General features: G+C 41.1%; 17 protein-coding genes and 1 long non-coding RNA gene across 29 annotated transcripts; 6 read left to right on the top strand and 12 right to left on the bottom strand.

Moving 5' to 3' along the window:
• The first annotated feature begins 2,136 nt into the window (after positions 1 to 2,136).
• LOC119024859 (ETS domain-containing protein Elk-3-like) lies at positions 2,137 to 10,986 on the top strand. The gene is made up of 5 exons (XM_037108036.1): positions 2,137 to 2,461; positions 6,082 to 6,290; positions 6,598 to 7,392; positions 9,145 to 9,267; positions 10,211 to 10,986. Exons 2-5 carry the CDS (start codon positions 6,084 to 6,086, stop codon positions 10,307 to 10,309), a joined length of 1,224 nt encoding a protein of 407 aa, XP_036963931.1. The 5' UTR covers positions 2,137 to 2,461; positions 6,082 to 6,083; the 3' UTR covers positions 10,310 to 10,986.
• A 1,693-nt stretch (positions 10,987 to 12,679) lies between these two features.
• Positions 12,680 to 48,886, bottom strand: LOC119024680 (cyclin-dependent kinase 17-like). Its single transcript, XM_037107667.1, has 17 exons — positions 48,422 to 48,886; positions 36,792 to 36,940; positions 29,488 to 29,652; positions 28,490 to 28,623; positions 23,067 to 23,192; positions 20,084 to 20,140; positions 19,778 to 19,892; positions 18,443 to 18,537; positions 18,110 to 18,172; positions 17,578 to 17,701; positions 16,754 to 16,874; positions 16,180 to 16,277; positions 15,911 to 16,016; positions 15,458 to 15,500; positions 15,163 to 15,253; positions 14,914 to 14,991; positions 12,680 to 14,038 (listed from the first exon to the last, which is right to left on the bottom strand). Exons 2-17 carry the CDS (start codon positions 36,916 to 36,918, stop codon positions 14,001 to 14,003), a joined length of 1,581 nt encoding a protein of 526 aa, XP_036963562.1. The 5' UTR covers positions 36,919 to 36,940; positions 48,422 to 48,886; the 3' UTR covers positions 12,680 to 14,000.
• Positions 48,887 to 51,079: 2,193 nt separating this feature from the next.
• On the top strand, positions 51,080 to 56,076 carry ucmab (upper zone of growth plate and cartilage matrix associated b). Its single transcript, XM_037107872.1, has 5 exons — positions 51,080 to 51,137; positions 51,264 to 51,326; positions 51,408 to 51,503; positions 55,361 to 55,459; positions 55,561 to 56,076. The coding sequence occupies exons 1-5, from the start codon at positions 51,080 to 51,082 to the stop codon at positions 55,656 to 55,658; spliced, it is 414 nt and encodes a 137-aa protein (XP_036963767.1). The 3' UTR covers positions 55,659 to 56,076.
• A 1,174-nt stretch (positions 56,077 to 57,250) lies between these two features.
• camk1db (calcium/calmodulin-dependent protein kinase 1Db) lies at positions 57,251 to 83,240 on the bottom strand. Of its 2 annotated transcripts, none has more exons than XM_037107910.1 (11): positions 82,487 to 83,240; positions 69,315 to 69,446; positions 68,065 to 68,139; positions 65,918 to 66,056; positions 65,451 to 65,577; positions 65,129 to 65,204; positions 63,473 to 63,585; positions 62,183 to 62,261; positions 61,369 to 61,456; positions 61,099 to 61,261; positions 57,251 to 59,224 (listed from the first exon to the last, which is right to left on the bottom strand). In XM_037107910.1, the coding sequence occupies exons 1-11, from the start codon at positions 82,579 to 82,581 to the stop codon at positions 59,073 to 59,075; spliced, it is 1,239 nt and encodes a 412-aa protein (XP_036963805.1). In that variant the 5' UTR covers positions 82,582 to 83,240; the 3' UTR covers positions 57,251 to 59,072. The 2 variants fall into 2 exon arrangements, with proteins under 2 accessions (XP_036963805.1, XP_036963804.1); XM_037107909.1 differs by lacking the exon at positions 82,487 to 83,240 and adding an exon at positions 69,651 to 69,759.
• A 2,392-nt stretch (positions 83,241 to 85,632) lies between these two features.
• Positions 85,633 to 97,561, bottom strand: dhtkd1 (dehydrogenase E1 and transketolase domain containing 1). The gene is made up of 17 exons (XM_037107976.1): positions 97,236 to 97,561; positions 96,806 to 96,958; positions 95,408 to 95,619; positions 95,125 to 95,319; positions 94,682 to 94,951; positions 94,004 to 94,175; positions 93,697 to 93,895; positions 93,088 to 93,400; positions 92,910 to 92,994; positions 92,669 to 92,808; positions 92,430 to 92,580; positions 92,216 to 92,322; positions 90,577 to 90,741; positions 90,407 to 90,489; positions 90,072 to 90,238; positions 86,660 to 86,745; positions 85,633 to 86,574 (listed from the first exon to the last, which is right to left on the bottom strand). Exons 1-17 carry the CDS (start codon positions 97,405 to 97,407, stop codon positions 86,473 to 86,475), a joined length of 2,772 nt encoding a protein of 923 aa, XP_036963871.1. The 5' UTR covers positions 97,408 to 97,561; the 3' UTR covers positions 85,633 to 86,472.
• A 3,373-nt stretch (positions 97,562 to 100,934) lies between these two features.
• LOC119024063 (CUGBP Elav-like family member 2) lies at positions 100,935 to 131,448 on the bottom strand. Of its 6 annotated transcripts, none has more exons than XM_037106479.1 (14): positions 131,252 to 131,448; positions 118,716 to 118,912; positions 115,642 to 115,724; positions 113,881 to 113,929; positions 113,223 to 113,357; positions 112,244 to 112,323; positions 110,885 to 111,046; positions 108,923 to 108,986; positions 108,078 to 108,215; positions 107,296 to 107,409; positions 106,836 to 107,012; positions 106,508 to 106,654; positions 105,509 to 105,689; positions 100,935 to 104,588 (listed from the first exon to the last, which is right to left on the bottom strand). In XM_037106479.1, the coding sequence occupies exons 1-13, from the start codon at positions 131,362 to 131,364 to the stop codon at positions 105,562 to 105,564; spliced, it is 1,587 nt and encodes a 528-aa protein (XP_036962374.1). In that variant the 5' UTR covers positions 131,365 to 131,448; the 3' UTR covers positions 100,935 to 104,588; positions 105,509 to 105,561. The 6 variants fall into 6 exon arrangements, with proteins under 6 accessions (XP_036962374.1, XP_036962373.1, XP_036962372.1 ...); XM_037106478.1 differs by having other exon boundaries at positions 106,508 to 106,651; positions 107,296 to 107,421; positions 131,252 to 131,446; XM_037106477.1 differs by having other exon boundaries at positions 107,296 to 107,421; positions 131,252 to 131,445.
• A 4,892-nt stretch (positions 131,449 to 136,340) lies between these two features.
• taf3 (TAF3 RNA polymerase II, TATA box binding protein (TBP)-associated facto) lies at positions 136,341 to 144,902 on the bottom strand. Its single transcript, XM_037107112.1, has 7 exons — positions 144,533 to 144,902; positions 143,851 to 144,093; positions 141,589 to 143,417; positions 141,420 to 141,502; positions 140,287 to 140,557; positions 140,093 to 140,199; positions 136,341 to 137,209 (listed from the first exon to the last, which is right to left on the bottom strand). The coding sequence occupies exons 1-7, from the start codon at positions 144,696 to 144,698 to the stop codon at positions 137,095 to 137,097; spliced, it is 2,814 nt and encodes a 937-aa protein (XP_036963007.1). The 5' UTR covers positions 144,699 to 144,902; the 3' UTR covers positions 136,341 to 137,094.
• A 1,607-nt stretch (positions 144,903 to 146,509) lies between these two features.
• On the bottom strand, positions 146,510 to 168,246 carry tasor2 (transcription activation suppressor family member 2). 2 transcript variants are annotated; one of them, XM_037107111.1, is made up of 22 exons: positions 165,166 to 168,246; positions 164,739 to 164,887; positions 164,296 to 164,391; positions 164,125 to 164,197; positions 161,772 to 161,863; positions 161,523 to 161,660; positions 161,223 to 161,356; positions 161,092 to 161,108; positions 160,592 to 160,691; positions 160,380 to 160,474; positions 160,156 to 160,262; positions 159,811 to 159,883; positions 159,612 to 159,683; positions 157,411 to 159,471; positions 156,251 to 156,566; positions 155,601 to 156,057; positions 150,354 to 154,529; positions 148,728 to 148,850; positions 148,489 to 148,642; positions 148,269 to 148,374; positions 147,673 to 147,854; positions 146,510 to 147,421 (listed from the first exon to the last, which is right to left on the bottom strand). In XM_037107111.1, exons 1-22 carry the CDS (start codon positions 165,197 to 165,199, stop codon positions 147,327 to 147,329), a joined length of 8,850 nt encoding a protein of 2,949 aa, XP_036963006.1. In that variant the 5' UTR covers positions 165,200 to 168,246; the 3' UTR covers positions 146,510 to 147,326. The 2 variants fall into 2 exon arrangements, with proteins under 2 accessions (XP_036963006.1, XP_036963004.1); XM_037107109.1 differs by having other exon boundaries at positions 156,251 to 157,004.
• A 112-nt stretch (positions 168,247 to 168,358) lies between these two features.
• On the top strand, positions 168,359 to 173,699 carry asb13b (ankyrin repeat and SOCS box containing 13b). Its single transcript, XM_037107114.1, has 6 exons — positions 168,359 to 168,497; positions 169,827 to 170,026; positions 170,124 to 170,274; positions 172,162 to 172,296; positions 172,997 to 173,188; positions 173,289 to 173,699. The coding sequence occupies exons 1-6, from the start codon at positions 168,455 to 168,457 to the stop codon at positions 173,435 to 173,437; spliced, it is 870 nt and encodes a 289-aa protein (XP_036963009.1). The 5' UTR covers positions 168,359 to 168,454; the 3' UTR covers positions 173,438 to 173,699.
• Positions 173,700 to 178,342: 4,643 nt separating this feature from the next.
• Positions 178,343 to 186,617, bottom strand: LOC119024370 (neuroepithelial cell-transforming gene 1 protein-like). The gene is made up of 12 exons (XM_037107113.1): positions 186,327 to 186,617; positions 184,459 to 184,525; positions 184,283 to 184,342; positions 183,168 to 183,275; positions 182,911 to 183,075; positions 182,766 to 182,828; positions 182,583 to 182,679; positions 182,415 to 182,491; positions 182,049 to 182,306; positions 181,731 to 181,901; positions 181,457 to 181,643; positions 178,343 to 179,313 (listed from the first exon to the last, which is right to left on the bottom strand). Exons 1-12 carry the CDS (start codon positions 186,470 to 186,472, stop codon positions 178,976 to 178,978), a joined length of 1,737 nt encoding a protein of 578 aa, XP_036963008.1. The 5' UTR covers positions 186,473 to 186,617; the 3' UTR covers positions 178,343 to 178,975.
• Positions 186,618 to 190,504: 3,887 nt separating this feature from the next.
• Positions 190,505 to 198,609, bottom strand: LOC119023681. 2 transcript variants are annotated; one of them, XR_005076311.1, is made up of 4 exons: positions 197,502 to 198,609; positions 196,696 to 197,316; positions 195,313 to 196,495; positions 190,505 to 190,728 (listed from the first exon to the last, which is right to left on the bottom strand). It is a non-coding gene; the product is annotated as an uncharacterized LOC119023681 (long non-coding RNA). The 2 variants fall into 2 exon arrangements; XR_005076310.1 differs by having other exon boundaries at positions 195,313 to 197,316.
• Positions 198,610 to 198,975: 366 nt separating this feature from the next.
• Positions 198,976 to 199,828, top strand: LOC119023680. The gene is made up of 2 exons (XM_037105760.1): positions 198,976 to 199,137; positions 199,246 to 199,828. Exons 1-2 carry the CDS (start codon positions 199,038 to 199,040, stop codon positions 199,770 to 199,772), a joined length of 627 nt encoding a protein of 208 aa, XP_036961655.1. The 5' UTR covers positions 198,976 to 199,037; the 3' UTR covers positions 199,773 to 199,828.
• A 3,380-nt stretch (positions 199,829 to 203,208) lies between these two features.
• Positions 203,209 to 208,886, bottom strand: LOC119024355 (proline-rich extensin-like protein EPR1). 2 transcript variants are annotated; one of them, XM_037107080.1, is made up of 9 exons: positions 208,651 to 208,886; positions 205,574 to 207,269; positions 205,370 to 205,484; positions 204,769 to 204,949; positions 204,648 to 204,662; positions 204,340 to 204,423; positions 204,128 to 204,198; positions 203,902 to 204,037; positions 203,209 to 203,807 (listed from the first exon to the last, which is right to left on the bottom strand). In XM_037107080.1, exons 1-9 carry the CDS (start codon positions 208,726 to 208,728, stop codon positions 203,784 to 203,786), a joined length of 2,400 nt encoding a protein of 799 aa, XP_036962975.1. In that variant the 5' UTR covers positions 208,729 to 208,886; the 3' UTR covers positions 203,209 to 203,783. The 2 variants fall into 2 exon arrangements, with proteins under 2 accessions (XP_036962975.1, XP_036962976.1); XM_037107081.1 differs by lacking the exon at positions 204,648 to 204,662.
• A 124-nt stretch (positions 208,887 to 209,010) lies between these two features.
• On the bottom strand, positions 209,011 to 214,618 carry slc35b4 (solute carrier family 35 member B4). The gene is made up of 10 exons (XM_037107082.1): positions 214,350 to 214,618; positions 213,247 to 213,360; positions 213,055 to 213,157; positions 212,910 to 212,959; positions 212,744 to 212,825; positions 212,546 to 212,606; positions 211,936 to 212,045; positions 211,745 to 211,820; positions 211,581 to 211,656; positions 209,011 to 211,473 (listed from the first exon to the last, which is right to left on the bottom strand). Exons 1-10 carry the CDS (start codon positions 214,424 to 214,426, stop codon positions 211,224 to 211,226), a joined length of 999 nt encoding a protein of 332 aa, XP_036962977.1. The 5' UTR covers positions 214,427 to 214,618; the 3' UTR covers positions 209,011 to 211,223.
• Positions 214,619 to 215,819: 1,201 nt separating this feature from the next.
• Positions 215,820 to 219,387, top strand: golt1bb (golgi transport 1Bb). Its single transcript, XM_037105778.1, has 5 exons — positions 215,820 to 216,001; positions 217,058 to 217,149; positions 217,249 to 217,427; positions 217,523 to 217,604; positions 218,805 to 219,387. Exons 1-5 carry the CDS (start codon positions 215,977 to 215,979, stop codon positions 218,841 to 218,843), a joined length of 417 nt encoding a protein of 138 aa, XP_036961673.1. The 5' UTR covers positions 215,820 to 215,976; the 3' UTR covers positions 218,844 to 219,387.
• Positions 219,388 to 220,064: 677 nt separating this feature from the next.
• On the top strand, positions 220,065 to 222,459 carry LOC119024743 (spexin prohormone 1-like). The gene is made up of 6 exons (XM_037107811.1): positions 220,065 to 220,348; positions 220,846 to 220,917; positions 221,008 to 221,053; positions 221,142 to 221,201; positions 222,142 to 222,225; positions 222,326 to 222,459. The coding sequence occupies exons 2-6, from the start codon at positions 220,855 to 220,857 to the stop codon at positions 222,382 to 222,384; spliced, it is 312 nt and encodes a 103-aa protein (XP_036963706.1). The 5' UTR covers positions 220,065 to 220,348; positions 220,846 to 220,854; the 3' UTR covers positions 222,385 to 222,459.
• A 1,298-nt stretch (positions 222,460 to 223,757) lies between these two features.
• ldhbb (lactate dehydrogenase Bb) lies at positions 223,758 to 242,658 on the bottom strand. 3 transcript variants are annotated; one of them, XM_037105971.1, is made up of 10 exons: positions 242,520 to 242,658; positions 230,186 to 230,289; positions 229,784 to 229,999; positions 227,400 to 227,536; positions 226,116 to 226,233; positions 225,723 to 225,896; positions 225,471 to 225,644; positions 225,268 to 225,385; positions 224,719 to 224,842; positions 223,758 to 224,242 (listed from the first exon to the last, which is right to left on the bottom strand). In XM_037105971.1, exons 4-10 carry the CDS (start codon positions 227,526 to 227,528, stop codon positions 224,075 to 224,077), a joined length of 1,005 nt encoding a protein of 334 aa, XP_036961866.1. In that variant the 5' UTR covers positions 227,529 to 227,536; positions 229,784 to 229,999; positions 230,186 to 230,289; positions 242,520 to 242,658; the 3' UTR covers positions 223,758 to 224,074. The 3 variants fall into 3 exon arrangements, with proteins under 3 accessions (XP_036961866.1, XP_036961865.1, XP_036961864.1); XM_037105970.1 differs by having other exon boundaries at positions 229,784 to 230,289; XM_037105969.1 differs by lacking the exons at positions 229,784 to 229,999; positions 230,186 to 230,289; positions 242,520 to 242,658 and adding an exon at positions 227,923 to 229,761.
• Positions 230,846 to 242,526, bottom strand: tmpob (thymopoietin b). The gene is made up of 6 exons (XM_037105968.1): positions 234,803 to 242,526; positions 234,554 to 234,671; positions 233,525 to 233,680; positions 233,196 to 233,305; positions 233,003 to 233,103; positions 230,846 to 232,796 (listed from the first exon to the last, which is right to left on the bottom strand). Exons 1-6 carry the CDS (start codon positions 235,034 to 235,036, stop codon positions 232,403 to 232,405), a joined length of 1,113 nt encoding a protein of 370 aa, XP_036961863.1. The 5' UTR covers positions 235,037 to 242,526; the 3' UTR covers positions 230,846 to 232,402.
• Positions 242,659 to 258,348: the final 15,690 nt, after the last annotated feature.

Below are 258,348 nucleotides of genomic sequence, written 5' to 3' on the forward strand. Positions count from 1 at the left end.
CGTGGAAATCAAGACCAAACCTTTAGCTAATCCCAAATTACTCTTTAGATGAGGTTATATTTGATTGACACTGTTTCATGATAAAAGAAACATTCATTACAGTACAAATATTCAACCAGCCAGCTGGATGTTATTGCAACAAAACATTTGTACACATGTCAAATATTACAAACACATAACTGCAGTTTAACCCTTTTTGTCACTTGCACCTACATGAACTGCTTGACCTGCACAGGTACACAGGTCCTAAAACAAACTAGCTGAGTGTATTTCATCAGATCCTCAGGGTAACATTACCTCTGGCCTACTGAGAGGCCATGCACTGATTTAACAAACTGAGAAACAAATGAGGTCAAAAATCTGTTCTATCTTAAATGTTGCACAATAGATATTGTTATTTCCCCAAGAAAACATGAGACATGCTTACATATAGACATCTTTGATGTCCTTTTAGACCGAGTGGTCTTAGCCGAGTACTGTGTATGTAACATGTATTTGCATTTACATCACTAGTTCATTCCAGCTGATGATCTTAGCTATTGTTTTTTCTATTCCTAAAATCAAATCAAGGCAGAAACACCACTTAGAATTAACTTAGAATATAAATCCAACCATCCTTTTGTTAGAATTCAATTCAGGATTAATAAAGTCTTTTGGTGTGTCAGTCATGGTGCTTCTGACAAGAGGGTATTACATAGACACACAATGACTGAAGGTAAAAGTGGTTTATTCTGTCTTTGTTTAACATGTCGTTTAAATAGGTTTATGACCAACATTTGTTCATTTTGACGAAATAGTCAAAATACCTCAACAAAATAAAAGCAGTGGAGCCCAACAGATACAGATACTCGGGCAGATGTCGATACTGATATCAGGGAGTACAAAGTTCTGACATCGATATACAAATTAAATACAAATATGATTTTTATTGACCCCTCAAATGTTGTTAACAAACACTTGCGTAGAAAGATATTTTGCATAATTGCACTGAAACAGTAAACAACATACTACAAGTGTAGTATGGGCGCATATTGGACAGTGTATACGTTGACATTGATACATCTGTTGTTAGTAAAGCCAAATATAGTGGTTGCGCTCTAAAAATAAGTTCCTGAATGTGCCTTTTTCCTTAAATGTATCAATTTACAATTTTTCACACTATAATTTAGGACATAAAAAAACACAAAATAAAAGAATAAATGCACATGAAAACTGAGAATATTACTAATAATATATTAGATATAATATACACATACATAGAATTGATGTTCGAGTGTTACAGTATGACAAAGCACTGTAAGGACTTCAGAGTTGTGCAATTGTACTCATTTTTGCACATATTTTCACAATTCATACACATAGTCATACATAGGTTTAGTAGTTTATACTGCATATGGGATATAGTTGTAACTAATGTATTACAATTCTTTCATTTGTAATTTTTTCAGTGTATTTGGTAACTTCTCTGTTTTCTTACCTATTTGTCAATCTCTTGTTCTGCAGTGTGAGTTGGGTCTTATATTTATAATACAATTTGAAGGTACTTGCACTTCACTTTCTGCTACTTCAGACTTCCATGTCAGTGGCAGAGTTTTCCTTTTTCCTTTTTTTATTGTATCTAGGTATAATGACATTAAAGAAATCTTGAATCTTGATTTACATGCTGCATTAGGGCCAAAGTAGTTCATTTTAAAAGTATTTGATCATCAAACAACACTGATTCTGATTGTCAGAAAAATGCTGAATATTTACTTTTATGAGAACTTTTGATGCTGGAATACATTTATTAGATACTTTAGGACTTTTACTCAAGTTCTATTTGTATTGGCGACTTTCATGTTCACCAAACTAATATTTCAACATGACATGACTTTACTTTTACTCAAGTCTGACTGTCGGACATCTGAAACACTGCATTTGTTTATCAGATAGTAAAGAAGATGAAGTGTCCCCTATACCATGACACCTATTCAGACACATTCAATGTTACGTAGCACAAACCTCATTAAAATAACATAATCACATGACTTTTTGTGTCTGCGAGTGTGAGTGACCGAAGTAACGAGCCGTACGTGAAGGCGTCACAGTAGGGCTGCGGTACTGATGATGTCAGTTTACGGTCTGTAGGAGTCTCTACCACCACATGTGTGCCGACACAGAGTAGGCCTCAGTACTGCTGGCCGTCAGCGGGCAGGCAGGCAGAGGAGAAGAGGAGGGGAGGAAAAGTGTGTTTACACAGACGGCAAACTGCCTGGGGAATCGTCGGGGAGAGGAAGTGAGCCGGCTCTGTGTCTGCCTGCTCCAACTTCCTGCTCAGAAAGAGAAAAAGCCCAGGATCCTATTTCAGTCCAGCACAACTGTGTAGACCAGAAGTAAGCATGGAAAAACAAGGAATCCCACCAGCTTCACCGTAAAGTTTCACGGAGGGAAAAAGACCGAGAGAGAGAGAGAGAGATCGCAGGTAAGAACGACAACCTGACGTGTTTGTATGTATGAGCAGCGCTTTGTTGGTCTCACTGGTGGCTTCGTGCGGGAGAAAATAAAGGCACGATTAGTCTGTAGTCTCTGGACGGATCGTTTTTGCTGTAAAGTTTTCGCCCCGTCTGTTGAACTCTTTGGATCGAGCGTGTTTATTACGTTTATTCATTTATTTTTAAAGCAGGAGTAGTTAAACATTTAGACACGGACATAATCGTCTTCCGGTCCGAGCAACATCTTGAAAATGAGTCAGTGGGGCAGAAGAGTGATCCAGACCGATGTTACTGCAACTTCAAGTCCCGGATACCTAAAAAAAAAACAAACAAAAAAAACAAACAAACTGTGTCCTCCTTTTTAGAAACAAAACAAAACAAAACAAAGATGCAAACAAAAGATGTACAAAAAGCAAAACTTGTAGCTGTTTAGAGATGCTTTTCTTGCGGTGGCCACTCTTTGCTGGTTTTTCCACCGTCTGCGAACAGGAAGAGAGCAGATTTAGTCATGGCTAAGTAATGTCTGCACACACACCATCTAATCTCATTAGGAGTTTCCGTCCAGCCAACACACTGGATGGCTTTGTGCGCACAGCGAGACTTCTCGGTGCGAGCATCCGCAGCAGGGACTCCTGATCGCCGACCAAAAAAACCACCACAATGCTCCTGTAATGTTCCTAGAAAGAGTTGTACAATGTTTCACACAGGCTGTAGTTATCTCATTGTGGGGCCATATTGCTGGGTTATTATTTTTTATCTCTGTGTGGTGGTGATACAGCTGCAGTGATGTTATTATCACTTTATGATATTTAACATCTCCCTCTGAGGTGTTTTCTGACCCACAGTAGCAGCTCTATGCTTTCAAAATTTCCTCTGTGCTATATGCAGCATCTCGCAAAGGTGAATGTTTATAAGTCACACTGGCCCTAATTGTAGCCCTGTCAGCTCAGCGGCTGGTGTCATTGGCAGGCTTCACTTTTTGCTTCAAAGTGTTTTAAAGCCAAAAACCAAAGTCTGGGTTCAGAGTGGGTTAAAGGGTGGAGCTGTGGAAAGGGGACAATGATCCGATCTTTTGACCCCTCTCCCTTTGGGATTTTTGTGGGAAGTATGGCAGGACTAGGGAAATGCTCCCCTGCTGTGGGATCCCCTCTCTTCGCTATTTGTCCTTGGAAGTAGAATAGGAGGAAGTCCGGACTTTGACAGGTTTGTAGTTTCACATGGCAGATAGAAAACTCAGGGGATGGCAAGTGTCGGAAATGAGTTCAGCGCTCCCTCCCTCTGCCTCTCTTCTCTGGACAGAGACTGTTGAAAGGCCCAAACTGTTTTTGTTTTAATCCGTCCTCACATCAGGCAGAGAAGACTACAAGATGAGTCAGTCAGATCAATCAGAAACCACACATGATCGATGCTTTACTTTGAAAATTGTTTCTTCATGACCTTGTTTATTTTAACAAAAGCAGCCAAAGGAGACCTCTGGATGAATAATTCAAATCTGTCTAAACTAGGGGTTTGCAAACTTTTTTATGTCAGTGACCCTGAGGATAGATGTTTAGAGCACAGACCTTAGCTGACAGGATTGTGTTGTAGCGAATCGCTTCTGATCAGTTTTATACTTTTAGGTTTGAGGATATAAAACTCTTAGTGGTCAATCAATGAACGAACTAGCCTCACTGAATTGCAATTAATCAAAGCGGTCGATCTTTGTTCCAACTTCCGGCTTGAAAACCACCACGCTAGATTTTAATTTATGATAGTAAATGTGTCATAATCTTAGGCTACAGATAAACTATGAAACTAATTCTTCACTATTAATGCCAACTCTATTTGATGTAGGTCTGCAACTAATTCAGATTTCATTATTGATTAAAATCTTTGGGGGTTTTTTCTCATAAAACTCTAAATTGTCTGCTAAAATATAATCAGTCACCATTTCTCAGACCCCAACGGATGTTCTCATATCTTCAAATCGCTCGCTTGACGGATCAGAAGTCTAAAACTCTTAACATATTCAGCTTACAGCTAGAATGGCACTTAGTAGAGTTCGTACCTCTGCCAAGGCCCAACAATCAATCCAAATCAATCAAGCCTTATCCAGTATCAAATAAAACCTTTTTAAAATCTGCTAGATTTTATTAGGTCCACATCAAAATGTTATTGCTCATAGATACCAGCCACCTTAATAAGCCTTATCTCACAAAAGCAAGAAAGTAGGAACAAATTCCTTGATCCATCCATTTATGTAAGTCTGCACCTGCAAGTTTATTGGATCTATTCTGGACCAAGACCAATCCTCCACGTGGAAACACCTTCAGTAGTTTTTGTGTAATCCTGTTGAAAACCCAGCTGGCTCCAGTCGTCAGTTTAACATGAGAAGGAAGCTGGACAGAATCTGAATTTGAATTTGAAATAAAAATTGGACCAATCAAAGCCCTAATGTTGGCTCGACATCAGTCTCGAACATTGGAACAGATAACATGTGGATGTTGATATTTTAATAGCAGATGTTTAGTTTTGGTAAACTTACCTCATGAGCAATGTCAGGGTTCAGCTTCGAATAACGCTGCTTCGAGACATCTGGAAGATGCCATGACTTTTTTATGGGTTTCTCTTTAATTTCTAAGAGTCTCTGTTGGCCCTGAAAAAAGCCATATCGGTCGTCTGGTAATCACAGCGATGTTCGTGGCCAGCTAGGAACAAACAAACAAACACAAGCAAATTCTCACATTTGACATTTTTCCATAATTAATCAGTTGTCTAAATTTTTGCCAGTTTATCATCTGTCATTTGACTAATCATTGAATCCTTTCAGCAATACTCAGGTGTTACTGTCTGCGGTAATAGACACGCACAAACACACACACACACACACACACTCACACACACTATTAATATATGAGCTCCTAGCAGGCAGACAGGAGCTTCGAGGCTGCACATTCCTCTATTAAAGGAATAACCCACCCTGGGCCCGTCATACTTCCTGTGGAGAGAGGGCCAGGTTGAACCGCAGCATATTTCTGGCTTGAGCTGTTGTTCCTCCTTATATTTTTTTTCTCCTCTGCTGCTGCTGCTACATTACACTACACTCTCTTAACACACACTGTTCTATTCATCACTGGTCCACTCGTCCTTACAGCACATGTTACAGCTCAAACAGGCCGTTCCCCCTTCAGACAGTAACCTAATTTAGTCTGTATGCGGAAAAGAACACTGGCAAGACAGAAATCAGGAAAAGGGGCTTTTAATTAAGATGAAACATCAGCTGTTTCTGTTAAGGTCTCCTTAAATGCATAAGGTGTATGTTTTTTTGTTTTTTTTGAACAACAATTAGTTTACACAGGTGTAAAATCTACAAAGTGATGAGCTCAGCAGGGTGCAAGGAGCTACCCAGCTTGTTTCCTTCTGAGGTTTGAGTTTGTGCTTATTCTGTCATTGTGGCATCTGGCAGGTAGCATAGGAGGAGGTAGTTTTAGTACTTTTTTCTCTGTCAGCTGACGACTGAGCGGAGAAAAAGTCCGCAGGAAGAAGATATGAGACATGATCACCATGTGATAATGTTAAAAATAACCAACGTGGGCAAAATCTTCTCCCCCTCCTCCCTCCCTCGCTGCAGGTATGGACAGTGCCATCACTCTGTGGCAGTTCCTGCTGCAGCTGCTGCTGGACCAGAGTCACAAGCACCTGATATGCTGGACGTCCACGGACGGAGAGTTCAAGCTCCTCAAATCGGAGGAAGTGGCGAAGCTGTGGGGGCTGCGCAAGAACAAGACCAACATGAACTACGACAAGCTGAGCAGAGCCCTGCGCTACTACTATGACAAGGTGATTTAAACTGACTGTGGCTAATGTGCAGGAGCTGCCTCTGTGTAACACCCAACTAGTCTTCAGTCCCTGTTGCTGAAAGTACCACAACAGATTCATAGTTGTGCCTCTCTCTAAACCCACAATCTCCCCCGATAGCCACTTCCACTTCCTCTTTCTCATCAGATGCACAGTACACATCCGCCTGTGACGTAGCACACACACACTCAGTATAGTATTTGTAATCATCCGCAAAATAAACGACGTGTGTTTTATTATTTTCGTGAGTAATTTTCCTCATCATTAATGGAATTTGTCTGTTTCACAGAACATCATCAAGAAGGTGATAGGCCAGAAGTTTGTCTATAAGTTTGTGTCCTTCCCTGAGATCCTGAAGATGGACCCCCAGGCGGTGGAGATGGGCCTGGCTTCTGGACGGTTTCCCCTCCAGGAAGGAGAGGCCTCTGAGCTGGAGGTAGAGGAAGAGGAGGAAGAGGAAGGTGAGGAGGAGGCCCAGAGGAGGACCCTGGCAGCGCTGGGAGCGCAGCAGTGTCGGAACGACTACCTCCGCTCAGGTCTCTACTCGTCTTTCAGCATCAGCTCCCTGCAGAACCAGCCCGAGCTGCTCCGTGCCCTGCGGGAGCACCAGGGGGAGCCGCGCACCGTCATCCGCTTTGGCGCAAACCCCGGTGACAGGAGCTCCCCTCCTTCTGTCAAACCCGAGTCCTTCATCTCCCCCAGGTTATCCAAACTCCACTCCCCGTCCTCTCCCCACACTCAGCCCTCTCAGTCCGGCCGAAGCTGGAGCCCTGCGGTCAAGGAGGAGGAGGAGGAGGACTCTGACCAGAGCGCTCAGCCCCTCAACCTCTCCTCTGGGCACAGGGAGCGAGCCCTGCAGCCTCCAGAGAGGAGCAGCAGCAGCAGTAGTGGCAGACGTAGCACTACTACTTGTTGTAGCAGTAGTAACCAAGGAGATGGACTCCCACCAAAAAGCAAAAAGCCCAAAGCTCTGGAGATCTCCGCCCCGTCCCTGCTGCTCGCAGGGAGTGACATCGGCTCCATCGCCCTCAACAGTCCGGCACTGCCGTCTGGCTCCCTCACTCCTGCCTTCTTCACAGCACAGGTGAGATGATTCAACCAGGTGATCGCTTGTGTGTTCAACCGGGTTTCCTGCCTCTTAAGAGACACATGAGCAGGCAGTTTAGAAGCTTTAGATTACGATCGTTGGCACTTTGCAGGACTGGTGACCCATTCAGCATGCCAGGTCTACATTTGAATGTGATATATGTCACTTAATATTCTGCAGAACCGGAGGCAGCTCTCAAACCTGTTTCATCTCTATCCAGTCAGGACATGTTTACACACCTCAACTGCCGCCCTATGACACATTTTTCCAAGTCCTCTTTTTTTTCTGCCTGCTGTAATTTAAGGTACAGCAGAGATCATGTAACTCTGTGCCAGCCACAGCTGAAATACGCTGCGCCCGAAAAATAATCAAATCTCAGACAGAGAATAATGCTGTGATGCTATCTGTTTCTGTCCCCTGTGTGTGGCGGCCTGGTTGGCCAGGGGGAGATGATGGGATCCATCCAGAGTATGATGTCAGTGCCCCTAAAGCGGCGAGAGACATCTGACACAGCCTGGCATGTGTCGGTGGAAAGACTACCGCCACATTTATTTCAGTAGTCACTTGAGCCAACATATCCTCAAGAAACAGACAACGTATGAAAAGGTTCATGTCACAAAGCAGTTGTATATCTGTTTGAACATTTTTGAGCAAATTTAGACTAATGAGTCATTGTCTGTGTTTGGTTTTGGATAAAACTTTTGAAACAACTTCGGTAAACATTTCTGTGGGGTTAAAGCCAAAATTACTGCCCAAATGTTTACGTGCTGCAAATAACAGAGCTTCGAGAAATATGTCTAAATTAAAGTTTGAGAAATAAAAGTGCGTGTAAAATGTAAACTGTGGTGAATCCAGTAGTGGATTCAAAACCTCTTTTGGTCGTCCAGTCTCAAATGAAATGACTGCTATGCGACCGACAGCGTTTTCTGCGTGAAATTTAGAACCAGATTCGTCCAGCCATGACGTTTTTGGTTTGTTTTGATCTTTGCCACAACTCCAGAGGCTCTGCTGAAAGCATCAGCTGCTATTTCATAATCTATTTCAGTTAATAATGTGTTGACATTGGAGCCGTTACAAAGAAAAATCACTCATGCCACATGAGAGACTTCTACATGCATGGAGAAAGGCATTAATACCACGCTCACACCGTCTGTTTATGAGGGCGCAAAAAGTGAGATCAGAGGGAAACGAGCGATTTACAGAAATCTTCTGCAAGTCCAACGTATGAGAGGGGGGAAGAGGCCCTAAGTGATGCCATATGCTCCAATAATTCCATTAATAATGGGAGCGGGGCTGGGTCCCTCTCCGCAACACTGGCTCACTTCTCTGAGGTGACACAGGGGAAAGTAGGGGGGAGGGGGGGAGAAGACCAGGGGGGAGAGAGAGGCAGAAATTGATTTCATATGTTTTCTCTCTAGTCGGCGTTCCAAGTGCTTGAGGACCCCCCCCACCACCTCTCTCCCCCCAATCAACAACAACCCCCACTGTCCACCTCCTCCTCTCCTCCCCACGTCACCCCTGTATTCTGGGGGAGAAACCACAGACTTCCTTCCTGCTCCATCAGTTTGTTTTTCCAAACGCCAATACACGTCCATTTACCATTTCATTTCAGCATGTTTCGCATTACCGAAGCCCTCCGAGCAACGCTCTCCAACCAGTGTTTTTCTTTTAAAAAAATGTTGTCTTCACTCATTTCTCGTATTTACACGAATCTTCCCTCCCCTCTCTGTCTCCCCCCTCCCATCACAGACTCCCTCTGGTTTGCTGCTGGCTCACAGTCCGCTGTTGTCAGGCATCCACTTCTGGAGCAGCTTGAGCCCCGTCGCCCCGCTCAGCCCCGCCCGGCTGCAGGGCCACAGCTCCCTATTCCAGGTAAGAAGCACATACAGGTGGAGACACATTCGATTGAGGAAGAGAGAGGGCCAAAAATAGCCGTGATGAGAACTCAAAGGATTATTGTTTACTGGTGGTGTTTGGTGCCAAGGAGGAAGTTGTGAAGCAGCACAGGTGAAATCTACTCTGCTGCAAAATCCCCCGTTCTTACCAGCTGTTGTTCAAAAGACGGGAAAGATTAAGACGAGTCCATTCTAAAACATTTACAACAAGTAATAAAAGGATAGGCTCCAGTTTTATAGCCTAAACTTACGTGGAGTCATTTATTTTTTTATAACCAATACGACTACAATGTACAATAACATCCCCTTTTTATTACGTCTTATCATTCATTGCCAGTGTAAGCAAAACTAGTCTTCATTCTCTAGATTTGTGTATGTTTACTTGACGGAAAGATATGGAACAACTTAAAAACAAGGTTTTTTTGAAGTCTGCAAAAATAGCAGACAGCAACGGTTGTGAAACTAGTCGAGACTCAGTAAGCAGGTCCAGCAGAGGTGTCCTGTTTCAGCACTCGTGAGAGGGAGAGGAAATCCTGTGAATACTTCCTGTTTGAGCCCAGGGGAGGCGGTTTGAACAGGGTGGACTGGTTTGAGAGCTGCTCCTCATTTGTGAAACACACACACACATACACGCACGCACACACACACACACACACACACACACACACACACACACACACACCACACCCCCTCAACAAGCGCACACACACACCATACCGGATTCTCTGTGCACAAATAATGTTGACTTCTCCTTCTGTTGTTGAGGTAGAGGGGACAGAGACGAAAAGGAAGAAGCACAATGAATAAAAAAACAGGAAACCAGCGCAGTGACAATGCTGCAGTTCCTCACCGGAAAGCAGCTTTCAGAGAGCCTCCGTCCCCTCCCCACTAACGCTCAGCCCCTTTCTCTTCCTCCACAGTTCCCCAGCCTAATCAACGGACACATGCCTGTCCCACTGCCAAACCTGGAAGGAACACCCTCCTCTCTGCTCCTGTCCCCCACCACCCACAAATCCTGATCCAGGGTCTGTGAAAAAAAAAAAAAAAAAAAAACCCATCTTCATCCATCTCTTCTCGAAGGTTTCTCATCATTATCATCATCATCATCTGCAGCAGCGGTCTCTGTTAAATTTTGCTTCAGAAAAAAAGTCCTACGAGACAGTATGTGACCTCACTTTTTTGCACTTGCGTTGCTTCAGATTCCAGTGGTTGAAAGCACTTGGTAAAAGCCATACAGCCACGATGTCTGTGAGACGTCTCGGCTCTTTGCGATAAAGTACAGCACATTTCCACATGACCCTGTCCACGATGGACAGTAGTGACGTGTAGCTGCAGAAGACTAGCCAGCAGCTCATTCTGCGCAGAGAGCTTGGTTGTTTTTAATCTTTTTTTTTAAGTCCTTTTACTTAAATGTTCATCAACAATGTGAAACCAGTCATTTCACTTGTATGGTATTGTATGTATTGTATGCACTATGCTTCTCAGATAGTACCGGCTGTGCCTTGTTACCCCTTTTTTCCCCTAAAATCTTTTAATGAAGACGAGATTTCAAATCAATGAAAAACCTTTGTAACACTTGTAATGTTCTTTTTTTTATACTGGACTTGGTATACAGTTTGTATTCTGTATAATTTTGTATTGTGAAGAATGTTTTTTGTCATTTTCAATAAACAAAGCATTGAATGCTTGAACAGAGTGACTTTGAATTAAATATTTTAAAGCCTCTAAAATAAAATTAACAATTATTAACAGCTATTTGGTTTCTCGTTGCAGCTCTTTCAAACTAATAGCCAGCAATTTTGATAATCAATTAATTGATTTCAGTTTTTTCACTTCACTGAACTTTCACTTCACTTTTTTTTTTTGTCCAGCTTTTTTTGTCCAGCTTGTCAAATGTGAATATGTTGTGGTTTCTTTACTCTGTGACAGTAAACTGAACAGTGGTCATTACACCTGGGCCCTTACAGTTCCTGTCATGAATTTTACTAATGTTTTTTTAAGTAGCTCAATGCATGTAGTATTAAACAATTTCAAACTTCCTGGAAATTATTTCTGACATCAACTAGTAGCACTGGAAAACAGTGACGCACACCATGAGCTAATAGTCCCAGCTAAAACATGTTTGGGCAGATGATTGCAAAATGGATTGCGATACGATCTGACGTATTCAGAAAGTGCAATCACAATTCATTTCCATCAGCGAGCGGTTTGATGTGAGTCAGATTACGGAGCGCTGCTCGATTGACGAAAAAGACAAAAAGACAGCCTGCACTAATGGAAATGTTGATTTTTCCAGTTTGGTTGAATTGCTGTCAGGAATTAGTTCAGAAATGTTTGAAATTGTGAAATAATTTGCTTTGATTTGAGGAACTACGATAAATCTCGTGTCCAGGAAAAAGATGACGTCATCTAATGTGCAACGAACCAAACCACTACAAACTGCAAGTCGCAAATTTCCTGAACCTGATCGAGGAACCTAAAAAAGAGGGAAGTGTCATTAAGTCAGTGAATCTTTCTTTGTGTCAGCTGTATTGAAGTTAATGGGAGATGCATGGAGAAACACTAAAACCAAAGCAAACATAGCTGAAGAGACTTCAATTACACTGCGAACAGGAGCCTTTCCCAAACAAAAGTTGAGGGACAAACAGCGGCAGATAAAAAATAAACAAAAAAAAAAAAAAAAAGAGTGGTAAACCTGCTCTCTGAAGTGTGGTCTTTAATTTTCTAGAGGTATTTCATAATCAGAAGTCATATGTTGGGTTTCTCTATGCACCTCCCACAGACTTCAATACAGCTGACACCACAAAGCAAGCTCTGGTGACGTAATGACCCTCCCTCTCCCCTTTTAATGTTCCTTGGAAAAACGGTCCCTTTAGGTTTCACACAGATAGAAAACTTAGATTTAACAGTACAAATATGGACTTACGAAATAAACTGTTACATGTGCAGTAAGAATTAGCTCATTTAAGAACATATAAATGATGGTGTGATTTATCTAACCGAGATATATATGTCTTATTTACCACATCAGTGATGTGTGGTCAAAATTGGCAGCTTATATATGCAAACATTTTAGTTTTAAGGAACATGGTGCAGAAATCTATGCTTGGGGTGATTTATAATTATGAAATTTCCCCTGAGTTTCAGTGAACTGAAACAGTAAAGTGTATTGTTAAACTGTAAAATATTATCTATTATATACTTTTGTTGCAAGTGTTTCACATTCAATTATTCATTGCAAATATGTGTGTATATCCGTCACTATATCTTTTTCACTCCCTAATATCAAGATTAGAAAGAATTCATCAGTTTTAACATTTATTTTTTTCCATGACCCCAACTTAGAAAAAGTTCTGATTTCCAGGTGAAAACAAAACAAAACCAGGTCGTATGATTTCATCTGTTTGAACTTTAGATTTTATTTTCTTTAATCTGGAAAAAAAAAAGCTCAAATATGGGAGGGGCATCTGCAACGAAATCCCACACCAATAACAATTATCCACAAATAAAGTTAAAGAATATCATACAAAACATCTCTTTGTAACACTGTTAAATAGACTCAGTATTCACTAGGGGCAGGACTATAGCTAGTGCTCCCTGAATTAGGAGTTCAGTGGCTGTGTGCTTCCTCATACAACAGAGAGCGGGCATGCAACACGATGGAGGCAAATCAGGAAAAAAAAAAGGATCCATTTTTACAGTTGATGGCGATGGGAATGGCAGAAAGGAGAACACATCTGTAACGCACAAAGGCAGCTTTCAACACTCACTTTTCACCTCGGCTTTGTAAAATGACTGCAGGAGATTACATGTCAGACAGAGGTGGAAAATGATGAGAGGCTTGCTCACTCTACTAAAACATCTTCTGAAGAATTTTCGGAGGCGTAACTAATCCCGTAATGCCCTTGTCAATAATTCTGCTTTGCCTCCCCGCCCCCCCCTCAAACTGCATTTGTTCGTTGGTCACGACAGAGACCGCAGCATCCTGGAATGATACGCCAGCATCCGACAAGAATGTGATGTTTTCTGCACAGAGCTTGGCAGCACTGCTCTCATATTATCCTCCGGTTAGGATTAAATTATCAGTTCTATCAAAGCTGGCCTCGAAAAACCTTCAGAGTGAATGGTCACAAATGACGGGTGCAGCTGAGAACGGCACCGTGGCAACAGAGACACTTTTGAGTTGCTACAGAAACATCCCTCTGCTCGTCTGCCCGCACACAAACACACACACTCTCACTCACTCGCACGCACACACACACACACACACACACACTGAGGAGCTTTGAGGTGGAGCTTTCTATGTATGAAAATGGAAATAATGACAAAAAATATCACTAAAAACACCACCACTTCAAAATAAAAATTAAAAATCTATACACATTGCATGTACTCATTAAAGTGACTGAGCCAGTTAGAATTCTAGACAGTAGTTGTATTTAGCAGCAAATTCTCTTCTCAATAAATATAGATGTACAGTATATAAATGTCTCTTTTGGGCCAGGTTCAGGCCAAAAACCTCGACGGGGGGGGGGGGTCGATCGCACTGTGGACACAAGTTTCCCAAGTAAGCTGGGAGGAGTGATGATGATGAAGATGATGATGCTCCACGCCAACATCCATCTCAGGTTACTGATCCAACGGCGAGACTGTACAGCTGGGAGATCCTTCCCAAATAATAATAAAAAAAAAAAATACAGTCCAGAGAATCTAAAACAGCATGCTTTGTCTTCTGCTCTTTCCGTTGCCTGAGGGGAAACAAAGACAAAGTATAAATTATTCTGTTTTTTACAGCGGGGATTTCAGAGTCAGACACTGTGGGGCGACGGGTTTGGAATGCTTTGAGAGTCTAATAGCCACGAGTTCAGTGAGTTACACTGTGGGCTACAACTTGAGTCCTGTTTTTGGACCGCATTTATTCACATTTTGGCAAACTGGCACCATTAAAAGTACGTGGAATTATCTGATAGCAGTTCCTGTGAGCTTTCACTGGATGACTTGGAAACTAAAACACGTGACTCTCAGGCAAGCTCTGACGTTTAGGGTGACAACTCTTATGGGTTGGACACATATCGTGAGTAGGCTTGGGCAATGATCAAAATCTGATATCACCATATTGTCCCATCCAAAAAATTAGTGACTGTCTCTGTTTCAACAAGGGTAGAGGAAAATCACATTGTCGTTTTGATCGTCATTGTTCTTTGTGATGGACAGAGAAAAATAAATCCATGACAAGTGTTACATCACACTGAATATAAAAATATGTTCAGCTTTGATACTTCAGTTAATACTCTACTTTTTTTATTGAGCCAAACATTATAAATACTGTAAAATGTTATGTCTGTGCTAAAATTTAATGAGTATAATAAAATCAAAAATTCTATTCAAGCATTCAGTTATAAAACACTGAAACTACAAAGATAAACATGCATATGACACATCTGAGTTAATAGTCAAACACCTGTCATTTTTAACCTCGTGCATTATTTCTGTCTCACTTCCCTCGCTCCACACCCTCCCCGTCCCCTCTTCTGCGGCCCCCAGGGGAGACACGCCCCACAGTTTAAAAACCCTCTGCTTCACAGTGAAAACACGAGCAAATCACTCTCGCATTACTCCTCACCTGACTCGGGGTACGATGAGTTCCGGTAGCCGGGATCTCGCTGCAGCTGGACCTCCTTCAGTGTGAATATGGATATGTCTGCCAGACATTAAGAGTCAGTCAGTGCAACAGAAATCACATCGTGCCAGGAGAATGGTGTCTTTGTTACGAGGCTGTAACTGATCCTCGCTGTACACTGCAATATCCTTCAAGTTGTACCTAGCGGAGTCTGCCAAGTCTGCATTACTGTGTTGCCATTTCATTACTCACTCTCTGGCAGCGCGTGCACACGTGGCCCCAGGCTCCTGAAGTACGGCTGTCTCATTGCTTCATCAGCAGCGATCCTTTTTTTCGACTCGTACTGAATTCAAGGGGAAGTACAAGAAACACTAAGTAATTGAAGAACAACTAAAAAAAAAAGCGGTCAGCATAGTGTGACTGAATGTGAACGTGTTGACGAGCCATGATGCTCTTCTTTCCAAAAATACAGTCCGAACATAGCTGCAAAATCTGTCACAACGCTTTCAACATCACATTCATGCCTGGCAGATATAGTGAGACTTACTTTTAGGAATGACATCAGCAGGTCGATGCCATCAGTGTCCAACCTGAAGGGAGTGGGGGGGGGGAGAGCAGGAGAGAGGGAGGTCAGTAGAGGAGGGGTGACGCACAGATGCTGGCGAGTGTAAGGAAGGAAACAGAGTCAACTATTCCACAGGATTTCCTTACAGGAAGTGACACAGAGCACACACTCCTAACTAAACAAACCAATAACTCTAACGTCTAACTCTCTAAAATCTAAAAAGCTCCACATGCAGCAGCAGCAGCAGCTCTTGTACCTGGGTCTGAGCTCAAAACTTTGCTCATTTCCGTCTTCAATGATAAGAGTGCTAACAAGAGAGGTGAGGGGCGAGTGTTAAGAAACTGTAAAGGTATATAATTGCCATATAAATATCTAATAAGCTAATAATAATTTCTGACATGAAAAGTAGAACAAAATAGATGTTCCGTGTCTCACCTGGGTGCATGGTTAATGAGCGGCTGGACCTTGTACTTGGGGAACTTGTAGGACTTGAACTCGTCGATGGAGGATATTCCAGGCCAGCTGTCTTCTGTGGGAGTGCCTGTGGAGGGACATTCAATCGACCCTGTTAGAGTCAGGCTTTAGCACGGCAGCTGGAGGGGTTTTTCACGCTGCCACGGGGGCTACATGCCAGGGTTAATGCGATTAAAGGATCATATTCAAAAGATCGAAGCGGTTCCCTGTCAGCAGGGGGCAGCACTTACCTAGCAGCCTGAAGATGAGGTGCAGCTCGTCCTCCACGGTGGAGCCAGGGAACAGGGGCCTGCCGGCAGCCATCTCGTAGAATATACAGCCCACACCCCTGACAGGAAGACACAGACCGAAGCTTCAACAGCAATCCAACTCAACAGATCACAAAGTTTTTGGAGCAAACTCTCTGATTAAAGCAGCTGGTTTCAATCAGTCCAACGAGTGGAATATGAATGGAAGAGGCAGGAATTTGTGTAAGAAAGCAGCAGGGCACTTTTAAAGTTTAAGAGAAACCCCTCAGAGTTGAAACAGCTTGTTCAGTAACAGCCATGTGCCACATCAAAGTGTCTTTATTATGGATTACGACACCTTTCTGCTGCTCACCGTAAGAGCGTCAATTAACTGAAAGAAGCTCCAAACATCTGTGATTTCATCACGCATCACTAAAGAAATTCATGACAGGAATTCTTGATCCGTCTCTTTACCTCCACTGTGCTCACTCATATGAACGTGAAGAGAGAGTAGCCAGGCATCCACTCAGTGTTTTCTAACAGTTGAAATAACCCCTGTCAAGTGAGGCCCACTCACCACATGTCTATCTGCGTGGAGTACTCGGAGGAGCCCAGCAGCACGTCAGGAGGCCGATACCAAAGCGTTACCACCTCGTTAGAGTACGTTTTAGTGGGCACAGATTTGGCCCTTGCCAGGCCTGTGGAGCAGAAATATGAGAAATCGTAACAGATCCAATGGACACATTTGGAAGAAGCTCTTTCAATGGCTTTCATTTCCAAATTGCAAAATATTCATCAGGGCTCAATTTTATCATGCAGTACTGAAAAATACAGATGAATGAGCTTAAGAAATGTCAAAAAAGGTGTTACTTTTCATCTTAAAAGGATCAAGGTCACCCAAAAGCAAAAACTCCAGTGATCATCAACTCATCCCCATGCGGATGGAAAATTTGAAGAAGGTTTGCAGTATAGTTTGGAGACTGAAGTTAAAGGAGATTCATTTTTTAAAAACACCAAAAAAACATGGAATGGCTCCATGCAGCTCATCCTGCATAATTAAAGTATGCAAAATATGACCCCCTCAATCTAGATCGAGCTCATGCAGCCAGTTCAGGTTGGGTACATGCTAACGCTTTTAGCTTAGTGACCACAGTGAAGATTATTTTTTTAAAAATAGTTTAAATATTATCTTTCTTAAGTCGGTTTGGGATCTTGGGGCTTCTGGAGACTTGTTGTTGTTGTTTTGCTGGGAAGCTACGAAACTCCACCAGACATTCTATCAGCATGGGGGTCAGTAAATAAATATTACATTTAGATCTTCGGGTGAATTCATCCTTTAATTTCGGTCATGAACTCTTGTAATGATAAATAACTAAGTTGAGTCAGTGTTTTTGTTTTTACCAAAGTCAGCCAGTTTGAGTTCTCCTCTGTCGTTGATGAGCAGATTCTGCGGCTTCAGGTCTCTGTGGAGAACTTTCCGCCTGTGACAGTACGCTAAACCTCGCAGGATCTGGTACAGGAAAATCTGGAGACAGAGATATTTTTAATCAGCAACCTCATAATATTTTTAAAATATATATATATATTTTATATATAAGACAAACTGTTGTTACATTACAAACAGTTTACTCAAACTAGATTATTTAGAAGATTGTTTATAGAAACAATATGCCAAACAGCCAAAGCAATTTCAATATGAAGTTTAAGTATTTTAAGTTTCTACATTTCTAAATTTCTACAACATGCACTCGAACATGCACAGCTTGCTCAGTTTTGTAAGCTTATGGGAAGACATTTCACTCTCCCCCCACACTGTCTAGACTCCACCACCAGAGGGCACACTAACAGCATTTCTAGTGTTGACACAGCCAACCGCAAAGCTGTGACAGTTGATGAAGTTGGCCGAGCCAGCAGGCAGCCTGCAGTGGCTCACCTTGACATTCTGCATGCTCAGGATGTTCCCGCAGTCGTCCATGTACTGCTTGAGGTCTTTGTCCTAGATGAGAAAGAGAGAGAGAGGGAGAGAGAGAGAGAGAGAGAGAGAGAGAGAGAGAGAGAGAGAGAGAGAGGTATTGTCAGAAGAGTAGAAAGGCTACAGGCACACCACAGGCACACCACCTGCAACAGTTGCTCCTGAATAATCCTCCCCGGCTCCGCAGAAGCTCATGAATAATCATAATGTAAAATACATTTCATTTTAGCATCTGTGCACAGAACAACACATGAGTCATGCGGGACGTGAGGGCAGAGGTTTTGTTGGTCTCACCAGGTACTCGAAGACAAGTGTGAGCGACTTGTCTGTGTGGACGATGTCGTGCAGCGTCACAATGTTGGCATGTTTCAGGTCCTTAAGTAACGACACTGGAAGAAAAAGAAAGAGGACACAGCTGTAGCAGTGTGGATGTGATTTCATTCTTTTCGTTGACGCTGAGGTCTTCAGGTTCAACACTTATCCAGGCCCAGTGGGGTTTATTTCAAAAGCTGGAATCCCAAGAAAGCTTTATAGATTTACCTTATCAAGTCAAAAGACAGTTTTCAAAGATAAACAAAACACAAGGACACAGAAAGCACAAGATACCATACTGATAACATTTTTCTCTTCATAAAACTTTGCAGGTCTCGGTTCTTTCCTGTAGCTGGTCTGATAGTTTCACTTGCTTTACACAATACATTTCCCCTGGTGGTTAGCAGCCTGTAGCTTCATGCCCTTTGGGAAACTTATTTACTGTCTGAGCACCTGAGTTCAAACATTTCGTCAAGTGTTTTACTGACTGACCCAGATTTATCTAGTAAGTAGGATTGAATTCTCGCCAAAACTTTGTTCCAGTTTCTGAGGAAAACACAGGCTTTTTTTTTTTACTTGTTGATAAACTGAGCAATATCATGTATCGAAGCAAAGTAGCCTTTTTAGTTCAGCAATTACAGCAGTAAATGGAACATTTTTTACCTGCCACAGTTTCTTTCACAATGGCTTTTTGTGCTAAAACACAGTTTACAGTTGAGCTTCAGCAACATGACAAATTGGCTGCGAGATATTCCCTCCCGTCACTGCATGCAGTAATACCTTCAGTCCATTACTATTAACTACATGTCCCTGTTTTTCCTGGGACAGTCTTTCGGTGGCCTGTTCCCAGCTGGGGCTGCCAGAATTGTCCTTGTTTTTAACTTTGTTTGAAATCCAGACTGCACAGTATAACAGTGTATTACATGGCAGAAGGAAGGGGCAGCAGAGCCTGCCAGGCGGACGTCTCAATCAAGGGGACTGCTCACTGTAGCAGCATCATATGTATATTTTTAATATCATATTAGAGAGAAGTGCTGTGGAAAAGCGAATCAACATCACCATGGACATCTTTTCAAGGTAGGTAGAGAGGAGAGAAGGAGTAAGTCTGTATGGCTTCTCAGATAAAACATTATTGTCTTGTCTGTAATGTTTCTGTTATATTGTTGTTTTGTCTTTTTTGTCAGAGTGCTTTTTATTGTTTTCTGTCATAGTGTGTCTGTTAGTGTGTCAGTCTGGTAACCTAAGTGAAGCTTGAATCTCAGTGGATGCAGTTGTTGGGAAGTATGTGGTTCATGGAGCATCATTGCACTTTCATACCTTCTCTGATAGCCGTGCATGGCGCCCCCTCCTCGTGCTCTAGCCTGATCTCCTTCAGCGCCACAAGGTTGTCCGTAAGCTTACTCCTCCCTTTGAAAACAGTTGCGTATGTGCCCTGGAGGAGCAGGAGGAGAGGGACAGAGGTGAGGAGAAGTTCAGAAGCTGGACTGATGTGGGAGAGTCAGGCTGTCGAGGGTTAAAAGTAAACTATAAACTGGGTCGGTGTGTGTTACGTAACTCATGATGAGAACTTTAGCACCTGTGAGAAAGTCGAGGTCAACTCTGAACACACACACTCTGACGTACCTCCCCGAGTTTGTCCAGTTTTATGTAGGTCTCCAGCTTCCCAAATCCAATTTCTGACTGGAGGAGAGAAAAGGACAAGCAACATTAATGAGGGTGGCGTCTTTATTAGCACTGACAAGCTTACAGACACTACGACAAATCCTTATGACGGCCTTGCGGCAACAGAGAGGGGATGTAAGGAGGTCACACGCCCCCAACCAACATCAGCAATAATCTGTTGTGACAAAGGACCGCTGGCTTTTGGCTTCTGCAATGTGTTTGTTTATAGGGAGGGGAGGGCGAACTTTATCTGTAAAGCCTGTTTAATAAACAACAAACTGAAAAGCTTTGAGCTCAAACTGTTCATTTGCAACTATCTTATACTAATATAAGATAAAGTAGTGGTATTTTGCTGGTTCTTCAATTAATCCATTTGTTGTTTGGTTTATATAATGTAAGAAAATGGTGAAAAATGTCTATACGTGTTGCCCAAAGTGCCCTCCCGCTCCCAGTTTTGTTCATAACCCTAAGATATTCAGTTTACTTTCAAAGAAGAGTAGTGAAACAAAAATAAAATCACATTTATTTTTAATTTTTTTCTTTGAAAATGACTTAAAACTGATAAATAGATGATCACACAGTTGATGATTAATTCAATAGTCGATAACTAAGTGATTAATCATTGCAGCTCTATGTATAATAGAGTAAATATATGTTGGTTTTGGACAAAAACAGGTATTTGAGGATATCATCTTGTGCTTTGGGAGACACTGACTGACATTTTTCACATCATTTTTTCACCAAACAAATAATTGCTGAATTGAGAATTGCAAAGCTACCCTGACATTTAAGAGATGAATCCCAACTAAAGAAAATGATCAATAGCTGGAGCTCTGATGTGCTGTTGAAACTGAAAATTAGAAATGAAATGCTTGAGAGATTATATTTTCACATACAAACTATTAACTAAGATCCAATACAGGTTATGAAAGGGAGATTTTAAAAGAAGTGAGTCTGAGGTCTTGAGGAAAGCTTAAACACTGAAAGAAGCTTCAGCAGACTTCAAACTGACCCTCTGTCCAGCACTGAGACCAGTGCCGAGGTCTGAGTAGCTCAAAGATTTTCAACAGGCCAAACACGTATTGAGCAAAGATGTTCAGTGCTATCCAAACAACTCGGCAGGGGGAGTGTGTATGCAAATACAGCAGACTGGGTGGGGCACAACGTTTATGCTTTCCCTCTGTTCTGCCTTTGACAGATGCACATTCAGTGTAAAACCAAAAGCCAATTATTGAGGCTGCTGACGAAGTGAATACTGAGGTGTAATGTAAACGCATGACAACAGGCTGAGAGGATGAGATTAGACGAGAGGCAAGTCTAAGAGGCAAGGTGTGAGCTCTCGTCCTCTCACATCTGATTCTTGCTGCCTTTAAATAAAACATAACTCTCACAGCTATCTTTATATGCCGCTGCTGCTCTCTGACCGCCTTGCTCCTTCTATTTCTATAATTTCTGCACAATTCACCTCCACCGTTGCTTCTCAAATTTAGTGCCGCTCACTCTCACATGTGGGAAGCGAGTACTGCACATTTACATAAGCACAGTTTGGAGGTATGAGCACTTAAGGTATTTTTTTTAACATTTCGGGGAATTTTGTTTCTCTCTAAACTCATCTGACAGTTATTACAGGCTATTATCTCCGGGGTTTGGCTGAAAATTGCTGGATTAGAGGAGGATAGTTGATTTGACGAGTTTATATTAAGGTAGCTCTCTATTTAATTACACTGGAGTATTAGACCATTGTGGCTAATGATGACGTTTCTGGATTTGTCAGGTATTTAATAAACTTACTAAAAACAGGCACGAGTGTGATAAAGATACTACATGAGCGAAGAGGTGCAGGTGTGTGCCAGGTGTGTAATGACGGGAAGACTGTTCCACTGTAAACCGGGCAACACACCGACATGACTCAGTGGGACTTGTACTTTCCATCATGACTACATTTCCATAAATCTGCTTAGAAATCAAAGACAAAAACAGCACTGCTTTCTGCAATCACCATGTTTTCAAGGTCTCTTCAGATCATTATAATCCAGTGATAGTTGTCTGTACAACTATGGGTACATTTTTAACATGAACCGCTAATAGCTAATTCAGCATTTGTGTCCACTTTTAGAATCTAAGTCCAGTTTTTACTGTCAGCTTTGTTCTCGGTTTCCAATAACAATAAAGATATCCGTCTCTTTAGAAGTTAAAGACTCGAGTGTTTTCCCGTGCTCACCAGCTGGTCACTAACTTTGTCTACCTGCTGTTTGCTGCCGAGCAGGTAGCATACAGGTGGTGTGCAGTGGGTTAAATACAGCTTAAAAACTGAAAACGGCAGCCTGCTGGGGGCTGAAAACAATACAGATGAAAGTGCAGCCCGTGGCTATAAAACAAAACAATAAGCTGAAAGACATTAAAATTCTCTGACCCCTTTCATATGTCATAAGACTAATATATACATGTGCATTTTGTTTGGTCGTGCATCCAAACAGCCATTTAAAGAAAATGACCAAAGAAGCAGCCTTGATCTATCTATCAATCTCTCTGTCTCTATCAATACCAATCTAAATGTATGTCAAAATGATGAAAATAAAAGTTGAAATTATGAGAAAAAAAAAACATTAGAATTATAAGAAGAAGTCAATTAGAAAGTCAAAATTATGAGATGATGTCAAATTTTCACCATGGGAATTTAAGTTTTCATCTTATTCTTTTATCTTTAAGTAGCAGAAATGGGTTTCCATACAAATCTATCCACTGTCAGGCCTATTACCACAGTCTACTAGCAGTAAGACACACTATTGAGCATCTATAATACTGGAGCTAGCTGGGAATCATTGTCTTCAGCAGGTAAATTGCTGACACAGTATCAAGATAACAAAAGGACATTTCTAATTGTCCTCCACTGTCTTATCATCACAGTCTCTTCCTCTCTCCGCCTTTTCCCCTTAAGTCTCACCAGTGATGCTCTGCGAGAGCGCCGGCTCAGCGGCTGGTCGAAGGGCGGGCTGCTCAGCTGCAGCTTCTCCAGGTAACCGTCAGGTATCCGGATGTCGGCTGGCAGGGACAAACGTTTGTTTAGGTCCTGCGCGCACACACAAACAGATGAAAACAACAAGAGCAGTCAATTTAAAAACAGTCTCAACACGGTGTAAAACCCTGAAGAAACAGGGTAAACCCTCAGTAAACAGCGTAAACTCCGAATAAATACCAATGATTGACAACAACATGGCAGAAACCCAAAGTACACAAAGAGAATTTGTAAGACGCAGCCAGCTTCAGGGCTCACTGGTCAACAGAGAGGGCAGTGTGTGTTGATGTGTGTATGAAAACACGTGTGGCAGCATGCATCTACACAGTTCTGTGTAGCACACTTGTGTACATAATGAAGGCTGCCTGTGGAGCCCTTTAAGAGTTCGGGGTAAAGTCTTTCCCAGAGCACCAAAGTACTAAAGCATGACGCTAATGACTCGTTATATAAAATAAAACACACTCTCAAAACAACGTCTGGATTCTTCCCATAATGCACTTCCTCTATTTGTTAGATTACTGTTAATCCGTCCCCCCTCCTCTCTCTCTCTCTCTCTCTAGATCGAGCTGCTTTCAATCTACTTCCACTCCCTCTGAGGTAACACTGGTCACTTCGTAACACCCCGTCGCTCCACCCAACCAATCAACCAACCAACCAACCAATAATATGTAACTTTGAACTTTCCACATTTCAACAACACGCTCATTGATAATTGTCTAACTGGAGGTGACTAACTTGTGGATGGGTTAACCGACCCTTCGACCTTTTATTCCAGGCGGGACAATGATTCAGCTTTTTGTCTTTGTGGTGGCCTTTAGCTGAAATATTTAAACAGTCAGTCTCGCAGGAAGTGATGTTTTTATTACAGCTTGAGAAGGGAAGTTTGATAAATGTTTTGATATGCGGATGTGTTGCTGGCTCATGTAGAAGAGCTGCTACTCTGTTGTAGAATGTAACCACATGGACTCGGCTGGTGTAAAGACTTGTTTTGGACACAAAATTTTAATGACCATTATTTTATTTTTTCATGAACAAACAAAAGTACCAGATTTATAGATATCCATAATTTATACCTCTGTGTATACAGATGGGGAGCAGACAGTGTGTTGTATAAAGTGCCCAACAGTCATATTTCAGTCAAATTCAAGTCAAATATTATGTTGGTATATTACAAGATACAAAAATACAAGTAAAAGTATGTATATATATTATCAGATTTGATTTTCAGCATTTTTCTGATTATCAGTTTTTTTGTTTTTTTCCAACTGATTAGTGATAAATCAAATAACTTTAAAAGGATCATTTTATTGGAAAAATTTATTTTTGAGTCTCACTCCCAACTCGTCAAACACTGACGCTTTCTGACGGCCTAAAATCAATCCTACAAAATCCTCACATTTCAGAAGATGATTGATAAATCAATTTCCAAAAAAATGTATGCTTGCTTGTCTGTTGACTTGTTTCAGCTCTAAACTAATGATGAAAATCCATTAATAAAGCCACAGAAATTACTACTAGGCCAACATGATGTTTATCTGTATATTTGAATGAGATTATATCCAGTTCTGGTGATCTGTTGTCCCTGTGCTGGCTCAGGATTGGTGGTTTGTCCCCAGAGGAAGCCATGACATCTATCACCTGACCTTTGAAACCCCCCACCACCCTCCAGTTGTCCAATCAACCCGTCCTAATCTGTTACAACAGGGGCCCATCTGGACCGTATTACAGTAATCCTTGTGATGTAATCCCAAAACACTGCTTCCTCTCCAGCGAGACGTACAATCCTCTACCTGACCACAGACAGACGGGATTTCCTCACTCTTCCTCCTCCTGTTCTTCTTCTTCATTAAGTGTCATTAAAGTGCAAATTGGATGTCAACTATTAAATTAATCGCCAACTATTGTGATAAATGATTAATCCATCGATTCTTAAAAAAAATAAATAAAAAATTTAAACAGCCTAAATTCTCTGATTCCAGCTTCTTGATTTTTAATATTTTATGGTTTAAAAAAATGATTACTCTGATGATTACTTTGGCAGTAAACTGAATATCTTTGAGTTGCGGACAAAACAAGACATTTACGGATGTCGTCTCGGACATTTTTCATAATTCTCTGACATTTTGTGGCTGAACAACTAACCACTTAAGAAAATAATCAACAGATTAATTGTTAGTTGCAGCCGTACATCACATCAGCACAAAGACAAAGAATGAGGCCACACAGTGATTCACTGCTGGATCACTTCATCAACGAGAAGCTCATACCAGCACAAACAATACACAGAGTGTTTGTTGGGCTGCTTGAAAGAATCAGAGTTTTTCACTGCTTCTGTACGCACTTCTGTCCAAATAAACTTTTTTCTGGTTGTGAAACAGTCACAGGAAGTGTGGGGTGCACTGCTTGCACACACAGCAAGAGGTAATGTGTCATGTCTCTGTGTGGGTAACCCACAATGGAGTAAGCTGCTTAACTACATGTTTAAGGGTTTTTTTTTTGTTTGTTTTTCTTCCGTGCAGTCTTGCATGCTTGGTTTGTCTGTGCAGCTACTTGTATCTGCTCGTAAATCCCCAGAGGTCCTGCAATCACACCAACCAATAAACACTGTCAGAGGGAGGGAAGTGTGTGTTCTTCAATCATAAGGTCTTTCCTTGCATGATTACCCAGCAGGTAGTGTGCAACATGTGGCTCACTGGCAAGATGTCAACATGAACAACACGTCCAAATATGTGTACAGTACAATTTTACTTTGATTTAGCTGAGGTTCTTTTGCAGAAGTAGGAAGAAACTGCATGTTTTCATATGAAATTGGTCTTGTTTCGATTGTATCTAAGAGTTAAAAAATATATTTTATTTTAAATGGGTGCTGTTGTTAATACACAGAAAAACAACATCCCTTTAAACCATCAGTATAGCTGGTGATACGATTGTAGGATGTGTAACAGCCTTTACTTTACTGAGCAATCTGAGAGCAGTCCCTGGACTTTAGAGGTTTTTCAAGGCTCAAAACAGCAATAATGGAAATGGAAAAAAACAAATCGCATCAACCATTTGGACAGACATTACAATATAAGCCATGATTTTGGTGCTGAGGTAATTTTTGCATTTCATTTTCACTGAAAAAATGCCAAAAATTAAGATGATGTCATTTCAGCTGATGTGTGTAACAAACAAGAATGCTCCATTTGTAGGCCAGGGACATCTCTGTAGCATCACAATGCTTCATTTTTACTGGTATGTTGTGACAGATCTGACCTTTGTCCAAAAAGGCTCCTGTGATTAGGATACTGCCCTTGATTTCCATAATATTTATCATTCCCTAATAAATTTGGAACAAAACCATCAAAACGAGAATGGATTGTAAATCAATTCCCAAAACAGATGTTTTGTAGGTGTCCTCTGAAAGTTTGAAGATAAACTTTATGAACATGTGAATAAAAGTACAGAAGGTGTGATACCAAGTCTTGGCTTTGTTGTGAAGAAAGAAAGAGTTAATCACAAAGTTTCTACAATCTTAACATCACATCAGATCTCGTGTTAAAACCATATAAAGAACTTTTTGAGGTGTGCAGTATTTTGACAATACTTTAAGTTTAAGACTTGTAAGATGTAATGTTTGACTATGTTGAGCCCTAAACTAATAAAATACGCATCAATCAATGGTGTCATTCCATCTGATTCCCTTTAATTACTACCGGGGTTCTGTTAATATGCACAAAATATCATATTCTGGAAAAGACAATATTTCTACTAAGTTGTTTATATGGCGAATAAAAATTAACATTCTATTAATATTCCTGTTTACATGCAGCTATGCAAATTCAAAATAAATGTGCCCTAACAGGTTGTTTATCGAGTCAAAATGTGTGGAAAGACTAGAGCTGCTTTTGCCATTTTACTTTACTGCATCAAAACTGGGGATTTTCTTCAACAGGTGTTGGACAATGGAAACAAAGCCTTCTTCTTCATCCCTCCAACCACCTCCTAATAAAGGTCAACGTTGTAATCTTTGTTGATATCCAAGTCTTTCATTGGGTATAAATGAAGGTGTGTTTCTCCATTCAACCAGAAATGTGACCTTTTGTGCTGGTCATGCATCTCTATCGCAGTCTAGCAAACTGTGGGCTAGGCTTGGTTTGTGTACAGCAAATCCAATAAGATGGGCGGGAGGTCATGTGTCATAAACTGAACATATTCTGAATGTGTTGTATACACATACAAAGGCTGCTCCTAAAACCCAAATAATAACTGCATATCCCACATTACTTGATGTGAAAATAAATGGACATTCCGGGAAAATGTTGTTTTCATGAACTGGATCAAATTCAGAATATTATCATATTTGGAACAATAGTGTGCACGTAAACATATCCAGTGTCAGAAATCTGCAAAATTCAAGAAAACTCCATTTATTGTGCTCTCTTTATCTGTTAACGTTAGATAAACCTGCGTCATTTCTCCTCTGACCTCACACAACCTTTCATGTCTCCCTACAAGCCAGATGGATTAAAGCGCTCACTCTTGATCTTGTTCTGCATTTGTGTGCACGTCTGTCTTTCCATATGCTTTGCTGAACAAAACTCTGTTGTCAAACCATGACAACAACTTCATTGTTTACAATAGCTTACTTCTCTTCTCAAGTGTTGAAACCTTGATGTATTTGGGAAAATAATGCTGCACTGTAGTTTACACGCCTTGGATTAAAATGAATGCTTGTGGTAAAATGAAATCCCTCTTAGACAACAACCAAAAAAAATAATAATCAGAGTGACAGAGTCTTTCCATAATGTGTTGACATTATGTAACCACCAGAGGAATGTGTGTCCATGTGTCTGTGAGAGAGAGAGTAAGTAAGGGGATTGGGTGGGTGGAGGTGGTGGCCACTGTGGAACCTTTGTTTAACACATTTCAAAAGTATGTTAAGCAGCACAGTATGTGAAGTCAACGTATGCATATGTTTGTCCTGCTGAGATTATGTGGGCAGCTGAGGAGTTTTGCATGTTCACGACACGCTACGTGAATACGCCTACGCCGAGTTACAGCACAAAGCTTAAATGCAAACATCGTTAAATATCATTTCTTAAAAAGGGAAAAAAAAACCTCCATTTTCGAACGCTCAGGTTCCTTTGCTTCTCAGTGAATTAATCAAAATAAACCTTCAAAAACAGAGTGGAGGCTGAACCGCTGAAGCCAGGTAGGAACAGATTTGCCATGATTCATAACATATTCACACGTCAAAGCTTTTTAAGAGCAATCAGTGACTCATATCCCACAACATATCCTCAATTTAAAAAGAGGAAAGAAAAGCAAGGACAATAAAAATTCTGAAAAGTCAGAGAGACAAATCCCACCTCTGCAGAGATGCGCCTGTTCCCTCTGTTCCTCAGACAAACACCCGTGGGAGACTGCACCTCATCAGAGGAAGTCCCTGACGCCTGGTCACTCTCCCCATCCGAACCCATCTTCAGGTTCTCATGGACGATATCTGGAGAGTAGAAAGAAAGAAAAATAGAGAGAGGAGAGGAAGATGAGAGGTTGAGTTTGACAGTTGGAGCAGGGCAGGGCTCAGCACCATCTGATGACTTCAGCAGGAAAGAAAAACACCCGTTTGGACAGTTTTACGAGCTCCTCTGTTCTTATCAAGCTCCTGGCTGTGTCGAGCAGAATGTACACACACACAACGAGTATATTAGGGATAATAAGTTTGACTGATAGATTTAATTTGTTTCACTGCCACTGGGCCTTAAAAGACAAACCCATACATCACACTAAGTTTCCTGTGCCTGAACAAACACAGGTTTCATACATTTAACACTCATTTCCTCCAGGCTTTATGTTTATATTAGGTAATGTTGTGAATTTAAATATTGCTGGTTTGCAGAATGTGTCCAAAGTCATTATTTTTAGTCTTAGTTATTAACAAATGGCTTATTGTGTGACTGAATGTAACACTGGAATGATTGTGCTGATATAAATGACTGCGTCTCGCTGACTTACTCCTTGCACGGTGGGCCTTTTGAGCACGTTTTCACACATAATATGTCGCATGTGTTGGTTCAGCTGACTCAGTAGAAATGTGTAAAGCAAGGATTTTACATCTAGATTTGAGGCTAAATCAACAACGAAATCCAACAGCTTCACGTCCAACTTGAAGTAAAAAATCTAATATTGATTCTACCACATGACACGAGGACTTTCCTGAACTAAATCTCTGCTGGAAATCACAAGACAGACAAATAGCACATGTGATCAGAGCCTAAGTGTGTGTGTGTGTGTGTGTGTGTGTGTGTGTGTGTGTGTGTGTGTGTGTGTGTGTGTGTGTGTGTGTGTGTGTGTGTGTGTGTCTCACCGAGCCGACTGCCGTTGCGAGGCATGACCATAAGTGAGCCCAGGCCTCCTCCGATGACGCTTTGAGGCCGTCGCAGTGGTGGCTTTTTAAAGGAGCCTGTGTACTGGTGTAGGAACGAGTGGACACTGTGGGCAGACGGAGGACGTCCATTCCTCACTATGGGCTCTGTGGAAGGAGACACAGCTTTAAAAGGGCAACAAAAACCTGTTACATGAATGCACAATGCTCTGGCAGACTGAGCATACGAGCCTGAATTTTATGATGACAAAGAAGCTGCGATCAATTTGAATCTGTCACATCATGACCAACTCAATCGTCTATGATTAATAATGGTGTCCTTCACACACCAAGATTTATTCATAACTAAATGTCTACTTTTGTTGTTTCAACATCAGAGAACTAGCGGGGATGAAAGCTGACTGCGGCATTTCCTCATGTTGGCTGTACCTCGGCTGTGGTCTTTGCGATTTGTTAAAGTGGTGCTTTTTTTGCCATGTAAGTTCTGCACCTATGTGAGAGGAAATACAGTAACTCTCCAAACCACCAGGTAAGTGGTAGTCTGTGTTTGTCATTCAAAAAAGGAAGCTGTAGGTCTCAGAACAGTGGATACACAAAGCATTGTTATAATAAAAGTAACATTTTCTGACACTCTCGCTAATGTAGTCGCTGCTAATCAAGATATGCCTGATAAGAAGTTGCAAGTAGCAATGACTGAGATGCAGAGACAAAAAAATGAGAAGAAACTGGGCTAAACAGGTAATATCATGGATACTACAGTGACAGTCTCGAGGGGCTTCTTGTCCCGTTTTTCTTCTTGTGCACTGATATCTTGCCGACATGGACACCCAGCAATTCTACATGTTGAATTGGCTAAAAGGCCCCCGACTAGTACCAATGGTGCAGGACTTAATTGACTTGTTTCTTGATGTTCATCACATGGTCCCATTTTCCAACCATGACAATCATTGAATCTTAGTAGGCATCAAACAAAATCTAGATAGCTCAAAGTTCATTGACTTTTTAATGTTAATTGGAGGTGGTAATGATTCTAGGCATTTTGCTGACTGACTAAAAGCTTTCTGATGCACTTATATACATTATAGCTACATGTCATAACATCAGACTGCATAAATAATCAGGTTACATAAGAGGTTTTAACTCGTGATCTACTGATGCATACATTAGCATCTAAAGTCATGTTACTGCTGTGGCTTTTGCATGCTAAACAAATACTGTTCAACATTTAGTGTGTCTACATAAACAGATCTGAAAAATACATTCAAAATGCATTTTCCTCCAGTTCTCCAGTTTAAAACAGAAAAATACAAGTGAGAAAACAGACAAAAAAGACAAACTAAGCAAGGAAAAGAAAAAACTGATGAAGTGTTACAATCGGTTGTATAATAGATTGTAAAGCTGCATAAGCAGTCGAAATATTATCACATTCACAATATGGCCAGAGAAAATATCCAAATCACCAAAGCTGTGTTGTTCTGTGCTGCAGAGAAGTTCCTGTCAACCAATTTTGTTTTCCTTTTTTTTCCCAGCCAAAATGAAACTTGTGACAAAAATGATAATGGTAGCAAAAGAGCCGCCCCATTTCGTCCAATTTTGTCATCATCCTTCCGTTGAGGTACCTAGCACACTGATCCAATAATAAAAGGCGGATTAAAGCACTGCAGACCAATGACTGGTCAGTTTAAACAACCAGAGTCGTCTCATAGTCTGCGCTCTGACGTAGGATTTCCAAAACACTTTTCATCAGTCTTCTGTCTGGCTCCCTGCAGCCTTTTCTCAAGTAAAGATTGTTTCCTTGTTGTAATAAACAACTGTGTGTGTGTGCTGTGCGTATCAAGTGTCTTTTTAGTTATCTGTTTGTATATGTTGTCAACCTAGCAGTAACATACAGTATATAGGCCACAGTGTGTCAGTTAATAAATAAAGTAAATCAGTTTCTAAAGAGCTAAGAATAGTGTCACCTCTTGATTCCCAAAAGTGAAATCTGTTACGCCCAAAGCCCTTGTTCATAACCCTGCTTGCATTTAAGAATACAATTCACAGCGGAAAAGCACAACAGATCTTGCATTTAAGGACAGTTACCACGGGTTACAAAGGGGTTTGAAGGATTCTAAAGCCAAAGTACTTTGGTGGAAACTGACTTGTCTTGTAGTCTCAGCAGTGTATTTTGGTTTGAGAAAAGGGTTTACAACCAACTGACTGAGAAGCATTTGTTCAACAGCAAGAATGGAGCTGACAAGAGGTGAAAGATTTATGAAGTATAGAGTAGAACCAACTGTGACAGTGGGGAGAAAATGGTGTAACAGAGAGGCTGTTCAGCATGCGGTCAGTCAGGACAGGACAGAGGGACAGTAGGATAATGAAGGGAGAGAAAATTAGGACGAGACATGAGGCAACAGTTGGGGAGTAGATGGTTTCATCACAGGAAGGAAATATGTGAAGAATCTTTTGCGTTTCAACCTTACTAATCTCTATCTGGCTGGGGGTGAATGTCCACCCAAACATGCAAACAGAGGTCGCGTAGTTAGGGTTTGTGTAGGACTGATAGATATATCAATATTACGCTATCATTGTGATATGATGAGGGGGTAGATCCCTTTAAAGGAGTACGTCACCCCCAGGTGAAATTGAGTCACTCCCCGCAGTCCCTAGAGTTGGATGAGTGAGCCAAAGCGTTTTTTAGCCGACCCAGCCATTGTCCTAATCTAGAAACGCCGCGGTTAGCTTTAGCTTAGTGTAGTCGCTGTAATCCGGAGTGTCCAGCTAGCATGTTGTTGCAAAAGTGAATCAAATAACAAGATTTTTTGTAATTATTTCTCGTGACCTATACATTCATATCGAGTACACATATAAATGCAAATTAACACGAAGGGATTTACTAGACCAATTTATATCTGGAACTATTTGCGGCCACAACACAGGCAAAGCACCGCTACCACGCGCAAAGACCTGAAACCTGAGACCAGCACCTGAAAACCCTCAACTTCCGTCAATACACTGACAGCACACAGCACCACAACTTCCAGTATTACCTGCATGTAGTTGCAGTAAGAGAAGAAGTTGTTGCAGTAAGGTTGTTACGTTAGTAGTTTGAAGTTAGTTTCACATCTACTGAGGAAAAATGGTTATTTGCTGTGTGAAGGGCTGCGATAACAAGCAGAGGACATACACAAACATAATGTTTCACAGAATTCCAAAACCAGTGGAACGAAGAAATCTTTGACTTGCTGTCCTCGACATTCCTGCAACACCAGTGGATAAAATCAATCAATATCGTGTTTGAGATGAGCATTTTAAACCGGAGGACTACGAAGAGAAAATGCAGTATGCTACAAGAAAGATGCTGCTACATCTGAAGGATACGGCCATCCCATCCATTTTCAGTACAGAGGCAGAACAGAGTTTATCATCCATGCCTGTAAGTAACGTTATAATTTTTACCCTTCCTTGGTTTATACATTGCTAACATTATCACGGAAACTTCACGTTAGTCCGACTCGCATTGTCGTTTCCTAGAGGCAGAGAACTTAGTAGCCACGCTGGTGTATTGACGGAAGTTGAGGCTTTTCAGGTGCTGAGTGGTGTCTTTGCGCGTGGTAGCAGTGCTTTGCCTGTGCTGTGGCCGCAAATAGTTCCAGATATAAATTGGTCTAGTAAATCCCTTCGTGTTAATTTGCATTTATATGTGTACTCAATATGAATGTATAGGTCACGAGAGATAATTACAAAAAATCTTGAGTTATTTGATTCACTTTTGCAACGACATGCTAGCTGGACACTCCGGATTACAGCGACTACACTAAGCTAAAGCTAACCGCGGCGTTTCTAGATTAGGACAATGGCTTGGTCGGCTAAAAAACGCTTTGGCTCACTCATCCAACTCTAGGGACAGCGGGGAATGACTCAATTTCACCTAGGGGTGGCGTACTCCTTTAATATCTCATTGTGAGAAATGTTGTGAATCAATTAACAGGACTGACTTATAGCAGTATTGGGTTTTTTTTAGAGAAAAATTTGTTTAGATTTTTTATTTTTTTTTGTTCAGATTTATTTTTAACTAGTGTTTTTGAAATACCGGAAATTTCTCTCCATTTCATACATAAATAGCATTAAAATGATTTGCACTTAAATCCCAGCTTCAGCGTGCCTGCACCCTCTATCCTTTAGTTTGAGTATCTTGGTTTGCATTTTTAAATCTGGTTTTGTGAGTCATAAGTTTTTCTTTGCACTTCTAGGTGTTCATTCAAAACTCACATTGTAGCTTTGTCATATTTAAGAATGATAGTCATAATTGGTTGCAGTTTTTGTTGAATGATTTGAAATTTACAGACAAAATGAACCATATACAGGTACCTTTAATGTAGTATGTTTCATGTCATAAAATTATAGTGCTGCAAAGATTTTAATGTTTTAGAATTATAAAACAATACTAATATTTAGTTTCAGCCACTTGCTGTTTTGTGCTGTAAAACAGATGACTGACTGTACTTTCTTCCACTGAGACGTCATGACAACCTTTCCAACATCCTATTAGATAAATTAATCACTGACTGGTCTGTCATCAATCACTGGCCTCAGCTGTCAAGAAAGGAGAAACATGGAAACTGGTTTATGTCTTAAACTTGAATCAATCTGAGGCAGGAAATAAAACTAGTAGTTGCAGTTTTGTTCTTCCTGTTACGCCTGCAATACCCAAAATAAATAGTTAACGTCGTCATCTAAACCAGCCCCCCATTGCTTTCTGATTAGTCAGGTTTCCAGTTTTAAGGCTGTTTTTTTAAGCTTAAATCTTCACAGGCTGAGTCACAGTACTGTTGGTGTGCAGGTCAGTAAAGCAAAAAAGACAGAAAGAAAGAAAAACAACGTGTAACAGTTTTGTCAAGATGTATCAAAACTTTTGGGAAATGTGTTGCATCCTATGTGACGAGGCATGGCATCAGTTTGTTGTTTCATTGTTGTTGTGAGGCATTTCCTAGATTTCCTATGAAAACAGAAAAACACACAGCCCCCATGTTATATCCAGGTCCTTAAGCCACTTCTGCCTTATCTCTCTGCAGCTGCTGCTGTCGCTGGCCTGAGTTATCATTGTTACATAATCAGATCAGGACCAGAACGCTTAGTTTCCCCAATCACAGAGTTCAGATCACATCTCATCTGGCTACTCCATTCTGTCTCCTCTCTACCCTGCTTACTGTTACACAGGCTGCTAAAATCCCCTCACGCCAGTGAGCGCACACACACACACACACACACACACACACACACACACACACACACACACACACACACACACACACACACACACACACACACACAAAATTCTATGTCCCCACTCACCAAGCACAGAACACTCTGGCCAAACCTGGTGTTAATCACTATACAAAAAGCTCTTTACAAAGCCCAGTTAGTTCTCAGAGGGCGGCAGGGAGAAGGGGGTGGACTTGGACGATCTGATTGATTGAAGAAGGGGAAAAAACTTCTCATTTGGACAAAAGACAAGAGAGGAAAACTGAGGACAGGCCTGAAAAGAGGCTTGGGGAGGCGAGGCAGAGGGAAACCTCGGGCTGGCCAAAAGAGAAGAAGAGGAGCTAAAAGATCTTTTTTTTTTCAAAAAGGAGGGAAAAATGCATCAAGATGCCTGGCTGGTTTCACCAAGTCATCCAAGTTGCTGTGGCAATGTCATGGAAACTCTCAAATGTTTCCAGATTCTGAGAGCCATGGCAACAATGTGGTAGCACACCGAGGTGTGCTCCCTCGCTCCCTGCCTCCCTCCCTGCAGAGTTTGTTAATATCAGCCGAGATAAGCCGCTGCTTCACTCGCTTTTATTTTGACGCCTCGAAGGCCGCAACCTTCAGTGGGATCTAAACAAATGACATGACCATCAACTGTGTCTTTTAGTCTGGACCATACTGCAGCTACAGTAACATAAAGACAGAGTTGAGACAAAAGGCAGACCATGGTCAGTGTACATTTGTAAAGAAGGGGATGTTATGTCTGTAAAAGTCACTTTCATGTTCTTACACAAGTCCCAAGGTGCATGTCAGTATGAATTATCCAAACAGTAAGCTTAAAATTCTGTTGGATTTGCGCTAACGGCAAGCTGAAGCTGAAGATTACACTCAGTAGAAACCTGATAATATTTTAAGCAGTTTAATTATCAGATTCTGGGTAAAATTTGGATTTGGCTTTGGCTAAAAGTGCCACATAAATACAGTCCATTAAAATTCAGCAACTAAATCCCATTTCAGACACATGCTTCATTACATAAATGTGCTGGTATTTAAACCCCTGAGCACCATCAGTAAAAGTTATGAGTGCAGTCTTGTTTGATAACGGTCCTGGTTAGACTACAGTGTCTGTTATTCACTTAATGATGGAGATAACTGCAGTGAAAGATTTAAAATCTTTAACTGATGGAGCCTGTCAGAACATTTTTCTTCCATCGTGTGATTGTTTACCAAATTATAACAGGAGCCAAACTTCACTGGACATTGCAGAGTTGCCCATAATTAACTGTTTTGTCATGTATAAATAAATCAGTTATGGAACATTTATGTAACAAAGACCTAAGAATGCAGTTTAGAAAATCTTCTAAAATCACAGAACATGTCATTTTGGACTGCAATATCTTTGTGATATAACGTGATATGGGCAGTGCTCCCCACAGGTTGAGAATTAACGTGATGGCGTGGCATCTGAGTGCACACTGTTTGATAACATTGCCTGTAACGGTCAAGACCAATATTAAACTAATCAAACATAGGTTTGTGAATAACTTTTTATGTCCTACAAGGTCCTGGCCTTGTACAGTTTATGATGTTTATTCTGCCACCGTGGCAGGAGCGAGGGTGAGGTCGACAGTCCTTGGCTCTCTTGGCTTTTCACTGCAGCTATAGCTCAACATCCACTGCAATTCCACTCAAATTAGCTTTATAGCTTTTGCTATTAGGTCTCATATCATATCAATAATGCAAGGCTGACATTGTTCAAGATGTCTGCCTGTGTTTTTAACTTAGCATTAAACTGTCATGGGTGGGTGGTTTTGATATTGGCTGCTATGAGACAAAAATGATCTTTAGTCATTGGTCTTGGTCATATGAAGGTGTCATAACAAAGACATGGACAAGTTACTCTCCTTCAAAATAAGAGGGTTGCCAAAATCTGAAACAGGAAAATCCAGACAGTTGAATACCTGACAAAACATCTTTGGAAAGATGATAAAACATTGAAATGGAATTTACTGAGAATACCCCTGAACAAGACATTAAATTAAAACAAGACGCACCACTGTCTTTCAGGCCGTTCTCCTCGATGGTCATCTGCTCAGCCAGCTCAGACAGCGACTCGTCGATGGTGTGGCTACCTCGTAGCGTCTGAGAGAGACGTCGCTTAAACCGCTTCATCTTCTCCATGGAGCTCTCAGGAAGGGGAGGCCTGAGGACAAGTAAAACGATACACATTTAAGTTGCTGTGAGTACGCTGCAATGATTAATCGATTCACTGTCAACTATTAAATCAATTTCCAACTATTTTGATAATCTATTAGTTGGTCTGAGTATTTTTTTAAAGAAAGAAAAAGTCATACTGTGATTCCAGGTTCTTTAATGTGAATATTTTCCAGTTTTGTTACCCCTCCACAACAGTACACTGAATGTCTTTGGGTTGAGGATTAAACAAGACATTTGACAGATAAAGCCTGTTTTAGTAACAGAATACCTCCAGTATCTGTAAGCTGCGGTGTTGCTGTGGGCCTTGACATTTTGTCCCACTCTGTAAACTGCCTTCAATTCAAAAGAAAACACCACATCCACCTACAGTCATGTTTCACAATCTCACATCACACATAAGAGTCAAACCATAACCAAAGACGCCGTTAGATCACCAGGTATCTGACTGGGCGAACAATGACACAGACAAATCAGCACTCTGACGTTAATTATGACTCAGCTCATTCAGGCACATTACTTCACATTCCTCCCCCTGGGAAAACATGACAAGTCAGTGAAAGATTCTTACGGGTGAGTTTGGAGTACGGTCTCTGGCACACCGGACTGTAAAAGCAAATCCTAAACCGGGGGGATTTGCTGCTGAATGGAGCAGGACGAGCTCGGGCCACATCGAGTCCACATCACACATTCCAGCCGCATTTAGAGTGTGCATGAGAGTGACTGATTGTGAGAGCTGGAGACTGTGTGTGTGTGTGTGTGTGTGTGTGTGTGTGTGTGTGTGTGTGTGTGTGTGTGTGTGTGTGTGTGTGTGTGTGTGTGTGTGTGCACGCGTGCGTGTGTGTGTGCATGTGAGAGAGAGAGAGAAAAAGGCAAAAGATTTCAAATCAAGACAGAAGATTTTGAGAATGTTTGACTGGAGCAGATTACAAGCGGCCTCTCCCTGTGACCCAAATCAAGAGATCATGACTCCACTACCACTGCAGATCTGGACAAGTGTCTGTCTGCAGCGATGATGAGTAAAAAGCCAGACATGAAAACACATGAGTAGTACAGCTCCTCAGGGCTCACTGCCTGTCAACTATTCCCTACTGACAGCCTTTTGTCTTCCTGATATCACTCATAACCTGATTTCTGTCCAGACACGGCAACAACTTACTCACTCGGCCAGAGTCGAACAGAAGAAAGGCATTCATTGTCTTTGGAGAACATTTGAGCAAAAACTTAGGTGGCTCTCTAAATGTTAGAGGACATGTTAAATGTTCACATTCACATGGATAAACATGCATTCAGTTTTTGGTTAAATGATAAATCAATTAGCTGTCACCTATTACATGAATCACCAACAACATAACCTTTATAATACATAATCCATATATCAGTCTGAGTATTTTTAAAATCAAAATGATCTAGTTTCTTAACTCCCCCATGACAGCAAACTGAATATCTTTGGGTTACAAACAACATTTTTTGACAATTTTATGAACTAAACTTATAGGTAAATCGAGAAAATAATGAACAGATGGATTCATTTGAAAAGAATCTGTGGTTTCTGTGAAAATACTTTCAATCATTTGCCAAATGTGAGACTTTAGACTTTTGAAATAACTAGGGGATCTTCCAAAGTTTAAGTCTTTTGTTTTTGTGCTGCCTCGAGGATTAGACCAAATTTCTGACTAAAAAGGCAAGAATTACGGCAACTACAATGTTAATTTGTTTTACTCAGATTCATATCATCTTCAGCTAAACTTCAGAAGGTTCCCCGTGACTTGTCTTAGAATTACAGAAGCTAGGGATCATTTGTTCACCTGTATCAACAGACTTGAAAACATGTGAACCAGTCCTTTAAGATGCTCAGATGTGAACTTAATTTTATCAGTCAACTTTTTCCCCACATCACTGAATACAAAAGAAAACGCAAAATAAGACCATGGCAGATGACAACTTTTTTCAAACATAGCCTTATATGAAAATAGAGCTGCAACTCACAAAAAAGTTCATTATCCCTTCCATTTAGGGGGCCTATTGATCAGTTGTTTATTGGCCATATGCGAGCAGATGGTAACATAACATTAAAAATGAAAAATCTCTCTCTGTCGTCTATACAAGCCTGTGGTTTATTTAAGTTGTTTAATGCTGCTGAACTGTGGCCAGATTTTCTTACAGTCCAAAGTATGTGAATTTATGAAGGCCCTAAAGTGCAACATCTTAGTGCGGCTCTCATTTTCGCTAACAGAGCAACAGTAGTTAATGTTATTTTCAAAATTGCACCTGCCAACATAAACTAATGGCCAGGTTCCACCACAACACAGCCGATCCACAGCGCCACTTTAACATCTATCTTTCTTTACGTTCCCAGAGCCCAGAGCCAAGTCCTCAAATTGCTTGCTTTGTCAAACTAGCCGTTCACAGCTCAAACATTATTTGAGTTTCCAATAATCTGACACAGCAGCAAATCCTCACATTTGGGAAGCTGTAAACAAAGTATGTTTGGCATTATTGCTTGATAAATGGCTTAAATGATTAAGAGATCATCAGAATTACTGCCGATATCGCAGTTGAGATTGGGAGGAAGTGGCAAAAGTACAACAGTAGTTTTTAAACATAGTGCCATGATTTCAAACTTTATTTTCACATAAACAGCTCACAAACATTAGTTTGAAGTATCTGGGATGAGAAATAGGCCACCCAGCTGCTGAATCATCTGTAAGTTTAGAGCCTTGTACTGTGGAGTTTTAGGAGGCAGAGAGCCTGCCCTGATTCCCTCCACACAGCGGACAGCAGCAACCGTCTGTCTGAGCTGGGCTAAAAGCCAAAGCAAACTGGGACAGTGCAAAGGCGAAATATAAATCTGTAGATCATGAGCACTTGAACTACACATGGAAACTTTATATATTAAGTTTGCCAAAATGTCTGAACTGAATTCAGGCTAGCAGTCGTAGTCACATGTAACCTCTCCCTTGCTATGCTTCCTTTCTACATCATCGTAATAGCATTCATTTGGAGTTGTGTTTCAGGCTACTTGATGAATTTCAGTCCGTTATTCACTCTCTTTTAGTTCCATTTTTGGTCTCCACCAGCTCCTGAGAGAAAAATACAATTCTTTAGCTGCTAGATGCTGCTGATGTTCAACATTGCTCCCCGTTTCTGTCTACGGATTCATGCCGAGCAGGTACTGCAGGTTTTTAGAGCCTTTTGGCAAAACAGCTGCATCCTTCGACAAGACATGATCCTATGGGAGCAGAAAGAGTGAACCACAATGATGGAGACTGTGACTGGAACAATAAACAGTGAGCAGACTTTCGTCGATAGAGGGTCCAGCTTTTCTCTTGTTCACCACTTTTGAAGGTACATTTGTAATTTTAAAACATCCTGTGAGGCATCACAGATTCATTGTGGCAAATCTATGGGTCATAAGTGCAGGGGATAGAGCACTTTCCTCCACTTTCTGTAGTCAGAATATATATTTTTACATCATAGTAATCATGTCTTGCCTTGCACAGCTTTCATCCTACTTCTCTGCTCTTATTCAAGCAACAATCAATCTAATTATTCCAGAACCAGAGATGAGGCAGAACATCAACTCGACTGTCATAACAGCTTCACATCAGTCATGACACATCAGCCCCAGCATGGGCAAGCAGTCTGTCATCTCTGGAATAGCTCACTGCGTTACCCACCCTCCTGCTGCAGCCTCATGCACAGCCTGCAACATGTGCTCTAGATAGAGAAAGTGCATTCATAACTGGGATGGGAAAATATGTATTCACCACTGTTGAAGGGTGCCCTGCAGGGGACAACTAAAGCATCAAAACACCGGTAATTTAAGAGCCTCTGTAGAGGCATTATGAGTCTGCTGCGACTGTTTTCTGTGTTTGTCCCGACGGCACGCAACACACTTCCGTTTTTTGGGATTGTGATGTATATTAAACTTCTGGTTAGATCTGAAGCAGGTCCTTGTTTGAGAAACAATATTTAGTAGTTTAGTGTTATCACCACGACAGCATTGAAGTCAGTTTACTGTCGGAGAGAAGAGACAGCAAGGAAGAACAGCTGGTACGGATGTTTCTCCTTGATCACGTTGATCATCTGATGTCTTCCATCCATATTCATCTTGCCAGGCATCAAGCTTTGCGCTTGCGGCTAAGCACACAGTGGTTGAAGCAATCAGCATTTTGAGGAACTACTGGCAGCTACATAAGCCACTAGGAAGAGCAGCAGGCTAACAAATTTTACGTAGTGGCCAAGGCATGTAATAACATCGTTAAGTGACGCACAGGGACTCAAAAAGTATTTTCAGATAAGATAATATTGTGGAAGAAACAGCTGTAAAATGGTGAATGGTGTCACAACCCCTCAAAAAGACTTGACTGTCGTAATTTGAGCCATTTGGTCCCAAAACTTTGCAAAGTCTAGAAGAGTCGCAAGATCAAATAATTTTATCTCTATTCAAGTCAGCATAGCACTAAACCATACGTTAGTTTGCACACGTTATGGGCCCCACAACACAGATCAGCTTAATTTTTAGCCGGGAAGCTGAGCTTTATCAGATTCATGCACCACTGAATAACTGTCTTTTTCTTAATTTCCTTTTGCAACAATAATCAAAACAATTATGGACATCAATCCATGTGGAACACAATCAGAAAATAAAAGCCCTTTTTCAAAAATGTTTCTGGATGGCCAAAATCACCATAATGTGTTTAAAATCATTTGGTTAAGCTCACATCAGGATTATCTCCCTTCAGTTTTCATGGATATATCCAGAATATCCTCTTGATTCATCAATGTATACGAAGGGGATACAAGGGGCCACATTAACATCTCGTAAATAACCGGGATATGACCTCCTCGCCTGCCGACTCTGTGGATTCAAATCGCATCTGAATGTTCCACGGAAAGTTAATGGCAGCAGCGGAGGAGGGGGGGTCTGTCTACTGCGCACCCGTATCCTGCTGGCCCACGTTCCTGCTCTGGGATCGAGTGTGGAGCTTTGGACATGATCTCTGTTCCGAGCCTTATCCCTGCTCCCCTAAGTAGGCCGGCCTGAGGTCTGAGCTCCAGATCCGCTGGGAGAAGGGGGGGGGGGGATGGTGGGGAAATGTGGGGTGGACTGGAGGGGTCCGAGTGCTGCTCTGATACAGGATTTGTTGCCACGGCAACCCTGCTGCTTTTTCCGTGTTGAAAATGCAGAGCACGGCAGGAGACTACATGCATGCTGATTTTTCCGTCTCACACCCTATAGCAACCCCAATCCCCTCCCCACACACACACACTCCTGCAGCCCCCCTCACTGACTACGTCTGCATTTTCATCCCCTAAACCAGCAATCAATACCCGCTACAACATGACTCTCACCTCACCGACCAACTCTGACATCTCCCGCTGTACACTAAACAGCGTTTTTCCACCTCAGTTTTCAGTACAGTCTGCAGGAGGTGGTGTAGGCTAGTGGATACAGAAGGAACAGGAGAGAGGAGGAGGGGTTGAGGTATAATGGATGCTGCAGTGGTGACAATAGACATATGCCTCATATGGATTCTGTCCTTTTCCTGCTGCAGCCGCAAGCAAACAGCAACTGTGCTGATGATGAACAGAGGGCTTCAGAAAGGGTAAGGCCAGAGTTCCTGCTGTGATGAACTGCCATCAACCCCATGGAAGCACTGTAATGCCAGACTGGAGCTCCACAAGCTACCGTCATCACTGCAGAAGTCTGCAATCGCTCCACTTCTGTTAAATGGACTAATCGCACCACAGTCACCAGCATGCCACAGGGTGACTGCTGTCTGGGCCACCCAGAGAAATAGGGAAAGCAAGGTCGCAACCTCACTGCGGTCCCTAAAAGGTTCAGTAAAACACCTAACGTCACTGCCTTCAGGAGAGCGGGGGTCCTAGAAAGCGCCCTCCTCTTCCCCCCTGGCTGCAGGAGAAGACAGAGAACAAGCGTGACTGTTGGCATGATTCACGGGTGAGCTCAGCCTTGCTTTTCTAAAGAGCAGCCTTTTCTCATCCTGGCCAAGACAATGAGGACATGAGTGAGGAGCTGGCTCCATTATGGGGGACTTATATAAAGGCTGCATTGTGCACAGTTTTAAAAAAAAAAAAGTAGGCTGTTTCAGGAGACGCAGGAGGTAGTGGTGTGCTGCGTGGTGCTGAGCTGAGATGAGCATGACAACCACGCAGGCATGATTCCCCCACACACTGCAGCAGGTGAGGCGCTGACTTCAACAGTCAGATCTGTGTCGACTGAGCCAAAGCCGTGTCGAGGAAAACTCAACATATTTACCTCATTTCCTTGCTCTTTTCCACCCTCACTGACACACATTCTTTCCTCGCCCTGTTTTCACACTTGTCACACACACATCACCTGTGTCCGTAGGGTCGAGCGTTGCTGACAGACAGGTCCGTTGATGTGCGTGTGTTTAGTACACCTCAGCCAGAACGTGTGGCCGAAGGTGGCCAGGCGAGAGCAGTGACGCACAGCCACAGATCCTACAGATTCAACACTAGCTGATTAACGCTGCTGCTATGGTTACAGCAGCTTGACTGACAGGCCTGCTCCCCTCTAAGCTTTTTCTCTGTGGCCCAACAGCGCCTGCAGTCAAAACCAAGTTCAGTAATGCAGGTTCTTAGCTGCTGCTTAATATCACTCGGAGCTACGGTATGGTTTTATACACTGCAGGATAGACAGGTGTTGCCTTAGAACAGTTTGTTAATTCATAATCTGTGTTGTTAAGAATGTGCTCTCAAATTCAGGGCTTGGTGTGGATTTTTCTGGTTACTTCAAACAATATCCAAGTTTAATTGATTCCACCATTGCATCTAAAGGTCGAATTTTCATTCAGTTTTTGACAGTTAGTGGGACAAAATGAGACAATGATGTAGTTGCCTGGTGTTCAAGGATATTACGATCATATTATGAGAAAATAATACCTTGAGCTTAATGTTACATATTCTAATCCCTTGTTTTACCACCAGAAAGCACTTTTTAATAAACCCAACATCAACCTTCAGTATCAATCGACAGATGCACCAGCTCACAAAAATTCTTTCACCAGTTGCCATAAATACACAATCATACCCCAAAATATCTCAAGAAAGTTTCAACAAAAAAATCACAACAAATAAACTAATTTTGATTAATTTTCCTTTTAATTAAATATAACATGCAGAGCTAAACCATAACTATGAACTCAAACACACATTTTAAATTAAAACAAATCAGCTTAAGCCCCATTTACACTAAACATCGTAACATGACAGTTTATGAATGGGATGAAAGGCAAGCATGATTGTGACAGATAAGCCTTGTAGACCCAGCTGTGTTCAGAGCGGACGGCTGAGATCAACAGAAAGGGTCTGATATGATCAGGCAAGCAGCAGACTAGTGTCAACTCAGGATACTTTTCCTTTTCTTTCTAAAATCAAAACATCCATTTTTTGTGTGTGGACTCCTTTATGAATGAAGCAAGGAATAAAGACACTGTATTTGAGAGTGAAAAGAAGATCTCTTTCTCCACATGAATATAAACATGTTGGCGATAGCTTTTATTTATTCTAGATAAAAGGCAGCATGATTATCACTCCTCCTGTTTGGCTCATTAGGGAGATAATCGCCCGGGCGTGCTGTGGACTGGATCTGTGCCTGAGTCGAGTCACCTGGTGTCCGTTTGTGAGCCGGGCATTAGCATCAGAGAGAGCGACAATTAGCCTTCCCCTCCCTGCTTGTCTGCACTCGTTGCACCAGCAGGTCCCGATAGCCGTCATGGCTGTTAAAAGGGAACAACGGTCCACACTGCTATCTGACTAAGGGGAGACGGCAGCATGGGGTTATCAGAATATCAGCTTCCATATCTGCAAACACAAACAGCTCTCAGTAGCTTTTGTAGTAATATCAGACGGCCTGCATGCTGGGCACCATGAGTGTGAGAGCAAAACCTGCAGAGAGTTAAGGTGGGAACTGACTTTTTTTTCTGTTAAGGCTGCATAAACACAAGATTGTTTGTCAATTAATCAATTACAGGGCAGCAAACACCAATTATTTTCCTTGCTGACTCATCTGCTGATTATTTTCTCAACAGATCATTCAGTGATTCGATCATTAATAACAAAATTGATGGAGTCATTAAGAAGGAACCCAAAATGTATATCTAGCCGTTGAACAGTGGACTACTTTCTCAACCCCTGATTACAAATACCTACTGAGCCAAGGTCGAGTGGGCCTTGGTGTTTCTAAATTCAGCTTATTAAAAAAACAAACATGGCTTTAACGGGGTTTCTCATTCATCCAGAGAGAACTTAATTATGACCACCCTAGTATGTGAAGCTATGCCTGCTGTAATAACGTTGTTTTGGATGAACTGTGTGTGTGTGTGTGTGTGTGTGTGTGTGTGTGTGTGTGTGTGTGTGTGCGTGTGTGTAGACTTCCAAAAAAAGACCAGACAAGTGTTCAGACAGCTCCCGCAAATCCTGCCAAGAGTGACGGGAAAAAAGGCAATATTTGTCCCTCACCTGTTACAGACATTAATACCGGCCCAGATATGTGGTGTAAGATGTTACTGTATAACTCAATCAAACAGGTTCTCAGGCCAGCTGGCAGCCGCAGTGGGGTTTTTACAACCAGCACACACTTCAGATTCAGACTGTGATAGAGAATCGGGGAGTGGACATGGCCAAACATGCGAGCAGCAGCATTTGTCTTTCGGGGCAACTGCATGTGAGTGGTCTGAGCTGTGTGTTGGTGCCAAAGTTCCTGTGTTAATGCAGCAGAGAAAAAGGGAAGAGTTTGTATTCACTGCTATCTATAGATAGGAGTGGTGCCTGTGACATAGCAGCTGCTCCCCAGAGAGCAGTGACACATTAACCTTCAGCCAGCTGTCTTGGCCTGACGCTTAAACATGAGCTCACACACCAAGAGAGGAAACACACACACACTTGTATCAGCAAAATCTAAGGGAAGGAATTAAAATTGACCAAAAAGTCTATGAAGTTTGGTTTGGAATCATTCTGTGTATTCAGAAGCAGAGCGTTAATCTCTGGCAAAAACACATCTATTTATGTATATGCTCACACACCCATACACATACTGGACCATCATCTGATCTGCAATGGGACTCGAGGGATCAGCACCGCGTGGCTACAGCTGTTTCACAGCGGGGTCAGGTTACCCTGCTACCACCATCCCCAAGGCCCTCACCAAGGGAACGACCCCGCGTCAAACCAACACACACTGGCATACTGCAGCCTGTCAGCTCCCTGCCCTCCTGCAGGTACCAGGCCAAACATGAGGTATTTTGAGCCCAAAGCCGACACACCTCCACGAGCTCCTGGAAGATACACATCTTGCAAGGGGGCTCAACAGCTTGTGGCTGTCAAACCGAAACCTGCTCACAGGAAATGAGAGGAAGTGCTACACCAGCTCTTTCATTCAACCATCAGCAACACAATAAGAAGAAACTATAAGAAGAAACTGTAAATAGGCATAAGTGTGACAGAGTTAGGAGAGTCATTATATTTGTTTCCGCGCTGACCAAAATGTCTCCATAGGTAGCACAGCATCAAAAACTGTCTCTGGAACTGAATGCTACTTTGTTCATATTTTGATCAGAAGGTTTCTTTGCTCAAACTGGCACAAATATCATTCAATATAACAAATTACTATCTGAGATGATAAACATGATATTCAATAAAATATTGATATTGTGTTCATCATACACATTTGATAATGTCCTATAAATCATATGTTGCCTCTTAAATCATCACTGTTCTTTCCGTTTGTCATACTGGGTGGGGGATTTTGTACCCTTTCATACAGTTACAGTAGTAGTTTCAGTAGCACAAAGACAAGGTTTTAGCACAAACAAAAGTTAATATAGAGTGGATAAAGATATACATAAAATAAATTAGGTATATGAAATTGGCAAGTCAATTGGCAAGTCAAACACAACTAAAGATGAATGAGCATTTTTTTTTATTTTCCACAGTTATAGTGATAATATCATTATCGTGAATTCTTAAGGCCACGATAATGCAGGTGTATGGGATGCTGCTGGAACGTAGCAGGGCTGCATCTCTAATAAATAAATAAAGAATCTTTATTTGTATAGTGCCAATTCACAACAAAACTCATCTCATGACACTTCCCAAACTGAGCAGTTCCAGACAATACTCCTTGATTCGTTTACTTACAGAGACCCAACATTTCTTCCATGATCAAGCACTCTGCCACTGTGGCGAGAAAAACAATGCCTTTTAACAGGCGGAAACCTCGAGCACAACCAGACTCAAATGTAAAAATGACTAAAATAATGTGGTATCAGATTAGTGAATAGACTTTACCACTTGCTGATACTGATTCCAGCATTTTACGCTGTATCTGAGGCATATCCAAAACTTAAACATATGTTGTAGATTTTTTTACTTTCCTTTTTACTTTCTGAGCCAGTTTTTGTCATCAAAGATAGTTTATAAGCTGTGTTTAATGGTTGATATACAGTTTGGTGACAGCAGAGCCTAACTTATTTGTGCATCTGTTTGATTATTCAATATTTTTATCCCACGTGCATTCATTAAATGTGCCCAGAGTCAGCAGACTTTAACTAAGGCTTTTAAAACATGAGTAATACACGAGAACAATAAATGTGGCAATAAATATGTGAGCACATAGACTCCTGGGTGTTCTCACACCAAATGAACTTCCTCATCGGTTCGCCATGAGCATCCCTCCCCCCCTACAGAACAATGATGTCTTCCTTTCAAACATCCTGCTAACTTCACACTCATCTCTCACCCACACAGGTTAACTCCCTGCAGACATGAGTACAGGAATTCAACGAGAGCTGAAAAAAAAAATCCTAGAAACTGCATGTCTGTTTCCCATGCAGGCCTTCCTACAGCAGCTGAAACAGCTTAAAAGGTGCTGGTACCGAGCGTGAGTGCAGACTGGTACATTTTTTTGCAGCTGCTTCAACTAGTTTGAGAACAAATTTGGACCGGTAAGACAGGACATCTCTGTAATGTGGGTCAGTGAATGTTGTGGTAGCAACTATGCAAGACGATACATGCAAGGCAGCGAGCCAGCCCTCCCTTCTACAACCAAACCTCGTACAGTTCAGTGACAACCAACCAACGAACCAACCAGAAGGCTGTTTGTGTTGTGTTGGTATTTAACTGCAAAGATGGTACAAACGTTTAACCACGAGGGGAGACGTGATAAAACATCCCCACTCTGAACTTAGTTTACCATTCGTGAATTCGGCGCAGTTTGTTTGGGTTAAACGCCGCATTCGCCGGTGAATGGGACAAACTAAGTAGCCCCCACAACAAGCGGCTGCATTCACACAGACGGCAGTGAAGTAAACATTGTTAAGCCCGTTTTGTGTCAACGTTTCCTGGGTCCGCGCGGCTCCAACCGGCGTTAACAGCTTCGTTTCACACACAAACTACACCGACACGTTTAGAGGACTCTCACCAGAAACGATGAGCGTTGCTCCGACCGGAGTCCCCGACCTCGGAGCTTCTTCTCAGGCCGGATGCCGTCTTTCCCTCCGAGCGTGACAAAAAGAAAAAAAAAAAACACCAACTGGTTCTTCTTTGTGGTTTCCGTGTGCTGGAAGCTACTTTCTGGTCTTCAGTGTCGCTTATATCCGCGGGGTTGTAGCCTCCGGCAGCATGGCTGTGTTTGAAAGGCTTCAAAGTTCCACTAGAAGGAGAAAATAGGAAGTGCTGCTGGGGTTTTCTCGGTCGCAGAGACCATGGCAGTGTGAAAGAGACGATGGTGATTACTGGTTGATCGGAGTGTGTCCTCTCCTCCTGCTGACGCTGCCTGCCTGGCTGCCACCACACAGCCGTGTCATCAACATGTCAGCGGGGAAACAGCGCCACCCAACGGCTGGTGCGGGAACAGACAGGAGAATGTGTTAGTGCAGCCTGACAGCGGCCCCTGCTGGAGGACAGGCTGCAGTCCTGCAAATCCACACATCTCCCCTCAGTACTCGGGATACTCGTGTGTATGGAGGATAATGCCCTCCCGTTAATAATAAAAAAAACACCATCAAACACTTAAACTGGGTAGAAACTATGATAATAATGATAATAATAATTCCAATGGTAGTTCATGATATTTTATCTTATGGCTTTTCTCATTTTTCTTTTACTTTTTTATCTGTTAATGACTTTTATGTAATACTTTTGACTAATTAGCTCATGATTGTGACTTTTAGCTAATAATTTTGACTTTCTGTCTCATGATTATGACTTTTATCTAATGATTTTGATTTATTATCTCATGATTATTACTTTTTAATCTGTCAATTCTGACTTTTTATGTCATAATTATGACATTTATCTAATAATTCTGAGGATTTTTTTCTTGTTATGACTTTTATGTCATAATTCTTACTTCTTATCTCTCAATTCTGATTCTCTATCTCATAATTATGACTTTTATCTAATAATTCTGAGGTTTTTCTCTTGTTTATGACTTTTATGTCATATTTTTACTTCTTATCTCTCAGTTCTGACTTTTTTATTATTACTTATTACTTATTATTACTTTGTAATCTCTAAAAAGGGCAATTTTGCCCCGGGATATCTTGCTGTATTCTCTCTGCTGATGTGTTACAAATAAATAACTGAAATCTCTGAAAGAAAAAAACAACATGTCCAGTGACAGGAAAGCTGTCTCATTCTCGGATGATGCACCTGGCATATTAATACAGTTAGCATTCCAATAAGAATGGATTAGTGAAAAATAACCCATAACACAACCCCTTTCATCAAAGCAAGATACACCTTCAGAGTGGTTTTGGATTGACGCTACGAACATTTAATCTATGAACTGGCACACTACCACCAATTCCGTATCGGTTTGTCCACTGACTCACTAAAACCACAATTTACACCACATATCTTCCTCAATCCATGCTTTCACTATAGAATATTCGACAGCAATTCCTGGCTACTAGTATCATTTCTTTCACAGAAAGTTACTGTGTCATTTACAGTAAGTATATGTGAAAGGACAGCTGTATATGTGACATCAGATTAGCCATAACATTGTATTATTATGACTTAGCAGCATGCTGCTGCAGAATTACTGCAACTTCCATTCTATGCTGTTTAATATTTAGGGTATATAAAGTATATGAGCAACTTTTATTATCATTATCTACTTCTGATCATGACCATTAATATATAATCTTCATTTAATTCTCAGATGCAGTAATACTAGCTTCATAACAATTCTTCACCTTACTGTTCAGCATGTATCACAGCTTTATCTAATGACTTGCACCACAAATGTGCAGTATATAGACAGGCACAACTGTACATTGTATATTTGGTACATCTCGCCATCTCTCTAAGAAGTCAGTGCAAAGTTAATTGATTCTCCTCCTCTTCCATGCATTCCTCACTTAACATGTTCTGAAGCCCTCCTTCCAATTTCCTCCTCACTTCCCTGAGCAACAATCCCTCCACCTCGAGTTGCCCCACAAAACAATTTAAACATTCACTCTTTTCTGGGGCACAGCCAGAACTCAGGTGGGAAAAAAAACTCTAGCAAACAGAAGGCTGCATACCTTCCGGGAGGACTTTATGCAGAAGCAAAGAGAGGGAGCGACTGCGTTGAGGGGCCTCATTCAGCTGCATCTGCAGAGGAGACATTTGGCAGGAAAAACCCCTCCAGCTCTAACACTGGGCCTCTGCTGTATTCTGTCACTTCTTACTAGAAAAGTCAGTGTTTTTGTTGTCTGTCAACCATCTTTTCTGTTGGTATTAACCTGGCATGTGGTGTAGTGTAACTTCCTTGCTTTTCATTCTGTGACTAAAGAAACAGGCCCCCAGAGACCTATGACACTAATTAAAGTGAAAAAAAATAATAAATGGAAAGGTGCACAATAATTGTGTCATGTCTAAATCAAATCCTCAGCACCTTCCTGTCAAAGCATCTCTGCTGTTTGTTGGATTCAGCCTCTTATCAGATGGTCACTCCCTCCGACTCCTCTGACAGAGCAGTCAATATTCCTCAGTGCTCCTAGCCCACCTCTCTCACATACATCTTACTCACCTCTCCCTCCTGGTCCACCTCAGTACTCGTGTCCCTCAACAATCCTACACAGAGCTGAAGATGTCCTGGACGTATGCAACCCTCCTGGCGCTTGTCGCTGTGCTTCTTGCACTTTCTCGTGAGTCTTATGCAGGAGTGATGATAGCTGTGATCTATTCACATTATTCATGGAGAGGTAAGCATGGGGGACCATGATTCTGTGTCCTCATTTAAAGCCCTCATGTCTTTTTGTCCTCTGACCCAGTGTCTCCAGAGGCCGACTCTGCAGCTGTGCCCAGCAGCACAGGCAGCGCAAAAGACCCACAAGGTGAGGAGCTGAATCAGCTGCATCTGCTCCACATGCTCTGTCTTTATTTGTGAGCTGAGCCTGCTCCTGCTTTCACCGCAGGTGTGCTGAAGAAGATCTTCATGAAGGAGGCCGACGCCTCAAACTTCTTCAGGAGACGCAGCAGACGGGGAGCCAAGTCTCAGGATGAGATTAATGGTGAGTTCACTCTGGGTTAGTTTGGACTGAGGTCTGGTCAGCCACAGCGGTGTGTGTGTGTGTGCGTGTGTGTGTGTGTGTGTGTGTGTGTGTGTGTGTGTGGTAACTGTAGCATCTGTGTCTTATTATACAGGACGTTTTGGCAGCAGAAATACAAAATTTCTTCACTGTAATGTCATTCGAGAAGTCATTATGTTGCTTCCAATGAATCATTACAAAACCATTTGTCTTTGGAAGTCATTTCTGCTCAATTTCAGAAGCCAAAAACATCATCTACACTGTTGATCACTTTATAATTTATTCATTTAAAAATTGAGTAGAAGTCATCAACACACGGTTTTTCTATCCCACACACCTGTCTTTAAAACTTAATGATGTGCAAAGACTTGTAATGTAATTGCTATGTCAAAGAAAAGGTTCTGCAAATACCTGCTCTAGTGTCAAGGTAAATAAGACTTTGTTGATCCCTCACCAGGGAAATGTACTTGTTAGAACAGCTCAAGAGTTGTAAGCAGAGGGAAGGCATTGATTGAATAATGGATTAAAATGATGACAAGACAAATCATATGATACCATATAATAAAAGTCAGACAATGCATTATACACTCTATTCACTTGTCACTTACAAACATGACTAAGGAGGACAATAGCACTAACTGTACCCATAGTTCCAGTTCCGGGTACAATAATGTGTAAATATAATAAGACGTCATAGTATGTTTTAAGTGTCGAAATATTAATAAATATACGTAAATATAATATTTATGATGTTTAGAATAAGTATAAATTATCAGTAAAATGTTACTTAATTCCAGAAAAGTTGACTAAATCTGCCTGAAATGATCTTGATTAGATACTTACTGCCCCTCAGGCAAGACTGTACAATGGGCTCTAGAATAAGTATGCAACAGAGCAAAAAGCATCGTATGAAAACAGTTGCCATTGTTCTCATTTTGCAGCTTGAATAGACTACGAGCATGTTAATGACAGTCTGGATGTTTTACGACCTTCACAGCTGTTCACTGTTTTTTCTGAACCTGGCCCGACCTGCGTCCAGTCTCAGACCTGTCTGCTCACGCAGCAGCCCCGACTCCTCTGCTGGAGGCTGCGGCAGGAGTCACAGGGCAGCATGGAGATCACACACACACACACACACACACACACACACACACACACACACACACACACACACACACTCACCTCAGACTGTATCACTGAATAACCGCCTCACAAGCGTTGTGAAAATTCACATACTGTAAGATGTTTGACATTCTTGAGTGATTTAACAGCGCTGTTATGCACAGTTCTGCCAACAGGAAGGTGAGAGCACCCACTGAGACGGCTGCTCTGAAATGGAGTTGTGTAACAGACTGTGTGTGTGTGTGTGTGTGTGTGTGTGTGTGTGTGTGTGTGTGTGTGTGTGTGTGTGTGTGTGTGTGTGTGTGTGTGTGTGTGTGTGTGTGTGTGTGTGTGTAACAACAACAAGACTGAGATAAAATGAGCACAAAGCAGTAAATTGGTGAAAAGACTGAGATAGACGGGTGAGTGGGTGAGCGGTTGAGGGTTGAATGAGGAATGTGCCGACACACAGGCAGAGAGGGGTCAGAGACAAACCAAGAATAAAAAAAAATGAGAGATAAACATTGCACTCACTTAGAGGAGCCTCTCCTGCTTTTATAATGACCTGAAAACACGTCGCTCACTGGTGGGTGAAATCTGTAAATGAAAATAGTTGTTTATTAGCCGTTTTAGATGGAGGGAAATGTGATGCAGAATCTCTAAAGTTGAGACATCAGACTCCAAACAAATGCTGCTGTTTGAGGAAAAGAAACAATAGGCAGTTTCTTTGTGTTCATTCTATCAAAGAGTGAAAATGCATATGTAGAAAACATTTTTGTGGTTTTTGTGGAATTGCCTCAAGTGATTTCACTCAGTAGCTATATTGCATTGTGGGCAATGGAGGTGTCAGACATTTAAAGGTTTTTTGCTCTAGTGCTTTTCATTTGGGCGAGCTTTCACTTTCTATTCAATTAATATTTCAGCAGAATATTTTTACTTTTACTCAAGTATGACTTTTGGTATTTCTTACAACACAGTGGGAGTGCTGTGAAGGAAATAAAAAGATTCCCCTGTGGACAGTAGTGGGTTAAACGCATTCAAATCAGCCGTCGATAAACATTAAACCTTGTAATTTAAGACTAAGTAGTTTGAGTTCAGCTCTTCACTACATGCTCAGACTTGTGCAGGGAATCCTGATGGAAGGTCAAAGGTCATGACCTGAATTTAGAAAGGTTAGCATAGCTATCCCAATCTTTCCCTATCTCAGCTAGTGGCTCTTTCTAGTGTTACTGCAAACATCATCAGAGTTTCACTGACACATGACAGACGAGCACATTAATGTGCTCTGGTCTTCTTCAAATTCTTCAGATGGTCAGAGGTCACATGTCTGAAATCCTTGGCCTCACTTCACTGTATCTGTATCAGAAGCAACTCAGAGCCAGATCCAAATCGGAAACTCATCTCTTCTGTAAAGTGGATGTGTCTTATTAGGACTGCGAAGTCTCATATTAGCTTCTGCTGAACTACAGAATGTATTTTTGGATGGAAGGAGGACTGCGGATTTTGTCCTCCATCACTTACACTAGAGTTACATGAGGACGGGAGAAGAGTTTTGTACGCAGAAACCGTGAGACATGACTCATTAGACTTCTCTCTCTCACAACAAGCTGCTATTGTTCAGAGACACTGATTCGGATCTGTGGTACTTTTTGAGGTTTTTAATTGTCATTGTGCTGAGGGAATGAGTTGAAACTTGTCGGAGAGCTTATAATTGAATGCGTTGCTTCTTTAAGTTGATGCAGTTTATTTCCAGCATGTTCCACATGCCATACCAATGGTCCTCTTAACCGTTTTGTGTATCATATTCAGAGCTGTGATATCTTGTTGAAACATTTTCTTGAACTTGACTTGATTGAGTCAACTGAAGAATGTCAGGCCCCAGAAATTCCCAAGGTGCACTGTGGTTTTCAGGTAGTTTCCACCCAGGGCATTATCGGAAGGGGAGGGAAGTCAGTCTTGGCATGTGGCCTTCTTAAATTTCATTCAGAATAGTCAGAGGCCTTACTGACTGATGACTTCATAATAGTTTACTATTACTTGAGTCATACTTGCTCATCCAGCTTCATTCAGTGTTGAAGTCCATTACTGGAAAATGTGTTAACAACTCTTTTACAAAAAACAAATGTCACCACAGAAGTTTTCTCATTCAGAACTGAAATCTACAATATACATACTCATCCAACCTTAATTTTAATTTGGAAAAACTGTGCTTTGAGGTAGATACAGATGTGTGGAGATAGATGAAAACATCTGATACAGCAGAAAAAACAGCAGGAAGCTCAGATTAAAAATGCTGATAAATAAAAAATACGGAAAAAAAATGGACCGATGGATCAACTCAAACAGGAAAATGATCTAGAGTTTTTATATCATAGCAGTCTGTATGTGCTGTAAGTACAAGATCATGTACTCATGTACTCCAATTTTAGCACATTTTTGGATGTTTTTGATGAAATTACGGTCATATACCAGGTGAATCTAATGCTGTTAATATTGATAATAATGAATCAATAAAGCATAATTTAATCACAATGGCCTGTAACCAAACAGGGACTGAGTTCTCGATTCAAGGAGGAGCAGTTTGAATGAGTTTTAGTTAAGTTTAAGCCACCTGTTTACATTTATATATACATATATATGATATATAACAAAAGAAGCTGCACAACACACCTTTAAAGTCTTTCTTTAGATGTTCATCAGTTCACACTCAGTTAATTCATGTTCCTCCGTCCTTGCAGCCGAGCAGAGGCAGATTCTGGCTGCAGATGAGCGAAAGCGAGAGTTCCATGAGGAGAAGAGGAACGAGTTTGAGAGCTACGCTGAAGAGGAGCACGATGGTATGCAAACCCTGATGATATCTGATGAAGATGAGAGGGACGAGTTCGTTCACTCAACCGGCTCATTCATGAACTAAAAAAACGTTCTCATAATCTCCCAGAACAAGACGAGAGGACCAGAGAGAGCACCGAGCAGTGGAGGGAGTTTCACTATGACGGGATGTACCCTCCCCAGGAGTACAACCGTCAGTCCATCTGAGACTGAGAGGAGGAGAGAGGGGAAGCCGTGAGCTGACAGGAGGCTTTGAAAGAAATGTCTTCAACAACATGATGAGGCTTTTCTACTCAGACCCTGACAGTTCAACAGCAGAGACATCAACTACCGAATGAGGTTTTCAGACTCGACTTGTTTCTTAACCCTTGTGTTGATGACATTGGCTTTATTCCATCAGTTTGGCGTCCTAAAGACCCACAAATGTACGTATAAAATCATTGCAATTACTTTTCTTTTTAATCATTCTTTTTCTATTAAACTTATTAAAACCCAAAATGTAGAAAGGTATGGAGGGGGTGAGGTTTCCCTTTACCATAAACTGGCATTGCACCTTTACTAAAACAACACTTATGTATGGGAGCGTGCATACCTCCGCCAGCGCCCAGAAGTCCCCTTTAATTTAATCGAGCCTAATCCAGTATCTATTTAAACACATCAAAATCTGCCAAATCATCAAGATCCATTTATTATTCCCTGTCTCTTTATCCTGTTCCCACCGATCATCAGTGGGGTGTATTCTGTTCCAAAATGCATCCTCCAGCCACATTTAATGGAAATCTGTTCAGTAGCTTTTGTGTAATCCTGCTGACAAACCAGCCGACATATAAACAAATAAAACATAACCTCGACAAGATATAGAAATAACCATAATTCTTGTTATTACATATTTTTACACACAAGGAAAAAATGTGCGCCTTAAAATTCATAGGTTATGGATTAACGATTGTTTATCGATTTTATTTGCAGCTGCAGCTAACAATTCATTCTTGTTGGCTTATCAATTATTCAATTTTAAAAGATCTGAAAAATCATTATCACAACTTCCCCTAACCCAAGCTGACTCAGTGAAATTACTTTTTTTTTGTCAACCAACAATGAAAAACTAAAGAAACACAGTAAGTTTAGTTTTATAGTGGACAGGAGAAACCCAGCAAATATTTACATCAGAACCAGTGATTACATGCATTTTTACTTTTAAAAAAATAACCTAAAAGTCATTCACAGACAAATAAATGTACAGTAGACAGTACAATATCTAAATACAGTATGTAAATAGAGAAGCTGTCTCTGTTTTGGGGTCAATTAGAGTACGTGAAGCGATCCCAACCTCTTCCCTTGGAGGGCCAAGACTAAAACTATGACAGCAGTTTGGCCAAAAACAAACACCTGCTGTATTATATTGTATTGTACTGTTAAGATCCAAAAAGGGGACTAGGATTCAAAGTTCCCTTAACTGACTGACTTCCTGTACAGTTTGCATCAATTTGTGTCGCAAGTCATTAGATCAGAATTATGTTGATCAGCAATGATAAGTGTGTTGTTTTCTTTTAGCCGTTAATGTGGTTTAAGGTCTCCTGCTTTAAGTTGATGTTTAATGATTTATAACATTACCAGACGCATAATAGGTGTGAATATATTACATTTACTCTAATATATATGTATACACACACACTGTGTTCAATATATATTTACTCACTTATATGGCATTAGTTAACTCTTTTAACATAATCATTTAAGAAATGTCTAAGAAATGTGTGTAACACCTAACCTTAGCCTGTCAAAAAAGCAACCACACATGCAAACAAGCCTCTTTTTTTAATACATGAATTTCTACAACTCCAAAGAACATTTCTGCAATAATATGTAATACATGCAAACCGACGGGGCTTTTTTAACGCTTCATAGTTTGATTTCTGTTTTTTGATGTTTTCTGTGGAGAAATAAAAATACACAGGAAAGACAAAAATAAACACTCAAGACCCAAGCTAAGTGTGTTGTTGAGTTTCTGTATTTACAGTCAAGTCAAACATTCACCACAACATTTTCAGATAATTCAAGATTTGCAAAGCCCTCGTCATCAGGCATGTTCTGCTGGAGTGTTCCCGTCTTTACTTGTTCCCCCCTTTTGAGTGATTGCAAATTGAACATGGGGCCCACAGAGAGAAATACAAAGACAGATTCCCTTCTCTTCTCTGTGTGAAGGTCTCTGGAGAGCGAGCGGGAGTGAGAGCAGGAGAAAGCTGCTCTCTGCTAAATTCAACGGGCTGGTATGAAAGCACAGTGATTAAACACAGAGGGAGCGAATGTTTTTTCAGACCAGCCACTTCATGAGCGGAAGCAGAGCACGACAATACAAACTACTGAACTGTACGACTTGACGATTCTGCATTGGGAGCAGTCGAGTAATATCTGCATTCACTTGTCTTTTTACAGGTTTTACTGCACACGTGAACACACACTTCACTGATAAACAATTTCTTTAAATCCAAATGTACTTCAAGGTCTTTAAAGGGAGGACAATCCATTCGGTACGAGTTACATTACGCTCATACAGTCAATAAAGGGGGGATTTAAAGAAAGGGAAGCATCTGTCGAGCTCTCGTAATGGCACATTAGAGCAACATGCAGTATTTGGAGGTTTCACTTTTCGCCGTCCTCGTCACTCTGAGGGGGCGTTTGGTTGGCTTCATGTTGGAGCACATCCCTGAGAACTGGTCACACAGCAACAACACGAGGTCGCCCTCCTGTGGTCCAGGAGGAGTTCACAGTCAAGACTGATTATTCCAATAAAAACAGCAATTACAAAGCAACGGCTATTAAGATACTGTATGTTTATCATTTAATTCAATAACTGGTCAGTCCAATCTAATAAGACATTTACACATTTCTGCAAGTGGTAGTCTTACAAAAAAAGTCAGAATATATTGTAAGAAAATAAATAATCCAATACATTAGTGCAACTGAAGCACACCGTCCTGCTCGTGTTTCATGTCCACGCACGTTAAAGCAAAGAGAGAATACACACTGTCACACTGTTGGGAGTTATTACCCTGCAAGCCATTGTAGCAAATACCACAGCAAATTAACGAGAGCTGTCAAAACGACAAGAAGTCCAGAGTGCAGATGATGTGACGATTATTTACCACGGCTTGAAGCTTATATTTCACTTGCATAACATGACTCCACTCAACAGTTCCAGGCAGGATATTTACACAAGGCATACAGCGGAGCGTCCTTGTCTCAAGACACTCGCAGTCCAAAATGATAGCAGCTACAAAAAGAGTTCCCTTTAGTGTGGCACTTCCCAGAACAGCTGCTTGTCTGTCTTGCCAGACAGCCATGATCCAGGTTGGACAAGGCTTCAACCTCTGGTGAGCATCTTCCCCTCTGTACTTCCAGGTCAGTGTGACAGCAGGAAGGTAAGCGGTGCGGTGCCTTGCTGAGCCATGGTAAATGGAGCGAAGCCAATGCTCCTCAATTTCCTCCCGTGGTTTGGCAGAAACAGATGGGAGGCTGCGGGATGGGCAAACTGGGCGACAACATTGAGGCCTTGGATGGTTTTTTATCACCGTCTCAAAGCTCCGTGGTCTCCCAGCTCACCTCCCGCGGAACCTGGCGTCATTTAGTCCCAGTGTGGATGACCGTGACGGTGGAGGGTCGTGGCCGCGGTGGCTCGGCAACCACAGATGGCTCCTCACAGACCGGTGAGGGGGCGTCAGAGTCCTGATCATATGCATTAACAGCAGAGGGCAACGGAGCTATTGGAGGACCTGTGGGAGAAAACACAGTAGCATGTCACTGACGGTCCAATAGAGGTGAGCGATCCGGCCAAAAAAATCTTTCAGTTTTCAATTTTGAAATGCCCTGTAGACTAGGAATAGCCTATGAATTTTTCAGTTTGCAGAATTAACACATTAATATTGCATTAAAGCAACTTCTTGTCATCCACTACACTGCCAGCTATAACTCACATTACATCATTTACAAAGTCACCCAGTCATGAGAACACATAAAAATCACAGCAAAACTCTGAGACACTCTCTCACAAACTATTAAAACGCCTTTATTGGCACAGCATCGTCATGTTAGACCTTAAAATCCTGGGTTCATTTTAACAGTTTAAAAGAGAGTTTGAGTTTTCTTGTGATCTTTACGTCTACATGTCTAACTATCCAAAGAGCACAGGCCAGCCACCAACCCGAACCATCAGTATTTGACCTGGGACTGAGACTCAACAAACAACTGCACATCACATCGTTAACTGAATTTAGAAGTTAAAGGATAAGTCGAGACAATGTTTTGTTTAACTCAATGAGACCGAAACCAACAATGTGTTAAAGGAGTCAGTTCTTCAGAAGTGCTTGTCGGTGAATAACGGAGGTCTACATCTGACCGTCTCTGTAACTTTATGAATGTGACAGTCCAACATTCACACGCACTCTCCGACTTGCTGCCATTGGTCATCTCCGTGGAGGTGAGAGAGGAGCTGGGGTTTGAACTTCTCTCTCCAAGCTCTTGTTTTTATTTGTTACACAAGTATGTCTGTCACTTTTCATGTGAACAACTGAGAATGTGTTCCAGGAAACGAACTGAAAATGTGCACCATTATCCCTGAATTTAACCTGCATCCCGTCTCCCTGAGATGTCAGCTTTTGATTGATTGCAACCAACCCAGCTTTCATGCACCACACAGGGAGCCGATGTGGACAAAACGTAAGACCATCTCACAATACTATATGGAATCAAAAGCCTGCCTGTGGCACTCAGCCGCAGGAACATTGGTTCTTACTGGAGATAAATATATAATAATCCTCCCAAACACTTGAGTAACATATTTTTTTTTTTCTTTTAGCAAACCAGAGAGAATGATGCAATTTTCAGCCATGAATTAACACTCACTTGATCCTCTGGTGAATATCTCCAACATGTCCATCGTGATGACAGAACATGTCACCCAATGTGACTCATTTATGTTGATAATAGTTTGTGAGATAACAATGGAGGATTTGTTTGTTCTGCTCTTTTCTCATTTCACCAGAGTAACTGCTAACTTCTGCTAACTGCAGCTGCCATTAGCCACTTAGCTAACTGTCCGCACTGGGAGCCTAGGGTGGTATTAACTAATAAGAACAGCACAGGGCTAACTGGTTAGCATGCTAACTTCAGTAGTAGATATGTCTGCAACAAAATACAGAAATATGATGTCAAAACTTCTCTTTGTTCACACTGTCTTGATATTTTGTTACTTTTTCAATGTTTTAACCTTTTTCTTACATATTGCACCTTTAAATCCATAGAATTAATTAAATCCATGTTCTACATCATAAAGAACAAATCCGCACAAGCTGGAACAAGCAAAATATTTAGCTTTTAGTTCATTTTTGGTTTACAACTTACTAAATCAGAGATGTGATGCTGTGATGTTACATACTTTCTTAAAAGATATGTTACGATAAATGGCAGCAGAAACATCGTGACCACATCACTTCAAACACTGAACTTGGTTTACTATGTTTAATTGAAAGTTACATCAAGATGCTTTTTAAACAGCTGCCAATGTGCTGAACGGAGACGGCAGCAAAGTGAGCGGCACTAAATGTTGGATGTGTTTGCGTCTACAGAGAGCTTCTGAAGTGTCACTCACGGTCCGTCGGGGAGAGCGGGGCGCAGTCCACAGACTGGCTCTTGGCTGGAGCTCGGCTCTGAGGGCCGGACACAGAGTTGGTGTTGTGGATGCTGCTGCCAAAGCTGGTGCCCAGCTGCAGGCGCCTCATGTGGCGGATCACAGCCGTCGCATTAAAAGCTTGCTGTGAAAACAGGGTGATGACAGACAAATGTAAAGCCAAAGAGGAAGACTACCACCGTATGGTTTTGCTTTTCAGTATATTGTGTTGTGATTATTTTCTGTGCTCACCCTCCATTTGCTTTTGGCAAAGTTTTTCCGCATCTGTCGGCTGACTGATTCATGTATGTTCTTGCAGAGCGCAGTGCCTCCAGCAATCCTGAAAATGAGAGGCAAGTCCTTTTAGGTCATGTCAATGACATTTCACACATACAAACACAGCATCGCCCAAATTATTCAATTTGCATTTGTCAGACTTAGGAAAACAGCACGAGGACGATTCCCAATCAGCTCATTTATTTTCATTCTGCTGAAACATCTTTGATTGATGGCTGGATGTTTTTCACACTGTAACACCTTCTGTCACATTCATCACAATATCTCTGTATGAAAGCTTGTCAATGAAACCTATTTCTCTCCGTTATACCTGTTAGTGGTGTCACAAACCGCATTATTTGTATCTGAATGACCACCTGCCCAGGACCCCGAAGGCCCATTACTGGCTCACAGACCTATTCATATTGGCCACCTCAGTTGGAGACAGCAGCCCACACACTAGCCTGCTCTCGTTAGCTCCGGCTCAGGCCTGGGAAGACATCCTAATTGTTCATTAGAGCATCCACATTCTTCAAGGATCCTTCAGGACACCAGCCACTAATTGGCAGCCATTTATTCAGCAGATTTCTCTCTGAGGGCTGGCGGTGCCGAGCAGAGGTGGGTTCGCGGCTCGGAGCCATGGCGACAGATGACAGTGGGAGGACATGCTCTCCATGACAAATGCGTAAGCCTGGCAATCTGCGTCATGCTGCTGTTTAGTCGCACCAAGATGTGTGGTTCCCTGCGTTTGTCTAGTTGGGGCACAGTGTGGCGGCGGTTAGGTTCTCACCAAGGGTGCTGGAGAGCCTGGTCACATGTGAATCGCTTCTCCGGGTCCTTTTCCATTAGGCAGCTGATGAAGTCTTTGGCTGTGGAGGCAATCAAAAGAGCACATCCAGCTGAGAATACAATCTACACTCTGCCACAGCGAGCAACTTTAGACTTCTCTGCGACAGTTTGTCTTACAGATCCTGCAACCACTTGTACATTTTCCTAAGGCAGGAAAGCGCTATGAAATGTGCTAGTAACACGAGAAACAGAGACAATGTTCTGAGGCAGCAAACTAAATAACAGTTCTATTAGTTTAGCTTAGTTAAAAGTATCTCAACAAAACACTTGTTTCAAGGAGTCAAAATATAACTGAACACAGTCGAACGTGCTGAATAATGAATGAATGAAAAATGAAAAAGATACGTAGAATGTAAAATTAAAATTTAGCTCTAGACTTTTGCTACACCTTCATTGATGCTGAAATTCTGGTTAGCATGAGCAAGCTAACTTTGCTATAAACCACCGGGTCTTGAAAGTGTAAGGCTCAGAAATAATGTCAGTTGGTTCGCTTTGGGGTATGATGAACCCAGGTGAGAGAGGCGATTTGGGAGATCTGATGCCTTGCATTTAAGAAAGGACTTTACCGGTCTAACACTCTGTGGGAACGCGCTGATCTAAGTCACGCTTCAATTGATCGGAGAATGTGGAGTTTTGACTATCGTGGCGCCTGTGCGTCTCGTATGAGATACAGCGAAGGTTTGGATGCAAGATGAACAGACTGTGACCTTGGTTGTCTTGGAGACAGCACATCTCATCTCTACAGCAGTTCAAAACAACCGCTCCTTCTGTGCAGACCCTCGAGCATGACCTCAGGGCACTATATATACACTTCACCAACACCAGCATGGCCGTCAACTCCTCACAGAAAAAGGTGAAAATCGCTACAAGTGCGGGGCACACTTACAGCTGCAGTCACGTTAACGGAGAGTCAGACAGTTCTGTGAGCTAGCTGGTTTGCGGGACTGACTACGAGGTTTCAGTTGTGGGTTTTTGGTGAGCATTTCAATGAGTCAATGACACTTACGCGGCTGTTATGTGTGTAGATATTCTAATTAGAGTTTTTCATGCCAAACTGTGACTTTCTGGAGTTGAAATTGACACACGTCAGATGCGTAATTCATGGCAAAATTCAATCGAGACCAAAAGATTGTTTGTCTCTCGCCGCTGACCACCATTCTTTCTGAAATAAGGTCCCACAGTGGTCCACAGGAGCCCATACAGACACACACACACAGACATCGAAGCTCACCGGAGTCTGATATGTCATCCCAATACGGCGCGTCAAACTCATAGTCGGCCTTCAGAATCTGCTCGAAGAGCTTCGAATCGTTCTCGTCGTAGAAAGGTGGGTAGCCGCAGAGCCTGCAAAGATGAAGATGGATGATTACACAACAGCAGTGAGTGCCGTCATCCGGCTGATGCTTGAAACTTTAACCCAAATCTAAAAAGGATTTGCTGTGGCCTAATCTCATTCACTGGCAGTTTGATTTTTCATATAGCATGCGAGAGGAGATGGTTCAGAGGGATTATAGACACTACGTGAATATTAAGAGGGGAGAATATGGGACAGAGCATATGATATGGAGAAAAATATTCACGCAAACCGTAAATCCACAACATAAATCCATGCCGTGCGTTTAAATCGTGATCTTGATTATGAAACAGTATAAACTTCCACAGAACAAGCACCAGGCAGAGGCCTCATTTGAGGGGGCATCAGAAACTCTTTCATCTAATTACCTCAAAATTCATCACACCTAACGAATGGGCAACATCACCGGGGATTTTCTCTTTGCTAACGAGCGACACCACTTAATTAGTTTGGCAGCTTCCCCTTGAAAGTTTTATAAGCTCTGTGAAATATGAACAGCAGCTTCCCTCAGACTACTACTTATGCCGTGCCAAAGCAGCTGCGTCAAATTGTTCTTATATTAACTTTTACATGATTTTTATTGATGTCTCTTTTTTTGTTCCTTTGTACTGTGTGTCTTGATTTTATTTTTTTGTATGGACCTTGAGTCTGAAAATAAAGCTTATCTATCTATCTATCTATCTATCTATCTATCTATCTATCTATCTATCTATCTATCTATCTATCTATCTATCTATCTATAAATTTCACTGCTTTAGCCACACTATGGTGTGCCAGTTGTTTAGTCAGTTCCTCATTTTTGGTCGGAATGAAATTATTTTAACTGATGAGCAGATGATTCACATGACATTTTGTACGGATGCTCACGGCCTCAGATGATTGACAGACAACGTCTGTGACTGCACCTTCACCGGGAGACATCTAGTATGTACAATATGTAATATTTTTTTAAATACTAAAAACTTGCTTAGAACCTGTATGTAGGATGGATTTTGGACAAAACGGCAGCAAATACATAACATGCTTGCTTTGTTATTGTGAGAGTGTTGCTTGCTAGCATGCTAACTGATGTGGTTTTACTGACTGTGGCTTCACATTTCCGTCTCATGAAGAATGGCGGAAAAGAAACCATGGTTTGTGTTAAGTTACATAATTATGTAATTAGTACACTTATTTTGACCGAAACCATGATATTTTTCTCATCTTTACCTTACCTTTTTGTGCCTAAACCAAAACATTAGCAGAATGCAACCGTTTGTCTACTATATAAGCTCCTATCTTATCGCGTTGTCAGGAACTCTGTTGTTGGCAACTGACACATCCTACTTGTAATCATTTTACCTTTATCTTTAGGATGTCTGTCTTTCACTTTGCAATCTCGATAAAAAAACTTTATAATCGGAATGAGGTTTCCCTTGTGGTTTTTGAGGATTTCCTTTTAAACAAAGCTTCTGAAATACATGATGATCAAGCCATCAAACACAGAAAACAGGCTTCAGTTAATGACCATACTGAGTGCAAATGAGTACTTACAGAATATAAGCAATGACGCCAATAGACCAGCAGTCCACAGCTTTACTGTAAGGCTTCTGGGCTAAAACCTCAGGAGCTGGAAGAATGAAATCATGTTTCAAACAACGGTCAGAAAACTAATTATCATCATCCATTTTTTTTTGCAACCTTTCACCATGAGACAGGAGGCTGGAGAAGAATCTAAAATGTGTGCCTGCAGCAGATGGCAAAGGTTATCCTGTGGCTACTGGCAGATTAGATTAGATCATGTTTAGCCAACTAGTGGATGTAATTATCCCAGATGAAGTTTCCACCAAAGCCACAGCTCAGAGGGCGTCCTCACCCACATATCCTGGAGTCCCACAGGCGGTGGCCATCACATCGCCTGTTCCCTCCATCTTTGATAAGCCAAAGTCGCTGATCATGATCTTTGATTCATCATGGGGACTGAAGTACAGCAGGTTCTCAGGCTGCAAATAAGAGGAAACACAGTCAGTCAAAACATGTGTGGTAATATGACTTTACGTGCTGTGTGGATTAATTTCAGTCATCCAGGCAGCAAGACATCAGACAAAATATGAAACAAAATCCCCAGGATTTGTCTTTGAAGGGTCGGGTCTCATCAGTTTTACCGAGAAGGTAAATCCCTGACATTTAACCTCTGTGGGTGAGCCTCACTAAGCGCTCACGTGACAGCGCTCACACAGGTTAAATAGCAGGGATTTCCCCTCTCAGGAGTTCTCTTCAACAACAAATTCAGTGGATTTTAAAGGAACCACGCCTGACAGTTAATATCAAATGCTGCTGTACCTTTAGGTCTCTGTGTACGATGCCCATGGAGTGCAAATAGTTGACCGCATCCAGGACCTGTCGAATGAGCCGACTGGCGTCCATCTCTGTGTAGAAGCCTTTCTCCACGATGCGGTCAAACAGCTCACCTCCAGACACCCTGCCAGCAAACAGAAAACAGACTGGTTTATATTATGAGTGGGGCTGGGTCGATGAGCGATCTGACAGCCATCGACTGCTAATCCCTGACCATCATAATGTCATGATTTAAAAGGCTCCCGTACAGAGAGCGTAATTAAGCGCCATGTCCCCTCAGAGATGCTGCAGCTGTTGCTGTTTGTGATATGTTTGCTCAGTGCACTAACATTGCACCTCCTTGTCCTGTTTATTATGTTCTTATTAAACCAGCTCAGTTGATGCTCGGTTAAATATGCAGCAGTAGTGTGTCTTCTCCCGCGGGCCGCCGTTTCTCAGCTTAGCTTCCTGGGCTAGTCGGGCAAATGTTACAGGAGACTATAATCATTACTGGAACACCACAACGGCACTGCTACATATACATTGTGTGGACAAAATAATGGATACATCTCATTCAGTGCATTTTGTCAGTGTAATCTGTAAAGCTTAAGTTCGCTTTTGTTGTGATTCAATTTAACTGTAAGTTTGAGGTTTTCCAGTATTTCTCATATATGATTGGGATTTTTGAGACTAACTACTTTGATCAGAAAATGTTCTTCACTACTTAAAAAAGGCACAATTACAGAAAGGCAAAGATCCAACAGGTGACTCACAGTCAGCCGAGCATTATCATGAGAGTGAGCCTGCTTTCACCGACGAGTGGCGGTCGACATTCTTATAAGTGAGGCTTCAAGGCAACTTTACCCACCTTTCAGAGGTGCAGCGCGGGCAGATAATCGCCGCCTAAATGGCTGGTGCATTAGTCATAAACACTGTGGCTTAGTGGTGAGGGGAAAGGTGTCTGAAATCATGGTGACCTACGCCACACACAGGAAGATGGTAATGGTACAGAGGAACATTTGTCACACTTACACCTCCGCAATCCCTGCCTGAGATACATTTAACAAGATATTTCTGACACAAACATCTAGTTAAATTCACAGCTCTGACGGCCTAAATGTAAGCTGGAGCTCAAGATTTAAGAGTTTAAATGAAAGCTACTTATTCCTCTTTCTAAGAGCTGGATGAGTTGATTGAAACCTCTTTCATATCTGTCGATGTTTCCCTGTCCGGCCTACCAGCTCTTTTTCAATCAATACAAAAGTGCAAGAGCCTGTGAACGAGCTGAACTTGGATGACGTGAATGTGATCAGTTCCAACTCTCCCTACTGAGCGTTTTTTTTTTGTTTGTTTATATTTTCTTGTGTCAAAAAAGAAAAGACTGAGCACCACGTCATCCCTGTCTAACTTGAAAGTAAGAACTTGGCAAACAGGTTAAAATGCTTTTGCAGTGAATGGACGAAAATTACACCATCCAGATGATTACAAGAGTGGAAATACATTTTGGACAGCAGTAAGTGATTTTAAACAACCTTCTGGGTTTTTCAAGTGTTAGTGGGCATTCATTTTTCAAAAAAACAGAAGCTGGTGACTCAAATGAGCGTGGGGTGATTTGACGATTCTAGGCTACAAGAATCTACTTTTTAGGCAAATTTTACAGACTGTGGTATTTAAAATCCACTCAATTCTGTCGAACTTTTAGCAACATCGTTGATGACGATGAAGAAGACGAGGAATTAAAAAAAAAAGAATTGTAAGTAGAAGTAGAGGAAAAAGAAAGGGAATTATCAAAAGAAGAAGAAGAAAAGGAATTAGAAGAATATGAAAGGGAATTATTAAAAGAAAGAAGAAGAAGAAGAAGAAGAAGACGACAGTGTTTCATGCTAAGGTAAGTGGCAGCTGGCTGTGGTGTTACAACAGAATGATAAGAGTGGTATCTCTCTTCTCAGATAAACATTTGTCTCAACTGTCACCGGTTTCATTTTTAAGGCATCACTGCATTCACTCAGACATTCATCTGAGGGCAAAAATGCCACAAGGAAATTACAGACGCTTAGCCAAGCGAAAAAACAAAAGACATTAACAAAATGACCTGTCAAACGGGAGACAAAGAGCTGACCTCGACAAACAATGAACTGGGTTGATGTACTTACAGCTGCATTATGAGGTACAGGTGGTTTGAGCTCTCGTAGATGTCCTCCAGAGCCACGATATTCTCATGCTTTATCCTGGAGAGGGAGAACAGAACACTCATTTTGCTTGCTGTCAGCCTGCGTTCATTTCAGCACAGGGCTCTAATGAGGCGCAATTAGCCTTTCCTTTTGTTGAAACGATGCCCTGCCAACTGAAAAACAAAACGCTTTTTTTTTTTTGCTTTCTGGTACAGCACTTGTTTGGGCTCCGGGTGACAGTGTGTGTTCATGTGTGCACCTTCCAAAATGGACCTGGCAAAGTGTATGCTTCAAATGAAGGAGAAAACCTTTTGCCTTTTGTACGTGATGAAGAGAAGGGGGATTCTTAGAGGACACTAATCAATGAGTCATGAAGCAGCAACCCCCGTCAGCAGGAGTACCTGAAGAAAATAAAATACGACGGATCACGACGCTGGCAGCCTGTGTCCAGGCAACCAACAAGGTTTTAATACTGAAAAAAAAAAAAAAAAAAAAACACCTCTGCAAGGAGATATGCAGATGACAGAGTGTGTTCACAAGGGCAGGTGGCTGAAAAGGAAAAGGTGGGGGTGGAAGAGGAGGAGGCGGGAAGAATCTCAAAGGACCAAACAACCTTCAGAACTTCATTTTCTTTCAAAGTCCAGAGCGAAAAAAGGTTGCAGTTTGAGGGCTTTTAGACAAAACGGACCCAAGTGAGGACGAGGGGGAAAAAATGGGTGATAAACAAGACAGAGAGAAAAAAGGAGGAAGTCAAAGGATAGAAACTGTAACCAGGCAACTACACCCAACACCTGGCGTGCTTGCATCAAGAGAGACTGATAACTGAGCTTCTCGGGGGAATTATCACCCATCAGGCCCTGGAGGAGGACGGACTGTCACCTGGTGTCAAAGCAATCCTATCATACTCTGTGTATCTGTGGATGTGTGTGTGTGTGTGTGTGTGTGTGTGTGTGTGTGTGTGTGTGTGTGTGTGTGTGTGTGTGTGTGTGTGTGTGTGTGTGTGTGTGTGTGTGTGTACATACTGCAAGGAGCCAAAATGGTGGTTAGATGGGATTCGACAAGGAAGTCACTTAAGCCTGACAATCCCTGTTAAATAAACTGAGTGGCACCAGCGTCCAGCGTCCCGACTCTGAGTCATTACTCAGAGCGAAGGGGAAGCTTCCCAGAGGATGCTGCGCCGTGGTGGACCCGTTCGAAAGTGCCGCCATGGGCCCCGGTCACGTTGTACCCACCTCCTGAGCACGGCGATTTCATTTTCGATGCTCGTCTCCTTCCCCTTCAGCGCTTTTTTCGGGATGCACTTGATTGCAACCATCTTACCCGTGGCCTTCTCCCGAGCCATCACCACTTCAGAAAACGCACCGCTGCAAAAGACAGAAAGAGAAACATGTCAGTCCCGACGCTTCATATGCGCTCGGGCAATATTGACACAGACAACCTGTCATCTGTGAGTAGATAGAGGGCACTCAGAGGCAGACAGGCCAGAGTACACAAACAGCATATTGTGAATATTGACTGAGAACTGGCAAGTCCCCGGCTATGGCCAGCAGCCTGCTGTGTTGGCTTACGCTCGGCGCTCGCGTGCAGCCAAAAGCACAGCAAACACTTTTAAAACCTCTGAAAAACACCCATTTAGGACAGCAGAGAGCGTGTCTTCCCCAGCCATCTGTCTCCATACATGAGAGAGCCTTTTAAAAACAAATACAGAATTAAGGGAATATTTGCTCAAGCAATCTGTATCAGTTGCTAAGATACCACAGTCAGTCCACCTTAATAAATCTGGCTGAGCAGGCAGCGTGATTGCTTTTTTCACCCTCCGTCTTTCTTTTTTTTTTTTCATACAGACCTTCAGAGGCACCCTTTTTTCCCCTCGATGCTACCCTCAGCAGGGCTTCTGTAAAGATGTTAAAAAGGCGATGGATGATTTGAAACTCTTCAGGTCACGCTCACTGAACGACAGACAACTGATATGATCTCTATGATCAACCGAACTGTGCAACCTTACGTGACTGACAGAAGGCAGGAGGTTATAATGGAGGACTGACGCGCGCCAAAACAAATAAAAAGAATAAGAAGTTTACTGAATAACACGCTTATCAAAAACATAACATTTAGTTAAGATAATAAAAGATAATAAAAGCATTACAAATATCTGGAATAACTGATTTTGGCTTGCTTTGCGTTACACATCAGGATAAGAGATAAAATAGTAAACTGAGGCCACAGCACTGAGATCTTCTGTGTTTCTGACCACTGTCCTGACCCCAGTTCACACATCATGGATCAGCTTGTCTGACTTCAAAAGTCATGTTTAGTTTTACATCAATATTCTCCCCTACAGCTCTGTGGTTTCAATTTTTCCCTTTTTCGAACGTCAGTAAAGCTGAAATAGAGCTTTTTGTTTCAGCAACTTTGTATCTGTAGTTTCAAGCCTTAGGGTCAAGACACAACGACAACTCAAGAGGCATTACTGCGACATATCGAAAAAACAAAAGCGCTTGAGAATTTTATTTTCTGAAATGTCGTTTTCTGAAATGAAATGTTGTTGCGTTGTCTGATGTGTCACGTTGTTTGAAATGTCGTCTTGTGGGATGTACAGTATGTCGCTGTGTCTCTCGAAATGTCGTTGTGTTCTCATTCTCTGTTCTCTGTTTTTCTTAAATGCTGTTGTTTCCCCGAAATGTTTTCTAAAATGTTCTCATGCTTTCTGATATCTTGTTTGTGTTTTGACCCTCAGGGCCACCGTACATTTAGCTCAAAAGTGGGTTGACATGGGCAATACAATACTTTTAGCAACATACAGTATTATAAGCTACATCTTGTTAGGGACACATACACAGCATTTTTTCCTATATCTTACATACTCTTCACATCGGCCTTTGGAAAAAGGTCAGTTTCTCAATACAGTTTGATTCAAATTCAAAGTGCAGTGTGCTCGTTGTTTTTTGGAGCATTTGCCAGAAGCCACTTCTGCGTGATGGCTTTCTTTCTCGCGGCCAAAATGCTTTTAAAAGAAATAGCCGTGCTTTGCCAGTGACATTCCTGTGATCCTGCAATGTTTCAGCCCACTTATAATGCAGCAAAAGAGCAATCAACTTATAATCCAGCTATTTTCATTATCTCTGTTCTAATCTCCTGCCAAAACGAAAAAAAGGAGGACAAGCCCTTAAAAATATGAAAATGGCAGCCATCTGTTTTTAACCACACAGCCTCCTGCCTTTGTTTTCTCCCTCTCTCTGACACTGTTTGCTAAGTAAGTGTCATCAGTCATCCAAAAGTAAAACCAACGTGGAAAAATGCACCTTCAGTGAGCCGTCGCCTCACAGAAAAGGAAGACATCAAAAGGTCTGTTATGCTCTTGAAGTGTAATCAGTTCCTCTCAACAGGCTCTAAACTCAGCGCCACTCACTGCACTAAGTCTCACCGAGGCCATCAAATCCACGCTAATCCCTCACTCCACCATCACGCGGCGGGGGATGGGGGGTCAGTCAGAGCATCGACACATAAAACACAGACTGTGCACAAACACACTACCTGGTCATAAAGCCCCGCCCCAGGTGTGATGAGGTGGAACGAGCCCACTGCAAACAAACCGAAGCAAGTGGGCTCGGAGCGTGCGTCCTTCTGACTTTGACCTCGTTCTGACACATGATGTGGGACCATATGTAAATTCAAGGGCTTGTGTAAGTGAGGGAGTTGGAGGACTGTTGTGGCACTATCTTCCCACCGCAGCTGTTGCCGTGAGGACAATGAGCATCATTTCTATTCAGCGCATGCGACCACAGTCTCCACAGCTGTGTGGACATGAGGAGGAGAACAAAATTCCTCCGCCGGCACGCTGAGCCCGTGAAGCCGCCCTCTTGCAGGGCTTGTTTTCAGAGCACGCTTTCTGCAGCAGGTGACACACAATGCTGAAAACCACAGGAAACCCGTGAATTCACTGAGAGGGCGTTCAGAAACGTATGCAGCGCCATTTCTGCCCCCGCCCCCTCCCCTTGCTCACCACACTGACAAGCAGCAACATCACTTCCTGTGAATGACAACATGACAGAATCCAAAAGCCTGTGACTTTCCTCGGCTCCGTCGAAGCATGAGGCATGGCAAACTGTGTCGCAGCCTCTAACAGAATTCAATCTATTAATTCGAAATTTCACAGGAAAGAAAAGGTGCGATGTCTGCTGGAGACATGCATATGGTGATGATGCTGCCGCCCACGCACTGCATATATACATGCAAACAAATATACCGTAACACATACACAGCCATCGCATTTGACTCGGAAACAGTCAGTCGATCAAGAGAGCATTAATCAGCAACTATTTTGAATTGCGATTAATCGTTTCAATCGCATGTCTTCTGGTAGTGGAGAGTTGTGTGAAGCTCCTCTGTTCTATTCAAAAAGTGTGCAGGATTTAGCGGCATTTATAAAAATAACAATGGTTGTGTTTTTGTTTGGTTTAGTCCAACATGTTGCACAGATGTGCATGAGAAGTGTAACACTTTGATTACTGGTCACCATCATTGATTGGACCCAAACACTGATGCATTTTTAAGAAAGCCAATAAGTAATTTACACTTGAAATGGAATATGGGAGCCTGGATGGAAGTATTTTTCATCATTTTTATATAACAGCTAGTTATGGCAACTTGAGTGCAAGGTGCAAGCTCTCCAAACCTCAGCAGAGAAGGTGATTAGCAAATCACAAAAAAAAGCTGTCATATATTTGACAGTGCTGTACACAGGAAAGCTAAACATAGGCTATAACCGCAGACACCTCGCACCTATTACTCTCAGAGTCTGAGCTGCTTCCGTCCAGCCGTTGATTCTGGGTTCCTTGGCGCCAGCCTGGACATTTACAAGAAGTCTTTAATTCCCCATGAGATACGAGCACTGAACACAAAATGGATATGCTATATTATAAGGAACGAACTAAATGGGCTCCAGAGAGGGCCTCTCCTGGTACTCAAGACATTATACATAAGACAAGATATTATGCTCATTTTTAGGATCATAATTATTTTTTGGTTACTACTTAAATAGGTTAACATGCTTCAGTGCTAAAAAAAAAAAAAAACATCAGTTTTCTCTCCTGCCTCTTTACAACCCCATCTCTCTCCTCTGATTGGTCAGCTCACACGTGCCTGACCCAGCACCAACAACAACAACAACATGGCATCTCCGCAAAATCAATTCTTACAGACCTTACCAGCTGCATAAATTATCCAAATACGTGACATAGTGTGAGGTCACAAAGTCACAGACTTAAAAGCGAGACTGCTGGCAAGGTATTCAGGAGCAGTGTTTTCTGAGGGTGAGTGCCTACTTTTAAGCAGGTTACAGCTAACCAACCAACCGAAAACCGCGAACATCACCCATTACTAAAAACTCAAAGGCCCTTTCTAAAGTCAGAGCGGGTTTGGCCGCTCAGAGCTACTGCAGATAAATGGCAGTGCAACATGGTGGATTTTGTGGATTTTTGCCAACAGATCCCACTGAATCCGAATAATTCTGCCCACTGGACCTTTAACAACCGATGTGACTGATTACCATACATACGATCATACTGATTGCCCAACAAATTCTAGTTCCCAAGATGGATATGATTGTATGGCTGCAAAATGTTTCTGACCCAGTGTCAGCTGACCTGCACGCTTGAATAAATAATGTTGAGTTGAGTTGTAAAGTCTTCGTGCTCCCTCGTCACGGCTCTTGGACAACAGTATGAGCTGTGTGCGACAGTCTGCAGTCACACAACACCACCACACTGTGTACAAGATGGCCGAGCCAAACCGGCTGACTAATGTGAAATGTGAACGTGGGCTGTTCTCTGTGTGAAACCCGCAGCTGATGCTGCAGATGCAAAAAAAAAAAAAGAGTCTTGTATCAAACAACCATCAAGAAACTTTTTTCAGGCTGCAACCTAAGCTGGACGGCCGGGGCGATTATGAAACGCCTCCTCGATGGAGGAAGTTCTTTTGATGGAGGGGGTGGGGGTCTCAGCGACCCAGGCTGGCTTATTGACTTTCACAGGCAGCGCATGTACTGTGGTGCTGCTGAGTAATCACACTGAATCATCTTGTGTAAGATGCATTACAGCGGCCCATTATGCAACATATGGGATGGAAAAGTCAGGGATTGATAATCCAGGTAGAGCTACTGCCGGTGTGACCTGCTGTGTTCGAGTCAAAGTCACGGTACAGTGAGAGCTTTAACCAGAGACGTGACAAATGATACCATCTGGGTTTCCATACATTCATCGTTAGATTGATGTGTGTGAAGGAATTTTAACGGTAGGTTAATAAAGTTTATTCAATATAGCAATAGATACTGGAGGTTTCATGATAATCTTAAATGCATATTATTGACTTATGACCAAATGTTCAGTATTTATTTATGTTAACAGATCCATTTCATTTGTTGTTTTGGTCAGATTGTTTTTTCACAATCCATTTCTATAATTATTATTAAGAATTAAAAGTCATTGTTATGCTATAATAATCTAATTCTGTCACTGGCATTAACACAAGATTATTGATCTCACAATTAATTCTGGGACAATATGTTGTCCAGTAAAAGTAGTGACTATGGTTCCAACTGTATATAAACACACATCATTACACAATTATTAGAATTATTATTATCCTCATCAGTTAGAAATACCCCTGACAAAATGACAACAAGGGTTTCTTGGATGAACAAAAAGCTGTCCTGACTGATATGAAAATTGAAATATACTTTAAATATTATAGTAACAGTAATATGGTAGTAGTCAGTAACGTGTACGGTTTAGCTTGAAAACAGTATATCGCTGCAAGCCTAATTGTAACACACGTATTTGTGACAATCTCTGACAGATGACATTTTATGTATTGTTTTCTTTAATACAAGACTGCTCAAATTTGGTAATAAAAGTCATATCGGCTGCATTTAATTTTACAGTTACACAAAACACTTCGATTCATGACACCATCTGTTCATCTGTGATTTGACTACTTAAGAGTTTTGTAATCTAATGTGTCCGCTGAGCAAAAAAATGAAAAAAATGACACGGTTTACTTTCTGCCATATGCGTTACTCTCCTCATCATATACCACCCTCTCCCCTCCAGGATCAGGTTTCTATGTTTGCTGTAAAGAATCTTTATGGGGGCAGCGGCAGAAGAAGTATTTAAGTCTTTAAATAAGGTAGATAGACAGCGATGTAGAAATGCTCCATGACAGCTTGGTTAACACTGGTTTGTTTAAGGTCGATGCAAATATCAGTAGAAAGAGAATAAAGCCACACGATTTCTTTTGAACATCGTTGGAAAACTTTCAGTCATTTTTTCCAAGCGCAAATGACAAAAAAACAATTGCTGTTTTAAGAGTAAAGTGGGAATTTTAAGGTTTAGAGTGTTGATGAGACAAATCAAGAGAAGTGCTTCAAGTAAAACTTCAAGCGTCTGTATTGAGCGAGGTGGAAATGAGACTCCACAATCATCTAGGACAGTCCTACATAGTAAACATTTTTAACTATATTCTGACATTTCAAAGACTGAAAGATGAATCATTTAATTGAGAAGACAGATTAAATGATAATGGAAATGATCACAAGTGAAGTACCTTGTAATTCTCAAAATTCTACTTGACTTACATCCATCTGCTACACGGGGGTAACGTTATCAATTAACTTAAGGTTTTCTTCTCTGGTCCTTGATGCCCCACTAGCCATAACTGGATTTCTGTCCTTTCTGGTAGTAACCAACATCGATCTGGTGCTGCAGAGTTAAATCAGCGACACCGATATGACTAAAACGAAACCCAGCAGCTCTCAGAGTATCAACGACTGAGGCTGGAAACCATTACGCAGCTGCACACTGGACCTGGGGCTACTTTCCAGGAATGTGCACTTTGTGTTCACCAGACTGTTGATCAAACAGGGAGCGATGGTCAGTTTGCAGCCTGATAAGAGCTGATGCCACTCACGAATAACTGGAAGGGAAAAATATCTATCGCTCGAGGGAAATGTTTGGCAGCAGCCTGTCTGAAGCCACAGATCAGCCCGTCAGAGAGAAGCTGAATTATTTTAATAAGGGTGATTACCGCCCTCCTGTGCTTTGATACGAGGTAGTCTGGTGCACTTCACTCTCTGAGTGCAGTGGATAGTCCAGTGTGGCTCTGTAGGCATTCACTGTGCTGCGAGGGACATGAATACAAATACAGGCCCAGAAAATTACAAAGCAGAAAACATTATGGTGAATTATTTGACTCTCCATCGTTACGGTCAATGACAAAGTCTCTCTTCCCACAGTAAATGCAGCTGGAGGACAGTGGTGGTGGTTGTGGTGGTGGTGGAGGTGGGAAGTGGTAGTGTCTCCTTCAGAGGTAGCAACTAAAGACTTCCATCGTCCCAGTTGCCTAGCTGCCATTTTCACTGCATCAAGGACCCAACTAGTCTCTACACAAGCTGCGTTTCAGAAAAGGATCAATGCACGGAGGCAATCACAGGAGAGCAGGGCTTTGTCTGAGCCAGGGTCGGTTTCAGATTTGATGTAGATGGCTGTTTATTCATCAATATCAAAGTCTGAAAAGGGGATTTTTTCTTCTCTTAAAGACAAGGCTCTTGGGAGTGAAAACTGACCTGAATGAGTCAGCTATAAGCTCTGTTTGGCCCTGCAGTGGGAGCCAACAGAGGACAACTTTGGCACTTAACATTGAGAAAGTGGCATTCAGGAAAAACACGATAAAGCACTTAGAGGGAACTCGAAAGAATCATTTGTGGGCTGTTGTCTAACCGTAACATTTCACTAGAAGGAATAAGAAATAAATAAGCATTCTTTATGTTATTCACCTGAGGGGAGTGAGCTGTAGAGCACAACCCACATCGATATATGATGATATATTGGCTAATATTCTTTTTCTCCTCCAGCCTAAACTGACATTTTAATGAGAATGTCTTTCAATTTGTTTTTAAAGCAGCAATCATGAATATTTATCTATCAACAATGGATCACACTGTGAAAGGGGGTCACCCGTCGTGATGATCCAACAGAGAATTACCACCGGACTCTCAGCTCTACAGAGCTGTAAGCATCTTTCAGCTGACTGTTTAATAGGCTTGCAGCTGTAGTCTGCGTTCCCGGTGATACACTGTGTTCGGGCATACAATTATATAACTTTCCCACCGTCGTTCTACTTTTCTTTTATATCTGCACTTAGTTGGATAATGGACTGTACAATTCTAAAATGAAGGTGTCACGTGACAAGAGTAAGGACAGCTGACAGTATTTCAGATTTAAATCCAATGCTACTAAGGAACACGAGGGAAAAGGAGTTGGTCACCTCACTGAGAAGTTGGAGGTGTGCGGCCTATTGCCTGCAGCTGTTCATCCAACAGCTCCTTCTTGTTCTGTTACTCCCACAGACTGTATAAATCTACTTCCCGACATATTTCAAACTGATCAACAAATGTAGACATGTATTTGATGAAAGACAGCTAGCCTTCTATAAAGCCACCTCATGTTTCACTAATTAAATGCTTTTAATGTGCATCTGCAGCAGGAAGAAATTTCTGGTTTGATCAAGCTGAACTCAGTGTAGATGTTTTTTTGCAGCAAAAGAGCCAGATATCATTTACAACAGTTTGTGGAAACCAAACACAAGCAAAAAAGAGAGCAGATATTTGACTTATAATCATCATATGGACCAAAACACAACAACAGATGAATGCTAATGTTTCCTCAGCTTGTTTACAGCTTGTTTTCTGAAGAACCGTCTCCAATATAATGCATGTACTGATACATTGTCGATATTTACTGGGGGGAAAAACAATGTCAGGGAGACATCGTTTCTACATTACTTAAAACATAAATGGGGCATTTCTCTGCTGCAGTTTCTCATTTTTTCTTTTTTTAAATAAACACATCTAAAAATATATTGATGATGAGCTAATATTGCCAGATATATCAGCTCATTCAATTGGGCTGCACCAATCTAATTACAGTATTAGTATCCACTCTGATACTTACAGTATTAAGCAGATTAAGTAATTGGCCGTCCCCCTCTTTGTGTTACCTTGGATTAAAATTAAGACAAAGACAGCCGGGTACAGCAAAGTATACAGATTTTGAATTTGAGGAAAACATGTTGAAAATCAAAACCTCAACACGTCCACTGTGAGAAACAACCTGCCGCACATCCCCACTGAGATTTCTGAAGGTGTCTGTGGTCAGGATACTTCACTTGCTTCCACAGAGTATCAACAGCTTAAGGGTCTGAAATTAGCTGCGAGGCAAGTGGCGGTGAGGAAGGAGGACTGGCTTCAGTGGCCGAGATCTCATTAGCTCCCAATAGCTACTGGAAGGGAACAAGTAAGGCGAAGCATTAGCGACACCCGGCAGGCTTCCTCCTCTCATACTCCCGTCCATATCTGATCAGTCATAACGTTCACACCAGACAGCCCGGCCTCCAGCTGCAGTTGGTTGCAGTTGGATGGTTCAAATGCATACATTCAAATGCTTCAGAAAGCCAAACATCTCTGTGAGAACTGAGCAATAACATGAACAATCATTTTAGCTCAGAGGAGTCACCTTTGTGGTGTTTAAAACTGGCTATACCACGATATAAAATACTGTGTTACATGTAAAAATATACAAGCATTAGCAACTAAATGTACTCAAACATACCACAAGGAACTTTTAACTGGTTATCAATCTGTCTCAGTTTAATACCGATGACCTACATAAGCAAAGAGACCATCAGCAGAAAGACTGGCTATTTCTAAATAATCATGATATTCTTGATGCCTGTCCCCGGGGCGTTTATGTCATAAAATTAAACTATTGAGGAGAGTTAAGGCTGAATTCAGGGGTCTCTGTCTTGGTTAGGGGTCAGGAAAAGATCAGGCTTTTTGGTCACCACACAAATATGGCTGGAAATGGAAATGGTGTTTTGACATTTGTAGACAGGACACGACTAGATATATTTCAGAGGAATTCGGGAGATTTCCAGCTGTATTTGTGGCAACCAAAACAGGTATTTAAAGCCAAACCCTGATCTTCTCCTGACCCTAACCAAGTTTTTTTGTTTGTGCCTAAACCTAACCAATGCACCAGAAGAGTGTTGTGACAAAAGAGGCTTAGAAAACTGTTCCTCAACAAACGTTTTAACTTATCGATGGCTTTGCAGAAACGTGCTTAGCAAACACTAATTCTAGTGGTGAGATTGAGACACAAACCGCCACAATAAACAAAAAATTAAAGTTGACCGCTTTAAAGTGTCACAGAAATGAACAATGCATCAACAAAACAGGTCAAAGGTACTAAAAGAACACAGTTTGCTGCAAAACTGTCCTTTTTTATGTTTTCTGTTTGGTTTTATTGTTGTAGCTGGTGGAGGTGAAGATACTTTTACCTACTTTGGACAGATTAATATTTTCAACAAAAAAAATAATGTGTGACATTTTATAAACTAATCACAAGATTAGTGTGTCAAATCTGCATCTGCAGAGTGAGTTAACCATAGACGTCAGATATAAGTGGCGAAGTAAAATGTAGAATATTTGCACCTGAAATGTGGAGTAGAAGCATAGACGAACAAAAGATGCCTGTAAATACTCAGGTGAAGTACCTCAAAATTGTACTTCTTGCAGGGGTAACAAGTAATACTTTTACTAGCAGATGTGGTGAGACCAAACGAAGCAAAAGACGTAATGAGACAGAAAGCCTTAGGCGTGAGAACGTATCTGCAGAGACTGGCAGCCATTGTCCTGTATTTTCTTATTTTGCTATTTTCGGGACCAACCCCAAAAGTTGGTTTTCGACGTCCTCAAAATGGGATTGAACAAAAACTATCCATCTGGTGCCTTTACGAATCAATGGAACGAATTCTCCTGATGAACCTTGAAGTTTAATAGTATTTGAAGTAAATTACTATGATGTGAGGCTCAGGTAGCTATGCACAGAAAAGGCCAGTAGAAATGTCCTTTGCCTGTACTTTATTAATTTTACTTGAGTCTAAATATCTGCACTTCTACTTGAGTAAAGAATGTGTGTACTTTTGCTACCACTGACCTATAGTACGCGAGTAAATGTACCCCTACTGCTGAAATGAATGAGCTCATTGGCACAGAGACGCTGCAGACGGATGATCCATCTTGGACACTGATGGGGAAACCTGACGAGGACCTGACCTACAGTTAGAAGGTGGGGCAGTGACAGGAGGAGGAGGAGGAGGATAATCTACATCTCTTCCTCTGGCCAACAGTCCTTCCTTGTGCATTTTTAATCCTCAAGCAAAGCTGCACTGCTGCTGGGCTTTTTCTCCCCCGGGTGGCCTCCTGTGAACCCTGCTGTGCAGCAACAGGGCACTCCCTGATTAAGACACACAGGAACTAGTAAATGAGCCTTACTTAAAGTCGATCAGGACGAGGACGCGCTGTGTGATGTGTAACAGGAGGGCCAAACTGTGACAAACTGTCCTCAAAGATGTGAGATGTGAGCTGTGGGAGAGGGATGTGTGTTCCTCCAACCTGGCCATTGTGTGTGTGGACAGTAAATCACCGATGATTCACTGGCGTTATTCAGAGGCTCTTCACACATAAATGAAAGCTTTCTGGAAATCAGAACAGCCTCCAGGTAGGAACGTCTCACAGTTGAGTACAACGGCTGAAGTGCTGTGAAGTGAATCACCAATCGGTATATGACAATTTTAAGAAGATGGGGGGGATGGGGGGGGGGTCTGCAGTCACGCTGAGCGGCACCGAGAGAGGATGATGAAGACGGCCTAGAAGATTATTCAAGACGAGGTTGCATATATTACAACAGCAAACCGCTGCGTGTCTGTTTTATCATATGAATGGCCAGCTGGGAGGCCATTTTTGCTCAGCTTGACACCAGTTTCTGAGTCCAAATTAAGCAAGAAAAAAACATATTTCCCAAGAGACACACAGCTCTTCCCCCCTGAAAACAAACACCATTAAATTCCTCTTAGTAAAAGGGAGGATGGACACGTCTTTAGGGGACAAAAACCAGCAAGAAAACAAGACAAATCGATCCCGGGTTGAGACATGCCTCCGTCATGAAAGCACGACGCGGCTCTGACCCGTTTCCTTAAGGTCTCCCATTCAGGGGGAAGACTTTGTCACTCTGTCTGCGGCATAACTTATTCAAAGAAGAAAAGACATGAAGTCAGGCAGCACTAACAGCGGCCCAAAATAAACTCTGGAATTCATCTGCTCTGGGGTGCAGGGGGCAGGAGGAAAACTTGAACCGGAGTGGTCCCAGAACGCCAAGACTTTAATCGGGCTGTAAGCCCGGACATACTGTTTCTGAAGTCGGATCTGTGTGAGGACGAGCGGGAAGAGACTGGAGGGAGAGCACATCGCAGATGGTCCCAGACTTTTGGTTGATTTCAGTGGTTTGTGTACGCAAACAGGGCCCTGCTGTCTTTCATAGGAGTTGTCATGTTGCACAAAATAAATAAATGGCTGCCTGCACTGAGCTGCACGGATGATCCCTGGGAGGAGGAGGAGGACAAGGAGGAGGAAGAAGAATAAGAAAACATGCTGCAGCAGTTTCTGAATGAACTGTGACATAACGAGGGAGCGTCACGCGTGTCTGACCTCACACATTATTTTGTCTCATGAAGCATTATTTCCACTCCCTGCACAATTAACACATGACGATGCTCCTGCTGGGTGGATTTCAGTTCAAGGGGCCCTTCTCTGTCTCTGTCTGTGTCTCTGTGGCTGTCTGTATCTCTGTCTCTGTCTGTATCTCTGTCTCTGTCTGTGTCTCTGTGGCTGTCTGTATCTCTGTGTCTGTCTGTATCTCTGTCTCTGTGGCTGTCTGTCTGTGTCTCTGTGTCTGTCTGTATCTCTGTGTCTGTCTGTGGCTGTCTGTATCTCTGTGTCTGTCTGTGGCTGTCTGTATCTCTGTGTCTGTCTGTATCTCTGTCTCTGTCTGTATCTCTGTCTCTGTGGCTGTCTGTCTGTGTCTCTGTGTCTGTCTGTATCTCTGTGTCTGTCTGTATCTCTGTGTCTGTCTGTATCTCTGTCTCTGTGGCTGTCTGTATCTCTGTGGCTGTCTGTCTGTGTCTCTGTGTCTGTCTGTATCTCTGTGTCTGTCTGTGGCTGTCTGTATCTCTGTGTCTGTCTGTGGCTGTCTGTATCTCTGTGGCTGTCTGTGTCTGTGCCTCTGTCTTTGTCTCTGTGTCTGCCTGTGTCTTTGTATCTCTGTCTCGGTGAGCGATTCTCAAGTCAACCTATATTCAACAGCTGTCAGTCTGCCTTCATTTCCGTTCAAACAACACAATGTGTCATTGTCGCCTCACGTTAAATTACTGAGTGCAAAGTTTTCTAGTCGCCTGCACACACACGCACACACACACAAACAAAAAAAGGCTGTGTGTCGCTATTGTTACTCACGTCCCAAGGACTTCCTTGAAGTCAAAGATCTTCTTGATGTCCTCGACGTGCTTTTTCCAAGATCCATCGCTGGACTCGCCGTTTTCTTTCGCCATTTCTCACCAGGGGTTGAGGGCGGGAAGCAGAACAAGGAGAAGAAGAAGAAGAAGGGGGAGAAGAAGAAGGAGAAGAAGAAGAGAAGAAGAAGAAGAAGAAGAGACGCTGCTGGAGGCTCAGCACCACCGCCACAGACGTCTAACACACAAAAGAAAAAAGAAAAAGAAAAAGTAGTGCACTTCTGTTTTTCGCCAGGGGCTTCCTGGCTGCTCGTCAGCGCAGACTATCTCGCTTCCTCAGCCCGATGAGGGGAGGTATGTCCTACCCCCGAGAGGTTATTTGACTAATCTGTTTGACGTAGCGGATCCCGACACTGAGCTTCCCCGCTGTTCAGACACACTGTGGAGGGGGGGAAACACACAGGCTCTCCCTCCTCCTCCTCCTCTTCTTCTTCCTCCCGCCGCTGCTCTCCGGCCGGGATCCAGTCAGTGTCAGGGCGGGCGGCGATGCGGCGATCCTGGGTCTGAGGAGGACAGCTGGCTGTCTCGCATCCGAGCCGCTGTGGCATCGAGTCACACACACCGACCGACACACCGACAGACCGCCCTGTGGTTGTTATAGCAATAGGAGGAGTGGGAGGTTGCTGTTCCCTCCCGCCTTCCTATCTGACAGCGTGCAACACCGAGACATCCTAAGTGTTCGCATTGCACCAAATCCCCGTCCCGGTTCGAACTCCGCCGGACCCATCAGTGTCAGGGTGTCTCTCATGAGAACATCTTCATGTTTGTTTGTTTTTTTTCTTACCAAGTTTGTGGCTGGATGCTCCACAGCAGGTGCTTTCATTTTGAGATTCAACTGCAGGGGCGAAGCTAGGACGCAAGGGGGCCTCGTGCACAGCAGGTGACCCTTGGCCCCCCTCTTGGAGGGGGGCCAAGGGTCACCTGCTGTACATGAGGCTAAGTTGAGTCCTAGCTCGATGTTTCGACTGTTTTACTATTTAAAGTGGCACTCTCGCCAAAAGATTTAAGATTTACCATATTTTTTGGCTCAAACTCATTTTCAATGGGAGTGCACTTTTACGCTAGCACGCTATTTCTAAAACACCAAGAAGGCTCGACACAACATGAAACTTCGCTCGAAGTATCACCAGGGTCTCTACACATGAACACAAGCATTGAGAACACTGTGTACATAGAGTTTGCTAAAAAAAACGTTTCTGAACTGCTCATGTTAGCAGCAGCTTCTTTTTCTAGCCGTCGTCATGGCAGACCAGACTTACTCGGGGATCGACGCGTCTGGGTAGACTAGAGTGTATGTGGTTCAGTTGAGCTGTGTAGAGACCCTGGTGATACTACCAGCAAAGGTTCATGTTGTGTCGAGTCTTCTTTGTGTCAAAAAATAGCAATTTTAATGCTAGCGTAAAAGTGCCCCATGCACTCCCATTGATATTGAGTTTGAGCCGAAAACGAAAATACGGTCGATCTTAAAAGTGCCTCGTTCCTCGTAATTATGATTTCACATGAACGTTTGACTCATATACAGTCACAAAAAAAGCCTAGGTTGCATTTTGGCAAGAGTTTCACTTAAACAGCTAAATTAACATGCACCATGGCTGCAACGAAGGCTCGCCTTTGTGTGTTTGTTCACACTGAACGGAGCAGTGCCGACATAACGTCACTCCACTGTGTCGATTCACACAGCGTGCCGGCGTTGTGAAACCAAAAGAGACGTGATAGTAGACATTGTAACACGGACAGTTCCCACCTGTGAATCTAAAAATGTCTCTGCCGACTGTTTATAATCATATGGATGCTGTTGTGATGTGTTGTGATTGAGATCCTGACCCACCACGCGTCATGGAAAGTGACAAATACACGTTTTAATTACATTATCACCATCAGTAAATAGCTGACCCTGTCCCGCTCTCACCCACAGAGAGGAATGTGTTATTCCAGGGGGAAGTATGGGAGGCCTCTGACCTTCCCATCAACCTTCCCTCATCATTTGTGATTTTTTTTTTCTACATAAGTCAAAGACAAAGAATCGGCAGGACGGGTAGGATGACAGCGACTTTTCCATGGTTTGAATTCAGTCATTTTTTTTCCTCATGTAAGTTGCCACATTCGCCACCTGCTACCACATTGTTGTTCAATCTGGTAACTTTGCTTCGTGGGTTGAAGTGTGGGGTGTTTCTCTTTTATTTGATGATTGAAGGATCTGTTCAGTTGTCAGACTGAACGCCATCAGACCGCCACACTCCTGTCCCACGCTGGTAGCATGAATTTACACACAGATGTCGTCTCAGTGCTCAGTTATCACCTCCACTTGCATATCAGTAGTGGTACAAAACTGTCCTGTTGTGTTTCATATTCATCATCAAAAATGCACCAGACAGAAAGAGCAGACGATCATGTCCCTCATCAGACTGCATCCAGAAGGTGTTAAACTTTTTTGTTCAAGTTAATCAATTGCATTCTAATTCGAACTGTTCAAAGGAAGAATTTCAACCACAATTTAACTGCTTCGGAAATCTGAAGAGTTGGTTTCCACCTGGCACCAAAAAATAGCAGGTTTTCCTTGATCTGAATTGCAAATGGATTTGGGTGTGCTTTATTCCATGGTGCCTTATGCATTGTGCAAGTCCCTCAGTTGATGACACACCCTTCATTGCAATGGTTTTACTCAAAACTGTTGAAAATGTGAGCCAGCAGGATTTACTGGATGGCAACAAGGTTCTGAGAATCTTGACAGGAACCATTTTAAGAAACAGAGCTAATTCAAATTACACTATGGAGAAAAAGAATGAAGTGCACAAATGAAGAATTTGGATGCAGGATCTGTTCACACTACTGCGTATGTCAAGACGGTTGTGTGCTTGTAAAAGCCTTTTGTGGCTCCAGAGGGAGCCGTGTTAGATCTGAAGTGATTTCACTTGATTCAGCACTTAGACAGAGCTGATGTAGAGCAACAGGCGCTAAACTACATCTGGAATCTCTCTCAAGATGATCATTAAGCAAAGCATCAACATAAATACTTAAAAGAACCTTTTATCACATTAAATTACTGTTCATTAGGTCACCTTTTACACAAGCACGAGATCAGAAGAAACATGATGCATAAACATGAAAATAGATTTATTCGAAAATATTTCCATTTGAATATTCTGATTTGGTTTATTTACATTAGCCCTTCAGTTCCTTTATTTTTAGTTCAAGTCTTAGTTCAAACCAGAATTAAATAATAATGATCACAGCCAACACTTGATTCATACCATGATTCATCCATTTATATCGAACTCAATCTTTGATGAACATATAACCGTGAAAATGGTGACAACTCTCTTTGTTTGTTCAGTAGTCCAGTCAAAGGATCCAGTTCTTTAAAATTCATAAATATGAAAAGGTTAATGCTCAGACATAACCGACAATGTGATACTGATATTAGTTTTCTGAGCCGTACGAAAACAACCCATGCAGGCCGAAGTTAAGATTCCTGAAACGTGGAGCCCGTACAGGTTTGACAGGTAAGAAACAGTATGACAAGTATGACGGTCATAAAGCTAAAAGTGCTTCTATACGACAAACACATTGTAAACATGGTCTCTAAGGCCTCGATTCAGATCTTTTTGTCTTGCTGTAGTGCTGAAAACACATTAATAATACAGGCAAAGTAATTGAGAAAGAGGGGGAAACAATTCAGGCTTTGTCGTCAAACCATAAACAAAATAATTAAAATCTGACTAGAGTACAAATAAACACTTCCCTCCTTCTATTCTTTATATTATTGACCCATTTTTTTTCTTTAACAACACAATCCACATTGTCTTAAAGGTCCCGTGAATCTGCTGTGCAGCAGCTCTGCACATGGTGGTAAGACCACTGCAGATTCGATATGTAGTGTAGTACCGATGCCTGTGAGCTGGTTATATTGGTTCCCAGTCTTGTTGAGGCTTAAGAGAAGGTGGCGGTGAGGATGGCCTCTTGTTGCTGCTGGTGGAGGGTCCCGATACCAACAGCAGGGGCGGGCAGAGCAGGTCGGCTCACCAACCGGAGCTGAGAAAGACAGAGGAGACAGCTCGGTGTCTGACGCTGACAATTCAGTTCAGAAGCATTTGGTATTTACAGAAACTCTGCTTACCTTGCAGGCAAGCTGCTTCTCAAACCTCGGAGCTACAAATGTCCAGGGCCCCATGTTCTGAGGCTCCTCCTGACTCCAGATAAACTCTGTGGGAGGTTTAAGAAGTTTTATTCAATCAAAAGGGGAAGAAGACATGATACAAAATGTGTTTTTTTTTTACACCACTCATGTGACTTCATGTAGTTTAGGGACCTCTTTTGTTAAACTTCCCGTCTTTCCTGCTCTTTGACTAGATCGAGCTGAAACTGGATTTGCTTCTGTGTGTTTGAGAAGGTGAGAGAACTGAAGTGAAACCTTAACTTTCAGGTTTTGTTCCAGAAGTAGGAAAACCTCTGGCAGAATAGCAGTGACATTTGTTTGAGCAGTACACTCCACTTTGTCTAAACAAGGATTATACATTTAAAAAAAAGAGTGGCGAGAATATAATAGCTTGATGATAAGCAGTAGAAAAAATATCATTTAAGTTACTTTTACTCAAATATGTAAAAAGAATATTTTTCTGATAAAGATTCAAGCTTCTCATACATGGATACTACAGATTTTAGTCTTCTATTTGAATAGTTTTGGACCAGTGTGAAGAATTTAGTGACATGTAGTGCTGAGCTTTTCTCTAGAGCCAGTGTTAGGTTTATCCGCTCTGGGCACCTGTAGGAACATGACGATGCAACATGGTGACTCCGTGGAAGAGGACCCCACTCTGTCTGTGGACATTTCATGGCGACCAAAACATGGAATTTCAAGCCAAACTACGATGTTTCCTTGACCCAAACAAAGTGGTTTTTGTGCCCAAGCCTAACCAAAGCATAGGCACAGTGATATGCCACTAAACAAACATAACGTTGCAACACAGAGAAACATTCGGTCTCACATTAACAGCTACTTAGCCAACATGTATTCTGGCGAAAGCATTGGTAAACCCTCACGTTGACTTGTCAACAAATTCATCACTGGTTGACTTCAAACTGTGATAACAAGATCTGTATTGGAAACTCGGGTCTCCTAGATGATACAGATTACATGAAAAGTAAACTGCTGGAACACATTTGACTTTTGAAAGATCACTTGAGGAACAACCCCGATTCCAGCAAAGCATGAGGTGACGCTGTGGATACATAAAAAGCCGCGTTCACCGACAAAGGTAGGTGTAGTAATACCCTTAATACAATCATGTGTTTCACAAAGTGGTGAACCTCGCCCCATTCCTGCTTGTGAAACACTGAGCCTTTCCAGAATGCTCTTTCTTACCCAATCATGAGACCATCTCCTGTTACCAATGAACTTGTTTACCACAAAGTTCCCAGTCTTTTCTTGCCCCTGTCCAAACCAGTTTGAAATACATTGCTGGCATCACAATCAGTCTTTGTACTGTTCAATTTCAATTGAATATATGTCAAAAGGGATTAGCAAATTGTCACATTCTGTTATATTTCAGCATCTCAACTTTCTCTGAATCAGGCTTGTATAAAAAGTAAGGTTTATTTCTCCTCTTCTATTGTGCCATAACTGTGATGCAGTTCATCAAAAGTATAAATCATCTCTGTGTGCTGCCTACAACCCACAAACACATAAGATTGATTTGTGAAGAGAAGGATGTTGACACCGTTAGCCACCAGTTCCTCATTCTTTGTAAGTCTTACATACATCACATTCACAGTCTGGTTCGACATCCAGCTCCAGGGGGTGGATGAATTTACAGAAACACATAATACGATATGTGAATGGCGAATAGGGAACAGTGATGCTCATACTTTGCATTTTTGTTTGTCTCTGATGCACCAGAGTTTGGAGTTTCTTTTCTCATGTCGTCTCGAGGACTCACTGATAAAAGCGGTAACTGTCAAACTTCTATTGAAGTTGCCACGTGCTGCTGAAAGGCTTTCAACTCACTATGACTCACTTGTGTAGCTGCTTTTGCGATTGTTTCTCTGAATCTATGAACATTGAGGACAAAATTTTTTGCCAACAATGACAGAACTGAAATCACTTAAAGGTCAAAGGTGCTCAGTTTCCTCCCTTTAACAGAGGAACAACAAATTAAGAGCTATCTGAGAAGACATCAGGACAATTACAAAATGAGTGTCACCTTGAAGATATAGCAAGGATTTGTGGATTCATCTCCCAGCAAACCTAAGTGCACTACACTACTGGGATGTCTTCCTTTTTATTTTTACCCAAAATGTTAAGCTGAAGTTAAAATGATCAGAACAAACCCTGGAGAGCTTTTCGTTTCTCTGCACTACATTCATATCTAGAACAGACTTCTGGCAGATTTGAAGCTGTTCTAAACTCTCAAATCAGTACGCTTTATTTGTTTGTCTGTAACTGACACATAAAATGTACTCTACTGTTGTTGTTTTATCTGTATGTGGTATTCATGTTCTTTAGCTTTTAATGTTGCTTCAGTGCATCTTTACTCGATGAGCCGCCTTTGTGCACCGGTCACAAAGACTGCAGTGTTATGTAATGTAGCACAGGGAAATGCCCCAAAAAATCATGACATATGCAGAACACAGGGAGAGCAAAGAGTGACCAAAGAGGAACAGTGGACACACACACAAAAAAAAACAGATCTGAAAATACTAAATGTGTGACTGTCAAATATACTTTCTAGTTTATTGTGCAAGTCATTTTAGTGTAAAAAATAAAGATAATAAAACAGCATCTTAAAACCATTAATAACACCTTTGGTCTCTTGGAATCCGATATAGGCACTTGTCATTATGGTGAAACCAATACCTGAAACAAATCCCTCATAGGCCCCACTGGCACAGGAGCAGTATAACCTGGGGAACTTTAGTTATTTGTAATAGTTGTAGGGAACGTATGTGATTTCATTCCAGTGCGAAATTGCTATGTTCGTAATTTGTAAATTAAGGATTTCACTGCATATTACCTGCCATATTTCATTGCACACAGAGGTCTAACAGTAACATCAGTCCCATGCAAATCAGCATGTCTGTGATTTAGACTTGTATTTCTTCTTTAACATCTGTTGTTCTCTTGTAAAAAAAAAAAAAAAACTCATCGCAGATCGTAATATGTTTATCAGCAGTTAACTGCTTTGCTTTGAGATCAGCTATATTGACATTTAAACGTTGATGTTCATGCACAGCAACCAAAGCATCTTTTACTTTATCTAAATGAGCTGCGGATGTGTATTCGTTATTGTGTAACGCACGCAGCAAGTGGGTAAATCAACTCTGAACAACATTTAAAATGTGGCACCTGAAAAACAGTTGCTTTACTTCTGAAAACTGATGTTACACAGTGTCAGCAAATGCAAGTAAAATAGAGATTAAACTTGTGCAAATGTGCTGCAAAATAAAAGTGAAATAAAAGCATAAAAAGAATAACTTTTCTATTTTTCCATGGCTGGACTATCAGTCGGGGTGCCTGCCATCATCACACATACCTTTAGCATTGGGGTATTTCTTGAGCTCCTGCTGCAGAGCCTCCAGTGGGAATGGACACAGCTCCTCCACACGGATCAGTGCTGTGCTCTGGTTGGCTGCTGCCGTCTCCCTCTGCTTCAGCAGGGCATAGTAATGCTTCCCGGAGCACAGCACCACCTTCTGGACACTGCAAGGAATAAGACAGAAAAGGTTTGATGTATAGGCGACATAGGGACTGTTTCTGAAGTGCCCTCCACAGGTATGGTTTCATCAAGACTGATACCAACACCAATTAAACAATTCAAATCATTTTTTCCAATTCTAATTGAAAAAATACTGAATGTGTCTTCCGTACCTTTGTGCAGAGACTGAAGTATCACCCAACACTGGTCTGAAAGATGTTCCTGGTGCCAGTTCAGCCAGACTGGAAACAGCACCCTTCGAAAAGAACAAACATTATTCAGCCCCTTTCATGGAAACATCTGTGAAAAAGAGTTTGAACTGTTAAATAAATTCTTTGCTTACAGAAAACCTCAGCAGAGTCTTAGGTCCGACCACAATGAGAGGTTTGCGGAAGTTACGGATCATCTGTCTCCTCAGCAGGTGGAAGTACTGAGCAGGAGTGGTGGGGTTGACCACAGCCATGTTCACATTGTCTCCGTCCACACCTTCCTCTTTACTGTCGCACATCTGAGAGACAAAAGAGGACGAGTCCATAATCATTTACACTTCAGTTAACTAACTAACAAAACATGCAAGTAACTGGAAAGCTGCTGGTGGAGCACACATATTTAAATCCAAACTTAAATCTGGATTCTCTGTAACAGAATAAAATGCAAACGTCCTGACGTCCAGAGACAGAAATGATACTCCACAAAAAAAAAACAGGTGTGTATTGACATTGTCAAACAGGTCTGTGAAAAGTTCAGAATCAGCAAAGTAGGAATGACAGGCTGGGAACTAAAAACCATGCCCCTACTGCTTTTTTTTTATCTACTCAGTGCATGACTAAACAGTACCTCTAGTAACAAGCCTCACTACATTTTAATTAAAAAACACCTTTCAAAAATTGCAAACACTATCAAGTGGACCATAACAGGAACAGCTGTGTCTGTACAGCTTTCAAGGGTAAAATTGAAGCACAATTATCTGTTAGCTGTGACGAACTGGATGGAAAACAACCATCTACAACTCTAATGACACTGAGGACCTTGTCATTTTTTCAGAGACAGTCAATCTATCTGCTGAAATTTAGAAAGATTATCTTTATTGATTTGTTACTGATTTAAATTGTTAACAACCTTTGAGTACTGTCCTCTGTGCTGCATTAGGGTCCTCTGTACTAAAAATGTTTTTCTTAATTCTAACCAAACTGTGATGTGCAAATGTCCCAAAAAGTTTTTGCTATAAATATGACTCTTAGTTCATTACTTAACATCTAAGATCAGGGATGAAGATTCGCACCAGCAACTAGTGAAATGCTGGTAAAACGTGCAAGTGGCTGGTAAATATGTTACACTCAGCAGCCAAAAAAAAAAAAAAAACCAGAAGGTAATCTGTAGAGTGGCTGGTAAAAATTTTAACATTCGTGAGCCATTTGTCGAGTGGACAAAAAAGTTGGGTCAGTGCACATAAACACAATGTAAAAGTTGTACCGACAATGACCAGGGAACCCAAGACCACTGGTCAAATCTAAAAATCTTATCAGTTGTATTATAAACCTCAGACTTAGAAACAGACACGAGGGATAAAGTAACCTCTGCACTGACTAAGGTGAAACATTAAACCTCCATTAAAACTTCAAAGGTGTATTTGGTTTATCATTGAGCAACGGAAAATGAATTTGCAGGACTCATGTAGTCAAGTCATCTCAGTCATGTAGTTCATGGCAAAAGAGGACTGTCTCTGGGTCATAGGGTTGAATAACAGCCAGAAAAGGGTTTTTTACGAACATTATGATGTCCCAGTTAAGTTAAATGTATGTACGTGTCATCGGACAGCCTAACAACTAAATGCTTCCTGCCTCGGCTTTCACCAGCACGACAGAAAAAAAATCTTAATTTCCTAGTTAAAATTTAAAACGGAAAGTTGACATGAGCATTATTTCCATTATATCATAAACTGGTATTGTTTGATGTGAATATGGCTCGACAGTCCCACCAACCTGGAGGAAACGCTCCATATGGCAGGATGAGTGTTCAGGTCCAGCTCCGTCGTAGCCGTGAGGCAGCAGGATCACCATCCCGTTCTGTAGCAGCCACTTGGCTTCACCTGGGGACACAGAAGTTTCACATCTGATGTGTGAAGATTGTCCCAAAAATAAACGGTAATGAGCGTAATAGTGAATCTGTTGAAAGCCCCAGGAGTCAAACATTTACCTCCAGAGAGGAAGGTATCAAAGATGATCTGCGCTCCGTTGAAGAAATCCCCAAACTGAGCCTCCCAGATGGGAAGCAGCTTCGGCTGTGCGATACTCATGCCATATTCAAATCCGAGAACCGCCTCCTCAGACAGCGGGCTGTTACACACCTAAACGCACAGAGACATCACAATGAGCCACATGAAAGGAGGACGATATCATCACACTAATGTTTCATGTGGTTAATAATGATTTTACCTCCAGGAAACCTGTCTGCTGAGGGCTGATGTGGTTCAGAGGGATGTACATGTCGTTAGTTTCTTGACACACCACCATGGCGTGTCTCTGACTGAACGTGCCTCTTCCCACATCCTGTCCACTGATTCGAATATTGAAGCCTGTAATAACATTTATTTGAATCTACAAATCCATTTCTTGACAGCATCAAAATCAAAAGATTCCTGACTTTGATCTGGTATGTTTTCTGCTTAATGCTGACCTTGGGCGAGGAGAGAGCCGAACGCCAAGGCCTCTGCTGTGGACCAGTCCAGCTTGGTCCCCTCTTCCAACTTGCTTAACCGAGCCTGAGTTCACAAAGGAGGAACAAAATCATCATCAAGCTGCTTTCGCTCGAAGAAAAGATGATACAACAGATGCAACAGAGACGATAGTCATACCTGTACGTGGGTCTTTCCAAGGTGGCTGTGCAGCTGGATTTGCTCTGGGATGTCCACAGATTTTGCTCCGACAAACTGCAGCAGAGGAACGGGGACACCCGTGTCCCAGGTGCTGACTTTGGCCGAAGGCTCCACCAGATCCCCCCAGCGGCCCTGCAGGTTGGTGGGTGGAGGGCTGTACAGGGTCATGTTGGCCAGCTTGTCGTTGAGCATGCCGTAGTATTTGGACTTGATCTCGTCACGCTCTGCTTCGGTCATCAGACCCTCAGAGATCAGCTCGTCCGAGTAGTAGTCAGGGACGCTTTTGCGGGATCTGTGAGGATGCAACAATATGTCAACTTTTATACTAATTACTTTGATAATAGAATAATTGATTAAAAGGTGTTAAATCTTCTAATTTCCGCTTCTGTAATGTGAATATTTTCTTGTTTCTTTATGAAAGTAAATTAAATGTCTTTGGGCTGTGGACACAAACATTAGAAGACATTATCTTGGGCTTTGGGAAATAATGATCCACTTTTTACACCATTTTCAGACATTTTATAGACAACTAATCCATTAATTGGAAATATGAAATTGTGTTGCGATACACAGGGTAAGTTAACTGACCGGATGATTTTGTACATGGCTGGGTTGGTGAAGAAAGGCTCGTCCAGCTCGTTGTGGCCCCACTGACGGTAGCAGATCAGGTCCAGGATGACGTCTTTCCTGAAGATCCGCTGGTACTCGACTGCCAGCCGAGTGGCCCGCAGCACCTCCTCCGCATGATCTCCATTCACATGGATCACAGCACAGTTCACCATCTTACCTGTGAAACAAATGTGAGTATTAGTCTTTTGATTAATACAGAATACATGATGTGTCAAGGAATCAAATTATTTTGATTCTGCCAGTGCGCTTTTTGAGTTTAACGGACCAACATCACTGCAGTACAAAGATGATCTCCCTCTCTCTGACGGAGTGGTGTAGCCCACTTGGTTGTTCACAATGAGGTGGATGCTCCCACCGACTCTGTAGTGAGGGAGGTTTGAAAGGGTCAACGTTTCTGGAACAATCCCCTGGCCAGTGAAGGAGCCGTCACCATGGACCTGTGGAGAAAAGAGCAGAGATTTGGCATCGCTGCTGAAGGTTGGATAACGATCTCAACTTCCTGTTTCACATTAATATAAGTTCAGACATTGTGTCACCAAACTGACTGCAAAATCTAAAAGTATGGAGGTGAAGGTCAAGAGGCAGGAGGCAGAGGGCTTTCAGACAACACATGTAAGAGGTCCACAGCTCCAACTCCAATACAAAGCACCTTAAACATCCACACTGGTTTTGACTGTGAGTCAGTTAGCTTGTTTGCAAGTACACAAAGGTTAAAGGACAGGTTCACAGTTAGATGTTTGTCTAGACACATTAGTCAGATAACTATATGAACATTAAAGGAGGTTCTGCTTGCTGCAATCATTTATCTTAGTCACACTGGCTCTTAAATAAATAAGGTAGTTAGTTGGTATAATTTACAGTTGAATAACTGTGATACCATCCAAAAGGGAAGTATAATGCTACTCTTCAGGGAAACTTCTCGGCTGTATGTGTGAACTGGTACCTGCAGACAGACGACCTGGTCCCCCGGCTGAGCGCTGTCTTCAGGTGAATAGTCTCCTTCCTTCCTGAGCTGCTGCCTGGCTCTGGTTTTGCCCTGAGCGACGGGGTTAATCGCTTCCAGGTGAGACGGGTTGGGCAGCATGGTCACGTGAATAGGGTGTCCAGCTCCGAATTCCAACTCCACCGAGGAGGTGAGGTGAGAGAGGACGTCGCCGATGGCTGGCGAGGTGTCGGGAAACTCGCTGAGGCCGCGCATCTTACGGAACATAAGCTGCAGAGAACGAACATGAAGGGACAGTGTTGTTTAACGTTATCTTAAGCTTGTTTGCTTTGTGGCAGCTGGCTGACTTTCTATTGACTCGTGCTGCAGATTACAGTCGTGCTAAATAAACAATGAACAAAAGCGTACGTCTCGTTAAATCTGACTGTGTGGGGCTAATTAACCTCGGGTGGGAACTTCAGCAGGCCTGTCAGGAGGTTGAGTCGGCCTCTGTGCGGCATGCCAATGACAACGTCAGTGACCCCGCTGTGGGCCAACTGGCAGAAAAGCTCGTGGAAGCAGCCCATCATGCTCTCTGCTCCCTCTCCTCCATAACGCTTCACAGTGGCAAACTTGGTGGCCAGAAAGTGGTCAAATTCCTACAGGTTGTGAGAGAGAATACGTGGCATAACAATTAAAACCACATCAAATATTTCGGCAGATCTTCTTATCTCTTCCTGGACCTACCTGAGACTCGAGCATGATCTTGGCCAGCTGCCTCCTCTCCTCCGTGGAGAAACTCTTCTTCTTGAGTTCCTCAAAGCGGTCGGCGAACCACTCCCTCTCCTCCAGGCTGCTCAAATGGCCGGTCTCCACAGACAGGTGGCCACAGTAGGCTTCTTCCAGGTAGGCCCGAACCTCTTCCACCGAGGCCTCTGCTTTACCAAAGTGTCGTAGACCTGCAGAAGCACATTAACTGAGCAGTGACAATACAAACTAGTGAGGTGTTTTACTCAACGGTCATCACTCCCACTGATTCTTTTATAGCTCTTTGACAAAAAAAGACTTTTGGACATACAAGGCTCTTGAGTTGTGGTAAATGTCTGGATCACAGATGTCCAGAAACAATCCTATGCAGCCATCAATCAAATTGTATTCTGCAAATAGTAGAATAATAGTAACTTTGGTGTAGCCTAATCTTTATCTGCTGGGTTTAAACAGAGAGAATCAGCATGAAATTGCTTTTTGAAATGTAGCAAATAGGCCTCCAGTTTTTAGTCAAAAACAATTAGCTACATATCAGGGGCCTGTGCCACAAAGCTATTATAATTTAGTCAACAAATAAATGTCTTTACTTTTGACAGAGTGCCGGAGTGACGCCACTTCCGGTGGACACCATGGGACCTTATGTCAGAAAACTTTGTAGAGGTGTGAATAAAGAAAGACAAATCATTTTTCAGTCCTGTTTGAACTGTGTCATGAATCACACAGGTGATGTTTGTCCATTTAAAAGATTATTTTCCAACCCTTACAGAGTTGTAGTTTGTCATAAAACTAATGAAATATAAGACTGTGAGATTAAGTAATTATAAAAACTACACAGCCCAGCAGTCGCATTGGTGACATCTTCTCATGAACAGTCACCAAAACCGGTAACTCAAACATTATAGAACCGTTAAAGTACTCTTTCAAATAACGACTAAACTAAATAGTATTTGACCTCAGCTAACACAAAATGGGACTTTCTTGAATTGGAAAACTATATTTCAAACTGAAAAACATCATAAAGTGATTTGTGGCTAAATTCAATTCAATTAAAACATTATTTTTCTCTCTCCATTCACTTCCATACAAAGTCTTTCTGAAGTTACGTCCCATGAGGTGCACCGGAAGCGTCAGCTCTTTATATCATCAGGATGCAAATGTAAACCTAATTCCCCTCGTACTAATTTATGCAGATAAAAGTTTCAATCTGCCTGTGCAAAGGAACCAGAGCATATTACATTTTAAAAACTTTCTAGGGGGGAACCTTGTTTGATCGTCCCATCCACATTTTGAATGCTTCCTACGCCCCTGGTCGAAGTCATTATCCCCACAGGTGAGGACGCCCTCCTCCTGCATCCTTCTATCCTTCCATCCTCTTACCTGGGGTTTTGAGCTGTCCTGTGATGGTGCCGCTCAGCATGTCTATCTCCGGGACACTGTCAGCCACAGGCTTCTGGGGCAGTAATGGGTTAATTTTAGCAGCCTTGTGTCCATGTGTTCTGTAAGCCTCCACCAGACGAGCAAGTCCATGATCTATGAGTGCAGGGCAAAACAACAGTCAGAATGAGCTGAGCTGACCTGCCTAAACCACACCACAGCTTCAATATTAACCAGTGCGGTGGCAACGAAGTCCACCTCCTTTTCGATGGGGAGTCATATTTGTACACAATTGTAAAACAAACACTGGGACTATGAACAAAGATTTAAACCAATGTCTGAGTCAGTGGGGTTATTGAGACATGTCAGTGACTGCTCGCCTTCTTGCCGTGTGATGTTTAATTACAGACACAGTTAATTAACCCGTACTGACCTTGATTTAGAGCCGCGATGCGGTCGCTCTGTAACTTGTGCTGGCTGTCCGGCTGTTTGGGTCGGTACCCGTACACACCTCTCTCGGTGTGATAACCGCAGCCGACGACCTGCCGAGCGACGCAGGGCGGCAGCCTGCTCAGAGACTTCTTCAGGAAGAGGACGGCCGACATGTTTTAAACCGAAGCTAAAGCTTTAATCTTGGAAAGGCACACAGCACCGACGGCTACAGGACGGCGGCCATACTGCCGAGAGAGGGACGTTATGGGAGGAGACGCCGGATCCGAAGCTCATTGGCTGGGGTCCTGCACCCGTTTCACAACAGCAGCTGCCACCAGGACGTCAGTTTCATTCACTTTTGTCTCAGATGGATTAAATACAAGGTTTTCTATTTTATTAGTACACTCTGATACATTTAGAAGCAACGAAACGTGATGTTTAAGCGATCTTAAAACGTTCGAAGTCGGTGAAGTAGCCGTCGTGACGTAGCGCAACAAGTGTCAAGCAGCGAGATATACGATGCCTTCGGGTGCACCTTGTAAATTCCGGATAGCAATTTTAAAACTTTTTAAAGCAATTTTTAAACCACGTATAGCAGTTTTGTTGAGAAATGTACCCTTTCTTATACAGGTCTATACAGCTCCGTCTAGTTATTCAGTGCTCAACTACTAAATTTGTACATACACGTGGAGAGAGAAATTATGTGAAACATTTGCCAACACCGTAACCAGATCTCACCTATGCAAAGATTTTGGACAATGTGCTGGAAACCATAATCATTAAAACAACTAATGATGGAATTTTTTTTGTTCTTTTTTTTTCTTAGGAATTCTGTTCGTCCCTCCCGGAGAATCACCATGGTCACTATGTCAATGTGTCTTAACATGTTTGTGGTGGCAAAACATATAATTTAGACACCTGTAGTGCTTATTTCTAAACTAAATACAGTGTGGTCAAAAAGTCTGAGGACACCAGTCAAAATACTTCTATTTTGCAGCACGGTGCAGTTTTAAAAGCAAAAAGTAACATACCAAATACTAAGATATTCTGAAAAAAGGATATTTTCCAAAAATTCATCTGTACTGACAAAAGAAATAGTATAACATCTGAGAGCTTTGACTAGTTTTCTTACTTTTTTGACCGTAATGTGTGAACCAAGACAATTCCACAAAACTGAATTTAAAGGAATGACTTCTAAGATACGCAAATATAACACACAATTTAAGCAATTATAACTAGTTTGCCTTGTGCTGTTTTGATTTGCCTGTGATACAATACAAGCTTTGTTTTTTCCTTTTTCCTGAGAACAGCATTAACTTCTGTTTTGTCAGTATTGTTTTTAACAGCCCGAGTTCACACAGCTGAGACCTGAGGCTCAAATGTTAACTCCAGCTCTGACGTTTTATTTCTATTTCAGAATATCTTTGACAAATTACAGCATGTTTTTACCCAATATCCAATATCATTATTCACTACCTCCGCAGACAGTGCACTTAAACTGTAAAATTAATTTAAAATCCTTCTGTGCTTATGTGAATTTACCCATGCTGTAAACACATTTTATAGTTTTTCATGAGATTTTTTCACAAAGAAATATTATGGGGTTTTTGTGTGTGTGTGTGTGTTTTTTTGTTTTTTTTTTTTTAATCAAATGCTGACCCAGAATTCTCTGGCATCTTTTAATGCTGCCACATACTGTGAAGATTATCAGTCATAGTTGTACAGTAGTCAACATGATTTCTTGTATTTTCTTGTCCACTGTACAGTCTCCACCACTGGGTGGAGATATTTCACAGTGTGTCCTTGTAGAGGAGATTTGTAAACCAGATGCATTTGGTCACATAAATGTATTTTTGTGTTCTTTATATTGCTTGCAGCAGTGATATTATGTCATAACTTGTGTGAGAAGTGTGAAAAATTGATCAGGACAATTATAAAGTTTTTTTGTTTTTTTTTGTGTTTTTTTTACAGCAAATCTTTTTTTTACTGTATTTGAAAGACCCAGTCTGCAAACTGTGCTCACTCTACAGATTCTGATCATTGGGGTCGAACTAGAGCTGTGTTTACCTTCTCAATACACTCATCTCATGAATAAATCAAACATACTATACATTCAATTTTGATACGAGTAGCCCCAAAAAATCCTCTTGATACAGCCACTTTTAATATCCATTCAACAGTGTAGGAAACTGTGCTGTGAAATAGCAGCTCTGCCCGTTTCTCCTCTCTGTCATCAGACCGTGATGCAATGCAGCAAAACATGTTGAGTCTTGGTTAAAAGGTGAGCCGAGGCTCTGTTTGTCCCAATAGAAATAACTCCATCTCTTTCCTTTGTGATACTGATATCACTGTGCTGCTAAAGCTGTCATTCTCTGTTCTTGTCAAGGTGCTGTGGAGGGGCACTCTGGGAAATAATAGACTCAAGTAGCTAAGGTAGGTAAATAACCCACAAAATGTCAACACTTTAACATTATGACCTCAGGGAGATAGAGTATTGCATACTAATAATATAAATATGAGTGTTTCCTGGGATAACAGGACTGTAATCAGGACACTGACTGTTATGGTTTGGGTTTTCTTTGGATTAGGGCTGCAACTGATACTTACTTACTTCATCAATTCATCTGATGACCATTTATTTGCTTGATAAATAACTCGAAGCATTCAGGGTTGCACCAAATAATTATTTCCATTATTACCTTTGCCAAGGAGGTTGGTTTTTTTTTTCGCCCATGTCCGTCTGTTTTTTGGTTGGTTTGTCAAGTGGATTTCACAAATACTGCCCAATGGATTTCCAGCAAACTTGGATGGAGGATTGGTCTCAGCCCAGAATAAACCCCGTAAACTTTTGGTGTAGATCCAGGAATTTCTTCTTACTTTCTTTGACATTGTGAGAAAGGGCTTTTTGTCAGGGAATTATGCATGAATCTTTCTGAAAAAAAATCTGGCATATTTCAATTGGTTTCTATGAGTTCAATTTAATGCAGACAAAAAACATTGTTGGGGCTTTGGCGTAGGTATGTGCTCTACTGAGTGCCATTCTTTTTTATATATATGTTTTGTTTATAACTTTTTCTTATACAGAGAAAAGACAGGACGTTCAGGCCTCAACAAACAAACATAATTGCCTCTGAATGCCATTCTTGATTTATCATTTGGTCTATAATTTTGAAGATTGCAAAAAATTCTCTTCAAAATTTCCCAAAGCAAATAAAAACATGCAGAACACCAAACAATACTTGATTTCATTTCACTGAAGACAATTATCGAGATGATTGCCTGTGAACTCTAAAATAATTAATAAATGATCATAACTGTTGGTGATTCACTGTCTCGTGATCTACTTGTTACTATAAAGTGTTAATTTGACTTTATATTGACAAGATTGATTCACATTTTCACACAAGGAGCAGCTTCACAGATTGAAAGACCGAATGTAGCTGCAAAATGGCGTTTTATAATTGAAACCCAAAATAATCCCCATAAAACCCCCCACCACCCCATCAGAGACCTGGGAGCTTACACCAATAGTTTGATAAACCTGCTTTACCTCCATCTGTTACTCAGATATAAGCAAAGAGAAGCATGACGAAGTGAAACAAGTTAGCGAAGACATGACACACTGGGGGAGGAAGGGGTGGTTTGTAAAATGTCTTTACAACACTGGACAAGCACAACACACAAAGACACACAGTCCATATTAGGGGATATGGTTTAATTTGGAGACAGAGGCAAAGAAACACACCACACATGAACAAACATTGACCAAAAAAGAACACAGAGTCTTTCGGCTACACACTCCGCCATGGGAAAACAACGGAAAAACTCTACACAGGTAAAAAAGCAAGGCTCAAACTAAACAGATAGTTAACTCTTCAACTAAGACAATTATTCACACAAGTTGTTGAAATCCTGATGACCATTAAACTATGTGGACAGCACGAATACTAACATGAAACTTACCACGATTTAGAGGATCCCAACCCCCCCGAAACTGAAACCGACTAACGAAGTGAGGGACATGTAGTAAAATTAAAATCAGGCATCTTTTAGAGACAAAAAAAAACAAAAACAAAACAAAAACAAACAAAAAAAAAAAAATTGCTTGACACCACCAAAGAGGCCAAACTCAAGACCCGGTCAAGGCGAGGCCACATTGAGAGGCCAGACAATTTTTTTTTCCAATATAGATTTTTTTTCTTTAATTTCCAATATAAAAAGCTTCACTGGTACAAAATACATATGAACAACCAGTTGTAGAAATTGGAAAGCCTGTGTATGTCTTTTTTTCTTTTTTTTTTTCCTTTTTCAAATCCCACCCAGTTTCAAAAAATTTCATACTGACTGAACAGAAAGAAAAACTACTGTATGTATAATACAGATCACATCAAGATGCACCCACTTTGGCTTTCCTCAAGACAAGATAAAACATCTATTAAATTATTGGTGGAACATGAACAAAGTCCTACCGATTATCAGACAAGAAAATAACACAAAGAAAAGATTTTTTTTTTTTTTTTACTCCTCTTTTCTTTTGGATCAAGACAATATCTATAGAGATGCAAAGCTACCACACTGTCAAAAAAAAAAAATAGCACTTCAGAATATGAAAACACAGAACAAAGAAAGTGATTGTTAGAGCTTGAACGGGATTTGTGATGGAAGCCCCTGAAGTGAGTCAAGTTCCTGTTGGGCCCGCCGTGGACTGTACATTGTGCTTTTTTTTTTTTGAAAAATTCATTCACAGTAACACTTCACCATACGCCACCTTTTCTCCACAGATCTGCAATCATTTCAGTGTTTGACAATTGTATCATTTAAAGATGTTAACACGGAAACCCAAGTTATTTCTCTTGAGTTTGAGCTCATTTGACTTTATTGAATCAGACAAATTCCCTGACACATCTGACCACCAATTGCTCGTATCGCAAAGTGTTACAGTACACGTGTTCACACTCACTAAGAAAGAGGGTTTAACCTTCAAATGTATAGGGAAGTTTATTGTTTATCTACAATTTTTTTTTTAAACCAACTGTTCAAATTGAGTACATCACAATACACATTTACCAATAAACTCAACACACAGAGTGGGGGGGGGGGAAGAAGGGGGACATGAGCAGGTGACAAGAGCTTTCATGACACTGGCATAAATAGACAAAAAAGGCTAACTGCAGCAATCTCTAAACCAAGGCCTAATAAGGACGTGTAGGCAGTTTCTAGACGTATATATGGCACTTTGAATATTGTATTGCATTTGGATAGAAAAAACACACTGTAAAAAGCACATGCCCATATTAAAAAGTGAAATCAGTGGTACCTTGAAAATGTCGGGATTTATAATCACACACACAACATTCTGCAAAAGTGATTAGCTCCCACAATTGTGCTTAACGTTTCCTTACAAAACTACAACACTTTTCCTCGAGCACTGTTTCAAATTTGGTACCTTTTTTATTTTATTTTTTTGGAATATTTATGTATTTTGAGAAAAAAGAAAAGGAAAAACAATAATCCAAACTTAAAAAGGTCAAATGGTGATAATTGTGCATTTTGTGTCATAATCCTGTGTGAGCGTCTAGTTTCACACACAAAAAAGCCCCTGAGTTGACAACTCTTTAGCGCCATCAGGTACGCAGTTTTTAGGGAACCCTTCTTTGGGGGTGAAGTGGTTGTTATTTCATAGTATAACAGATAAAATACCACCCCGGTAAAAAAAAGTGTAAACCTTGTGCTGAAAAAATGGAATGTATTTGTAAACCAACACTACAGTGGTGGATTTAGTAGTATTAATGTGCGGTGCATCGTGTACGACTGAAACATGATACTGGAAGTCACTTAAAAGAACAATGAGCGAAAAACTTAAAAAAGTGTGTTTATAAAATGTGCAGAGACCCACAGGTCGTGCGTTGTGTCCGAGTGATCTCTTCTTCAGGGGCTCCCACGTTTGCAACCACAGAAAAGTGTGTTTTGTGTTTCGCAATGTGTGCGTGTGTGTGTGTGTGTAAAGAAAACAAGGTAATATTACAGGAAAAGTATGTTGTGTGAATTCAAAAAACACTGAGTTTGACACATGGGCACTTTAACAACAAAAAACCAAAAACAATAAAGACATTGTCTGGCATCTGTATGATTAACAGACATTGTAAATCATCTTTCAACATGAGGCATCCAAACTAAACCAAAGTGAAACATCCATTAATTAAATTATTAATGAGAAATTCACAGAAAGTCAACAAGACGTACCGTGGAAGTTGAACACTAAATCTTCTCTTAAACGCAGAAAGAAAATTAAGTCTACATACATGTGACCCTTTAAAAAAAAAAAGTATTTTTTTCCCAGAAATTACAATTAATGTAGAGGAATTCTTTGACTTAAAGTGTGTTTTTAATTTACTAGAAACAACCCTCACTGATCAAACTGATTTTTAGTCCTCTTTAAAAATGCAATACACTGAAGACCCCCCCGACACAGATGACATTACAACATAATCTACAAAAAACCCAAAGTTTTGCCTGGGTTCTGTTAGTTAAACTTCTATAGATTCAATGGTATAAAATATAGGTAATCTAAGTGTGCATTTAAACCACAGATTGTCTATTTGTGAATCAGTTCTAAAAAAGTTGACTCATGTAGGTAGTCATTTCTCTAAACAGAGCAAATGTACCTTTTATTGTGCCATCAATAGTTCAAAAAAAGGTAAATACACAGGGTATTTTTTTCTAAATGAAGAAAATATAGTTTTAAAGAGCCTTGGTGTAAATCTTCGCACTGCCCACAAAATGTAGAGATCATTAGAGAGCACTGAGAGGGGTTTTACTGGTCAGACTTTCAAAAGTGTTGGAAAGTGGTCTGTAGCATGTTTTTTTTTTTCTTAAGAAGCCAACATATTGCTAATGGCACCAAATAGCACAGATGTGTGCCAATCCCTGTATTCAACTTTCAAGTGAACTTTACTGAGAGAGGTAAAAAGAAAGCAACATAAAAAATAAACAAAGCTAAATTAAAAATAAGAAATCCCACAGGTTTTTAAAACATTCGCAACAAAAAAGGTCTTTTAAATGAATTCAACGCAGGTACGTTTTCACATTGATTTGCTTGACCTCTCTCCCACCTGTCACATTTCTATACAGAACCAAAAAAACAAAAAAAAAAAAGAAGAAAATATGAATATACATGCAGAAAAATCAGGTTGAGCTAAGGTCAAGGGTCAGTGGGTGGCCAGGTATTGGTCAGGCGAGCTTAGAGAGACATCACAGACAATGGTGGGATGATGAGGCCAGGAGTTTGGCTTGGCTTTCAACATCATGAAGACATGCTAGGCTAATGATGAGCAAACAGGCATGGAGATTTGTTCTAAAAAAGGAACAAAAACACGAAAGGAATAGAGAGAGAGAGAGAGAGAGAGAGAGAAGACAAAGAGGAGAGAAGAGAAAGTTAGGGGCACAGCACAAGAATCGTTGAGCCATGAGGCACAAAAAAACAACAAAAACAATGCCAATCACCACATACAATAAAGACAGTGGTAAACATTTCCCCCCCGCTTTCTCCCGACACACAAAAACAATAGAGATTTAAGGAAGTGACACCACCAGGACATATGGCAGAGACTCTAACATGCACAAACTGTATACTTGGCACCCAAAGAGATCCATCTAGAGCCAGTCCCTTATAGGAGACTTGGAGGATGGATGGAATGATTGGAAGAGGTTGTTAATAGAGAAAGAGAGGTAGCCTAGCTCGACATGGCTTAGATAATGACAGAAAGAGGGTGTAGGAGACAGAAAAAAGGGTGAGATGGAGGGGAGCAAAGATTGAAGACAGAGTGCAAAAGATTTTCACATGAAGGGTGACAAACGGACGAGACAAACTACATGGAAAAAGCCAAACACAGGTTGAAGCTCTGGGCTCGGGGTCTACGTGGCCGGGCTACAGCCCCTCAACACAACTGATCCTTAGTCAACCTGTCTAGCTTGACCTGAAGGCAATGAAATGGCATGGAAACACACCTGATGCTCTCCACCAATTACAGTGACACAAAATACCTCCAGCAAACACTGACTCCAGTGAAAGTCATAAATAATCATATACATTAAAATATTTAATCCGACTCAAATTACATGATAAAACCGCAGGAATGAAATACAGTAAAATGTGGAAAGATCATTGCAACCATTTTTTTTAGGAATAGAGCGAGTCTCCCTCCTGTGGTGGGCTCCTTCCCCCTGCCCCACTGAGTCTCTGCTGTGATGACCTTGGCTGGAGGGTGAACTTACCCTAGCAGTGCTAGCATTAGAGCTGGGGAGGGGGGAAGGCCCCGGGGCTAGGATCAGTAGGGTTTGCTGTCATTCTTGGAGCGCTTCAGCTGAACCTTGAGCCTCTTCATTCCGATCTGGAAACCATTCATGGCCTGGATGGCAGCTTGCGCAGACACAGGATTGTCATAGCTGACGAACCCTAAGAACAAAAAGATGGTGGTCTCATGTCACAAACATTTGAAAGAAACTTCACACCTTTTAACTTCAACGCACCACCATCATGCATTTAGAAAATGCCTTCAACCCAGCTACTGTGTGTCAAATGCTCACAGTCTGCTGTTTCACATTAGAGCTCTACAACAACAGTTGTGCATTTGCAATTCCATGAATTCTAACCAACAGAGACAATATGTAGTATCTGAAATTAGACCGCCTGTGGCAGCCTTCAAAGTGTTAAGACTTTATTGCTATCTTTATGTATTTGTAGGGGAATGCTGCACAGACTGAAGTGAAGGTCACTTTGTCTTGTACTTCAGGGGCACATGGCAATCACATTTTTCTCAGATTTTTGTAGTCCAGACAACAGAATCATTGGATTTTCTCTGGAAAGAGAAAAGCCATTGCAATGCATACTTAAAAGTGGGGGCAGAATCAACTAATACTTTGAGTGATTGAACATTATTTACACAAATATTTCCAAATAATTTTTTATTCAAGACAAGTCCTTAGTCTGTCTGAAGTCTCACTTCTTAATTTTAAAAAACAAGATTAAAAGGATGCATGAAATATGTTACTGGTAAAGCACAATAAAAACAACAAAAATTGTTAGTTGCTATTTCTGAGTCTGAGAAAACAAACTTGTGCATGGCTGTTGCTAACTGTAGACTGAAATCAGTCCAGTTTTATTTCAGTGGGGGTTCAGGGTCTCACTAGGTAATTAAATTGGCAATGTCCACAAGACAACTTAACAGGTTGGAAATGCATATCAGTTATATACTGTGGTGCCAACACACTTACCAAAGCACTTGCTCAGATTGGTCTGTTTGTCGATGAAGACTTTGGCAGAGACCACATTTCCAAAAGGCATAAACATCTGCAAAAGATCCTGGTCACCAAACTCCTGCGGCAGGTGGTAGATAAACAGGTTGGCGCCCTCTGGCCCTACTCCATTTGGTAAGAAAATCATAAACTCAAGTTAGATAAATGTTTAGGTAGCATATGCAAACAATTACTTAAATGTCAAGCTGTTCTTATTTAGAAAACAGATGAAAATTATGTTGTTGAAATAGACTGTAGCAAAAGTCAGTAAAGTAGATGTGCAGCTACAGGCTGAGGAACTACTCACCTTCCTTCTGGCTGCCAGCAATGCTCTGCTGCAGGAGAGACTGGCCGTAGAGGGAGGGCAGGGCAGAGGCTGTGTACTGCTGCATCCCTGAGTAGGCCTGAGTCAGTGCATCCATGGAGCTGGCTGCTGACCCGTTGGCCATAGAGGCTCCCAGGCCTCCATTCATGGCCCCCATGCCTGTAAAGCAGAAACAAGTGAATGTGCTGCACACATTTTACAACTTGCAGGAATTTATTTTGTTGAACTTAAATGTTTTGCCCACAAGGGGGCAGAAAATCTCACTTGTCAAATGTTAAACTCTGGCCATTTTATTAGGTACACATATACAATTTCATTGTGAATATAACAAAATGTTGATCATCAAGGGTAGCAGAAGCAAACCAAAACTGTGGTCAAAAATGCTTAGCAACTTTGTGAACTTCCAAAAACTTATCAAGCTATTCAAAAATTACATTCTTACCAGTGACGCTGCTGGTGAGAGCGTTAAGGTTGAGGCCCATAGAGGTCCCAGTGAGACCCTGCAGGGTGCCAAGAGATGCCAAGGTGTTCATGGTAGCACTTGCGCTAGATCCTGCTGTCGAACCGGCTGTCCAAGGAGGCAATAAAAAGTGGACATATGGGTTACCAGAGGGGTGATCTACTCATGTTAAAAACACCACATCTCGCTATAGTGCTTGCATCTTTGCCACAAATTGTTATGGTTATGAGAGGCTGACACAGCACTGAGGGGGCAGTTAAAAATCTGTCTCTTAATGAGAAGAGGTCATTACCGCAGCAGCAATATGCTAAACTCAGACAGATGGAGCCAATGTATATTTACACAGATTAAAGGGAAATGGGGGCTCTCATAAAATTTTATATGTGGGTGATTAACTCCCATAAAATAAATGAGGAATGGCTGTGGGCCGTTAGGCAAATTGCAGATGAGGGAGGTTTGCAGAGCTGTTTGTAGGTACCATCACAGCAACAGGGGGCAAACTGAACATGCATATTTATCTCAATGGATGACGGATATTTATCTAGATTTAAATGTTGCATGTGAAGATAAACGCAGGTGAACTGAGCAGTTACAACCAAGCAAGGTCAAAAATTCAGCAAACATCCATAAACAAGCACCCTAACTGAGCTAAGCTTAACACGATTATGAACGCTGCTACGGTGCTGCCTCACACTGGGTGCTTAATACTGTATGTACAGTACATGCACATACTACAAATTCAGCTCATGTTAGTGTTTAATCACCTGGACTAGCCAGTGCTCCCAGGGCTGCACTGTTTGTAGTCAGGGCGCTGGTGGAGGTCGGGCTGCCAGAACTCTGGGCTGCGGCCGCAGCAGCAGCTAATGTGGCCAAGTTCTGCAGCTGAAGGGGGTTCACACCTGCTGTGAGAACGAGACACAGAGGTAATTATCAAAGACCTCCAAATTCATGCTCAAACTCTCGCAGAAAAAAAGCCTCAAAGGGAACAAACTTTCAATGATGCAAGCATACAGACTACATCTTTAAAGTTGAGGAAAGTTATTCTTCTTCATTCTTATTTGTCATAAGATCTGTTTTGTTTATACAATCACATTTTAGCTATTTCATTTGGCAACTTACTAAAAACAAATAAATGAATAAATGAACAAATAAAAATGTGTTTTTTTGTAGTGTCACACTAGTTCTAGAGCTGTTTTAGGCCATGTCCTCACTTGCATGGGTATAACAATATACATTTACACTCTGGTTTCAGTATTCAAAATAAAATTATACTTCGAAAGGTACCAAACCAGCACCACTATGATTATGGTGTGTGTTGTTTCTTGCCTCACAGATGGATTTTCTCTTCACAGGTCTATTACTTTTTAATTTGACCAAGTCATGGTTATATGCTTCATGTGCTTGTCTTTAAGCAGCCTGCATAGGCCTAGAATAGCAGTGCTGATTATTTATGTGCCACTGATCTGAAAGAGTAATGTGATTTACTGCAGTTAGAGCCATGTGGGCGTAGAGCACTGAGTCACAAGGTTCGTGACATGAAAAGTGTCGGCTTGTTCAATTATAGAGGATAACTCAAGAATGTCTCTACATCTGAAAACGGTGAACTTACCTCCTAGCCTCTGAATACCATTGAAACTGCCTTGGTTACTGGTAGACGTGGCCTGCTGGAGCAACTGTTGGGACGAAGAAATAAAAATAATCAAAACAGGGGACACACATTTAAGTCTTAAATGATACACAATTTAATCATAATTGCTTGTTGCAATTTAAGAACAATGTTCAATTCTGTGTTGCCATTACACTGTAAATGTGAGGAAGAAATGAGCTGTTCAATCTTAGGTTTTAAACAATCATTTAATATGTGATGCTTCATTCTCTTTATTGAGAGACAGCATCATAGTGATCATAAATCATAGTGATTTAGGCCCCATTTACACTTGCCATTTCTGTATCCACATCAAATACCTTTAATTTACACTTGGCACTTGTGATCAGTCCAACAAATGTATATCAGCCTGCTTACAATCCGTCTTTGTTTCCCCCGGCTAAAAGCTAAACATGGTCAGCCCTCTTCCCCTACAGGAGGAAGTGTTGAAGAAACTCAGCTCTGTTGAAGTGAATAAGTGACTTCTGTTCTGTAATTTTTGGCTGTGAACCTATCAATAACAGTTTAGCTCTCATTGGCTGACAGTTATCCATAAAACAAACGCATGAATAATGTTTATGAACACAAGCAGGACAACATTTTGCCGTCTTCATGGACACGTCAACCTGCATGCAAATCAGTGTTGTCTCACTGACAGATCATCAAGCTGTTGAACTGATCAGGGATCATTATCAAAGAAAATGTCTGTGGAAATGACCATTCATGTCTGATTTAGTTAATATATACATTTTCTGACACAGAAACAAGAGATGAGTAAAAATCTAAATTATAAATGTGTCTTGAGAGAAATATACATTAACACCTTTTCAACAACATCTAGCTAGTTTACCTCTCAAACTTCTTCAGGAAATAATTTGTAAAATCTGTTTTCAATTCTTTTCATTTACATGTAGCTTTCTGAGATTGGATTGCTAGTCATTATGTAAAAAATGGGGTCTGAGTTTGAGGTGCAGCAACAACGCAGAAATTCTGAATTTTAGGAATACAATACCAAATGATAGATGTCATGATTGCTTTCACATCCAAATGTATTCAAATGTATGTAAAATATTTGGATTGATTAAACTGCAGTTCTGCCACTTCAGTCACTACATAAAGTGCACACAATAGTCTCAATCTCTAATCCTCCCAGAAACACAAACAGCTAAGTTATTCAGGGTATAGCCACATCACATGCTCACTGGCACTAAATTGATAAAGGCCACATGGAGGTCACATGCTAGCGTCCTTGAGGAAGAAAACACACTGAGGGAGACAAGATATTCCTATTCTGAGCCGAGGAGAGTCTGTATGTCTAAGAGCGGAGCATCTATCTACCTATCTAGATAATATGCACTGCAGTACACTGAAACCAGTACACCTTATACTGCCTCACCCCCGTTTTATACCTATTGCTTTATCAATTTTTTTTAACATATATAGTTTAATTGCTATAAAAACGTTGTTTGTATTTATTGCATTTGGACAATATCTTGCTCTATACGTTTGTTCCTGTCATACTTATTACTATTATATTCAGTATTTATAGGTACCATATTCCTGCTGTTCCTAGCCATTCCCTTTGATGTATATTTTATTGCTTTATGCCTTGTTGCTTACTTTTACTGCCAATATGTTGTTGTTTCTTTATAAATTATATTGACTCATTTACCCTTTCTGTAGTAGAGGCCAAAGAATTTCACCCAACTGTACTTGTAGAACTATGGTAACAAACACTTTAAATGTCTAAATGTATTGCCTTACACAGTATGTATTCCTTTGTGTCTGGTAGACCTGTCAAGAGCCCCATACAGTCAGCAAAAGGCTACACTGTTAACACACTTTGAAGAAACTTGAACAATGCCATATGATGAAACATGGGTAATTGTGCGGCTCAGCGGGGCGGCATGTTTGAGCAACACTTACAGCCAGGTACTGCGGTGTGAGGGTCCCCAGGCCAGCCAGGTTTCCCCAGGTGGAGGCGCTGTTGAGCTGCTGAATCTGCTGTACTAGCTGCTGCTGCAGACGCCGCTGCTCCTTATCTCTCTGTGTGTCTGCAAACTTCACCACCAAAGGTGAGGAACAGCCCTGAAGCAGTGAAGAGGTCAGAGACGTTAGACCCATCCAGAAGCAATTTTAAGAATTCAGAGTTCATTTACTAATGCAAAGACATGGTCATTGCAAGGAATAATCTTCCAAAAAGGGGGCATCATCTACGCCTCTAGACAATTTTTATGCCTGTTGCATTCATATCAAAGCTAACACACAGAAGACATCTGCCATGCATAGCCAAGCCAGGCCACATTCCAAAATAAGGGGCACAGGATAATGCTGCAGACAGTGAACCTTTTTAGCACTCTGAGGAGCTGAACTGAGTCCACAGACAAGCAGACAACAGATGGAGACAACACTTAAAACATGACATTAAATGAGGATATGGAGATAAAGAAATGCATTACAATACACACAATCTCACAAACAGACAGTCACATACTGTTCAGAAAGACGCATGGACACGAGGCATGCGATGCAAAAGTATCTTGAGAGTTGAGAGCCAGACAGGGACCAGGCTGGACAGGGAAAATGGCTTCTGAAGCAGCAGCATCTCCCATACCAGCTTAGAATTCGGGAGGGTTATGATATGGGGTAAATCGGTGGCACCACCACTGGGACCTGCGTTTAATCTGGAAGGAGGAGTGTTATGTTTGGTTGGGCTCCTAATTAGACTTGGTCTGATGCTTCACTGGGGAGCATCTGACCTGCTAGCTGTCAAATTACTGCTGCTCCACTTCCACTAAGACACCATTGGCTACACGGTGACATGGACCCAGTTTTTGAAAAAATCTAATGGGGCGGCTGCTCCAGGCAGGGTTAATTCTTTGTTAACCTATATTTGATAGTGTGGGCTCTTTTCCCTGTGGTCCAAAATTTTGATTGATTAGAGCCGACTGTGATGGCTAGGCTCTCGAATATTAGCAGAATCAATAAATGAGATGCATTTAGTTCAGCCCAAAATAAGAGATGACAGCAATGCTTGTTGTGTCCTGTTCACTCCGGATTCAGCAGCTATCTATGTGAGAGGCAATGTTTTGTGTTGTATTCAATTATTTTGCAGACGACAATATAATTTTGTAATTGGCAAGAGTGGTTTTGGAAATGACTCATGCTCTGATGAATGGACGCCATCTGCTTGGACAGGTTGTTCATATTTCCAACACAAGGGGGCAGCAGAATGTATGGGGGGGAGGGGGGAGAATGAGAAATAGGTGCTAAGGGGTACAGTACCTCCATAGTCTGAGAGTGATGCATGGTTTTGATTGCATTCTGTGCCATTGCCCTGGTAGCAAATGTGACAAACGCACAGCCTGTAGGGGGGGAACAATAGGAAAGGGGGGGAGAGGGAGGGAGGGACAAGAAGAAACAAAACAAGACAAAAGGTTTGGACAACTCGTTATGAACCCCAAAAAAACACATTACAGTACAAAGAATGGCAACTCCCAAGCACACAGAACCACCCTCACTGGTTAGCACACGGAGAAAGAACACAACAAGGAGAACAGTAACACGTGTCACATGAGCACAGTGATGGACGGATTAAATTGCCACCCAAAGAGGCTTGACTATGTGGTGTCATGGTGAAAACAGTCAACGTGATTATATACACAGAAAATGCACACAGAAAAAGACACTGAAAGGCTTTGATTTGCTAAAATAAGTGAGATCTGCAAACATCAAAGGGTATTACGGTCCATTTCAAATTGCGGTTACACTGCGCATATTTACTGGAAAAAAAAGAGGAGAAATTCATGGCCAACCATCTCTGCTAAGAGGTTTAATCGCATACATCAACACGAGAGACTCATACTGCCTGCTATCTGGGGCTTTATGCAGTAGAGAGCTACGTAGGAGATGCAACGACAGGCTAATTCCAGCCTTTGTAGAGTGTGATGAAGGAGGCGGTGAAGGAGGAGCTGAGCTGAGCCGAGCCGCCTGCCAGCTGAGCCCACGAACACCAGCAGCCAGTGGTTGCCAAGGCGACGGGCCATTGTGCCGGACAGCGAGCGCGGTGGCCCTTCACTGTGAGATGTGGAGGCTGAGTGTAACAGTGACGAGAGGATAAGACTATGGGGATGGAATGGGTGCCATTGGAGGTGAATAGCACTTCATTTGGGGGTGGAGGGGGTTGGTAGGGAGGGGCCCGTATAAATACTCGGCACTGGCTGTGAGGCTGAGAACACTGTGCCTGTGCTGAAAGAACACCTACCTCTGCTCTGACCATCTGGTCCCCGGAGAATTCGGCACTCTTCGATCTGCCCGAAAGACGAGAACATCATTCTTATCTCGTTCTCGCCGTATTTCTTTGAAACCATTCCGATGAAGAGCTTTCTGTCTTCTACCGCTGCACGAGGATGAAAAGAGAACACCTATTCAGTTAAACCCAAACAATTACGGAGCTATGAAAGCGGCTGTTACATCAGGCGTTAAATCATGCACCTCGCTTTTTCTTGTTCGAGCTCTCTCTTCATTCTGCCACATATTCTGGCTCTCACTCAAGGTGCCAGCCTCTTGGTACAAATCTCTGCAACTTGCAGCTTTGTTTCCCTCAGTGTCTACTTCTCTAGACAGATGATCATCCATTTGTGGTCTCCTCCACATACCCTGTACCTGCTCTTCTCCTCTTCCCTTGGTGCCTTTTAAAGCCCATAATCCTCCTAACCCCTGACACTGTATAGAAATTGTGTACTGCTGCACAATCTCTGAACTAAGTCCTTTCTCAGGCCTTCATATTTTAGTATCAAATAGAGACAAAATCCAGCCCCCACCCTCTTTTAAAATCTCACAACCCATTTGTCTTGGCTTAAAGATTTTTCCCTCCCATCCTTTGGCTGCCGTCAGCCTGCATTTCCCATGAATCCACTTACCACTTGTTTTCTCACTGTCAGCGGGTTTCATCTGGATAGGATGATGCATCTGAAATAAAAAGGGGAGAGAAATGGTTAACACTGCACCTGTCACCGTTATAAACTATGCAGGTGCACGGCCTCATAATCTCTCATCATAGGGGTCTCATATCTTCACACTCACAGCTCCCTCACTCCCATCTTTGAGCATTTCTCTCTGCCTCTTGTTTTGTTCTCTCACTCTGAAACCATCATCCCTCACCACTGCCAGATTCAGGAGGAAGTGTCTATGAGTTGATGGTGGGGATCAAATTCTCCAGTATCCAATTTCACTTCTCCCTCTATCGTAGACTTGTGATTGAACATATCGATTCTTCCTGTCAACACCCCTTATCTTCTTTAGAACAATTTTACAGAAATGGTTGACAAGCAAGCCAATTCTGTATCACTTTAAAATGTACAGTGAGTTTATTTTACATACAATACCTACAATCCTATACAACATTAAACCACACATATATGATCAGGGTGTGGCAATACAGCGCTGTGAAAAATCTGATATGAGTCAGCCCAACATCTGAGCATGACACTCTTTCTCAAGCTGTGTATGTGAGAAAGTGGATGCAGAACAACTACCTCAGAATCTGTCATTTCATGCCATCTAATGAGCACTTTTGTCCAAGGCGACTCACAGAACTTCAAGCGATATATTTTTAGCACATTCACCCGTCATGCGATGCGAAAAAAGGGAATAAATGTAGCTGTGAGATGCCTGAGCAGGTTGTACTTATGAAAAGCGGTGGGTTTGTTTTTGACAAGCACTAAAGAGAAACGGACAGATGGCCTGCTCAGTATGGGTACTGGCTAGCGTCACTGACCAAGGAGAGCGAGGCACAGAAGGGAGAGAAAGCATGAACAGGGGAACAAGCTTTTCCACTGACACGCAAACCAAACTCAGTGGCTTGCAGTCGATGCCAGTAACAGTATGACTGCGTATTGGGATTCGAGAGCTGAGCTGTTAGACCACACTTTATTTGAAATGTCTGGCTGATTGATAGTCCTCCGGTGAAGAGCTAGACCCGTATACTCTGCCTGCTACACTCATTTATCAACCGGGTTCAATATTTACCTGTAACCTCACTGACAGAGGCTCCTTTTCCAATAGACTGGGCTATTGACTTCATCGACGGCTGGAGTTGTTCGGTATAGATTTAATTGATTGGAAGGAGAGTCATTTAGAACGGTGTATGGGCAGGGCATATTTATAGAGGTTTAACAAGCAATAGCACTTATTCCAGTTGACTGGGCTTTAATCTCTCTAGATAAATCAGGTAAGGAATTAAGAGACCACACTCACTCCGAGGAAGCTGCATTGTTCACAAAGACTTCAACTCGGCTCCTTTTATAACTGAAACTTTGGGAAATAAAAATGTAGATGTGCATCTATGATTCATGAAGACAAGCATTAATAATTTGTTCCACTTTGTGGCGATTGGGTCCTGTGCCTTGGTGAATAACCTGCTGCCTGGTCAAGCACACTTTACCTGATACCTGCATGTGTGTGTGTGTGTCAGGTCAGCTGGGTTATCAATTCAGTGTGTCGAGGTTCAGGGCAGTCCTCGGTGTGGTGTAAGTGCATAAAGGGGGCTGAGATATTTCTCAGGCCAGACAGGCGTTCAGTGAGCCGAGAGCTCATTATCGGCCAGCACACGGCTCACAGCCTGCATCGAGGATGTAGAGGGGCTCAAGCAGCTAAAAGCAGCCCATACTGTGCTTACTCACCCCACTTAAGGTCTTTATGTTGTGCAGTGCATTCTGGGCCTCCAGTGCAGCTTTTCTTGTATAAAAAGTTACAAAACAGCATCCTGCAGAGAGAAAACAGGGACAAAAATTGGGCGGGGGAAAGGAGACAAAAACAGCATTAAAAAGGCAGCGCATACTAACATTAATGCCATGACTGCTGCAGAGCAGGAAACAAACTAGATGGATCACAGTAGGTTCTCCTCATATCACATGTTAGAAACATGTGACAGGGTATTCTTAGCGCCGACTATTTGATGTTGCACACAGCTCATGTAGGAGCTTGCAGGGAGGACATTGGAGTAATGAGATAGTTGAGGGCTGTTGGGTGACATGGCCACAGAGATGACCACAGGGTTGGATGGCTGTCAGAAGGCACTGATGCAACGTCCATGGGTCAACACAGTCCGGACAAGCCAGGGCAAAGTACCAACACATCAACACATCAGAGAGAGTGATGCCGCATTACATAAGAATCCAATCACACAGAAACACACATACAGGAGGCATGAAAACAGCACAAAGAGACAAGAGGGAGCAGTAGTGTGAGCGAGCAAGAGGTGGTGGGGGAGGGGGATGAAGAAAGAAGAGCGGGGGAGGGAAAAAAAAAAAAAAACTCTCATCCTTCCGTCCCAGCAGACCGCCAGTGGCGTTCCAGCCTGTCAGTTTCACTGGGCTGGGGAAGTGGAGCACTGCAGCGTCTCTGACCTACATAGTGTGTATTATGCTGTTACTGGAGCTCCCAGGCCGCGGGGAGGGCTGTTGAACTCTAATATGCATCGAGCTGCTCTCTTCTCTCTCACAACCAGCTGAGCTCTCCCTTTCTCTGCTGCTTAGCACTGCCTCCGATTTACTGGAGCTAAATAAACCATCCAGAGAGGCGTGATAGTTATCAGATGATTTTTTCATGACCTGCAGTAGACACGACCTAAAAAACAACACAAATCTGATGGCTCCTCAATACATCTGTGGCAAAGTAAACAACCAAAATGGAAGTGGGATTACACCAATTTCACAGAACAAATCAAACAAAAGCAAGATTGATGACACATGCAGAGGGTTGGAGTGTGTATTTTCTGCCATGCAAATAAACACAAGTAAGATAGCATCGGGATTTGATAAAACTGCACCCACTTCACCCAGTAGAAAAATAGGACTACTGGGAAGGGAGGATGGCAGTAAAATTGATGGGCGTGTGGAGTGCTGCTGGGATATATTCACCTCACACAGGCAGGGTGAGCCAAAGACCGCTGTGATCAGGCCAGATTATCTATTAGAATACATTAACATTGCATTAACATGTCAATAGGCCATCACAGCTGACACTCCACATAGACCAGGGGAGGGATCTGCTAAAAAAGGGGGCTTTGAACTCCTCAGCCTCCCAATGAGCAGCACAGTGTTGGCTGTATATTTATATACGCTCAGCATAATAAGCACCCTGGAGATCTTGTGGTATTTCTTTGAACACACTCAGGATTATTTGGTGACGATAGATGTGTGATAGATGTACATCTTTGTAGAAAAGATCATGTGAATCAAGTGCTGTTCTGGTGACAGGGTGTGTTGCCTTAAGGGTCCTGACACACTGAAGGCTCTATCTGACCAAACAGTCACAGTGAGGCAAGAAGTCTCTGGAACTAAACTCAAGATCAAAAACAGGAACTCAGGGTTCCTTTTTACACATTCCATGAATTATACAGCTACCAAGTTAGGCAATCAATCTATTTTAGCCATTTTTTTTGCATTTGACAAAACAACAGTCAGCGTTTAGTTCTCAGGAAAGTTGCACAACTGATGTTCGAATGGATGCTGGAGATGATATACCTCAAAAAGGCAAGCTGTTAGTCTCCAAGTAGCAGCATTGTCAATCAGCACATATTTTACTTGTAAAAAGAAGAGAGGGTGGGGACAAAGGGTAAGCACTAAATAAGTAAAAATCACAGACTCACTGGCCTGAACAGCCAGTCAGGCAACACTCTCTCAGCCTGCCTCCCTCAACGATTTTACAGAGTCAATCAGCGAAACAGCAGCTTATAAGGGCTAAATAATGCCAGTAGTTCTGGACGCACCTCAGAAACTACAGGTGACGGTTGGCTAGAGACCTTTAATAACAGGCAAATGGCTCCAGACAGCTTGGTCCAGCTTAGCGTGGCCGTGAAACCACTGGCAGCACAAAACAGGCTCCATTTAGAGTCCAGCATCAAACAGAGTCCCACCACAGTAAAACCTGAGAGTGGATTAGTGCCTTTAACCATAGTGAGTCATCCAACCATCAAGGGAATTGAAATTTGGATGGTGTGGTAAACCCAGGACAGTTACATCAGGGAAACTGTCGTTTACTTTATTCACCTGCAGTTAGATACGGGAGAGTGAGCACTTCCAGTGGCACTTTGCAGCTCTTTACAGACAGCGGGCTTCCACTTCACCTTCTCCTCTAATTGCAACATAAACTGAATCGCTCAGCTCGAGCACCATTTCTAAGGTGAGCGCTTCGATAGATGTCTTAATGGAAAATTGCAGTTGAGTAACACTTCCTTTATAAAATGCCTCTTTCAGACCAGCATGACAAAGTAACAAAAAAAATCCCATAAAGCAGTGTTACAGAAAAGGTGTTATTTTTTAACCTCAAAACAAAGAGTATTGAATCATCTCATCTTTAGGTGCAAACACAGCTGTATTGCATGTGCAGACAAGCAATGCTGTGCATTGCCTCAGGGGACTGTGCTGAAATGTGATGGTAGATGATGTGGCAATAACAGGCTTTTGTGTAGTGTGACCACTAAAGGCAAGGGAAACAGAGGACAACAGTGGCCAAATAATGGTCCAAGTTTCTCTGTGCTTCCATCCTCAGGAAGGTAACCAGCAAATACTTGGATGTAATAATCATGCTATAACATAGCTATAACTATTTGACCATTTAGCTAAAAATGTATGTTTTGAATTAAACAGAAAACCATTTCCTATATCAGACTGTACATTTAAAAAAATCTGGAACATAGTATTCACCAATGTCTTTCAACAATCACCAAAATAATTTCATGTGCTGACTCTACCTTTGCTCTGAGGGGGATTCTGGGTGCGATCACGGAGGATGTTGATCTGGTGCACAGCTCCAAAGGGCTCAAAAAGCTCTTTTAGTTCCGTTTCTGACCAGGAGCGCGGGATCTGTCCCACAAACATCTTGATAGAGTCTGGGTCTGGCTGGTCCAAGTGCTCGAGCGACCCGTTCATCTTGCTGCCGTTGCCGTTGCTAAGAGAAACAAAAGAATATGTTATTAGTACACTAGGGTCTAAAAAACATTTTTGAAGTTACAATTAGTGCTCATATTCATATAAGTTACCTGTTGAAGGATCAAAATGCGTCAATTACACAATTAAGATTAGAGATGATGCAATATCTTCCTATCAAAAACATGAAAATCTCTTTGATCTGAAGCTTTTGCACAATATCCAAACTGGAGGTCGAAACTTTAGTATTTGAGAAAGAAATGTTATTAATGTAGATATAATCTTTACCTGCAAGTGTAAAGCTTTAAATATGTGTGACATGACACTAAAAAGCAGCCAATAAAATCAAAAAGACAGAAAGTTTAAACTTCAGGGGATAATGGTCTGCTTTGAGGGGATACTGTTCCACTTCATCCATTTTCAAGAGTAAAGGTCTTAACACTGCTACTACGACTAGTTCCAGCAGATCTGAAAAATGTAGAGCCAAGTGGTAAGTCTGTCAGAGGGTCAAAACACCAAAGTGTGTTACAGGAGTTGCTAATTAAGGGGTCAGAAAACAAGCATAACCTGTCGTACTCCAGAGAGTATCAGGTACAAACATCAGGCAGAACAGAAGCGTTTCAGGGAAAGACGTACACATATGTTGTTCAGTTTTCGTCCCAGTAATTTCATTTTATTTGCTTTAGCAATTAACTTTTTTTTAAAATTATGCTTGTTCAGCACAAAATACACATGTAAAAATCAAACTACCCAGTGTTTTGTTGCTGAGGGCTGTTTACACAACCATTTTTTGACACACATGTTGTTAATCACCAATCCATTTTAACAAAGTGTAATGTTTCTGCCACACCGTCAAATAATTGTGGTTTCAAATTATTGTCGGAAATTTTTACGACATATTTGTCTCCAAAAACAGTGAAGTCAGCACAACAAAACATATTTTCAGGAGGCTGTTTCATAGCCATGTTAAACCAAATGTGATTGTTTGGCCAGTGATACATTATAGTGATATTTAACTTATTGCAGAAAGACAGAAACAAATTCCACAATAACCTTTTTTTAAAACCCAAATACTTCCCAATAACCAGTGCAAATTTTCTAATCAATTATTTTGCAGCTCTATTGAGAGACAAACAACAAAAACAAGGTGAAATAAGGTTAAATTATGATTTATGAGATGGGCTAGACTTAGTATTTTTAAAATAAGCTATGAAAAACCAGTGTGCTTTGAAAGATCATACAAGAAGCCAAGTTGTTTATAGAGCATTAAATAATTTGAACTTTCCCTATTAAACACGTGTACACAGAAGTAGACTTTCAAACAAAATATTGTTTACAATAATGGACTCAACAACATATCAGCCAACAGTCTGGGTGGCTGGTGGAGTAGTGCAATAAAGGAGATGGGGGGGGGGGGGGGGGGAGAATACTAAATCGTGCCATTTTGCTTTCAGGCAAGCCTTGAGGACAGAGAATCAATAACCCACCAGTGTACCTAATACTACAGCACCCTTGTCTCACTCACGCACAAAATCAAGCACACAAACAGGTCCTGACAGGTGTAGAGGCAGTGGAAACCAGGAATGAGGCCGAAGCTACGGCCATCCGCGGGTGTCAAGGCAGAGAAATCATGTTGAGCATAAAACATCACTCCTGATACCCAATGTTGTACCACAGAGGATCAAACAGGGCCAAGGATCACACATACAACACAGAAGATATGTCTGGCGCAATCACACACAAAATTCTTACAACATTGTAAAAGCATGACTGGCAAAAAGTACACTAATGTAAAAACAATTTCACACACACACACACACACACACAGACCTTTGGACGCGAGCCATCCATCTTTTACAAATTGAGCCCAGTCGTTCTGCAGAAACACCAAACTCCTTGAGAGACCTGAATGACATGCTAAAAAAAAAATATATCACACTTCTGTTCCTTTTCTTCTGAAATACAACTCCACACCTCAGTATGAATGTTTTTCCAACACATTCGAATGATGATTACACAAAAAGCAGGGGAAAAAAAGCTCCAGTGAAACAAAAGCCTCTCTCCACCAAAAAAGGGGTGAGTGCCCCCCTCCCACCAGCGCCGACAGCTCAACAAAAACAGCACTGCAGAGCTCCAAACCTCCAAGAACCGCCAGTTAGCAGACAGAGATTTTGCGGTACATCTCCTCCTGAGGCGCTTTGGCGATGGTACAGAGAGTAACCTACAGCTTCTTCACCACAGCAGGGGGAACAATCACATATTGTTCCCCCATGCTGGAGAACACTATTCACCGTTCCTCTACAGCACAATGGGCCGAGTCAGAAAGATGCTTTGGAACACATCGAAGGCTACGTCTGCTAGGGCCACAGCACTGGTGGGTGACACCATTTATCTAGTTTTGCCAGTGGCACTCAGGCGCCATTTTGCTGAGGGCCCTCTGATGAAAACTCACTGTGGAAGCAGCAAGCCTCACTTGAAATACTGGATTTGTGTAACAGCATTCATTAACATGAGACTGAAAATCAACTCCCTTTCAACCCAGTCTCTTTAACAATCATTAAATTCTGAAAAAACCCTGCAGCTGTGCATTGTCTCTTCAGCCCAAGAGACTGTTGAAGAGAAATGTGACTGCAATAACTCAGTCTTTGGTCCACCCACACAAAAATGATTTAATTACTGAATAAAAGTCGATGTCATACATTTATATTACTCAAGGAAGATAATTAAATTGCTGATTCAAAACCAGAAAAAAAATCACTGTCTGAGTCAGTGTTGTTACATCATGGTACTACAATGGACAGGTGCAAAGACAGCAAGCGCCGTCACACAGAGCTGTATCGACCGCTCAAGTTGAAATTGGAAGACAACAGAGCTTGTACAGAGAGGAAGGTAAAAAAAAAAGAGTGTTGGGAAAATGTAAAGCTGCAATAGCCTTGGAAAAAAGGGTCACTATCTTAAGGAATACGCACTCATATCTGTAGGTCTAATATCAAACTGCCATGACCAGCCACTTAGCTTAGCACAAAGACAAAACGCGGGGAGGCAGCAAGCCTTGCGTTGTCTGATGGTTACAAAATCCACCAATCAGCACCTTTAAAGCTCAGTTAGTGTTACTGTGACTAAGCTCCAAGTAGTCTGGCTTCTCATTAAACTCTTGTTAGGGCCAAGAGTGCACTACAGGAGTTTCAGGCAGACCCCCCCCAAATTCGCCCCTCCTGACAATCTGATGAGAAATCTAGTCATGGACCTTGGTCCATAATTTAGTTCAGCCTAGATTATCTGGAAATGTGAGGGGTGCAGAGATCCAGTCTTAAACCTCCAAACTGCTTGCAGACTCAACCGAGCTGCCATGATAAATACAAACCACGTTTCATATCTAGGATTTAAAAATTTGGATGATTACAGCAGCACTTTCGAAACAGGACAGCAGCACACTACAGAAAGTTGTTTCGCCACAGCCTCCATTTTGTTTACATCTAATCCCCCATGGGATCATGTAAATTGGTGTATTGCTTCCTCGTGCGCAATGTCTATATCATGTAGTGTTTGATACAGCGTTTAAATCTTACAGCGTGAATGTTTGCGATGAGAAAGGATTTAAAAATCTGTTTGGAGTTTAGATCTCTTTAGATCTCCTGTTGTGTGAGCCTGCCCCAATGAACCAAATATGTGTGAATCCCAAAATGTCAAGTTATACCTTCAAGTTATGGTTAGCTCTGCTAACTTAGCAAGCATAAGGTGACAGCTGCCTACAAGGATCAGTATCTCCATGTCAGTTTAAAGTAGCACCTGCTGACCTAAAGTAATATCTATGAGTGAAGATATAGTGTCTGCCCTTTAAGTTGTATAATGTTATGTCAATACAGCAGCAGAATTATGCCAGTATGAAGCTGCATATGCCTGCAATACTGTCAACAGGTTTACAGGGGTCATTTCTTCAGTGGAAATTAGTTTGAGAACTGGTCTCAGTAGTGTCAAAGTAAACAAAACATCCTTTTGAAAATACATAATTGCCACAAGTGACACTTCATCGGCTGACCTCGGAAATCTCAGGATGGACACAGCATCTTTAAACCTGAGGCACATTTGTATTTAAGTAACACCATTTTTAAAAAAAAAAAGAAAAAAGCTTCACCATTGTATCCACTTAAGCAACCTCTTCCCCTTTGCAAAAACATTATTGATACGTGCATTGTCTAAAATACTACATCTGATGCAGTCAATACTGCTACAGCACCCAGCAGAGTGCTCCCAGACAGTAGTGATGAAGACTTTTGCTGAGCTTCCACAAACAGCCATGCAATGTGGCAGCTCATCATGCTCTAAGATGCCCTGCAGCAGCTGACCAGTCATTCAGAGCAACAGCCTCGACAGTTGCATGCTTACTGCAACCACCACTCATAAAAAACAGGTGATTTATCTCGACCATGTGTCTGTCCTGTTGGTGAGCTCTGACCGCGCAAGTATGCCAGTGACACCTTTGCTGTGCCCATAATAGAAAGCCTGCCAATTTGCCTTGTAATGCACATGATTTTGAAAGCTCAGCGTTGTGTGCTTGGACATTACTCAAACCATCAGGGGTCACAGCACCAACACATGTCACATGATTTTTTGTTTTGTTGCTTCTTTTGGTGGAAAGCAAAACTTACTGCTCCCCATTACTTGTGGTTACTTAAATTAAAACCCTGCTAGTATGTACTTTCACCATTACTTCTTTTTGTTGTTACTTTGCATTTACAGTATCAATTAAAACCACCACAATGTTTGAATTAACATACTGATCCAACAAGTCTTTTTAGAAATGTTACACATTGAGCTGAGTGTCTTCCTGTTTTGAGAAATAGACTAGAAGTCCTTTGCCTTGGGCTGTTTTGGCAACCAGCAGCACGCTGCTGTCATGCTTTATTGGGGATAAAAGAAGTCAAGGTTCACGTGGACACTGGTAATGCCTCTGAGAAAAGAGGAAAAATCAGTCCACTGAAACAGCTGTTTGCGAGTAATACCCTCCAAAAATTCATGAGTTGCTTTTTCTTTCAGGAAACCAATGGCCCTATAAGCTGATTCAACGTGACACAGAATGCCTCTAATGCCTTGGTAATATCTTTGACAGCTGTCAAGTAGAACATAAAGGCTCTCTCTCTTCTAGCTCAATCTATTTTCTCCACCACTACAAAAAGAGGCAGAATATTCTTTGACAGGTTGAATAATGTTTCACGCGCTAGGTATAAAAATATCCTCCTGACAGGCTTGAAGTTGTAACTTAAAAACTGGTCACAGAAAACAGCAGCTGGATTTAAAAGGAGAACTGTAGGACTCCGGAGCTCGAATCAGACTGGTGGCACAGCTTTGAAATATACGAATGACAACCAAGAGAAAGCAGGAGGACTGTGTGTCATTTGATTTCCATACTGAGTGGTCGACTCTAATCAGCACATTGTGGTCCTGATGAGAAGTTATTAAAATATTTTCCTCCTGGCATTAACTCCAATTCAGCTCAATATGGCCTGATTTCATTGTTGTATTTCCCCTGATGAAGACAGACATGTTCAATCAGCCTCTGAATGGGCCGCATGTTAACAGACGGCCAGCATCTGATGACAAGGCCCGCCCCATTAGCTCCATAATCACACCAAGTGTCCCTGGTGGTTATGGATGACGTTGCTGAGATAAAGCTTATGTGTTCAAACAGTCAAACATATGACTAAATAAACTCTTCTCATGCCTCTGTCAGTGTCAGGTGGAGCATGAATTTAAATCTTCAGGTGGAGCACGCCGGAACAGCGAGCAGCCTAAATGAAGAGACAAACAGCCCACTAAAGCAGCAATTACAGTTGATTACTTTGACAGGGTGTGCTTGCTGCCCTGACTTACTCATTCATCCATTATCCTAACCCGTGATAGGTAACAGAACATCTTTAATTAATACAAAACTCCAACTATTGCACATGTAATGTTTTATTCCAGTTAATTCTAACAAATACAGCATGAGGTTACCACTATTTTTTATACTTTATTTGTGCAGCAAGACCATGACCGGATTTAGGATTACTTAACATTCATCATTCAACAGTGATGAGATATTTGGTCAAAAATATTGTGATATTTTGTTGCCCGGTCCAAATACTTTTATCATGTTTGTATCTTAGGGCCATATCACCCAACCCTACACTGGAGTGCACAGTAAAATGAGATTTATGAACAATTCTAAATATAATTTATGTGCCACAACAATAAATGACACTGTTCATTGCTGTATTGTACTGAGAAAGTACTTTGTATGCATGTATGGCCACTGCTTTTTCTACTTGAATTGCTAGAATCAGGGCAATCCATTATTTTTGCGGCTCTCAAATTGAAATATAGCACACTTTAAAGTAAATTATTTGTGATTTCTGACTCTGCCTATATCTGCACACATTCAATCTAAGAGAGAGGATCTCTTGTTGCCAGATTTCCCTCAATCCAATCCATTAACGCTACTCTGGATGTGCCCACTCAAGAAGTGCTTCCTCAACTTAACAGCTGATACCACTTCATTTGGACTCCAGACACTGACTTCTAGGTCACATGCATGATGACCTGAGCAGCGCATAATCTTGAAAACAAACTGATCTCCAGTTTTAGAATTGTAAGCTCAGACACAGCTTATAGCTGGTGTTGCTGATTTAAAATACCTCTGGTGTAGAATCTGTAATAATCAGCCCTGACAATTTCATGGTCATGGTGGGTGCATCTGGTCTTATGTAACCCTGTCCTACAATATCTTTTGTTTGCAAAGCTTGCAGAGGAATTTGCTCAACCTTCGATCATACCACAAACACAGGGGACATGATTATGAGCTTTCCAAGGCTGTGCAGGTAGCTCATGGATAGTCAGTCTTGTAATTACTGCCACGCCAAACTAACAGCAGGAGGAAAGGAACAGGTGACAGACAAGATCAGAGCCTTCCTACGCTTGGTCTACAACATCTGGCTGCATGGCACTCTCCCGCCACCAGCGCCACCCTCACAGTGAGGGGAGAGAACAGAACAGCTGGCCTGAACAGCCCACGGACCCTATGCCAAGATCCTACACGTTGCACAGATCAACAGCTCCCTGGCCACAACAAAAGGGATCACTGTGACGCTTAGCTTTCTGACATAGCACTACGGCTGCGTAGGCTGCCAAAGGATCACGCTTAAGCCCTGATAGTCACTCTCACCCTCATCATTTAGAAGGATAAATCAATCAAATACAGCTGGGGTGAGACTTAATCACCACCTCGCTGCCATTGACTCCCTCAGATTAGATTCCAAAAATAGCCTTCATAAGTGTAAAACATACAAAAAAAAATTAATTGGTTCATTTCATTATCAAAAAGGTAGGGCTGTAATAAATTTGTATGCACAATTATTCTACCAATTATTTTCTCAATTAATCTTTCATTTGTTGTAGAAAGTGCTAAAAAAGAAAGAGCATCTGTCGCAATTTCCTGAAGCCCAGGTTCTCAAAATCATTTGTTCTGTCAAACCAACAGTCACAAACTTAAAGATACTAGTGTTTTCGCTACCGATTAACTGATAATGTCCAACTTCTCTTGCCCGATATAGATGACAAAATTGATTGTTTTGCATTTTCAAGAGAAGTTCCTCACCTGTAGTCTATGCACACTAAGGGCAAGAAAGTCTCAGATATAGATCTAATGAGATTACAGCTTTCACTTTGTGGTGAGTTTTTTTAAGGGGTGGATGTGTTAAGTCAAAGCGAAAGCAATTTGTCCTCATATGATCCAAGATATCTGTGATAATTTAAATTTCTCATAATTTATTGGTCCAATAGATTGTAAAGCCCATTAAGCAACATGATTTTAAGGAGGTGCGTATGTATGTATGTATGTATGTATGTATGTATATGTATATATATGTATATATATATATATATATATATATATATATACATATACATATACATATATATATATACATATACACACACACATATATATATATATATATATATATATATACATATATATATATATATATATATATATATATATATATATATATATATATATATATATATATATATATATATACACACATATATATATATATATATATATATATATATATATATATATATATATATATATATATACATACATACACACACACACACACACACACACATCTAATCTCCGCAAGCAATAAATTGTAAATGAAATGTGAATTTGATTGAATAATTGTCATTTATCCTTTCTCAAAAACTAAAGTTACCAATTATTTCTCTGTTAATGAACTGTTTCATAGTCAGTAAATCTAAATCAAGGCTAAACGACTGACTTAGCCAGTCTTAAAAGCCACACTGACATTATTCAATGACAAAACTGCTAAAAAATGGGCTTCAGTTTTGATCGTGACATTTCCTAAGTGCTTCAAGTGCATGGAATCAAAAGACCATGCTCATTTTTACAGCGAATTAAAGATAGCTCTCCTGAAAGGCAAACATTTAAATTTTAAACAGTCTTGTAAAAGCAGACTGTGGTTTGCGAAATGTTTTTGTCAGGCGGGATTAGCTGCTATGTCGAGAGGACAGGAGTTAGTATAACGTGGACTTCTGTGCTTCGTGAAAGCCTTCCCTCCCTGTTGACATGCCCTGTCACAAGATGTCCATTAATGGCTCAATAATGTAGCAAACCACGTGTTTTCAGCCGTTAAGTAAGCCACTCTACATTCAACATGGACGGGGGCACCAAAGCCCTGTGAGATGAAGCTAATGATGTTAGCTAGCCAGTTTGCTAACAGAGACAGGGAGGGACGGGGAGTGCGCCAGGCAAGACGAACTGATAGCCCGTGGTCTGCCTACAAACAAGGCTCACTAGTAACGTCCAGATGTATCTGCTAAGACTAAAAAAAAATGGGCGCTGGTGTCAGTTAGACAAAGAACTACATTGTTAGCTAACTTTACGCCAACTTATTACAGCAACTCTCCTCAACGCACTTCCCTTTAACCCGATGATAATTGAGCGTTTCAACACCTACCGTTTCGATCGAGCACACGTCAACGTAAACTTGTCCAGTTGCAACTAACTAAACAAGGAGGTGGCGGCGTGTTTGTACAAGTAAAGTCACGCAAACACTAACCCCTTGGCTCCTGCTTCTTAAAGACTAATCGATGTTTTTGTGGACTGATACCGAAACGTGCGATCTCCGGAAGCACATGTCACTTGACTATTGTAGCGCGCCCGGGATCCGATACCGTCGCTAGCAAACTGCGTTGTCTCCCAGTCACTTCTTCAAGTAATGTCTGTTAGCCCACAGGGTGTGTGCTCGGTGGTGTCCAGAGGAGGTGTTACGCGTACTTAACAGACTTATCATGTGGTTATATGAATTATAATGCTAGTTACTCGAACTGCTTCAACTCCAGGTGAGCGTACCGTCACCGTTCGTGTGATTAGCACCGTTAGCATCCCAGTTGGCAGTTAAGCTAGCGTTAGCTCCCTCCCAACTCGCCCCGAACTGCTTCATCTCAACAAACAGTCGCAAATGTTACGAAGGGAGACGAGGGCGAAACGTTGATCGATAGTTGGATTACTTACAGCGTGTCGCCTGAAGTCATTAACCGACTTTCGGCCAGAGGGTGGAAATCCAGGTTGTACGTCGAAGTCATGCTCAAAACAACGTCTATCTAACAATGAGGAGAGCGACGTCCGCTCACTCGCAAGAGGCTCAACTCCGGCGAGACGGCGACAAGACGAAGCAGAACAGGTGCAGGGAGGGGGCGTCTTCTTCAAAACTGCATGAGAGAGAGGGAGAGAGAGGCCACCGATATCCGCCTGATTCCCTCCTCCTAATTTCTCTCTCTCGTCCCCGACTGAAATAAATTGAGGCAAGCCGCTGTCACACACTGCACACCGAGCTGCAGCAAACCAGAGGCGTGGCCTCTTCAACAAAAGTCTGAGACCATGCTGCCTGCTGCTGCTGCTCAGCAAGCCTCACACCGCCTCTAACATATGTGTAAAACACTGTAATGTCCCTTTAGAGGCTGGCACAGGTTCTATGGGGAGTTGAGTGACCTGATTGTAGTTGATCAGGTCTCATCTGCTGTGGTATCACCATTACATCTATAGAATAAAACGTTCGGCTCCAGTGTATAAGGAGGTCAGTCTGTGACTGAGTCACAGATTTAATGATCCTGATTAGAGACTAATTTAAAATGTTTAAATATAGAACCCAGGTCATTACCGTCTTGATTAATAATGCTGCTCCTGTTTCCATAATTTCTCAGGAGTCTAAATCGGGAACCTGGCTTTGTTTTATTTTATTGGATTAGGCAAATAAACAAGGCTATTCCCAGCTTGTTCATTGCCTTACATTGCTGGACAGGTCCATAAATCTCTTCCAGTCAAAAGCGGGATGGTTAAAATGCAGTTTTTCTTGCTGTCTTGCTTTTCCCCAGGGTCACAGGTCACGTTCCCCTTTGTGCTGGGCTGTTGTCTCCCTGGGGGAGGGGGAGCCTATCTTCTTTTGTTGGGCCGGACTTGCAGGGCGAGGCCTCTACACTTGGGGAGGAGAGGCGGGGGTGCTGTTGTCAAGTACTGTTTGCCATCGCAGAGGGGCAAGGGGGGCAAAGCCTAATTATCAAACCACTCATTATTGCCCCAGCAGCTGCACAATCCAAAAATATTATTCATAGCGAGTGTTAAGAAACATCCCATTCACCAAAGCCGACTTAATCCTTGTATCCATAGCAATTTCAAGGCAACTTGGCACCGGTGCAGAGTATGCACTATTAAAGAGAGCCTAAAAGAGGTTTGTATGCATAATGTGATATGCGACCTATTTTGCCATGTATGTAGACGGGCCCACGTTTGCAACATGCATTAACATTAAGCTTGAGGGGCTGCTATAAAAAGCTCGTCTAAACCTCTCTGGAGAATCAGGTTTCATTAAGATGGAGGAAAAAATACAATAATGCCATCCCATCTGCAGCATCCACCCATTTCCTTTGGCTCAATTAGATCTCAGGGGATCTTATTGAATAGATTTGTTATCAAAAAAAAAAAAAAATGTAAAAAAAAAAAAGGGGGGGGGGGGCAGGAACCATGTAGAGCAGCTCCAGTTTTCCTGCTGGGTGTGTATAAAAACATGCAGTACATTGTTCTCTATGGTGCATCATGCCCTCACGTGAGTTTATTTCTACCTTGTGGCATGTGTCTCCTTGGCATTCCTAAGAGATGTTTATTGGAGTCGATTCCAAGAGCTGATTCCTAGTTGCTGGCACCTTCTAATACTAGTCTCCTATTCTTAATCTCAGATTATTACTTCTGTAATCCTATCATAATCCTCCACACGTACCATGCTTTTGTTGTTTACATCAAATGTTTTCCCCTTCTTGCTGCGGAAATGAAGCCCCACTTACCCACCACCACCATCATCGTCATCATCATCATCATCATCGTCCAGCATTTAAATTTGCATCGCTTTTTTTCCGTGACAAACTGCGCGGTGTAAAAATAGGACAGCTTCGAACCCAAATGGGCCACATACACGGCTTTTTGAACACGTCGCCTTGAACTTGGAGGCACACTTTTCTCTACGCTCTGCTTTTTCGTGAAAGCATTTGCAGAATGGCGACCAACTAAAGAGCTCTCAAAATGGAGAGAGAGAACTTCATCTTATCATGCTTTCACAGAGGAAATCCACTGTGTCAAGATGTGCTAAGCACACATCTGAACACCATCTTATCAGGGCACAGTTCCACTAAATGAATGCAAATTTCAAGATGGGTGTAAATGTGTATTTTTAAAGAGATAACTAATATCTGCTGTTGTTTTTGACTGGGGGAGTACAGTAAGGCCTCGGTTGGTGTCAGGAGATATATAATCAATGAGGCTGGTGTTTTTCAGCGGCCTGTGTGATTCAGAGACAAACACCTGCATCACTGACACAGTTGTCTCTCGTTCTTTATTTACTGTTCATGCAGGTGTCTGAGTGAGCCATTGTGGAACTTTTAAAGGAGGTGGAAGGTAAATTACATGACGTGAGTATGCTGTAATGTACGGATTTGTTCTATTCCTGTACAATCTTAAAATTAAGTCCCTGCCTCCTGACTGAAACATTGTTGTCTGGGGCAGATGGCATTGATATGGATGGCCACAATTATTATAATCAAATACATGATTTCAGGGTTCCTATATAAAAACATATAGGTACACTAGAGGAACACCACCCTTCCCACAGTCACAGCATGGGAGAACGCCTCAACTGGAAACAATACATCCTATGACAATATTCAGCCCAGACAAAGAAGCAGTCCAAATACGGGGCTGCTCCACAAAAGCAGCCCAGATTTGAATGAGGGGCCAACCCCAACGTACCTCATAGGCAGGTCCTCATTCCTGACAGAGATCCCGGCCGCAGAGGGGGGACAGCGCATGCTGTTGGCATACAAACTCTGCACCAGGGCCAGCTCAGAAGAGTGTTCCAACATCGGTGCTCTGGAAAAATCCACCCGGTGTAATGGACACTTTCTTCTCTTTCCCTCTTTCCTCTATGTGTTTCTCTCCCTGTCTCTGTCTCCCGCCTACTCTTTCTCCTTGGTTTAGTGCAGCAGAGCGGCGCCCACCCCCTTCGCTGACTGGCGTGGCTGAAATAATCCTCTCTGACAGCTCATCGTGCGCTAATGCATTGTGCTGCCTGCGGCAGCCCAGTTTGCAGGCTGTAAAGCTGTGGCCACAGTAGCACTCATGCACTAATTGACACCCATATTAGGGAAACTTCAGGATATTGGAAATGGATGATTTATTCCCACTGTCAGATTGGGGGAAATTAGAGGAAACATCGACATAGTTGCCACAAGATCTCATCCATAAGTCCTGGTTTAGTGATGTGCTTGTGTGCATGTATTTAAATTAGTGAAATGCTCCAAATGAAGGCCAAGGTGAGGCATACGCAGACAGCTATTTCTAATATTAAACAGTAGGCTCATTGTTGAGCACCTGCACACATTATAGGTAACCATCCTCTGCTTCTGTGTGGATGTACATGTCACTGCCCCCCCCCCCCCCATGAGCTGTCTGATAATAAACCTGTGGGTGACAGGTAGAGAGCTTTCCGTGACAACCCCATGTGGTTATTATTCTGGAGTAGGTAGAGGCAAAGATAGCCTCCTAGAATATGAGCAAATATTGTACAGTCAGCATTAGTACTTGTTAAGAAAAAAAAGGACAGACTACAGCACTGCACACATTGTTCACGATTTCAGACTGCAGTCAATCTGTGCTGAAACACCTGCAGTGTTTGAAAGTGAATTTAACGGCGTGCTACTGAATTCCAGAGCACAATGTACTCAAATGAAATTTAGCAGTACGTCAATCTACAGAAAGATCCAGGATAGGAAACTCCACATTACAATTAAATTACTGGAAGCCATAATCATCAACCGATGACAGGATTTAGAGCTAGAGAACAGAATTTTATCAAAGAAAGCCTTGTACATGAATTTGCATCAGGCCAAGCTCATTTGACTGCGTTCTGAGCCATGGATCTATGAGTGTGATGAAGGCAAACCGGTTTTTGAAGCCGCGGAACACATATCCTCTCGTAAGGCGTGTCTTTTCCCTGTCATTGTGCCATCCGATTTTTTTTTTAATGCGATAGTCATTTGTAACAATATCCTTTGCACAAAACCCAGGAGAATTTGAATCTAGGTCTTCCTCTCCCATAGGTGTTGTGTCCTGTTAGAGTAACATGACATCTAGTAGGAAAGTCATCTAAAAACAGGGTCACGTTGGCGTGTGCTGGTATCATAGCTGAGAAGACCAGCGTGAAGGGGCTCCACTTCCTCTGATCGAGGCACAAAATGCTCTTCATTTCAGCCCCGCTCGTGCTGCTCACATGAATATTTTAAATACTGGCGTCGAAATCTAGTTCTTTATGATGCGTTGCTGCTTAGTATGACTGTCAGCGCCACAGGCACCATGTAGAGCACAAAATAACTGAAGGTCTCTCTTCCTGCTCTGATCTACCAACATGTAAGAGCACAGAAAAATGCTCAGTATGATAATGTCATGTGTGCACTGATGCTTTCCCTTCAAAACAGGTTCCAGACGTCGAGTAATACGACACAAAATGGTATACGAGTGCTGCATGAAGTGCATGTGTGTTACAGTGTTAAAGCTGCAAAAGTGCACCGCCGTAAAAAAAAAAAAAAAAAAAAGACAGCCACATCCTGTTCACTACTTCATCTACGACGAAGGGAAACGTGGTGTTTTTTCATGCGTGTCATGAAATAAGTGAAATAACAACACATTTACAGCTCTGCAGGTGGCCTCGTGATGAGTGAAAGCGCTTATCAGCTTTCCCTTTTCACCGCTCGTGGGCTCCCTCGGGAATGATCGCACAAACAAATGCCGTCTGTGTTTTCGTGGGTTAAAACCGAAACTGTCACAGCTCGGTGGACGTCGTGCTCCGTGGCGTGCACTCGTGCAGAGCACAGTGAAGACGTAAAATCTATTAGAAACCTCTTTATATATCCTTGAGCAGCACTGAATCTGTTTTATTGAGGTGGTGTAGATGCCTCTGGACAAGGTGAAAACATTATTTTTACCTAATAAGAAATAAAGAGCTAATCCTTTTTTTTATATTCAACATGCCAGCACTCTTAACCGGCACTTGGCAGTAAAATTTATGATCCAACAGATGCTAGCATAAAGCTTAGACTGTATGAGACCTGACACCAGCACGTGTGACAGAAGAGACAGCGGGAGGCCCACAGCCTGAGTGGAGTTAGCATTTGAGCATCTGACTCTGCTCAGTACGGGACACTCATTTATGTTTCAGTTCAAAGAAAGTCTCGTCATTTGGTTTGAACTAAATGCAATTTATTAAACATCTGACATGCTGTGTTCGCAAAGGCTTGCATGAGTGATTGCAGTTCACATGACAAGAGCGTTCGACCACATTGAAATGTCAGCTTGTTTTGCATGGGCAGAAGTCTTTTTAGTTCCCCTTTACTTTGGACACACATCACTTTTTCCACTTCCTCTTTGATTCTTAGTTATCGGAAGACAACTGAGTAGATTTCCATCAGCCCCGTCTCTGAGAGTAACACACTCAAAGAGAAAGAGTGAGAGATGAATAAGTAAAAGGCATAGCTTAAAAAAGTGAGGGAGTCTTTTTAGTCTATGAAGGATGAGCCCGAGGTTGAATCCTGTTTATCACTAAACTAAGACTGATGTATCTGTGACTGTGTTCACCAGCGATCGGGTGTGCCACATTTTCCTTCAATTAAATTAGGGTGAAACTGAAATAATTTGATTTTTGTGCCAAAGTAGAGGGACTGGCTGGCATGGATTCAGACCTAAAACTTAACAGCAATTGAGACAGAAATGAGAGAATTTGAGAGCAAAAATCTAAAAACAAGCTTGAATACACTAATAGTAGCTTGTGGGGGGCTTTACTCAATCTGATCGAAGTTGAGTGACGTTTCTGGAGCTTCACAGCAGAACTGTGTTGCAGCATTCTCCTAAACAACTGCAAAAAAAAAAAAGATAAAACATACTATGGCTCCATACCCTGACATCCCAAACTGATTTGAAGTGAGAGAAGCCATTTACAACCTTTTCAAAGCAGTAATCTTCACAGTAACTGCTAAGCTCACTGAGGGTCCGAATAACGTCCCCATCTACTTAGTTGTTTAGGAGAATGTTTTGCTGTATTGCTGTGAAGCTCTAGATTTGTTTTGTGGACTATGAACCTTCATCTGACTTTCAGTTGGCATTAAGGTGAGTAGATAACGATTGAGCACGAACTCTAAGAAGATGGAGGACATTACGCCGACCCTTAAATCACTACGCTGGTTTCTTGTGTGTCAAAGGAAAGATTTTGCTACTTGTCTATAATGCACTTAATGGTCTCGGGCCTAAATACATATTAGATGATTTACTCGTACGTTAAGTAGCATCCAGACCCCTTTAGGTCATCTGGGACACGTTGGCACAGTCTGCCCAGGATCAAAACCAAGCGGTGGTGAAGCAGATTTTGGTTTTTATGCTCCCCATCTGCATGGATCAAGCTTCCAGACTAACTTGAGGTTAAAACGCTAAAACTGTCAGCTCATTTAAATCAGGTCTTAAAAGATTACTGTTTACTGTGGATTTCTAATAAGATGGCTACACATTTAAATCTTTTATTTGCTTGCTTTTGTTTTGCATTGTCTTTTTATTTCATTTTCTATCTGTAACCATTTATTTTGTTTTCATTGTCTATGCAAATGTAATTGTAAATGCAATTTGAAAATGTTGTTAATGTCTCTGTAGAGCACCACGAATTGCCTCGTGTTTGAATGCTGCTATCTGAACTTGCCTTGCCTCGAATTTTCATTTTTGGGCAAACCTTTCCTTTAATGAGCTTTTCTCTGACAGCTGCAGCTCCTTCAGAAACAGAAGCAGCTCCCTGTTAAAAGAACTGATTTTAAAGTGCTGCCACTGTTCATAAATCATTCAATAGTTTTGCACCAGAATGCATTTTCGTTATGCTATATACCGTCAGCCACCCAATCTGATAAACATCTCGTCCTTTCAGAGTTCAGTGTGTAAAGTCAAGCTTGACTGCTATTAAAACCTCCAGCTATAGATAAACAGCCTCCTACATACCGTTCACATGAGCACCTGACTTCAAAGAATGGAAAAAGTCACATCACACATGTAAAAACCTGCATCATAAAAATGAAAGTCCACTGATAACTGTGGAGACACACTTTACTATCTCGATTCTATACGTCTTAACAGCTTGTGAGGGGCTATTAATCATGTTTACAGTCATCTATAGGTCCACTCGTGAAGGGTGGCACTTCTGGAGCTGGCTTTACGTAAATGCATGCTTCGCGAGATGAGGATTCCACACGCATCAACAGAGAGACACCTGTTACATTTCTGACGTTCATGATGTGGTGGAATACATTTTCTGTGAACCCACCGGGGCGTCTACACGTGTCATGAGCTGTACCCGTCTGTGCATGAAGAATGACACCATGTGGTCAGTGAGGGGAAAGCAAAAACAACTCTGTGGCAAGTGGCAGAGGAGGAGAAATTCATTCCTCACAATCCACAATTAACCTTTCAGATGAGCCGTCATGTGCAATGCGACTGTCAAGACAGTCACCCAGTGTGAGTGAAGTGCTAATGCATTACCATGACCGCTGCAAGGGAAGATCCAGAACTTGATCTGTAACCAGCTGCTCTGACAAATGTTTTGCCATCAAGTCTGAAATGAGCAGGAACAAAATCAGTTTGTTAAAAATATTTCCACTCCATTCTACATGTCAAGCAAAAGCAAACAGCTGCAGGGGCAAAAAATTGGGGTATATGCAGAGCTGTCCGTCTGGTTTGGAATCGAAATAAGAATGTACGGAAGTGGTTGTTGACAGTAAATGCAGGTTAAGTTTTGATGGTAATGAGCTTTGCGTCTTTGAAGCCTGTGAGTACACAGACTGTTCATCTTTAATATTGAAATATCAGCGAAATGAATTACATTACAAGCACAGCTACAGTATAACTCCAGGACAAATTCATATGAAGAAAAAAAAAAAAATACAAACTTTGAATTTAAAAAATGTACAGAAATTACAGAAAATCATTCGAGTTAAAAACCAATATCTGAGCGGATTTAACAAGTCAGGATCCTAAGAACGAAATGCACTTGGCTTGGAAGTCGGTATTGACACATTTATACACACCTGATGCCATCATCATTATATACACGACATTTCAATGACGCTGCGGAAAAAAAACTGCTGAAAGGTTCGAAACAGAAATAAAGACGATGAATGTTAGCTGTTGTCCGGTTCTGCTTTGTTGAGCTCTCTTCTGAGACAAATTGTCATGATGTCCTTTTACAAACATAATTGTCACGATCTCCTGCGACTGGAAAATCTCCAAAAAAAAAAAACGACAAGCAAATGATTTACAGGTGAAAGGGGGGGGGGGGCACTGAGCCCACATGAGAACTAAGGCTGGATATGTGCTGGTTAAAGCCTTTTTTTTTTCTTACCATCTCACAAAGCATCATGGCTGACATCATTAAAAAAAATCATCAGTTATTAGCATCAGCCACAATTTAAACTTTTTTTTTTTTATTATTATTTTACAGCAGAGCCATGAGTGTTCTGTGATGGCTTTCAGTCCAGAAAAAGTCCAAAATATGTGCTTTTTGCATAGTCTCAGTGTGGTTTGTGTTTCCTTTTCTTGTGTTTTTTGTCCTTCTTCTTGCTGGAACACTTGACACAGAACCACTGCTGGTCCTCTGGAGGGGCTGTGAGGATCCCAACACAAGGCCTGAGCAGAGAAGAGAAGAACAGATTTGGGGCTTAATGGAAAGATTCTGGTGATGCAGCTGTTTCCCACATTTCTACCCACCTCATCAAAGGATGTTCAGTCTGGTTTGCACAACATAATAACTAGCCAAATAAGCTTGAATGGGAACTTTGCTGATTTTCAACCAGTGTGTGGAAATGCACAGCGGTAAAACTCTCTGCATGTTCCCTGCACCCAGGGGTTCGCACTTTTTTGAAGAAATTCCCTAAATGACAGAGAACAGGCCATCTGCTGGATTTTAGAGACTACAGATTGTACTTCTGCTTTTTTTTCTGTATGCCTGCATCAACGGACACAAAGGGCATTGTTGGCTCAAGAGAGAGCGTTGTGTGGGGCGTGTCACTGAACTCCAAATGAAACTCGGCAGTGCTGATCGGGTGTAAATCAAATATCTGTTACTACTCTGCCTCTTTATGGCTTATATTTTCAAACATATTTTTTTTTAGGGCACTGTATTAGAGAGAGAGTGTTAGAGAGAGAAAGAGAAGGTTTTACCTTGTTTTCTTCTGTTTGCTCTGGTCATGAAGCACTAATTTCAAGATGTATGTGTCTTTCTACTGCATAGACAGACCAGTTTAATGCAAGGGCCATCTGTCCAGCTGTAAAATACTTCTCTAATGGAACAAACTGTTAATTAAACCCTGGGGAGACTGTCTTGTTACCTGGCCACAGAAAAGCTGACATATGCTGCTAAAAGCCACCTACAGATATTCCAAAAAAATGTGAGGATGCTTTACCAGTTGTTTATCAGTCGCATTATGCTACTCAGGCAAGCCTGGTCAGCCAGGTGAGTCATACACGCCAACCCTCCCCATGTTCTCCTGTGCTTCACTGCCAGTCTCCATTCCTTTCTACCAATTTATGTCACATTTTTCCACCTTTTTTTTGGCACCGTGCAGTGTCTACTGCTGGCGCCGGTCCTCAGTGAGTGAGTGAGTGAGTGAGTGAGTGAGTGAGTGGACAGCGAAAATGGGAGAATAAAAAGAAGAACTCAAGCATATTTTTTCGAAGTATTGGAAAGAAAACTTCCCTTTTCTCACAAAGTTTCAAAGAAGCTTGCATTTTGTAAATCAGTTTTTCTGTCAATCACCGAGGTGAATCACCATCCAGAGGCTGTCAAACTCAGGGCAGTGGCGAGTTGAGACCCTCTAAGGGGCAAAGACGAATGAATGTATGAAAACTGATGAAAGTTAGTTCTGCCTATCTTTCCTGAGCATCAAAAGAAAGTATTTAAGTATTGGAGGTAAAAATGCTGTTGCAGTGACCTCATTATTTTTGTTATTTTCTTTCAAGTCAGCAAAATGGCAGTAACAAAGACTCGCAAACTCAGATTGTTCTGCTTTCGCTTCAGAATCCTCACTATTTTTGAGGTCTCATAGATGACAAGTATGCTCGTAGTGTCGCTGCCATCCAACTAGAAAACTCAAATGAGACACCAGAACTGGAGGATCTTCCCATGATATTTGGAGCAACTGTATGAGAGCAGGATAGTTTATCGGTTAGTGAATCAAAAAAAGAAGAAAGAACACCTTCATGGTGACATTGTTAGACTGAAGTTGGATACGTCTTTGGAAAGCACTTCCAGCGAAATTCACAACAGTGTCACCAGAGAGTGTTGATCAGCGGATCAGGACAAAGACTGGAAAGCGAGTACTTCTCTCACTGCAGATTCAGACTATAGCAAAAATGCAACAACCTTACAGGAGAGTTTCTCTCTGTGGATATGCAACCATACTCTGCTGTACAGAATACAGGATTAGAGCATATGGTCAAATGAGCTTGAGTTACGCTACGATGTGCCTTCACATGTACATATTTGTCAGTCTGACCACCTGTCTTAGAAGCTGCAGTTCAGGAATTACCAACAATGGAGATTCTAATGATGTTACATTATAGATATATATTATTTAGATGTCATTTTTTGCTATTTAATGACAATATGCCAGTTTTAAAGGCCTTTAATGTCACAGTAAGAAGTACGGCCCATGAGCCACCATTCAGTGTTCACACTGTTCAGAATAAATGACAAAAACATTTCCCTACTATGGCAAATATGAAACACAGAAACATATATAGCCTTCGAACTGTCAAATTAAGTTGAATTATGAAGCTGTCTCAGTGTTTAACATTTCTAAAAACAGTCTTCCACCTGTTGGACAGGTTTGGCAGTGGGACAACTGATGAAAAATGACAGCTGACAAACAGAGCTGAACATGTCATTTAGATCTGTTTAGATCTGGCATTAAAGTTTCCCTGTAAGATACAATAACACTAAACAAAGATTTGGAAAAAAAAAACTGCAGCAAACTATTCAAATATGAAACAACCAAACAAGCTAAACTATCAGTCACCTACTGTCACCTGACAGTATCTATTACAGACTACAGCTTCAATGTAATGATCCTTTACATGTGCATTAGAGTGGACGACAAGCTGCAGTCATCCAGGACTGGCCACTACTCATGGATAGACAGACAGATAACATTTCAGTAGTCAATGAGCCTTATTGTTTTCTTTTAAATGTGAAAATAAATAACAAAAAATTCTCCATGTGCATTACTTTCATTGCTGTACCAGAAACGTACAAAACTGTGGACCCCAAAACTGAGGTATTAATTGTGAATTTTGTGTATCAAAACAACACAAAACAGGTAAAAACACAGTGAATTTTTTTAAAAAAGGATGATAATAAAGTATAAAAAAGGATTTCTTCTTCTTCTTAAGGCTGACGGTAACACTTGAACTTAACAGTCAACTATGCAAAAGAAACAAAACATAAAAAACACAACGTGGTACAAATAAGGTCATAAAATAAAGAAGAATACAAGAAAACAAGTCTCTTACCAATGATACCAATCATCACAGTCATCACACCCTATCATGGGACTACCATCATCAGGTTTGTTGCATCCGGGACAAATCCAGATCTGGTTTCCCCACTCATCTCGGATCTTAGGAGAATACAGATCACAGAGGAGTTAATGACACACAGTGGTGAACCACACAGTGCACCGCCATGCACAAGTATGAGCACTCACCACGTATGTACTGACGGTCTCGGTCACGACGCTGCGGACTGGTGTTTTGAGGGACGCGGCAGGAGAGAGCATGGGGGCAGGGGAGAGCAACGATGAAGGGACAGGAGCCGGCGGAAGTGGAGAGGCAGGTGGGGGCAGGATGGGCACTATGGGTGTGAGTACTGGGGGCGGTGGGGGCGTACGTGGGCGATTCCCAGGTCCAGACTTGGCAGCGGGGGTCTTGGGTGTTGGCGTCTTGGGCTCTGAATTTGGAACCACTTTGCTGATAACGCTGGTGATGGACAGAGATAACTAGGTTAGCATATATACAAGACGATGCTGTCGCTATGTAAGTTCTGTAATGTAAAGAATAACGATGGTCCTCCTCAATCTCAGTGTGACTCACCTGATTAAACATTACTTATACATTTGCAGTGTTTCTACATTAGCAGCAATATCAATATGCTTTTTCCCAATGATCAAATGTAACTATGTACTGTATTTATTTTTACCGTACAATTCTTAGATACTACTTATTAGATGACGTACTCACTACTTACTTTGGCAATGAGAATTAAAAATTATTCCCGATAATCAGAAAAATGATTAATATTGGATCATCATGACTGAAAATCTGTAAATATATACACATGCAAATATATGTATAATTTACTTTTACTTTTGATACTTTAGTTCATTTAATATCAGATACTTTAACATTTTCACACAAGTACTATTCACAGGGGTGACTTTTAACTTTACCAAAGTGATATTTCAACATGATGTCTTAACTTTCACTCAAGTATGATTTCAAGGTACTTTCTACAACACTGCTTTTTATGTAACAAAAAAAGCCTAATTTAGTAGTTTCACAGTATACAACTCATAACCTGTTCAGTTCAATTAGGAACTACTTTATCAAAAAATAAGTTAAGAAGCGTATGGTTCTGACAGTTCAGCCATCATAAGGTACTTTACTGCTAATGTGTCATTTCCAACAAAAAAAGGAGTAGCGAGTTTCGATTCCCAGCCCAGTCTTATAATACAGCTGCAGAAACCAATATCTTTAAATGTTTTTCTTTTCTGCAACTAGTGGGAAAAGATATGACCAAAGAAATATGACCAGAAGTGTCACTTGAAAAATTAGTGCTTACATTTTGTCCTGGCCTGCTCCCACTCTGAGCGTCAGTCTGGGGATGACTGGAGACGGTAAGGCTGCCGGAGTCTCTACTTTCACCTGAAGACAGGAAGGAGCAGGTAAATTTGAGGACCACTCCAACACAGACACAGTATGACATACCGAACAAAAACAAAAAAAGTTACCTTCTCCAACCGAATTCTCTCTTTTTCTTTCTCTTTCTCCTTTTCGCGTTTTTCCTTTTCCCGCTCCTTCTCTTTCCTCTTCTCTTCCTTCTCCCTCTCCTTTTCTTTGGCCTTCTCCCGCTCCTTGTCCTTCTCCTTGTCTTTCTTTTTCTTCTTCTCCTTTTTGTCTTTCTTCTTGTCCTTCTCTTTGCTCTTTACTTCCTTATCCTGGAGGATCGGGGCCAAAGGGGGAAGCATGGAGGGTATGCGCAGGCAGGCAGAGGGGCTGAACAGGGGTGGAAGTTCACCAATAGCAAAGGGCGCCAACGCAGATTGTTTCTGCCTGTCATCCTTGCTCCGGTCTTTACCCTTGTCCCTCTTGTCTTTGTCCTTTTTACTTTTTTCTTTATCCTTCTTTTTGTCTTTGTGTTTCTCCTTCTCCTTCTTAGGAGCATCTCCATCTCTGTTTTTAATCTTGATGGAGCCCTCAGGCAGAGTAAAGTCTCGCTGAACAAAGAGCTCATCATCCTTCAGTCCAAACTCCTTCCAGGGCATCTTGACATCCTTGGAAAACTCCTTGTTTTTATCTCTGTTCTTATCCTTGTTCTTCTCTTTCAGCTTGCCCTTATCCTTTTCCCGGTCTTTGTCTTTCGGCTTGTCTTTCTCCTTCTTCTTCATTTTAGTTTTGAGCTCTTTCTTCAGCTTCTTCTTCACCTCTACTGATGACACAATCTTGTTCTTCTCCTCAAACACCTTGAGCAGAGGTTCAGGAGTGGGTGGTGAAGCTGATCCAGAGGACACATATTCTCCTTGGTTTGGCGGGGGTGCAGACGGACCCCCCTGGTTAACCTTTCGGATCACCTCATTGATTGAATCATCCATAGTCCAGTTTCCCAAGCCTGAATGTGCCTGTAGGTGAAGTGGTGTTGATGTGTCTTTTATAGAGTTGCCTGCCCCAATCAGGAGCTTAGGTGTAGAGGGCTCCATGATGGTCAGCCTCCTGGGGCTCGAGAATCCATTGCTGTCCGAATCAGAGCCGGAGGAGAAGGCGAAAGGATCAGGCTCCCGCTCGGCACACGCTCTGGCAATCACAGCATCAATGGAGTCATCAATAGCTGTATTATCAGGCTCTATTTTCTTAAAAGGGCCCTCAGCTAACTCCCTGTCCTCCATATTTAAACGCATATGTATGTTCTCTTTGCCCATCCGCTCACTCAGAGCAGACAGTGGTAGCTTATGCACAGCATCTGTCTTGCTCTGGGTTTGGGATGCTTTGGCTGAACCCATCTTGGGGCTCTTGGGGCTTTTAGGACTCTTTGTCCTTCCTGGGGATTTCTTCCTTTCCTTAGATGGTTTTGGGGAATGGATGGGACTACCACCCACCGGAACAGGAAGGACCCCTTTAGGGGACTTAGTCCGTTGTCTGCTGGGAGATGAGACCTTGGGCTTTCTTCCTGGAGTGGTGAGGCCCTTTGGATCCGAGTGTTTTGGTACTACCGGCAGAGGTCTGAAGGAAGGCAGCGCTCCAGAAGGTGTTTCAGGTGACAAGGTGTCAAGGCTATCATGAGAAGGCAGCATGCCTGGGGGAACACGCTGAGGGTTGAGAGAGGTAAGGGGCTCCCTGGGCTCAACCCCCCATTCTGGGCTGAGGCCAGGGTACATGCGCGGTCTCTTGGAGGTAGGCATCATGCCCAAAGCTGCGTCAGGACTGTCCAAGTGCCTCTTCAGTGGGTGGTTCTCATCGTTGACAGTCTCATCTTCGTCCATTTCCTCCTCGTCCTCTTCCAGTGCCACCTGCATAGCTTCAGCTGAGGTGCCCATGTCAGCGAGGACCTCCTCCTCCTCCTCTTCTAGAAAGGCAGAGGAGGAAAATGTGAGTTTAGCGCTGTTTTAAATAAACCTGCAAGGATTCTCACAACCAAAACACGTTTCTAACTGCTGTGCAAGTTACTAGACATGGACTTATACACACAGTTGCCAGTTTATTACGCAAGTCTAGCTAAAATGGGAAACTATGGTCTAAATCAATCCTTACCTACATTAAGGTTATCACATTGAGTCTTTGTTTTAACTTTTTGAGAGCTTTTCATTAAACTTTTGAAAAAACAGAACAACTAATAGTGATCATTATAAGCAACATGACAACATAGGATAACTTATTATGTTTATTCTATCAACTTAGTTGCAAACATAGGGTTCATCAAAAATACAGCCATCAACCTGTGGTAAACACTGACAGCACACACACTCAGAGATGAGCATAAATCAGTCATATGTGCTCACCTTCTTGTAAGGAGACCAGGGGTGGCATGTAATCTGGAATATAATCCTTCCTTTCCTCTGCATCTCGGGCTCCGGGCTGGGGAAACTGCAGGACATTGTTTTTGCTAACAGGGAAGAGCGGTGTTTGATGGTTGAAGGCCACAGGTTCCAGGTTGTGGACGTAGTCCTCCAGTTCGCTCAGACTCACCCCCAGCAGTCTGAAGGCCTGGCTGACATCATCCAGGACCGGATCTGTTCTTCCATCTGAAATAAAGGATCAAAACAAGCCATTAAAACTCAGCATAACCTCTTGTTCACTATACTACAACTTCACGGTTGATAATGACGTTGAAAAAGATTGTAGTGCATATAAAAAGGAGGTGTCCTGACTGATGTTGACATTCACCCTGAAGTAAGAAGTAATGCTCAACAGGTTCCAGGTTGATTAAATCGTTATACAAATAATACCTGAGTGCTGAAATCACGTGACATTTACTACTTACGATGGTGCGACCACAGAGGAGCATCATAGCCACTATGATAACAATACATGGAAGCTGGTTAGCTACACTGCCACTGTACTTTTTGACACATCAACCTTTGCTAGGGGGCGCCAGCTACGCAACCAGTCAACAACAACGTGATCGACTACTTCGGGTTTATAGGTTAAAAAAGTAATCGGGGTTCCAAACAAAGCACTTACAGAGCTCAGAGTAGCGGTGGCAGGCCCTGGCTAACTGCTGGATATATCGATGCAGCACATCGGACAGCAGATCGCACGCAGTGAGCTGAACCGCATCCCAGCCCAGAGCCTGGCAGATCTGCGCCACCGAAACACGCAGCAGCGAGCGGGCATAGCTCTCGCACATCTCGCTGACTTAGTTACGGTATTAATCCCGGTCAGTTCCTCTCCCAAAACATCCTCCTGGTCTTCATGTTTCACGGAACCCCCGAGGGGCTTGAGAAAACCCGCTAACGCGGTTAATTTTTGACATCTACTTCAGTAAATATATTGGCGCTTTCGCCAGAGTCGCCATCTTGATTCCATCGATAGACCCATCCCCGAAATCTAGATCGCACATGCGCAGAAGACGCGGCCTGCCTACACAGCTCTGCTGTGTTCGAGCAGCTCACACACCGTCCGACGATGCGCAGGAAGGAGGAAGTAGCTCCGGCATTTACTTATATATTTATAAAATATATCTACCATGTACCACATTTAATACATTTCAAAAAATTCTTTCAAGGTGAAGTCCGAATAGGTCTGGCTTTAAACAAGTTACCAGCTATTCGCTCAGGAAGGAATTTTAACAGACAGAAACAAGCCGACGATCAGTTTTGGTTTTCGGTTCACATCCACTGTGTCACGTTGAAGTGGAAGAAAACGGTCATCGCTTCCTGTCCCTGCATGACTTACAGCTTAGTTCAGTTTTCATTTAAGAGCGAATGTTGTGCAAGGCGTTAAGTGTCTAATTTGAAGAAAACGTACCACTTGAGTAGTGAAACGGCAAAACTGTGGTTCCAGTTTCATTTCCTGTTGTGTTTTCGAAAACAAAAGCAGGTTTTTTTTTTTTTTTAACACATTCTTGCTTGTCTACAAACGCAGTACAACAAGAACGGATGTTCAGCGTTTTCATTCAGTCTTGTCACCCAGAATGGTACATCAGCCTACAAACTTTATCCTTTTTTCCGTTCACTCCCGGTACACTTCTCAAAAGTACAAAAGAAATGTTACTGTTTCACTTGATTGTTTATTCTGTGACATATCTGATTGTGCCCCCCCATATTTTGTGATTTTTTTTTTAGGTTCTCAAAATTAATGCCAGATTTAATTAGACTTTTATTGCAAATCCATGCACATGCATATGTGCACCCATAAATGTATCCTTAACTCATTTTGAGTAGTGTGTTATGCTTGTTTTTAAGCATGCCCTTTTATTTACAAGATACAACCAAGAGGGGGATCCACCAGATCATGTACAAGTCAATACATAGCCCTTACTTAGATCTGGACCAAACTAAAGAGTTCTTGCTCAACAGCTTTAACAACATCTCATGTCTTAAAAATCTCAAGAAGATACTATTTTGCTTGGTTGCTATAGATAAGAATGAATAATGGTCCCCACTGTTGTTTTATTTTATTCTTTCACTCTGTATTTGTTACAGAATTTGAAGCATCTACATGTTTTTTTTAATCATTTATGTACTGCTGTTGTTTTATTCATCAGAAATATTAAAGTCTGATAACATCCGTTCTTCAAAATGTGTCTACGTAGTTAATTATAAGTCTGACCTTTCATGTTTAGTAACCTCTGTGTTCAGTGAGCTGCTGATGTCTGTCTAGGACACTCCCTTTAGAGGGTTTTCATTCTCAGTGAGGCCCTCTCCTGGTTACATGATGTTCTCAATTTATAATTTCCCATTGCATCATTAATTTATCACTTCACCAACACATACATTTATTGATATTTCACTGGATGTACATAAAGCCATGTCTCCTGCCAAATTTCACATTGTTTTAATTTCCTGTGAATTTTAATGTCTTGGTGGCAAGGCCGAATGATAAAGTCTAGAATGAATTACAGTGGCAAGTCCATAAGAAATATATATCACTATTTAGAGAGGAAAGAGTTAAACTTGATTTTTCATGTCCTAAACTTCTATTCTTTGACAGCAAGAAGAAGTTCAAGTCATCCTTTTATTGTAAACAATGCCATGGGTGTATGCCATCTTATATGGATTATCTGTGTCTATGAACACAATGTAATGTGAGTAGTCAAGAATCAAAGTGCAGATTCTATAATCATCATGGATGATTTTTTTAAAGCAAAACAATGAAATATACCTCTTTATTCTCAGTCATATGTTATGAAAATACACATGTAGCACGTAGTTAAATTGTTCTGCTTAAACAATTCAACATTCAAGAGTTAAGACTCACCGTTTGCTAACATAACAGTGTACATTAGTCTACTTAAATACGTAAAATAAGCACTGCTCGAAAACAGCCTATTTTAGCTTTGTTGCAAGGCTTGTATAAAGTACTAAAATCAATTTATACCTACAAAAAAATCTTTGAACCGCCTTTTCAAACACAAGTAATCATTAAATCAAATACTAATGACTGTTCTGCAAATGTATGTCAGGACTGTAAAACAGAATATACAGAATGTAATAATCAGCTTTTAACAAGTTTACAATACAATTTACAATAAAAATAAAATACATTACAAAATGCATACAATATTTACATTATACATGCCTGCATATTGGCATTATTGTGTCTCTATCCATTAACTGAATGATAACGTAGTCTCCAACTGAACAACATCAACAAAAACAAAAGGATACAAAAAAACTGAAGAAATGTGATTCAGTAAAATAAAATATATGTTTGAAATCACCATTAATGGTTTATTTCTGATGTCACCTCACATCCAGTGAGTTTTTGATGGTCGGGTACTTGGAGCAAAACTTAAGTTTGTCCAAGTTACGATTTAAGGTAAGACTGCAAATGTTTTGCTTGTCAAGAAGGAGCTGAAAGTCAGTGTTAAAATTCCATTTGTTCCAAATCCGCTGTCTGTTGTAGTATCTGTAAGAATATAGAAACGTTACATATAAAAAAAAACAAGTAATAAATCCCTTTACATGATCCAGTAACTAAAGCCATCTGACTTCAAGAATCTTTCCTGATTAATGTGAATAACACTGAAAGCAATTACTCTTATTTAAATATATATTAGATATGTTTATAAAATATTGCAAACAAAAACACAATAAAACCACAATTTCATTAATTAAATATATAGGTACAATTAATGTATATGTGCTGTAGTGTCTCACCAGTTATAAAAACAGGGTAGCGGGCTGATATATTCTGGACCTGCAGACGGACCAAACATGTGAGATAGTCAGGCTGATCTCTTGACATGAGGTCACACTCATGGTAAGGCAAGACCTCCAATATTCCCATTTCTTGGCACCAGTTTAGGAACTTGGTCTTCTCTTTTGCCTCTGTACTCAACCTGAATGTAGCAGGAGAAACACAATGTTCAGATTATTAAAAACCTTGTGCTTTTCAGAGATTAGAGATTACAACACAGAAAAAGATGCTTGGGTAATTTAGCACTAATACTTATCTTATTAAGTATCATGAAGTTTAAACTGATACTTGGGCCTTGCCTTTTTTTTTTTATCTCAGTTTACTGGTTTGTCTTATTTTATTTCTATTAGCTCCCTATATGTGCTCAGATTTGTTTTGCTGTGTTTGTTCTGTTACCTGTTTATTTTGATTGTTGTGTTGCATACTGCGTTCATGCTCTGAAAAAGCTGTTAAACTACTTGTACCATAGATAATGAAAGGCTTTTAGAACACCTGTAACCTGCTTTATAGGGAAGTGAGAACAAGAGGGTTTCCTTTTTCCAAAGTTGAACCCTACCTTGCATTTTCTTTCATTCGACGGCTGTCTCTGTAGTGCAACATCCATTTCCACTTCCCCGTTCTGCTCAGCTCTTGCAAGATTTCTGATATTTGTTTCATGTTGCCTTAAAATTCATACAGAATGGAAACCATGAGTTAAACTGGAATGAATAATAAGCTGTTTACTTTGACAGATCTCAATTCACAAAAAGCAAGTAATCAGTTAGATGTGCACATACAAAGGCTGAGGGACTCCAGTGCCGCTCTGTCAAACATTACAAAACCACCCCTCATGAAGAGCTCCTGATGGGTGAGGTTCACAACATCATCTGGTTCATCAATTCCTGCAAACTGCACACCTGGTGACTTCTTCAGCTCGAGCAAGTGTGGTACCTGAGATAGCAGAGAGCAGAGTCATTAGTTCATGATTTACTGTTGCACAAGTCGTGTCATCATTTTTAACTGGCTGATCAATTACCTCACAAATGTGCTCTGCAATGTCTTCATTCCTGATGATGATGAGGAGAGATGGTGTACTACCCTCATCAAGGAAGAACTCTGATGGCTGTACAGCAGTATGTCCCTCTGCCTCCAACTGTGCCTTTAAAAGAAAAATTACCCAAACTTTAAGAGCAATTTTCCCAGAGCAAGTCCTGACACAAGTCTAACATTAGTCCCTTGTTACGATTTTCTATTATATATTTGAGTCATTAAAGCACTGTTTGATGTCCTTGCATTCAGCATTGCTTTGATATGATCTTTAAGCCTACTCTGTGGCTTCTCTTCTCTTAAGATCAACAGACACCCTAATAACAGGTACAGTAAATGTACTGAAATATTACATTAAATAAGAAAATTATATTAACTTGAAATTTGATGTATGGAATTGCCTCAATCTTGGCTTATGCAGTGTCTGTCTCTTTTAAAACCCCCTTGGGAATGTTTTCGTGCCCCTGTAGGAGATAAAATGATAGTGGTAGCAGTGAAATGTTTGTAGTATGCGGCATGATGATAGACAAAGGCAGTGATTGGTTTGGGTTCAAAGCACTCACGACAGATTGTAAATTGATTTTAACTTCTTTTTTCTCCTGCACTGACAGCTACACCATTGTTGGACATTCTATTCCCTGACAACTGTCATATTTTTCTTTACATTTTATAAAAGATTGGGGGTACAAAAATAGCTTGACCTGATCCTGTTTGCTTTTTGCAGGTTAAGTTTAGGCAAGTTAAAATAACATTCACCAAAACAAAACTAAGGATTCCAGAGTTCTTTCAAGATTCAACAATAAACACAAAATAAAAAAGTTAGTTTGTTACAAAGTTCAGTTTCTCAAATTTGTAAACCCTCTTAAAAAAGTAAATAAATTAAACATCTGATGAATGTCAGTTGACTGTCGTCATGCACACAGGATTAATGTCTGGAAGTGCATCTGCAAGGTATAAGTTAGCTGTGTCCACTGTGAAAGCTTCTTCCCTTGTGATTCCAACAAGTAGACAAGGGTGGAGATGAAAAAAAGAACACTGGGAGAATGGCCAATCCTACTGATTTCAATGTCTGCTATTGTTTGACATAAATTAAATGACAATTTAATTTTAGGATTGGAATCAAAATTGTAACACCCCAAATATATTTCTTTTCTAAAGAAAATATTTAAGTGGGAATATACTAATCCTACAGATGGCTACAAGTGGACATCTGTCAATGACTTAGAATATTTGCATGGATATTTTGATAATTTTACATGCTGTGAAAACTTTCCATATATCCAACCTGACCACAGCCTCGTTATAGACATATAATACAATATAGATAATACACACCACTGACAGTGGAAGTAAATAACATTCTAATATGGTAGGATGGAATGCTCAGCTGGGAGAACTTGGGTCTTGGCATCCCTGTGGATGCCACTCGACACAAATCCCCCATCACTTTCCCAGACCAAGTATAGCACCTCATGGCAACATGCTCCAAAATGGCAGCGCCTGTATCGAGATAATCAATGTTATTCACTTCACCCGTCAGTGGTTTGATGATACTGCTCATCAGTGTATAGCAAATATAATACCACTTTAGATATTTATTTAAAACTTGTCTTACCTTGGTTTCATCAAAGAAGGTGTCATCTGATGTCATTAATATGTAGAATCTGTACTTCGTTTTACAGGATTTCTTCACAAGAGAATTCAGACTACTTCGAAAACTCTCATCCATGTCTCTCTTCATTTGATCACAGAAGTCAAAATGGTTACTTGGTTCAGTCTTTGGGTAACCTCTATCCAATGTGAAGTGTTTCGGTCTAGTAGTTTTGACAGCACAAACATCATTCATAATTTCCTTGTACAGTCTGGCACATTCTGCAGTCACATTTGAAACTCCAGCATGCTCCATTGGGTTGCCTGTTCTGTGAGATGATTTTTGAGTATGCAAAGTATTTTCTTCCTCTGCCAGGTCTGTCTTGTTAGACATGTCTACCTCAATTTTCTGTCCCACAAGTGAAGGTGCGTCCAAGTAATCCAATGAATCCTCCTCTTCCTCTAGATTGGAAAAGTGCACAGTCACAGGACTGGAGCAAGGCACATTCAGTCTGTCATCTGCATCCAGCTGTTGGATGGGTCCCCTGTTACTCCTTTTCAAAAGTTGTTTCATTTGTTCTGAGAAGATAAGGCACTCTTGTTCCATTGATGCCAGAGTAAGGTCTTCTTGTAGACACCTCTGAGAAAGCTGCTCCAGAAATGAAACTGGTCTCTTCCTGCTGGTGTTAAAAACTGTGCATGTGATTGAACTTTGAGGTCCCAGGAAGAGACTGTCATTCATTACGCCATCATCCTTGTAATTTGTAACTGAAGTCGATGCATCTGAGCAGCCTTTCTGATCCATCTCAATGCTCTTGTTAGTTGTTTGCACAGCTTTTTCAGCTAAACTGTTTGTCAAGAAACATTGGTTTCCATCAACAAGTTCAGAGAAGGTTTTTGCAGATTCAAAAGACTGAAAGGGAAGAGATGATGGACTCTGCTTGAGTATTGAAGGGTCCCTTCCTTGGTATTGATGGAATTGAGCTATATTTGAGTTAGACTTACTGTCCCAAAGATTTGCTAAACAACTGACCTTAGAAGAATGCTCACTGGCCACCTGCATATCATCATTAAATCCTTCAGAGTTTCTTTCTGTCTTGATCTCAAACAGCATGGAAGTTGGAGGGATGTATGTGACTAAAGGGGTGTGTATTTCGTCACTCTTAGATGGTTTCACAGCCATGATAGGGCGTTGACTGTTTGAACGTGACTCATGACCTAAATTGGTTTGTAATGTTGTTTTAGATCCATCTTGGTCAACATTTGGTGTAATGGCTTGCATTAACTCAGTAGAAGAAAAAGATGTGTGGGGGTGACAATAATTATGTCCAGTGGACATGTCCTGATGTTTATCTTTCTGATCAAGAGAGTGTTCTGTATCGACAGTTTTAATCTGGCTGGATTTGTCAGGGTGGCCTGACTGGGAGAGGAATTTGCCTATACTTTGTAGAACTCTTAGAGTTCTTAGTTCAAGATCAGGACGAAGACCAAGTTGAGGGCTGGGATCACTGCCAACTGCAGATTTGAGTTTTCGATCAAATGGCATCTCATCCTTTATAAATTTTAATCTTCTGCCAAGATGTTGCTGAGTCTTGATTTTGCAGGTTTCACTACCACTAAAGGAAGGACTACTACTACTACTACTGGGGTCATAACATGTAAGGTACTGATATGGTTCCTCATCCATAGTTGGGGTAGGGCACCTTTCATCAGGTTCACTTTCTGAGATCTCTAGCTGGTTGGTTTCCCTTTCATCAAAAATTGATTTTTTGCCAGCAGAGAGTTCTCCCTTTTTACTGAAAACCTGAGATGTACTGCATACCTCTTTGGGTGGGACAGTTTCAGGGTAAGTATTTTCACGGATAAAGGATATTTTGTTCTCGCCTTGTTCTTCCTCGACATTGTCCTCGGAGTGAGAGTCGTCTGATTGCACTACATCTTCTCCAGAGATATCTATTCCAATAAATGGAATTACAATCCGACCATCTATCTTTTCCAATCCTTTGCTTGTTTCATCAATTTTGAGATTTATTTCTTTATTCAATGCCCCCTCGGTTTCACACTCTGTTACAGTGACACACTGAGGTGAACAAGACTGACTGTTTTCAGCATTTAGCTCTTCCTCATCTGATTTGGTATCCTGATCTTCAAGATCATGAAAACTCCCACTGAAGGTTGCCATTGCTTTTTTTTGGCTTGCTGTTGAAACAGTGTCATTTTTCTTGGAAGCTGACCCACCAGCAGAAGACCCAACCAATGAGTGGGTGCTCTCATCAGATCTGGGCAATTCTGATTTCTGAAAATGTGCTTCATCTGCCGAAGAAGTATTATTTTCAGAATTTGACTTGGCTACAAGTTCATTTTTAATAGGCTCCATTTCTGATGAAGGATGAGGAGCCTTTTCTGAAATGGCATGTTCATCTCTTAATGCACTGTCATCTGCACACACATTTCTCAACTGTAAATCATGGCAGGTATCTCCTTTGTTCTCTGCTTTACATGGTTGCACATCCAAAGGTGCCTGCTGATGACACTCTGTGATACAATCCTTTTTTACTGAGTCCGTGCCATCACATATCATAGGTATTGGCTGATCACTTAAAACTCCCAAAGAAATACAATTTTCAGAATTCTCATCAACTGCAGTTTCATTATCAATAGGCTCCATGTCTGATTGAGTATGAGGAGCTTTTTCTGAAATGGGCAGTTCATCTGTGAACACACCGTCATTTGCACACAGTTTTCTTAACTGTAAACTGGGGCAGGTATCTTCTTTGTTGTCTGTCTGAAGTGGTTGCTCATTCAGTGGAGCTTGGCCAGTACACGGTGGGGCAAAATCCTTCACTGAGTCTGGGCCATCAAGTGTTGACATTGGCTTATCACTCAAATCTGCCAAACAAGTACCACTTTCTGTATTCTCCTCAACTGCAGATCCATTATCAACAGGCTCCATGTCTGATGGAGTACGAGGAGCTTTTTCTAAAATGGCATATTCATCTGTCAATGCACTGCCATTTGCACATACCTTTCCTAACTCAGAACCATTGCAGGCATCGTCTTTGCTTTTTGCTTGAGATGATTCCTCATCCAATGGTGTTTGGCCATTATATGCTGTGATACAGTCTTTGACCAAGTCTGGGCCATCAGACACCATTGGTAATGTATCATCTCTCAAATCTACCAGACAGACACCTTTTTCCAAATTTTCCTCAACTGCAGGCTCATCGTCAATCAGCTCCATTTCTGATGTTGCTTGAGGAGCTTTGTCTGAAATGGCATGTTCATCTGCCAATGCACTGCCATTTGGACACAGCTTCCTTAACTCCAAATCATGGCAGGCTTCTCCTTGGCTGTCTGGTTGAGGTGGTTGCTCATCAAATGATGTTTGGCCATTACACTCTGAGATGCAATTCTCCTTTACTGAGTCTGGGCCATCACACATCATAGGAGATGGCTGATCATTCACATCACTGTCAGCTTCTACATCTGAAAAGTGATTGTCTTTCGCATCAAGTCCATCTTCTTTCCCAAAGTGATCGTCTTCAGTCACTTTAACTTCACATACTGCATGACAAGCCTCATCTTTATCAACATTTTCAGCATTGCCTGCTAAGACTGCTTCAGGTTCCTCCCTTGAAGACTGCTTCTCATTTTCAGTAAGACTTGCATTGCAGACAGTACCCGATTCTTCTTCTGTCGAATCATCACCTGTGTGAATCATTTTTGCAAAACTTTCTTTACTGCTCTCTTGGTGTGGCTTTTCTTTCACTTGCAAGTTTTCCCCATCTTTGGATTCAATGTCATCACGCTCAATTGTAGCACCTGCATCTCCAGCTTTTTTGTTCAAATCCATCTCTTTGTCTGTCAGAGATCTTGACGATTTCTGTTTCTGCAGAAAACTCATCTCTGTAGCACAAGACTTGCCAATGTCCTCTTTCATATCTGTCTTCTCATTGTTGAATCGATGTAACAAAAGGCCAAGTCTTGAATCAGTCTTATGATCTTCAAGCTGAGTGGATACACTTGCCGTCTTGTCCTGTATGGAAATCAATGTTCCACCACCTTTAGAAGATGGTACATCCGAGTACTCCAGGCAGACAGCTTTTTGCAATGTGGTAGATGTCGTTTTGCTTTCATAGGTCCTTCTGACATCATTCACCTCACTGGTAGTATTTGTGGAGTGTACACTGTTTCTGCAAGACTGGCAAAGAGGAGAAAACAGAATAAGAAATACATATTTGAAATACTGTCTTCATTCATTGGAAATCATGACCACTTCTTCTCTCTGGTATTTAACAATAACACTTATCCACTTTGCACCCACTGATCACACAGAGTATACAACAATGAATGACATACATCATTACCGTATTTTCAGGAAGCTAGAGGACTTCAGTAAGACTGCCCATTACAAAAAGTGCAAGAACTAATGTGATTGGCAATCACTGAAGCTTAGTCCTACTTCACTTGCAGATAATGGAAAAATGGCAATAATAGCCACCTTTAATGAGTAAACCAGTAAACAGTAAACAACGCAAAACATAGCCATTTTGAGAGTTTGTTATAGTGCTTTCTATGTTCTACCAAGGAGCACAGTGTATCACCTACATGTAAGATGTTATATAATATGCAAACAACTTGGTGGTCGATGCTTAGAGGCCAGACTTCAGGCCAAGCCTTGGAATGAAGACCCCACAGGACTGCCAAGTAGCTGTGCCTCGCCCCATGTGGCTCTGCCAGTTTGAATCAAGCAAAGGAAGTGTGGCCTCTTCTGGTTTGGGGTCATCATGAACATCAAAATTGATAAATGGGCTTGCACTTGGTCAGTTGGGTGGCAGGCAAACTAGCAACTAGCCAATGAAAATAGCCATCATTAGGTGGAATGTCACTTCTGGTGGAGAGGGAGCTGAGGAACCGCATCTCTGTGTGCCTGGCTAGAAGCTAGACTCTCCTTGTCTAGGGTCATTCAGGATGCTCAAGCTGAGGTGATTTGGAAAATGTGAAGCAGCTGGCATAAGAGTTTGTCTGCTGTTCAGATTCCACAGCACTCGGCCAGAAAAACAGTTGACAGTCTCTTCCAACTTACCCATTACTTTCAGTAGTTCTTTGCAAGTGGTGTCTTAATTATGCCAATGATTGTATGCATATTACTACATTACTTTACCACAAACCTTAATGTTTTATATTCTATATAAAATCTGAAAGTCATAAGAAAACAATAAATGCCTTTACCATAACAATATCATTAATCCCAAACCTGAAATATACTTACACTCTGTAGTCCCACGGATGACTCGAGTGTGTTCAATGTTGCACCAGCTTCTTTCTTTTCAGCGGACAAAGAGGTATTCTTTTTGTTGGCTTGCAGGTTTGAAGTGACAGTCTCTACATTGGAGTTTCTTAATGACAAGTCCAAAATTACAGATCCTTGGTCCAAGAGAGCGTTATCTTTTTTGCTGAGGTCCAAAGCTTTTGAAATCAAAGTCTCTGAACTATCTGTTGCAACCGGGCAAGGATCCAATGACTTGGCTTTGACCTCACACTGAGCTGGGCCTGACACCATTCCACTGGACACTTCCAAAGAATCATTTTCTTCTGGACATGGGGTTGAACAGTTTGAGTCAAAATGAAAGAACCTGGCTGTTGACCTGCTGTAGAACAGACCTATCCACATGTGGACGATAAGCCGAACCTCTTCATTGGTGTCTTGGATGGACAAATCCCATGGGCTATTGAAGGTGTGAAATGTACAAAATTAGCTCCTTCAGTTGAATATGATGCTCATCATCTGAACTAAATTTCAACTTTATCACATATTGTCAACAAGCTACAAACAAGTACAGCACTAAAATTATGTGAAAATATATCATGTTTCTAACTGTAATGTTGAGATACCTTGAATAAACAACAAAATGTACATACCCATGTATAGCACGAACGATAGCTCTTTCCTTTGTGTCATTCGTAAACCTGCTGTCTAGATTAAAATTATAGTTTGCTTTCCATTGCTTTGTGATTTGTAGAGAATCATCTTTGACGACAAAGGTACGCGACTGCCTGAACTTTCTTCTGCGTGCCATCTGTTTTGTCAGGTATTCTGGAGTCCTGTGGTTGTTTTCACTTCTGTCTTCCTTATCAACAGAGTAGTGTAGTGTTTTAATTCCATCGCCATACATTGTTTGGTGACGGTGCAGCAGTCTTGTAGAACCACTTAAAGGAGATACCTGGAAAGGTGAACCTGACAAATCCAACAGTAGAGAGGAAGACGGGGGCAATGAGTAATCATGTTCTTTAGAAATCAAACCAACCAATTCACTGCCTCCCACAAAATGGCTTGGTGAAGGAGATTCAAGAGGCTGCATGGGTCTAGCTGCAGGCTGTCTAAGCAGAGCATGAAGAACTGACTCTTGTTCACCACTGGTAACATCTTTTGTAAGGTCACCCTTCTTCAAACTTGTCTCAGGTTTTCTCTCAAGTGCTGGGTCTGGTTGTGATGGAACCTGGTCATTATTGGCACTGAGTGCCAAGTCAGCAAGTAAGGTCAAAGCTGCTGTAGACGAGCAAGTACTGTTACTTTTTTCCTTAACAGTCTTACTGACAGAATTATCCCTAGCACACTCTTTGTTTGTTTGTTTTTCACTGCCAAAACAAGCTGGGGTTTGAAAATGCAACCACCCTGTGAAGACAAAACAGAGGAGAGAAAAAAGAAACTGCATGAAAATAAAAAGTTGCACATTGAAAGCATTTGAAACATACCAATGTATTGCTTTTATGGAATTATCCACCAACATAGAAATTATCTAATTGTTTCAAACAAAGTAATTGCTTTATTAAGCCAAGTAAGCCGTATTTAAGTGCATATGCAAAGGACTGGCAAACGCAGCACAAGCAAGAGAAAGGCCAACTTCCAACTGGCAAAAATTTCGTGAAGCACAGTGATAGCAAGTTGAGGACAGTTGCAGAAGTGACAGAGCCAAGAAAAGGGTCAGTCAGTTTCAATGTCATGCACAATTCTGAAGAGATTAACAGAATACACACAAAAAAGAGCATTCCGTAGTTCAGAATTTTGTGGCATGACTTACATTTCTTTTTGACATGTTCTTCAGAGATGCCTTGATGCTTTTTGAGTGTTTTAATCCGACCCCTTCTTGGAAAAATGGATAAAGGCCTTTGTATGATTTGAGGTTGTTTGTCCAAAATGGTATCTTCTTGTGTCTCCAACAAGTCTTTCCTTTCATGAGTATCCTGACCCTCAGCTATTATCTGCTTATCTTCTATCTTTGTCTTATTTTTAGGGGTCAAGCCTAGGGCATATGCAAAAAGAGGGTCAACTGAAAGCATCTTTGAAACTTCCTTGACATCCAAATTGGTGTCCTCAGCACTGGCAGTTGCATCATTATTCTTCAGCATCCCAGATTCCGACTCAACTTTGCCCTTCTTGAGACAAGGTTGAGTGTCCTGGGTGGTATCTGCAGTGTTGTCCTGTGACACAATGATTCCAATTTTTCTCTTTCCCCTTAGAAGAACTGATTTCAGTTTTTTCAACAGAAATTCACTCTTGGTTGCACACTTTCCTGCAGAGGGGGAATCAGTGTGTTTTTCTTGAACTGTTTTTAAGGGTGGAGTGTCTGTGCAATGATTCTTTGAAGAATGTTCACTACTTTTTGGATTCAAAGTTAATGAACCATTGCCACTGTCAACGTTTTGAAGATGGTTTCCTCCATCCTTAGATGTTGTGTCCCCTGTTTTATCCATTGCCATCTCTTTAACAGTGCTTGACACTTGTTCCATCTCAACTGTGTCATGAGCCTTTGGAGAGCCATCAACCATCATTTTTTCATGGCATGCTTCATCTTTTGTAGACTGAAGCCTACCATTTAAAGTCTTAATCTGATCAACAAAGTCTACTGAGCCATGAGGAACCAAGATTCTTCCACATTCACTGATAACTGGTTTTAAGTCCCAGCGCTCAGTTTTCTTTCTCAGAGGTAAAGCTTCAAGTTCCATTAAAATGGTACTTTCAAAGTTCTCCTGTCCATTTTCAGATTTTTTCTCCTCTGCCACTGCTTGAGCAAGAGCTGCAGATCTCAGCTTTCTGTGTTTTGACGATAGTGTTCCAAATATGCGCTTTCGCTTTCGCCCTTTTCTCCAATCAATATTTGAAGACTTTCTCAACTCTGGGCAGGTTGATGATTCTTCTTTCTGACTCTTCAAGTTGTCCCTGCGGTATTTCCTATGTTTTGTTTGGTGATTGGTGGGGTCAGGGCATTCAGAAACCTTCTTGGTTTTGACATTCTCATCATTCAGGGAGTTCACTTCTTCCGTTTGTACTTTGGCTTTTGAAAAACCAGAATGCTGTAAGTCATTATGCTTTGTTGCAGATTCAGCAGTAGTCGTGTTTAAACTCGCATCAGTGACAGTTCGCTCTGCCGAAGTGATGCTGACAATCAGCTCTGCAGGAAGTTCATCTGATGTAGAGCGAGCTACCACACTTTTTGTCCCCTTATCATCAGTTCTGATTAGAAATGTCAGATCTGATCTTTCAGTGTCTTTGGTAGCATCTCCAGGTTGCAAACACTCACTTTGAGGCACAGTTGTTAAGTCAACTTGGTCTTTAGCACTTATTATAAAACTGTCCACAGATTTCTTATCATTTACAACAGATTTCTGGCATGTCTGTTGGTCCTCTGATCCCATGTTGGCCTGACTGACTGGTGTCTCCTCAGGAGACGACAGACAAAAGTAGATATCATCATCAAGGTCTTCCATTCGCTCCTCCTGTCCAGCCGCCAGGATTTCTGAAGCCTTGGATACTGGTAGTTGAAAAGAGACGGGTTTGCTCAAGTATGACTTGAAGTTCTGCCACGCCCTGTTAGTCCACTCCGGGGATTTGTAAAGGTGCTTATGGGCGTCTGGCACATCATACTGATCTGGAAAGATGCTGATATCCCTTGAAGGACTCAGTGTCAACCCAGGGTTTATTAGTGCTGCGTAGCTCTGCATATGCTGGGCAAATACTTCACACAGTTCTTCATTGGGGTCAATGGTTGTTTTCTCAACTTCGCCCTCAGCATAACTTAGCACAGGCAAAACACGCAGGATTTCCGATGACACGGCAGGCTTTCGCTGTCCAAATTTTGTGTCTGTGAAAAATCAAGAAAGATTACTTGGATTTGTATTCATAAATGATGTTGTACAAGCATAAAACCAGACAGGTTAGTAAACAGAGGACATTCCTTTCATTTAAGTGATGCTGGAAACATCAAATGAAACATATCATCACCTTTTTGTATAACTCGTGAATCTGGAAACACAAATATGCCTTGCAGGACCTCAATTGCACTGGACCCAGTATCTAGAAAAAACACAAAACGTATGTGACTGATATGAAAATTAATTACTGCTGTTAATAAAGATGTAATTCAGCAAGTTTTGTTGAGTGACTGACAACATAGCACGCTTTCATAATTTTTTTATCTTACCATCATATGTGAGGAAGTGGGAGGAGTGCAGCAGAAAAAGAAAACCACCATCACTCAGTGGAACAGTGAGAGCCTGTATAAAAACAGCAACTTTTTGAGGTTTTTGGAGCTTAGATAGCAACTTAAATTCAACAACATGCAGGACCCTAGCTGGTCTAATGGAAGGGATATTCCAGTGGATGAAATTATTAGCTGATCAATTGAAAAGATGTTTTCGGACTGGACTGTTAGCCACAACGAAAAAGGCACCACTTTGGGCTCTGATAAAATTATGATGGAAGTGATTATTTTCTAAACAATTGAGGCCCACAGTCACTGAAACGTTCATAATAACCAGAAACTCACAATATCTTTCTCCTTGATCTCACTCAGAAGCAGAGAGACTGAGCTTGTTTCCTCCGTCTCAGTAGACACCAACTCACACAGACTGCAGTATAAGCCATCCAGAAAGACTGAAAGACAGTAAAAGAAAGCCACATAAAAAAAAAACAGGAATGATGTTGAAACCTACTTTAAAAATGTAACTCTTGTGTAATAAGGCACTTTTATAGTATATTTTAACAGCACACCTTCACCAGAGAAGCAGGTTTCAAAGACAGCCCTTGGCAAAAGCTGTCTCAGATGCAACATGGAAATGACTCTGTCAATTTTCACCAATGGTGGCCTTAAATGTAAAGAAAATAATCAAATAAATACATGGCACATAAGATAGGTTATATATTCTAAATGATCTGTCAGTTAACAATACAGTGTGTATTTCATATGTCCACATTTAACTCACAGTTCGGCAGGGATCAAGGCCCTTGCTGTAGACCTCAAGCCAACATCATAGAAATTGGTACCTATTTGAAGCTGACCCCTCCACGGATAGAAATGAAAAACTGGGAAATAAAATCAAATAAAACAATTATAAAATAAAAATAAAAAATCATATTCATACATTCCATTTTCAGCAAGACAAATGTGGTCATACAAATTCATAAGAAATGCTCACATTATTTAAATGTGTGTAGGTATTGAACACTTATTAGTATATTTCTATTTATTTGTGTCAGTGACATACAAAGTATATGTGTCATTTGTAAAACATGGAGCACCCCCAATTTTTTAATGTTTCAAGTTAAATTCTGGCCATATCTTAAGTATTGTACCTTTAAACATGGTCCAAATAAGCTAATAGTTGGGCTGAACCATCTTGTTGTAGTTTAATTGCATTTTATTTTGACAGCAGTATATATTGAGAAACTATACCATGTTTGCTTATAATTACATTTTACTTACCTTGTTTTATCTCCTCACTGAAAAGAGAATTAAGGAAAAAAACATCAATATGACTTTAATATTTTCATTTCGTATGAAATCCTATTTGTTCAAGTACAGACTAAAACAATCAGGGCAAATTGAAATGATACCTTTTCTCCTCTGGTGCTACAAGTGTTGCTTTGGTATCCGTGTATGAAAATGATACAATGGCAAAAGGGCAGGCAGCACTGGGAGATTTTACTGTCTCATTGCTTCCATCATTTAGCAGCTCATAAATGTAATACTGCAAAGTCAAAACAAGATATATCAGAAAGGCAGAGATGTCACATCAGAGCATTTCAACAAATGACCAATGTAACCTTCAGTGTATACCTACATTTGCAGCTCTACATAAAAGTAGGGTTGGACTGTGGGAAAAAGCTGCACTGTATGATTTTGTCCCTTCTTACCTGGGTCCTCTCGAAGGCAAGAAAGGAGCTGGTGTTGGCCGATACAGAGGGCAGCTGTTCTGACACATGGCAGTCAAACCTCTCAGTTGGCGCAGTGAAATTCTGGGTGTAGTTCTCTAAAACCTTTTTAACTTTACCCTGTTGGTAAGAATAAAGGACAGTCATTTTTCAATGAAGGAAATATTTACTTTGAATGAAAAAAAAACAACAACTCATAAATATGTCATAAATTCGTCTTCTTTTCAATACCTTTGTCAGCCTTATGATGGCAATGTATCCAGATTTGCCATGATACCAGCGATTTAGATCCAGACAGTCAGAGTACATTGATATGTAACTACCTGAATAAACACAGAAAATGTTCACTGAATGTGTGGTCAGTTAAAAATAAACAAAATGAGGGTTGTTTATTAAGATTTGAGTATCATAAAAAAACATAATGTTTTACTCATAACGTTAAAGTGTTTTCAAAACAACTGACACTCTTACAAGGCCATGCCTTGAAAGGTGGATGTGTCAAGGACACATGACACACTTGACAGCTATCTGCATGACCTCACCCACAGCAGCTAAACATGATCTTTAAACAACATACCATTGTGCTCCATATGTATTTCCACAAGCCATTATCCAGAACATTCCCTGCACTTAACAACAAATTAGATAAAATATAAAAATCAGAAGTCTACCACTTCCGAGGTTGAACACAACTGATACCAAAGGGGTAAATTTACCAATTTTACACATTAAAGTGTTTTTACAGGTCTTGGGGCACACTACTGCATATGTCATGAAAAAAAGGTAGTATAAAGCTCTTTGTGGCTCCAGAGGAATATGCATGTATTTCACTAAATGACCTCTAGAAACATCACTCAGTGGCTTAGCTGCATTGTGGGTAATATAGTCACAGAAGAATGTCTTGTATAACAAAGCCGACATCTCTGGCTCTGGGCCAAGGCTAACTGGCACAAGGTTTGATTTGGCTTGCCAGATGTTTCTAAAGACATTCAAATAAATACATACATAATATAAATTGCAGTTTAACTTATTGTATTTTTCCATGATGGGCGGAGTCGCACATAGGGCAGGAAGAAAGCCAGTTATAATGATCCTACTATCACTTTCAAGTTTCATTTTGGCCTTTCAAAGAAAAACATGTGGACACCCCTGGTTTAAGTGAGGCGACATTTGGTATCCTGTTTAGCTGGTTGACAGGAAGCCGTTATCAGCTGGCTGAAGGACAGAGTGTGGGTCTTGCTCCCCCCTCATGTGAGGCCACATTTATAGGCCTGTAAATCACTACTGTGCATTTTCCAATCACATTATTATCAATAGGGCATCATGCTATTAACATATAAAAAAATACAATACAAATTTATCAAAATAGGAATGAGAATAGTTGAGACATTTGACACTGAACTACATTCAGGTATGTTCTCTCTGTGAAGTAAAAACAGCCAGCTGGAAATCTGAATGTAGGTGGCAAACAAAGCACAAGTAACTGGTTTGGCAGGTTCTCTGTGTCTCATACTCCTGCACCTGCAGTGTGCTATCCTAAGGCAACTAAAGTTACAAAATATCAGAAATACACACTACAGCACAGCCATGAGTGTCTGATTAAGTTATTAAGAACTGCAATACTAATGTTTAGAATAAATGTTTCTGTTATGAGAGGGTATCCCAGGACATCTTTTATAATACAATTGCAATCTACACAAGAACTAAAACAGATAAAAAGAAACACCAATGTGAAGCAAAACACAGTATAAATCTTTAAATAGTCTATATTCAATAGGCTATATTCAATTACATGTGACACAGTGGAGCTCTTGTTTTCATGTACCTCTCTGGTGCTGTTTCATACTACCATTCAGAGAAAAACATCCCCATAAAAACTAAGACTTTGACCAATGTTGCAAACTTGATAACTTCCACACTTATCACAGTCTGGAGTAAGTGAAGAGATAACAGACAAACAATAAACACATTTAAGTAAAAACAAAAAACAACAAAAAAAAAACAAACAGAAATTTAAAGGGATACATGTTACACACAAGTGAGATCTGTGTTGCAATACACAGGCAAACACACAATAAAGGTTGAGTTTCTTGCCTTTTCTGCCTCCAATACATTGTGTGCACTGAACTGAAGAGAAGCTTACAGTTTCGCTTTCACTGAGGGAATTCTTCCACTTTCATTTATATAGGATAAAAGCATTCAACTTGCTTTCACTTTCAAAAGGGCAGGGAGAACCAGACGCTCCACATGTACTATTCCTTTGCTTGAGCTGCATGTCGTATGTTTTGGACAGACTGGCTTCATCAAGGTAATAACTTGGGGTAAAATCCTTTAAATAATGAGAAAATAAATGTAGTTTCTTTGCATTTTTAAAGAGAAAATGTAACATAATCTAAATTATATCTTACGGCAATGTTTGTGCACAAATCTTAACTGGCTGTTTTCTGCATAGAAATTTGACCTCATGTTAACTCATGGCTGAGCTGAAACTACTAAAATGTCACTGTGATCTCACTACTGGTTGGCATAGTAGCATGGGGGGGGGGGGGGCAATCAAAATAAATCATAGACCATCATAATTTACCCTTTGATGGATCTCCCAGAGTTGTGCATGTGCTGTTCCCAGTGAGCACACCAGTTTCTCCAAGTGCATGAGCCTTTAAATACAACAGCAACAAAAACATGTAAGTAAGAGCGTGAGATTTTTTGTACAGTACAGTACATTCTCAGGTGTGCCTGTGGTTCATATGTTCACCTTGTTGACATCGTCAAACAGCAAAAACCCATAGGATTCCTTTAGATCCTCTTCTGAATAGCCTTCTTCCTTTCTTTTCTCACGGAAAGCATTATACTGACGTGACAGACACATGAAAAGGGAAGGAATCAGTTTGTAAGCTGTGAAATGTAGTACGAAGAAGGTGAAGTTTTGATTTAGCATTAAAAGGCAGTTCCTGTTTACATGCATTCATTAGCTATAGGGTATTTGAGAGAATGATAAATTATATACATTACATCTCCTAAACGAAGTTTAAAATATATTTTTTTTCAAAAAGCAATTTACATTTTTTTATGTTTAAGACATTTGACCAGGTAAAGCTACTGAGTAAATGTGAACTGATCAGAATTCAACCATTCGTCATGGCCTAATGTTTAATGACATTTAAATGCTGGGACATGGGTAATAAGATCTGGACTGACCTTTTCTTCCAGTTCCGGATTTTTTATTAAGAAAGCGGACTTGTATCTGAAGGACTGTTTGGACTCTTCGTACAAGTACGCACTTCTCAGCGGAGCCAAAATGTTGTTTTGAAAGGCGTCAGAACCTGCTGACACGGCTACCAACACACCTAGACGAGGAGGGAGAAAAATACGAACATGAACACAAAAATAGAGGCAATATGGCGAAACTACAGCTCCCTTCAACTCGGCTGAAAAGTTTTTTCCCCCCCAAGCTGGAACTGTTTGTACTGTGAAAGACGACACCTACACCACGCGTCATTTTTCGTCTAGTCATACACCACCAGCAAGGTCAATACATCAAGAATAATGGTGGAGGAAAAAAAAATCCATAAGCAGTCGTATATCGTAAAGTGAAAGTTACACGAGGAGGAAAAAAGCTCGTCACCTTTACTCGATGCACCACCATTTCCACTTTCCATTGCTGAACTCTTACGAAATCTGCCGTTCTCCCATCGCCCTTCGTTGAAAACAGTCGCCTCTCGTTTTAAACATCACGACAGATTTATAAAGTGTATAATGTGTCCAGTGTCCAGCGAAACCCTTCAGCGTAACTTGATATTTCGCCGCAGTTTCGACAAACATATTCATGCGACAACCAGGAAGTTAACAAATATCCGACCGTCCAATGGCGTAGAGGCGAAAATAACCACTTAAATCCGTTTTTTGTCGCCTCACGGTTATTAAACCCGGTTATTTAAGACAGACTGTCCATCCTCAGGTAGGCACCATAGCCACATGTGTAGTCCGAGGCGAAAAAGAAACAGAAACCTATCGAGGCGAGAGCATCCATCTTGGAAGTCTACACCAAACTGTGGTGGTGGTGGTGAGGCAGCTAGAAGCCTCGACGGGGCTTGTTGCGCCTGCGGTTCACTTCTCCTGCGTGTGTCCTCTCTGTTTTCCTGCTGCCTGTGAAAAATTAATGATTGCTAGATGTAAGCGAACCGCCACAGAAAAAAAAAAACAAAAACCTGTGTATCACAGCCCGATTCTACAATACACAGGAGTGCAGTGTAGTTTAGTGTAAAGGAAGTTAGGATCTAGTTTACAGCTCATAACATTTTTTTTTTAGCACATTCGTATAATTTTTGCCAACTCTCTCCACATCGCAGCAGCACCGAGCTTTGGGCCCAAATCCTGTTTTTGGCTGTTATTGTTGTCTGAGGTGAAGAATAAACAAGTATTTTCTGATTGATTGTGGATTGACAACCGTTCTGCCTTTGAGTTATTGTCGAGAAATGAGCCCGAGCAATAGTTTAGCTGATATAGAGTGCCATAGTAATGAGTCCAAAATCAGTAATTAGGTAGCATTTTTGCACATCCGGCTCCCTTTTCTGGATGGATCGATGGATGGTTGGATGGGCTCCCTTTTCTGGAAGTCAGTGGTTTAATTTTTTTTATGGGTTTAGGTTTGCGGTTACAACAGCATAAAAGACATCATTAGATGTCCTATTAATTGATTATAAAGCGCTGGCTTATGTGTCTTAAAAAACAGTGGTTGCACCCCAGTCGCTCAGTTGGTTGACGTATGAGGCGTCCTCGCTGCAGCAGCCTGCAGATCAAGTTCGACCTGTGGCCCTTTGCTGCATGTCATCCCCCCTCTCTTTCCTGTTATTCTCAAGCTGCCGTGTCAATAAAGCAGGGAAAATGTCCTCCCTACACTGGATGTGTATTAAGAAATGGTAACTGTTGCATAACGTGATCTTGTCTTGTTTAACGATCATCAAAGCCCAGAAATGAAACTTTGTGGAGCCAGTCCCATATGCTATAGGTAGCTCAACAATACTGACTGATGCTAGCCAGACTTGATGTGATTTTCACCTTTTTTTTAATACCTCTAGGTGCCAAGTTGATGGCCACGTTTATGTACGAATGATATTTTACCATCTTCAGGACAAACTGCGGTTTTATTGACATGCAAATCAATCTTTTAATTCCATATGTTGATAGAACCTAAAGGATCTCACAAACAGCCAGGGTTTTAGTATTTTCAAACACTACCTGGCCCAAAAAGGGAGTCCATAATTACATAAAAATACACAGATTTTTGTGTGATGCTGAACTGACTTTTTGAAATGTCCTTGCACGTGAGTTATGGTAGACTCTAAACAACTGTTGTTACTGTGGTCGACCAGAATGCACCCAACCTTTGAACTCTCTGCTTTATTAGTTGTCAGATATGTGACACAATCAAATGTAGGCAACATTGTCATGTGGCATAGTATATAGAATTACCAGATACAACAACAGGAAATATGAATTGCCGCAGATACAGAATACTATCATCACATTGAACACCTGCTTCCTCAACACTTTTTTACAGAGACTACATCAATCAGGGCTGGGTGAACTTTCACAGACTAGTTTCCACTGTATAGTGGCTGTAGCATTCAGATCATACAACAAGACTGCACGAACAAGTCAAAGATTATGTTTTACGGTTGGAACTCCAGGTGATTCTGGACACCGAAAAATATTTAGCTGCTGCTTGCAGCTAGCCGTACAAGTAGGCCACAGGAATTACTCTGAAGACCCAACTGTTGCTAATGTCTTTTCTAACTCAAAAAATGTGACTATAGTTAGCCTTTATCATTTACATTTTTATTTAACTATCTGACCTATATATTATGACTTACAAGTATACATAACTGATCAAAAAAGAAGAGGTGAAAGATCATATATGGAACTAGCTAAAAGCTAACAGAAAATGAAACTAACTAATGAAATATATGAAATAATGAAATATAAGACTGTGAAAATACAGTTGCGTTAGTGAAATTCTCTTATCAAACAGTCACCAAAACCCATAACTTAAACATAGTACATCTGGTCCTGTATATTAGCTTGCTCACAAAACTGACAACACTAATTGCAGTTGTCGATATGGACTGATTTATTGTGATTGACATCTTTTTCAGTACCTTTTCTGTGCCGATTTGGCAGCCATGTTGGTGTTGATGACACATGTTGAGCAAGACAATGTAGTTCACTGAGTAACTTAACACAAAACTGGATGATATTTTATTTATTTTACGACAAATTAGGACTTTCTTGACTTGGGAAATTACTTTTAAATTGACAAACATCATATGTGTAATTAATGGCTCAAAACAAAAGGTTTGTCTCTCTCCATCGACCGCCACTTCTGTACAGTATTTTTCCGATATTATGAAAATGTGCCTATGACATGACTAGATTATAATGAATGCAGAATATGCTGCTGTTGAAATGTAAATGGTTGAAACACAGCAAATTCACATCTGTACAAGACATCATGGATTAACGTTAGCCAATTAGTAATGGGCATGTAATTAAGCAACCAGTTTGAATAAATACATGTGTTTCATTTCTTCTAAATTGTCAATTATCATCATCAATACAAATGTTTTATTTATTGTTCAGTATTTGTTATTGTTAAGAACTAAATAAAGGAAAACCTTTTGGTCTCTGGTATTGTATTGTAGGTCAGTCGCCTACAGTTCCCAGAATTCCAAGCCATTGTTTATTTGGCTTGCGCCCCCGCTGCAAACACCGAGCTGTCAACACCCGGCTGCCCACCATTGTTTGTTGTACAATGCAGTCTTTTCAGACTTTACTCCTTTGCTTCAAAATGAAGAAATGAATTAGACGTCCGGCTGAACCTACGTGTCTTACGCAGAAGAAAACGGTAACATGAAATGGAGATCACTCGGACCAGACCGTCCTTGTATGGAGAAATCGGTAAGTAGCTTAACGTTAGAGAATGGTGACCAAGAGTAACCCGAGACAACAGTTTAAAACTGAGATAGCTAAGCGAGTCGCAGGATGAGGCTGACAGCTTCCACGACTAGCTTATACTGCTTTTATTTCAGAGTGACAAGCTTTCAGTCTCTTGGACGTATAGCTAGCCAGGCCATTGTTAGCTTAGCATGCTGCTATCTTAAAGTGGCTAACGTTAGGTTTTCAGAGCATGACAGCCGCTGTAAGCTCGTTAGTTAGGCCGGCAGGCACTGAACTACATGTTGTGCAACTGCAGCAGTCCCTGAAATCAGCAAATGTACACAAGGTTTAGCGCTTTACTCTGCTACAGCATATTTGGCACATTCACAGGTCTACGCATTGAAAAAACATAAACTGCAGGTGTATGTATTAGCATGCAATCCGTTACAATAAGCCATTGTGATGGATTGGATGATTGATTTCATTCCGCCCCTTTCTGTGTCAGTCATTGTAGATGGTCATAATCACCACTGTCTGTAAAATATGTAAAGCTTCCAAACTAAAAGGTGATGTACATTTTTCTATAGGATCATGGCCTAAATATGTGCTTTTTGTCTTATGACTGTGTCGGATGATGAATTATTACTTCAGCCAATGTGGTTATTAAGTGCTTATATTTGAACGTGTCATCTTAGGAACCTTTCATACCACTAGTGTTTTAGTGAAAAATGGCGACATGAGTAACCACACATAGCTAACAACCGAATATAGTATGATACAGACATGGCTGCATCTCTTGTATCAAATGCGTGATACCACTGGTTGCAGATAGACTTCAATTCCAACTAGAATGACACTCAGTAGAGCTTTAATTCAATCATGCCTACTTCAATACGAGTAAATAAAACACATTTAAGCCTGCTAGAACCGTTATTCAATTGTACTCACTCACAGATACCAGTATACTCCATCCAAATTTGTGGAAATCTGTCTGATAGTTTTTTGTAATTCTGCTCACAAACCAACCAATCAACCAACAGACAATAGGGCATGTGCGACTGTATTGTCAGGATTATAATACATGTTTTAATCCATTAATTAAAAAAAAAAAAAAATCAAGTTTGTCTGCAAATTCAGACTTGATAAATATGTGAAATCAAAAATTTAAACCACATGTCTGGACCCTCTCTTCAGCAGATTTTTTGTTTCCCTCTAAAAGAGGTTAGTTTTCCCTTACATACTAAATATAGTTGTTAGTCATCAATAACAAGTCAATACCCAGACACCTGGAAAATGTTTTGCTGTTATAAATAGAAGAACTCAGTCTTGTTTGGCTTCTTGTATTTGCAGCTCATGGTCTTGGATTCTGGACAGACCGGTCAGCAGTGCATGAGGCAGCTGCACAGGGCAGGGCCCTGCAGCTGCAGCAGCTGATAGAGGGAGGCGCAGCAGTTAACATCGTAGCAGTCGACTCCATCACCCCTCTGCATGAAGCGTGTATACAGGGACAGACCCAGTGTGTCAGGCTGCTGCTGGACGCTGGTGCACAGGTGAGATGGTATCCGTGATGTGCAACAATAGAAATGCCTCACAAGATTTGATCTTTCTTCATGATTGACTGATTGGTATATTTTATTTAACTTGAAGGTGGATGCTCGTAACATCGATGGCAGCACTCCGTTGTGTGATGCCTGTGCTGCTGGTAGTCTGGAGTGTGTGAAGCTGCTGCTGGAGTATGGAGCAACTGTAAATCCACCCCTGTTTACCTTCTCGCCTCTTCATGAGGCTTGCATGGGAGGTGCGTCCTGTGATACACATCATGCTAAAATATATTTTGAGCCATTTATTTGTCTATCAAGATATCTTCGCTTTTTCATCAAAGCAGGCCCTCAATGATCCTTCTAAAGAACATTTTGGACTAGTGTGACTAATTTTGTAACCATTTCTGAAATCATTAGCCAATATTACTGTCTTATGTAACAGCAAATTTTCCTTCTCCCTGAGGTCTTGAAAGACAAGAAGGGTGGAGCAAAACAGGGGAAGCACAATGCAATGCAAGAGCTATGACTGTTAAGCTATTGATTATTATGTAAATGTCTGTCAAGATGAAGCAATACAACATAAAACGTATAACACAATTGCCAGTCAGGCTGTGGGACACAAGTGCACTGGCTATGCCTCTACGGCACTGGAACACACTCAGATGATTGCAGTAATGATTTGAAAACAGAAATGACTTGTAAGGAGATAGCTTTAAAGTGAGACTCCAGCCACAATCTATTCAAGTTGAACAAAAGCTTCTGTACTCTCTGAAGGATGAAACTACAAACAATTGACAGCCTCCATTAAAGGCCTCAGGAGATAAATGTTGGAGGCTGAAAGCACAGACTTGATGGAGTAGATGTCTATTTCTGGCATTTCTTAAATGTAATTTATGTGACTCTCTGCCCTCTGGGATTTATTTCCCAGCCATGCTTAGAAAACTACTGTGTATGGAGAGCATTCAGTTTTATTTTAAATAGACATGCCAAAACAATATCCTGGAAAGACTTGAGTCAGGTTTACGGCTTATCATAGCAGAGAGTCTGCCTTGTTGAAATTGTATAATGACCTGCTACTCTCTTTCGACTCTAGCAACTGTGGGGATACTCTTCAGTACCATGGATCGTGATATATTAGTATATTGTCGGTATTGAGAAGGTGTTGCATTACACAGGTTCACTTCCTACCTCAGAAACAGAAACGTCTCTGTCTGCATAGAACATCTTTCCTGTGGGGTCCCACAAGGTTCCATCATAGTTCCCATTCTTTTTGTCTTTGAACATGCTTCCTCTCAACCAGTTTTATAATACAGGATCATCTTCTTGTATCTCCTTCTGTAACCTGACGACCCATCCAATATTGTCAATCTCATGAAATGCCCTGAGGAGTGAGATGGCACAGAACTTCCCACAGCTGATTGAAAACAAGCCTGACGTTGTCCTATTTGCTTGTTACCCAAGCTTAGTTACCTGTCCACCTTTGTCAAACCCCATGTCAAAGGCTTTGGTGGGATATTTGCTTTCGCCTTTAATTTTGACATGACATAGATTAATTTGGAAGTAAAAGTTAGTTTTGCCAGCTTTGTGCTATTGATAAAATCCAGCAATTCTCTCTTTCAAAGATCTTGAGAAAGTCATACATACTTTTCTCTCGCTTGGACTACTGCAACTCCCTGTACACTGGGATTAGACAGGTGTCCCTTCCATGCCTCCACACGATCCAGAACACTGGAGCCAGATTCCTGACAGGTACCTAGACGAGAGACCATATCACTCTATTCTGGCCTCTCTCCACTGGCTGCAAGTACAGTTCTGAATTGATAAAGAGGTTCTCCTGATTGTTTACGAAGCCCTTAATGGGCCGACCCCCTCATGCATCACAGACCTCCTAACCCCTTATTCTACCTCCAAGTCCCTCAAGTCTATGCTTTTTAATGTACTTTTCTTCCATTTTGTTTGAATTCATCTGACTGGGCAGATTTGTGCCTATGATGACATCTCCCTGATGTTTCCATTGGTGTTTCTTGTATTTTTAGCCACCTGCCCTAGTCTGTACAGTGCTGTTTTCAGCGTGAGTTGTTTTTAAATGTGATTTATGAATACGTTTTACCTGACCTGATTAATTTGCCTGTCTCTCACAATAGGTAATTCAGATTGTGTTCAGCTCATGATTAATCAGGGAGCTTTCATGGAGGCTCATGACTGCCACTATGGGACGCCGCTTCATGTAGCCTGTGCAAGGCAACATTATGACTGCGCCAAAGTTCTCCTCAATGCTGGTGAGTTCATGGTTGTAGTTGGGTAGAATATTTTTGGGTCAAAACGTGGATGTGGATAATTTGCTTTTTTATTTTGGTTGTATTTTTATATATTAATTTAAGGCAGCAATAATTTAGAAGATCAGATCAGGCTTGGTACTAAAGATTACTTTGGTACTGATTTAATCAATCAACAAAGATGGTTGATCAGTCATGAAATGATCTGAAGATGTTATGTTACTTCTGAGAAAAGAACACATGTAAGGTATATCACCATATTATATCCACAGATTCAGATTTGTTGTGCCTATATTCTTAGTAATTGCTCAGTTTGGTGGTGTTATACTTAAGACAGTGATAAAGCATGTTTGTTGTTAATGTCCTTTTAAATTGGATCAGATTACTCAGTGGAACACAGTGGTCCCAGTGTTTTTCTACTTTAGCCACACCGGATTAACCAGTATACCATTACACTGATTTATGTCCTAGCTTTCGGCAAAATTATGAAAATGTTTTACGCTTACTGTATCTGTTAGTTGATCTGAAAAGCAGAACATTTTTTCGTTCCTGTGCAGAGAGAAAAGTGCTGCATCACTTCAAGTTCAGATCGATGCAAAAATTATTCCTTCATAAAGGGAATTATGATAACTGTATAAACACAAATGCTACAGAAAAGGAGCAGTACTTCCATTACGCTCACAGTTTTGTCTTATTCACCAAGGGGCAAATGTGAATGCTGCCAAGCTACATGAGACGGCCCTTCATCATGCAGCTAAAACGAAGAACATTGACATGATTGAGCTACTTGTGGAGTTTGGGGGGAATGTGTACGCCAGAGATAACCTGAACAAAAAACCTATCAACTACACCAGTCTTGGATCTCCTTCTTATCTCTGCCTTGAGTTTTATGAGAGTAAGTTTATTTATTTCAAATATCCATCCTGTCACTGTGAGTATATAGATAATCTAAGACCACAGATAAAATGTCATCTCTGTTGCTTCCTCTTCTTTAGATAACCCCCTCAGTCTACAGCAGATCAGCAGAGTGGCGCTGAGAGGGACTCTCGGCAAAAGAGCATGTGAAGTTGTTTCCAAGCTGGGTTTGCCCAATCGCATTATAAGTTTTCTCTCTTACATACCACCTCCAGTAATTGAAGTTTGATCATCTAAGATGCAGCTCTTGATGCGCGGTGCCGGAAAGTCACATGACAGGATGTTGAATTTGGCAGAAGTGCAACGCAGATAAAATGTCTTAACAATGCCAGATTACAAGGGTGCAGATATTTCATAACTTAAATAAGCAGAGCATCTCCCAAAGCAAATTAAAAATGGTTTGCTGCATTGATTTGGACTGTTAGGGAACAGAACGACTGCCTTAACATGTGTTAACAAGCTGTTGTGACTAACCTGTTGGCCCACAAATACAAACAATTCCAGACACAGGGGAATTTGGCAGTTTTGTCCACCAATTCCTGAGAAGAGTGTTCTTGGCAGCCACTCATTTTTTTGTGTCATGCTTGACAGGAAGTGTGCAGCTTTTTTGTCATAATTGACCTCAGCTCGTTTGGAAAAAAGGCTGCTCGTAGTTAAGAGAAGTGATACTTTACCAGACAGTCAGTTGGAGGCCAAACAAATATAACTACAAGCTATTGAAAGGAAAAAAGTTAACTGGCACAGATATATATTTTGTCTGATCAGATCTTCTTTCAGGACTGTATGGGCATGTACAGACCGTCCATCAAGCGTCCTGTAAGATTGATGTACATGTATTATGAAGAAAACACACCTTTTATTTACTTTTTTTCTTTAATGTACTACTATATCAAGTTTGACCTCACAGAACTTTGCATATCTTATCCCCGCCTGCAACCTGAGCGGGGGTAAACGCAGCCACAATATCTGCACTACAGAGGCTCTTGCAACACTGCCAACCATTTCACGTTATTGGAGGCATTTGGATTAGTATTAATATGTACAGTATTATTTAAAGGGGCTTGAAATATATCAGTAAGAACTTGGCTCATCGTGACACAGGAAGCGTGATTTCATCATAGATGCTGTAAAACCTTCCTGAACCTGGAGGAAATATGATGTAGTTTGTTTATAGGATTATGTCACTGTATGTATCTGTATATATTCTGTAACTATTTATTTTTAATGTAAATTTGTAAATAATACAGATGCTTCTACCTCTATAAAATTTGTGTAAATAAATAGACCATTATGAGACTATTTTAAAAACAATTCTTCAATGTTGTGTCTTCAGTCGTAACTGAAATGTTCTTCGAACGGCCACAGTGGTCAAAACAAATGATTTAATTTCAGACATTTCAGACCAGTCTGCATGAAAAACATCTCCTACTGTGATGGATTACAAAACTCCAAGATTAAATGGTTAATTAATTTTCATAACACATGGAAATGAATAGAACTGCTCTGTAACATTAGGAATGATAAGAAAAATTATACATGACTTGCTTACTTTGGTAACAAAGTTAAACCAGTTTAAACCACAGTCAAATGAATAGAGAAATTAACGTCAAACAATGATCAGATTACGAATTTAAATGTGGATTACAATGCCAAACCCCAAGAGATTTAACATAATGGGGAGGTGGTTTGTAAATCTGTGTGACAGTTGAGAAGCTCAGGTACATCACTGGTATTATTATATGACCTAGTTCAGAGAGTTTGACATGTAAACATACATGTAGGTGAAAGTTTTCTGGGTGAAAGGAGACCTGGTGAATATCTAGTGGAAAATCTGTAAATGTCTTGACAGAAATCCTTTGAAAAGACCTCACTGACAGATCACCTTTGCAAGCCAGTCAGGCATACACTGCAAACTGGGAGTGGCTGGTGAAGATGAGGTGGAGCAGAATACAACGTAACCTGTCATTGTCAAGTATATTGCTGGACTGACACTAGATATACAAGGGTTGTTGGTTAGAGAGGAAATGACTGAAGATCAGATGAGAGCCATCTGCAGCTGCAACCTGCAGTGAAAACAAGAAACACCCATGAGTGGGTAATAAATGCATCCATTCAGTCTAACTTGAGGGACAAGTCTGAACATGAACTGCAGTTACAGAGCCTGAAAGGTATCAGGTGAAAAATGTCTGACAGTGATAGTTAATAAACAGAAACAATGTGTTACCAGATATGTGATCTCATAGCAGGAACAAAATCCCCAAGTTTTTTGATTGAGGTCATATCCTCTATTTTCATCAGGGGATTTTTTTTAAGGTTTTGGCAGCCCAGCCAAATGCAGTATGTTTATACTCAATACACTTGCTAATAGATAACAAAGGTCTGGTATCTGTGCCTTCAGGAAACCTCATTTTGGTGATTAGAAACCCTGTTATTGTTCATTTGAGAAAGATTTACACAGTCAAATCGAATATTTCTACACCAGAGTAAGTCCTGGCAGTTAAGAGAGGGTTTGAAACTGCATTTAAAATCAGTTAGCTTGGCCAAGTATATTAAGGCAGGGGTATTGTCTCTGGACTCTACAACCTTTAGTTCCAAGAATAAATGTAAAGGAAGACGCATCTAATAACATGCAGAAGAAAAGGCCAAAAAGCATTTAAACTTTCATCTCGAGATATAACACGTCCACAGAAACAAGGCTTGACATAACTCAACGATATGTAGTGATAAAATATGAAAAAGTAACTGGGAGGGGTCACATCTGGAGACGACTATTATTTTGAAAATCCTGACTTCCGCTCTGAGCGGCCTAGTTACCCAGGCGCTAAAGCTAGCTAAAGAGGAAAACAAACACCGAAATAACGTCAAGCGGCGTTAAAACTACACGAGAAAAAAATGCAATTGCGGCAAAGGCATACGAAATGATCAGATGACTTTACACTCGTGTTTTGTAGGGATGTACGCGTATCTTCAGTATGAGCTGCTACAGCTGCTTGCCTGCCGTCATAAGACTGGGTGCTACTTCCTGTTTAACCGGACTAACCATGACAACCGGTCACAACAGTTCCGGCTAATACAATCGCCTCACTGTTTTGCCTTTGGGGGCGGAGTGAAGTGTAATGAGTTGGGTTCTTCTGTATTTCTAGAGCACAAGTGTTAAACTAATGACATTGTTGACTGAAAGAACAGGACGTGTGTCACGTGTTTTCCACAGCAGAAGCTATGGCGGGATTGTGTAAACTCACTCAAGCTAAATTTAAACACATAGTAGCAAACCAGTCACTAAACAAATCTATAGACAGTGTTGTATAAAGTCAGACGCGAGTAAAAGTGAACATATCTTGTTATATTATTACTTTGTTATTAGTGAAAATCGCCCATATTGCTAACTTATACTTAATTATAAGTTATAGCAAATAAAACATATTTTCATGTAAGTAGATGCTATATGTTATGGGTGGGCCTGCCTGGATGATGTTCTGTATTTCATGTAATTGTATATATATATATTTCTTCCAGTCTTTCAGTCTGATTTCCAATAAAATTACATTAATTTAAATGTGCCATGTAATATAAGGTAGCTTAACTAATCAAATACATGTAGCAGAGTAAAAACTACAGTATTTGACTACAAATTGTAGATGAGTATAAGTATAAAGTTGCAGAAAATGGTAATACTCATGGAATGCATAAGTACCTAAAAATTTTATTTAAGTTGAGTTCCGGAGTGAATTACCTTAGTTACGCTCCGTCACTGTCTAGAGATGCAAATATCGTTAAAAATGAAGATTGTAGCGTTCTTGTGTTGGAACATTTTTATCTTCTCTGAGCCATTTGATCCTACCAGAAGAGCAGCAGTCCTATCAGCTTTCCCCACTGATCACCGCTGGGGAAAGAAACTGTTACATTTGAGGGGCATCAGGAGAGCATGGGATTTTTTTTCCTTGGAGAACCGCTGAGCAACTCTTCAACAAAAGAAGGATAATCAGAGGCATTTGTGAATTGTAAACCTCTGTATCCCTACCAGAACACCACACATTGGCAGAAAAATGCATCTGACAATTGCTGTTTTTGTCAAGGTTGGCAAGAAGCTGCTAGTGTTGGTTTGCACGCCACGAGCTATAAATACTGCAGATTCAACGGCTGACATCGTGTGAGAGGCCCCAGTTGTAAAGTGGGTTAGGTCGTGCAGCTGCCGTTGTGGTGGGTCTCTATAAGACACAGGTTGCTGTGGACATGTTAGTTGGAACTTAATAACTTTGATCTTGTCCCATATACCTGCACCAAAAATACAGCTTACATTCTGGTGAACCAGATGAACCAAACTATACAGGAAGACCAAAGAGTTGCTCATGCAGGAGGAAGTCCAAGTCATCATGACTGAAGTCTGTCTTTCTCCAGGACAAATATAATTCAAGGTACTTCCTCTTGGTGCAGTTTCGTTTTGGATACTGAAGTCCTCATTTATTTCCCAATGAAACCCTGCAGTTATTTTGTTGTCTGTACTGATTATTTTACACAGTAAGGCTGACTGACGTTTTTGTTCTTTTATCAAGCCTCACCAAACGCTGATGATCACCTGCTATACACTGAGTACAAACACCAGGCAACATAAAGCATAAAAGCAAATATAATACCTATTCTTTACCTACATGTAAATTTACCTTTGCAGTTATGTAAAACCAGAGATGCTAATGCAAATATGTCACAGCCCCTTTAGTATTCAAAGTCTTCCAGGCCAAAATCAAACTTGGTTGGAAGTCTTACTAAGTTACAGCGAAAAGGTAGAAACTCAAATGTGCTTCAGCACTGAATATCCTTTATGAGTTAAGTGATTTTTCAGTGCCATTTTTTAATGTTTCAAGACAGTATATCATAAGGAAACCTCAATCAAGAGATAACTACCTTCACTGAAGTATCATTCTGAACCGAAAAAAATTCAAAAAACTACATTAAGGATTTCTACATTTTGTTCACAGTAAGTGTAAAGTAGCAAACATCAGAGTTTTTCCTCAGCTTCTGTTTGCCTGGCATGTTGCGACACACTGCTGAACAACTCTGTCAACAGTAAAAGGAAGTGACTGCAGGGGTCAAAGTACAGGACGTGTTGTAACACACTCACAGTCACACTCAGGAGTCTTTTGAGAGCACAAACTAAATGTTTTATTTTGTCTCCTATAAACAACTTTTCACTGAAAACATCATGATTCTTTTTTTTCCCTTTCTTCTGAGAAATGTTTTTTCCCTTATCCAACACGTGTTTACTGCTCTTGGTCATCATCTTATCTCGAATCTCAAACATTTTTAGACTTGTCTCACTCAGCTTTGTTTCTTGATCCCTTAGCTTGACACATGATAACACAACTGTCAACTTCTCACAGGATGCATGTTATATACACGCACTGACACTGAACACAGCAAAAAACAGAGAAGGTTTAAATGTGTTGACATTGGACTGGACTATCAAGCTACAAGTGGCATAAACTGACAGACAAATAAAACCCTAATTCCACACACATTTAGCTGGTGTAAACATACATCTCAGTCACACTGTCACATGTCACTTTTTTGTTTGTAAACTAATGACATTAAAAAAATTGATAGAAATTTGGACGGAAATGATTGGAAAGGACATTTCAGTGCAGCTATACAGACAAAAGCACAAACATAGTGGTTGCATGAAAATTCGCAGAAGGCACATGTGACCAAAGAGGACATAGTTGCGCACATGTGCCTGTCTTAAGAGGAACCCTTGGGACGGGTGAAATGTCTACACTTTGGTCTCCTTCCTCTTTAGTGAGCCTTGTAACTTCTGGTCCAGTCTGGTTTTGGAGAGTGTCTGAGGCCGGAGTTTAGGGCCAGATGTGGGCGGGCAGTTCTCGTCTGTCTCCTCGTCATAGTCGGTGGAGGTGGTGGAGATGGTGGAGGAGCGACGCTTGGCTCTGACAGTTCCTCCCTGCTGAGCTCTTGGTGGAGCCCCCTGTTGTTGGGTCATTGCGGTGCGCAGACAGTTGAGCCACTGCTGTTTGTGGTAGACATCGTTGACATGCAGGGTGTGGGCCTGGCCGTGGGATGGATCCAGAGAGCTCACACGAAATACGTTCTTAGCTAGAGAGACACAGAAGGAACAGAAATACAGTCAGCAGGCTTTTTTAAGGAGGTGTAGGATGCAAAAATCAAGTGTAATGGCACTCCCCCCCCATTGTCATCAGCACTATAAACACCCCAAATGATTTACAGTATTGCTGTTTTTAATTTTTATTTTACCAGAAAGTCCCACTGAGATCAAATTTATTTTCCAGAAACCTGGAGGTACCTGAGGTAGCAGCTGTACAAAATCACAACATATAAGAATGCAACAGATACAACAGGACATCCAATCCAAAATAAATCAGAGGAACAGATATTAACAAATTTAAAAAATGACCTCCCTCACCACGCTCCTCATGATGACCTTGAATTCATCAATGGGTGAAAGTGTGTCTATTTCTAGCCCTTTGCAGGTTCTCTCCACAGAGTGAAGACAGGGAACAGTACGGTGGTAAGTTGGAAGTTTTGCAGTCTTGCTTTATAGTTAAAAAATATAAAAGTGCTGTCGTCTGTTTGTCGTCAGTGATTTCCAACCAAATAATGCAATGCTGAGTAAAAGACTTTTTCATTTTCATTCATTTGTAATGAATTGTAAAGATACATGGTACACTGAGTAAAGGTGTGACATTATGGGGGAGGCTGCATGCACACACGATACAGTATTTATGTCACTGCAGTCAATCAGGTATAGTATTTTTTGTAATTCCTCCATCCCATCTAATGAATATTTTCATATTGTTGGGTCACATTAGTATGCACAGTGTGAAAGGGGGTTTCTTATTGTGATTAGCCAACACAGATTAATCACCCAAGTATGTTCCCCTCAGCCCTGTAAAGCATTTTTTCAGCTTTGCTTCACTTTCATGACCGTTAATTGTTTTCAGCCACAAATTATGTTTAAAACACTGAGATAAACGCTTCTATCCAGCATCTATTAGATACAGCTGTTGAAGAGACCAATATTTCATCCAAGGAATAGAGATTAAAGAGAGTGAATACATGCTCTTACATACACCTGCTGGTCACAAACACAAGTCTAAATTAATAAAAACATTGCTCCATATCTGCTGTGTGTGTAAATGACCAACTGCTTGCCTAAGCTGCCTTATCAAACATGTAAAAGGTCATATGTCAGTGTTGTGTTCCTGTGACAGGCCGTTCCTGCTGCCCTCCAGAAGGCCATAAAATCAGTTAGCACATAATCATTACCCACTTTTTTTTTTTTTTTTTTTAAACATACTTTTTGTTTTGTTTGAGGAATAAAAAGCCCTTTTACAGTATATTTTCTCTTGTGAACCTTGTAACTTTTCTATTTTACTCAAAGCCCAGTTTTAAAGATGTGATAGCAGAGAGACTGTGATTGGATTAGAGGTGTCTGAACTGTGTCAAAAATTCAGCTATATGTTATGAACACACGTGAAAGGGTTTGAGAGGGCAGAGTTCCAACTACATTGTTTTTAAAGTGGACATAGTAAACACAATGTATGTACTGTACTGAAAATGTGATCTGTGTAATGCAAGTGCACAATGTCAGCAATAGCTTGTAGACAGACAACTACTTGCTCAGTTACTAAGTATGCAAGTGCAGTGAAGTAAAGGTTAGATTCTATAATTTACAAATATACAAAAAAAAAATTCTCAATGGTATCAGTGGAAGCCAAGACACACCTTTGTCTGTCTGTCCCCAGACCTGCCTGTGCAAAAGCAAATCTAATGTTGCAGCTAAGATTAGATCGGAGTCAGCTCACGTGGTGTTCAGAAGGTAACCAGGTGTCTAGCAGTACTTTAAAAAAAACACTGACAGTCCGTGTGAGGGGCAAAATGTTAATGCTACACTATATGTCACATTTAAGCCAGCAACTAATGATGGTTTTCATTAAAGATTAATCCTTGAATAATGTTTCTATTAATCATTTACTCTTTCTCTCTCTCAAAAAAAAGTAGGATTCAAAATGCTTTGTCCCAAAAGAAAATCCCAGACCCAAAATATATCTAAATTTATATTGGATAAAAGAGGGAAAAGTGGCAAATCTTCACGTATGAGAAACTGAAATCTGTAAAAATGTTAATGAGTAACACACATCTGCAGAAAAAAAAAAAAATCAGCAAAATGGAGCCACTGGAAACGCTCTGCCAGCAGGTGGAGTACATCTCAACCAACCTTTCTCTCCAGCGGTGAAAGCCCCTCTGAAGGACCCTCCCATACGGATCTCTCCATCCTGCAGGTCCTCTAAAGCCAAATCCCGAACTGGGATGGGCTGTCGATACACCTGGAAGCAGCTCCTGTCGTTTCGGGTCACCGGTCGGGTCAGAACCAAGAGCTCGGAGAAGAGGAAGACATGCAGCCTCTGAAGAAACACAGATTACACATTGTTTCAATACGAGACAATGTTTAGATAATGGTTTCATTTAGGGAGAGTTATCAAAATTCTCACCGAGCCACTCTTGTTCCGCAGCTCTCCATGACAAAGTAGAATCTTACAGTTGTCTATAAGAGGGTCGCGCTGCCGATCATCCAGATACTCCAGTTTGTCTATATAATACTGACACTCAGACTCCCCTTTTCTTATGTTGATGTCGGACAGAATCTCCTGGATTATAGTGATCTGGATAGACAAAGGATAGAAAGACTCATCACGAGACTAATCGATAAAACAATAAAATAAAGTAAGAGAAGCATTATTATCAGATTCAAGAGCTAAATAAAAGCAACAACTCTGTGATTCTGACAGTATGTAACATTGATAACATACAGCTTTCTCCAGACTGGCTACGTCTGGGTGATCAGGAGGAGTGTGTCTGAGGATCTCTCGCAGCAGCAGTGGGTATTTCACCAGGCGAGATCGTGGGATGTCCAGGAAGCTCCAGAGGTCCAGCTTCCTGCTGAAGGGCGACTCCAGGCAGCGCTGCAGGAAGTCCTGCACTCGCTTGTCTTGCTTTTTCTGGTCCAGCAGGGCTTTAGCTGCAAGCTGGTTGCTGCAGTAGTCTTTGTAGGCATTCAGACCAGGCAGCTGAGAAGACACAGTGACAGTTTTTACATGCTGAAAATAGTCATATTTGAAGCGCCAACATGTATATATATATGCTCTTATAATGTGTTTATATGCTACAGTACACACCCAGTCTATAACTATCTGTCCGATCTGAGCTACTGTTCCATCAGGGCCAGTTTCCTCCGTCAGTTTCATCATTAAATCTGAAAATAAACAAAGTAAACACAGTATAAATGACTTTTTAGCAAGCAGAGACATTTTTTAACACACTTAAAGTCCAAACCGGTGACCTACCCTCATGTAAGGGGATGTATGCATCCAGGTCACCAAATATGTGAGCGAGTTCTTCCTCTGTGATGATGGAGAGCTTTAGCATCGGATCATGATACGCCTGATTTTAAAAATAAAAAGTGTGAGCACAAAGGGCGCTTAAGCATTTTGATTTCTTTGCATGATTTTATATGTAGAGATTTCAACCTTTCGTGCAAGTTGGAGATCTTCGATGAGATCCTGTTCTCCCCTGTAAAGCTCATAAATCGCCTGGAGAAGAAACACAAGAGAAAGTTACTTTTTCTGCTCTGTGTGCATTTAACATGACTTTTGAAAGACCCAAGTGTCGAACCTCTTGTCTCTTGATCTCTTTGGTGGAGAAGGTGCTCTTCTGATGCACATCCAGTGTCTCCGACCACAACGTGCTGTTCCTGCGTTTCGTGGGGGTGGGACCTGCTGTCTTGCTGCTGGTTTTCAGGGGCATACCTGGTGACTTGCTGTCACGCAACGACATTGACTAGGAGGAAAAATACATATTTAACAGTCAAACACAAATTCTAAAGATTTTAAAATTCCACATGTAGGGTGTGGCATGAATATGGCATTTACCTGGATGGTTTGGCCAAAGCGCCGCACTGCTCCATTCTTTGAAGGCGAAATCAAGTTGACGAGAGATGAAACTTTGGCCAGAGGCCGCACGCGCTTGTTACTGGGCTCCTGAGAGTCAAAGAAATAAACTTTTATCCGTTCACATCATTGGTTCCTGAGATGTAGAGCTTTGCTGCAAGAATGCTTCAACTAATACAGTCGTATTCATACAAGGCTCTTTTAGTTAATTAACTTTTAACTAATGTTGCTCAACACCTGATAGAAATGCAGTTTTACATATGCATAAATGTGTTTTTTTCCTTTTTTGTCATATCTACCTTTGCTTTTATTACTGATTGTATAATGGGATATATCATAAAACACTGCCAGAGGTATACCCCAAAATAATAAGGCTTAGGTGCAACATCCAAAACATTTTGAGCACCACCAATGCTGCACTGATGTTAAATCAATGTAAAGAGGATCAGAACCAATGGTTGTAGATCGTTACAATTTTTTGGTTATCTGCTTTAGCTTTCTCAACTTTTTGTACACGGTCATTCGAATTTGAAAAATAAAAACAGACATTCTATACAAACTATTATCATCATTAGCTATTAAGTAAACTCAATACAAGCTGGATTTTGTTGGGCCAGATGTTGAGTGGCATCAGATGGAGGCAGTTAAAATGCAGCAAGGAAACCCTTTAAGTATTCCAAAAACCCTGTGACAACATTGACTCCAAACTCTATTGTTTTATTCCGCTATCATATATTATAGCTGACTTTTTTCACTCTCTCAATTTTTGGGATATAATTATACCATCAAAATGAAAATGTGATTTGTTGATATTGTGTGGAAAGTGTATTTAACTACTTTCACAGAGCCAAGAGACTGTGATCATGCTGAGGGACAATGTGGCACAGATTTTCTTTCACCAGTACCATTCCTCCGGCAGACACATATGCCAGTCTGAGGGATAGTGGGATTATCCTGAGCTCATAGCACACAACATGTCTGCCTGTGGCAAGGACCTGAGTCATACAGAGGGATTAAATTTGCTGCGAGGACATGTTCAAGGGTGCTACACTAGACTAGCATCCGACGGACGGACAGGAGGCTGCCCTGGCGCTCACCTTGAGGTCGAAGCTAGACAGACTGACGGTGTCATCGTCCTTCTCTTTGCGCTTTCTCTTCTGCAGCAATAGAAGCATACACACTGATTAGTTTCAAAAGTCTGAAAGAGATGTGCAACAACATGATCACTGCCAGACAATATGATGGCTCCATGTTTGAAAAAACATGAACTTACTAGACTGAAGTCCCACGGAGTCCCAGGAGTCAGAAATGTGAAGGAGCTTCCTCTCTGCAGTGGAGGTCTGCAGGAAATCAGACAAAGAAGCAACGGTCAACCAAAATGAAAACATCTATTTTTACTGTTTTTGTGGCAACAATATCTCTGCTGAGGGAGGTTTGCTCATCTTCTATTGACAAAGAGAATCTAATCAGAAGTGAGACGTTGGCAGCTGAATTACACTACAAACAACGAGTCAGAGCATGAAAACATGACTGAGCTTGACCTTGATTTCTACAACAACAGCTTGGTTAACTTTGACAACAGAATGAGACAAAGTATCACAGCTTTTGTAGGGAATGCATTTCAGCTCTGTTAACGTGATGGCTCCCTGTTATGTTTCAAATATGTCAAATGCTGAGGAGTTTATCTGATGACTGAGGGATGTTAGTATTTAAAACCATATAAGGAGCTGGACTTCTCACTGCTGCTGCAGAAAAAAAAGTCAGTTATGGTGACAAAACAATGTAGCTACAGAGAGTTACAATGTCGTCTTTTTAGTGAATGACACCCTGGGGCCGAGGTCAGCTGAGCACACTGATGCACAACCTACTTCTTTAAATCAAGCATTCAAGTCACGCTGGATGTAACGTAAATATGAGCGGGAAAATGTAAGAAAGTGACGAATCTGCAAGCCAAGACACTGAGATGTGATTTGTAGGATACAAAAAAGACATGTCAACATGTAAACAGAGGAATGAATATTAGCTAATAAACATATAGGTTTGGCACTTTGTAATCATAAATGACTATATTCTGGAAATGCAGCGGAATATCTTAAGCCAACACTAATACTGAGTATTATCTCAACCTTATCTGAAGTTTGCTTTTTTGCAAGTCTGCGAGAACAAATATAGGTGACGTGCAGGTTGAACAATGCAGACGTGCTTTTGTATAAACGATAACTGAATCAGTTTAAAGAAACCCATGAGATCTCATTGTGCTGTTACTCAAGAAACTGCTATTTTAAGTGAAATTAAGGCAGAGAAAAGACAAAAATCACCTTACTGTTCCCCACTTTTAACAAAGCCAAATTGATAGAAGTTTCTTCAGAAATTTGTGCTGATGCAAATACCACTACACTTAATTTACTTAAATAATTTAAATAAATAAATCTATTAGCTAAATGTTGAAAAGGGTTTATTAGAGTAACAAAAATGTGTTGGTTCAAGCTTCTAAAATGTGAAAGTTTAAATCATTTTTACATCATGGCAAATGGAGTATTTTAAGTTTTAGACTGCTGATCAAACAATATACAAGCAATATGAGAACTTTTTTTTGGGGGGGGGGGGGGGGGCTTTCAGAAATTGTGATGGGTGTTTTTCTCAATTCATAAACTGAACATGAGCAAAAAAAATATTAATCAATAATAATAATAATAATAAAAATCTTTGATTTCAGCATGCATGGGTCATACATGTACTCTTAGTTTAACATGTTTCACTATCAATAAACAAACTGATTACATGATTTTCACTGCTTAATCGTAAAACAAACAAACAAAAAAACAGCCAGTTAAATACATAGGCCTACATGCATTATATTATACATATTTTGTTACATTTAGTGTCCGTTGTACACGGAGTTGCTCAAAACGCAGCTGAATGCATGGCAAATCGTGTTCAAAACATCCGAAAGCATGGCTTCCGAGTTGCACTTGAAAGCATCGTTTGCCAGTTACAATACCAGCCCTGCCCGTCACAGAGTTGGCTAACTAGATAAAGCTAGCTCGCCCAAGTTTGCTAAAAACTCAAGTTATTTCAAACAGAGTCTTTACAGAATTAATAACACATAAAGATGTGATATTTTCGACCTGATCTACTCACTTCTTTGAGTTATTTCTCCGTAGTGTTTTAGGAGAGGGCTCTGCAGCGCTGATGACGCTTGTAATGGACGTCCTCGATGACATCCTGCGCAGTTTGTGCTTTTTGTTCTCCACCGTCCCTCCGCTCATTTCTTCATTTTCTTCCATTTTGCAGGAGGTTTCGTTGTAAGATCGGTTCTACCGTGGAGTAGTTATGGCTAAGCGACCAAACAACAAAGTCCAGACGAATGAAAACTGGCCCGATGTGTACAAAGAGAAGCAGACGATCGATGACAACAGAACACACTCCACGGCGGAAGTTTGAATATGGCGGATTCTTGGAAATGGACCAATCAGTAGAGGCCGTGGAGCTCTGCTGCTAGGATACCATGAGGTGGGAGGGGCCAGGGAGTCGTCAGTAAAAGGACCTTGAATGTAGCCTGATCATGTTTTATACCAGCGAGGAATAATGAGAAGTAAGCGATTGTCTAACATATTATAATTTCTCCATACAGTCTTTGTTTATCAAATAGTGTAATAATCTAAAGTTACATTACACATAAACTATTAATTCGGTGTCGAAACCTTGAGAGAAATATATAAATCATCCCTCATGGAATTGATAAACACATAGTTTTATTAGATTTTTCGTATGATGTTGAAAATAATTAATTCAGTATCTCCTATATGGCTCTCTCATATTCTCTTAATACTTTTAATAACACAAACAAAAGAAAGGATAATGTCACTCCTTTTTTGATATTGTCACATTTCAGTGTTAATAACTTCCCAGGGTCTCTAAACATTGTGTTTATTTTACAGAGAGTATGCAGCAGTGTTAATTAACTGAAGCTTAATTTCAACAGATTTTTTTATAATTTATATAATAATCTAACAGGCACTGATTTAAGATGTAAGGATTTGCTGCTCTTTCCTTTTCATATCGTTTTATACAAAATTACCCTTCAGCTTTGAACAGCTAGTTGGTCATAAAATGCAACCTGATACATCAATTTGAACTTGTGACACTAGACTATAGTCTACGCAGCTATTTTATAGACCAAATTATCCAGTGATTTATCTTGAATAACAGACAGATTCATTTGTGGTTGATTACAGACGAGCAGCATTTGAATGTAAACTGCAAAAACATATAATCCTTACTGTCATATTAATTATTGTTTTGAGTTCAAGGAGTTCAAAAGCATTATGTGGGCTATTACTTGGAACTACTCGAGGAGGAGCACTTGATGGTTTCAGGGACACAAGTGGAAACATGATACACTGAACATTGATTCCATCAGTAAATGCATATATGTCCTCTCTATATTGATTAGTTTATTGTGTTGCTCATACAATATTTATTCAAGTGGTATATGGTCAGCCATCTTGTGCTACTTGAATGCCTATAGCACAGTAACAAGCAGACAATGACCTGGTAGAAACATAACAAGATGACTTGTTCATAGCTGCTTTATGACTTTTTTTTATTTTTATTTTATCATCTTTTAGAGCCTGCAGGTGGTCAGATTTGCACTCTGGGTTGCTGCAGCGAGGACACAGCCTCTATATACTCAAACAGCTCTATAATGTGCTGGTTCCTAGCCTCTCACTAAGAATCTAGTGATTTTCTTTGTCATAAATGACAGAAACGCGTTTTTGGTGTTTGGACTGATGCATGGAGTAAAGAAGAGAATCCCACTTTAGGCTCTAGGAAATTGTAATGAGCAATTTTGTATTATTTATAGGCAAATCTGTTAATCATGAAAATAATCACCAGGTTTTTCAATAATGAAATTAATCTGTAGATGCAAAATTAGTATGCACTGCAGTGGATGGTCTCTTAATGGTTACAGAATACATACCAAGCTGTCTTGAATGTATAATAAATTGTACAGAGTTGGTCAGTGGGTACCTGAATCTTAGTTTTGCTCCACACTCTATTTTTATATTTAAACTGGAATACTGTGAGAGAATGCATGAATGTATATAATATTTAAAAGAACAACAAATACTAGTAATGAAATGTCTCATTTGAATAGACAGACTTGTTTGTGTTCAGAGTCAGGGATGTAAATATTATAAAAATACAAATGTGATATTACCTCAGGAGCCTGCCTGTGACTTCTCTGTTGCACATTTGTTTTTCATATACAACTCAGAGAGTATTTTCAGTATGAAGGCTACGGTGTCATTAATTCACTACTAGGACATTTGAAATACACTTTTCTTTTCCTCCATTCAAGGATTGGGGTTAGATTTTATAGATACTCAGTGAGACTATTTGACCGTCCTCTATAGGGACCATCAGTCAATCATGTTGATGAGTTCCGTGGACCCAGTAACTCAGTCCTTCTTGAGAACATCATCGCCTCAACAGGGCGGTTCTTTCCACTTTAATCAACACACCTGTCGGTCACATGAAATATGGTGCCTGACATCACCGCTGTGGTGTCTTCATGAAGTCAGGGTGGAAAGGCCATTTTGAAATTGCTCTTTATGGACACGAGAATGTGTACTTACCTTTGTATTTACGGCTATGGAAAAAAAAAATTAATTGATTTCAACATAAATGGTGCCATGACTGGCCTGGGTTAATCTCCATCTCTATCAGTGGAGGGAGACTATGTGATCAAAAGCTCCGTAAGAGCTGCTGAACCAACTCTGTGGTAAGACCGTTCGGTCAACGACTGTTTCAAGTGCAGAAGGACTTACTCTCAACTGCTATTCATTTGCTCCATCAAATCAAGCAGCTGATGACACTTTCAGACTTTTCTTATGTAAAATGTTTCCGAGAGCTGATTCAGGTTAAATGAGGCGCATGCATAAGATTGAAGTGAAACCTGAGAAATAAAGCAGTAGGTAGCTGTGGTAATAAGATAGCTGCAGTGGTAAACTTTATTGAAACGGCTGTTTTATCTGTGCGACAGGTAATGTGAGATTTAATAAGCCCGCAACAAACATCTTCATACAGTTTTAGACTTTTTATTGCAATAAAATACAGGTTCATGTCAGCATTTTTTAAAGACCTTTGATTGCCACATTACAATTTCATATTCAGTTGAAAAGAGAAAAAAATATCCAGAAGTCAGTTTCAGACCTCTGCCTGAAAATGAGCACTGAAAGTGAGACTTTGTAGCTTTTGAAACAAGAAAGATGCATCCTTACTCTTATGAAGTCTTTTAATTTTTTATTGACATTATTTATTTATTTATTTGGGCAATTAGATAAAAATAACACTGATTCCAATAATCATGCTGAGTACTGGATTCAATAATCGATTGACCCATAGTACAGTGCATTTATTCAAATATGTATACAATTTTACTTTTTCATGTTTTTTTTTAATTTATTTATTGCCAGAAAATTACTTTTGACACATAATTTGATTTCAAAAACTTTTAGGTGCAGCATGTAAAAACAAATGGGGGGCAGCATATCACTTGACTAACTGCTAACTGCTGATAAATAGCTACCATTAGCCAGTCAGTTGTGCAGCTGGTGGCCGAGGAGCTCAGAGCACATGCAGGGTTGGTGTTAGTGTTCTCTCTGCTGGCACAGGAGCTTCGGATCCAGACAGCTTGGGGCTAGCTGGTTAGCCTGCTAACTTTCGAATTTCAAAATTTCAAATGTTTGCAACTAAAATTCTTGCATATGGCTTACCTTTAAGGCTTTTACGCCACTAGCCTGTTTGTATGTTTGACATTCACTTTAACAAAATCATATTGTAACACAATATCTCCATTTTTACTCAAGCATGACCTTAGGATACTTTTAGCAACACTGCTTTGTGAATCCTCTATTTTTGCATTTAACATCATCTCTTAATTGCCAATTATTGTCACTGTTGGGAAGAAGTTACATAGTTAAGGTTAAATATCCAAAAAGCATTTAACAACAAAGGCAGAATGTATTAATAAAAGTGGATTCATGACGAATGTATGTTTGAGTCCGCGGCGGAAAAAAAAAACACAGATCTAACAAGAAGCAGGACAGCAGCTGTGATCAGTTAGTGAATGAAGCAGCAGAGTACAGTTATTTATACAAATGTGACCTACTTTTTGCCATTAAAGGAACATCTCATATTTCAGTTTATTCATGTACAACGTCTGTACATGCAGATAGTCCACTTCCCAAAACACTGATTTCATATGGTGCTAGAGACTGGGTACAAACATCTACGTCACCAGATGAAATCAGTTTCTGAGTGCAGTTTACTCAACAAGTCTTCTGTTTTTATTGGCAGTGCATTATGCTTGAAACGGGCAATCCAAGACACGTTGGACAGGGAAAAAAAGATTCTTGGTATTGTGAATATGGACTGGTGAGCCTTTAATTGGGCGCAGATGTAGGTCAAAAGTTGGTGTTGTTTGAAGAGGGCAGCTGTGGCTGTGTTTGCTCCTCTCACTGCACGATGGTCCGTTCTACAAACGAACAGCAGAGGGTGTGGTTACATTGAAAGCCAGAGCCAAACCAGTGGCCCAGTGGTGGAAGACAAATTTTAAGTGAACCTCATGAATTTCAAAGGGATATATTTCTGAAGAGACAGCGTCAGCAAAGTTTAGAGGAAACCCCTGGTGGGTACTCCACCCACCTGGCAGGACGCCGCGTCATCAGCTAGGGACCACTGTCAACAATCATGTCAGGTTTTATACTGACATGGTAGGATACTATGCGTCACGATACTTGTTTTTGGGTTGTTGTTTTTTTTTGACTCATGACATTTTAGCAATGGTAAAACAGTTCCCCAAAATGTTTTAATTCCATCATTATCTACTCACCTCCATGCCTATGGAAAGTCAGGGGAAGTTTAGTAGTCCACAAAACATTTCTGGAGTTTTACAGCAAAACAGTGTTGCAGCATTCTCCTAAACAACAGAAGTAGATGGGCACAAAAAAACCCTGCAGACTAAACTCTATACAGCTTGTACACTGTAATCTGGGTCTCCAGAGAGATCACAAATTGATTTGAAAAGCATTATTTACAGCCCTGACCTGTGGCTGAGCTTGTGCACCTAGGTCAGATGGAGAGCACGCAGTGGCATCTAGCTTGCAACTACACTAGAGAGTTCAGCTTTTATAAGAGTATAAATGACATCTTTCCATATCAGTGTGGGATCTTGGGCTACCAGAGACTTGGCTTACACCGGATGAGCTGTATGGAGGCATTTTATGTGTTTTTATCTATTGTTTTCAAACATTTTAAAAGAAGACGTCATCTGCTTTAGTTATTTAAGGGGAATGCTGCATTAGGGAGTAATAGGGTGAACTCAGTCCCCCATCGCTTATTTCTGCACTATGTAGCGTCAGTGAGAGGGTGGGATCACATCATTCTAACACATAACAGTGTTAATGAGTTTTTTTTCCTAGTTAGCACCTAAATTTTCTATTATTTTAAGAAATTATTCACTGCATTTCTAAAGACATATTAGGTGAGAAATCAGTTGCTTAATCTGTCTCCATTTTATCTTGACAATGACTGTTTTTAAAAAAATAGTTTTTCAGGAGTTTCCAGAGGCAGTGAGCCGTGCTTGATGCCCCTGATTTGCTAAAGTAGCTAGACTCCAACTTTGTGCAACTGGAGGGCAGGTAACGTGACGCCCAGTCCATCGAAACATGAGGCAACAGGACCAGAATGCATTGCACGGCCGTGAGTAGAATGCATAGAAACGATGGAACCCATAAACGCTACTGGTACCCATGTATCAGTAGCGTCTTGTGTCAAGGCAGTACAGTTTTACAAGGGCAAATCCTCCATTCAGGTTAGTCTGTAAGGTTGAAAACAGGTCAGAAAGGTGTCATGACATTTACTGGCATCTATAAATCACTGAGTTGAGATTAAAATGTGACACAAAACATCAGATATTGCAAAGAAAGAGCGGAATGCGGATTAAAAAAAACATGCATTATGGCTGAGTAATCAGGTCTGAGCTGTAGAAAAAGCTGGGAGACTGCTGATATTAAATGTGCAGCATAAAGGTACCAGGTCCAGCAGGTTCTAATCCACCACAGAGGCTGTGACTCATGTTTGTTCCCAGATGGCTTCATTTGAGCAGGAGCTGAAGGGGGTAAAGGTTTATCATGTGACATGCTGTTCATCACGCCTCCTCTTCCCCTTTCCTTTCTACCAAATTCACATTGGCCAAATCTCATCTATATGAATATAAATACGACACGCAGGGCAGATACAGAATAATACACGTTTTCATTTGTTTGCATTCGAGGAGGAGATCTGTCGCAGTGCAATCTCGCCACCTCACAGAAAAACCACCGTGGGTGAGTTCAGAGAGAGGAAATTAAATTCTCCCCTCCTCTGGGTTTGATTGTAAACGCTCTGCATCAACTGGGACGATGACCGAGCCGCAGCTAAATGAGTAAGAACCCAAGAGCCAGCCAAAGAAACTGTAGTCATCGATTTGTCTCCCGTTACTCCAATATCTTTGTCTGGAGTCATCGAGCACCCAAGAATTCAGAGCAGGAGTGAGTCAGTCAGACATCACTCGGATATGAGGAGCAGAAGTCAGTGGAGACCCTGTTTCATGGAGGAGGAGGATATAATGATTTTAATGTGTGTCTCCCCGGAGCTCCTTTTAAAGGTGGTGTGTGTCTCGTTGCAGCTCCACGTTCAAATCAGACTGAATGCTCCTCCGAGTGCTTAAATGAGTTCACACCTAGGGCAACCAAATTAATTATCCATAATGGTGAAAGGTATAACCCCATGAATACGTGCAATCATGTGCTCCTGAGACAAAGAAACGAGGAAGGAAGGAGGGAGTGAATGTAGTAGAAAGGTTGCCTATTCATCGTGACATGAACACGGAGGCTTGTTGACTCAAGCAAAGCAGAATTGACATTTTGGTTCATGACTGATGAACTGGATCGGTTTGAAATTAAGCAGGTGAGGAGAAGTCAGGCGAAGTCAGCCACACATTAGGGTGACTTAAACAGGACCTATGCTTTCTATTTTGCTCACATGAATAATGTTACAGTGTTGGATGTTTATAGTAAACATGGCCAAAGTTTCAAATAGTGATGAAAAATGTATTTAAAAAAAAAAAAAAATCCCTGTGTGCTAAAAAATTAGGTTTCACAATGCTTTGAATGCAACCTTTCCAACTTTCGCAATGATCTGACAATGTTTCATTGTCCACTTGAGACAGAACACACCATCTAAATACAGAGACACGCCCATCCACCTTCTCAGTCTGTGTAGTTATTCATATTGAGGTGATTCATAGCGCCTGCGATTCTGATCTGGATCAAATTTATCATAAATGTTTTTCCCTCTACTGTCCCTTAGCTGCTCTGCCTCAACTCTGTTTATATACATGCTTTAATTGTTGCTAAAAGTAATCCCTAACTGCTGCCAACAGTGGCTGCCATTAGCTAGTTAGCTCAGGTAGCCATGCAGTTAGCCGCCCTATAAGATGCTTCTCTCCACTGGGTCCTTCCTCTGGTAATTTCACTCACAAGCTGACTGCTCTGACATGAACATTTTTTATTGAAAGTCCTTTTTTTACTGATGTGACAGACAGGCATTAGAATCGCCAGAAGGGGTCCTGCTTTAATCTGTTAAAAACTATTTACACGTGCCATGGAGTTTGATACAGCTCTCATTTCTGTAAGCTAAATATGCAGCTACAGTCAGCAGGCAGTTAGCTTATCTTGAGCCAGCCTGGCTCTATTTCAAGGCAACATGAAGTACAAGAGAGAACAAAATGTACATAGTGTACAGTGTTAGTGATTTTTAAAGAGGGTTTATTGCTTTTGGACAGACCCAGGCTAGCTGTTCCCCTGTTTCCAGTCTTTATGCTATGCTAAGCTAAGCTAACTGCCTGCTGGCTGTAGCATCATATAAAATGGACAGCTCTGACTACGGCTTTAAGGGAAGTGTGATAGGAATCTACAGGATGGTCTTAGAATCAGAAACCCAATAAGGCTCTGGGCGTTTTGCCAGATGGAGGAAACCTGGACTGTTACAAACTATCGCACACAGAATTTAAGATTAGTGCATCCACCTTGTCGTGCATGTAGCCCGCTGTCTATGATGTCAGCATCTACACTGAGATGTGCTTCTCTGCTTCCTTTACTTAAACCAATCAGCCTTTTGACAGATGAATCATGAAAAATTTCCCCACTGGGCCTTTTGATTTCAAAGAGGCAGCTAACACAAACACCGGTGGACAGTCTCATGTTAATGAAAACATGCATCTGTCTCGGCCTGGTGATGGTTATGAATGGAGACGAGTGCATACGAAAAACTGAATTACTTTCCTCAGAATACGTCAAATAAATGTCACTGTGTTTGATGTTGGAGGATGAGTAAACAGGGGATTTTAAGAAAGTCTGCCATTAATTAGTCTGGACCCTTATCTGCTTGCCTGAGATCGGTGACTGCGCACACAAAGGAAGACTTCATCACACGAACAAGGATTTAAATGACAGAATGAGGCTTGGAGGGAGTGTGTTCTTGTAGCTATATATACACCCACAGTGATGTAGGACAGGATCCAGGTGTGGTCACCTGGCATTCACGACGACTAGAGCAAGAGAGCAGAATAAAGACGGGAAGTGCTGTGTGGACACTCCAGATTACATAGCATAAAGGAAGTTCAGCCTTGAACATCAACATTAGTGGCTGAGTGACCAGATCTGAGATAGTAACTTAGAGACAAAACCTCCATGCTGGACCTCCTTCTGAAAAAAGATCCCTGGTTAATTTTCCGCGAATCCACACAAGCGTGTTCACCTTGTTCATGGAAGCGTTGTTTATTTTTTACAGTCAAAATAGACAATCAAGACATGAAGAAGAAGAAGAAGAAGAAGAAGAAGAAGAAGAAGAAGACGACATGACAGATCAGCTCCTCTGACTGGTTGTAGTTCAAAAATAGGCTGAAAGTGAAACTGCTACATCACTTTTATGTGACGCACCATTAAAGTTGTGAAACAGCAGGGCTGAAAATCAAACAGCATTTTTGTCAAACACAAGTACAGTGACGAACACTAACCTGTTGCAAATGATCCGTCACCTGCCACATCATGAATTATTTCCTCCCTGGAGACTCTGACTGAAAGCACCTCCCGTCCCATGTCTGTGCTGAAGTGCACACTCTGTCATCCTGTGCTGTAGGTGCTCGAGTCCTCGGAGGTCGTCCTCTCTCCGCAGTGTGTGTGTTTGTGAGTGTACGGATGCACTGAGCGGCAGGGGAGTTATGAGATGGAGATGCCAGGGAGAGCTCAGCCCCCTCTCCTCTCTCCTCTCTCTCTCTCTCTCTTTGCTCTTTACAGTCAGTGTGAGCTGTTCATCCACCGCTCTGCCAGAGTCATTATTGTAACTGTGAGTCAACATGGGCTCCCACACACAGACACACACAGACACACACAGACACACACACACACACACACAGATGCTCTGTATTGATATCTGCATTTACCGTATGTTAAGAGGATGTAAACAGTGGACATGTAAATGTTTTGCAAGCCTAAGAAAAAGATTCACCCACCAGGAACTAAAATTCACAGTAGCAGCTCACTCTCTCTCTCTCTCTCTCTCTCTCTCTGTCTGAGAAATATTACACACCCAGCATGACAAAGCATTCTCACTGAAGCCAACGCAAACAAGCAATTACTCCATTTACACACTTCACCCACATAATCCCCCGGATTTATTTTCTCCATGCTTGTACATGACCAGCGCTAAAATGTTGTGTAAACAGCACACAGACGTATTTTCCCCTTGGCATCCCTCATTCCTGTATATGAGCAAAATCAATAAGACAAAACAGTAAAAGTTGTTAACCTAGCCATAACCTGAAGTGTCCAATTATTAACAGAACGAAAAACTTTCCAACTTCCTCTATGAGTAAAGCAACATGCATGCACACACGCACGCACACACACACACACACACACATTGAAGAATTCCCCGGCCGAGGGGGGAAACTGAAGGATGTAATAGTATCCGTATGGTGATGGCAGGTGAGAGGGCACGACTCAGGGAGCAGGAATCTCACCCTGCATTCCTCTGGTGTGACAGGAAATGGAGTAATTGTGACCCTGTCAAACACCAAAGGCAAACATGCACACATGAGCCCTGCCGCCGTCACCCAACACGTGCTTCCTTTCCCAGTATCCGTTCCTGTGTGGTGAGTCAGCTGACCACGCGATGAGTCGCCTGTTCATCCCTCCATCCTGAAGATGCCAAAGGAAGTGGCTGTAAGTCAAATCAAACTCTCGCCCTGATCTCGACCCTCCACGTCATCCTCAAGACAACATCCTCGCTTTGATTCTGCTGTCAGTCCTCCGGCATCCTGCTACAGCGCCATGTGCACCTGCTACTGCTCTCTCATATGCTCCCCAAACTCCTATATTTCACTTTAATGCATCCTTACCGCTGTGTGTGAAACCGCAGCCGCAGTTTTAAAGGAATGTCCACAGACCAGCGGCCAGCCTCCGGCCGCTGACCAACATCCTGGCCATCCTTGCAAGATCGCTAATCTTCCCAAGAAGACAACTCTGCTCTTAAGACTCTGAGAGACTGAAAATATCTCTTCGGTCTTCACTTGCTCTCAGTATTTCTCCCCCTTCTTCTTCTTCCTCTTCTTCTCTCTCTGTTTGTGTGACTCTGACTGCCAGCATACAGACACAAGCTATATTGAGACTGTCTCGGTCCAGATCTCTCTCTCATGATCCAGCTCGTTGGACTGTCAAATGCTCAGTTTAACTTCGCAGTCTGTGCAGTTCTTAGAGCGGAGCTAAGATAGCCTGACAGCCCTGGAGGGTGTTAACTTTTCTCTATGGGCACGTTAAGCAGGACGTGAAGAATCGAAGTGGATTTAAGTTGTTTTGAATTGTTTGACTTCTTTGTTGGATGTATTATTTGCTTAAACTCCGGTGGAGGGTTTGATAATAAGACACCACTTCATTAAACATGAAGCTACAGCTTAGCTTAGCAAAAGGATAAGAAACTAGGCTCGAGGTCAACCTGGTGTAGAATGAAAGCACTGCTAAAACTGTGTAAAAACAGTAAAAATGACAAAGAGAAAAAAACACGTTACTTTAAAACTTTAAACCTGTTTTGAACTACTTATTTAGGAAAAATGGATAATACATCTAGCATGAAGTTGAAAAACTACCCATTAAGTTAAACATAGAGTTGCAATAGCGGCAATGATAGTCTGTACCTCTCTGTACCTACCGTGTATATGACCTGTGTGGGCTTCTTAAGATAAGATCCCATCAGACGTCACACTCTCATTCAGGTTGAGTCGGCAACAGGGCGACAGAACACTAAAAAAACAAGCAGCGTTATGTAACAGTCCTGCTCAAGTAGCCTGCAGGCTTCAGATGCGTCCTTGGTAACTATCACTATAGCACCATCAATGAAAGGACAGGATTGCATAACGACAAACCTAATGCCTTCCAAAAGCAGCTTAATGCAGCAGACGAAACTCAGATATTGTACGTATAGAATGGGTGAAACTGACGACGATTCGTCACTTTAATTTTGATACTTCAGCGGCCAAAGTTGTGACGAACATAATGTACCTGCCAACCTGCAGCTTCAGCATTGTTTTGTTATTTCAACAAAGACATATGTACACCTCCCCCAGAATTATCTTTATTGTTGTTCCATAACAGTTATAGTTAACAACATAACAAATACAGACTGGCATCTTTGAAAATGCCTCTAGATCTCGTTGACGCTATTGAAGCTTTTCTCTGACACTGATGATTTAGTGCAGTGTTGTTTGTGTGTTATATATTTTCTTTCACTAGTTATTTTGTCCTGCTCTGAGAGCCGATGTTACTCTTTTGGATCAGCACTCTTTCATCACTGCTCCCAGTGAAAGTTTGTAGCCATGTAGCTACAGAGAGCACATGCTTATAGACTGAACTGCTGTGATGCAACACCAGCAGACACTTGCATGTATCTGGCATTTGATTTGCATTGTGGAGATATGTGAAATTGGCAAACTAGTAATCAGGTGCGACAGCATCGGCTGGTTATGTTTAATCCATGTCTGTCACCGTGGCAACGTGGTACTACCACAGACGCATCTCTTATGTTTCTGTTGTGCTTTTGTTACGGACTGTGCTGATTTGCTTAAACTCTGTAGTTTTTGGGGAGGACATTTTAATCAAAAGAGAAAGATCTTCACTGAGTGTTTTTTTTTTTTTTTAAATGCACAAACTATGTTAATTTTTGTGACTAAGTAAACAAACTAACGCCGAAGGACGACACAATTTCATACTGTTTTACTTTGCTTATATTTGGCAGACCCTGACACTTACATGAGAAAAGCTTTTTTATTCAGTTATGGTAAAAAATCATATTTCTGAGTTTGTATTACTACCTAATTTATTTTGTAAATATCAAAATTCTGAGTTGGAATTTTGTTCTCCAAAACTACATAATGCCCCTTTAAACCAAAATGTGCCGATAAGAAAAATCTCAGACTAGCTGTCATTTTTTTAAGTCTACGGTCCAAAAGGTAAATTAGGTCTCCCAACCTCACATTAGTGAAAGTGTTATTCACGAGATAATAAAGCATTAAAAAAATGCACTTTTCAAAAATCGTCATGTCAGTAACGTAACACAGGGGACTTCTACATGGATGTTTTTGTAAACAAACATTGTGATTGGTTCAGAATTCAGAATGTTTGGTCGTATTGATTTAAAAACAGCATCAGTCAGAAACAAAAAGGTTTCATTCAAATCTGCTTTAGCAAAATGGCGCATTTCGTTTCTGAACAATTTCTCACTGAGAGAGAAGAAATATGTCTTTTCACACTTGTTTTCAGGTCAGCGGTCCACAGGAATGAAGCTGCAGGTAGGCTGACTGCTGCACATTTCACATAAGTTAAAGAAAATCTAAGATTTAAATACAAGATAAGTTTATACTTGGCAAATTTATTACTTTGTTTTGGCAAATACAAAGGTGGTTATGAACAGCCAAGGCGAAGGCTCATCAAGATGGAGGTGTCAAACCTCAGGTCGTATGCTGTGAGCGACGACCAGATAAAATCCTTGGCTGCCTGCTTACCTTCGCTCCAGTGTGGACCCAGAACAGGTGAAGAGAATTTTGACCAAATGTGGTGCCAGGAAAGCTGTGATGTGCATCGATTCGGCGAAACTTCCCAACTGAACACACCCCAAGCTTCAGCTGGAGCAGCTGGAACAGAGAGGAGGAGGAAGAGGAGGAGGAGGAGGCCTCACCAGCCATACAGCAGCCTGCTGGTGACTCCAGTCCACCCGGAGCAGATCGACATACAGGCCCTGGCTAACAGCCAGAATCACTTCAACATGGTGAATTTCCAGGGGATGTCGTTTGTGAGAGTCACCTCCTCTGTTCGGTCACTTGAAATGAGACAGAGTCAGAGGAAATGGAGAGTGTCTGACTACAATCTGGAGGGTCAGAAGATCCTATCTGTGATCTGCACCATGACTGCAGACATGAATATATGAAGACTATTAAGACATGATAGTATATCGTAATAAATACAGAAGAAAATATAGAAAGAGAGGGATCAGTTATTGTTTTTGGACACTTGGGAGAAACAGAAACAAGCTGTAAACACAACACTGACATATAAGTCTGATGGACATGTAACAAACACTCAGCTACTCAGCAGACATAGAAACATTAGCATTCATTTGGAGTCGAGTTTTTGTCCAAGTGATACCTGTAAACAAACTGTTACACTTATGTTTTATATAGAGAGTGTCTCTATAGCGTCCCAAAGCGCCATCATTTCTACTCTGTTATTATGGATCCCACAGGTTTTTGTGATTTCATTGGTTTTTCAAACAAACGACCAGTTGTGATGCTGTTTTTGCGGAATGTGAGCTGCAGTTTCCCTGGTAAACACACCGACCTTGCAGCTGCAGTGTCTCCAGGCTAGTTAGCGGACCATTAGCGGCTCGCCCAGTCTGTTCACTCTGCCTAGCCCACAGACACTCTGGCAGAGAGACCAGGAAGGAGGCCAAAGGAGTCAGTGCATTAAGCAGGTAAACAACCGCTCATATAGCCACTGGATCCGAACTGGAAGAAAAACAGACATGACCAGAGTTACACTGGAAGGTAGAAGTTTAGGTGTAGAAAATGAAGGGCACAAAGGGCCATTTTTTCATGTTTGCATTTTTTGCAGAGGATATTTGAGCTTCATTTGACAGTAAAAACAGATCCAACACACGCAAACACACAGTGACATGCAGAGTAGAGCTGTTTTCAAAAGGCACAGCTGCACACATGCAGTTACATAATGTTCAACACACACCGCCACAGATAAACTTAATGCACTGAGCTGCTAAACAAACACTAAAACGCCTGCTTCAGACCATCAGTGTAGAAGTCCTTGTTGCAGACATGGAAGTGGTTACAATATCTTTTAAAAATAAATCTGATTTATGAAACCGAAGCTTTGACGAACGACCAAATTCAAGTATTGTGAGGTTAAAACAACAGAACAAGATGATTGATTCCGTAAGACTGAACATAAGTGGTCTAAATGGTTAAAACGTAGTTGAAGACTCATCCAACTTTAACTCCAAAATGTCGAAATTTTAAGGAACTGACAGAACTGGCCTTGTTTTCAGCTTGACAACCATTGAATACTCAGTGTATTCAGGAAGTTTCCATGTCTGTGGGACTTTTTCAACCTATATAAAGGGCATGTAATCCTTTAATGTATTCTCTTGCATGCAAATCTCCAGCAGTGGAACATGTCTCTATATGGTTGCAGTTGCACACACGCTACTGCACATACATACAAACATTCACTTCCTCTTCATATCGACCCGGTGGTAACTAAAATTAGCGGAGACGCTCACGTGTTAACAGGCACGCAAGTCCCTGATTTAGCTGCGCTGCGGTTTAACCAAAACTAGGAGCAGAAGGACGTGAGATTTGTAAATGTTCATTTCTGTGGACTGACACGGAGACCAGTGTTGAAATTTAACTGACCACACTTTAAAAAAAAAAAGAAAGAAAGAAAAACAAACAGCACTGTACACTTAAGCACTTGTACTTTATTTAGAAGCATTTTCACTGCATGTACTTGAACACCTCCTCAGTTCAGCAGCCAATATTGTGACTTAATTATTTCACAGCTGTGGTCAGTGTAGTCAGTTAATTTACACGTTACAATGTGAAACCGACCTGGCCTCGGTCTCTGCTGGCTAAACATTTCTATACTTGCACCGATGCTGTCAATATTCCTATTTACAGGCTGAATGGAAGGAGACCTGTCACTGAACTCATTCAGCTATTTGAGGAACGAAACACGAGTGACTCCAATAAAAAGAAACACCGTCCCTCCCTCAGCGAGGGACAGAGGAGGGAGCAGCAGCAGCAGTGTGGAGCTGCAGGTGGAGAGCCCTCTGCTGGTGATGCTGGTGTTAGCAGGGTCCTGCTGATGTCAGTCAGCAGTCTGCCGGGTCCTGTCTAGTCTATTTATTTTGCTGTTAGCTACAAAAATAAACCAATATACTTACCTGTTTTATACAGCAAAATATATATGTTACAGATGCTGATGCTTGTCAGTCTGATACCTTCGGATGTTCTGGAAAATCCACCTCAACAAATTCAAACAAAACCTCTTTCTCCAAGGATTTATCTGATCTGATCGTTATGGTTTGTGTCATCTGAAGTGCTCCTGGATGAGCAGTGTGACAGGATACACCCTACTTATAAATATTTCTATGATATATAATTTCATTTTATTTTGAGAAATGTGGTCTCTCTACATCTGACCCAACATCTTTATTATATTTACAGGGGAGTTAAATAAACTGACTGAAACTGGATCAGTAAGAAAATCCGGCTGAAGCAGGACAGAGAATTCTGTGTGACATCAGAGGAATTTTAAGTTTTTAAGAAATTTGATGAATAGCTTCTATTCTTATGATTAATATTTGATTTAAAAATGAGCCGTGATCTTAAACAGTTTGTATGAACTGCTTTACAGCCGCTGCAACATGAAGTCGAACTCTTCAGGATTGATGATTTTAAAAAGAATTCTTTGTGTTGGAGATTAAACTGCAGACAGGCCTTTAAATCTTCAGCTGCCAAGAGTGAGCACTAATCTCATCCATGGGTCGGCGGACGGCGAGGGGGAACGCGTAGAGGATTTCTTCAGAGCTTCAGTCATGAAGACGTCTTTTAAATCCTCTCATAAAAACTCTCGCTCAGTGTGTCTCCACTGCTTAACATCTCATTTGTGTCCCACGCGCTTTATGATTTATAGTTTTATTTTTATCATCATTCCATCTTCTGCGGCACATCCCCCATTCTTTTCACTCTGTGTTCCATGTTTTGGATACTGTTTGGTGACTGATTAAAACCAAACCAATAACGGTGAGTTGTGTCGTCTGACGGTTCTGTACAGTTGTTGTGATTGCAGAGTTAAAATACTCCCACACTGACTTTTTTAAATAAAGATAATTTGCCTCTCTGTGCTGCATCATCTTGTTTTCACAAAGCAACATTTTGCACAAGAGAAAGTCTCTCCATCATCCCTCGAATCGTCCCGCATGTGGAGGTTTTCAGCGACTTAGTGGATAATTTATGCCGTGTGTCGTCTACTGTGACAACACTTATCATGGGGTATTATACATTATCACGCTGAGGATTCACTACGGTACGGGCCTACTCCATTTTTAACAACGGATTACGTAACTTTTTTTACTTAGCTGTGTCCCCTTCCACTTAATTTACATCCAAGAACATGGATGTAGGTCTTTGTTGTGCATCTTTGAGTATTCAGAACAGGATATTTATTCATTTTGGTATTCCTAATTTTCAAATATTTAAAGAGTTTTGGTTTAAACTAGTGATACTGTAGACGAAACACCAGATTATGTAGAAAATGTAACATATCCCTGACCTTGAAAACATAACAGATAAAGTTCCACCTTTAATTATGAACCCTGAATGTCGATCAACAACAAAGTTTGTTGTGAGTGATTAAATTCTTTGCATGCACCAGAAATAACCCCTGCAATAATTAATGTACAGTACAAACAACCTTAAACAAGTGAAAGTCTCCGTTTCTTCACACTCACATGCATCGTCAATCTGATAATTAGCTCTCACGACTCAAAGGCACACATACATGATGATTCATTCACTATATATATCTCATACAAGTACCTCACTCGAATTCACACTGCGGTATAAATGACAAACTGAAATCTTCGGTTCCTTTGTTGCGTTTCGCCTCATAGACAAAGACAAGCACTTCAAAATGATCCCTCTGTTACTGTTGTGGCACGAGTGGTTTAAAGATGATCCCAAGAACCCAAGAGGCTGCAGACACAGACCAGACTACCAGCCTGACTGGCCTGAATGGCACTTCTTCTTCTTCTTCTTCATCTTCTGCTTGTAAAGACTGGAGCTGATTCTCCTGTGTTTCCTGTGACTTGCTGAATTATGTCCATCAACTTCTCCAGCTGTCAGATGTCGTCAAATTGTCCAGATTAACCTCCAGTGCTCAGTTTATTCTGCAAATGGAGGAGAGAGAGAAAGAAAAGATAGTGATGAGTGGAAAGCGAGAGAGGTTAGAAGGAATAACTCATTCTGTGTGTTGATTCGTACCTTCTTGGCGTTGTCCACACACTGCATGTAGGCCGAGGCGATACTCGAACAGGACAGAGTCTTCCCTGTGTTCTCCTTGTAGCATTTCAAAATCTGACTCTGCAAGTCACCACAGACGGGCTGGATATTGACACGTCTGAGAGAGAGAGAGGATCAAGATTATTAAGAAAGGGTATCTGGCAGACAATTACAGCGTTTATTCAAACGTAGTGATTTTGGAACTTACGCAAAGCGGTTGTGCGTCTCCTCTTTGCCCTTCTGGAAGCTCTCAGCAGTCACTTTGTAAAACTCAGTGCACTGTCACAGTGATAAAAACATGACGTGATAGCTCATATATCACAGCTGCATCGAACAATCATGCTGTCAAGTCTTGTGGCTTTTAAGTAATTCAGCGTTAGAAGAGATGTATGGATGAGGAATAATCCAAATGTTGCCTACCTTTGATTCAAGTTTTGCAATGTGTTCTTTGTAGAGAGTGTCTCGTTTCAGTAATTCTCTCTCCTTCTCCTCGAGTTGATGAGCCTGTTTGAGGTTTAAAATGTTAAAAACAAGTCAATATTCATTACCAGAGCTACATTTCCATTAATATTGTGTACATGGTGGTGCACAATTTCCACATGGTAATAAATTACTTTTCTGTCTCATCATGAAAAAAAATCAAGAGCAGGAAAACACACATGAAATGTAAATAGATAGAATGAAAGTGAGAAAGTGAGTCATGCACGTATAAACTTCTCCCGTCTTACCTTCACCTCCATCCACTGAAACAAAACAAGAGGGCAAGAAAGAAAAAGACATTAAGAGGAGGAAAGAATTTAAATATAGCAGAGAGATCCTGTCACACACACAGATCACACATGTTCTCACATAAAGCTGCACCATGAGCCTCTGGTCGTCTGTCTTCAGCCGCTCCTTCGCGATAGCCTCCGTCAGGTTCTCCGTGTACGCAGCCTTCTCCGCCTCCAGTGTCATCTTCACCTGCAGCTCCACCTGAGCCTGAGCTGCTGCTGCAGCCTCTGCCTGAGCCTGAGTCCTCAACTGCTCCAGACTTCAAATGCGAACACACAGACGACATTTTTACGTTTATTTTCATCAAAATTGCCAAGAAATTTACTGGTTACAACTCTTCAAATGTCGAGATTTCTGGCTTTGGTCTGTCTTATATCACCTTAAACTGAATAATTTTGGACTGTGGGCGGACAAAAGACACTTGAAGAAATGTGTAAAATGGGCATTTTTCACTATTTTCTCACAATTTATACACAAAACCATCCAATTTAACGGTTTCTAGCATGTTGATATCATACTTCAAATTTCTGTTCATTTCGATCAAAGCAACTTGAATCATTGCTTGTAATTTGAAATACAGTATTATGTTTCTAATTTTACCTTTGTTCTATTTTACTACATCCATGTGTTTGTAACAGAATGAGACATGACAGAAACCTTTACAGTAATTCTTCCTTACTGTTGCTGCAGCTCCATCCTCCTCTGGCTGATCTCCTCCTCCAGACTCTTCTGCATCTCGTCTTTGATCTTCACCCTCAACTTTTCCTCCAACACTTTGGGAGAAACGGGCGGAGCTGCACGTAAACACAACAAAGAAGAAGATGTTTATTTCATTTGGTTCAAACTGTGGCTGCAATCATGAACACTGTGTTGATCAGCTCACCTGCTGCAGGTGGTGGCACTGACGCCACAGCAGGTACTTCTTCTTCAATGGCTTCGGGCAGAGACAGGGTGATGGTGGGCTCCTCAGCAGGTGGTGCTGGATCAGGTGGAGGTGGGGGTGGTGCCAGAGGCTCGACGAGAGGTTCGCTTACAGGTGCGTTTGTGGGCACGATAGCCAGCTCCACACAGTGACAGGGTGGAGGCGGCTCTTCAATAGTGAGCTCTGGGGCAGGAGCGGGTGCTGATACAGGCTCTGATGGAGGTGGTGGAGGTGGAACCAGCTCACATGGAGGAAGTGAAGCAACCACTGGAGGCACTTCCTCAACTGCAGCAGGTGGAGCTACAAGCTCAACAAGAGACGTCTCCATTGGCGGAGGTAAAACTTCCACTGGAGCTGAATCGACTGGACAGGGTGGGGTTATTGGTTCAGCTGGTGTAGATTCAACAACGGGTGGAGGTTGGAGGGTTTCCACTGGTGGTGTTGACAGGACAACAGGTTCAAGAGGTTCTACGGAGAGAGCGACAGCAGGAGGTTCAGTTGCAGGCGGAGGTGCCACAAGTTCAGAAGGCAGAGAAGAAGCGAGAGGTTCAGTTGGAGCAACAGCTGCTGGTGCCTCCACAGGTGGAGGTAGGAAAACAGGTTCAGCTACTGATGGTGTAGATGGGGCTTCTGGTGGTGGGATGAAGGATTCAACAGGAGGTAGGACTACTGACTCCACTACGGCAGGTGGAGGAGGAAGAGGAGGAGATTCAGGTGCCACGGGCGCTTCTACTTGTGGAGAAGGTGTAGATGGAGTTGAGACAACAGGGTCAGGTACAGGTGGAGTTACTGTTGGGGCTGCAGTATCCAGGGAGGTGAGAGGAAGAGTTTGAAACTCTACCATAGGAGACGCTTCCGCTGATGGAGGTGTGGATGGGGCGTCCTGAGGAGGCGGAGGTGGAGGGGGGGCTGAGACAAGAAGGTCAGGTGGAGGTGTAGTTATTGGTTCCACCGGTGGAGGTGGGGCTGCAGGCTCCACAGAGGCTGGAGGAAGGGAGATAAACTCTACGGGTGAAGGAGCCTCAGGTGTAGAAGGGGCTTCCTGAGGAGGTGGGGGAGGGTCCATTACAGGTATTGTTTTTGGCCCTGCAGGTGGAGGTGGGGGTGTAGGCTCCACAGGGGAAACAGGGAGAGAGTGAAACTCTACAGGTGGAGGAGCCTCCACTGACACAGGTGTAGATGGAGGGGGAGTGGGGGCTGAGACAACAGCGTCGACTAGAGGTGGAGTTTCCGGTGAGGCTGCAGGCTCCACGGAGGCTGGAGGAAGGGAGTGAAACTCTACAGGTGGAAGAGCCTCCGGTGTGGATGGGGCTTCCTGAGGAGGTGGGGGAGGGTCGATTACAGGTGTAGTTTGTGGCTCTGCAGTTGGAGGAGGAGGGGGTGCAAGCTTGAAAGAAGGAGGAGGGAGAGAGTGAAACGTCACAGGAGGAGGAGGGGCGAGCTTCACAGGAAGAGGTTCCGCTGGTGGGAGTGAGGATGGGACTTCCAGAGGAGGTGGAGGCACCAGCAGAGGTAGCAGGTGTTCGACAGACGGCGCGGGAACTGGGATGGGGGTCTGTGTTTCAGGCGAGGGTGGAGGAGGACTTTCATTCTGTGAGAAATGAGGACAGGTGACCTTTGAAGACTCCCTCATCCGATTGATGACTTTGTCTGAGAGCTGATGAAATAAGAGGGAAAGGAAATGCACCATAATTAACATAAATAGCATTTATTTTAATTCTATCTTAATTCTAATGTGTTGGCGTCTTTCTGAAGTTCCTGTTTTTGTAGCACATTATTTCTACTTTAGTTTTGGAGCTCCCAGGTCCAACCTTATAGGTTAGCTGTACGCTTTAGTGTTGATTTTAAGAATTGACTGCATGTTACTGACTTACTGTATATGATTTACTGACCCCTTATGAGCCTGACTGCTGTTTGAGATCCTCCAGCAGGGCCCTACTAGTGGCTCCTAAACCTGACTAGTCCGCCAAGGTGATCTTGCTTATGCCGCCTTCCTGCCTGAGGATATAAGGTGGGTAAACAACCCCCCTTAGCTACGCCTGCACACCTGACTTCACCTGGATGCAGCTCGTTCCCAGCAGCGTTTTGCTGTGATATAGAATTCGATATTATCATTATTATCATGATGATGGGAGATGTCTGTCTACCTGTCATTTCCCTCTTTTAAATTTGTTTTCCTGGTACGTTCTTGGTGTCATATCTGCTTATGGGATTTTCTCTTTTATCTGAGCCTGATTGAATTATTTACCATCAAAATATACTGACTACCAAAAGTCAAATTACTCTTCTACTATGCAGAATGGCCCATTTCAGAATGACATATACTATATAACAGGGCTATAATTAATGACATAGCCTGATAATGATTTCATCCCTTGTAATGTTGCAGCTGGTAAAAGTGGGGCTAATTCTAATTACTTTGTTTACTGCTAGTTATACCTATCATAATATATCAGATAATTTATATTTTGTATTATTAACCTCAATAATCAGCTAGCAGTTGGAAGTGTCAAATAGATGTAGTGGATGGAGTATGAAGTGCAATATTTTTCTCTGAAATATAGTGGAGTAGAAATAGAAATATTCAAGTTAGCACCTCAAAACTGTATTTAAGTGGAATTACTGAGGAAATCAATTTAATAACAATACACCACTGACTAAAATAGTTATTTTAAAGCTCCTTTAATTACATTTTTGTCTTGTTTCTTGTACAGGATTTTGAGTTTTTCTTACTTAACCCTCAGGAGGATTTGTTTTTCCTGTTGTCCATGTAACACCTGACCATTGCCTTTCTATATTTAACACCAGCACCAGAACAGAGTGAACCATGAGGTCGAGATCAATACTTTCCATAATCACAGAATTAGGGACTCCAATCAAACATCTTCCAGGTGTGCACGTGTAAAACAAAACAAAACAAAACAAAACAAAACACACACCCCTCATGCGCTCTGCAGCGACTCTGTCCTCCACATAGTTGTATGCATACTTTCTCCTGATTCAAATTCATGCCAAAGTCTCCCTGAGCTTTCACTCACCCTAATGCCCTTCACAAAAGTGACTCCTCCGCCTTCTCCATCCTCATGAGAGAAGTGACTCGGGCCGTTTCCCCCCATCCACACGCGCAGCTGCACGCTACCACCAAAAAACAACTGAGGTTACCGCAAAATACTTTAATCCACAGCGTGGATCCGAGCTCAGTGAAGTCAGCAGCTCCTGCAGCTGCAACAATCTGCCCTTCCCACCGCGGAATGTCAACAACCGCCGCTGCGATTGGCTGCAGCTGAACAACGTCCCTCCGGATTGGTCGACAGCTCGAAAACGTGAGGGAACATTGTGTCCCGGCCTGTATTTGTATAAAACTTGCAATACAAACAACTCCACAAAAGACTCCACAGTGTGTATTTGTATCCAGGATGTGTTTAATGTCAGTGTGCAGGGACTGTAAAGATTTATTCAACTAAACAATGAAATTCTTGTTGACAAGTACTGGCTCAAAACACCTGAGACAATTTGACACATGAGAAAAAACAGCCCACAACCTCCATAAATCTCCCCTCCGTAGGGCATCACATTATTGTGTAATGCTACTTTCGCACGTTAGCATCAGTGCTAATATGGAGTGGAATATTAGCTGTCGCGTTTAGAAAATAAATATTCACACAACATTACAGACAAAAGAAAGTTGCACCAAAATCTTTGCATCTGTGAACGCTAACAAGGTACGAATGCCAAAGTCTAGAGCTGACGATATCCTGTATTTTTATAATCAACAAATCCCAACAAAAAACAAACTAACAAGTAGTCTGTCATATTAATTTCTCTGTTATCGAACTTTATTGTAAACAATTTAAAAACATGTGAGTGTTGCTACTGGAGATAACCATTAGCGCAACAATTGTGTATGAATCCACAGCTGAAAATAGTTCCCTAAAAATGCACCTTTAACTACTTTTTAAACCTGCAAGGTTTTTGTGGCCACTTGGGGGCAGTGTAAACAGGCTGTGACCACAACAGACATATTATCTACTGTGCAATACGGCTGCAATTAAACTAGATTCATTATCGATTTCATCTGCCTAATCATTTCAATTAGAAAAAAAGTGAAACAAGCCCATCTCAGTATCTTACAGCACAATTTGACATAAAGTCCTGTTTTTTCCAACAGTCCAAAGACCATAATATTAAATATATTTTGAGAACCAAAAAATGGCAGCAAAATCTCACATTTGACGAAGTGATTATTTGAATCTTTGGAATCTATGGAAATACCCTAAACTGGCTCTATGTAACAATCTGTATGAATCCCTTTGTTATTGGCCATATGTGTGTAGATTCTAATGGGACATGTAAAATGAGACCTTTACTGTTGCCTTCACAATCCTGTGGATGATTTGTTTAAGTTGTATATTGCTGCTGGACTGTGGATTTCTCTGAGAAGGACTCAGGTCAGATTTTCTGCGATTTTCTGCGACAGTCCAAAGGATGTGACTTTATGCACGTTCTCGAGCTCCTCCTCTCGGTGCGTCTCTCCAGTGGCTAACTTTAATTTAGAGATGGAGTCCACTGAAGTAAAAGTAATGATCGGCTTCCAGCATGACACAGAAATTACACAGAGCCCCTTTAAACATTTTTTTTAGTTGATAATGAAAATAGTTGCAGATTAATTTGTCTTCTATCAATAAATCGTTAAAACTTTAGAATTATCATCACATTTAAAGCTGACATGGTGAAACAGTCTAGCAGCAAGTATGGAGCAACATTATCATTCATTTAGAATTGTGTCTCTGTAATGATTGCACATCTACTATTCTCTCCCAGTTCTGTTGTGGTCTCAGTCACCACCTCCTGAGGGAAATATCCAGCTCTTTAGCTGCTAAAAGCTCCACTATGTTCACCGGCATGTCATTAGCTATGTCCATTTTCTGCTGATGCTGAGCAGGAAGTGCAGAATGGTTTATTGGAGCTTCTTAGCTGGAACCAGGAAATGGAATGCAGTGAGAGTAGAGAGAGCGTACAGCCATGCAAATTGTTTTGATGAATAATTTCTGTATTTTTTTCTTCAAGCACTTCTTATAGCTTCTTAAATGATTAGCGGAAATTCAATCATAATAGTGAATGAAGGGTTTTTGGGTTTTAGACTGTTGGTCAGACAGAAGAAGAAATTTGTAGATGTCACTTTGGGCTCTGGGAAATCTTAATAAGAATTTTTCACAATTATTTGACGTTTTATCGACTAAATGATCATTAGTTGCAGCCTTAAAGTGAACCACAACAGTAAAGTTGTGAGTCAAACAGGTAAACAATGAGCTAAAAGATAACGCTCCGTAGAGTTGACAGGAGCTGCAGATTCAGGTGATGATTCTCTTTGTTCGTCACTACCAGCAACTTGTCATGGGATTTATTGACAGTAATGAAAATAACAGCAGCGTTATCCTTTAATCTGTAATGTCTTGGTGCGAGGGGGGCTTACTTAAGTCCTACGATGTGCAGTCAAGTATGAAAATGAAATGGAGAAAATGTATAAAATCGCTGCAGGATAGTCAACAACAATTACTAAGTCCAACACTGTGGCAGTTTTTCTACTCGACCACCAGTCTCTTCTTCTTCTTCACTCGGCCTTCTTCTCCTTGACACTGGGTCCACGCAGTGCCGCATGCAGGCTGCTGTGCACCTCCGTGTACAGCAGAGTTCCCAGGAAGACCACAGCCGTGCCCACCCAGTGCCAGGTGGTGAAGGGGTTTTGGAAGTAAAGGATGGAGAAAATGAGGCTGAGGAACTTCCTCAGAGTCACCACCAGAGTGACGGTCAGCGAGGCGCACTCTGTGGTCAGAATGAACACGCCGCGGATACACACATATCTGAAAGAACTGGTTAAAGTCTGACACAAGGGAAAGTTACACTTAAATTCGAAGATGGCACGTTACATCTGTAAGGCAGTAAGATAAAGCTTGTTTTGACAGGATACTGTGTGATGACGTTGACCAGCAGGTAGACCCACATTATCGGCACCGTCAGTCCAGTTTCAGGAACAACGACAGGAGCTGAGAAACAGAAGACGTTTATCTAATCTGTGAGTTGAGGATACAAATCATTAACTTTCCACCCGTTAAGTCTCCAGAAAGAACTCACTGCTTTGACTGAAGTAGGCTGCGTGGTTGTAGATGTTTGTGGAGAGCAGCAGGAAGCCCGGCAGAGGTAGGCAGTGCTGGACAGAGAGAGCAGAGACAAATCTTACTCATCTCAAATGAAGCACAACTCTGCCTGAAGCCGTTTGAATTCTGTGGGTGTGTTTTACGTGCCGGAGCAGACAGAAGACTCACATTATAGAAGAGAGCCTCCTTAGAGTGTTTCCCATACTGCTTGTACAGCGTCTCTTGGAAAATACCCATCCTTGCAGACATCAGGAGAGCAAAGGTCAACATGCCAATACCTGAGTGGACAGAGGTAAACAAAAACAAAAAAAAAAACTGCTTAATGATGTAATTTTGATATGGCTGGTCGTTTATATCTATTAATAAAGGGATTTCAAATTAGCGCTGAAATTAGTTGACAGTCATTTATCAAGCCAAAATGCCAAATATTTATTTGCTTTTCTCTCTTTAATGTCATTGTAGATGTAACGCCTTGGTGTTTTGGACTGCTGGCTAAATACAAAGGTTATGACGGACATTTGCCCCACTTCATGACATTTTATAGTCTAAATGATTAGCTGATTAATAAACTGATTAAAAGATGAAAAAATAAATAAATCACAGAGGTGGAAGGCTTTGTAATGGAATGCTGATGTTGCATCCCGCAATTAACCCCAACCTACATTAAAAATTACTGAATTACACTTAAAGACAACAGTCGTAAACATACGTAAAGACTCCTTCATATTCATGACAGGTGTCATGTCAGACCCATTCAAATAAAGTGGTACCAGCTCACCTATCAGCCAGTGCATGACGGCATAAAAGCCTTGCTCTTCTGATCCCTCGTTGGCCACATTCTGCAGAGACAAACAACAACATCGATAAATTTATCAGGTATTTCAAGAAAGAGGTTTGTATTTAAAATGTCACAAATATACTTAATGAGTTATTTGAGCTTTGTTTTAGCAGTGCGGCGTGTTCTGTGAGGACTCACCACTTGTCTGGCAGACATGACAGTGCAGATGAAGATACCAGCTGAAACTAAAGCTATGGACAGGTATTTACTCGCTGAATACCTGAAAGGTGAGAGGACAAATAAAAGCAATCAAAGTGCAGACTAATACAAAGACACAAAGGTGTTATTGTAAGCAAGAATTTACCTTTTCTTCAGGATTATTACTCCCAGGACCATGTTTGCGATCAGTGACCCCTGCAAAGAAAAAAAAGGCAGCAGGTCAAACATGGAGATCAGACTGAGGTGGAGGTGATGGATGGAAGTTAAAGCAGACAGACGACACTTCTTACTGATCTGAAGATCATGTGTAGCGGCATGGCGATGTTGAAGTTGAGAGCGTAGTTGTTGATCACACTGACTGTGAAGAACATGGTCACCATGATCACATAGTTTCTGGACAAAAAAAGAGACACATTGGGTTGGTTTTAGTGCAATATCTTTCCTGCAGTATTAATTTCAAAGTCTGTTTTTTGTTTTCTTACCGTACAGGGATGGCTGGTTTCTTCCTCCCAAAGTTTGCTTCGAAGATGAAACCTTCTAATGCAATGAATAGAAACTGAGCGAAGGTGACGATGTTGCCGCAACCCGGAAACTCTCTGGAGAACGCATCAGACAGAAATCAGGCAAGAAAAGAAGTGAATACACCAATAAACAACCACCAATGCTGATGAAAATCTATCTGATATGACTACGGAACAAAATGTTCACGTACAAGGCAACACGTTAAAGGTTTTATTCTCATTATGTTTAGTTAAATTTGTTGATTTCATTCCTCACTCTCCGACTATCTCCTCCTGCAAGTTGTAGTGACAGGCGACCAAATGAAACGCACTGTTAACTTGAGTAAACTTACACTATAGTACACAACTCAGCAAAATGTACCACAATGGTCTTGTCAGTTTGAGACATTTTACTGCCAAAATGTTCCAGATCAAATCTTAAAAGTTCCAGTTAAATTCTTGCTTAATGTATCTGTGTTGTTGTAATTACTAGTTTTCATCATTTTGTGCCTTATTCTGTCTATATCATAGAATAGTTAGGCGTTGTTATTTACTTGGCTGTGTTGAATACAGATTAGCTGCTTTGTTTTTAATACTGAAAGCTTTCATGTTTTAATCAATATTTTATTTGAATATTTTGTATGTATGGACCTCAGAAGTATCACTCGGTGTATGTATGGATTTTATTTCACTATACAACACAATGTAGACTTAAATTATGAATTATTTTCCTATGCAACTACTGTAATTTTAACAGCTGTGCATTAAAACTGCCTTTTAGGTGAACTTAGTTCTCTAGTTTTTTATTTTATGAAGGTACCAGAGCGACCACTCATGAGAACTTAATGAAGAAGGAATAAAGCTTTAACACAAGTACAAGAACGTGAGTAAAACTACTTAATGAGTAACTAAATAGTTAGTTTCCACCTCTGACTTTATGCTAATGTGTCACTCCACCCTAACTCTAACTACACTTTGCATACACTGACAGCTACTCGTTCAGTAGGAAGTTACCAAAAATATGTGACAGCTGTTTAAACGTATATGCAATAAAGTCAACATGACAGTCTAAGTTTGTCACTGACCTTACAAGCAGCTCCAGAGACACCACATTGCTACAGCATCCGACAAAGACAAGACCAATGGCAAAATATGTCCCCATGTTGGCTCACTGCTGAGAGAAACTCGATGGAGAAAATGTCACTTAATTAAGCGCTTTTCTGATGGGAGCATATTTGCAAACAACCAGCGATTAATGCTTTCTGTGAGGTTTTCCTGCTTCCACTCAAACTCCTGTTTGAGGGAATACGTCTAAATCTATGGTTGACCGCTTCCGTATCGCGTGGGCTCATGGGAGTTGTAGTTCATTTTTTTTTTTGAAAATCAAGGAAAAAGGTGCGCAGTGTCCTTAAACGTCTCTGTATTTAAAACACCATTGCAAATTAAATACACGTATTGTTTTGGGAGCAATACCAGGAGTACATATTAGTGAGATATGCGTAGATTAGCGAAGTAATATCGTAAATCAACGCGCAAACGGCGCAATCTCTGCGCAGCCGTGATGCACAGAAATGTTCGAACGAGCATGCGCAGATCAGTGGTTTCGTCAAAAAACATAAAGAGCACTCACTCTGACCGGATATTTGGGTACCACAAAACACACAGAAATAAAAACAAACAAAAAAACAAAAAACAAAAAAAACCCAAATACTCTGAAAATTTGAAAATAACATGTACATATTTTGGGTCCATTGGGTCTTGTTTACCAAGGTCTGTGGAGTTTTCCTGATACCCAGATTGTGTTCATTGAGCAGGTTTACTTGATATGTATTTATTACAAATGCACAATCATAGATGGTGGTGATATAGGCACAACCCCCTGTGACCCTGAATGAAATAACCATCATAGCAGGTGCATAGAAGTTATATCATTAATGGATATTATACATCAATAAGTGAATTTGTTAACAACAGAATTACATGTCAGCTTTGTCCTTCTGCTCTCAGCAAATCTGCTCATCAGTCCTGCACAAAATCCTGCAAGTTGAAATGTAAGTAAAGTGAGTAGAGTGAAATTCTGGTCTGCAACAGCATCATTCTGGCAGGTTTATATTGACATGCCATCTAAGGGGATAATCTGTAGTTATGACTTGTGGAGGCAGACGTGATTAGAGATTTAACATATTGTAAGTAAAAGTAGCAATGCCACACTATTAAAGTACTCAATTACAGTACTAACTTACAAGTACAATTAGTCCTGTAGGTTAAGGACATTTCAGCAAAGAGTACTTAGGTAGCTGAGTACCAGATCAGTGTTAAAGATTACTAAAATATGAATGCACATGTAAAATTGTGATGTTGAGCACTCCAAGAGGGAAACAGTTTAACTCCCTCTTATTTTGTTGGGTTGTTTGTTTTATAATGTATGTCAATGCTAACTAACAAAGTAACAAACACATCTTCAGCTTTCAGAAGCATAACAGATGGTTTGACTAGGGGCACCATAATGAGACGATCTTTGTTGGATTACGCGCTTGCGTGCCTCCGGAAGACGTGACGTGAAGTGACGTGACGTGGCGTAGCACCAAACCGCTAGCTTTGCCTTCACCACTGCTCCTGTAGCATCAGTTAGTTAGCGCTAACAGCCAAAGAAGGAGGTTAGAGTCGTTACGAGGTTTGAGCGAACTGATAAATCTTCCTGCTGCTGCCAAAATGATTTCACTCACGGACTCACAGAGTAAGACTGGGTCATGTTTTCATGCTGTTCTTTGTCTTTACAGTGTTTGTGTGTAAAGCCCGGGGTTAGCTAAATGTATGAGGTTAGCAGCTCAAACGCCATTGGCTGAGAGCGATGCTACGTCACGTAGCTGCACGTCACCGGTTTAAAAAGAAGAAATAACTGTGGACAAATTGGAAAAATTAGGCATTTATTATCTCCATAGAACCTTTCCTTTAATAACTGTTGGTTTATATATATTATCTTAATCTATTTACACAGTAACTGTTATTTATTACTTAAATCAACAGGTTATAAAAACTGTTTCGATTCATCGTTTTGTGTGAAAATGTTGCTGATAAAATGATGTGAGCGTGGAGGTGTTAGCATGTCTCATGAATTTCACTTTCACTTTCAACTGAACAAATAAAAGCAGTTAAGTTACCAGAGCACTGTTTAAAGCTAGAAAGGTGTCACAGCTGCAAAATATAAACAAAGTTAAAAAGTATGAAATTGTGTTGTCCATTAGTTTGTTTATTCATTTTTTTAAGTCATGAAAACTAAGAAAATGTGTTATTTAGTTTGTTTAAGCATGAACAAAATCAGTCAGTATTGATATGTCCTCGCCAAAACTCCATACTGCACCTTTAAGTGTTGGCCAAAAAAAACCAAACATTTAAAACTGTTTATTTGTCCATAAATCACACAAGAATGTCACAAGATCAAACACATTAAATCATTTATTTATGTCATTTATTACATAGATGCAGTGATCAGTTTAAGAAAAAATATGATTTGGGAGTCATATGCAGTGATTTGCGGCATTGTCCACAATAATCTGATTCAACTAGAGATATTTAAAGGCTAGCTCTGTGAATCTAAACAACATGGCAAAAACTATTTATTCTCACCCACACATAATGAATATTAAAGTTGTTATTTGTAAATGCAGTCCTGTCCCTATTCCCTGTAGTTTTTGTTTGTGATTATATTAGTGTCTACATCTGCTCTGTTTTTACTACAGTTTATGACATGTGATGTTACAGCTATAAGTGTTTTGTTTCTTAAATCCAACAGAAATTGGGATGGGGCTGACGGGGTTCGGTGTGTTTTTCCTCTTCTTTGGGATGATGCTGTTTTTTGATAAAGCTCTCCTTGCCATTGGAAATGTGAGTTGATCCATAATTCTATCAACAACATCTCCCTCATATGATCTGTGAGACGTGTTACATCCGTGATCGTGTTGTCCATCTTTGCTTTCTGTGCAGATTCTGTTTGTCACAGGCCTTTCCTTCGTCATCGGCCTGGAGCGAACATTCAGATTCTTCTTCCAGAGACACAAAGCGAAAGCCACCACCTTCTTCCTGGGAGGAGTGTTTGTGGTTCTGATCGGCTGGCCGATTATTGGAGTCGTTCTGGAGATCTATGGGTTCTTCCTCTTATTCAGGTAAGCTCAAACTGAAATACAACCGTCTCCTTATCACTGCTATCCTGAACTAGTCCTCATTTCTGGTCTCAACTTATTGATGCCCTCATTAACAGGGGATTCTTCCCGGTGGCAGTCGGCTTCATCAGACGAGTTCCTGTGCTCGGCGTTTTGCTCAGCTTACCAGGGATCAGTTCAGTAAGTATTTCATTAGAATCGGCGATTTGAAATTTGCAAAATATAAATTATTTGAGATATAAAACTAGCTTGAGATGACTATTTAGTCACTTCTGTCTCAGTCCTTGTGAAGTATTTGATGTATTGTACTTTTAAAGGGAGTTTTTTTGACTGACTTTTTACTTTTTACTGCTTACTGTTTTGGTGCACCCTGGTATGTTGACAAAGCAAACTAACTAGGTTTTGCCAGAGCTTTTAGCAGATCCAGACTGAGTGATGCAGTTGAAAGCTCTGGAAAGAAGCTAGATTTTGAGATACTGTCAATCTGTATGGATTTAGAAAAGATAGTTACAAACACTGATAGGAGGACTTGGACTGAAATGTGAGAGCTGGCAGTCGCTCTCTTGTCTGGGCTGATAACAGTGTCTCCCTTGTATTTAAAATGGCCTCATGAGATTCCTCTCTTAGAGGCGGCTATCTGTGTGAGACCTTTGTAAGTTTATGAAGACTGTCGGTGTCAAGGATCCGATATCAGAATGTAAAAGTCTTCATGGAAAACTTCCTTTTCAGTGGGTTCCAGGTCTTGTCTTTGTCTTAAACTGTATCTGATTGTGTCAACATCATGCTGCTCTCGTATTCTGTTTCATCGCTATACACTTAAATGAACGTCAAAAACTGGAACTGTGAAAATTAAAAGAAAGAATTCTTATTTGGTTGATTTAAGCCTTTAATTCAATCAATTAGGTTTAAATAAAATATTTTGGTTTTACACGCCGTTTTCCCATCTGTTTTTCTCCCCTCCTGATATTTTGAACTCTGACAAGTGAGAGTTAAATATGTAAGAATCCCAATTTGAAAGAGAAACCCTGATGTCAGTGCTTTGTAAAGGCAAATTAAAACACCTGGTTTTATGGAAAGCAGGCAGATTTTATGGTGCGTTTCATTACAAGTCAGAAGTCAGAACTGCCTGCAGCTGTAGCAGTCTCACTCAACACTGGACTAACTCCTGAAACTGTCACTTGGACAAAAAGAAAAACCTTGAGGAAATATTGTTAAGGTTGAAAAATGTTACCCTTTAATATTGTTTAGACTTTCAGCTGTTGAAATGATTCGGTGTCAAACATTTTCACAGTTTTTTCTTTGTGTTTTTTTTTTTTTAATCTGGAGTGAGTCTGAAGTGGTAAAAACTAACTGTGGATTGTTCTGTTTTTTCTCTTCCAGCTGGTGGATAAGATTGGGGAGAGCAACAATATGGTATAACAGAGGGCAGTTTTTGAGGTGGAGGAGAGTTTTAGTATTTATCATAGTCTCTATTAGTGACTGTATATTTTGGTCGTTGCCACTCCAGAACTGTGAATCTGAAACATTTCCCTGCACAAAAGACACAGCTGTACCTGCAGACGTTTGACTGACTCCATTATGTTTTTTTCTATCCGACTTGGACGACGCTACGAAGAGATTTTTTTTTTTTTGTTCTTGTTTGCATTTGAAAAGCTGGAAGCAGGTCTCCCATTTTGTATCATTCCAGTCTGATATTTATGGACTGATAACTTGGGACCACTGGATTAATTCAGCGGAGAGTTGGGAGCTCTTCACAGCGTCCACTCCGCCAGATCGTGTGCCTCGACCGTTGCTGAGAGCTTTTTGTTTTGAGTCCTTCCTGGAATTTTGTACATTTAAAATAAATACTGTTGAGCTAAATGTTGAACCTGAACTGTGGAAAAGTTTGAAGAGGTTTGTTATGGAGATGTTTTACTGTAACTTTTGTAAGTGCATACTTGAAATAAAGTGTGTCTTTTATAAATGTGTTTTTATATATTTTTTTTTGCTGCAGAGATCAGATTTTTATGCCACCCAGTATTTCAGTGTAATAACCCTGGTTTAAAGTACTGTGTGTGCTAACTCCCATTGCTTAAGTGTCCTCAACAAAGAGCCTTTGAGTTCTCTCACAATTCCAACAATTTTAGTTGAGTTAGATGGGTAAAAGTTTCAGTTTATGTAGCGTTTTTATTAAAATATGCCTTTGATACTTAAAAAAAAGCTTCATTCATCCACTTAGTCTCTCATTTCATGTACCAGTAATAATATTAGCATCATATTTTAACACTTCAGTCAGCCATTTTAGCATTTTTTGATCTGTATGTACAGTAAGCATTAAAAAACAGTTCAGCAGAATTAACTCCATATCAAAGTTTTTTATTAAAAGTTAACCTAAAAATTCACACACCACTTATATAGTAAATAATGTGACATTTCAAGTAAATAGTTAATAAATAGCTTGAATAACATCTTAAAGGAAAATGTCATTATTTACCATTAACCATGAATTCTCTCTCTCTCTCTTCCCTGTCACACACACTCATGTTGCTTTGATTGTCAACTTATTATGGAAACCATCAACACATGGACCGACCTGACACAGGTGTCTACACCCACATTCTCACTGACGCGCTGTCATCACATCAGCTTCATTCATAAAAAACCTCAGCGGTGACGTCACCGGGCGCTGACCCTGCGAAGAGACTCTGCTGATCAGAAAAGTTAAAATCTCTCGCTCATGTGTCTCTGATTAACGAACAGTGACACATCCAGCAACACCTGTCACTCTCAACGTGACGCAATTAAACTACCTGTCACGCTCATCAGTCGGGCTGTATAATGAGGTGGTTTGCTTTGTTTTCTTTATAATGTGACAGCAGAGGAGGATTGAAGCACAAATCAAAGACAAGCTGCAGCCTGCAGGAGAGCAACACACCAATTAAACAGTAAGTTATTTTCATTATTATTATTATTATTATTATTATTATTATTATTATTATTATTATTATTATTATTATCTTTCACTAAAACATCCAAGGCAACATTTCTCTTGACATTATGTTACATTTAAAACCAAAATTTAATACATTTAGCATTTATAATAAGTATACAAACATATTATATACGGTTAATTACACATTTTTATGTGGTTGTCAGCAGAAATGAAACTCTATATTTTTATAAACACTCAGTGGATGTTGGCATATAACATAGTAAAAAAAAAAAACAACAACTATGACAATAATATAAAAATAGTTCCTCACAGAGAAGTTATATTTGTTGACACTTTACAATAATCAACACATGAAAACGTCCTCATATCTGCTTATAACTGCTATTTATTTAAAAAAAAAAATGTTGGTTGTTGTTTCTCCTCTTTTATCTCTATAATCATGAGTTGAACTGTTTGTGTTATTCTAAATTGAATTAAATGTCATTACAGGATTCAACAATGTCTCTCATTGTCTCATTACTTGTGGTGACATTAGTCAGCCAGTGTTGGAGTGCACCACAGGTGGGTCGAAGTGGATTTTTTTCCTCTGAAATGATTAAGATGAATTTAAACATAATTCTGAGACAGAACTGTTTCTTTATATTCTGTCAGCGGAGAAACTGGACCCCTCAGGCCATATTATACCTGAAAGGAGCACGTAAGAATTAGCAGAGGAAATTTAAAAACAGTTTTTTTTTAATGTTTTGATCTGCCTGGCTGAATTAAACGCTGCTGATCTGTTACAGAGAGACACCGCTCAGTGTTGGAGCGCACCAACAGAGAGGAAGGAGACACTTTACATTCAGGTGAGCGTAGTGAAGCCCTGCAGCTGTTAGGAAATAATGTCATTTAATAATAATAATGATAATAATACATTTAATTTGCAATGCACTTTACATTTAAACAAATCTCAAAGTTCTAATGTAAGCAGCCGTGTGGTATTATTATTGGTAATGTAAAGTTTCTACCACTTCATAATAAATGATCCTTTGAAAGGGGATTACAAGTTAACTATCACTGACTTCATTAAAGGTTATTAATGATTACCTAGTGCTTTTTATTGAACTTTGAACTTTTTTATTGACTTGAAAACAACCATAGGTGTGATTTACACTGAGGACTCTGAGGACTGGTGTCTGCCACTTTGATTTTTTGTTCCTATCACTTTTCAAAAGAAGAATTTGTCAGATAAGTTCTGAAAATAGTTTTCACTACAGAAATGTTACCTATCCAGTGGAACTGAGATGCACACTACAGATGTGTTACTAACATTATTTGACTGACATGGTGTTGAAGTAGCGGATGTGTCGTTTGGACGGCTGTTACTTCGTCAGTAAACGTTATCGTGACTCTGCCCTATGATGGACAATTTTTCTTCCTTTATCTATCTATCTGCTCCAACCTCATAATGACTCTGACATTACATTGCCTTAAGTCACATATGTTAGAGACTGCTGAAGTTTTTAAAAATTACATAGTGCAACTTTAATAGGATGCACTGACCGTGAGCTATAAAGTATAGCTGATTCATTAACCTTCAATAAAATAATTTGCAAGTTATTAGCACTTTATAATGAGTTACTCGTACTATAAGACTTTCCAGTTACATCAGTTTGATATGACTTTTTCTTACAAAAATGAATGTCATCTGTCAGACAAACATGTCTCCTCTATGTTTGTGTTTTCTGTCATGGTTCTTGGTTTTGCATCTGGTTTCCTTTATTAAACGTCTTTGTTGCTCTGCAGTGAGTCACAACCTGAGCAGTGATGGACGCCGGTTTTCTTTGTCATCGATTCTTCTGGAGCTGCTGCAGCGAGCTATGGAAGAAGGTAAAACCCAGAGAGTTATTTCCAACACTCTGCTTCACCAACATCTGAGCTTATGTTTTTAACTGAACCTTTTTTTTTCTCCATGTATTTTCTCCCTCAGGTGGAGGCAATCCAGACAAATACTCAGATGAACAAGAACTTGATTTGAGCTATTTTTGATGTGTTCACCACAAGTTTTTTTCTCGTATTCATCGAGTTTTGTGTCACTTTTCACTGTAGTATACTTAATTATTTCATTAAACGTACTGTATAAATAAAAAATACCAGTTGTTCATTTATTTCTTGACTTGAACGATCACATCTCCTACTCATGAATGAACTTGCAGAATCCTCAAAATGGAAGGATTTCCCTTCACAGTCCTACATATTGTTATCAATTAAGAAGTGTCTGTCAGCTTGGGGCAACAATTAAGTCATTCACACCCCACCAGTGATCAACACCATGCTAAACACCATTCATCATCACACTGTCTACGCCGAGGTCACTGGGAGAGGCGGCTCAGTGAGTCTTATTGGAAACGGCAGCCTGAACCAGCCGTGACTCGGTCAAACAAAGGTCAGCAGCTGACAGGTAGTGGAGTCAAGCTTTTAATCCAGATGAAACTCAATTTGTTAATTAAACCGGCATTTTCTGTTTACCGTTTCAACAACCTGTGCTGCTTTCTGTTTGACACCAGCTCACTCACCAACAGGCTTTTCTTTTGCATCCAGCAAATGTAACCACAAATTTCAGACCTGTTAGATTTAGTACAGGAAACATCAACTGTGAGGTTATTTAGCGTTGTCTTTATCAATGTTTCCCTTACATGTGATCAATGTCTGCATTCCCTAGCAAACCTGATGCAAATGTTGGCCGTCCATATAGATATTTAAAGGATGGACATAGACAGTAAGTGATTTGCTCGATTAGAATGGGGGATGGATTCATCATGGAGCCACAATTGGGGTCATCGATTCAAACTGTTACAAACATCAGTCAGATAAAAGATCAATGAGTCAGACAGACTGGACGGACATATTGAACTAAACAACCCCTCTCCCCCTGTCTGCTACGAGGGAATGGGCAGGGGAAACGGCATCCCCCCTCAAATAGCCCGTTGGACATGGATAATGAGAAGTGAGACATATTATATATTCATGAAAAAACTTTCCTTTATTCTCTCTGTAAACAGAAATGTGCTGGTGGAAAATTGTCATAACATTCCCCCACCCCCTCCCAGTCTAAACCCCTAGCTGCAAGGCTAACTGAGCTAACTAGCCAAGGTAGCTACAGTTAGCAGCTGTTATTTTGGTGATATGCGGCCCACGATTCACTTTAAATTTGATAGATGTCCAATTCTTGCATATTGCACCTTTAAAAAATGGTAAAAGTAATGTAATTAAACCTTTTATTTCACTGTGAATAATACAATTCTTTATTGTGAAGTTATTGTTGTTGTCATTGTTGTGAAGTTGCAACCGATGAAAATAGTTAATAAATTCTGTGTAGTTGCTCTCCCGTTCACACTGAATAACTGAACACAAGCACTTCCTGTTCGGGCAACAGCAAACTTTATTACACATCAGAGCGACATGAGTGTTCCCACAATGCAGCACAGTCGAGGACAAATGAGTCAGGGCAGCGCTTGACTCAGCTGATGTAACGTTTCATCTCCAGTGTGCAGACGAGTACAAACTGAAACCTACAGCAAGATCTGAGGCTATTTAACAACGCCTGTGAATCTACAGAGGGCAGTGGGCTGAAGGTGTAGAAGGTGGAGCTGTGTGGTGTTTTAGTGACTGCACAGTGATAATGATGTAAGTGATGAGCAGTCAGGGAGGTGCAGCTACAGCGCCCCCTGCTGCTCAGTTAGATGTCCTGCAGGTCCTTCTGGATGTCCCACAGCGTGTTGGCACTGGCTTGCAGCTGAGCCACCTCGTCATCTGTCAGGGTCATGTTGACCACGCTGGACACGCCTCTGCTGTTCAGCACGCAGGGCAGACTCAGATACACCTGGTCACTGATTCCATACATGCCCTGAACACAGCAAGCAACAATCTTACTGTCGGTGTGAGAATATACATCCCCAAAACAGAGAAAAGTGTCAGCAGAGAGAAAACCAAAAGAAATTCTTATGCTCGTGTTCAAAAAGGCCGAACCCCAAAAATAACATTTTGTGAGTCACAATTTGAATCTAAATGCAAAGACTTGAAAGTCATTATTACTAATTCATCATATCGGTGTCTGATTGGTCAGCACTTACAGGCCTGAGCAGGCACTGAGGGCGGTGTCAGTATAATTGTGACATCAGAGGCCTATAGAAGTCCTGACGGCTCGCTGGAAGGCAGTTTATGAATACAGCCTGTGTTTTAATATTGAGGGTTTTTATATTTTTAGAGTATTTATAATACAAATAACCTGCTTTACAAACAGAACAGACATGAGAATACAACATGAGACCTTTAAAGATGCAACAAATTGTGGGAATGACTGCGTGTGTGAGCAGGCTTTACCTGCACCATGGTGGACACTGGATGAATCCTGTTCATGTTCCTGATGAGGCTCTCCGTCAGGTCAGCTACACTCAGACCGATGGCCCAGTTGGTGTAACCCTTCAGTTTGATCACCTCGTATGCGCTGAGAGATAAAACATTTCATGTTCATTCAGGTTTGGATTTATTAGAGTCAGTTAGTTTCAGCGGTAACACTGTGGAAGGGAAGTGCTAGAAATAAACTGAAATAAACTCTTAGAAGCAGATTTTTTCTCTCAAGACTTGTTTTTGTCCAGATGAGAGCGACAGCAGCCAGAGGGAGACAGAAGGAGAGTGTGTTGAATGTAATTTGATATTTATGCAAAGTCACTGACTGTAAGATGATCTTAATGATTTTAATCCTTATAAAAAATGTTTTCATACCAATGCCATACTTGTTTTGAGACAGAGGAGGGCTATATGGCTTAAATAAACAGGATAATAGTTATCACTTTTGTCTCTGTTTTGATGTGTGAAAATTGTAATGAAAGTATTAAATTAGACATGTGTGAGCAGATGTGTCTGACCTACCTGTCCACCACCATCTTGTGGGTTTCCTTCCAGTTCTCATCGTCGCAGTCGGTGCCGATGTTCGGGTTTAACGTCTGCAGGTTGACTCCAGCCACATTTGTCCCGCTCCACACAGGCACTGAAACACCGGTGAGACCATCAACCTCCACAAAGTTGCAGTCTGAATCCAGTAACACTTGGGCAGAAATCCCACAAGTCCTCACCGCTGGTGTCTCCATGCTCTCCCAGGATCCATCCGTTGAAGCTGCTGGCGTGGATTCCCAGTTTGTCGGCCATCAGGAAGCGGAAGCGTGCCGAGTCCAAGTTGGTGCCGCTGCCGATGACGCGGTGCTTGGGAAGGCCGCTCAGTTTCCAGGTCACATATGTCAGCACATCAACTGGTGAAGAGTAATAATGTTAAGAGGGTGATCGCTGTTCACTGTCAGACTGAATGAACAAGAGAGCGTTAGACTCACCTGGGTTGGAAACCACGATGATGATGCAGTCGGGGCTGTACCTGACGATCTGAGGGACGATGTGTTTAAAGATGTTGACGTTCCTCTGGACGAGGTTCAGCCGGCTCTCTCCCTCCTGCTGACGGACTCCTGCCGTCACCACCACAATGCGGGAGTTTGCTGTCACAGAGTAGTCTGAGAAACAGCGGGGAAGAAGAAAAGATTCGTCACCACGGTTAAAAAGTTCTGAGATTTAGACTTCTATAGAAATAAAGGTATTCACATTTACTGTTTTTAATGCCAATATGGGAAAAAAATGGTTTGATCACAATGTTAGCAAGTTTTCTGTATCCTGCAAATACAGGAACTGTGTTGAGACTGAGTTTCTTTGGCACATCCAAGGTATTGACTTGCCTTTGTTTGCGACTATTTTAGGTGTTTTGAGGAAGAGGCTGCCGTGCTGCAGGTCCATCATCTCTCCTTTCAGCTTGTCCTCCATCACATCCACCAGGGCCAGTTCATCCACCAGCTCCTGCAGATGGCAAGGAGAGTTCAGATGGATGCACACAAAACTGCTTCACCCGAGAATCCACTCATTCAGCAACATACCCGTTCTATCAGTTGAACTCACATCAATAAAGAGGTTTAAGATGACTGTTTTTAGGGACTAAATATATAGGGGATTGACTGAAAAAATGATGATACCAGAACCAACATAGAAATAGAACAATGATTCTCAAAGTTACTGCAGGTGGGCCTTGTGAGGTCATTTACACGGAATAAATTCCAATTTTTAATTAATATGTTTGTACATTTTTACAAAGTTTTCTCACTGGTTTGCTGTAGGCCCATGCTCATATAGTATTATTATGTGTATATAATAAAAAAACATTTAGGGAAATGCTACCAATCATCTCAGTATTGTGTGTTTCCGTGGCCCCACAAGATTTCTGATTCCTGTCATTCTTAAATTTGGGAATGGCTGCAACAATGTTCTTCATTTCATGCCTTTGATTTCTGCTTAAAAAAACCCAACTACTGCAGAGTTGCTAAATTAAGGTTTTGTTAGATTACATTAGATTAGACTTTGTCACACAACAGACTATATGGTGATAATAGGCCAATCACATGCTGCAGTGATTAGCTGCAAGCTACACTATACAAATAGTCCGTTTTTTATGAGGGGGTGATTCAAAAAGCAAGCAATCACTTAATATGTGAACTTGTTTGCACTTTATACTGCTTTTACAAAGATGATTACTGAAATAATATTATCTTACTGCAGAACTGAACAGATGGCAAAACAGGATGGACGTGTACACTTGGTCACATATCAAATGAAAACCTGATCATAAATCTATATTTTCTTGTTTACCTACTCCTGCACTTCGCTATGGTGCCTACAAGAACATTTAATTAAAATGATTTGTTACTCTGGAGACGGGAGGAGGAAGTGAAGCCAGGCTGAACTACTTTAGCAGAAAGTCATTGTAGGTTTTCCCTCTTGGTGACAAGTCCATTTCTCTGTCATTGTCATAAAACCTTAACAAGGGCAGTAAAGGGATAAAAGCCAGCTCAGACACCAAGAGGTCAGTAATCCACTGTCAGTCTAGGAGGATCCTGGGTATTACCCCGTCCTGTGCCACCAGCAGGCAGGCATGTAATCTGAGCAGAGGCGAGAAGCAGGGGGGCTCTTACCCTGAGCAGGATGCTGACAGCACAGGCCATGCCAACCTGGCCCACGCCCACCACTGTCACTTTATTCCTGGGGGGCTCAGGAGGACCACTGAACAGCGGGGTGATCAGCTTCTGCAGGATTGAGGCCATTTTCAGTGCTGAGAAGGGAGAGAGGAGAAGAGAGAAGAGCGTTCCTGTTTAGGAAAGACTGTCGTGACAAACACACACACACACACAGTCACAACTGGGGGGAAAAGTCCTGCATCCAGAGAGTGGGCTGCGTGCTCCAACTTCATAAATACTGCATTCGAGACACAGCATAGATATTCTGAGCGTAGGGGGGATTACAAATTAAGCCTGACGTTCATCTCACTAATGGAAGCATGACTTCCATGAAATCTACATCCATTACAAGTAAAAAAGAAAAAAAAACACCAGCTGAGCTCCGTCCCACACATTAGTCCTCCTCAGAGTTCACCTTGAAAAGATACGCAGCCACACACACACACACACACACACTCACAAAAACAGCAGCAATACTTGCATTTCTCTGCGATGCTCCGAGCTGCGAGGTATAAATACCACCATGTGATCAGCATGGCAGACTGAATGGATACCTAAGGTGTGTTCTCACAGAGCTGCGTACCCTCTGCATCCACAACACCTCCTCCAGTCACTGCGTGTGTGTGTGCAGTCCAGACAGTCGAGGCAGGTGTCCAGTCAGCTGCAGCGGCAGCACAGAGCGCATGTGACTCTGAGGCCGGACTGTGGAGCTGTGAGCTGCACAGAGCTCCTCTCCTCTGCCTCCCTCCACCCTCCTCCCCAAATGGAGGACAGAGGACTATAATCGGATGGCGAACTTGACTGCAGACTGTTAAAGGAGTTACAGTAATCCCTTAACGCGGCCTCCATCTGCTGCACCTGGACTACAGATAAACAGTAACCTTGTATCTAATAAGATGAATCTGGAGAACAGAAGCAAATTATTTCTATCATGAACAGTGTAGGAAATGTGACAGTATAATGCATTATCTGATATCTGCCTCTCTGGTTCCTATAGCTGCTTGTTTGCTTGTTTCTGTGGAGGTGAAATTTGTTCTATAAGCCTCTAAAGGTGTGCAAGTTTTGCTTTAATTTCCTTTGTTGTTGTCTGCTGCTTTGTTTTACTGTGCAAAATAAATAAATAAATAAATAAATAAAAACAAACTACTTAAAACTATAACCCTTCCACTGTTAAGTAACAGGTATGTGGAAATCTGAATCACGCATGACCTAGCTGCCACTGAATTTCAGCATGTTGCACATTTAGGGGACTGTTTTTACGTCCTGCTGCAGATTGCACATACTGCGATCTGCGCACGAGATTACTGTTGTTGATGAACCAGTTCTGAAATGAATCACGTCTCTGTGAGCCAAGACGTCTGCAAAAAAACCGAGTCATCTCCCTCTGGAATGAAAGCGCAGCGGTAAAACTGTCCATTCACTTGCCCAGAGTGAAACTGGATTAAAGCAATGCGCGCCCGGAGAGAGTAAACACAAGCAGTCATTAATGAGCTGGCTTAGTCTGCAAGGACATGGAGGGAAGAGAAGATTTCATGACTTTTAATAACCCAAAATAAAAATACAGGAATGATCAAGGCACCACAGTAGCAACAGAAAAACAAGACAGCGGTTTAGTGACTTGTCGAATGCTTGTATGTGAGCTTGAGCTTGAACACAGACAGCGTGCAGAACAGGTGGCAGAGACACCTTAAGCATTAGAAAACTACAATTCAAAATACTTATAAACAGTCACTTTCAGTACAACTACTCAACTACCTCAGGGTGCAAAGGTAACCTTTTTGCCCACCTGCAAAACAGAAAGTGAATGCTCAAATATCTGGTCAGCAGACTACCTGTTTTTTTGGCTGGTGTAAATTTGGAGCCCTGCTAATGGGATAATACCTCCTGCAAAACATTTAACTATAATAACATTTCTTCTATTCATCTGGTTGAATATTTAATGACACACAAGCTCCTGAATAAAACTGTGTTTCAAACAAACAATCCATGAAACACCTCAAGAGAAGAGACACAAACAAAATATTATTTTTCATTTCTCTTTAGTGAACAGAGAAACAGGAAGCTGGGATAAAAACAACTGTAGGATGTCCCGCTTACACGTGATGGATGAATAGATGACTAAAACACATTTAATTTCCAATTCTATGGAGGCTGAAAAGCACCGAAAAGCCTTAAATTTGCACAAGGAGTAGAGAGCATGAAGAGCAGGACACATGCAAAATAAATTCTGCTGTTGTCACTTCTTAGAGAGAAATGATTGGACGAGTACACCCCAAAATCCTCCCAAATCCAGTCTAAATCTTCAAATTTCCGCTTAAAACATTTAAAATCATGATGTTCACCTGTCGTTTCGAGGGTCCAGTTGCTGGAAAGTGATGTCCTTTCTCCAACAGTCGATCAGACTCACTCTTGTTGTGTTGCACTGTGTGCCTGCTCCTCTTCCTGCTGTTCTGTCAGCCTGCAGTCTGCTGGATTTAATTGATTAAGCCTCTCCATCCCCTACAAAGTCTCAGTTTGGCACTCCGAGGGTCACCTCAGTGAGCTGCTGCAACAGTCTCCTAAATCAACACATACTGTAATTTCCTGTTACACAAGACAGGTGGCTACATACTACTCTGAGAAAGGTTATTAATGGCATAAATCACGTTTATGACCTATGCTTTTTGTGCGACACATGGAGTGCAAGCATGTCTGATTTAGCTTACCTCAGACGCCAGGTTTCGAGGTTCAGTGATTTTACTTACCCCTGGATCTGAACGTCTTGAGGACACTTGGCTGCTGAGCTGCATTTCCTATTCAAGCACAAACACCACTGACCCAGCAGGTGGATACTCCTCTCAGAGCAGAACTACAGAGGGAGGATAAGATAAGACAGATATCTGATAAGCTGCAACTACGCCCAAGATCACTATTAGCCTTAGCAGCCATGTCTGTGAGTAGTCAGTAATGTGTGAGAAGGACAGATGGTGCCCTGGTATTGACTACAGAAAAGTTCTCATGTTTAAAAGGTGGTCAGCTAAAACAAAAACTGTGATTTGGGATGTCTGGAAAGTTCTCTAACAGGGAAACTACAACATGATCACTTTATTAAATTAAATGTCTTCCTTTGTCCAACCAATTGTCCAAAACCCAAAGACTCTTCATTCAAAGTCATGAACACAAGAAAAGCAGAGATTCCTCACATTTAAAGAGCTGGAACCAGCAAATCTGAAATGTTTTGCTTAAAAAATGTCAACTGAATTAAATAATCAAAAGAAGTTGGCACATTTTTCCTATTTAGATGATCGTCTGACTGGTTGTTGCAGCTTTAGGCAGTAGTGATGCAGTGATGTTGTGATGACCTGGTCAAAATGTGCAAAGCTCCTGGTATTGCCCTAAAAACATGCAGAGACAAAGGACACACATCTGGTAACAACAAAGTTTATTTCATGATACACCGCCTACATTATCATAAATAAACAGATTAAAAATCCTTACCCACATAACCCCTGTCATTTCTGTCCATTGTGGGAGAGCTGCCTGATGATGAATCACTTGTGTTAAGTCAGTAAGATTCAGATTAAGATACAGTATCACTTGAAAGTTTTACATATTGCTTTCAAACTTTAAAATGTGCTATAAAAAGTTCAACACACCACTTTAGAAAAATATCAAAATAGAAACAAAGATGCCCCAGAAATCCTCTCACCCCCAACATCAACCCCACTGGGTAAAAACACCCCCTTCAGTGACTTACAGTGACTTAATTGTGATAATTTTTTCACAGGCAGAATTATTCAATAGTTCTGAAAAGAATAAATTGATCAACTTTTTTCATATATCTACTCAACAGATCCGCCATGTATGGACACGTGCTGTCAGTGAGCTGGGCTATGTGGGTGCACTGCAAAAGCCAATCCTGCATATAGGACCGAAGGATCAGAAATCTAATTAAAAAACAGCAAAAACAAAAAAAGCACAACAGACCACTAAAACCCAAAGCATGTAAACTGAAATGGGCACACCGGCAGGGCTGGAAAATCAATCCATGATCAAATGTTGCAATTTCAGTTTCCTTGGCAGATAATCAATACTTAACACGCTGTGTTATTTCGAGTATTGTATGCAAATTAAAGAGGATTTTGATAAAAGTACATAAAACTTTCATCAAATCTGCTGACAGTAAAAATCATTAGAGCAGAGTAACAAGAATTATCATTTTCGTCAAGATCACAGAGCTCCGTAAACATGATTCAAGCAGTGACCGGCCGCTGGGAAAAAACAAAAAAATAAAACTTTTTATAACCTCAACCTGAACGTGGGCGGATTTTCCTCATGCAGTGATGTGACCTGATTACACCAAATGTCTCCTCCCAACACAGACCACATTAAAAGGTTTGAGCTGAATCGACCTGAGCACCTTAGAAATAATGAATCACTCTAACTAACTCTATAGCTACAGAGCAAATTTTGAAGTTCATACAGAAACACTGAGACATTCTGGCATTAGTAGTAGCACTGCTTTGTGCTTTAAAATGGGAGGGCACTAAGTGCTAACAGTGTCCAGGCACTTCACCGTCAGAAAAACACCTGGCACAGAGAGTTAGAAACTACAATTTCACCTTCAAAAACTACAACCATGCATGGTTATCCTGACTTCTCCATTCTGCACTTTTTTCTAGATACATGGGTTAAATACACACAAAGACACAAAACAATTCACAGATTAAAATCCACATTAAAACAAGTCTCTTCTGACTGCCACACAACAGTGTTATCCAGAAGCTACTGTTTCCTCTTGTGGTGGGAGGAAAACTGGAGTCCAGAGAGGAGTAAGTTTATGGTTCCAATTTAATCTGTGTCCTTTGTCCAACCATGTAGGTAAAAGGAAGAGGTGTGCCAAGTGTACTGCTTGAGTTGTGGTGTGCTGTGGCAGGCGGCGGGGAGGTGGTGTGGGCATGGCGAGAGACTGCTGAGGGTCTTTAATTGCCAGCGCTCTGTGGAGCACTGCTGCTGCTGTCGCTGATGCCTAGGTAGGTGGCTGCGCTGTTCACAACGCCCTGAACGGGGACGACAACGCTGTCTAGGAGACCTTTGAGGGTGTTGATGTGCTCGGCATCCAGATTCTGGTAGGCATAGTAAAGAGAACTGACCACCACAACGAGGAGCAGGAGCTTGAGCAACACAGACAAGAAGCCTCGTCTGGTTGGTGCTTTGCTTGAAGAGACATTGCTGCCCGCCATGGAGAAAGACTCTGCGTAAGAGGAGCGGTTCTCAGTGTAGAGAGTGTGCTGCACACGGGACTCGTCAAGCCAGTATTCGGTTGGTTTGACTGGTCGACCAGCTGCTCCTCTGATTGGACGCCGACAGGTTGCACTGTTGAGGGAAACAACACAATAAAATGTTGAGGCTAGGCACACACACACAAAAAATAAAGCTTAAAGAAGTATTATTAGAAGACTATATAGCGGAAAGGCTACCTCCAGCTACCCCTGCTGAGTGAGTGAAAGCTCCACTTAAAAGCTAGAGTTGACCATCTAGTGCTTTGGTGTTTATGAGCATGAAAAATCATCAACTGTTACCTGATGCCTGTTGGTGTGCTTATTTCATTGGCAAGGATATCCTCAACAACACTCTTACTGGCCTTCTTCGGTGTTTCTTCAATGACAATTTCCTCCACCACCTGTTAGGTTAATATAAAAACATGTTGATACCAACTCAAAAAAACAAACTCTTTTCTTTCTTTAAGGTCGGGGAGGGCAGAATGTGCTTCACCTTAGTTTGTCGTCTGCTGCTGGTTCTAGTGGTGACTGGGGTTTTCCCTCTGCTCCTCACAGGCTTCTCTACTACAGGAACTGGCTCTGGTTCAGGGGCAGCAATCTCCTCTGTAAAAAACAACAACATTGTAATGTAAGCACAACATGGTAATATCAGTACTAGTCATCAGGTTTTACAGTCAGGGACCTGTTGCAAGAACCAGATTTACCAAACTGGATAGTTTTGTTTGGAGAAAAGAAAACATGTTTTAAGATGTAGAGATATATTCCGGTTATTTTTCTTCTGGAGTCTTGTGAAACTTCATTGGTAATGTGTGTTCATCTCACCATCCTCCTTATCGCTGTACTGGTCAGAGTTTGTGTTGCCGTTCTGGTTACTGTCTGCCTTGGGGAGAGTTGTGACGTCAGTAGGAGCATCAGGTTCAGCTGGAGGCTGGTCCAAAAGCTTCTGCAACTTCTTCTCATACAACTTACGGGTAGAGGCTGGATGGAGGCAGAAAAGGTTAAATGACATGAAACATTTTACTTACACTGAGGAATTATTTATACATTGTTGTTAAATTAAGTCATATTATTTGATAATGATTGCTTGGAGTAGGGTTGTCACTACAATTATGTTATTGACATCTCAATATATGTATAAGTCCTTTATCATTTCAGCTTACTTCAATGTAGTTTATTGTTATGCATACAACTGCGTTTTAACCAACATTTTGCCTGAATAAATTGCAGGGTTTTCCCTTCCATTCTAACAAATGAGGGAAGCATTTTATTTATTGTTTTGGCTGTGATTTATTTAGGATACTTTAATATTTTTGGATGGTCTGGATACCAGGATTTAAAGTTCATCACTCACTGAATGGCACTTACAATATTTTGCAATTCAATTATCACTACATCTGTAGTAAAAGGCATAAAAAAAAAAATTTAAAAAATCACAATAATATAATTCAAAAAAAATTTTTTTACACATATTTTTGACTAACTTCTAATCCAAAATGGATAAATAAATCAGCTAGGTTGATGTTAGCATTTTACATAAACAATGTGTCAGTGTATATGATCAGTAATCAACACGAATTTGCAGTGGGTGACCAAAACTGGATTTTGAGCAAAAGCATTATTATCTTTTCTTTTTTTTTTAAAACAGATAATTAAAAACTAAAATATCAATGTTGATCTTTTTCTGGGTTATGACTAGTTGAATATAACCCGATTTTAGTAGCTAAACTGGACAATAAGACAAAGCAAAACTGGATATGATTCTAACTTAAATCTAATTTCTCATACCGAAAAAACAACACAGAAAACCCGCGTTTCCACTTGGAGCCTGAACCCGCCCTGCAGGAAACTCACCGACAATGGGTCCCGACTCCACACCATGTTTCGCCAGCTGTTGTTTCAAATCTTCATCAGTCAGATCTGTCACCTCCACTTCCTCTGTGCGAGGTTTGTCTGTCTTTTTGGTTGCTTTCTGCAGAATGATTTAAATCACATATCGCATAAATCACAATTCACACTTTTGCAATCAAGCCACACAGACGACCACGGTATCATCAGATATACACAGATAAAAAACAAACTCATTAAAAAGCAGTCACTCACTCTTCCAGATCGGCTTTTGTTGGACACAACGGGAGCAGGCAACTCTTCATCGCTGGAGAAGGTGTCTGCAGGCGGGTTCTTCTTGTTGTTCAGCACAGTCAAGTTTTTCAGATACAGCTGCACGTACACTTCTTTTTTATGCTCTCCGCTGGGAAGTGGCACATTGTTGGCTGTGAGCTCATTCTTCAGCTTATCTTTCGTGAGAACCGACGGATCTTCGAGGAATTCTGCCATGTTTTAACTTTGTTTTAGCTATCCGGAGCCTTTTTTCTATTTTGCCGCTTGCACCAAACGGAAATTAGCGCGTTCGGTAGGCAGCTACCAACAACAACACAGGGAACGTGACTGAATAGCGCTGTTGTCAAACACGACTGGCGCCTTGCCGCTGCCAATTCAGCTAGCAGCCCAGAAGCGGTTAAACAAAATAAATGCCCGGTTTAGCTTCTTAGCCTCACCGATAAAATACTCACGGGTAGCTGTGATTTTTCGGAAACAGATACACGCGTGTGCTGCAGGTGGAGCCAATGCAAAAATCTTAATAAACTAGCTGTAATAAGACTGGATTAGCTTAGCTTCCAACCGGTCCACTTGCTTCTGTCTGTCCGCGGTCGCAACAGGGCCGAACAACAACCAGCCCCGCTATTGGATGGAACGCGCCAGTAAGCTCCACTCTGATTGGCTGGCTATGAATGGAACAATTGCAGGCCGCCGCCACAAAGAAACCGCAGGCTGTGTGTTTTAGATAACAGCTTTACTTAAAACCCATCGACGATATATCCTCTTTTGTTTCAGTTTTTTAATACTCGTAACCTCGTTGTTTTCAGCGAGTGGACAAATGCGAGTTTAAATAGGTAATTTAATTCGTATTGAGTGGTGAGAGAACAATGTTAATGGCGATCTGATGCCACTGGCTGTTACCCGCGTTTACACAGCTGGAGTTCCGGTCTGCTGAGCATGTTTGTCGCATGAACTTATCGTTGATATCGATTTTGAGTTAATTATAAATACTACGGTGTCACTGCTAGGATTTTATGTTACATAACGAGGCTATAAGCAAATGTTAAGCCGTGGACAATAAGTCTGAATAAGTAACAGCAGAGGGCAGCATGAGCCACATTATTCAAAAGAAACATGGAGAAGCCTCATGTTCAATATCAAGCCACCAAGTTGTATACCACAGAAGTGATGGAAAGTTCATCAGGGGGAGAAGAGACTGGGAGCAATTCAGATAAAAGTCTCAGGATGACAATCAGAGGTACAATATAGAAAATACAATGTTTTAAATGAAGAGCCAGAGGAAATTCATTGACTTTAAAGGATGACTGCAAAAAAAATAAATAAAAATGCATTCATTATCTAATCAGTCTCATGCTGACGAAAAGTCGGGTGAAGTTTCGTAGCCCACAAAACATTTCTGTAGCTTCACAGACAGACGATATTGCAGTAGGGTATGATTCAGCAACTTATTTAGAAATGTCAAAAAACATAATATGGGGTAAACTAAATCTTTGGAAGCCCTGAGAACCCAAATTGATTAGAAAAGTCGCCATTTACACCCTTTTACAGCCACAATCTTCACTGTAGCTGCACAGATAAAAATGTTAATCCAAACCCCATTAGGAGTGGCGACACAAGCTTGATAGTGCATCGACTTGAAATAAATTTGGGATCTCTGGGCTTCTTGAGACTTAGATCAAGCTAGACAAGCTGTTATATCATTGTAAACTGAATAGTTTTGCGTTTTAGGACAGACCAAACAAGATATTTGAAGATGTCTTCTACTTGAGCTGTTGGGAACCGTGAGGGATATTTTTTCATCAGTCAATTTATTTAGTTTCATCTTATTGAACCACTGAACAAATATGGGATTTGTGCAGCAATACAGAGGTATGGAGCAAGACAATGTTTTCAGTATTTTTTGACATGTAAAAGACAAAATGATTTGACAAACAACAGATAGATAAATCGATAATGAAAATAATCAGAAGTTGCAGCCCTTCATTAGACACAGACATGGCAGTGTTTGAGCACCTTCTACCTGTCCTGTGTCTCTGAGCAAGCCCGTCTCTAAATCTGTGGTGAGCCCCCCCCTCCTACCAGGGGACAGTGGTTTGAGGTGGCACTGTGTGGCTCCCCACCTGTCCTTCATACCTGCCCCTCCGGGGCTTTCTGGGATGCTGCTGCAGAAACCAAGCAATTGATCCCCACCTCAGCTGCAAACCACACTAAAATACAGCACTTCATGTAGAGTTCAGCTTTTCCATAGTGCATTTGCCAATGGAGTGTAGGCATAAAAAATGTTGAGCCCTTGAGAAACACCTCTTAAGCTTTCTTTGTATGTAATTTATACAGAAAATAAGGCATGGGCCAAGAAACATAGAGTGTGCCTCTTTAAGCATAACAGTCATGGCCCCTGAAAAATGATCAAAGCCTGCTCTTTAATCGTCAACATTCACATTTTCAGAATGAGTTCGTTTAAAATGGAACTGCTCAACCTGATGTCGACCAGTCAGTATAATCGACAACATTTCTTGACAGATTATTGTAAAATAAATCTTAGAGAACAAATACAATTACCCACAGGAGAAGGACAAAAATCAATCAATCAGGAAAATAATGGCATGAGTGCATTATGGAAAGTTGTACCGACAATTGAATTATTGAATGAAAAATGGTGTTTGGAAAAGACGGCACAAACTCAAACATACTCGTACAAAAGTGGATTTCTGATCACTTAGAAAAATGTCAAGCTCAGACTCCTTGGTGAAGTTTATTTTGGATTTTAAGCATTTCTAAATCCCAATTGAGCCAACCACTGAAGTAGCTTAGGAAAAGTCAACCTTTACCACCCAGAGAATGTCTTATCCAATTCCACTGACACAACAAAACACATACTTGTAGAATTAATCAAAGTTATTAAATTTCAGCAGGACATATGATCACAGTCTTGTCATCCTCATGGGCATACATCTGTTGCTTGGTCCAGATTTACTTAATAACCAAAAGGTCAGCTGTATATATAATTTGTTAAGTTTATTTTGTTTGACCAAATGGACAAATGTTAGACTTTTAACGTTAGCAGAGAATTTTGTTGTATCAACTAATACTAAAAAAAGTGACTTTTCCTGCACTAATCTATCACAACATCTCTAATCCTCAGAGGATGTTATTACTCGGTGCCAAACTAATTAAGATCAAGTCCTGGGCAGTTTCCTGTGCAAAAAGGTGGGTAGGATGCGGGCAGCGAGAGCAGTGTATTTCACAGGAGCTGAGATTTGTGTGTCCTGGCCTAGGAACAGCCATCCAGTAGTGCTCACACAGTATATTTTCATCTGTTGACAATCCAAACTACTTAAAGGACACATGCTTAGCTGTAGACATTTCTGTCAGAAGGAAAAATGAGACTCCCTCTCTGACCCCTGTTGATGCCCATTTGGCCACCTGCCTGTTTGTATCGCAAGTACTCCTCCATGTATTTGTATTATTATGATTAAGGCTTTTCCCGTTTTATTTGGCCATCGAATTCAGAGACACACTTGCTCATGTCCTCACTGAACTTAAGGCACACATTACTGTGCACAAACTTTCATGTAGTTAAAGAAGAAGTCTCTAGGGAGGCACCGATGGGATGCCATGTTGGATCATTGAGGGGAAAACTTAATGTAGGCCATCCATCTCAAAGTGTAATGCACATAAAAGGATCAAGACTAATTTGATCTGTTAGAGCCACTGGAATTGCCACTTCTGCAGCACTTGGTGACCACAGCAAATGCATTGCAATGCAAAAGAGATTCACCAATGAAGATCTTTTATCAAGTTCACAATTAAACAGGGTCATGAACCCTGTATACTTAAAGCTGCTCTAGTGAGTATTTTAATATTGACAATGGACGAAAGAATTATCACTGTCACTTGACTTTGGAGTTCCCCTGTGCGACTGTGCATTTTAATGTCTTTCAGCTTATTTTTTGACTTTACGGCCCATAACTTTGTTTTGGTTCACTTGTACTCACTTAGGATTGCCACAGTTTTGAAATTTTTCCACCAACTAATATGCATGTGACAACATCAGCATTTCTGATAACACCAGGCACTGAAAAAGAGGTGAAAGACAAATGAAGAACAAAGAGTGGGGCTCGCCTGTGGTGTTTAGTCTCCGAACCTGCAGACATAAAATCTAAGTACCTTCATGAGATACAAGCAGACAGAACAATATCCACGAGCAGAAAAACCATCCTTGCAATTAAGCATTTAAGTCTGTGTGCAGTCCCGCAAGCATGGAGCAAGGGTAGTCAGAAACACCACTCTTAATGAATGCTAACGTTGCTCTATATCTGCGGGAAGTGTAAATATGCAACAAGTTCCCCAAATAAACTTTATAATGTGATGTTAATGTTGTGTTTCAGCTTCTTTCAGCTGCACCCAAGTGGCAAAATAAGTCAGTTAATACAAATGTCAAAGGAGAGCATGTGCTAGTGAGCTACTGTGTGCCAAACACAATCACCAGCTTTGCCCAAAAAGAAATGTATCCACTGTCCTGAAGCAAAGACCAGGCTCCCCCATGACATGGCCTTCAGGAACTTGTTGCAACTCGATATTTAAGCACCTAGGGAAATTTCTTTTGCCAACATAACAAGCACAGAGAAAATCTTAATTAAGAGACAATGACACAGAGCGTCATGTAGTGTCAAACAATTCATGTCTTCTGGAAGATTTCAGACACCACATACTTGATTTAACTCATGGTTCAACACCAGGTTGGACTTTTCTTAACATGCCTGACACAGCTGAACCAAATGGCCAATGGCTCGCGACTAAAAGACGGGGCAACCTCACACAGGTGACTGCCAGACTCTTGAGTTAACAGGAAAGAAATATTTCCGTGCTTAACTTGGCTGAAGCTATCAACAGACCTGCCTCTGCTTAGTCTTTCTGTCCACATGGCTGAACACTGGTACCAGACCAGTATAAGAAGAGCCAAAGACTTCTCAAAAGGCTCCTGTGATGTGTCTGGTGTGACACCGCCATGCCCCCCAACTGTTTCCTCTCTTTCCCGGATGCCTGGGCTCTGAGTGTACAGGCCTCACACTCAAACGAGGAGTCGCCGTTGGGGAGTATCAGCATTAACCATTTGAAATGAATGAGGAGTAGACAATCAACAAAGACTCTGCAGCACTCCTATGTGGAAGTGCCAGATCAGGAAGTGTGCCAACAGCTCAGTGCATTCAGCATTTTATTGCAATCGTTGGCAGGCCTCAAGCTCAATTTTCAATTAAGAACCAGAAAAGAAAAGGGAGCGGATTTTATAAAAGCTGACAAAAAGAGACTCTTTGGGGACCTTTGTGTGAGGTGCTTTAACAGACTGACATGACTGTGTTTGTAATTTCCTCACTGGTCTTTCTGGTGTCAAGTTATTTTAAGTAATAGCTCTCAGCTCTGTGTCTACTGCAGCCAGGACACATTCCCCCCAAACCTGGTACTTTAGCTGATATGATCTTATTTATCCAATCTTGAAAACTGAAACTTTTAGGCCTCATGCTGCCTGAATGAACTTCTCTTAGCAGGACCTACATCAGAACTATTTGGATTGTGGACTAGGAGGCACACCATGTTGAAAAAGCACTTGTCGTCATGTTTACTGTCCATCCAGGAGGTAGTCTTGATGGTTCCGCTCTTGTAGCAGCTCATAGTTTTGGGTAGTAAAACGCCGGGGGCCTATCGATGCTCTGAAGCCTCACAGCGTGGCTCATCCGTGCCAGCGGTAGAGGACAAATGTGCCAAAGTCTGCTGGGTTTGGCTCTTTTCTCACCCCCTGGCTTCCAACACCGATGTATCCAGCTGAGGTACAATAATTTGACACCTCTTAAGCAGCTGGACCCTTTAGCGTGACAACCGCTGCTTTGTTTTATATTCCTGCGTATTTTGAATGCAATCAAAAATTACAGTCAGCAACATCTAAACTATGTTTTTATCCACTTTGGACTTTTGCCCCTCCACACCCCCTTCAATCTCCTTTATCCCTCCCTTTCCTATGTGGGATTTAACGTACACTTTGTGGTAACCTTGCTAAGTTATCAATTTTTTCAATGTTCTCTCGCACTGAATAAAGGCTTGTTTCTCTGTGCCTGCTTGTTACGACTTCAAGGACAGCTCCCTCCATCTGGCATTAAGTATTCCTGGTGCCAGTGTCGGGTTAACTGACACTCCTGCACTTAAACTAATGGCAGCAAGCAGTCATCTCCCATGAGGTGCTCACCTTGGAAAAAATCACCCAGCTCCCTCATCCTCAATCATAGTGGTGCTCTCGCCACCCACTGAATGAAACCGTGGGCATGAAAAGAGGGATTGTTTCACTATTCAGGCATATATGAGGGCAAATGAAAACATGTAATACGCATGTCCTGTCTTGGATTCGCCCTCCTCCCGAGTTCAATGAGACGTTGAGTAGTGGGAAGAGTAGAGCAGCATGCAAACAGAAAAAGGGAGAGTCAGCAAATCGTCATTTTCATTAGGAAGGAAACACGCAACCCAATTTCTTCACCAAGTGAAGCAAAAAAACAGACACGAGTTAAACATTCAGACTTCAAAGAAAACTTTTAAAAAGCCCAAATCTAAGCTAGAGAGTCAACACTTGGATTTAGGACAGAAATCCTATGTTCTGATAACTGAGTAGTATACTACTGTAACTAATAAGGAGAGGTTGTAAATCCTGTTAGATAGTGCTGAACAGTTACTCAAAATATTGTTGAAATTGTAATAAGGCCAGGAAGAATGTCCAAATCAAAAGATTTTTTGAAAACCGTGTCTTAACATTGAAGAATATTATATATTTCAGTGAAATGAAATGCAAAAAATACCACTAAAATCATGACTCAAATGCCTGTTATTATTCATATTTTTTTGCATATCATTCAGCTCTAGGACCATTTTCCTTTCACTGTGAATGATTAATTTTGTCCTGTACCTTCAATAAAGGGCAGTCTTTTGTTTATTTTGATCAGCTTTCATGTTGTTGGTGTATGGAGAGCTGTTTGGATGTAATTATGGGTGTCCTTACATATGACTGTCAACAATTTAGGCTTCACACCTGTGACAGACTCAACAGTCCTTTCCATGTTCGAATTACATTAGGAAGCAAGTCAGACGATTAGAAGAATGTGTTGAGTTCCAGTTTATATCTAGCTGTCTGTACATATTAGATTCATTGGCAAGAAGTGCTCACATGTGTTTGAGGTATTTTTTTACTCTGCTGGATTGCTATATGTCATAACAATGTCTGTTATAAGGTTTCCCAAGACCCGTCTTCTTATTTGACCACATTTTACCGGGCTGTTCTTCAGAGATGAGCTATTTCCATCTAAGGTAAGTTGTTAACGCAAGTATCTTCTACAGGTGAATCCAGGGCATAAAAGAAGCACCTCTCAGACCACAGGAGAGCAGCATCACCGCCCGTCCTCCTCTGAACCCCCTTCTCAATGGAAACCTAAACAACTTTTTAAGAATGAAGAGGTTTTTCAGTTTGTTGCTAAATATAGGCCAGCCCGGTGGGAGGTGGCAGGTTCCAGAGCCATTTTCAACAAAGATGAGCCCCAGGTCCTGCCCAGGGCCCGGCGGGTGGTGACTGCCGGTGGTCCGCCTTTCTCTTATGCACCGGCTCTTAAGTAAACACTGCAATCCTGCGGTCAGCTACAGCATGGCAACGAGCGAAAGGACTCACTGTGCAGTTGCACACAGCTATGGTGTGTTGTCTCCTCCGGCCCACTCAATCTTGGCTCCTCCCCGTCACAGAGGCCTCGGCAGGGGTCGAGGGCCAGCGACAGACCTTGATGTGTGATCCCAGAACCCTGCTGGGAACTCCTGGTGGGGGCAGTGTTGGACTTCACCTTCTGGACCCCTCTGATGGACCATTTTCCATCTGGAAAAAGAAGTCTAATTTAAGAACATTATCATGTTTATTTACATTATGCTAATTCTTTGTTTTTCCACTTAAATGATTTAAAAAATCAGTCTATCAGTACTGAGGGACATTAATGAACCATGATCCACTTGAGGCTGTAACAGATTTAATTTGCCCAATTATCAGATATTTGTTAAATCGTTTCAGTCGAGGGGAAACAAGAAATATAGTAATAACAACACTTAAATTAAAGGAATTAATAATAAGTATTATTTAAACATCATATCCATCAAATTTCTACAGTAAGATATTGAAATGGTTGATTAAGCAGACATATATTTCACATTCAAAGTTGAACGTGTTAAGGAATAACAGCCAGGAATATCAGGTTCAACCAGGAAATATCTGAAATCTGAATGTTTTTATCACAGGGGCAACCTTTCCTGGATAATATGCCATTAATCATCAGGATCATGTCCAATAAAGTGCCAGATTAATCAACAGAGAGGAAAACTGACAGCCCAAGTCCTTATCCACTGAGGAAAATAAGGGGCAACAGGTATGCCTTTATCCATTGAGCTCTGTTCTTGCATTGCTCCCCTATACACGAAAATCATAATTTGGGGAGTCTCAGTGGCTACCTGTAAGGACCACAGGGGTGGCAAATAGCAGGGCTGTGGCTTTCTGAGCTTCTTAGTGGTGCGAGCAGAAGGATTTACGGTAACTCTCAGACAAGCGTTCACAGCTTGGACTCTTGGCATGGATTCGATATTGTACCTGGCTGAACATCAAACCCACTGAACCTGAGGTCCAAAAGTACCTACACAAAACCCTGGGATGTTTGAATGATAAATCGCCTACATTTAGTGGCAGAACAAAAAATATTGGCCTTGCTGGGGATATCAATTTTAATTTTAATTCACAGTGAGAGCGCCTAGTGGGTGGCTTGATTGACCAGAGATCGGCTTCTAAGTTTAATTGACAGGCTCTTCTCTTTCGCGTTAGGATATGAGTTTTCCTGCAAATTCAGCACAGGTGCAATGGTAGAGGGTAACCCTGCGGCGTAAGAGGTGCAACAATTGCCAGTGGGGGTGATATTGAATGTCGACCGTGATTTTGAAGTGCACTGACCAAGTTATGTTTAAGTTCATGTCCAGTCCTTTTGGGACACATAATCTATTTCTCGGTGTAACTGGACTCTTTCTGCTTTAGCCCGCCATCGCCAGCACTTCTGGTTTTGATAAAAGAGAAAGCAGTTCCATGAGACTTCCTGAATGGACTTCAATGATAAAACCATGTGGCAAAAATATCTCAAAAAGTTAATACATCTGACATGTCGAGAAGCATAATGGATCAATTCAGTAATCCATTTTGTTTTAAAAAAGGATTCAATGTTTTTGACATCACTGGTATCATTCAGTGTTACATTCAGGTAAAAGCATCTCACACAAGGTCGATGCTGAATCTTATTAATGTGCTGACTGCTGATTATGCCAAGATGGGCTTTATAAAGCCACAGGACTGAATTTAAGGTCAAAGAGGATGCATTGAGCCAAACAAACCAACCGCCACCCTGAAGAAAAAAGCCATGGTGCTAATATTAGGGGGAAGACTGATTACAGTGCTACTATTAGGTTTTGGCATTGATTTTGGTCCAAAGTAGGAACGCCCTGGGCACTTCTCTTTGGTGTTCGTGCCCTCAATCCTCAATGGCACACTACATGATATCATGAAGTGCCAGACCAAACATGCCGAAGCAGACCACAGGGTTACTCACAGCCCCTGCACATTCTTCTGAGGCTGAAATCTGACCCGGTCCTATTTTTCAGCAGCTTGTCAGACTCAGTGTGGTGCACGGAGGTAAACTAGGAGGGAAAACTGTTGTCACCTTTCTATAGCTCTTACTTTTTCTGACTTACAAGATGGCAACCTCGGGTGTCAAAATGAGAACAGATGGGTGGGTTGCGTGAGTGCTGGCAGTCACTACGGATATGGAAAGCAAAGACATTCTTTCAACATCAGCAGTGGACAGTAAATGGAAATTAGTTTATTGGTGAAGCTTTGCAAGTTGATGGACACACTCCGGTAAAGTAATAAGTGTGGTAACCACATGCATTAAGACATATAAAGCCATATGTGAGACTGAAATTGAAGTGACAACATAATGATTTCGGTTGAATGCAGTGAAAATCTGTGTAGCAGCCTGAGGAAGCTGTGCATGTCCAGCTGTGTGTAAGATGCTTAAAACACTGCTGTACTGCTCTGTTTCCAAAAACATTTTATTTCGATTTCCTCCCTCTATACAGTTGGAGAGCAAAGTCTTTGTTGGACAGCATCTTCAGAGACTTGGACTGGAAAACACTGTCGAGCATTCAATATGTCCGAGCTTGTCATCAGATGAAGCTCATTTTGAAAAATGCTTGTTATGACTGCTGCTAACCATATCCACCCACTCTGTGCCCAGTGAGACGGACAGCAAAGAGGAAGTCTTTCAGTCAGTAAGGTCATACTTCATCTCAGCAGGCTATTGAGCTGCTGGACGATGGACAGAGCTTTAGGTGAGACTCTACACATCTAAAACATGCTGGTGACACAATGCATAGGAGAACTATGCAGGAACACCTCAGAAGGTCACGAGAATTTAACAACTATTTTCATTAAAATGTCATAATTTTATAAATTGGTTCCAGACCTTTGAAGAGAAGATTACATATTTTAAGTGATTCAAGTTTCTGGTGCTTAAAGAGGGCTCAATACCAAATGAGCGAGTCAAAGCTTTGTAAGCAGGATTAAAAATGGTGACATCACCTTCCTGTGCCATGAAAATGGTAAAGAACATATATTTGATTTATACAGCTGTGCCAGTTGTAAATGAAATAACTCTTCAACTGACATATTTCTCACGCCCGACATTTCCATGCGTCTTAAAACAACACTGGTTTTTGAACTTAAGACACAATTGTCAATCGCTGGTGCCAATAAGTTTATTATTTTTACATTAGCACACTATTATTTTCCTTCTCATATGCAGTGAAAGTGACATATACTTTGTTCCAGAAAACTCCAGACAAACTGAACAATATTCAGACCTCCTAGTAAAAGTACAATGGAACGGCATTTATCTTGTAAACTTCCATCTACTCCCACTTCATTAGGGGGAGCTGTTGTCTTATGTCACACAACAATGACAGCACCAATGGAGAGGTGGGCGGGATGACTACACAGAGTAATTCACAACATGATAAGAATTATGATGTGTTGCCTATCCAGCAATTCTTCAATGATCAATTACAAGGAAAACATCTAAGAATACATCACGATATCTGTCTAACTAGAATAACGGATACAATTAAAAAGGCACAGTGCAGGAAGTACAGTCAGTTTCACAGGATTTGACATAAACGGGCAGATGGCTGACTTGCCAGAAAGCGGAACAGTTTTGGCATTGAAATTTGTAAAGGAAGTATACAACTATGCCTCAGCAAATTCTATTTAATATGTATGAAATAACGTTACAGACCCTTACACCACAAGCAGTTATGAAGTTGTGACTCTGGTAAGTCATAGTGTCAGGGAATCTGTTTAAAGCATCTGTGCGTTTTACAGAAAACATCTATATTCTATATCTATATATCTATATATGTTTGACTCAGCCTGTCAGCTTGGCATGGCAGAGATTTGGATATCTATCACAACAGGGCTATTCACTAAGAATAATGCTATTGTCATATGCCAATGACGATTAACAGCAGCGTCCTCAATGTTACGATTTTGTTGGAATCTGTTGCTTCAAAGGGAGATGGTATAACAAAATGGATCCAGAAGGGGAAGAGGATGATACCATCCATCACCAGATTATGCTGAAGCCCATCTAATGTTACTGCAACCCGCTTAGAGGTGGCTGGTTCTGACTTCGGAAATGGTCCAGCTCAAATGTGACTCGGCACAACGGGCACATTTAAAAGCTTGTGATAGAAATATAAATCAACATGGTTTGACTCTGCACACCCTAAAATACCAATGGAACAGCCGTATTAGAGGGATAGCAGAAGCAAGAAAAGAAGCATGTTTTTCTAGTTTAAAGAACATCAAAATTGGGTCATCTGCACTAAACAATGTTTCCTGTGACGGCAGTATTTTGGACTACTGAGGTGGCTGTAAGTAAAAACAATGGTATGGATAACTTCCTGCAACACTTCTGAATGTGCAAATGAAACCCTTACTCTTTTATTATTTGTATTACTGTTGCTTTGATGGACACATTTTGTGCTGTCAGTACTCCATTCTCCAGTCAGACTGGCAGTCAATGTGACACTCGGCTCACCACCTTTTGGCCACTTATCTGAAGGAATAAAATTCACACAATGTTTTCATTTTAAACATGAAGGACTGCTGATCAGTCTATACCTCACCATTATGACCAGTTCCTTTAACTGCAGGTTTCCACCAGCCACAAACCTATACATTCCTTCCTCCGAGCACACCACAAAAGCAGTTCACCTCCTCACTGACCAAAACTCGCTGTGAAAGTTTTGACTCTCCAAGAAACACAGCCAGCTTTACCACTGAAATAGATTTCAATAAATTTTAATTTCCGCAGCCACTTTCCCCGGTCTTGAGAATGTAATGAATTAGCAAACAAAAGCCTCAAAAGAATTCCCTCCCATTTCTCTTTACTCAATGAATTACCATCGACCACACAAGGAAAACAAAAGATGGCAAGTTTATTTTTCTGTGGTGGGGCCGTTTCAACGGAGCGATTATTCACTGACACCACCTTCAAAGGTCCCTCAATCAAAGGTTTTAAGCACCCCTGATAGTACTAAGCCAGTAATGTGTATCACATTGTCACATTATAATTAGTGAAGCGCTGTAAGGGTATATTTGTATATTTTTTCGTAGAAAAAGTATTGGTCCGAGAAAAGGTCTGGTTGCTGTAACACTGATTGGCATGCTGTTTCAATTTATGACGTCAAGCCACTAATGTGTTTATTATTGTCACTTCTTTGGACAGGTTTGCCCACAAAGAAGCATATTGTTCAGTGTGTGTCATAGGTAAGATTATATTATTACAGCGGCAAACACAGCATCTGGTTCCACACCTTTGAATCACTGGCCAAATCAAGATTTCTTCAGCGTGTAAGTGAAAACATATGACGATTCAGTCTGATTAGCAGACTACCAAACACCACATTGCAGGAAAAAAATAAACAGAACAGAAAAAATAAGTAAATACACACCTGACACTTCAAAAATAGGGGACCAAAGTGCTGTAAAGTTCAAAAACAGTCATTAGAAGGCAACTGAATAAATACTCAAAGACAGGCAATAATGACCAATGATGATGCATAAAATGCATTTAAGAATAAGCAGTTATTGAGATTTAAAGTGCAACTCTCACCAAATGCAACCTAGCCTTTTTTCGTGAATATATGTGAGTCAAACCTTCGCGTATAAAGGATAATTACGACAAAAGATTTTAAGATTTACTGTACTTTAGTTTTCAGGTCACTCATTTTCAGTGGGAGTGCTTGGGGCACTTTTACGATAGCGTCGAAATCGTTATTTTTAAAACACTAAGAAGGCTCGACACAAAATGAAACTTTGCTCGTAGTATCACCAGTGTCTCTACACATGAACACAAGCACTGAGAACATTGTTTGTGTACACAGAGTTTACTAAAAAGAGAGTTTTTGAACAGCTCACCTTAGCAGTAGCTTGTTCCGCTAGCCACCATCATGGCAGCCCAGAAGTATCGATCTTCGAATGCGACGTAACATGGAGGACAGTTAAGGTGGAACTACTGTCTTCCGGCAACAACTACCTAGCGACATCTCACGTGACTTTTCCGGCTTTTGATTTTAGTTTTGTTTCTTATATGAGGCTCCTTTTTCAACTTCAAGGTCAATATTTTTTGTCCGCTAATGACACAACAACGAGTTATCCGTGCATTTATATGGAACTAAGCTTTACGAGTGATCCACCTTAACTCTCGTCCATGTTACTTTGGATTTGGAAATCGTCACTTCTCAGCTGGCAGGATGGCGGCGAGCGGAGGAAACATCTGCTAACCTGAGTTGTCCAAACATTTTCTTTTACTAAACTCTGTGTGCACAAACAATGTTCTCAATACTCAAGTTCATGTGTAGAGACCCTGCTGTTACTACGAGCAAAGTTTCATGCTGTGTTGAGCCTTCTTAGTGTTTTAAAAATAGCGATTTTGATGCTAAAACACTAAATCACCAAAGCACTCCAAGTATTCCCATTTAAAATGAATTTGACCCAAAAACGAAAATAGGGTAAATCTTAAAAGTGCCTCTTTCATTGTAATTATGCTTTTACATGAAGGTTTGAATCACATACATCCACAAAAAAAGCCTAGGTTACATTTTGGTGCGAGTTTCAATTTAAACGTAATCAGTTTGCTGACCTGACCTCCAATGGAGGTGTATCGTATAATCTGGGAGTCAGAATTGCAAAAAATATAACTGATTAAACAAATAATGATTATAGAAATGCAAATACGAAGTGACATGATAACTTCAACATAATATTTATAATACGGAAATGTATATATACAGTTAAAATATCCACATATCCAATAATAATAATAGGTACATGGGAATATGAAGAAAACAGATGTGTGAAAATGTGTCTGGGTTTGTTGCATTTTGTCGCTCTGGCAGAGACAGGCTTATTGCAGAAATTGCTTGTGTGTTTGTTTGTATGTGCTTGTATAACTGTGGGGGTATATGTGTGTGTGTGTGTGTGTGTGTAAGTGGCCTGTGTGTGGCCAGACTCTCTGGGCTGATCTTGGCCCCTGGCTGTTGCTGGCGTTCAGCATGTCTGTAAAGAAACAGCTGGAGGCAAAGCCAACACCAGTCCCGTTCAGGAGCTCGGCCCTGCCAGCAGCGACAGATTCCAGAACTTTCCATGGTCCCGCGTTGCCATGCCAACAGGTCTTGGCACGGCACAGCTGTCCTGATCTGCACACCTGGCCCACCAAGAGTCCAGAATCACCTCTCCTGTCACTGTGTGATGAACAGGTCATTTACAACCCAAGTGTTTGTGTGTTTTTAAGAGTTATGGGCCCAGGTAAAGAAAACACCATGGCAGTGGACCTCCTGTGTGTTGCCCTAATCAAACAGAACTGAGAACCCTAGCACTGCAGAATAGCCGGGGATTGAATTTGTTCAGACCTGTACTGTGGAAAACCGACACAGAGGGATATTCAAAAAGAAACTGCATCATGGTAATGGAGCTTGATAAAGATTTATTTTGTTTGTCTTTGATAGTGCCGCTGAGTTTAGTGGTTTCTGCTTGAACATAGTAGCAAGCCTGGGACAAATAACTAACTGCAGTACCCTGCTTTAGGCAGCTCCAGGGAATTATTTGGAATCAGTTCTTTACAAATTATGTAACATATTTGTCGTCTGTAAAGCTTTCCAAGGTGACAAAATGCCCAAGTTTCTCTGGACAGAGTGGTTACTCGCTGGAGAAAGTTAATAATTCTGCTGTTATATCTAATTTCTCAACTCCTGTCAGCTGAGAAGGTACTGAATGCTTTTCCTAAATGCAGCCAAAATTTAGGATGCTGGACATTCATTTGGCAGATAGCTTTTTTCCAAAGAAGTTAAACATTTTTCCAACACCTAAATCAGGTTTCATTGTCTTGCTCAATGACACTTTGACATATAGTCTGGTAGAATTGGGTTCAAACCCCTAATCCTATGATTAAAGAGTTCTGATACCTGAACTGCACCCGCTCAGATGGTGACAGCCCCATCATAATAAATGTGAGGGATATGACACACATATGTATCTTGCTAAGACTTTGCAGTGTACCTTCACCACATTTTCATATGATAATGTGCTGTTTAGAGCCTGACCAATACATTGGTTGGCAGAACTTATTCATCAATATCAGCCTATCCAAGATATATTGGTATCGTTTTATATATGGCTAAATGTGCACTAATATATTGCCAGATGTGCACTGATATAAAAATGATTGTTTTGTAAGAAAAATGTGGGTATTGTGGGTATTTAGGAGGAGAAGCAACAACCAACAAATGTGTCTGAACACACAGAAATGTTAGTACCGTAACAGATTATCAGATTGACAACCAGGCCAAATAAAGTTATGACCAACAAAAAAAACAAGAAATTTTAGATTAAATGCCTGACAGTGAGGTGAAAACAAATGATAATTAACTGCATGTGGAAAGTTAACTGCAGATCCCCCCCGAAGGTGTCTACATAAAATACAATCAATAGTTTTACTGTTTACTACCTTTGATTGCATCCTATTACAATAGATCAGCATTTTTTCTCACAGAAAAGTAACAGTTTCATGTCAATTACAGAACACAACAAATGGACATACAACAGTTAGATATTAATTCCTAAAATTGGTATTTCCTTATACTGTGTACTATCTAAAAATGTACAGTGCTTGAGTAAAAGTACTATTATCTTAAAATAAGAACTGAAATATGCACCACCCATTTCTTATGCAACAACAGTTATGTCAACAATAAAATGAGACATTATGAAGCCAAAGAATCTTATGCTTGATGCTTCCAACGGATCAAGTGTTATATCACATCTGTTTTGCAACATCAGAACAGAGCAATCACATTGTTTGTGCTGCATCTACTGATGTTCTTCTGCTGTGTACAGAACATGAAGACCAGATGATACTGGATGTGAAAACACTGAAGCACTAATTTATGCCGAACTTTACTATCATTTACTCCCTGCAGCACAAACAGCCTAGAGCAGATCTTACTGCTGAAACATTACCTTACTGGGAGGAATGCAGACAGAATATGAGCCATCAAACACTCATCTGATCACAGCCAGATCCATGACAGCCAACATGTGTGGCCCACACAATTCAGATATCATACTACTAATGCAAAATGTGATAATTTGATCAAGAAACTGCAGTTGGGAATTTTTGAGAAAACTGTGAATACAGTCATAAGCTTGAGGTCTGTAAATAAGACAATATTCGGTTCAGCAGCTTGTCTACTGGTTTGGCCAAGTCATTCTTTGACAGCATCTGGGCTGAAAACTCTGCCGGTGTGTTCCTGAGTCAGTTGTGACTAGCCACTCTAATTCAATTACAGAAAAAAACACTTCAAAACCTGATATTTAAGGAGGAAAAATAAGAGGTTATGCACATCATGAAAATGCACATTTCACCTGGTGTATCTTGGCTTGACTCGTTGAGAAAGAGGCCAAACTTTATTGCCATTGGAGAAAAAGTTGTAATTTTTGAAGTGGTGTGTGTATGAGGGGGATTATTTCTTGCTCTGTCTCCCTGGATATAGTTGCCACCCATGATATCTAACTCTAAACTTGCACACAAATACACTCTCACACGTTCGGGGTGGAGTACGGAGAGAAAACATGATTTGTGTATGGATGTCCGGCATGTGAACATTTTGATTGATGGGCAGCTAAAGAACACAGGCCGATCCTTATTAGTGGCTGAAGGCTGCCAGCTCTGAGGGATGCGTGGGCATGTCCTCCTTGGTAAGTGATCAGGTGTTTGACTCTGTCTGGTAGGAAGGAAGTCCTTATTAATGTTGAGGAGAAGGCCGTGGCTCAGCAACCTCAGGCATGCCCGCCCACACACACACACACACACACGCTCCCATCCGAACAGCGCAGCACTGCTCTCACTGTGGTTCATTACTGTAGAAGAGAACCGGTGTGCTCTTACACGAAAAGTCCTGATTGGGAACAGAGATCTACAGCTGTGGAGGTGTTAAAATAAATCTATCAACATCTTTTACTGTCTTTGACCCCACACTCTCTTACAGTTTTTCTTCTCTGATTTTTATCAAAACACTTTGAACCTGCATTTACTGATACTCACGCCCCTTGGGGGCAGTGGAACGAGGCTGACATCACATATCACCTTAGGAATTTGTTATGAAAGAGACGAGAGACCACAAGCTACATGAGCATCCATAAGGAGTCGTGTTTTTGGCTTTCTGGTGACCGTAAGTCCAACAGGATCACAGTGACGAAAACAACAATCAACTTGTGGTTGATTTACATTGCAGAGATATGCTACATTGTTAAACTTTATTTATGTTGTCATTTTCAGTTGTAACTGTAAAGTTTATATATAGATAGTTAAACACGATGGTCTGACCTATCTGATGTTACTACTGTGCTAATTTCATGTACTGGGTTGCTTTACTTGTGTCTACCTAACATTGACATCTCAGACTAACTGCAAGTTTTAAGTAAATCTAAGCTGTTTTCTTTATTCTATGCATTCATATGCATTACATGCATTTTAGATAGATTAGACGATCCGCTTTGAAATAACATCATGAATAAAGATAATCTAATTGTATGCATGCTACTGCGCAATGCAGGTTTTTTCCACCTCGAAATTAATGTAAACAAACATTGTGATTCAGTCATTATTCAGTATCTTATTCAGTATCTTTGTTTTTATCGCCACTAACACATACAATATCTGGCTTTTCGGTTGCTAAATGCTCCACCATGTTCACCAGCTAGTCCCTAACTTCAACTGTCTGACATTTGTCTGACAGGTAGCGTCCAGTTCATTTTTCACTTAAGAAATCTGTCTGTTAGGTCTGGAAATGATGTTAAAAGAGAAAAAATAACTAAAATTATTTTGACAGATATTGCTATTGCACTATGATCACAATTAGTGGGAACGGTAATTTTTCCATCAACATTTTTATTTTCACTGAAAGAACTATTAAAGTTATGACATTTGTCAGGGTCTGTACCAAACAAACACGTGTTCTTACATTTGGAGACCAAGATTAGTAGGCCAGGGCATCTCTGCAGGACTGCGGCCTTTATTATAATGCCGTATAGTCACTTATTTTACCTTTATCAATCAGACTTCCAGCCCTGAAGGATGCTAAGTGGAGCAGAGCTGTGGAGAACCAGTGATGAATCTGGGTCATTACTAGAGTGACTCCTTTTACACACAACTGGGCTTGTGATATCAGTTCAGATTTATTCTGAGTATCTTTAACCTTAGCATAAACACCTTTATTTTTGGGCCATGTGTGGGAATCCCCACATCCCTATATCGTCGTGAACAGAAATGCCAGCGACCTGTGAAATGAACACATCACACCTACACAGCCACTTCACTCCCACCATTAACACTGAACTTTAAAGGTCTACAACAGCTCTTTTCCCCCTGTAATCCATCTGCACCACAGAGCTCAACTCTCCTTGGGGACAGTGTAATATAAACATATTCAGCATGCCTCAGTATTTCCAAAGCCACCCACACAAGCCATACCCCATCTGAGAGAAAGGGGATCTAGGTCTGAATCAGTGCTGCTTTATTTACAATTCTTACAAAACAAACTTTTAAAAGCTAATTCCCTTTTGCTCAAGCAGCGGGGAGGCAATGAAAGCCTGGCTTTATGTTACAGGGTTGTGAGACTGTAGGCAGCACAAAACAAACAGTTGTGAGCTCTGCCTTCCTTCCTTTGCTTTACAAGGGGATGCAGATTGGAGAAATATGTTGGCTGTTGTGAGCAAATCCGCTTCATGGATTTAGACTGTTGGAAAACCACAGTCGGACAGAAAACAAGCTGCCTGGCCACGGCCCATGTTTGAATTACACTCAATGTTGATTTATCTCCTGCCCAGAGTATGTAATCGAATGTCTAATGGACTCACTGTTCATTAGTGAATTAACACTTTTTAACATTTACATCATCAACACTGAGCACATGTTTTCAATTTCTGAAAGAAAAAGTTATTTTAGAGCTTTTTGCTCAGAGGGTGGGGATATTTTTCTCTGTGTAAACCATTCTGAAAAATCCACCATTACAGAACCAGATTCATCACCTAAAGGTCAACACAATACCAGAAAACCTCCACAAACTATTCCTCGTAAAGATTTAAAAGGAACATTACAACAACAATTTTAAAGGACAAATACATAAAAGCGATTCTTTGGCCTGAGCAGAAATAACATCATCTAAAATTGACGCCAACTACATGGACAGAACATGATGTTCGACCAGTTATGGTGGGCATTTACTGTACGCGTGCTCAAGCCTGCCACATAATACAACAATATCTTTAATGTTTAAGTTACAATTTAACTAGTTACGTTATTAAAAGATGAGAACAGAGTCAAAGAAACTGTATTTTTATTTTTGATATAGCATCCATCTAATTTTTATTTAGCATTATCCTTTGTGTTTTTGCTTCATGTCTGTTTTATCAGAGACAGTTTAATGTATTTAGTTTCAGATTAAGCTATTTCAGTTGCCATGTAAACAGAATAAACTGAGGATATTTGTAGCTTGAAATGGTATGCATTAATACTGAACATGGCTCTTATTTTATCACTTTGTTAGTGCTGCTCTCATTAACTATGTCTGACAGGAAAAAACACTGACAGAGCTCATGTCTGTCTGTTTGGTGAAGTCTTCAGTCACAAAAGATGTGGCCTTCAGTTAAAAAGCATGATGTCACTGTTCACCACAGCTGACTATTATAGCTTTATAAAGCAACTGGAAAGCATTTTCAATAAAACAACAAATCCCATCTTTCAATATTGCAGATTTAAGAGTTAGTATAATAAAAGAGAGTTCTGCTAAATGAGAGCACATACTGAACCCTACCAATTAATAATAACTTACCAAACATGACATATCCCTTCTCTATTTAGTACCAGTCAGTCTGACAATGCATGTGGCTTCTTCTGAAATTTGCTTTGCGAAACCCATAAAATTACATTTATTGCTGTATTTTTCTTTGTATGTCCCATTTGCTGCTGCAGTGACCCAGTTTCCTCTTATTATTTCTTGTCTTGTCTTGAATTCACCTGTAAGACAAATTATCCACAACAAAAAAAGTGTCATAAATAGCTTACAGGGTGCGACTAGCAAATAGTTTCATTATTAATCTGACTAACCTTTATATCAAGTTTCTTTATTAACTGATTAATCCATTGGTATGAAAATAGTCAGACTGACCAACAGTTAGAACCCAGAGACTTTCAGTTTACTATCACACAAGACAAAGAGACACTGTAAATTACCACATTTGCAGAACTGGAAGACATGTATGGCATTCTAGCTTGACAAATGACAAACTATTAATTTGTTATTAAATGATTCTTCATTTTCTTATTCAGCTCCAATCTTAAATGAAGAAGCCAAAAAATATCAAATCAATCAATCAATTGTAAAAACACCTTCTACTTTTAAATTGTTGTAGTTTTGGGCAAAAAATTTCAACCTGAAGTGAAAGATCTTCATTGACCCCCCCCCTTGTTTTTTTTAGCTAAACAAACTAAATAAACACACTGTCCTCATTTTCATGACAGCTTGTTTATTCAGTCATGGGAAAAATAAATAGTTCTGAGGTTGTATTATTACCTAATTAACATTGCTAATATTAAAATTATGAGTTTTAATTTCCTTTCCAAAATTACAAGAAGCCCCTTTATCTATCAAAATATATAATTCACTTAATAATAACCTCTGTACAGTGTTTTTTGAAGACTTCCTATTCTTTGGTTGGCCTTGATATCCTTTCTCAGCTTCAAGGAGTGTACAGTGTTCTCAAGTTCTCTTGGAGAAGCAGAAACTGAGAGGTAAAAACTGAGGCAGAGGGAATGCCGTGCCAGTCACTGTGCCCTGGTGAGCACGAAGCGGGTGGCCTCGCTCAATGCAGGATAAAGCTGTCCAGAGGCTGCCTTCAGTATCCGTGTCTGTCTGCCAAGCGCTGCTAGCATATCCCAGGACAGGCTGGGAGGACAAGACCGCTCAACAAGGCCTCTGCATTGAGTGCAGTCCATTTAAAATAACCTATGGATAAATAAATACAAGACCTAAGTTCACTGTACAGTAATTGGTCAGGAAACCAACAGAGACAAGCTCATTTACAGTAAATGGATCAGCTTTGAGTCAGTGAAGTGCACTTGGCTCAAACTGTGCATTATAACGATTTGGAAATTTCAAGTGAAGCATATTTTTTTTTCAGTGTTTCAATATTCACTGAAATGTCTCACAGACATGTTTTTTCACTGGGAAAACAAAACAGCATGTGTGTCAGAGCACAGTAAATATAGAATGATGTTAAATATAGAAACATTACAGCGAGTGCTTATAGATGATGTAAGAGCAAATTAATACAAGCGAGGAAAACAAGTCTGACAAATTCTGATAATGTTACTTCAGTTTCTGCATGTTAACCTTTTTTTCACTTTTCCACGACATGCACAAACATGTACATAGTCTTTCCCCTCTCCCTCTCTCTCTCTCTCTCTCTCTCTCTCTCTCTCTCACACACACACACACACACACACACACACACACACACACACACACACACACACAGTGGTTAGTCTGGCCAACCTTGTTGACCCACTGGCTTAGCTGTGGTTGCACGCTGGACGCAAAGCACTCATTAACGATTTGAGCCTGCTCTTCACTTATGCAAACAAACAGTCTCAGCCCGTTATTACCGTAACACCATGTGCGTGTGGTCTTCTCAATCAGACCTCTATTGATTCTTCAATTTTCGCAGCGGCTGAGGCAATGTGAAATGGCACGATTTGTCAAGTGAGTGAAAGACGTGGAGCACGCAGACTTGTGGCATGTTTCAAAACGGTTAACACACTAGCGGACACATTTTTCATCAGCCTCAAATACTGCACAGTAGTTGTTACAGCGGGCAGGAGTCTGTTCCACAGGCAATGCCACGGCATCACCACAAGCCACAAAACATAAAACACCACAGTAGGTTTTATGTCGCGTGTAAAATACCGTCGTAACCGAGAGCGCTTACCCCTCTCCACCAGCTCAACTTTCTACCCTCAGACAGAGCTATCTTTACATGGCCGAGTCTGACTGTAAGCTCTAATGTGTGTGCTGCTTGGCAGCCTGGCAGAAGTTTATGGTAATGTTTTGGGTGATAGGTCAGGGGCAGGAGGGTGGCAGCCATTGGTGGTGACTGTGTGGTGACTGTGTGGGGTTTCAGGCTACATCCAGCTGGCCTGGGGTCTGCCTCTGAGGTCAGGAGAGTGAGAGGGGGGCATCAGACATGGGGCAGCTTGTGGTTTGGGTTTGGGGGGGTGGGTAAGGAGTAAGGAGCCCCCCTCATCTTCCCCAGAGCCTGGAGCACAGGGCCACTGCAGAGAGGCTGGCCACAGTCAGACACCCTACCATCAACTTCGGCCAAGAGTGAAATGCTAATGTGGTGGGCACCTCGTACGGCCAGGTCAAAGACTCTGGCTTTGGACTTGTTTTTCTGCTTTTTGAATCACTCTGAATCACATCTTGGGCATGATCAAACAAACGGTTAAATCGCAAGGTGAACAACATCGAAGCTTTTCACTAGAAACAAGCTCCAACATTGAATAGATGAGTGTAAAAACACACTGTAAAAATCTTCAACACAGATGAGAGTTGAGCTGTGCCAGGTAGGAATCATTTCATCTTAGAAATACATTTTACAGGCAAAATGTCCAGTGGCAGATATTTCCTGTCTGAAAAATAATGATTTAATGTACCTGTGCTCTAGACTGAGTCTGGACAACATGCTTTTGTCCTACTAAGACCTCCCCGACTCACTGTCTCCAAGAGCTTGACATTTATGATTAACA

Source organism: Acanthopagrus latus, chromosome 8 (assembly GCF_904848185.1).
Source record: "Acanthopagrus latus isolate v.2019 chromosome 8, fAcaLat1.1, whole genome shotgun sequence".
NCBI lineage: Eukaryota > Metazoa > Chordata > Actinopteri > Spariformes > Sparidae > Acanthopagrus > Acanthopagrus latus.

Coding starts and splice junctions, on each gene's coding strand:
- ucmab (XM_037107872.1), top strand. CDS start 51,080: ATGTCCTGGACGTATGCAACCCTCCTGGCGCTTGTCGCTGTGCTTCTT. Junction 51,504..55,360: donor GTCTCAGGATGAGATTAATG/GTGAGTTCACTC, acceptor CCGTCCTTGCAG/CCGAGCAGAGGCAGATTCTG. Junction 55,460..55,560: donor CGCTGAAGAGGAGCACGATG/GTATGCAAACCC, acceptor ATAATCTCCCAG/AACAAGACGAGAGGACCAGA.
- dhtkd1 (XM_037107976.1), bottom strand. CDS start 97,407: ATGTCGGCCGTCCTCTTCCTGAAGAAGTCTCTGAGCAGGCTGCCGCCC. Junction 95,320..95,407: donor AGATCATGCTCGAGTCTCAG/GTAGGTCCAGGA, acceptor CACAACCTGTAG/GAATTTGACCACTTTCTGGC. Junction 93,401..93,696: donor GCCATGTACAAAATCATCCG/GTCAGTTAACTT, acceptor GCATCCTCACAG/ATCCCGCAAAAGCGTCCCTG.
- LOC119023680 (XM_037105760.1), top strand. CDS start 199,038: ATGGCGCATTTCGTTTCTGAACAATTTCTCACTGAGAGAGAAGAAATA. Junction 199,138..199,245: donor CCACAGGAATGAAGCTGCAG/GTAGGCTGACTG, acceptor GCAAATACAAAG/GTGGTTATGAACAGCCAAGG.
- slc35b4 (XM_037107082.1), bottom strand. CDS start 214,426: ATGGGGACATATTTTGCCATTGGTCTTGTCTTTGTCGGATGCTGTAGC. Junction 212,960..213,054: donor TACACATGATCTTCAGATCA/GTAAGAAGTGTC, acceptor TTTTCTTTGCAG/GGGTCACTGATCGCAAACAT. Junction 212,046..212,545: donor CGTCATGCACTGGCTGATAG/GTGAGCTGGTAC, acceptor CTGTCCACTCAG/GTATTGGCATGTTGACCTTT.
- LOC119024370 (XM_037107113.1), bottom strand. CDS start 186,472: ATGGAAGAAAATGAAGAAATGAGCGGAGGGACGGTGGAGAACAAAAAG. Junction 183,076..183,167: donor GCTTTGGCCAAACCATCCAG/GTAAATGCCATA, acceptor TTTTCCTCCTAG/TCAATGTCGTTGCGTGACAG. Junction 182,307..182,414: donor GACAGATAGTTATAGACTGG/GTGTGTACTGTA, acceptor GTGTCTTCTCAG/CTGCCTGGTCTGAATGCCTA.
- LOC119024063 (XM_037106477.1), bottom strand. CDS start 131,364: ATGTTGGAACACTCTTCTGAGCTGGCCCTGGTGCAGAGTTTGTATGCC. Junction 112,324..113,222: donor ACCAGATGGTCAGAGCAGAG/GTAGGTGTTCTT, acceptor CCCCCCCTACAG/GCTGTGCGTTTGTCACATTT. Junction 108,987..110,884: donor TCACACCGCAGTACCTGGCT/GTAAGTGTTGCT, acceptor TCGTCCCAACAG/TTGCTCCAGCAGGCCACGTC.
- LOC119024859 (XM_037108036.1), top strand. CDS start 6,084: ATGGACAGTGCCATCACTCTGTGGCAGTTCCTGCTGCAGCTGCTGCTG. Junction 6,291..6,597: donor TGCGCTACTACTATGACAAG/GTGATTTAAACT, acceptor TCTGTTTCACAG/AACATCATCAAGAAGGTGAT. Junction 7,393..9,144: donor CTGCCTTCTTCACAGCACAG/GTGAGATGATTC, acceptor CTCCCATCACAG/ACTCCCTCTGGTTTGCTGCT.
- LOC119024680 (XM_037107667.1), bottom strand. CDS start 36,918: ATGGAGAAGATGAAGCGGTTTAAGCGACGTCTCTCTCAGACGCTACGA. Junction 20,141..23,066: donor GCTCTCGCAGAGCATCACTG/GTGAGACTTAAG, acceptor TCTCTCCTCCAG/TCAGAAATTGGATTTGGGAA. Junction 16,017..16,179: donor CCTCATCTTCAGGCTGCTAG/GTAAGTGCTGCC, acceptor GTCCCTCCACAG/GCACTCCCACAGAAGACAGC.
- ldhbb (XM_037105969.1), bottom strand. CDS start 227,977: ATGCTGATCACATGGTGGTATTTATACCTCGCAGCTCGGAGCATCGCA. Junction 225,897..226,115: donor TAAAATAGTCGCAAACAAAG/GCAAGTCAATAC, acceptor GCTGTTTCTCAG/ACTACTCTGTGACAGCAAAC. Junction 225,386..225,470: donor AGAGCATGGAGACACCAGCG/GTGAGGACTTGT, acceptor CCGGTGTTTCAG/TGCCTGTGTGGAGCGGGACA.
- LOC119024743 (XM_037107811.1), top strand. CDS start 220,855: ATGTCTCTCATTGTCTCATTACTTGTGGTGACATTAGTCAGCCAGTGT. Junction 221,202..222,141: donor AGGAGACACTTTACATTCAG/GTGAGCGTAGTG, acceptor GTTGCTCTGCAG/TGAGTCACAACCTGAGCAGT. Junction 222,226..222,325: donor GCAGCGAGCTATGGAAGAAG/GTAAAACCCAGA, acceptor TTTCTCCCTCAG/GTGGAGGCAATCCAGACAAA.
- LOC119024355 (XM_037107080.1), bottom strand. CDS start 208,728: ATGGGGGGAAACGGCCCGAGTCACTTCTCTCATGAGGATGGAGAAGGC. Junction 207,270..208,650: donor CTTTTGTGAAGGGCATTAGG/GTGAGTGAAAGC, acceptor TTATTTCATCAG/CTCTCAGACAAAGTCATCAA. Junction 204,950..205,369: donor AGGATGGAGCTGCAGCAACA/GTAAGGAAGAAT, acceptor TCGCATTTGAAG/TCTGGAGCAGTTGAGGACTC.
- tasor2 (XM_037107109.1), bottom strand. CDS start 165,199: ATGGAAAGTGGAAATGGTGGTGCATCGAGTAAAG. Junction 164,198..164,295: donor TGTTTGACGATGTCAACAAG/GTGAACATATGA, acceptor TTGTATTTAAAG/GCTCATGCACTTGGAGAAAC. Junction 159,684..159,810: donor CCACTTCCTCACATATGATG/GTAAGATAAAAA, acceptor TGTTTTTTCTAG/ATACTGGGTCCAGTGCAATT.
- camk1db (XM_037107909.1), bottom strand. CDS start 69,748: ATGGCTGGGGAAGACACGCTCTCTGCTGTCCTAAATGGGTGTTTTTCA. Junction 65,205..65,450: donor TGGGACTCCAGGATATGTGG/GTGAGGACGCCC, acceptor TCATTCTTCCAG/CTCCTGAGGTTTTAGCCCAG. Junction 59,225..61,098: donor CCCGCTCTCCCCGACGGACC/GTGAGTGACACT, acceptor TTTCTCCCACAG/GTCCTCCAATAGCTCCGTTG.
- asb13b (XM_037107114.1), top strand. CDS start 168,455: ATGGAGATCACTCGGACCAGACCGTCCTTGTATGGAGAAATCG. Junction 172,297..172,996: donor CAAAGTTCTCCTCAATGCTG/GTGAGTTCATGG, acceptor TTATTCACCAAG/GGGCAAATGTGAATGCTGCC. Junction 173,189..173,288: donor CTGCCTTGAGTTTTATGAGA/GTAAGTTTATTT, acceptor CCTCTTCTTTAG/ATAACCCCCTCAGTCTACAG.
- taf3 (XM_037107112.1), bottom strand. CDS start 144,698: ATGTGCGAGAGCTATGCCCGCTCGCTGCTGCGTGTTTCGGTGGCGCAG. Junction 144,094..144,532: donor CCACCGCTACTCTGAGCTCT/GTAAGTGCTTTG, acceptor CCTTTATTTCAG/ATGGAAGAACAGATCCGGTC. Junction 140,200..140,286: donor AGACCGTCAGTACATACGTG/GTGAGTGCTCAT, acceptor TATTCTCCTAAG/ATCCGAGATGAGTGGGGAAA.
- tmpob (XM_037105968.1), bottom strand. CDS start 235,036: ATGGCAGAATTCCTCGAAGATCCGTCGGTTCTCACGAAAGATAAGCTG. Junction 233,306..233,524: donor GTACAGCGATAAGGAGGATG/GTGAGATGAACA, acceptor TGTTTTTTACAG/AGGAGATTGCTGCCCCTGAA. Junction 232,797..233,002: donor AGCACACCAACAGGCATCAG/GTAACAGTTGAT, acceptor TTCCCTCAACAG/TGCAACCTGTCGGCGTCCAA.
- golt1bb (XM_037105778.1), top strand. CDS start 215,977: ATGATTTCACTCACGGACTCACAGA. Junction 217,428..217,522: donor GGGTTCTTCCTCTTATTCAG/GTAAGCTCAAAC, acceptor CCTCATTAACAG/GGGATTCTTCCCGGTGGCAG. Junction 217,605..218,804: donor GCTTACCAGGGATCAGTTCA/GTAAGTATTTCA, acceptor TTTCTCTTCCAG/CTGGTGGATAAGATTGGGGA.